Below are 261,769 nucleotides of genomic sequence, written 5' to 3'. Positions count from 1 at the left end.
CCAGGAGACTAACACAGTCACCAAGCAGAGCCATGCACACACCTACAGTACCAATTCAGGAGAAGAAAAGCATCAGAGCATCTCTGCCAACTCCAAAGCAGAAACTGCACCTAACAGAAAGTTTAACTGAACCTAAAAGACCAGCACGAACTCCTAAGGCAAACATGCAGCCTTTGGATGACCTGGCTGGCTTCCAAGCGCTCTTCCAAACACCAGGCTGTGCCAAGGACTCAGTGACTGAACCAGACACCAGCAAAACACCCTGTGGACCTTCACAGTCAGGACCAGTGGAATCTTCAACAGCTTCAAAGAGATGTTCTAAGATAAGTCTGGGAAAAATAGATGGGGAAGAAGGGCTTTCAAAACCCAGGAGACTAACACAGTCACCAAGCAGAGCCATGCACACACCTACAATACCAGTTCAGGAGAAGAGAGGCATCAGAGCATCTCTGCCAACTCCAAAGCAGAAACTGGACCTAACAGAAAGTTTAACTGAACCTAAAAGACCAGCACGAACTCCTAAGGCAAAAGCTCAGCCTGTTGAGGACCTAGATGGCTTCCAGGAGCTCTTCCAAACACCAGGCCATGCCAAGGACTCTGTGACTGAACAAGATACTGCCAAAACACCCCATGGATCTTCACAGTCAGCACCAGTGCATACTTCAACAGCCTCAAAGAGACGTTCTAAGATAAGTCTGGGAAAAATGGATGGGGAAGAAGGGCTCTCAACACCCAGGAGACTAACACAGTCACCAAGCAGAGCTATGCGCACACCTACAGAACCAATTCAGAAGAGAGGCATCAGAGCATCAGTGCCAACTTCAGAGCAGAAACTGGACCTGACAGAAAGTTTAACTGAACCTAAAAGATCAGCACAGACTCCTAAGGCAAATGTCCAGCCTCTGGAGGACCTGGCTGGCTTCCAAGAGCTCTTCCAAACACCAGGCTGTACCAAGGACCGAGTGGCTTCTGAGAAAACTCCAAGACTGCTCTGTAGATCTCCACAACTAGGATTGGTAGATTCCCCAACTTCAAAGAGATGTCGTAAGACAAGTCTGGGGAAAGTGGATGTGAGAGAACCCTCACTAGAGAGAGAGCTAACTCAGATGTCGGAGAAAACCATGTCTACATCTAAAATGAAAGTAGATGGTGGTGACAAAAGCCTCTGCTGTGAGACCTCTGCAGGACAGACACTGGACCTAGCCACAAAAGAGTCTGGTGGCAGGAGACAGCGAAGAACAACCAAGGTAAAGGCTGAGCTTCTAGAAGATCTGACTGGCTTCCAAGAGCTCTTCCAAACACCAGGTGATGCCAAGGACCCAATGACTGTTGATAAAACCACAAAAATGCCCTACACTTCTCTACATCCAGGGCTACTCAGAACATCACCAACCTTAAACAGATGTCCCAGGACAAGTCTGGGGGCAGTAGACATGAGAGAAGAGCTCTCAGCCCCCATGAAACTAATACAGTCACCAGGCAAAGCTTTGCACATACCTCTAGTACCAGTTCAGAAGGAGAAAAGTGTCAGAATATCTGCTGAAACTCCAGTGCAGAAACTAAATCCAAGAGAAAATTTAAGTGGACTTAAGAGACAGCCACGAACACCTAAGGCAAAGGCTCATGTCCTAGAAGATCTGACTGGCTTCCAAAAGCTCTTTCAAACACCTGATCCTGCCAATCACCCAGTAACTCTTGGTGAAACTCCAGAAATGCCCTGCATATCTCTGCAAGCAGAATCAGTAGACACTCCAGCAAAAGTGGTGAGGTGGTCAACAAGTCTGGAGGGAAAAAATGTGAAAAATCACTTGGCAGTAATAAATGTAACACAAATATCTGGGAAAATTGCACACACGTATGAAGAGCCCACAGATGATAAAGAGAGTCAAATGTTTAAGAAATCTTCAAAGCGGAAACTGGACACAGCAGAAAGTGTTACTGGCAACAAAAGGCTGAGAGGAGAATCCAAGAAAAATTCTCAATCCCTAGAAGACTTAACTGGCTTCAAAGAGCTCTTTCAAACACCAGGTCACACTGAGGAATCAGTGAGTGATGAACAAACTACAAAAATGCCTTGCAAATCAGAACCAGAATCAGTGGACTCCCCCAGAAGGAAAAAAGCATTGCCCAGCATACCCAGGGGGAAAAGGGATATGAAAGAAAAACAAATCATACATACACCAAAAGCAACAGAAGATGATGACAAAGGCATCCAAGCTTTTAAGGAATCTGCAAAGCAGACACTGGATCTAGCAACAAATGTATCTGGCAGCAGGAGATGGCCAAGAACACCTGAGATAAAGGCCCAGGTTCTGGAAGACCTTACTACCTTCCGAGAGCTCTTCCAAACACCAGACTATGCCGAAGAACCAATAGCATCTGACGAAATTACAAAAATGCCCTGCATATCTCTGCAACCAGGGCCACTGTATACTCCAACAACCTCAAAGAGACATTCTAAGGCAAGTCTGGGGAAAACAGATGGGAAAAAAGAGCTGCCATCACTCAAGAGACAAATGCAATCCCCAGGGAGAGCCATGCACACACCTTCAGTACTAGTTCAGGAGCAGGGAGGCGTCAGAGCATCTACAGAAACTCCAAACCAAAAGCTGCACCCAGGAGAAAATTTAAAAGGACTTAAGAGACAGCCACGAACACCTAAGGCAAAGGCCCATATCCTAGAAGACCTGACTGGCTTCCGGGAGCTCTTTCAAACACCTGATCATGCCAATGGCCCAATAACAGAAAATTTAACTGGGCCTGGGAAACAGCCACGAACACCTAAGACAAAGGCCCAGCCTCTGGAAGATCTATCTGGTTTGCAAGAACTCTTTCAAACACCAGGCTGCCATTCTAGGAGCCCACTACCTGAACATGAAACCCATAAAACACCCTGCAGATCTCCCCAGTCACCACCAATTGATACTGCAATATCCTCAAGGAGACATTCTAAGATAAGTCTAGGGAAAATAGATATGAAAGAAGAGCTGTCATCACTCAGAAAGCTAACACAGTCTCCAGGTAAAACCATGCATACACCTTTGGTACCAGTTCAGGAGCAGAAACGCATCAGAGTGTCTACAGGAACTCCAGAGCAACAGTTAGCTCTGACAGAAAATTTAAATGGCCTTAAGAGACGTCCACAAACACCTAAGACAAAGGCCCAGCCTCTAGAAGACCTGGCTGGCTTCCAAGAGCTCTTCCAAACACCAAACCATGCCAAAGACCTAGTGACTACTGTCAAAACACCCCACAGATCTCAGTCAACACCAGTGGGTACTGTAACAACCTCGAAGAGATGTCCTAAAAAACATATAGGAAAAGGGGATGTGAAAGCAGAGCTTTCAGCGGTGAGAGAACGGACATTGAAGGATACCATGCACACACTCAAAGAAGCCATAGATGATAAACACAAGAAAGTGTTTAAGGAATCTGCCAAGCGAAAACTGAACCCAGCAGAAAGTGTAACTGGCACCAAGAGGCTGCGGCGAGCACCCAAGGAAAAGACCCAAACCTTAGATGACCTGTGTGGGTTGCAAGAGCTCTTCCAAACGCCAGGTTACACTGAAGAATCTGTGAGTGATGAAAAGGCTACAGTAATGTCTTGCAAGTCTCCACAATCTGAATCAGTCGGAACCCTAACAAAGACAAGGAGAGGCCCCAGGACAAGACTCAGAAAGGTGAATGTGAAGGAAGATTCCTCAGCAGTGCGAAAATCAACACGAACATCGAAGGCCATTACTCACACCTCTAAAGTACCAGAAGATGATGATAAAGGCATTAAACCTTTAAAGGAAATTGAACAGAAAACGTTGGACCTTGCTGCAGGTGTAAGTGGCAGCAGGAGATGGCCAAGAGCAGCCAAAGCAAAAGCTCAGCCCATACAAGACACAAGTAGCTCCAAAAAACTGAGCCAAACATCGGGCCACACTGAGGAATCAGTGAGAGATGAAAAAACCACAAAAACGCCTTGCAAATCTCCACAACAAGTGCCAGGGGACACTTCAGCAGCCTCAAAGAGACGACCCAGGACAAGATTTGGGAAGGTAGATGTGACAGAAGAACTCTCAACACAGCGAAAGCAAAGAGCAACATCAGGGGAGACCATGAACACACACAAAGAACCTCCAAGTGATAGTAAAGGTAGCAAAGAATTTAAGGAATCTGCCAAGCGAAAACGGGACCACAAAGAAAATATAACTGGCAGCAAGAGGCTGCGAGGGACACATAAGAAAATGACCCAACTTCTTGAAGATCTGGCTAGCTCCAAAGAACTAATCCAAAAACCAACTTACACTGAGGAATCACTGAGCAATGAGAAAACCACAAAAATGCCCTGCAAATCTTCACAACCAGAACCAGCAGACACTCCAGTAAGCACAAAGAGGCAACTCAGGACAAGACTTGGGAATGTGAATGTAAAAGAAGGACTCTCAGTTGTGAGGAAGCCAACACGAATGTCCAGGGCCACCACCCGCACCTCCAAAATGCCAGAAGGTGATGACAAAGACATCAAAGCTTTTAAGGAACCTTCAGAACAGACGCTGAACCCAGCCATTAGTGTTACAAGCACCAGGAGGAACGTAAGAGCATCTAAGGCAAAGTCACAAGTGGAAGACCTATCCAGCCCTAAAGAAAGAATCCAAACACCAGACCATACTGTAGAACAGATGAATGATGTTCATAACCCAAAGAGCACTCCACAACAAATACCTGACAGTATAAAACCTCTGAAGACTTCTAGAAGGGTTCTTAGGGTTCCTAAAGAAAAACCGATAGAAGATTTGGTGGACACCAAAGGCCCTGCAGCATCACAAAATGTAAGTAACATGTCGTTAGCCCCCAAGTTGAAATCTGGAAAAAACATAGGAACCAGGGGTGTGTGTTCTGTGATAACACCACGGGAGCCAATAAAAGAGAATCTGGTCCACAATAAACAGGACTGCTCCCAGGGAGAGACACCAATCCCCTGATCCTTTAAACATAGTGAAGAAACGTGTAAGCATTATTATAAACAGAATTGAACCTGTAGAAGAACAGAACAACAGTGTGAAATCTATCAAAAAGGAACAAGACTCAGCCACTCCAAATAAGGCGATGGGAAATGTTACATAATTATTATGTGTCATCTTGGATGGATGTCATTCTTTTCTGTATAGTAATTTATACAGGTTCTGAAATATACAAGTAGAAGTGGATATCCTTTTCACAGGTGTTTCTTTTGAATAGTATCAATAACTGATAAAAGGTTCTGATAAGACTTTCTGGGATTTATACAGCAATTAGACTAGTTCTGTAAAAGAATTAGTCAAAATAATAATTGCTTCCTTGAGGGGTTATTACAGTGAGAAAATTATGTTCATCTTTACTTTAAAAAATTAAACAGAAAAAAGGTGGACTGTTCATGAACTATTACCAAGGCCAGGGATGGCTACAAAAAGAATACATGCTAGTGTTTTAACAGTGACAATAGTCTCAAAGGATTGTGGGAGACAACAAAATTATGAATACCATAGCATCCAAAATTCCAGAAATACAGAGTTCCTGTTTCATGTCAGCCATCATCATTAAAGGACTAGAATTCATTTGTCATTTATGTAATGGGATAGTTTGCAATAATGTAAACTGTAGTTATTTAGATTTGATTATTTTCTCCCTGTTGAATTGGGTGATGTGTTTTACTCATTTTTGGAATTTTGAGGATGTCATTTCATTTCTTTAGGGAATGTCCTTACGCACCAGACACCAAAATAAAACTGATACAAACCAGCAAAACCTTGAAATTCCTACATCAGAAAAGGCCAAAATAAAGAGACGTGAAAAGAAGTCCATGAAGACATCTGAAGAGATAGAGCAACAGATCCCTGGTGATGGAGCTGGGAAACCTACATTTAAGGGCAAAGTCAGTGGAAACAGGGTATGCTTGAGATCGGGAAGACAGAATAAGAACTCCCAGCTTCACATAGCAGAGGAGGATGTAAAGGAGAACAGCATGGATATCCCTGTGAAGAATCAGAAAGAGAAAGAAGTAACCAATAATTCAGTCACTGTGAGTTTAAGATCTAAAAGGGCTGGAATTCAGCCAAAAGGAAACACTTTGGAGAGTGACTCTGAGCAAAGAATAACTCAAGGTACCAAGAGATGTACAGAAAATCCAAAGAAGGTATGTATTTCACTGTTAAAAAAACAAAATATTTGGGTATATTTATGACCACTGTTGCAAAGGCAAATGAAAAACATATTTAGCATCATGGTGCCAGTTCTAAGTTGTAGAAGAAGCATCACTCTAAGCCGTGAATTTTATTCTGGTAGCTATATTTTCTTATGTCAGTTTTGGGAATTTTCCTTCAATTAATGGTTTCGTGTTCTGGGAGACATTCTGAAAGATCTAAGCATTTATTTGGTTACCACTCTTTCTGCTTATGATGCAGCTTGTATGAAGATTACAGGTTATGTCTTAAGTCTGTCTTCAATTCATCAAAATTTACTAAAGCAAAAAGTGGCCATGTCTGGAGATCAAAGGACTTCTTTTGGAAAGCCAGAATAAACAAAGGCTGGGGGTCCTGAAGGCAAATTGTATTCTAAATTCTGCTCTGTAGGAAGTACATGTGTGATTTCACTCTTCCTAACCAAATAAGGGCTATGCTAATGAACTATATGTGATACTAAAATGAGATCAAATTTATTAGCTCATGAATTACCTATAATTTGAATAATCCATAATGTGTGACTATGTTCAATTCATATTCTGAGGAATGCATGGTTTAGTTTAATAAAAGAGGTGGACAGTACTTTTTTGTGAATGCTATATAACTGTTCTTAGCATATAGGTGTTGAACTTAAAACTACTCTATTCTGACATCAGCCAATGAAATGAAGATAGCAACTGGCACTTTGGCTACGCAGTTTCGGTATTGTGGACATCTCTGCATTTGTTTAGACTGATGGTGTCTAGAACAAGTCATGAACTTGAACTGACCCCTCTGAGAGTCAACATTCCCAGATGTTCCCAGCACTTACCATAGTCAACAAGGGATTAAGCAGGAGGATCCTTCTTGCTGGCTGGTAGCAAGAAGTCTTTGGGAGGAGGTATGGGTAGAATGTTCCAAAGGATGGGGAGCAGAATGGTGTCCATGCATGTGCCAGAAATTAGGTTGGTTGGAAGGCAAAGCTATCTGACAGTAGCAAGACACGATCACAGAGACCAAGGAGATACCAGGATCTCAAACAGCTTCATGTGGTTAGTATACACCTTCTGTTCCAATTTTAAATAAAATTTAGGATCTACACACTTACAGATTGATAGCTTGAAGAGTAGTGCCTTATCAGAATGAAACTGAAGGATCAAAAACCAATCTCCTTTTCACGTGGATGATTTTACATACACAGCCACCAGGACCCAAGGGTGGCCCAGACCTAGCTCTTCTGTCAGGAGCTCTTGGGCCTCTTCTCTGCAGCCACCAGCACCCAGGAGACTCCAAACACACTGAAGGGTTTCTCCAGGGCTGGGTACTTAGTGGGGTCTATCATGTGTTTTGGCTGTCCATAGACTTGGAAACTGTATATGAGATTTGTATTAAATTTCTCCAAGCAAGAGTTTACAACTTTTCAGTGGTATCTTCCCCCTTAGCTGAAGCACGTAACATCTGTAACAGCAAATAGCAAGAGGCATGCAAAGGCTGGAAAGCCAGCTAAGGGTGAGGTGGATATTGCCTGGCATTGATGAGAAAAGCAAATGTCTTTTCATAGGTGACAGATCGTACTGAGGCTGAGGAAGGGCCACAGGAAGGGATGGTCAGAGACTGCAGGCCTGGGCTGTTGCTAAAATTCAACATACATGCAAAGGCACAGGAGATATGCTTGTTACACGCTAGAATAGTAGCAAGAATGCTGACCAAGTCTACTTTCAGGGTTTCATTTAAGGTCCCTGCCACCCTAGAGTCCTGAAGGAGTGACTACAGGTAGCGGAGGTGGCATCTTGCTCCTGCCCTGTGTTCAGCAGAAACACATGGTAGAATCTACCCCAAGTAGTCCATCAGAGGAGCAAGTCCTCCCTTTTTAGCATGTATATTTATCCTTGTTATCATCCATGTTGCAGATTTCCTGCTTAGTGCTTCTCTTCTATTATGTAGTATAGCCTTAACAAATTTAAAATCTTTTCCATTCAAATTAAACTTTGCATTTTTTGATTTGTTGTCTTCTTGTTCTGTCACTTGCTTTTCACTTAGTTTGAAGTGATTATCCATGGTCACTTCATAATCTTTTAAGGTATGCTTCTTTCACACTTGGATTTTTCTAATTGGATTTTTTTGGGGTTGTGTTTGGTGGGGCCTCCATTCTGAAAAGAGAAGATTATCTTGTTTCTTTAACATTAAGTTTGTAGGTGGATGAGCTTCTATCACCAGCTCTTCAGGAGAAGATGCCCCCTTGCTTAGGATATACTTTAGGAAGTCTCAGACCACAATCAATACTCACAGATTGTCCTCTTTGTAGGAGGAGTGTGGTTTAACAGTCAAAAGTGTTAATCCTTGTTAAATTCACTTTTTCTGAATGATATTTTCAATTGGTAAAAATGTGTACATTGGTAAAGCAGCTGGTTTTTTGTATTTAGTAGCTTTTGCTTAGTAAGATATAATATTAAACTTTAAGAAACTAAATAAAATATTTAGAAAAGTTTCAGGTCGTATATCCTAAAACTGATTTCCATCCTTCAATTTTTTAGAAGTAACAAAGGCACAGTACCTGATAAGGATTTGGAGTTTTACAGAGTAGGGTTGATCACAAAAATTGTTTTTTTTTTTTTAATTACTCAAGAATTGTTTTTCTTCCCAAACAGGATAAGGACATCATGGACACCAAGAAAATAAGAACCAGAAGTCATCGGAACATTGAAAATATTTAGCAAATAAATTTAAGAAAGAAAAATATGTAATATTTTAGCCATAAGTTCTAGTTTTATGTTTACCAACAATGTAAAAGTGAACTCTGTAAATAATTATATCAGTGTATTTAAGGGAAGAAACCTTAGAATCTTTTAGCTTTGCATCTTGGTGATAACCGCATCTTGCCCAGCAAATGATTCTGGCTTACATTCCAAACCTTACCCTGTAAAGTCCTGAAGACAGCTGAGCACCTGGTGCCAGGCACTGATGGTACCTGGGCTGTTTCTTAACTGACCTCTAACGTATTAAGAGTTCTTGACAAAGCCCACATACATACCTTTGTCTAGCGTAGCATATAAGCCCCTTCCTCTTGTCTCTGAATCTATGAATCCTGTGTCCTTGCTGGCTGACACAGGCTTTATCCATTTTGTCCATTAATTTCTTAATAAATTGCATACTTTGTTAAAAAATAAAAATTTTCTTGCTCTGAATTGTCTTTAAAAGCCAGCAAAAAGCCGTGCGGGGAGTTTCTGGGTCTCCAATTTAAATGTTTGGTATTGGACTGGCAAAGGTGCAGCCCTGTGTGTTGCAAAATAAAGCCCCCAATTTATCATTTCCTGAGGTCAGTGTCTGTTGGCCTCTCTGTAGCGCTTGATATACTGCATGGTTGTTGCTTATGTGTTTGTGTTTTCCATCTCCATGGAAATGAATAATAGGGACTTTTATCTTTTTGCCCCAAAATTGAGTGATTCTCAGCAGCCGTTAATATAATTCCAGTGATTACACCAGTGGAATTTACTAAGTATTTCTATATAGGAGGGCATTTGGTCCCAACACTTGGGCTATTGGCCATCTATATAAGACAGTTCAATCCTTGGTGTCCTCAACCTTTAAGAGGTTTGAAGGATGGCCACTGAGACCATCTTTGGGATGACAAAGTTACTCTGTTTAGCTAATGATGAGTGGCTTGCCTTTTACATTAAGAGTCTGCCAACACCCACAATGGTCTCTGCCCATGAAATGGGGCTGTTGACTAGCTTGCCACTTGAATCTAAGCTGTGACACCTCACTCTGCATCTGTCTGGAGTCCTGTCCATCTGTCCCCCCTGCTAGGTGAGGATGGCAGACTGGACAAAGTAGCTATCATCTAGAGCAGTGATAGTAAACGTTTTAGTAAACGAGTACCCAAAGTGCAACCCAAAACTCATTTATCACAAAGTGCCAATACTGAGGTTCTACTTTAGAAAACACAGCTCATACATTGACATCTTTTGTCTTAAAAGTACAATAACAGCATTCAATGATAAAACAGCTTTTTATTAAAAGTTTGCATTTGACATGCTTTTTTGCACAATTAATGTGATGTTTGCTGTTGCATCTATGCTGATAATTGGTCAAACCTTGGCTGGAGCGACTTAGCTTGCATGCCGGCAGGGCTCTATAACTGCTGCAGCACTTGCATCATAGGTTCATCACTACTGATCTAGAATGAACATACGCAGAAGTGTGGTGCCCTGTCTATCTGTTCACTTTCATACCTTGTCTGTCTGGCATGTAGTAAATGTTTGTTGAGTGAAGTTAGGAATCTAACAGCTTTTGTCCAAATCACTGGTAGTTACTTTTGCTGTACTGGCTGCTATGAGTGAGTTCTGAGTACTTGTGGTCATAATGGAGAGTGATAGATTATGTTGAAGGAAAGTTACAGAACAAGGCAGGGAGGGCACATCTGAAAGGGTAGATACTGAGTAGGTGATAGAGTATGTCTTCTGTTAAAAGTAGGTGACCGCTGAACTTCCAAAGAAGAGTGGGCTTGTACGTAGCACTAGGTACAAAGAAGAGGACTTTAGAGGAGAACTTTGCTGGACTGTGTAAGACATCAGTGTATCCTTGATTGGCTTAAGCCTTTGATGTTATCCTTTAATAGAAATACAGCATTGAGTAAGTTGCCCTAACACTTGAAATTTAGCAGTAATTAAGGCCCTTATTCATAGAAAAATTTTAATCAACCACATGCCTGTGAAATGGAAAATTCTGATAAATGAAAAGCACCTTTAGAGTTTAATTCTAATAAATCTTGCAGAAATATATCCGCATACTTTCTTCCTTTGATAAATATATTCCAAAAGGGAATTGTTTCATTTTACAGAGCTGTAGGTGATGGCTTAGAAAAGCTCATTCAATGGTGACACCAATGTCAGACACCCACAGAATACACCCTTCATTTAATACTTTAGTGGGGGAGCAACTGACAAATGTCATCTATTCACCTAGGCTAATTGTATGTGAGGGCAAGGACAATAAATGCCCACCCACTCCATGTGGTTTATTTTGCTAACTTTTCCGAGCCTCAGTTTCCATGTAGCAGCATAGATGGGAACTTCCCAAGAAAAGTTATCTCTATTATTTTGCCACCAATCACCAGTGTAAGCTGGCCCCTCAGTCTCTGATAGGCTTTTTTTGCTCTAATTTGTACCTGTCATGTAATGCCTCTACTAGGTGGGTGCCTATCCCACATATCTTGCTCTTTTCCCTGCCTGGAAAACTCCATCCTTCTTCCTCCACCATCATTCCTTCTAATGCTGAGCACAGTTCCAGGAAGGATTCTAGGTCTCCATACCTAATGCCTCCTTAAGCTGGAGCAGTTCCTTGGTTTGCCATGGAGTCATCCTGTACTTCTTGGTAGCATATAGCAAAGTTGAAATGAAACCACTAGCTGAGCTTCTCTCACTCCTGCTAGGGCAGTAAGCTTTGTTTATCTGCCAAGACAGACATGTATTTCATAGTGACAGTAGCCCCACTGGATATTCCAAGTGAAGTATCTGATTGGTGAAATGGTCCTAAAAACTAGTGTTTTTATAAGGAAAACTGAAAACTAGTATTATAAAGAAAATAGGAAAAAGAAAGCAAAAAAGCAAACTAAACAATGGCATGGGAAGGATGGGACAAGGTCAAGGTGCTTGATGCACTATGGTCCTGTGTTCATTTGTACAATTCTGATGTAGCTAAACAGTTACTTTCTCCCTGCCAGTAAGTCCCTGGACATTTTTAGTCCTACTGAAATGGCCTCTCTTCTCTAATATTTAGAGAAGAGAACTATTTGCAACCTTAGCCATGTCTGATTTCTAAGGAGAGGCAGCAGGCTAAGGGGCCGGGGTATAGTCCAGGGCAGCCAAAAACAGCAGATGAAATCCAGCCAGTATCTTAACTAACAGTGCAACTTTAGTCTTGATCTTGGAGGAAATGAAGGTGGGTCATGGAGGAGGGGGTTGGAGGGTTCAGCTCATTCTGCAGAAGTGGTCTTTCCAATAAAGCCCAAGGAAGGTCTTCAGATGTGGGCCTGTCTGGGGCTCTACTCATTGGAAGGCTCATTGGAAGGCTGAGGAAGGGAAGAGGGAGGTGTCCTTAGAGATCACTACATCCAGGGCCGAGCAATTCAGAACCTCATGAAATTGTCACGGAGAATCAATATCCCAAATGACAACTTTCAAATGCAAATTTGAGAACTAAAAATGATTTAAGGTAGTGTGGCTGGATCCTACCATTAGCTGGGTTTTCTGGCTGAGTCTTGATGGGTCTGGTTAGAGCTCCAAGGATCCCAGGTGCCAATGCTGTGCAGATACTTCCAGACCCTGAACATCTCCAGGGCACAGTCACTGTCTCCCCTCCTATATCTCCAGCAACAAGAACCATGCCCGCACACAATTCTCAGCCATTTGTCAGTGAGGATTTCATTCATTTGCTCTTCAAAAAGGAACTAATGTGCCCATAAGCTAGTCATATGAAACACTGCCCCCTGCTGTACCCACTATGACTTCCTAGGAATGAACTTCTGAATTGATTAAGTCTTCTGTTGCTTGGCAAGAGCAAAATCAGCCAACCTATCTCAGATTGACATGTCCCAAACCTATGATTTTCAACCCTGAATTCAGGGTAAGTGGATGCTTGCTCCCTGTGGCTCTCTAGTGGGACTCCAAAGGGACATCCAGATTGAGTTGTTGGTGTCACTCACAGAACAAACAAGCCGAAACCATATTGGCTGCACTTTCCCATTTGGGTGACTGAGAGACTCACTACAGAGTCACTGGTGTGGCCATATTGGCCTCTCCCATAGATCCAAAGTGCCCTAAAATCTGTCCTAATTCATCTTACCTGTCTACCTGGGGTCAGGGCAGGTGTTCCTTTATCACCTATAAAATTAATCTGAGGTCTGGAAAGCACTCCATACCTTTCCAGAACTGGCAAATCTCTACAGAGGGATTTCCAGGAAGATGGTGGAGTGGTAAGCAGCAACAAATCAACTTCTCCAAGATTCAAAATCCAGACACTGGAAAATAACAACTTGGAAAGAAACAGGGAAGAGGATCACTGGGACCCAGGAAGGATCTGAAGGGAAAATTGGAGCCCATAGAGAAAGTGACGAGACAGACCCCAACGCAGAAAAAAAAGAGGGAGAAATCAGCACTTTCTCCTCAGTTCCCAGATTTGGGGTATGAGAGAAGAGGATTGAATCTCTGGAGACACAGCAAAAGCAGGTGATTCCAGAGGTTCCCAGAGAGAAACACACCAGTGGAATGGAGCAGTGAATGATGGGTACTATAGCTGGTGAGTGACTCCAGTCCAGGTGACTGCAGTGTCCCCTGTAGAGGGTGCTGGCTAGACATCATTTTAGAGAGGGGCCATCTGAACCTGGCATTCAGAGCAGCTGTGGGTTGGTCTCATTTTGGGGCTTCCAGTTGAAATCCCAGTGACAGCTGTGGGAGACATCTAGAGTCAGGGAACTATGGTCAAACCAACAAGAGACACTCAGAGCGTTGTAGGCTGAAAAACTCAGGCCCTAATCCCACAACCAGAGGTCAGAATCAGCCTGAACTTGTGTGGAGTTGAAAGCACCAGAATCAGCACCCTACCCTAATCCAACTGCCTACTTGCTGGGATCACCCAGCATGGATCTGGGCTCTGTCTGCCTTCTTTGTCTACTAGTGACAGCAGAGCCATGTCCTGCACTGGATACTACCACAAAACTGTAGATTCTAGAATAACCACAGGCTTGAAATCACAAAGTAATCTCTCTTTTTTTCTTTGTGTTTGGTTTTTCTGCTTGTTTTTGTTTACTTGGGTTTTTTTTCTTAAATATTTGTTTTTGTGTTTTCATGAGTGTGAACATTGTTTTTACGGTTTTTTTTGTCCTTGTGTTTTTTTTCTTCTTCTCTTTCATTCTTGTCTTCTTCACCAGTTTCCCAAACCTTGGGTAATCTTCCTTTTTCCTTAAACCTTTTTGCTTCTAACCTTTCTCTTGCCTTTTATTTCTCTATTTTTTCCTCTTATCCCTTTTAAATTTTCTCTCCCAACTGAGTGGATATTTACTGTATATAATTTTCTGATTTGCCTTAGATTTTGTTATATAACCATAAATCTTGTACCTATGATTAAAGGTGGAAAATGAACAATTATCACAGTTTGTCATTTTCTACACTGTGCTTGATGCTTTTGTTATTACTGATTGTACTACTCTAGCCAAAGTGACATAATTGTTACCATCAGTGGTTCTTCCTTGTATGCCAATATGGAGATTGTCTGACTTGGGAAGCAAAGAAAGAAGTGAGGAGCTGCAAAGGGAGATATATCTTTCTAGGTCACACCCTCAGTGACCTACCTCTTCCACAGGCACCAGCTGCAATAGCACACATAGCTCTGATCTCATCTGTGGATTAATCCATTGATGAGTATAGTGCCCCCATGATCCAATCAAGTTCCTCAATCAAAAACCTCATCTCTGAACCCATGAAATCTGTGGGGATATTCCAGATCTAAATCATTATAAGGATGCATTGCTTAAAAGGTAGAAAAGTATTTTAGGTTGTGGGTGTTTAGCTCCTTTCTGGCCTGCTCCTAGGAAGATACTAGTGTGCAGCATTCCTTGCAGCACCCAACAGGTTAACACCTGCTTGAGCTGACTTAGAGTGCAGAAGACTGCTGACCCTGAGGAGCTGGAACATTTTGAAGATGAGGGGAGGCAGAGGCAAGGCTTGCTGGAGAAACAAGGAAAAATGTCCTGGGAATAATATGGTAAAGTTAACAATTCGGCATAATTTTCGCCATGCTTTTTTAATGTAAAGTATGAACCCATGTAGAGCAGAACACAATGCCTTTGTTTGTTTCTCAATAAAACTGGGGAGTTTAAGTCAGTTTGGGACTCCATTCCAGTGGAAGTCCCCTGACACCCCCCCAAAGATATTCTACTTAAAATGAATATGCCTTTTGACCTGGAAAGTGCTTTGTTTTTTTGTTTTTTTTTTTTTTTTTTTTTGAGACAGGGTCTCGCTACGCAGTTCAGGCTGGCCTTGAGCTCACCTTGTAACCCAGGCTGGCCTCGAACTCGCAACAATCCTTCTGCCTCAGCCTCCTGAGTGCTGGGATTACAGGCGTGCACTGCTACACCTGGCAACTGGAAAGTGTTTTTAGGAAACCACTGAAAGGAGTCGTTTGCACATGTGAACAAACATGTATATGAGTACATATGTATGTGCTAATGTTTTCACCATAAAATTGAATTATGAAGTTGCATAGTAGGAAATAAGGTAATGTCCATTACTGAAGAAGTGACTAATACATGGACTTTCTTGTTTATACTTTGAATACCATCACCCAGAAGGAGGAAACTATATAAGTGCAGACTTGGCCAGGTTTTAAGATGGGATATTGAACAAAGGGTGCAATTCTCAGAATTGCTCATAGGCAGCACATTTAGTGACTTCTAGGATGTAAAATGTCAAATATGAGCCTCTGTAACATCAAGAGGAATCTTAAAAGCAGTGGTATCTTACAAGGAATGACTGGTAGTGATTTTGCTTTTTTAGCAGAATATAAAGTATTTTAGGCAGGTGTAACCCTGGATTTGTTGATACCAGGAGTCTGACTTATTCTTACAAAAAGCAAATTGTGGATGTGTTTTGTAACTAAATTTTAAACTTGCAGAGAGTTGTGTTTTGGGGATGGGCCCCAAAATAATCAGTGGATTGAGAAGAGTGAGGAGTTCTGCATAGGGCCAGGTTCATACATGGTATATTCCTTTTGTATATCTCTGTTTGATTTGAACTTTTGTGACTAACACATGCACCTGTATTTCTGGTGTTGCTTCATCCTCTGAGATAAGGGAGAGCTGGTTGGTGTGCCATGGATGAAGAGGTGGCAGGGTAAGCCATCACTCTTCCCCTCCTTGGTTCAGCCTGGCTGTCCATCATCGTGAAGTGCCCCACCCTGCCCTGCCCCACTCCATCAGATAGCGCAAAGACCCCCAGAGCCCACATTGTTCCCCACTGACACAGCTGCATGTCCAGTGTGAGCAGTTACAGGTCAAGGTTGGGAGCCTGGTGCCCTCAGCTTTGGTTGTTTCCTGTCCCATCCCTTGCACCCTTCTGAGTTCATGGACAGCAGGCCCAGAGGGAGGCAAGTGTGGTACATATGTACCAGGGAGCCAATGCTCCTGGTGACAACCTTGGACCCGGAAGGTTGGAAGGCACAGGAACTTCGGGTCAGTACTGCAGCAACCTGCCCTTCAACCAGATGGTTTTAGGGGACCCTTGGGTGTCTTGGCTGTTGAGACCCCAACAGTGGTCTTAGTCGTGCCCCTCCTAGTGGTTGTTGTCCCTAGTCCTGCCATCTGGGATGTCCTCTCAGTTAAACCACCTGCTCTCATGTCCTCTTTCCAGGCTCTGCCTTTGGACAAACCCTAGCTAAAACAGAGATGCAGGCTGTTTGTACGAGATGTGTTAGTTTGCCAGGGCCCATAGTAACAAGGTGTCACAAAGTGGGTGCCTTGGGCAGCAGAATCTTAATCTCTCTCAGCTGTGGAGGACAGAAGTCTGAAAACAGGTGTGGGCAGAGCTCTTTCCCTCAAGAGCTAGGAAGGAGACTCTGTTCAAGGCCCATGCCCTGTTTCTGGCAGCCCTGGGGATTCCTGGGTTTGTAGAAGCATCAGTCCTCCCTCTGCCTTCCTTTCACCATGTTTTCTGTCTGTGCACCCCTGTGTCCAAATTTCCCCTTGTCAAAGGAAAAGGTCATGCTGGATTAAGACCCTTTCACTTCAGCACGACCGCATTTCAATCTACAACATCTGCGGCAATGTTATCTCCATATATGACTACATTCTGAAGTAGTGGGGTAATGACTTCAGCACATAAATTTAGGGGGGGCACAACTCCCCTATAATAAGGGCTTCCACTCAGGTTAGAGGTGGCTATCCCCTTGACTGCCAGGCTCTGCTCAAGTGTGGAGTTTAGATGCAGGGCTAAGGCTTTAATTCTGTATTCCATGAAATCTCCAATAGCTGGAAGTGCCACATGAACCCTCTGAGAAGCAACCCTAGTTGGTGCCAGCACTAGCCTCCCTGTTCACCCTGAGATATCTCTGCACCAGCATCCTATTGGGAATTTCCACTGGATAGGGGCCTCCTTTTGGACTGGCCTGATGATTGTCCCATTGCAGTGAACTCCGGTGGTGCTGGTTGGGGCAATGGGCCCTTGGTGGAGGCCCAGTCAGTGACTTCCTACAGTCCCTCTTCCCTCCCTGTGGTCTCAACATGTGTCTGCACTTTAGATGTCCAGTTCTGCTCACTTAGAAGAAAGGCCTGGACTAAATCCAGGGTTGGGGAGGCCCGCTTGTCTAAGAAGGGAGATGAATCTACAGACTAAGAAAAGCAGTAGCCAAACAGTTCACAACAGCAAATATTATTTCATACCAAGTGAGGTTTTGAGAGAGAGAAATAAAAGGTGCTGAAATCATTTGTTAGCAAATAAAACAGGGATTACTCAACTGATTAAATCAATACAACAAATAATAAGAAAGATCTGTTTAAATTCCACATTGGGCCTAGGACATCTGAAAGAAGGGATGGTAGTACGGTGGGGTTGGGAAGGGAAGGAAAAAGATGGAACAGAGGTAAATAGATGTGATTATTATCAGAGACCTAAGGATGTGCCTGGGGGAGGGCTGGCAAAAGCAGCTAAAGGGGTTTGGGGGTTTTGAAGAAAGCACTATTGGAAAGATTTTCTGATTTCACCTGCCTGTAACCCTCAAAACATGCTGCCATCTTCCTCAAAAACTCTGGGACACAACTGCCCAAACTCACAGTCCTGCTGGATTCTGGGAGGAATAAGGACTCCTTGCAAGTGCTTCAGACGTTCTGCCTTCTGCAGGCCAACTGAGAGCTGGGCCTACCTCAGGCCATATGGTCCACTTTTGCTCAGGGGATATTTCTGTGCCAGGTTGGAGCTAAGCTTTAAAAGTCCTAAAATACATTATCTATGTAAGTCAGTGAGTTCTTACTTTCTAATGCATATCTTTTTTTTCCCTCTTTTTTGTAGCACTAGGGATCAAAGCTAGAGCCTCATGCATGTTAGGTAATTGCTCTACCACTGAAGAACACTTGCAGCCCACTAATGCATGTCTTGTCTAAAAGGATTTAAGGTACAGTAATGAAATAAGAAAATGTGAAAAAAAAAGAAGAGACACAGGCTGGTAGTCAAAGTAAAGATTTATCCTTGGATCAGAATGTTTTAGATCTTGCAATTTGCATATACAAAGAATTCAGCAACATTCACTGGCATTATAATGAGAGCAAGATCAAAATTTAAATGTAATAAAAATATGACAGTTGGAACTGTAATACATACATATATTATAAAGATTACACATAAATTAAGCATGGCTTAGTTAAACAAACAAAGGGAACTGTATCAGTAATCATACATTTAAAAAAATAACATGGGCACAATCTCTAAATGCTGAAACACAGGTAACAGGTTCATTTTAAAAAGTTTTTTAAAAACACATAAAAATACCTTTGAAAACACCAGTATGCATTCTTCATTCATCTAGCACATGGAGAGAAGGGATAAAGTAAGTCACACAGTGACTGATGGGCATCCAGATCAGAATGGTAAACTTCTGATCACTATTTGGCATTTGAATGCAACTGCATGCAACAGAGGAATGTGAAAGGAGACATGTCCTTGCCAGTGCTGGGTGGTTTTGTTATATATACTCGACTTTCTTTGACTGAAGGAAGAAGAGAACGTGCCAAGGGCACAGAGGAGGTGCCAAGGCCTCTGGTTAGTATTCCCTCTGCACACAGCTGCTCTGTAGGCACACGGACTGCCTGAACTTGGCCTTGGCCAAAGCCATGAGGCTGCAGTGACCACCCTCCCTGCTTCAGGAAGGTGCCATATATCCACCCGATGCTAGCTTCTGTTTGTTTCCAGAATGGGATGAGTTTGGGAACAAGGAGAACCTCTGCAGTGAATACTTAGGATGTTCCTAGTGGATGAGGGCAGAGAAAACACACACAGAACACTTTCCTGAGAACAGCCTGAAAAGATCTACTTAGAAAGGCACTTCTTGATACAAGAGATGCCAGACAAAACCATTGAAGGGCTTCAAGGCTTCTGACTACCAACTCCTAAAACTGGGGTGACTCCACCCCCCTCAACTTTGAACTCCGAAAAATGACCAGTTTAACGTCACCTTCATCCTAATGGGCTTCAGGTGCTAAATAAAAACATATTTTCCTCTCTTCTCCTTTAGTCAAAGAAAGGCTTTGGGTTTGGTATTTTAACAAGGGAAACAAATGGCAAACAACTGGCAGGTCGCAGAAACGCTCCTTCCATTTTCCCTTTCACCTGCTTCTCACTGCACAGAGGGAGATACACTCCGCAGCGGGGGGCCCAGGGTGCAGCTAGTAGCGATGGCAGCGGCCAGAGTGTGCGTTCACCTTTCCTGGTGGATGCCAACTCCCGCCCTGTGTGGAGCTCAGGGCGGCAGGGTGGGACAGAAGCTCGATGACCTGGAGCCTGGTGAGGACACTAACGGACCCTGGGGTCGCACCTGTACACACTGTGAACAGACGGGATAAACAGTGCAATAGGGGGGCACGATCAGGTCTCAGTGAAATGTCAAATAAGGCCTTTTACTTTTACATATCTATAAAAAGCAAAAAAAGTACCCAAACTGCACATGTTCAATGCCTGTAGTAAGTTAGACCAGATGTCTTCTTTTTTTAATATTGTGCTCATCTACTAGGTACCTAATAGCTACAGAAAGACAATGGTTATTACAGGGAAAGTTTTTATGTTCACTTCTCATCACCTCCCCTCGTCCTTTGTGGTACTGGGATCGGTATTATCACCCAGTGCCAAAAACCTCAGCATCCAAAAATAAGTTAGACTTTAGATTAAGGATTTCTATTTCTCTTTTATTAAACATTGAGAAGTGGGATATTTAAAAACTGTACAAATCTAGATTTTAAGACTTCTTTTCTTACAAACAATCTTAGCTTTTTACACGAAGTTTTTAAATACCAAAACGCTTCTCAGAAAATTTACAGCACAATTATCTGTTTCTACCCAAATGTGTGCTCCTCAACTGTGCGTGTGTGTAAGACACTTTCTTTGAATGTCTGCACATGAAGTCATCTCACACTGAGTCTGAAGGTCTGGTTCAAGGTCAGGACAGGCACCCGGGGCTGAACGGGAGAGAGGCTGAAAAGTGTGGTGGGTTGGAGTCTGAGTGAGACACATGGACAGATGGGCAGCTCTACTGGCTGGTTTTGTTGTGCCCAAGGCCATGTGAAACTGGGATGGCCTGGCACTGACACTTCTCATCTAACCAACATGGCACAGACACAGCCTTCAGAAATATTACTAGGTATTCTCTGACCACTTTCATGTGTCTTAGACCTAGACTCAGGATGGAAAGTATTCAACGCTTAAAAGGTAAAGTTAAATCACATGTCGGCAACTGAGGACTTTACAAAAGTCCCTATTTACATTAGCTTTCAAAAAATACTGCAGCTCTAGGTTGTGAAATCAGTTGTGGAAATTGAGTTTTCAACCGATTTCTTAGTTCTTGGCTGTTTTCTTGGATTTTATGTTTAGTGTCTTGCTTAAGCACACTTGGCATATTAAGAACTATAAGATTTAGAGATGCATAACATGTGACATTACATGACATGGACCTAACGAAGAATTAGGATATTTACTGATATTAGTAGAAATACAGTACATATATTTTGTGGGATATTATTTGACCTTAATACATTATTCCAATTTCTAAAAAGGGTGCTTAAGATTTAATAACTTTATAGCAGGTGACCTTTAAAGAATAACAAAATATATACAGAGAAATTAGGAAGGATATTAATGTCAACTATGAAATAAATTAACATAATTTTTACAAAATATACTGACCATTAAATTAAAAAATATTTTAAGGCAGGACTCTTCATTTGAAATTAGCATAATCAGAAAATATATCAATAAAATCTTGTACCACTTTGTAGCAGAATTCATACTGTTCCTGGAAAGAAAGACAAGGTTACATTAAAATGATGTTCCAAAAGTATATTTGATTAACTTAATCAAAAGAAACATTAAAAGATAAAACAGAAGCAATTCTGCTTATTATTAAAACCCTATGTTTTTGTGCACATCAGTTTCTGTTACATAATTTAGTTTTTAGATTCATGAAAATTTCCAAGTAAAGCTGTTTTCCTACAAAGAATGTCAATATTTTGTTTCAAATTAGTCTCAGTAGAAAGTCTTTAATTTTCATGTTTAAACTGTGAAGTTATTTTTGAACTGAAAGATCACATAACTACATGGTCAGATAAAGTTCGTAATGTAACAAAAAGCAATGTACAGATGTTAAAATAAAATTCTAGATTATTTTGAAGCTTAAATTCTCTCTGTAAGAGAGAGATGGTTTTATATAAATTTTACTAGAATTCTCGCAGTAATTGCCTTACTTTGGTATAAGGCAATTCAGTTATTATAACACTTGTGCCCATTACCCATTCTGTCTTCCCCACAGCTGTGTGAGGACTAGAGCCAGGCTGGTGGCAAATGGGTGACCACTGTGTCACCCATTAACAAAGGGCACTCAGTGAGAAGGAAGTAGGATGTGGAGATAACAATTGCTGAACTTTTCCTGAATGCCTACAGCAATTCTTTGGACAACCAAGTGAGCAAGACAGTCAATGGGCAGGAAGGGGACCCCAGAGGTTCCAGTCACCACAGAGAGCAGCTAAGCTGCCTGTTACATCTAAAGGTCTGGTTACTTGCAGACTCCAGTGGGACATATGAACTGGAGAGAAGGGCCCAGGAAGCCGGAAGAGCTGGGAGTTGTCCTCCGCCATTTTGCCTCTTCTTTTAAGGCAATGAACTCAGACTTTTCCTTGTACCACACACCAAGCAAATGTCAAAAGGCTTGGGGCTGGAAGACACTGAACATCAGCCTCTTCAGCCTTCTCACAAGCCTCAGTCTGGCCAAGATAGGATGACACTGGGTTTTTCAGAGAAAGAAGTCAGACCAGGAAATCTGGACCTGAGATTGCATGAAGAGCTAAGACTGGGCTGTAGGGTTCCTTGCTTGTGCCTGATAAGATTCTCACCTATTCACTAGACCTTGGAAGGAAAAGGAAAATAAATTTCCAGAAGAAATTTTTCATAACTCTATAAAGAGGCAAGTATCTTCATGATGTTCATAAAGCATTTTCTGGACAAAGTGGCTTTTGACTTGACTTTTCCTATTTCTTCTATTTAAAAGCTACATAAATTAAATATCAAAGCTGACTCCAGTCTGGGAGAGAAATGGAAATGGTTATTCATGGCGATGATTTTTTTACACAGCTAGCACAGGGACTAACTGATAACTACCCTCCTTGTGTCTTGCATACCCGTTACTGGCAGCTGGCGAGGAATGAAGTGTATCCTGGCAGAGCGCTGGGATGACACTGGCCATACCACAGGTCACAGACAGACATTTCTGATGAACACACAGTGCTCTGGGAGAACAAACACCCTTGTGGCCTTTGGAATGCCTGTTCTAACTGCAGGCTACCTCAGATGTAACGGGTCTTCCCTCAGAGGTCAGCCACTGGAAATTGGTTTGTGAGCCACTGCACCCGTCTATGAGTGAAGTCAGCCACACACCATATCTTTTTACCTAATCACATAATCACACCCTGTACTCTTTGCCAAAGTGTCCCTGCCAAATGTGAGGTCTGAGCAGTCAATATGCTCTCCAGTTCTGGAGTCAGACAGACTGGGTTTAATCTCATTCTGACACGACACTTTAATTCCTGAGCAACTTGGGCCACCCGCTTCACCGTCCTGGGTGATGATATGAGCAGCCCTTGGGGGCAGAAGTGAACACAGGGTTATGGTGAGCACACAGTGCAAAAGATGTCTCTAAGGTACCTGACCCAGCAGTCATCAGTCAAGGACTCATTTGCCCCTCATTTGTTTACTAATTCATCACTTTTCTTGGAGCACTTACTATGTGCTGGATGTGGGCCCAGAGGCTGACTTGAAAAGCCAGGTTAGAAAATGCCCTGGCAGGCTGTCATTGGGCAAGAAAAACACAAACTGAAGCCAGGCAGCCTCCATGAGGGAGCAGAGAGAACCCGAGGCCAGAGTTGGCAGAACTGAGGCAGGAGGGCACCTGGACACTGGGTGATTGGAAAAAATACACGGGCCAGACCAGGCAACTTATGAGAGCTGTTAGTGCCCCAACAAAACCATCTTGGAGATGCTCTCTGCTGCAGTTGCAAGGCACCTCTCTTGGGGCCAGGGATTTGGAGAAGTTAAAAGAAATTTTGCACAGTGCTCTAAGCGAAGTACCATTAGCCCCAGTGTCCACAGAAAGGACCTAGAGAAGGGAAAGGGAAGGGAAAGAGCTTATCCCATTTCACAAAGCCTGAAGAGTCTAGCTGTGAAGCTAAGATGATATGCTGAAGCCCAAGGATCAATGGGATCTTGAGCCTTGGCCTTATCTTTCTTTTATATGTAACTGCTGCCCAGCCCGGACTAAAGGCTGCTCAGGAAAGAATTAAAAACAAGAAAAAAATGGAAATGAGTCTGGCTCATCACTGAAAACTGGATTTCTTTTTGTGGAAGTCCCTAATGGGGTTGTGTGCAATATTTAAACACTATTATTAATTTCTTTTATTTTTCTGTCCACCTCAGCCTCCCAGAGTGCTAGGATTAGAGGCCTGTGCCACTGCACCCAGCTACTATTATATATTTTGATCTAAACACTCTTTGTGGTGTTGTCTGCCACCATCGCTCAGTTCGTGCCACCTGAGGCACCTGCTGCTATCAAGAGGGAGCATAACTTCTAGCAGACTTTCCTAGGCTTCTCCAGCCTCTTCTCAGAGCCTAAGAGGGACTGTCTGTGCTGGGATCAGGACTCCAAGGTCAGTGGGGAGCCCTGATGCCTCTTCCTTCCCATTGCTGTCAGAGGCCTGGGTTCCCATCACTGTCACAGCTGGCAGGGCAGAGAGACTTCCAGAGGGGGAGCCACAAGTACCCAATACCCTTCCCATCTAGTTGCCCTCAAACTTATATTCACTTTGGGATCACTTAGCAAGGAGTAAGTATGCTGATGCCTGGGTCTCAATCCCAGAGATCAGATTACATTTAATTGGTCTCGGGTGAAGCTTGGGCACCGGGAGACAGGTACATGCTCCCCAGGTGAATGTCATGTTCAGGCAGGGTGGAGAGTCCCATGCTAGCCCTACTTAGCAGGAGGGCAGACCCACACTTGCTCAGGGGTTCTCTCTGGCATTTAGGCTCTGCTGTGATGAGGGTTGTGGGAGGGCCCTGCTCCCCACCTTTCTGTGCAAGCTGTTTGAGCCAGGATTGGAAAAGGAGGGTGAGTTCGAAATAGGAAGGGAAGGCAGGTTCTCAATAGGAAGCTGTCGGGGAGATGATGAGTTATAACAGCCTTCAAAAACTGCACTTGTTGGTTTAGCATAAACTATCACAGAATTTAATGAGGAAGAATCTCTTCCCAAACCCAGAAAGTGTGCAGCCACGGTAATGAAAGAGAATGTGTAGGGCAATTGTACATTAGTTGGGCTTCCTATGCCCCGCACTTCCCCGTAGCAAGGTCTTGAGGTTAAGTGAGAATCTACCAAGGCACGCAGACCAAACGAAAGGTGTAAAATTGAAAATGACAAGTACAAGGCATTTAAGTTTCATTGCTGCTTTTGAACCTGATAACAGTACAGTATATTTTAAAATACAATGCAAAGTCATGAATGAGCTCTTTCTCATGAGGTTTGTCCAGAGGACAGATCTGAGGCAGAGCCCTAAGGAAGGATCTGGATCTGTCCCTTTACTACGAAAATTTGCAGGTGGCTCTTTGCTTTGGGAATTGTACCCTCCCTTTTCCCCCTTACACTGGAGAGCCTTTAATGAAGCCAACATCAAAAACATTAAACAATCTCGCCCTTCTGGAGACCTTCTGAAAGTTCAGGTTCTTACCAGGGTTTGCACCATGTGTGGCCTCTGAAGTCGTAAGCTCTTCACAGCTTGAAATACATCTAAAAGTCCCTCAGCCTTTACACGTTCCAAAATGTTGCTGAGAGCAATGAATGTACCTGTTCGCCCAGCTCCAGCACTGTGGAGAGAAAGCACTCAGTGATGATCATCAAAATGATGGGGAAAGAACCACAGACAGCTGACAAATAATCCCCTGAATGTTGGTATTGAAGCAGGATCATTGCAAAGAATCAGTTTGACTGGATGTTTCATGACAGTTTATACATAGCTTAGTTGCTGAGCAAGGTCCAGAAACCATGCAATTCTAAACCACTTCCCTCAATACAGGGGTTTGATATTTCATGAAATGGATTGGGACTGGTTACTAGATTTTAAGTACTCCTCTCTCCCCTGTGTGGACCAGGGGGTCCGAGTGTGGTCTTGGAACCAGCAGGCTCAGCACCACCTAGGAAGTGGTTAGAAATGCAGACTTTCTCATGTCAGGTCCAGAGAGGAAGTGACCCTGGCCCCTGTCCTCTGGAATGGGTGATGGGTGTTGAATGGTGGCACTGAAGGACTGTTAAGACAGCAGGCACTTACTGCCAGGAAGAGTCCGATGATTAGACTCCCGGGAATGATGGTTCGAGTCAACTCTACTTAAGGCGATCACTTACTTGAGAAACTGCAGGCCCCAGAAGAGCTGCTCTTAGGAGAGCCCAGGTAAGAGGCCTAGAGGAGGTGGGCTCCAGAGCCCTCTGTAGAGGCATGGTTGCCCTTGGGCGCTCCAGGACCTCGCGTGTGGACATAATGAAAATCTCTTAACCTGCTGCTGTCACTTGTTTCTGTGTCTGACTTCCCTCTGTTGGCACTTGCATGCCCTACACGTGCTAAACTGATAGCCTGCATTTGCAGAGGCCAAGTACGAAGGCACTTCTGCACAGTTTACTGTGAAAACCAAGCTGTGTGGTTCATCTACTGCAGGGCTGGGAATGTGCCCAGGTGCATTCCAGACTGGGAACTAGGGTCCCAATAAGCAGGGGCTTCGCTGGCCACAAGGACTAGGGTAGTAAATAGGGGCAAAATGTAGTCATGAAAGTGGGAATCACATATGTGGGAAACAAAACAGAAGGGCAGCTTGAGAAGTAAATTAGCACCAGCCAAGAATAAAGTCACACCAAACTGCTGCTTGGAAGCCTTTGGCAAGAGTAGCTAAGCTCTTTCCCAGCAGGGGGTGCTAGGCACAGCCAGAAACTGCACAGGAAGAGAGAAAGGGGAGCTGAGGCTTCTGATCTGCTAGACCCATCTTCTTTCCTTCCTTCTGATGCTTATCATGGTCCTGGCTGGGGTCCTCACTGTGGCCCTGAGATTGTCTCTCTGACCTCACACCTGAATTGTGGGGATAAGTGTGGCTACAGGTCTCTGTTAGCAATCTGAGCCTGAATCCCACACCCCACCCCACCCCCATGGTCCCAGGATAATCACCCTGGGCTGTCCTTCAGCTGCCGAACCTCCTTTCCCAAGCACAGAAGACAGAACACAAAGTGTGCACACAGCAGCGAGAAATAAAACTTGCAAAACAGAGGCAAGCAACTGGACATACAGATAGGTGTTTTTCCATGCTTTGCTTGGGGAATTTGGAAGCCTTCAACAGCATGTGGAAATAAGCGTTTGGGTGTGGAAATGAGCGTCTGGGTTCTTTCCCAACTCCTCCCCACAGAAGTTATGTGTGCACATGTATAAGTGCAGGTGACACAAGCATCTAGGGCAATAATGCTACTGGCAGCAGTGACCCAGCTCTCTCTCCTACCCTAGCTGTGTGTGGTCTATGCTGCCCCACATGGACAGGGCCCCTGGCCAGCAGTGGGCCACTCACCTGCAGTGCACAGTGATGGGGTGGTTGCCCGTCTGCTGCTGTTGCTTCTGCACGGCTGCAATGAGGTCAATCATGCCTTTGCCCTCGGCTGGAATCCCGATCTCGGGCCAGCCATGGAAGTGGAACTGGCGCACCACGCGGGTCTGCTCCTCCTGGCGGGTCAGCGGCTGCTGCGGGAGTCTGCTTTCAGTGATACTGGCCTTCGCCCAGCTGGGGATCCACCCACCCTCCTGTGGATCAGAGCCTGAGCTCAGAGCCCTCTCCAATCCCCCTGAGGCCCCCAGTGTCCCCACCTGGCCACTGAGGGGCCTGCAGTTGGCTGTGCTTCCTTCTGTCTGAGTCGAGACATCCAAAGGATGTGCTCTGGATGCCAGTCAAGCCCCAGCCAACCCTTCACAGAATCCTGGCTGCCATGCTCTAGAGAAGGGAATCCTCTCGGGAAGCCAGTGCATTTCCCACTGAGGCTGGAGATGCATCTGGTGGGGTGAGTCCTTCTGTTACTGGCCCGGAGGAGAGCCAGTCTTTACACAAATGCAGCTTCCTGCATTGACCATCTTGAATGCAGCATCGAGTCCCATCAGTGAGCCATCTCACCCAAGTCACCAGAGTGCCCACATTTTGCTGTTGTGTGCAGAGCCCAGGACGCAGCAGGGACAAGGATGGCTAGGGGTTCGGAGAAAGCCCCTGAAAGAGGACCTGAAGAGGCCTCCGTAGCCTTCCTCTTTGTACCTGCTGCCTCTGCTAAAGTCCTTCTCCCTAGCGGGTTGTGGGAGAAAGTGAAGTGGGATGGGCCGACCTCTCTGCCCTGTCATCTTTGTCTACCAGCTAGATGACAGGTGACCATGGAGGACCAGTTTTATAGGAGTCCTGCCACTGGGCTATTCATGGTAATCTGGGACTCAGGAAAAGATGGACGGAGCATGACACACAATAGGTCCAGGGCCCCATTCTGGCACCATGACAAGCAGCTCTTTGAGTGATGATGGTGGTTAGGTCAACTAGAGTTTTAAAATCTACAGCAATCATACCTGATTGTAGGTCACCAGGAAGTCTCGTATACTGATGGCTTCAGAAAGGGTATCGCTTTTTATTTCAATTGTTATTTCTCCATGAGTAACTGAGCCCTCTGTCGGCCAATACTGGTAGCATTTATCCTTAGGGGATAAGATAAAATTTTAAGTGTTATAACTTGCTACCATTTTTGACCTTATGATATAGAATTACTCCCAAACCATTTAATCTACTTGATCTGACAAGAAAATAACAATACAAGTGTGAGTACCCATGAATGCCTACTGAACAAGGATGCAGAATAGACTTATTAAGAAAGAGACACATATACAGTATACGGAACTTGAATACATGACAGAAAGGAGAGATTCTTCAGTGAATGGAACCTTGAAGCTTACAGAGTGGATATGAATGCTAAAGCTTCACCTACATTTGGGCACATATGAACTGTGCTACTTGGTGTAGAGACCTTGAACCTTAATAAAAGCAAACTTAAATGGGCTGAGATTTAAAAACCAAAACCCAGACCAAAACCCTCAAAAGAAATTATTCTTTTGGGCTGGGGATATAGCTCAGCGGCATAAGCGTCTGCCTGGCAAATGCAAGGTCCTGAGTTCTATTCCGGGTACCAAAAAAACAACAACAACAAAAAATCTTTCTGGAAACAAATCTTTTCAAGTATTAAATATTTGAAAAAAAAAAAAAAAAAGAAATTATTCTTTCACTTTTCAGTGCACAAGGATTTATTAAATAAGACACAAAAAGAGCTAACTAATTATGAGGCAATGCATAGACACCCCAGATGACAATAAAACTAACTTCTCCTCACCAACAAGAGTGAGAATATGGACCACAACTGCTAAAAGATGTTTGCAATGCACAAAATCAACGCATGACGAGTATCAGAAGTATGTAAAGTTCTATAAGTCAATAAGAAAATGGCAAACAACTCAATAGAAAAATGTGTGAAAAGTAGGAACAGGCATTTCACACCGGAGGGGATATGCCATCCATGGATATACAAAGTAATGTTCTATCTTCTAGGTATCAGAGAAATGCAGATTAAAGTCACAAAGAGGTATTTGCATCTGTTTAATTAATAAAGGCCAGGATGCTAAGAATATTATGTGCATTAATGAATGATTATGTTATACAGTTCTGGAGTCCTCTTTGGAAAACAGTTCTGAAATGTCTTGCAAATTCATACTTTCACATACTATCCAATGTGACATTTTCTCTCTTTGGCATATACTAACTCTTGTGCATCATAAGACATGTACAAGAAGGTACAGTGCACTCCTGTTTGTTAAACAATATAACATCAACACAAATGCTTATGGAGAGGCATAAATAAGTGGATACAAGATGCATGATTGTACGTGGGAATATACTGACATAGTGATGATGAATGAGTCACTGTTTAGACATCAACACAGAAAAAGATCAAAAGCACAATTTTGAATGGAAAAAAATCAAGTCCCCAAAGATTATATACTATAACCATGGTTTTTATATAAAATTCAAACACAAGCAAAACTAAACAATAGTTTCCTTAACATAAGAAATAAGATTTTAATTTTTTTATCTTTTGAGACAGTGTCTCCTTATGTAGTTGAGCCTGAGCTTAAATTCCTAGGCTAGCCAGGAGCTCACCATACTCTTGGGGTACTGGGATTGCACTCATGTGCCACTGCATCCATCTGACTTTAAAATATTTTTTAAAAAGCAAAGAATATCTCCACTAGGAGGCTTTGATAAAAAGACAAGGTGTTGGCAAGAAAGGGGTATAAATTAGAATAGTTATATGTTGCTAATAGGAATATAAAATGGGGTCACTAGTCTGAAAGTTTCTTAAAAATATTAAGTCCTTAAAGTTCATAATACAGAGTTGTGATATAAGCCAAGTATATACCCAAGAGAAATGAAAACAATAAAAAGTCAAAAACACAAAAACCCTTGGAAAACAGGGCCATGCAAAAGCTTGTTCAGGAATGTCCACAGTAATGTTACTCGTAATTGCCCCAAAACAGAAATAACACAAAGGCCAATCAGCTGATCACTGGATAAATGAAAGTAGTACATTCTTTTTTTTTTTTTTTTTTTTGAAAGTAGTACATTCTTAACTGCAATACTATTTGTCAATAAAAAAGAATGCAGTTCTTGCTCATGCTACAACGTGGATGGACCATGAAATCATCATTCTAAGTGAAAGAACTCTCTTCCAAAAGATCACATACAAGTACTGTTTGGATCCACTTATATTAATGTCTGTAGTGGGCAAATTCATAGTTAGAAAGTAGATTAATGGTAGCTGGGGCTGGGAGAAGGGAGGATGGGGAGTGACTATTTAGTACAGTTTCTTTTTGAGGTGATGGGGCTGGGGATTTAGCTCAGTGGCACAGTGCCTGCCTGGCAAGTGTGAGGTCATGAGTTCGATTCCCAGTACCAAAAAGAAAAGTTCTTTTTGAGGTGATGAAGTCAATCTGGAATTAGAGGATGTGGTTGCTCAACTCTGAATATTGTAAAAACCCACTAAATTGTACCCTTTGAAAAGATGAATTATTTGATAGGTAAATCATATCTCAATAAAGCTATGTATGACAGGGATGTAGCTCAGTGGCACAGTGCCTGCCAGGTAAGCATGAGGTTGTGAGTTCGATTCTCTGTGTACCAAAGGAAAAAAGCTAATTACTTTTTATTTTGAGACAGGGTCGTGGGCCAGGGATATAGCTCAGTAGCACAAATGCAAGGTCCTGAGTTTGACTCCCAGTACCAAAAAAAACAAAAAACAAAAAAAAAGAGGATATTTTGAGACAGGGTCTTGCTAAGTAAGTCATGCTGGCCTTGAATTTGTGATCCTTGTGCCTCAGCCTCCTAAGTAACTAGGACTATAGGCATGTACCACCATGCCTGGCTAAACTATTTTGTTGTTGTTGTTGTTGTTCTTTTGTTTTTTTTTCTAGTACCGGGAATCGAACTCACAATGTCACACTTGCCAGGCAGGTGCTGTGCCACCGAGCTAAATCTCCAGCTCCCAGATTTTTTTGTTTTGTTTTGTTTTGGTTCTTTATTTTTTTAACGCAAAGAAATCAAAACACAAACTCAGGGGAGTGGTCATGTCTTGGGGGAGCTAGATAGATGTACATTATTGATAAAATGTAAGGTTTTTCAGTTGCGTGTGGGTTCCTGAGTGTTTACTATGTTTTTGAAGAAGGCCACACAAGGGTTTCTGGGAAAACAGAAATATCTGACCCATTAATTTGATGAGAATATTAGCTAGGTATACACATCCATGTCTTTATATCTTACCAAAGTACATAAGTGCCTTTTTCTCTGACAGGTTGAAAAATACTGAATAATGCAAAATGGCAGAAATTCAAGGCAGATCAATGCAGGCTAAGGAGGCAAACCTGGTTAATCACTCCATCCACCTCCCCTTTCCCTCACCCCCAAAGAAAGCAAAGGGTGAGATAAAACCTTTTCCTCTTGCAACCTCTCCCTCCTCAGTCATCCTGGCTGCGCCTCCCTGGGGTGTTTTCAGGCCCTCAGCAGGTGAGACGTTGTCCTGAGCAGTGGCCCTGCAGGACCTGAGCATGGTGGCACCACTCACCTGCTCTCGCTCCTGCACCTCTGTCAGCATTACAATTGTGTGGCACTTCCACTCCCAGACCATCCTCCAGAAGTCCTCGACCGTGTGGGCCAGGGGGCCCTGGGTGGCAATGAAATAGTCTTTCTGCCGGTAACCCTTCAAAAGAAGAGGAGGGGTTAAGGTTGGACTTCCTTTCCTCCATTGCCACCACCTGCCATGTGTGTGTAGGACAGCCCAAGGCCTGATGAGGGAAATGGCAATTTTCCATGCCTGAACCAAAGCCCCGCTGGCACACTTACGCACACAGATGTACCTCCCCCCCACACACACCTCAGAAGCAGGCCAGGACACTCGCTCTAGGTGAGAACACACACCCATACTTTCTGCACCCGAGGCTATCTCTGAGTGGCTGCTGCTGTAAATGACCAGTTACTGTGGGCATCCCCACAGTACCCAGTGGCTTTGATTCTACATGCTTCTGTGTACTACAGTGAGACTGACAATGTGGGTGCAAATCCAAGGAAAGGGCTTCAAATTTCAGTTCCTCTACCAGGACCCCACTGCCATCTGGGGCAGCTTCCTCAACTGCAAATGGGAACACTGACACACACTCGGATGCAGAGTCCTTCCGTGCCTGTTTTTCTGCTGATGTCAGTGTGCAGGAAGACAGGCTTGGCCTAAACACAATTATATCACCCATATGGGTACAAGTCACAGAAATCATACAGGGGAGAGCACACAGAAGCACTGGATGTATAAGCTGGTGTGACAGAAACTAACAGCAGAGAGAAAAAGTAGCCAATTACTTGGAGCGAGTCTCTCCTATTTCCCAAAGTTTGCAATTTACTTTTTAAGCAGCTGGTTCTGCTAGTGAAATGGTTGCTGGCAATGTGTCAATTCTTTCTGTTGTGTTAATGCACTAATAAAAGCATGTGGTCACATAGGAAGGAGACACACAATGCACAAAGCACACCGAAGGCCATGATACGTACGTCTATGAAGGAGGCATTGATATAGTCTGTATATTCTTGACCCCTTTTCATGGAAAGGATCACTCGGTTGAAGTCATCTGCAAAGTAATGGCATTTCCCATACTCAGTACAGATACAAACCTGCCTTGCAAAAGTTCTTTCAGTCATGCTGCAGATGGAAGCAGGACCTCATGCTTGCTAGGCAGGTCCTGTACCACTGAGCTACACTCCCAGCCCTCTTGCCTTGCAAACTTTAACCTGTTGCTCCAAGCTTTCAAAATATAAAGTGTACCAATAAAATCAAGTAAAACTAACTCTTTGAGAAGTTCCTGTTCTAGGCTAAGAAAATGCTTTGGGAAAGATTTTCTTTTGTTGTTGGAAAGCTCTGAGAACAATCCAGTTATGGTTTTTACTTTTCATGGAAAAACACTGCATTTAAGGAATAAAAGGCATGTGACCCACAGGAGCTGGACCTGCAGGCACGAGGACAACATGGCCACAGAGAACCCAGGGGCTGGGGCTGGGGCAGATCGGTGTGCTCCTTGTATCACAGGTGAAGGTGGTGGAGCAAGCCAGCATGCAGCCACTTGACCATGGTGAGGATCTGCTGAGCCCACAGAGGTCACATCATTTACGACATGGCTAGATCACTTCTGTTTGAGCTAGGGGCTTTCCCAATGCCTCCTCAGCTCACTTCGTGTGAGGTTTCTCTTTCCCTATGGGTAAGACCCCAGAGGTGGATTCCTGCCTCCTTCTGGCCATTGCCCCTTCACTCAGGACCTCAGTGGCAGGACAGAGTCCTGGCTCCATTCTGGCCCATGTCTTGCCCTCTTTGAGGCACAAGCCTTTTCTTAGAAGGTTTAACTGAGTTCACTTCAGGTCTGACTTAACTCCTCAACATTGCAGGGCCTCAGCTGCATCACTCACTCTCTCCTCTGTGTAAGGAGACATTGAATGAGTCACAGAATCAGGTACCAGGTCATGCCTAAGGCAAATTCCAGGCTTCTGTGGAGCCTGCCCAGCAGTCGACTCTGCTGCCCTCCCCTGCCTCTGAGCCTAACCCCAGGCTGCCTGCCTGACACGCACGTGGGACTGGCTGGGTCACTAAAGTGCTCCAAGAGGCTCTTCTTTTCCCGACATCCACCCAGCAGCCCCGAGCCGGGCCCTGAGGGCACCTGCTTCTGATGTTGTCTTACAGAGGACAGTGGCTGCTCAGTGTCTGAAGCCAGTGGCCAGTGGCACCCTACCCTGCCCACCTTGAAGGGCAGAGACCCCAGCCCAGTGCTGCCTTACAAGGGATGATCTGGATGACCCTGGCCTTCTTCATATTGGCCGGCAAGTTGCCCGTCCTCATGTTCTCCTTCATGATCCGGACGTTGGTCAGTTTCTGCAGGTGAGAAGAGCACAGTGAAGCAGCCAAAACTCTGAAGGCCCTGGGCTAAGCACTCAGCTATGTGCTGGTCCTACTGGCAGGGCCCTGTTCAATGGGAGCACGTGCTGGGCATGGTTGGTGCACACCTATAATCCCAGCACTCTGGGAGCCCAAGGAAGGACGATCACAAGTTCAAGCCCAGTCTGGGTAACTTAGTGACTTAGTAAGACACTGCATTAAAATAAAAAGTAAAAAAAAAGGAATGTAGCTAAGTGTGAAGGTATTGGGCTCAATCTCCAGTACTAAAAGAAAAAAGAAGCACCCATATCTTTATCTCATGAAGCTGCCTCAGTGTTAGGAAATGAACAGTGCCTGTACTCACCTGCAAACTCCAATTATTCTTCCCCTCAAAGTCATAGCCCAACATCTCCCTGCTTTTTAAACAGTTGCTGGTTCCCCTTTCTTCTGCTCACCACCATGGGACAGAGAGGAAGCCTTGTCGGTACTCACCCTGAACTCCTCCTCCAGCCCGATCTTGTTGAAGTGGGTGGCGGTACCATGCAGGCTCTGCAGGTGCCTCTCCAGGGAGGACACATCCAGCTCCGTGTCCCCATAGAGGTAGTACTCCAGTAAGGCTTGGTAGATGAACGTGTACTGTACCTATAGGACACAGGGCACCCCACCTTCGACTCTGCCCTGGGTCAGCGGAGCTGCTGTCTTCTCTTTTTGCCAATGGGAGGAGGGTTAAGGGCAAAAGTCAGGTCCCTGGCCATGTGGATTGGCCCTTTAGGCTCTCTGTAAAGATGGTAGCAGCTGGTGATTATTGAGGATGCCTGGCAACATCCTGGGGGTAGTATAAACATCCTGCCATGTATGAGGGTTCAGGATGAAGGTGAACATTCCATGAGGGTCCCTGAAGAGGAAGGGTTAGAATGGGAAGGAAGCCAGGTCTGATCCTGGACCTCAGCTGTTCATGGCCTGTGGCTACCTGCCTATCAAAACCAGGGCACACGGAGTGTGGAAGGGCTGAATCCCACGTGCCTGGGTTTCTTTGTGAGGCTCAGACCAGGGTTGGAGGAGGCATCACTCACATCCGTTTGGACCATCTGAGGACGCTGATTGCGGATTCGTGACACGAATTCGAAGACGTCTACTTTCTGCTCTGAGTGTATCATGTCCATCATGGCGTCGATCACGATGAAGGTGCCTGTCCGGCCCACACCCGCACTTTGGGAAAGAAGACAGATGTCATTCTGTGGGTCACATTCCTCTGAAGTAAGTGACAGAGGCTGGGAAGACAGTTGAAAGCCGTGACAGAGGATCTGACCTTCCTCAAAACGACTTAATGCAACTTTACTTTGGCGAACAAGCTGCAAGTCTAAGTGAGACCACCAGAGGGTACTGCAATATCAGTGAAGGCTCTCAGACTCCAGCCCTGGAGAAACTTGGAGAAAGCTTCGTATGAGGCTACATGGATAATCTTTTCTGTAATTGTGCCCTGCCAAGGGTGGATATCCTGCATGTTGAAGGACCCGGGAGTTGAGGGATTCTATGAGCTCCTGGCAAGGCCAAGAGGACCTGCCCAGAGCTCTACTCCCGCCATGAACCCCAGCCTTTCTGCTCTGGTCAGTTTCACTTTGGGGTTCTTCCTTAGGTGCCACCGAGAGGAGGCACAGCTACTACAGCAGGTGCTGCGGAGAGGCTCTGGGCTTCCTTCCCTCTGGCTTTCCTTGCAGGACAATCTGAGCTGCACCCCAGGAAATGCACATTGGTGTCCACTTCCTCAGTCTGTGCCTCTGCCCACCTCAATATCGGTCCACTGAGTGTTCTCCCACAGGTCCATTGGGCTCCTACCCCAGGCTTCTACCCTCTCCTGGACATACCTGCAGTGGACCACGATGGGCCCAGCATGTGAGGGGTTGAGCGCGCGTACTTTCTTCAAGAATTTCAGCATCCCGATGGGGGTGAAAGGGACTCCAAAGTCAGGCCAGCTAGTGAAGTGCAGCTGTGAGACGAGCCTTGGTGCCTTGCAGCCGTCGGGAAGCTGCTGCAGAGAGACGCAAGGGGAAACACGTGGTGGCCCTCACCCCTGTCTGCCTGGAGGATGCTTGCCTGGGCTCAGCAGTGCCAGCCAGGCTGTGGCAGTGGAGGCTCACATGGGAACCAACGTCTATTCGTGTGCAGGATACCAGAGACAGAGCCCTTTGGTCTCCCCTGTTGGCTCAGGCTGGGACACTGTAGGCACTTGCAGAGGGCACAGAGCAGGGCTGTGGGCACCTGGCCATGCCCAGGTCAGGCAGGCCCCAAGTAGCCAGACATCCTAAAGCTGGCCCCAAATCTCAGGGATCAGGTGCCCTGCCCTGCTCTGCTTGGACAGTCCCACTTTAGTCCCTGGCCCTGACTGATTATCAGCAGCACATCCCTTCTCTCTCACAGTGTTTTAATTTGGGAAGAAAAGATGGTGGGGTTTGCCTAGCACTGGAGCCCCCCACTGCCTCTCTCAGCATTCAGGATCTAGAGCCCATGTGTTTGTTCGCCTGCCCCAGACCTAGAAGGTTCTCCACAGTGTATTTGGAAATGTATTTGTGTATATGTGTGTGCACACGTGCCTGTCTGTGTGCATGTGGATGAGTAGGTGTGTGTGTGGATGTGCATGTATGTCTAGGAGAGAGGTAAGCAGGGGATAATAATAATAACAATAATAGTCACCCTTCCCCCACCTTCTGCTGTGGCTTTTAGGAACTTTGGCCTCATATTTTGCAACCTAATTACACCACTCTGTCTCTGATTTCTGATAAAATGACCTTTTGTTTTTACGAGCTTTCAAAATATCTTTTCAATCTCCACCTCACAGCCTTGTTCATAGGCATTTTTGTTGAAATCCTTATAAGTCCGTTTATGAAGAACTAGCAGGAATTAAGTGTGAGAAACACTGAGGAGGTTTCAGACATAATTTTGAAACTATTAAAAAAAGCTGCCTCTCACTTCCAGCTTGTGAAATGATATCGTGCTCCTGAGGGGGACCTGGTTCCATTTCCCCACTGTCCTACTCCCCCTGGGGAAGCCCACAGCAGTTACGGGGAGCAGGAGTACCCAGCATCTGGCAGACTCAGGTTCTGGGCTGACTACCCTGTCCCCGTCCAGCCATATATTCCAGCCCTTTGGCTACTAGCCAGCTCTTCATTTATAAAATATAGAACGGTCTCTGCCCCTGACCATGCACTCTCAAAGAATGATGCTCCCAGGACATCACCAGCGGGAAATGCTTACAGGTTGTATGCAGAATTTCCTGATTGTGTAGTCTACTAGCACCACACAGTCTTCCACGCACACCCGGATGTTTCCGTAGGTCCAGCATCCCTGATCGGGCCAGTACTGATAGCATTTTTCCTGCATGGAACAATTTATAGACACAAATCCATCTGTGGGTGTGCTTCTTGCCCCGCACCCTGCTTGTACCCCTGTCCCGCCATCCACCAAAGGGCTCACATGGACCAGTGGAGTCAACAGCTCCTATAACTGGGACAGCATGCAGCCAAGCATATCTCCTTTACAGATAGGGAAAGTGAGGCCACACAGCTAGCAAATGGTTGCCCCGAGACCATGAGTAGGACTGGGCTTTCTGATTTCTACCCAGAGATGTCTCATTCATTCACTCACTCATTAATCCCACACACTTTACTGAACTGGTGATGCTAAGCTTGCTCCCTGAATGACCGTCAGGCTGCAGTGAGGATATTTCCCATGGGAATCAGTGGCCTGTTTCTTCCTGTTCCATTTATAAGGACCTCTGACTACAGCCCCGCCAGCCCTCTATTCAAGAGTGGTCTGAGTCAAGCTAATGAGCCCTGTCATCCTCTGACAAAGAAGGGGCAAGTGTGGGAATCTGCAGATGGCACTTTGTCCCAGAGAGGCCATTTTTACCTTCCCACCATCTGAGAAGGGTCTTGTCTTTGTCCTTTTATTTTCTGCCACCCTGGCACCTAACTGGTAGTGAACCATCTATCAGTATGGAACACACAAACGAATGGGGACTTTCTCAAGGGGGATAAGATCTGCTCAGTATTCCCTCTGGAAGTCTCTAGGGTTTCAGAAGCCTTCCAGGCATCCAACAGTTAGTCTTGGAAATGACCCCAGAGTGGCACAGCAAACTGCTCAGGTTCCCAGGATCCACAGCCTTGTAAAGCAAAACAGTGCCTAGGATATGCCAGAGACCAGCAGCTTTGTATTATGACATTCATGGGGCCAAATACTCCCTTACATCCTGGTCCCAGCTGGCTTGCTGTTTGTGGGGTGTCTCTGAACAAGCCAGAGGGCACCAAAAAGTCCTGGTTTGGGTGAGTCTGGGCCCACAGAAGCCCAGGGGATGCCTGCAATTCTTGCCCTGACAGGCTCTGGCAAGGATGAGCGCTATGTCTCAGGGCCCAGTGGGTGCCATGCAGCCTTTCCTGCCCACCCCCGTTACCAAATCATAAGATGCTAGCTGTGTTTCACAATGTGTTATCCAGGATGTGGACACCAAGGAGACCAAGACCAAAGTGTAAGCAATTAAGAAAAGGGGAACTCTCTTGAGACACGATTTCATCTGAAATGGTGGAACCTGAGAGGCCCCTCAGGCAGCACTGAGTCATGAGAATGGAAAATCACAGTAGGAGGTGACAGAAATGCCATGTAATGTGGTGACAGCATGCTGGGGCACATGGGGGCACCCTCAGGCCCACACAGCTGCTGCACTGGTCTCAGGAAGCTGGTCTCTGTAGAACATCAGTCACAGGAAGGCGCTGGCCCTGGTGAGCGGCTGGCCGGCCCCCTACAGTTTGGGGCTCCTCCTCCCAGCACTCCAGTGAAGGAAGGGCTATGTGTCCTGCGCCCAAGAGTCCCCCGCTTCCTTCCTGTCACTCTTTCCATGACAAGGGCAGGAGTCATAGAAGAACAAGTAGAGACCCTCCCGAGTCCTGCTTCTCAATAACAAAAGAAAAACCCTATCCTGGACCAACCAGAAGACCAGAATCAGTGGCTGGAGACTTCCCTGTGCTTTTTGGCATGGCACCCATTAGTTAGGTGGCAGCAGAACTGCTTCTGGCCCCCACCCTTTCTGTGGCTTCCCTGGGACCTGGCACTTCCATCTATACACTGCAGTCCCGCCCAGCGCCCTCAGCACCCCTGGGCACTGCTGCAGGCCGGGCCAGCGCCTCCTGTGCCTGAGAGTCCTAGGCAGGGCTGAGTAGGTCAGACATCTCCTGCCAAGTGGAACCTTCACGCTAGAACATGCTCGAAGCATTCTCCCAACTCCATCTCCCCACCTGAAGAAGCCTCTCTGGAGTTCCCAATCCTTTAGTTTGGAGGGTGCTCACTACTGATATCAGATCCTGCTTATTGTTCCAAGCCTCCAAGACCTGTGACTGCCCCTCCTTTTCAGTCCTGCATTGGGACGCCTGTCTTGGCTCCTGGAACAGAGCTGGTCTGGCACAGCAGATGCTAATGTGGAGTTTTTCCATGAGGAATGGATGCAGTTCAACTTGTCTTCTTTGTCGATGTTTCCAATTCAGACAATATACACATATTCCTTCAATATACTTGTTTTCAAGTGCTTATCTCTAGTCTGGATGATAAACATGTGGTCATGTTCATGCATAGTCTGAGGCCCACTGTGGTCTATGCCTAACACATTTAAATTTCAGTTCTGAAATCCCTGGCTCCCCTCACAGTGGGAGAAGCAGGGGGAGACCTGGGCAGCCATGCTGGCATCACTAATACATGGTAGCTTAGGACAGTGAGGTCCTAGAAACATGGAGAATTTATTTCAAGATACAAGTGGTGTGAACTACTAAGTGCATTTTTCTCCTGCACCACTAGAAGGAAGGGAAATAGGCAAAGGAAGTGGTCAGAACCCTGTAGCTAAGCAGCAGCCTGACGGAGGGAAGGGCCTCATGGGCAGGTGCAGGAGGGACTCACCTCTTTTCTCTCTTTCAGGTTTGTCAACATGACAATGGTGGCAGACTTCTGCTCCCAGATCATTCTCCAGAAGTCACTCACGGTCTCCTGCTTAGGGCCTGTTCATAGAGCAGAGTCCCAGAGGCAAAGGAATGAAGAGAAGTCCCAAAAGACCTAGCTCTGCACCTCATCCATCCCCAAAGGGCTTCTTAGTCCTTCCTCAAGGCCCAAGGGGCACCTCAGGTCCTGACATCCTGCAGCTAGCAGAGGCTTGTGCCTTCCCTGCCTGTGCCGCGCAGTGATCCACCCCAGCAGGAGGCCAGCGGAGCAGTTGGGCCAAGATTGTTATATTCATGGGCAAGAAAGAGGTCTTCAGACAAGTGCTGTATGTCAAAGTGGCTTGCTTATGTCTCAAAATAGCAGGCCCCTCCAGAATCGCTGAATCAGAAGGGGTGTGTGTGGGGGTGTGTGAGAGAGAGATGCCATTGGCTGGTGATTCACCCTTCATTTCCCACCCCTTTTCCTTTGTCAAAGTATTAACTTTTCAGCATACTGCTATCCAATAAGATGAGAGCTGAAGTCCCTGGGAAAGGAATCTACCAAAAGTTAGATTATCACTACAAGAAATTCCTTTGCCTTTTGCTACTTCCTGTTCCAATAAACATAAAATGTGCAGAGTTGCAGTGGCCATTTTGAAATCCTGAGGCTAAGAGCTCCACACTAAGAGGATGGTGCTAGAAGAAGTCTCTCTCTGTCTTGAACTGTAATCTCTGCCCTTGTCTGTCTCATCCTGTGTAACTGCAAAATACGCTTTTATCCATTTCAGCCAACATGTGTCATGTTTTCTCACATTTATAGCAGGGCATATTCCTGAGGTCTTCTGTATATGCATGCATATGTGGGTCCTCTCTATTGCTCAGAGACCTGGATTTGTAACAAACTCTGCAGATGACGTTGATAGACAATGAATTTTGGGACTTGCACACAGACTGTTGGCCAAAGAGGAAGAAGTGGGGGAAAGGGAGTGTTAGCTCTGCTGCTGACCAACCACGCACAGCACAAGTTCCCAGGGAAGGCAACTCCAGCCCTGTGGAACAGGACACCCCCTCGAGGACTGAGTGCTGGGGTAAGACAGTGTCTGCATGGCCAAAGCATCTCGGCTATGGTCTGGATCTAAAAAGCTGGTCATCCGGCTGCCCCCACACTTGAGAGCCACGTAGAGCTTGGCCAGCTGAGAAGAAGTCAAGGTTATCTAATAATAAATGCAAACATCAAGATTCCAGAATGGCATCCTCTGTGCCAATCATGCAGGGGTGGACATGGGTGTGTGTGTGTGTGTGTGTGTGTGTGTGTGTGTGTGTGCGTGAGTGTGTGTGCCTATCTACGCACTTCCTTTATGTCATGGGTCTCTAACATGTATTAGAATAAACGTAGCAGTACACACACATATAAAACCTGATACAAAACCCTAGTATTGTTGTCAGATAGATATTCACATTATTTTACTGAAATAAAGTTCAGAAATTAATAAAAAGCTTACCTTGAGCTGCTATGAATTTATTCTTCTCTTTGTAACCCTAGAAAAATAAAACCAGATTTATAATTATTCAGAATTAACTCTAATGACAGGCTCTCTTGTTGTTAGGAAAGGAATATGCACTCACCATAGAATATTTGGAAGAGAGGGAAAAAAATAGAAGGAAAAACCTCACTAGTAATTTCAAAAATAAATGCTATTTTCACATGTCCCCTCTCTAATGTTTTTTCCCCTGTGAATTCCCCTCTCCACACACACACAAGCAGGCACACAAACATTTACAGATTTTTAATTGGGCTAATATGTAGAAGTCCTTTGGAGCCTTGCATTTTAAATGAGAATTTTATAATGTACATTAAATGATCTTCTAAAGATCAATGAAAATGAGTTCTTAATAATCTGTCACATATGGTATCATCACAGTTTATTTAACGAGTCACAATTTACTGAACTGGTTCTAGTTTGTCAGTAACATAGAACCTTAGTTCATGAATTCGGTTCTCTCCTGATTCTGGTCACAAACCAAAGTGGATGAGAGCGGAATCACATTTCCTCATAAAATCAAATTGAACCTAACCACCGAATTTGATTTGGTTCTCATCCAACTTGGTTTGCAACAAGAATCGCAGAAAGAATCAAGTTCGTGAACTGAGGTACCACTGAACAGTGAACATGATAAGTTATCTCTGAGCTATCCTTGACTTCTTGGAAACAGATTCCCCGATGCAGATGCTAGCTGGGAAAGTGTGGGTGGATTCATGCTCTCAGGAATGTGAGTGGCCAAACTGCCCCAAAGGGTGGTGACAATGTACATTCCGGCCCTGGAAAGGAAACTGTCCTTGATCATGACTCAGACTCAACCCCCAAATGCCCAGTGGATGTTTTTGTGTTGGGTCAAGAGAATGGGAAAACGGTCAACTTACATCTATGTAGGAAGCATTAATGTAGTCTGAGCAGGAAGCTCCATCCCCTTGGCTCAAAATCACTCTGGAATGATCATCTAGAAAAGACCAGACAAACCCATGATGTTATGATAAGGACTCACAGGTGCCCTATATTTATTTCATCTAAAGCAGGAACCATTAGAAAGGATGTACTCAGCTCCCCACAGTGGTCATGGGGTAGAAGACACATCTCCCTAAACATTGCAGTGGGGGTTGTTCGTACCCTGAGATGGGGAGGCATGTGTTACACTGGTCCTTGACTAGGCCTCAGCAGTAGACTGGTGACAGTTCCAGGACAGGGTCTGCTGAATGACCACACAGACCTGGAGTAGCAGAGTGCTGGATCCCCTACACACGGTGGCCATTTTTCTGACTCCCACTTTGGGCCCAATACTGAACAGTGTATGTGTACAGAGGTGAGCCTAGGTGCAAGAGCCAGCCCATTCTTCCAGGCTTTCTGGGACAAGTGGGTATGAAGGGTGGGCTGGGGACTCTGAGTCCCAATCCCATCCTTCACTGTCTGCCCCAGAGCCAGAAGTAAGCAGGGCTCACGCAGATACAGACAGGGCATGCTGGTCCCTGCCCAGCAGACGATGGCCTGCTGTATGGGAAGCTCAGCAGAGTGGGAGGCCGACTGGCAGTGCTGTGTGTATGTGTGTGTGTGTGTGTGTGTGTGTGTGTGTGTGTGTATGTGGTGAGGTATGTGTCATGTATTGTGTACATGTATATTATGTTCTCTGTGTTATATTTTGTACAGTGAATGCTAGATGTATATAATATATTTGAGGTACATATGTATGTGTTGTGTATGTGTTACGTATGTGTCTTGTGTATTGTGTTGCATGAGGTTCTGTGTGTGTGCAGTATGGTACGGTGTGTGTGTGATTATACTGTGCATATTATATGTTCTCTATGTGGTACATGTTGTGCTCTGTGTGGTATATATGTAGTATGTATGTGTGTTGTGAGGGTTAAGTGTGTGTACTTGTATGTGTGTTGTGTGTGTGACATGGTATGAGTGGCTCCTGTATAATGCAGCATGTGGCATGTGGCATGTGGTGTGGTGTGTGTGTGCCTGTCAGAGAGGCCATGGTTAGTTCTGCTTTCATGGGCCTTTCATCCATAAAAAGACAAAAAATGTTTTGCCACTGTGTTAGTGATTAGTGAAAGGATAGCTGGATTATATACATATTATTTTTCTGGTTTTAAGGAAATAATAACATTTTCATATCCCTGAAAGTACTGTGGACCACAGTGCCCCTCCCGGTGGGGCAGTGCAGCTGGTTGCCCTCCAGAGGGGGGCCCCAGACAAGGCAATTTAGGAGTGTTTGGAGGTTGGAGCATGGTGGGTGCTTAGGACCTGTTTCCTGGGTTGTTCTGATTAAGTCCACATCCTTGTCCTCCTCTCTCACCCTGTGGCCTCTCCTCTCAGTGGAGGCTGTGTCTGTGGGTGGTGCTCGGGCCACACCTCCACCACACCCTGCTCATCTCACTTTTACCTGGAAAGCCACTAGCCAGGCCACAGGATGGGGGGCTCAGGCCCTCATGTCTGCTCTTCATCGCTGGACTAGATCTCTGTCCCTGGCAGAGGAGGGGACAGCGGAGCTCTTGGGACAGTCATGGCCCAGATGTGGAGGGCAAGGCATCAAATCCCAAGCTACGGCCACACATTTCACCTCAAGACCCTCCTGCTAAGGGGCTGACAACCGGAAGTCGGAAACAGCTCTGGCTGAACACGTCACACTGGTTGAAAATAATTTGGGATGACTTACACTTTAAGGATAGCCATAGAAACACCAAGGGTAAAAAATAGCCTTCTGGTTACATTTTGAATCTTGTAGTTTCTAAGAGCTTCCTGTTTTCTCATTCTAAAAAGTCACACTTCGCTTTCAAAGCACATTTCCTAAAATTATCAGCTGTTGGTATTTTTCCAGAAAATAGGACTTTTGGCCGCGGAGCCCTTTCACAAGAACAAGTTTGACCTCTGGGTCTGTCCTCAGACCTCCCTGTCTGCCCCCAGCCTGGGGAAGGTCGGCAAAGGCACGGAGGCACCCGTGGCTGTGAGTACTGGGGTGGCTGTGGGTACTGTGCTGCCTCTCCTACTTCCCCTGGTGATTTAAAGCCCCACCCTGATAAGAGCTGGGCTCTCTCAGCTTGGCCCTGGAAGCCCTAAGAGCCCTTGTCTGCTGTCCCAAGGCCCAGCTGACAGTCCTGGACCCAGCAGGGGCACCAACGGTTCCTTTGAGCAGCTGCTTAATGGTCAGGCCTTTCCCCCATCCAGGTGCCGCCTGCAGTCCTCACCAGGCACAGTGTCTCCATGCCAGTGTCCCTGAGACCCAATATCCCACCCATGTGAAACACGCCATGCCTAGGCAGTGAGTGTTCCTGGACACCTGCCAGCACCCCTGAGTGCCTGTGGAGTGCCCCATGAGGTTAGGGAGGAGCTGGGGCAGTACCCTCAACTGGGGTGGGGTCAAGTGAGAATTTAGGGAAGCTAGAAATCTGCTACAGTTTCACTGTCAGGGAGGGGGCTGATTTTCTTCCGCAGTGAAAGCTAGAGAATGTGGGCAGCTGGGAGATGTGCCAGCAGGAGGCCCTGCTGTCTGGGGGCAGGATTCTCAGGCGAGGCAGATGTGCCACTTGGGTGGTAGAGGTGATTCTAAACCTGTCCATTGATTCTGTTCCCACTGAGGTCCCACTGGAAATATCCCTACCCCACCTTTACTGGGGAAGAAACCCAGGGCTTTGCACATGCTGAGAAAGTGTTCTACCACTGAAATACTCATATCTCCAGCCCGAGAAATACTCTTAGCAAACAATGACAATATTACCTTTGAGGGACTATGGGCTTTGTGACTGAGAAGTGCAGGTTAGGAACCTGGGAACTGGCTGGTGCTGAGTAGGTCCTCAATACACACAGGTAAATGAACGCATAAATAAGTGGATAAATAAGGTAATTAAGTTAGAAACTGACACTAATCTCTAATGTCCTGATTTTTTTTTTTTGTTTGTTTGTTTTTGGTTTTTCTCCGGTACCGGGAACTGAACTCACGACATTGCACTTGCCAGGCAGGCGCTTTTGCCGCTGAGCTAAATCCCCAGCCCCCTGATTTTTATTTGACACAAATCACTCATAATGAGCCCTGACCTCCTGCTGCCGTGGTCTTCCTTCCCTCTGAGCTGACTGAGTCATACAAGTGCCTCCTCTCTTCTTCAAATCCTAACAGCCTGTCCTGTAGCAGATCCTCTGGACTGGTCTCCCTGTGGGCCCAGAATTTAACCCAGGCCAGCCCTCCCTTACAGTTAGGTGCCTAATCCTCCCATGACTATCCTTACAAATGAAAGATTATTTGATTAACTTCTCTAGTTTTACTTGGATCACTGTGCTTTGTAAAAGCCGTATATAAATTCTCTACATGTAAAATGGGAAAATATTATTTCTAGAAAGTGCTGAAGATCCAAAACCACAGACTGGACAGACCATAGCTTCTTGAACAGACAGAACAAATAGATACAATTCTCATCTTCAAAATACAGCTAGAAGTAACAAGCTAAAGCCCACTGCGGGCTAGCTTTCTGGTCCCAGGAGGCGCTGCCTCAGGGAGGTGGTTCTTTGGACCAGGCAGAGGTCTGGGCTCAGGTTCAGAGCACTTTGAGGTTGCTATTCTGCTAACCCAAAGAGCAAAGTTGTCCATAGGTTGCAGTCGGCCAGGTCAATTTTTACAAAGGTGACTGGGAACTTACAGGGTTGTTCTAGCACTGGGAAGGCTGTGAAAACCACCCCCAAAGCATGGCCCTCCAGCTGCAGCAGGTCACAAGAAGGCCAAGCACACAGCTGTTGGTACCCCAGTTCTGACACCTGCTTGGCACCCACGCAACCTAGCCCATGGCCACCATTTGCTGTTGGGGTTAAAGTTGGGTTGATGCTGAGTTTTCCCACAAAGGTGCCAAACCCGTACAGTTTTCTTATATTGCCACTTTTGTTCTTGATCTAAGACCCCAGAGGATGCTGGGGTCTTGCTGCCTGTGGCCAAGAGCCCTGGGTCCAAGGCAGAGGAGCTACCCAGCAGGTCGAGAGTGCGGCTGAATCTGATAGAAGGGCCCCTGCCTGCTGATGCCGAAGGCTGCGAGGCAGCACCTTCCCCTGGGAAGCCCAGACTTCAACAGCAAGCATAGGTCGAGGGGCTAGAAGGTGAGCGGAAAAGGTGCCCAAGCCCTGTGAGGGAACCAGGTACCCAGGAAATGCTCTGTTGTCCCTAGTGCAACGCTGAGCAGTTCTGTGGACAGAGGGGCTCTGATGGCTGAGCACCAGTCAGACGGTTATGAAGGAGCTGCAATATAATGCTGAGTTTAGTCCAAACGTGATTGATAGTGCAAAAAATAAATAAATAAAATCTTACTGGGAAGGATGTTGGGATATCTGTTTTTTTCTCTGTTTTCTTCTTTATTTGCCAGTTCAAAAGTTCCTTGTGTGTGTCCAGATGGCAACGACTGGAAAAAAAATGTAGAGTTAGCACTAAATACGAGGCATCCAAGCGCTGCACTCCCATCAGCTTCCTCCCTGGGCACAGGAAGTGAAACACATCTCAGAGCAAACCAGCTTGTGCTCATCATCTCAGCTACACTAAGACTGGCTCACACACCTCACCACATCGCTGGCCCCACAGGCTTGCCCCAGAGCAGGCTCTCCCCAAGCAGGAGTGGGCTGACCCTAACAGAGCTCTGACCTAGGAGACAAGACAGACAGGGATGCTGATTTTAGGGAGAGGCTGAGGATGAGAATGAGGAGAAAGAGCCTGGAAGGAGACCTTGGACATGGTATTAACTTTACTCGGAACTCAAAGTGCTCTCTGTGGACCAGTTATATCAAGGTCTTGGAGGTGGTCAGAAATGTGGATTCTCAGGGATCCTCCCAAACACTGAATCAGCACCTCCATCAGTAACTTTCCCAGGGACCTGGTCCTCTTATTGCTCTAGACTCCCCACCATAACAACCCCTGTTGCTCCAGACTCCCTACCTTAACCACCTTGTCCCAGGTGAGGAACTGGAGGTGTGAAACGATGCTTCATGTGCTAGGACATGCAAACTGATAAGTGGCACACTTGGGCTTAAACTCAGCTGTCTGGACTTCTAGTTCCTTTTCTTATCTGGAGCCACCTGCCTTGGGTTCTTAGTTGGCTCCAGCTGTTCTATGTTTGTCACTGTTTGGACTTGCTCTTCATGGTACACAAAGTAAAAGAGCATTTTGAACCTCAAATTATGTCTTTCAAGGGTAAAGCTAACCACTGGCAAGACCCAGGGGCCATGGGATCCAATAAAAAGTGTAAATATTTACTCAGTATTTACAATGTGCCAGGCAAACTGGGAGAAGCTGGGTCATCTGCTCTGACCTTTAAAGCTCACCTATCATCAGATGACACAGGGATCACCCTTGTTTGTAGGGAAGAGGAGTCTGAAACCCAAAGCAAGGGAGTTACAGATCTGTCCAGGGTCAGCAGGCTAGTGAGCAGAGGACCGTGGCTGGGATCTGTGAGTCCAGCCTGATGGGTGCTCCCTTTATCAAGCTTGGGAAAAAATGAGGACTTTTGCGTAACTCCCCTCAAGTCCCTAGCCTGGGGACCAACCTCACAGCGCAACCCCAAAGATCTCAGATCTAAGCCAAGCTGCTCCGGGCTTGCTGGCGCTTTGGGTCAGGGCCCTGTGTAAGTAGAAGCGTCTGCAATGGCAGACCCAGTCCCCCAGCAAGTGCACACAGTGGGGTGCTGTAGGCTGCACTCTTTGCTCTGCACTGGGGCCTGGCAGAGCCACTGCCACGTGAATGTGTGAATGGACCAGCCTGGTGGGTATCTCAGCAAGGCCAACAGGCAGGACTTGAGCTTGTTCTCCAGCCACCAGCATCTATTCCCATGGTCTTCCCAGCTTCCTCCTCAGAGCCATCTCAATACTGCCTCCTCGATTTTACCTAGAGACTGAATTTGTGGCAACATCCTCTATATATCCCCATTTTTTGACCCTAGCACTGGACATAAAAACCAGGCAGCATAGTATAATGGCATATGATGCTGTGCACCTGCCGAAACTCACGGAATGAGCAAGCTTTAACTGCGATAGTTTGCTGGTAGCAATGTGTCAATAGTAGTTCACCAATCATAAGTGTAGCACAGTAATGCAAGTTCTTAATGACAGAGGACACCGATGCTGTGGAGAGATGGGGTATATGTGAAGTCTGCAGTTCGTGTGCAATTTCCCTGAATGTTTAAAACTGCTCTCAAAATATAAAGCTTGTTAAAAAGTAATAAATTAAAAAAACTTCAAGACCCTCCCTGTTCCCTGGAAGGCAAGGTGGCTATGGTGTGGCGGGCAGAAGGGTAGGAGTGGTGAGGAGAGTCCAGGCTGTGATACCTCCCAGCTGTGGAACCCTGACAGTTGTACCAGGTCCAGAATGTGGCATTGCTCCTTAGTTCTCTGGGTCCACAGAGTGTCAGATGGGGTAAGGGAGGCAGAGCACTCTGCATACTGCACACTGGTAGCTGTGACCCAAGCACACACAACTGCCACCTGTACAGACCGGATCCTGCACGTTCTCTCACTGTCAGGAGACCTAGGGGTCTTGCTTGGGTGGCTCAGGGGAAATAAGCACACACCCAGGGAAGGGTCTTTGGTAATCTATTTAGCCCTGAAGTGCCTCTTTTGCATCCAGTTCAAGGAGAGGCCCCACCTGCTCCAATAACTGACAGGGGATGCTTCTGATTTGTTTTTCACACTGGCATCTTTTCTGGTGACTCCTCTCATATATTTCCATGACATTTGTCATTGGGTTGGTCCCAGAAACCCAGCTTGAAATCACTTGCTGAGATGGAGGCAAAGGAGATCCTGTCCAGAGAGGGGATTTTTTCCTTGGCCAATGGCACTCATTTTTGGGGATTTAATCTGGGGCCCGGGAACAGACTTTATTAGAATAGTCATCTGCTACCTCTGAGTGGAGACTGCAGAAATCATCCTGACACTCATTTACATGTTACCTGTCACCTTACTTTATTTACATGCTACCACAATCTTGTGGGGGTAAGGAGTATCCCCACTTCATAGATGAGGAAACAGAAGCAGATGTCAAGGGGCTGGGGATTTAGCTCAGTGGCAAAAGCGCCTGCCTGGCAAGCGCAAGGTCGTGAGTTCGGTTCCCGGTACCGGAGAAAAACCAAAAAAAAAAAAAAAAAGCAGATGTCAAATAAACAGCTCAAGCCTTCTAATGCTGGGACAGATACTAAGCATTCACCCCACTGTGCTGATCCCAATACCAGGCCTCTTTTAGCCTCAGCAAGTTCAGCTGAACTTTGTGTTGATCACACACCAAAGTCCAAACACAATGGGACTGAGCCCTTGAAGATGCACCTGGGTTCCTTTCATGATCCCTGGAAGAAGGGCTCAGACCAGTGGGCGGGGAAATAAAAGGAAGGGGTGTGAGAGCTGAACTCAAGTATGTCCCTCTGAGGACCCAAGAATGGCAGGTCCCAGCAGGCTTGGAAGAGGAATGCTGCAAGAATGTGGTCATAGGACCTGGGCAGCTCTTCCCTGGAGAGAGGGGTAAATAGGCAGCTGGCCCAGGGTGCCCTGGAAGCAGCACCAGCTCCCACCAGCTCGATCCTGAGTCCAGGGTCTTCCCAGCACCACATCTTGGCCTGCTTGTCACAGGACAAGGGAATGTGCAGCAGAGGGGCTGTGCAAAAGCAGGGCCAGAGGGTCAGGTGTGTGAGGCCTCTGCTCTGGGAGCCAAATGTAAAGAGGCACCCCAAAATTTCAGTTATCAGGAGAATTCCCATTCTAATGCTATTTCTAAAAAATCCAACTTGTTGCACAGAATCTGTTATGACCAACATAGCAAACTTTTAAATAGTCTTAGAATCAGTAACTGTAACTCAAACCAAGTCGGAGTCCAAGGCAACACGAGAAACCCATCAGAGTGCTTGTGTCTTCATTTGTAACTGTGCTATTTTGTTCACCAGAGGTAGCTTGCGTTAATTTTGAATCTTTTAAATACTATATTAAAATATGATTTATCCTGACTGCTGAGTTTTTCTGTGAGTTCTTAAATTTTGTGCCAAGGGCAAATGCTTCTCCTGCCTCACCCTATTCCCGGCCGCCCTCCCAGGGTGCGGCCCTCTCTTTTGCGGTGGTGACAGTCAAGTGGTACTGACTCAGAGCCCTCCTCAGCAAGCCCAGTGGCCAGCCAGCCTGCACTCGGAGAAACCAGAGTTGAAGGGGAAATGGAACAAACAGCGGGTGTGGAGCAGGGAAGCTTGTTGCTCCAAATATAGATAGTTATTTTGAAAATGGAGAATTCTCTTATTAAGCTGAGAGATTGCAAAACAATACTGCGTGGAGCTGGCTTTCAATATGACCTAATTTCTAAGAAAGAAAGAAAAGAAAGAAAGGACAAAAGAGAGACAAATTTAGAAACAATAAAAGGAAGGCAAAAAAAAAAAAAAAGGCAGATGAGCCTTGTGCTAAAAAATAAGCAAAATACAGTTTAGGTGTGCCATCCACTGCTGTGCCCGTGTGGGTTGTTTCTGTATGAAAAGTTAGTGATCAGCAGGAGCATTGACATACAGTCTCTGGGGGCTACAGCTACACAACCCTGGGCTGTTTGTGAAGCCCTGTGTCTGAGCCTCACATTTAGTTGTAAGCTAATTAAAACAGGCCCACACCCCCACCCCACCCCCACTTTGTAGGTGGTAGAAGCATCTTGGAGTTGGTTAAATAATGTGCTAGGGCCAGGGTGCAACAGGCAGAGCGCCTGGACACTGCTGCAAACCTGTTGAAAACCCATCTCTTTCAGGCTCAATCTGCAGCACACAGTCATGTGCCCGAAGATGAGGAAGCCTACAGCAAAATTCAAATCATGTACTGTTATAAACACTGAGTCTCAAAGTCCAAGGTGGCGCTTCCCTATGTGCATGTGTTTGTATACATACATATATCAGATTCAAAACTCAGAGCATTAAATAAAAAAAAAAAATAGCACTAGGGGAAGTTTGTCATCAGTGTACGTCTGTATATCTTGTTGAGAGAATCAGCTTGCTACTGCAGGGACAGTATCAGCTGGTTCAATCCGTGGTCTGAGCAAGCTGCTGCCCATGCTGGGTTTATGGAGGCAATGCACCACCCCACACACCAGAAGCAGGATGCATACAGCGGGACTGTCGCTTACACTCACACACAGCACAGACATCAAAGGGCTGAGCTTGTGTCTCCTGAAGGGTGTCCCCATGACTGTTTGACTCAGGCCGGGATATGGCTCAGGACATTTCCTACTCCAATCAGAAGCTCAAATTCTTAGAAGCCATGAAAGGACAGTTGGGGGCTCCATGGCTTTCATCCTGTGCTGGCTCAGGATCTCCGACATTGTGGAGGTTATGGTGCTTTTGTCACAATTGACTTCAGAGTGTGCCGCTCTGAGTGTCTGAGCAGGTTGTTGCCCTCATGAGCCTCACGCCAACCATCTCACCTTAGAAGGAGCCACGAGTGCCAGTGAGAGGCACTGCACCAGGGCCCAGAATCCTGTCCAAAGCAGGCATGGTGTTACAGTTGATGCAAGTGTCTGAGGCCTTGGAAGACTTGACTCTGGACTGTCATTGTGTACCTTGCAGTGCTTAGCAGGAACAAGACCCAGGGCAGGACAGGACAGGAACACAGGACCCAGGGACACTTACATTGAACTCTTCTCTGAACTGCTTGCAGTCATCGGCCGAGCGCACACGGATCTCCTCCTCCAGGTGCTCCACAGGGATGGGGAAGTACTTCTTCGGCCCTGATGGGGATCTGCTCAGCAGCATCACTCTCTGCTGTTCTGTGGGGTCAGAGAAATGGGGTTGGGGAGGCATTTAGCCCACCCCAGGTGGGTGACTCAGGAGTCAGACGAACGTACAATATTCCTGAAGAAAGGCTTGGATAGCGGGGAACAGTCCTCTCAGTCACATAGCCCAGAGTGGCCAGGGCCCTGAGAACCTGAATCAAACATCCATCTCCTGCCATACAGCCTGTGCTCTGCAAGTGAAGACCCTTGGCCCTCACAGGCACGGCATCCCTCACCCTACTCGCTCAGCCACCCACCTACCTGTCCTAACACACATCTGCTCCTTCCACAGAGGACACCTCAGCTCAGGTTTCCAGGTTCAAAGCTAGGGGAGGATAATTATAATTGTTCTGGGATGCAAGCTCAGAGCAGACTGGAAATCTACTAGGATAAATGACTCTCTTAGTCCCCTCTTCTTTATAACAAATAGCTCTGGTTCCCCAAACCTTGTAAACTCCAAGTAAGAGAAACCGTCCTTTGGGTTGGGGCAGTAGGGCACTCTCAAGAAGGGTGAGAGGCAAGGAGCTGCACAGACAAATTCCTTCCAAAGTTCAGTTTTCTTCTCAGATGCAAGAAAAGCCAGGGGGCTGGGCTTCCCTGTCTGAGGAACAAGGTGATACCGACAAGGTCAGAAGGATAACTGGGTTGACACGCTTGCAAAAGGGCCCGCCCCACCCTCAGAGCCAGCTGAGGCTCCTTCCTCCAAGAGATGGAAAGGTGGACAGGAGAGCAGTTGGGCTTCTCTCCCTCTCCCTGGCTGCCCTTTCTTTCCTCCTTTTAATATCTTGTGTTGGTTTGAAAATTTCATTTACAGTCTGACAGCATGTGTTTCCCCAAACCACAGCACAGTTAGGTAGGAAGCTGACAACAGGAAGTTGTAGTCACTGGTATGAACCAGTACTTTTTTTTAAGCCTCTGTCATAGTCACTGTTCTCAGTCATCTCTGTGTGTTGAAAGAAAGCAACAAGCTTTCACACAAAGCATTTACAAGTTAGAAACTGCTCTTTGGATCTAAAAGTTGGAAATGTCACTGACTGATCTTCCGTAAGCGGGCAGTTTTAGCAGAGCAATCTCTATCTCTTCAGCTTGATTGTAAGACAGTACAACGTCAGATGGACACTTCAGATTATGAACCAGTCTTATCATAGACTGATTTTTAAAGGCCTTATTGAAAAACATTACGTGTCAAAACCCTGTGAAAAGGACAGGATATGAACAAGCGCTCAAAAAAGAAAAAAAAAAAAAAAAGCCACAAACTGAAACATCTTAGACATCCATTTCACACAGGAGGAAAAAGCAATCGCTAAAACAAACTTTTGAGGAGGAAAAAGCAATCGCTAAAACAAACTTTTGAGGAGGAAAAAGCAATCTCTAAAACAAACTTTTGAAACACAGAAACTCTGTGGTAAATGGTAAACTCTTAGTAAATGGCAGTAAAATACCAGGTAGGGTGAGGTGAAAAGTTGCAAAACCGGAGGAACTTAAAACATGCTTTAAATGGTATGGAGAGAAAACAAGCTAATGGCTGTTAAGAAAGACCCAGCCTGAGGAGGAAGTGCCTGTACCTTGCTCTTCCAAGATCCCGTTGGGCATCTTCTTGTCGTTGCTGCTGACCACGGCTTTCCTCTGCTTCCTGAACCTTAGAGGCACAAGACTAGTTAGGTCTCTGCACACCCAGACTTCCGGGAAGCCCCAAGCCCTGGGTGTGGTGATACCCACCAGGTGAGCCTGGTGAAGCTCTTTCTGCTGCTCATAGCTGAGTTGTGCTAGGGCCTGGCTGGCTGACCGTGCCTTAGCCTCCTGGCCCCAACCCCGAAGCCTCCAGAAGGCTCATTTCCTCATCTGAGCTGGTTGGGGCAAAGCAGCGCCCAGGGACACTCCTACCTGAAGAAGTAGGCGGCGAGGAGGAGCAAGAGGAGGAGCAGCAGCATAGGCAACAGCAGCCAGGTGAGCAGCGACTGGGAGGTGTCAGTGTCCGGAGGGCCTACAGGCGGGGGTGGACTGTGAGGACCGGGGCAGGGGCAAAACCCTTCCTCCTGCGCCAGAGCCTCACTTCGTAGTTTGTGAAGTACTCCTACCATCTTGGCCCGCGGTGTCAATAAAGGCACCCCAGGGGAAAAAAAGAGTGATTTTTGTTGCTGTGGACACTGAGGAAGAATCCAGAACTGGGGATGGAGATGGACTTTAATAGGGAAGAACCTTCCTGGCAGTGCAAGGCCCTGTACTTGCTGGCTTAGCTGGGGCGGGAGCCCCAGCATAGGAAAACAGATACATCCTCACCTTTTATCCACCTTCTGGGTCAAGCTTCTTCAGCCAGAGAGAGACACATCCTGGACCTAGTGCTGCAGCCTTGTGGCTGCCCAGGACCTTCTCTGGCTCCATGTGCCCAACTTCTGAAACCACTGGCAATTTCATTGCCACCTACGACCCTGTCTCCTCTCCCCAGCCTTCCCTGCTGCACCCTCCTTATCCCAAAGTTTCTGCCCCAAGGGCCACCATGGCCCCTCCTCCAGGAATTCTGCTTGCTCCTTTCCCTAGCTCCAGGGGATGCTCAGGGGCCCGGGGAGGCACCACAGCCCTGTCATATCCCCAGCACGTCTCACTCCCATATATATTTTGAAGGCTGTGGTACTTGGTCAGGTGTTCAGATCCGTACCAGTTGGGGTGTCTGGGAGAGTCGCTTGGTCCCTCACTTCTGACCTAAACCTGCCACTGCCCACCACAGTTTCCCAGCAGGAGCGGCCTGGCCCGTGGCCCCTGACACCACAGGCCACATCAGGTAGAACCTTGGAGCAAACCCTAGCCCAACCTGATGGGGTGGGCCGGGTACCCATGACTTGACTCTGTCCCTTCTCAGCCCAGTGGAGTCATGCGGTCAGAAAGTGTAGGAGGTCTCCCCTCCCTGCTAGGCACCCACTCTCTCTCCTTTCCTGGGGTTCTGTGGTAGTGAAACTCCCTACTTCTACATAGCCCAGAAGTCGAGCTCTGACTCAGCTTCTGTGCAGGTGGTAGCTAAACTGGCCAGTCTGTGGGGTCCACCTCTCTGGAGAGAGGGGAGCACTAGAGCCTATGCCCTTCTATGTGGGTGGCGGCTGCTTAGCTCAGCCCACTGGGGGAAGGTGGGCCAGGCTGTCTGATTCCCCCGAGGTTCCCAAAGAAGAAATCTACAGAATTACATGAGATTTCTCATTTTAATTATTAGTAATTAATTCAATTTGAATGCAATTTTGAAAAACAGTGTGAGCAAGAGAAGAAAACCCTGAAAGTGCTGGGCTGCTTTTTCCCTGGGTACTAGCTGTACTACCCCTCCCCTCCGTCAGCGCGGGTATCGAGGCATCTGAGAGCCAACTCTTGAGTCACATTCTGGTTCCATTTCAGGCTGATATGGCTCACGCTTGGAAGAGAGAGGGTTGGGCTGGGGGTGGCTCCAGGGTGGTGAGTGGGAAGTTTGGAGCAACCTCCTCCCCAGAGGGCTGACAGGCTGCTGAGTAAACCCATGCACACCTATGTTCACACATTCATGCATATGAACACCTGCAAGTTGTGCATGCATGTGCCTGCTTGCTTACATGGAACCTGCTCCTCAAAATGGAAAGTCATTGGCTGGGCTGTGAGGTGGGGCCTTCAACCACTGGTTCCACATACCTGTCCCTCGACACCCCATGAGCCTCCTGCTGTGGGGAAGCCCTGTGGAAGGGAGGCATGGCCAGCCCAGAAGGAGGAGCAGGGGGGGCAATTGTGGACTGCTCCACCTCTGGAGCCTCCCGGGGAGAGGAAGAGTAGGGTAAAGGACAGGAGAGGAGGAAGGGACAGTAGACGGGGCACAGAGTGAGAAGCTGTGCTCTGGGGCTGAGTAGAGACAGACCCTGGAGGACCCAGCTGTGGGTGGGAGCTTGGGACCAGCTTCCCAGGAAGACGACCCTAGTGTCACTGTGTCTCCTCCCTCCACTTGGTCAGGTACAAGGAAAATAGGATAGAGTATAGAGGCCTCTTGAAAAATGTTCCAACCAGCACAAAAATAAAGAGCAAATGTGCAGCCTCTCCCTGAGTCTTGAGTCTTTCCTTGAGTGAAACTGAGTTAAAATCTTGGAGTATGTCTTTCCCCATATTTTCTTCTATAAAGTTACATTCATAAATATGCAGCTTTGGAAAATAAATGGACATCCTACTCTCATTTCATCTCAGGCTACGAGGATTGTAAAAAGTACCACTATCCTATGAACGATTAAGGCAGAAAAACAAGATACTAATTATAATTGTGAAGAGCTACCAATTTTAAGACAGATCCCAAGATAGCAATGCTACATATGAAAAAACAGATGAGACACACTCTCTGGTAGTCCACAGCTTGTCTTTCTCATCCTGTCTTGGAAAGATTCCACATCAGCATAAATGAGCTTCTAAATCCTGTGTGCTGGCTGCCTAGATTACCACGTTTTGGACAGACTAGGACTGCATGGACAGTTAGGCTGTTTCCACCTTTTTTTCTATTATCTACAATTCTACAACTGGGTCTATATCATTTTTGTGTATCTCACTAGTGCTTCTGTGGGAGAGCTCCTCAAAGGATCTTCTGTGTCCATTGCACACATATTAAACTTTTAATAGAAACTGTCAAGTCGCCCTCCAGAAAGTATGTAACCTCTACACTCATCCTTATGTACAATGGAGCCATTTTCTCTGGGATTTTACCTTTTCATTTTCTTAAGCTGATAGCTATAAGCATAATGCCACTTTAATTTGCATTTCTCTCCTTTCTAGAGGGTTTATCATCTTGTCATAATTAGTGAAGCATAATGAATCAGATACTTTACTTTGCCTGGTCATGTTCTTTACTTATTTTCTTACTGTGTTCTTTTGCATATTAATTTTTAGAAATTCTTCCTATGATGCAAGTAATCACATTTTCATTCATAACTAGTACATACAGAATGTACCTTTAATTCTCTGTATAAAAATGTATCACAATGAATACTGAGTTCATTTGGTCAATGAACAAATAAAATGAGTTCCTGTTACTTTGGCACATTGTGATGATGTGTTAACATCTCAAATGACACATCACACTTCTTTCAGGGGTTCGGTGAAGGCTTAAGGAGCATTTCACACAGCTGGGCTCCCCACCTGCTCAAAGTTCTAGGCCCAGGAGCCCATCTGCACCTTAAAACCAGAAGCTGTGTCACTTTTGGGTGTGCAACCAGCTGCTATCGCTAAGTGCGCTGAGACCCAGAAAAGGCTGTAACGAGGAGTTTCACATTTGCTCCTGTTTTGGGTGTTGAGGTCACATGACAGAGCTCTCTTCCTGAAAGTAGCACCTCCCTGACTGAGGCAGTATTCTAAGCCAATAAATTTTGTTTTCAGAGAAACTAAAAAGCTCCGTCATCCTGCTGGAGACCACAGTGCCAGCTTTCAGAAGAGTTCAAAGTGCTCTGGCAGATCCTGCCGCACCTCTGGGAAACGGCTCCCGGAGGTACACAGGTACAACCTGGCAATCTTCCAGGTGTCCCTAAATGGCCAACCGATCAGCATTGGCAAGGGAAGTCGGGAACCGGGGTTGAATTACTTCGCTGAGTGTTCCAGCAGGTATCAGTCATCAGCCATAGGGATTCGGCATCTGCAGTGTCCCAGGTCTCAGGACATGGCTGTTGACCTGTACCTGGAGAACAGCTCGCAAATGGGGCAGCGTGACGCATAGGGCTAATGTGTGCTGGCAGCTCCTGGGCTTTCCTTTCAGTGACTTTGGGTTTCTCTGGTGTTCCAGTGTGCAGAAGGGGACAGGAGGGCACTTGAGGCTGCTCTCCCAGTTGAGGCCTGCAGCATCAGCCCAGCATAACTCCTTCCCTCCCCTTCAGGCCGATGGGGTGCACTTGAAAGAAATATTATAAAGTCCTTGAGTGGGGTGGGCCTTGAGCCCTAGCTAAATGATACCAATTTTAAATTGCTTTTCCTAACAAATTTTTTCTAGAAGGACACTGATCATTTTGTTTTCTTTAAGCCCTGCAAAGACCCATAATTTTATGGGTCCACTTGACTGGGCCATGGTTGTCTGGACATTCAATCTAATATTATTCTGGTCTGTGTGTCTCTGAGTGTGTCTCTGTGTTTTACTTGGGTGAAAAATTCTGAGCTTGTAGACTGAGTAAAACAAATGTCTCATCCAGAGTGGGTGGGCCTCACCCAATCAGGTGAAGGCCTGGCTAGTAGAAAGTTCTCCTGCTGGACATTCTTCCTACTGTGACAGCTGCTCTTCCTGGTCTCACAGCAGTCTGCTGATTTTTGGAATTAACCTGGGGCATTGCTTTAAAGATTTTGGCCTTACCAGCCTCCATAACTGCACATGCTATTTCCTTATAACAGATATGTATTTATACCTTCTTATAATATATATTTTATAAGCAGAAACATTTCAATTGCTGATAATACATAGACGGTTATACATTTATATCTCTATATATCCGGTTTTCTTTGGGGAACCCTAACGAGTGATAAGCTGACGGGAGAGTCACGTGGTTTGGTGTCCCCCAGTGTCGGGGAGTGGAGTGGGAAGGGGACAGAGCAGGTGCTTGGGGCAGCACCGCACAGGCACTGGGCCTGATGCTGAGGGAGGGATCCGTCCCTGCTGCTTACAGGTTGCCCCCGATGCTGCCACTGGGGGGCGCTGCAGCCACAGAGAGAGTGGCTGTCATAGACAGCTACAAGTCGTAGACTTCCCCCAGGGAATCCTTGTGAACTCCTTGGAACCCTGAACTCACTCACTGGGCGTGGGTTTCCCTGTGTTAGGCACTGTCCAGCAAAATGCTTACGAGGGCCCCAGGCAGATGAGCACCGCCTTGGGGCACAGTCTCTGTGGGCCACACTAGAGGCCAGGGATGAGGAGTGGGGCCTCAGCATTCCGGGGTGTGTTCAAGTGCACGCGCGCCTTATTACCTCCACCTCACAAACGGGACACAAGGCACAGAGCAGCTCAGCGCTCCAGGTCACTCAGCCTGCAGATAGTGGCCAGGGAGCCGTAACCCCAGGCACTGTGATTTTTTTTCCTTCTTCCTTTTCCTTTCCTCCCTTTAACTCTGCATAGTACTACACATTTTACTGAGGTAAAATTTGCATACTATGAAATACACCCACTTTAAGCACCCAAGCCGGTGAGATTTAGTAAATTCACAGTGGGGTACAGCTGTCACCACAGTCCACATTAAGAACATTCCCACATTCCCTTGAGGTTCCTCTGCCTTGTGTGGTCATTCCCATCCGGGGCACTTCGCAGCATGGACTCACATGCCGCATGCTCCTCGGTGACCAACTTGTTCACAGAGCCAGGTCCTGAGGTTCTTCTGTGCCAGTGCGTGTGTATCGATGTGCTCTTTTTTTGGCTAGGCCAGTGCTCTGCCACTGAGTCACATGCCTAGCACTTTCTAAAATTTTGTGTTGAGACAGGGTCTCTCTAAGTTATCCAGGCTGGCCTCAAACTTGTAATTCTCTTGCCTCAGCCTCCCAGAGTGCTGGGATTACAGGTATGTGCACCACACCCAGCTCAGAGGACACTTATTCTCCTTCCTTTTGACTCTTAAATCATACAAAAGGAAGAGCAGAGTAATTATATCCCTAGCGCGTGCCACTGCCCCGACCGTTCTCACCAGGACAGCACAAACTCTGCTCATTTGTAGCTTTATAGCTTTGTCCACATCCTGCCCCCTCTCCCTCTTCTTCAAGTCAGCCTTAGAAATTATAATACATCCCTGAAAGCTCCCACGGGCATCTCTAAAAGATACTCTTTTTATAAAAAAGAAACCTCACCACATTACCAATATAGAATATGGACGGCAGACGTTGCAGCAATATAATTAGAAGCACTAACCATTCATAGCCGCGTCACGTTTCCCCTATCTGTTCCTCAGATGGTTTGAATTGGGTTCTGCACAGTGCTTTTGGGGGATTTTAAAATCTTGTGCTCCCCGCTTCCCTCTCAGGCGGGGGCCCACTGACAGCAAGAGTGTGGACTCAGTCTTGAGCACTCTAAGCTTAGCGCCAGGAAATCCTGAATGCTCAGCTTCCCAGCCTGCCTGTTTACTGACTACACTGAGAAAATCAGCCGCACCTTTCTTGTCTCATTTTACCCACCTTGATCATTCACATCCGGTCCTAGGACACGGCAGTGGGGAAGGTGGCGTCGTCCTTACCTGTGGTCGTGGTGGTCCAGTTGCTCTCTGCGGGGGTGGTCTCGTTGTCCTTGCTGGCCCTGGCAAGTGGCCAGCTAAAACTGGCCAGCAGCAGAGGACAGAAGGGCTCCATGGCAAACCTGCAGGGAGGTGGGGACAGACTCAGAGAAGTCACCCACTGCAGGCCCTGGAGACCCCTGTCCTGTGTGGTGACCAGGATGGGGAGAAGAGCCCAGAACTGCACTCTCTGCTTTCTCAGATCACCTTCCTTCATCTTCACTGCACTGGGGGCTGTAGTCACTGTCACCACTCCGGTGCAAAGGAGGCAGCTCAGAGGTCCAGCGTTGCTGGTGGGTGGTAGGGGCACAGCGGGTACTTGAGCCCAGGCCCTCCCCTCCCCACTCACTGGGATTGCATCCGGATGGCTCACCTGGCATCCTGGAGCCTTTACCATGTGACCCCCACCCTTCCTGCTGGCCTCATCTCCTTTGGACCAATGGCACTTTTCCCACCTAGCAAGGTCTGTACTTTTCACTTTTTCTTGGCCCCTCTCTCACTCTACTGAGCAACTCACTCTTTATGGCCCTGCCTAGAGGCACCCTGGGTCTGGACAGCAGGCTCATGGAGCAGCTTTGGGGCCCCTCCCTGTTTGGCCATGCCAAGCTCCTCTTGCACAGAGCCGCTGTGTGTCTCGGGAAGGGAGGTAAATATTTACTGGGTGTTGGGTGGGTGCAGTGGGGCAGACACAAGTACAGAATGGTTCAACGCAGAAAAAGGCTCTTGCTGGAGACCTTCAGGTGGTCCCTCACAGCCCCCTGGTGCTCCACTTCACTCAAACACATTAGATTATTGTTAGAGGCCACAGTGACTGCTTGGTGATATAGAATCTCTGGCCGGAGGACTCACCGATGAGGGGCTGGGCCATGCTACCTGCCCACTGAGACTGCAGTTGAGGTGTGGGGTCCCATCCACTGAACCTCATCCATAGTCAGCCTTGGTTCTGTCTCCCTTGACAGCACTATCCTGCATGGAGCCTCCCAGGGGGATGCAAATGGACCAGGCTTCAGGACCAAGGGCAACAAACACTTGCTCCCCAGGCTGTTCTCAGGGGTCACAGTAATGTTTGCAGCTGCGGCAAGTGGTGTGAGCATGGAAGAGCCTGCTTCTCAGTAACCGGTACTGTTAAGATGAAAACATTAGGAGCACCTTGTAACAGTTAGCCCAGAGCCACTCCATAGTGGTAGTCACCCCTTTCACAGCTTTCCTCTTTTTTATTTCCAAAACACTCATTTAAGATTTATTTACTTCTTTCTGGTGCTAGGGATCAAACCTGAGCTCTCAGGCATGCTAGACAAGTGGTCTGCCACTGAGCTGCTGCCTTTGCACTTTTCCTTCTTTTTGAGACAAGGTCTTGCTAAGTTGCCTGTGCTGGTTTTGAACTGGTGATTCTCCTTCCTCAGCCTCCCAAGTAGCTAGGATTATAGGAGTGTGCTTTACATCTGGCTCCACACTGTAGGTTTATTAACTAAGTCATATATATGCAAATAGCCTTTCTACCCTGAGTGAGCATCTACTGTGTGTGAGCCCCTTTACGTAGGTATCATCCACACGATACTTCTTCAAGGACTGAGAAACGGGCACCTGGAGGGAGAGGAACTGGCCTAAAGTCGGGATAGAGATTTGAATGAGTGGTAGTTTGAACCCAGGAATGCTAGAGAAAAAGCCTTCCACGTCTTCTGTGCTGCCTTGGCCCTCCCTTGACAGGCAGCTCCGCATGCATCACCACAAGCTGCCTTTATTTTAAGCAAGTCTGTTACTGCAGATTGCCATGATATTTTTAATACATTGGAGGAAATGACAGAGTGATCGAGAAGTATTAATTGACTTAGTACAACTTTAGAGATGCAGAATTCCTGATTGAGACATTTTCTCTCATATCACACATTGATTTGATAACTCTCCTCTCCAAATGCTCTGGGATCCTAGAGGAAGCCAACACCCTTGAGAAAGACAAAGATCGTTTCACTCATCTAATAGATAGGGACGTCTGTAAGAGTTTAGCAGAGCTGCATTTCCCAGTATGGCCAGCAGAGGGCAATAAGCTAGCAGACTTCAAAACCTGCCGCGCCATCTGGAGTCTCGTTTCTTGTCCCACTTATATTCCAAGGCCAGTGATAACTCGCCCGATCATCCCCGACCCTCTCCTTTCAAAGGACTTGCACAAGCTATCTGGAAATCAAAAACACGAATCTGCACAGAAATAATTTTTGAAATTGCCGTTCAATTCATGCTGGATTTTAAGGATTTCTATTTACACAGTATTTGCTGCATGCCTGCCAAATGCTGTGTCTGGTGCATAAAACTTATATGATCTCCAGAAGTGAGATGATCAAAATAGTTTATGCCTAGCAAATCTGACTTTATTTTTACTCCCCTCAAAAGTCACCCAGCTGTCAATGTGATCAGAAATCCATCTTTTTATTCCACTTAGTAGAGTTTTTCAATATTCTTCACTGGGCAGTGAGCAGGGTCAGACTGGAGATACAAAGCTGATTACTGTCTCATCTCTGCCCTACAGCGGCCCACTGGGTGGAAGGACAGCACCCCAGCGGCTTCACTGCAAACTCTGGAGAAGGAGCCACAAGGAATGAAATTGTAGGGGCGATGGTTCATCAAACCTCCACAGAAATGAAGTGCAGAGCAAACACTGTCCAGAACAGAAGGCAGAGGGAGTGATCCATCAGCAGGGCAGGGCCTTGAAGGAAGCCGTTCTACGACTTCCTGTTCAGGCAGCTCCTTGTGTGGTCTGCTGGGACCTCTGTCCTATGGGAGAAGCTGAGATGATGAGGACGCACAGCACAGGGCAGAATGGGGGGGGCGGTTTCCAGTGCCGTGTAAGCAGGTGGCTTAGGCGTGAGAGGCTCATTTCCATCAACAGCTTGCGGGGCTGGGGATTTAGCTCAGCGGCAAAGCGCCTGCCTGGCAAGCGCAAGGTCGTGAGTTTGGTTCCCGGTACCGGAGAAAAGCCAAAAAAAAAAAAAAAAAAAAAAAAAAAATCCATCAACAGCTTGCATTATTAGGTTCACTTGAAGCCCAACTCCTGATGCAGGAAATGCAATTGCTTCAGGAGGATAGGTTTCTATAGAGTGGAGTGTGAAGACGTTGGCTATACGTTATGAGCTGCCCTGAAAGTCTAGAGAGGGAGCCCTGGACATGGTCCTCAGCTTCTGACATGGTGTGGCTGTTTGCTGCCTCTAGAGAGGTCCAGGATCTGAGCAGCAGTGCAGACTCTCAGGCCCAGCCCAGGCTTACTCCATTTTAGGGAGATTCCTGGGTGATGTGTGCAATTCCTGGGGACATTTGACACTAAGACGTAAGCCCCAGGACCTGGGGAAGGAAAAGAGGAAAGAGTGAGAGGGATTTCACAGGCAGGGCCCATGGGAACGTAGTCAGTTCACCCTGGGCTATGAGTGAAGCAGCAGAAGCACTGGGACATCCATCTTGGGAAGTGGAGTGGGAAGGTCCACCATTCATCAGCAGAGACAGGGAGAACGACTCCAGTCTGGGGACAAAGATGATTTTTAGCTTGTGGCATAAAGCAATAATACACGCTACTTTTACCTAGCTCCTATGAAGAAGTGTGATAGGCTATCTGAGGTTCTAAGATAAGTGGCCTCATCAACCATCACAGAAATTCTATGACCAATGTCCTGTCACCCATGGGGTGGAGCTGACAGGGGACGGTGGGACATCCTAGGGGACAATGCTACCATGACTTGCACTGAGGGTCTGGGGCTTGGCCCAGACGGGGTGCTGCAGAAGTGGTGGGAACATCAGGGGTTACTGGGCAAGAGTGGTGACAGCCGAGACTGTGAGTGAAGCAGGCCACTCTGTGTAGGGCAAGAGGATGGAGGGCAGGGTGGGAGCTTGGAAGGCAGCACGCAGGGACAGGGAGGGCAGGAAGCAGCAGGAGCAGATGTGTAAAAGCAGGAGAGGGATTTTCCTGCCCCTCCCGCAGGCTTCCCCTCACTCTGGCTCAAATCATATCCTCTCCCTGGGTGACCCCCTTTTACTTCTTCCCACAGCCTTTGAAACCCAGTGAGTCTGGGACCAGCTTTGTACCTGGAGTTGGGAAAGGTGACTCAGGCTTGGACCTCTCTGGGCAGGCATTGTCTCACATGCCCCCAACCCAGCCCAACTCACAGAGGGTCAGGGGTGGTAGAGAGCGATGGTGCTCAGATGCCAGGGCCCCACCCATGTGTTAGAGAAAGGAGAGACGTGGGGAACAGCGTCTGCGCTCCTGCCAAGGGTGTCACTAAAGACCAGGCACTGCGCACAATGCTGGGACCTGGAATCAGGACCTGCTCTTGCTCCAGCTCTGGCGTTGGGGCCCCAGGGGCTCCCACACAGGGCAGCCCATGACATTCAAGTCAGTCATCACACGGCAACCAGCCAGATTCAGGGTCTGAAGGAAAAGAGCCAGGATGAACAACAGCCAGTCTCATTTCTGCTTCCACAGAATTTGCAACCAAGAGGCAGACGCCCCACAGGTAAATAATCACAGGTGAGCTCACAGGACAAAAAGCACAAGGAAAGCGAAGGCCTCCTGGAGCGGGGCTGTGTGTGCAGCCCCAGTTCCCCTCCTTGCCTTGCTTTCCTGATCCTGCATGAAGATGCTGGAACTGAGAGGTGAGGAGGCTTTTAGGTCACTCTGCCCTGCCGGTGGGTGTGGAGTCCTGGGGACAGCACGGGGCCACCTGTCCACTGGGCTACGGAGGAGCTTCCTTCAGCTGAGACAGCGGCCCCCTGACACCTGTGCACAGAGCCTGGGCCATGTGTGCTGTGTACCTGCCCCCATCTTTCCTGGGAATATAGGTTATGTGCCTTTAAGAGGCAGTTGAGATAGAAAGGGTGGCGAGGCATTCACATGTGGAGACATTCCTAGCCTGGGACAGCAGTAGATTCAAGTCCACCTCCACTGTGGCTCCTTTTGTCATGAAAGGAGCTGACCAGGAGGCAGATGCAGGATGGCCCACATTCCTTAACTGGAGGTGAAGACAGCTCCTGGCTTTTCTGGAGCTTAAAGAAGGTGACTAACCTCTTTCTGGAAAGTTCTGTGATGTGCTGACACATGCTGGCAAAGCTCAGTGGTCTCTAACCCCAAATGTTTGTGCTGTGAATTTCCTGGGAAAGGTGAGACCACCCTGAGTCACTGCCCCGCTTGTTTTGAGCTGGGGAGGTGACAGGTGCATGGTGTGCACTCAGCTTCTCCGTTTCCCCTAAAATACAGGCTCCCCAAGCAGGGCTGCTGCCAGGGGCAGCATCTCCAGGCAGACTAGGCTCTCTCTCTTCTTCTTGCCTATCTGAGCTCCTTCAGGTAGCAGAAAGGGACGAGCGTCACCCCTTTCAGGTGATCTCAGCCTGCTCTGGGGGCTGCCAAGGCCTCTTGATGCACCAAGAAATAACATGAATGCGGACGTGGGCAGTGCCACGAGACCTTCCACAGCACACGCTGCCCCTTTGTCAGTCCCCATATGATGAGCACACTCAGTCCCACGTGTCTCCATCAGGGAGGACAGTGAGGGGTGAGGGTTGAGCCCCACTCTTTTTACCTACTACACACCCCAAGAGCAAGAAGTCCTTAGCTTTGACAAGGATGATGACAAACAGAGGATAAATGTTCCCAGACAGCAGACAAGTGCTTCCTGTCACCTACAGCCCAGGGTTTCCCTCTGATGTGCATCCCCCAAGGTGCTGGTCACCTGGGGCTGATTTCTGGGGTGCTGGGTGCCTTTCCATCCACAGGCAGCAGCCTGACACAGGCAGCCAAGAGCAGATGGGAAAGACAGTGCCAATTTCCTGAAATAATTGTTAATGATACAAGCCAGGCTTTTTGGATCTCTGGCTGGTTACCAGGCTCCCAGCTTTCATCTCAGCAGCTCCTAAAGCACTCTCTACAAAGGAGGCACTAGGCTGAGCCTGATCCACAGGTGAGACACTGCAGCTGGGGATGAGACTCTGCATCTAATGCCCTTATACCTGTTTCCTATGAGATTATGACAACCTGTAAAGGAAGATTGTTATTTCTCAATGCACAGAGGAAAAATAAAGCAACATGTTTTCATGGTAAGGGACAAATAGAATTCAGACATTTCCCCAGTTACAGGTGTGAATATATTTATGTGAATGAAAGATTAATAATAAAAAACACCTCTTAACAGTGACAGTGTAGATTCAGCATGTTTCAGATGTAGGCACAGTGACCCTACCTCATTGGAGAAGAATTTGCTTGTTAAAAAGAAGACACAAAAGTGGGCTTTTTATCTTACTGGGTGAAGGGTGGAACTTAATTGCTTTTGAACCAAGGCAACTGCGTATGTCTAAATGGAAAATCACAGGGACGTCAAGGAGGAGACTGCAGAGAAAAGTCCATGCACTAAGGAAGAAAATGAATAAGAAAGAAAGAAAGAAAAAAAAATACCAGGTAGTGTGACAGGAGAATGAGAGGGCTGGTGGCATCTCAGGAGACCTGGCCAAATGCCACTGGGCAGGAATCTGCACTTTCCCACAATGTCCTCCAGAGCTCAGATGGGGAACCAAGTGTGCCTGCACCAGCATGAGCAGAGCTACCAGATGGGTAGTGTCCCTTTACCTCCTTCACTGAAGATGGACAAGGTAGAAATTGGGTAGTGCCTGGCTGGGAGAAAGGACAGATGAATGGAAGGAGCAAATGAAGACAGGAGTGAGGGAAGACCTGCCTGTGCTGGCCGGCAAAGGCACCAGAGAGGGAGGTGCCACCTCTGCCCTTCACTGATGGGCAGATGGTGACAGGGTGGTCCGAGATGAGGAGGTCCTTGCCCACTGCATTTGGGTCCCTGTGCAGAGATGCACTGGTGTCTCAGTTACTTTTCTCTCTCTCTTGTTGCTGAGACAAAATACCTGATGCCCAAAACTAAGGAAGGGAAGGTTTATTTAGTTTACAGTTTGTGGAAGTTACAGTTCATACTTGGCTGGCTCCAAGGCAGAGCGGCACATGGCAGAGGGCAATAGCTCATGGCGGCTGAAGACAGCAAAAGTAACAACAGCAAAAAGGGAGGAGCGGCAGGCAGCCTCTTTTTCTCCCTTACATTGTATGTAAATTACCTGCGGGGGTGGGCGGCACTCCCATCCATAATTCAAACCCTGGACCATGAATCAATCAGAAATTCTAGGAGCCTGCCCCATGACTGCATGAGACTCTGTGGGGACACGCAGACACAAGCCATAGCAAATGGGAGGAGGAAGTGCCATGCTCTTTCTGCAGCCCGAAGACCATTCGGGGCCAGGCGGGCTCAGATCAAATAGCTGCCCACTGTGCACACAATCCCTGTGGGCCAGGGCTAAGTCCTCTTGGGGTTCCCTTGAGTTAGTTGGAGGAATTCTAAAGGTCAGGGAAATGGATGCTGAGCACATCCCGGGAGGCTGTACCTTCAGAAGTACTTGGTGTTGTGGCCAGTGGGAGATGTTCAGAGACACAAATCTTTGCCTCGTCCCCAACACAGAGCCAGGTGTGTTCAGAGATAGCTGAGGTCCCAGGAAACACGGGACACCCTGGGAAAGGGGCTGATCAGGAGGACACCAGTGAGCAGGTTGGGGCTTTGCATCTGGGGAGTTATTGGAAGAGGAGGAGCTGCCTACAAAGCTACAGAGGCTGGAGGGGACACTCAGGAGGGGACAGAGGTCAAACCTGCACTCTCTACTGGACTCTTGACCATGCAGATACCAACGTGAGCTTACTGCTCTGTCTAGTGGGGCAGAAAAAGCTATTGCTCTCCTATACTCCCCTGCCTATGTGCTGACTTTCCCTCTGCACAGATGGCAGCTCCTAGAGCGAAAAAAGCAGCAGCGCTAAAGGCTGGGACAGAGAAGCCCACATGCTGTGTCCTTGCTTGGAAGTTATGACCCCAAGCTTCTTCCCTGACAAGGACAGAGTAACAGAAAGCAGCAATTTGGTGTCAAAGGATTGAGGGAGTCCAATCTGCTATGCCTAAGCACCATCATGTTTTGCAATTCATTTCATGGCTCTCTTACAAGCACACAGTTAAAGACCTATGTGAACATTTGTGATTTATACACTGACCTTGATTTCACTATAGAACTAAAAACGAAGTCTGGCATGGTGGTGCATGCCTGTATTCCCAGCACTCTGGATTGCAAGTTCGAGCTCAACCTGGGTAACTTACTGTCTTAGTGAGACCATGTCTCAAAAAAGGGGTTGGGGAGTTCTGGGAGTATAGCTCCATGTGAAGGCTGTAGGTTCAATCCTTAGTTCCACAAAGCAAAAAAAAACACACAATAAAATTTTCAAGTCTCAGTGTATCCCAGCCCTTGGCACATGGGTCCACTCTGGGCTTCTACTGGGCAGGGCCAAAGGCTCAGAGGTTCAAAAGCGATGGGCCTCCCGAGGACAGAGCAATGCTTGATCCGGGTCAGTGGGAAGGACCTGTAAATATGCTGGCTTGTCAGAACATTGGTTAGGAATAATTTCAATTTCCTATGTGGCATTTACTAATTTGCATAATTCTAATTATGCAACGTGCCGTCTTAAAGATGAATAAAACGTGAAGAGCTTGTTCTGTGAGAATTAAGTCTTTCTCCTTTTCATACAGAAAACAGGATCACAGAGAGCTGAAGACACAAGTAGTTCTCTGAAAAGCAATTTTTCAAGGACCTTAAAGCCATACTTGAATTCATTTAACGAGCAACCAACAAAACCTCTGACCAATTACCAGTTCAGAAAATATGAGGTTTACAGTGTTTCTTTTCCAGAACTGGGACAGAAGGAAGGCATGTATAGACTTTACTGGATAAATTTTCCTTATAGAAGAAAATCATTATTCTTGTCTTGAAGCCAGGAAGTCCCTAAAAACCAACAAATGGTAACTCTACACAGGAGGGGAGGGGTAAGACCAATGAATTGGGGATGAGAGAAAAAGGTTTTGTTGCCTAATCTCAATATTATGAACAATATATAACTTCTAGCAGTTTTTCATGAGCTTCAAAAATTAACAATGACTAGTCTTTCCTGCCATTGTAGTAACTATTAGCTGTTATTTCAAATAAGATATAATGTCACTGAATCCCTTATTCATTAAAAATTATCATGTAAGCAGGAGTGAGATAATTCTATCGAGAATAGTCTTTGGTTCTTCCCTAAATCAAATTATTACTGCAGATAGACTATTTATGATTAGGGGCAAAATGTCCTGAAGACAGCAAGTTTAACCTCCACAAAGATAGGTAAATGACAATGAATAGACACACCGAGAACATCCCCTCAATGCCCTCTCCGTCTTTGTCACTCGCTCAATCATGGCTCTAATGGAGGGCACTGTCAATTTGTATAAAGTAAATGTGAACGGTGACCTTTACTCGCTGGGAAAGGCACTTGAGTTGGTTCTCATTCTCATCATTATTGTATCTTCATATTAATGATCATGTTCAGGTGTCACAGCCTGTCAAAGTTAGCACAATGTGAAGGGTGACTTTGGAGCAGTGGTAGTTTCTTTCCAATTCAGCGTCACCTCTGGGACCTTGTCCCTGCTGCTCTCCCAGGTAGGCATCCTACTCACTCCCATGCCCTCAACATTTCACTGGCCTTTTGGGACTCTTTCTGCCACCAACCCCAGGATTTCCTGCTGTTACCACGTCAGCCCTCGGCACTGCATGGCTCATCTTGGCTGTCAGTGACAGCTGCCTGTCCATCTGCTGCTCCCTGGAGCTCCCTGCTCCTCCTCTCTGAACTTGAACGTGAACTCCTATGATTCAGAGCCATCTCAGTCTTGCATTTCCTGCAGGGCTTGCTGGAGGGGGAAGGCAGAGTTGTAGCAGCAAGCAGTAAAATCATAGGGTATTGCCAGAAGATGGGAGTGTGTGTCTCTGGCCGGGGACCACAGCTTGGGGTGGGGGTAGGACAAGCTTCTGGAACTGCTGTGCTTCCTTCTCTGGACCTGCACTTCACAAGAGCCCCCCAAATGCCCAGTGGAACTGTGGGCTCCCACTCACAGGTGCGGAAAGGTGTGGAAGGCATATGCTCTATTTTTCTGAAAGCCTAGAGGTAGTCCTTGCCCCGTACTGTGTCTTTACTGGCATCAACCCAGGTCCTGCCCATGAAAGAGGCCTGTACATCAGGGAGCAGGACACTGGCTGTACCTGGGGACCTGGGTATTGCTGCCGCAGGACAGCCTGTGCTCAGGGGTGGTATTTGGAGAGCTCCCCAGGGCTTCACAATATGGGACAGCTACTTTTGGTGAGTCAGGTGAAGATAACTTCTACTTTTGTGGCTTTCATTTGACTTTTCTGGACTATAAATCAATTTATGATGTCCTTCAAATAGGGCCCATAAAAATCCAGCGCTACCGTCATTACTTCCGGGGGAGGTGCTGCAGCAGGAAAACAAATTGATGTTCCCCAGTTTGGAGACTTAGAAGAGCCTTGCTGCAGTGGTGGGTAATTTGTCCCAGCTCCTGTGCTCACTGGCTGGGCACACAGCTCCCCAAATGAATGGCTCAATAACTGGATGCAGAGTCTAGGATCATTCCTCAAAGAGGAGGATTTGAGGACTGATTTTACTCAAAATCAAAGCCTTGTGAAAGGCATATAAAACGGTCATTGAAGTTGAAGAAAGAGGCATGAACATTTACTAAAGCAGCTACATGTGAAGCAGGTGGTGGATGGGGAAAGAAACTTGGAACTCTGAAAGCATTTTTTGTGGGCTTTCCCACTTCTTTGATTCACAGGAAACCCCCTGGGTCCTGCTGCTGGTTCAGGTGAGACTCTGGGGTGCAGTCCAACAGCAGGAAATCTCAGTGTGACTCTGACTAACGAGTGGGGCAGGACTTCGACCACTTAATGCCCTCCTTGGCTCTGGAGGGCATTGCACATTTTGGTGGGCTGAAGACAGGAGTTTGACCATCTTCTGAGTCTCTGATTGTGCTAATCTGGGCGAAGACTGTATCTCTTGGGTACCCACTCCCAGGGAGTGGGGAGGTTGGCAAGGGCAACAGGGTGAGCAAGTGATTTAGAGGTTGCTCATTGCTGCTGAATGAGGTTCAAGACATTCAACAGAAAAGAGCCCTGCTTTGTCCTTGAGAGCTAGTTATATCCGACATGACTACTGTCCTTCAGAGTTGGTTAAATCCAATCTGACTCAATTCAGTGGGCATCTTCCAAGCACACAGGATTGGCTCAGTGCTAAGGAAGTTCCCAGGGTTTCTGATGACCCCTCTTTGCTTCAAGAAAGCCACATTCTCTTCAGAGGCCAGCACAGTGCAAGAGGATTGTATGCCCTCTACATCTTGAAAGGCAGGATCCCATTCCCTTTAATAGCTGCATGGACATACATAAATATTCTCCTTGAGTTTACAGTTCTACCCAGAAAAAAAAGGCAATGTATATGCTGGAATGTTTTTAGTATAAATTGAGAAAGGGATTGTGTTTCAGATTTATTTAGTGCTCTAAATTCTGAAACCCCAATATCTACAGCCACAGGAAAACCAGGCAGTTGTGCCTGTTCGTTTTCTGTTGAAACGTCCTTATGTAGCTGCAGTTGTTAACTGTGATACATCAAGTTGACTACAGTAAGAAATGTCTAGCAGAAATTTCTAGAGATCGGGTTGTTCTTAAGAAGAGTGGGTGTTGCCCTCATTTCTGGGAGAGCCAATGTGGCCTCCACTCCACTCCATCCCTGGCAGCGTCTCCCCACCAATCTCTTCCCTCACACAGTCCAGGTGGGTGGACACCTGGTCACAGGATCTGGGTTTGAAGTGGCCCTCTGAATGCGGAGGGTCCAACTGTTCCACCCCCAGGACCCTCACTCAGCACTCCAATTAACCAGTCTGAAAATGGAATTCAGATGGAGAAGCCTGATTATTTTTTTTCTGACTCAAAGCAACAGGTTTAGTAATTCCAAGTGAAATACCTCCTTTTCAGGCCATCACTATACATAGTTGTGGGAGGATTTTAATTTGGTTCAGTCTCCCTTAATATACTGCAGATACATAGATTTTAATCTTCTTTTATTAAAAATAAATCCACCTTCCTTGCCTGGGTCTCTTGTGTAAATATCTAATTAGGGCAAATGCTTGGCCTAGCCCAACAGGGGTGTGTCGATGTCCCTCAAGAAGAAACTGGCTTCAAAGAATTGCCCCCCTGTTCTGAGGAATGCTAATTGGGCCAAATAGGGTACATGAATTATTTATAAATGCTTCTCTCATTATCTAGAAGAAAACTGACCCCAAATTGCAACTAAGAAAGAATTCTGCCTACCTTGTAATTCAGAGAAGCTGTTTTCTTTTAGGCCTTCTCTGGACCCCCCAACCATGTGGCCATGGAGAATTTTACTGGTGCCTGAAGGGACACCAAGTGCCAGAGCCCTACCTAGTCCCTACTTAGTTGACTAAGGCAATGCATCTCATGTTTCCTGATAATCTGTGAGTGGGAAGGTGACTTCCCTTCAACCTAGCCTGAATGCTCCCTGGATAAAAATGCAAATTGGTACTCCAGGACCCATTGGGTGGCATGGATACTATGTGTTGAGCAGTTTCACTGCCCCTCATCTGCTCCTGGGCCATGTGGAAAGGGGAATGACGATCCTCTTCTACAGTCAAGATAGCCACAATCCAGAGAGGAAAAACCCTTCAGCTCATGTCTCACATCTAGTAAACAGCAGAGACAGAGTCACATCCAGTCTTATCTCAGTAAACCTTTCATCTATTCCACCACTCAACTGTTCAAGGCACCTACTATGCCCAAAGATGAACCAAACAACAGAGCCCTGCCCTCAGAAACCTTTCTTTACATGAGCAGTCAGTTCAGGCTGCTATAAGAAATGGTCTCTGTTGTTTGTAAACAACAAAAATTTCTCACAGTTCTGGGGGCTACTAAGTCCAAGATCAAGGTAGCAATAGACTCAGTGTTGGAAGGATTGCTTCCCAGTTTATAGATGATGCTGTCCCTTACTACTGACTTCTGTGAAAGTCCTTTATACCTCTGGCCCCTAGCGGTGCTCAAACATAAGATTCTCAGGCTGAGGTTGTGGCTCAGTGGTAGAACGCTTGCCTAGCTTATGCAAGGCCAGGATTTGATTGTAACACACACACGCACACATACACACATTCTCCACCTGTTTAAGGGTTATCCCAACAGGATTCCAAACAGAAATCCTACCTGCCACTTATTTTGACTGTACAAACTGCACAGATTGAGATCTGCAGGGCAGCTCAGATTCTTCTACTCAGAATTTCGGGGGAGGATATTCTCTTTGCTGCTCTGCTCTCAGCCCACTACTTGTTTTCCATGTGGGAAGGTTATACACTTTAAATTATGTACTTCCAGGGTTACATGTTTCTTTATTGATGCTCTGTTGGTAAACTATAATCAACACCATATAATTATGGAAAATTATAACAGCATCACAGCAGCAAACCAAACAGCTACCCTTTGGGAATATTAATAGATAGATACTCTTCTCTTTAATAGAAAATTCATATCAACTTCATAAAATGTTTTGCTCTCACACTGGGAAACGTTACGGCATTCATGAATTTTTAAAGAAATGCTGATTGTATGACCAGGAGGCGGTAATAGAGATTTGTTTATTTATTCAACAAATACTGGGTGTCCACTAGACATGGAATACAGAAGAAGCCTGGTTTAATTGAAAAGATCAGACAAACATGCCACCCTCAAAGGATTTCTACTCTAACTGGGAGGCCATGCTTCCGTGAAAAAGACTTCAGTGGGCTCAAGGGGGCATGGAGAGTGGCTGGAGGCAAATTACTAGAAAGTTTCCTCTGTTCCATGCATTGACATAGATGCCCTGGCTGCTGGAGAAGCCACAGGGACCACACCCCACCTTTGCTCTCCCAACATTCCCATAAACAGGAAATACCTCTTCCACACCTTGTAAGAGGTAGGTGCACCTTAATGGCTTTGGATCTGAGGAGAGACCCAGATGGTCACTTGCATGGCTGTCAGAGGAAAGCTGACATCGGGCTTCCTTCCAGAGGTTGGGGACCCTCACTGTTACTGCCTTGGGGAAGAGCTTTACCTAGGATGTTTTGGCAAAGCAAGAGTAGAAGATACCAATGGACATTACACTGCTTTGAACTCACGGAGATCCTGGGTCTGATCTCACACATGGATGGAGCAGCTTGGTCTGCTGGTCAGAAAGCTGTTGGACTCCTGTGTGACCACCATGTCAGAGCTGCTTCTGAGCACTTTATTGTCCTGAAATCACCCGATGACTCACTAGGAGGCTCCCAAGAGAGCCAGCTCACTTAAAGGAACAACATAGGAAACAAGTGAACGGGACTCACACTGGGTTCTCTACCTGTCACTCAATAGTTTGCCTGGCTCTGAGATTTTCCTCCTTTGTGATCTGGGTCACAGCGCCACCTTTAGGATGGGCGGGGACGTGACAGTGGCAGCATATGCGGTGCAGTCTGGCTACCACCCCTGTCCTGGCACGATGGAGGTACCCAGAGTAAGGAGGCACTTCCTAGGGCTGGGGTCCAGGTTGCTCACCATGCAATGGGGCAGACACACATTTAGTTAACAAACATGGTGAATGTTAAAGAGGAAGCAGAGTGACAGGGCAACCAAACAGGAATTTCAAATGACTGCAATACTACTATTTCACATTTGCTGGGATCAATTTAGCACATGAATTTGGAAATATCAAAGATGCAGGAGGAGTGGTGGCAGCGTAGGCAGGAGGGCGCGCACGGGGCAGGGGGTCCCGGCGCCTGCGTCGCTTTTGAAACCTGAGTTTGGTGTCATAAGCCACCAGCAGATGGCGCCATCAGGGAAGAGACAGAAGCATCCCCAGGCTGCTACAGAGACCCTAATTCAGCGTCTCCTTCATCGGAACCCTCTCACTAACCAGCACCTTCCAGGGTCACTCCAGAAACGTGGTTCTGGCCCCTGCACTCGTCCGAATAACCACTGAGCCAATGCCCCTGACAAACATCATTCTCAAGCCCCTTTCTGCTCTCTGTGCACGTACTCCGTTGAAGCAATTAATTAGGAACGAACATTATAGGATGCACCTGGATTCTCCTGAATGGACAACCCCACACCCACTCCCCTCCACCCCGCGATTCCATTCCCTAATCCATGGTTCTGATCTCTGTCCCTCAGTCAAGCAACCTAACAACTGAGTGGGAGTCCTTTGCCAGAAATGAGGGAAATTATCCATCAAGTAGTATGCGATGTTCAGGAAACTGGCTTTCTTCCCACAGCATTGATTCTTCCCTACACATTAAAATTAATTATTCTGGAGACTATAACTCAAAGCATGTACACATCAAGGAGGCCCTAATGGCAGAAGTGGCAAGGCACAAAGCAGGGGGGCTCTCGGGACACCCGCCTTTTGGCTGCCTTCATGTAAGAGGTCAGCTACCAGCTATTTAATAAACCCACTGATGACAACTGCTGCATTTGACATTTTGTCTGGGCTGCAAAGTTAGAAAGAATGAGTAAGGAAGGAGAGAGAGAAAGAGGCACAGAGCGCACGGAGGAAGGGAGAGGGCCTTGGTTCAGGGCAGCAAGGCTTTTCCCTGATGTAAGGATTGTGCCTATGCTCCAGTCAGGAAAATGTCCATTTCCCCAAACGAAATCTTCTCTGTGCTCGCAGGCAGAGCTGGGCACACAGCAAAAGCCTGGCTTCCAAATTCCTTGGCTCTGCCATTCTCCAACACTGAGACCTCAGGTAAGGCGTGTCATTTAGGAAATGGGGACTCATCTGTAGGGCAAAAACAGTGGAAGCCTTGCATGAGGAAGGCCAGATGTGAAGAAATACTGCAAAACTGCTAGGGAGTGTAGGCTGGAGGTATGAAAGGACTTGCAAAATGAATAAGTGAGTGAGTGAATGAATGAATGAGTGAATGCATGACTCTACCCGTCACTGTGGCACGCTCTATAAACGCAGTGACCCCTCTTGTCTGTTTACCCTGGTCTGCCTCAGTTCATGGCTGTTGCTTAGTGAAGCTGTAAACCATATCCTCTCCCTCTCTCTTGAAAGTGTCAGGGCTCAGGAGGTCAATCACATGTCCACCTGACCAGAGGCTACTGGAGGAGAGGAAGCTATCGCACAAAAATGGGAGAGAAATTTTGCTGTCTTTGTATGAAACCCAACAGAACAGTGCTAAATAAATCCCCCCATTTCCATAATGACATTTAGACAACTAAAATATCGAGGAATCCCAAATTTAGAGCTCGAAATTATTGAATTTTTTTTTCCACAGTCATTCTGATCACAGCTGCTGTCCCTGCAGAGTGAATATGGGAAAGACCCTGTGTCACAAGGCAAGATGGCCTGAGTTCCAGCGCATTAACTGAATGACCTTGGGCCAGCTGTCCCCATCTTTGTGTTTGTAAAATGAGGAGAGCAGTAACCTGGTATGCTGACGGGGAAAGTCCTTTGGGTAAGAAGAAAGACTCAAGCAGCGTCTGGCCCACAGAGGCCTCCTGAAATCAACTTGCTCTTAACTCAGGGAAAGATTCCTGGTTTCTCAGGAAGAAACCCAACATCGAGTTTCCCCTGCTGTTGATATTTACCTTCCTGAAGTGTAAATAAATGTTTTAAAATATGTTCAGCTCAAAGGCAAATAAGACGGCACCAGAACCCATTTTATTTTTCTTTCTATATGCTGGTGCTCTGCATAGAAAACCTAAAGAGGACCTCAGTTTTCCTTCCCAAATATACAACTCCCAGACCTAGCAGGGGACTGGACAGGGAGGCCCCACCTGGACGCAGGACCACCTGGACACTAGGAGGAAGGGTGCTTCTGATGGCCTGTGATGACAGGACCATGTCATGGGCGAGCGACACTGTGGTTGATCTCAGAGCCTCAGTTCCTAAGCATTTCCAGCCTGGGAAGTCTCCCTCTTGTAGCTCTGCAGGGAACAAAGTGTCCCCATGCCAGCCAGATCAGAGTGCTGCCCTTTGTCTTCTCTGTCGCCCCTGCATAGTAGTAGAAGACTTTCACCACGCCTGCTGTATCACTGAGGATACTGAGTAGCCTACCCAAGGCCGCTCAGCAGCTAACAAGACAGAGCCTGAATTTGAAGTCAGGAGTCTGAAAACACCTAGAGCTCAGAAAATCACATTTCTTCAGAACCGGGCATTCCCCTGAAACACTGCTTGATTTTAGCAGTAGGAATATGTTGGGGGCATAGGACTTTTCTACACAGACAGACATTTCATTTCAGGACAAATGGACACACAGTTTGTAAATTCTCCAAATTCACTGAAAATATTTACTTTGATTTCTCCTTCAACGCCCCCAAACTTATCCCTCGATTATTTTGGTACCAACCGATGTTAGCATTTTGTGGGTTTGGGATTGTAAATATCTGCACTCAGAGCTTCCTTTATCCTGGTCTACCTGGAAAAGGCCTTCATATCCTTAAAATAGGTGCTTAATAAATATTTGTTCAGTGAGTGAATGAAATCACCAAAAGGTTTACAAAAAAAGACCAAACCTGAGCTTCGTTTTTTCCCTAACAAATGTCTCTATAAACATGCCGCTGCATCTCCTCAAATATTTATGAACAACGAGTCACAGAATACTCCATTCTTTGAGATAGAATTCCTTGGTCTCTTAAGAAAAGGAAGAAAGACAAGAAACCTCAAAGGAAGTAAATGTCACGGTCTGCTAGAAAGTCAGGTAACAGGAAAAGAGGAAGCAGGCTGTGAGCATTGGTTTGTTTGTTCAATTGTGTTTGGCAATGTTCAGGTCAGATTGGGGTGGACCCTGGGAGAGTGGGGAGGCTGGGCGGAGCTGTGTCAGACTCAAGTCTCCGTGGCACAAACTCCATTCATTTGCAATTCCTTGCAGATGAGGAGAGAGAGCACGGGGGCAGAGTCCTGATCTCGTTCTTGTGGAAATCAGTTTTTCCTGGAACTTGACACAACTTGGGGGCTTGGGAAGGTCTCATCTGAGAGTCACAGCACAGGCTTTCTTCCTTCCTTCACAACTACCTTCCCCCAGAGTTAGCCAGTCAGTCTCTCTGCTGCATCCCAGGCCTGGTGAAGAAGGCCACAAAAATAAAGGACATGAGCCTCGCACTCTGATGCCCTCCAGCTTTACAGGGTTAAGTTTTTGATAAAGATGAAACTGTGCGAAGAGGGCTTAAATATTGCCAGATCTGTTATATTCAGTTAGAAATGAAAACAATTTAGCAAGCTGGAAACACTGTGAACCTCTGCCTCTTGAATTCCACTTAGTCCAGACAGGAGGAAACAGCTTTAAATTAAACAGTGATTTTCACGCCGAAGTTAGTCACATACCTATGTGACACCAGAAGTTGATTATGTATAGAATTATGTGCTCAGATTTAATCATGCTTCTGAAAAGCCACTTCCTATTCTGTCTGTGAAATCCCCCAGGGACCCTGGCAGTGCAGACTCCGATCAAGGTTGCAGCTCCAGAGTGGAGGTGGATACACCAGGTTGCTCTTAGAATCCTCCTGGGTGAAGTGATACCTCTGAGAATGTCATGGAAGAGGATGGAGAGCCAACTTGCAAGGATCGTGCACGGACCAGAGTCTTGCGATTCATGTCCACCTGTAACTTCAGGATGTGGCCTTATTTGGATATAGGGAATCTTTGTGTGTGTGTGTGTGTGTGTGTGTGTGTGTGTGTGTGTGTGTGTGTGTGTGTGTGAGAGAGAGAGAGAGAGAGAGAGAGAGAGAGAGAGAGAGAGAGACTGAGACTGAGGATCTACATCTCCAGCCCTTTTTATCTGTATTTTTTTATTTTGAGACAAGGACTTGCTAAGCAGCCCAGGTGGGACTTGAGCATTTGATCCACCTGCCTCAGCCTCTCTCAGGGCTGGGATTACAGATGTGAGCCACTGTGCCCAGCTTATAGAAACCCTTGAACTGTCATAAGCTAAGGTGAGGTCAGGATGAATAGGGTGGGTTCTAAGTGCAATAATCTGTGTCTGCATAAAAAGGGGAAGGGGCACACAGTCTTGCCAAAGAGAGGCAGGCAGAGGCAGAGTCTGCAGTGACACTGCCACCGGCCCAGGAAAACCAAGGATTGTCAGGAGCCATCAGGAGAGGAGGATGGACCCTCCTCGAGAGCCTTCCATGGAAGCCCTGCCCTGCAGGAGACCTACAGCCTCTAGAACTGTGAGAGGATAGATTTCCGCTGGTTCAAGCCACCATGTCTGTGGTAATTTCTTACAGCTACAAGAAACTAGCACACATGCTGAACTATAACAACTGCAAAGAGGACCCTTAAATGCCTTTTGCTTCTTGCTGGTTCATCTTGCTTTTTGTTGGCCATGGTTCCTTCCACATCCACTTAGACCTTCCTCATCTCTCATGTCCATGTTTCACTGAGACCTGCCGTGTCCTTCTCTCAATCCACCTTCACAGACTCTTTTCCTTTCTTCCTTCTCTTCAGCCTTGACGTTCAAGGCCCCTTTGCCTCCCCAGCAGAGGGGGCTTGGTTAGCTGAGACACAATGAGAAACAGTGCCCATACCACTCCAGGGGCACACTGAGAGCCCACAGTGGCTGCCCAGTTGCTCTCCCTTGGCTGCCTGCCCAGCATCTTCCACTTGCCCCATACCCTATCACTCCCTGGTGGCCCTTGTGCATGTCAGCTGTTGCCTTCTCAGACATACCCAAGGGGGCCAGGAACAAGCTGCACACTCTGGTGTTCTCCTATCACCTCCACAAGCTTTGCCTCATCGTTCACTCATTGTCTTTAAAAAGTCAAATACATTTTTGTTGAAATGAAACTATTGTCAGTGTATAAAGGAAGACCAGCATCACTAGCTTGGCTAGAGATGACCTCAGCAACCATCCCTGCAAAGATGGGCTCTGAGATTCTGTGGAAGCACTGACCCTATGATGGCTCTTAGACTAAAGTCCACTTTCTCTCTACTAAAAAGGAAGATAAGCAAGTATCAGGTGGGGATTATGGGGATGCTTGAATTAAACCAAGTCTTTCTCCATGAGTGTGAAGAGCATGGGAAGAGAAGGAGGGAGGAAGAATGTGTTTTCTTCATGGACCAATGCCTTTCATGTTATGTTCAAGGTCCATCCAAACCGCCCTAGGGCAAAAGTCCTGTGCACTGAAAGACTTGATCCAGAAAGTAAAAAGAGGACCTACAGAATGGGTGAACGTATTTTCAAATCAATATTCTAATAAGGATTTAGGATTCAGAATATGTAAAGTTCTCTTAAATCCAACCAAAAAAGACAAATAACCACCCTGGGTTCAATTCCCTGTCCTACATTAAAAAAAGACAAATGACTTAAATTGACATTTTCCCAAAGAAGACCATGAATAGCCATCAAGCACATGGAAAAATATACACCATCACTAATCACTGGGGAGGTGTGAAACAAAATCAAAAGGACATAAGCTTTACACCTACTAGTATCACCATCATTTGGGGACGAGGGGAAGGAAAACAAGTTTTGGCAGGATGTGGAAGAATTGGAACCCTTGTATAATGCTGGTGACTACTGAAATGGTGCAGCCACTGTGGAAAAATTTGATGGTTCCTGACAATTTAAACATAATGCATAAACTTTACTCCTAGGTATATACCCCAAAGAACTGAAAACAGGAGTTAAAACAAAAGCTTGCACGTGATTATTCATGGAAACACTACTCACAATAGCAGAGAGCAGAAACAACCTAAATGTCATCTGCTAATAAATGGATAAACAGACTGACACATCGATGCAATGAGATATTTTGCAACCTGAAAGGAATGAAGTATTGATACCTGCTGCTTCACACATGAACTACAAAAACACATTGAATAAAAAAGAAGCCAGACAAAAGGTCCTATAGTGTATAATTTCACTTATATAAAATATCCAGAATATGTACATCTACAGAGACAAAAAAAAAACCAGATTGGTAGTTGCCAAAGATTGGGACATCAGGGGATTGTTTGATGGATACATGATTTCCCCTTGGAAAGATGCAGCTATGTCAGAACTAGGTAAATGTAATGGTTGCACAATATTATGAATGTACCGAATGCCTCTGAGTTTTTTACTTCAGAATGGTTAATTTTAGGCTATGTTAACTGTACCTTAATAAAGGCAAACCATCCAAGGACCAACACTGCAATGGTTTGAATATGATTCATCCTTGGAACTCATGAAAGAGATGACACCCAAGGTCATAAGTTAATGGTATTATGAAGGAGAAAACTTTTAACAGTGCTTTTTAGAGATGAAGCCTTTGGAAAGTGATTAGATTACATTAGATCACTGTGGAAGCCTCCATGACTGAATCCTGGTGGCTTTATCAGGAGAGCAGAAGAGACACACAGACAGGGACACATAGTCTGGGGGTGCCCTCTCCGCAGCTTTTCCACACAGCTTGGCTCTTGTACCTCCAGAGGCCTGGAAAAAATAAACCTCTTTTCTTTATAAAATAGCTTGCCTCCAATATTTTGCAATAGTAATGAAAAGCTAATACAAACATGTACTATGTGTGCTCTAGGATGAAAGACACACTCTTCAGCCTGGTATCCAAGATTCTCAGGGATAATGATATTTACAAGAATGATAATGAACAACATCTATTGAGTGTTACGCACAATGTTATTTCCTAAGTGCCTGGTATTGCTGGTTCATTTAACCCCCATGGCATTAAGAGATTGGAACTATTATTCTCCTATCTTATAGATAAGGAAATTGAGGCACAGAGATGGTGAGTCCCTTGCTGGAGTCATATAACTAAGCACATGACACAGTTTCCCTTCTGTGCACCAGGAAGGTGCCGTGGGTGGGAGGGGGTGGGGTGTTGGGAATGGTGATAAGGACGGCAATATCCCACAGAGCACAGGATTCCTGCAGCGGTTCCAATCTAGACTTTTTCCTCTTCTCTATTAATTGTTTCTCTTGATTAAATATGAATCCTACGCTCTGCGTAGGACTGTGTTAAATTACATAGTGAGCATGTATTGCAAATTACACTCATTATTAGAAGTTACATGGCGACATTTATACTAATTAAGTTGGGCTTGTTTCTTCAGCTCTAATTTTAAAACACTGGCAGGACTCCAGAGCCCTCTGTCCGAGTGTGAACTGCCACAACTGGGTGGAGCAAAATGTACTTTTCATTTTTTAAGTCTTCCAGATTATTTTACCCTTAAACACTAGTTACTAATATTATTACAGTATGCTGCTTCCTTTTTTCTTTTTCCTGTTTTCACACTATTATCAGGATGAATCAAATAGAGTATAGTTTTAAAATAAGAGTTATAAAGCATGTTATTAGAATCTACTGTGTTCTTTTTGATTACATTAGATGACAGTTTTTTTTTTTTTTTTTTTTTTGGTTTTTCTCCGGTACCGGGAACCGAACTCACGACCTTGCACTTGCCAGGCAGGCGCTTTTGCCTCTGAGCTAAATCCCCAGCCCCTAGATGACAGTTTTTAAAATGGTTTTCCCAAAGTAATAAAAAATGATCACCACCCAGTATAATTAGTAGACCATAAAGAAAGAAGTACCGTGAACCTTAGTCAAAGCCATGAGCTGTGACCCTGCTTACGCACAGGTGTACCGCTGAGGGTTGTGCCATGTTTATGGAGGAAGGTCCAGCACCACTTTACAGAGGTCAGGTTACCGCCTCAAGGGCTCAGCAAGGAAGTGACTAGCCAAGACTTCAACCTGATGTTTGATCCAAAACCTGTTCCATGTTTCAGTACATTAAAGAAAGTAAATGAAGGCTGGGGATATAGCTCAGTGGCCCAAGTGCCTGCCTGGAAAGCACAAGGTCCTTAGTTCAATTCCCAGTACCAGAAAAAAAAAAAAAAAAAAAGAAAGAAAGAAGGTAGATGAACACACATGGATACAGAGAAACAAATACCATCACATCCCATCACACATGCAATATGATAGCCAAGTGCCTAGAAGCGAGTTCCTGTTACGTCATTCATCCATTCATCTTCAGCCATTCAGAAATCACTGCTTAAGCACATGTCCTGGGCCATGCAGGATGCCAGGATCTGGGCACATGATGAGCCCACACAGGCACTTGCACTTGCTGCATGCAGGGTTCTGATATCACTGGCCTTTTCCGCCAACCCCTCCTTTGCACCTGTTTTCCATGGCTAGGGCCCCTTGGATTAGAGAGTGATTCTTGCTAGTGACTTTTTCCTCCAGAGCACTGCTTACTTACAGGCCTCCCTGGCAGCTCTCCTGCAGGAGGACACCTTTATATAGATTCCCTAGAAACACCTCGTCCTCTCCCATGCCCTCTGCATGTACTTGCTGATCTCAGGTCCCCACAGTCCTGAGAGGTCTTCGCAAAATAAACAGTAGGGGAACCATCCAGGCCAAGCTGCACATTCCACTCTTGTGACACTTGGATCTTCCCACCACAGGCGCATCCGCTCTGGATTTCAGTGTGGGGACAGCTGAGACTGTGGTTGCCTGGAGGTGCTAGGTCCTCCCCTAGGATAGATGGGAATGGTTCCTCCAAGGCAGGGGCTGGGCTCTATAGGGCACAGCAGCTGGTGACAGAACCGCAAAGCTCAGACAAGAGGAAAGGCTGCTGTCAGCTCTGCTTCTGCAGAAGAGACAAGGCACTTAATTATTGGGGGTAGGAAAGGATGAGAAGATGACCTCTGTAATATTCAGAGCCCTGTCTAATGTTTTTAAACTCTGACTCCGATTACAGATGAACATCAAGCTTCCTTGTGTTTGCCTGACTAATACATGGTGGCTGATTTTCCTAACACTATTATCTCCCCAGACCATTTCAGTGCCCCTGGGAAGTCCTCAGTGTCAGGGCATGGACTGCACAGTCATTAGTTTGCCCCTTTTAGGGAGACATTTCTTCAGGAGGTGAGACCCTAAGAAGTTATGCCAGCTCCTCCTCAGACACAGGGCTCGGGGGCCTCCTGTAAAAGACAAGTGGAAGGCACTGCACAGCACCACTGCAAAGCCCCCAAAGAAGTGATTCTGGGAGTAGAAGGATTTAAATTGCTATTAAAAGAGGACTGACCTCTCTTCCAAGATACCCAGACCCAGCCAGTGCATGAACTGGGATAAAATTCCATGCAAAGAAAGTTCCGACACTCTAATGGGGCCCACATTTTACCATGAGCTTTTCTCCAGCACACTGACAGCCAAGTCTCTCTGCATGGAAGCAAATGTAAAACTAAATGCTCCGTAAGAGCTTCTGACTTCCATAATGATACCCCTACTGTTTTCTGTGCACTGTTCCACACACAGTAAAGACACACACACACAAACACACACATACACACACACACATTTCCCTTTAACACAGAGCAACTGGGATAGAACATCAGTTGATCAGAAAGGAATAGAAACCATTTACCATTGTAAGTAAACAGGACTGGCTGCTTCCCCCAGCCTCTGCTAACATACAATTGTCAAATATTTTCTTAGAGAGAACAAAATAAAGTAAATATTAAAACTAACGGTAGATCCCATGCAGATGTTTCACATGGAGGCTTACATGCAGAGGGGCTGACCCATCATCCATGGTTCCAAGTAAAGCCATGGCTGTGCGACCGTGGCTTTCTGTCACTGGGCACCATCACCTACGGAGACATGAGGTACCTGACTATGTGACGCACATGAACCCTGGTAGAACTGTTATGGTACCATGGTGAGAGCTTATCCTTTGAGTGGAGTGCCAGAGCTTGTAAGGCCTTCCGCACTTTTCAGGAAGAACATCAGGGGTTGGGGATGAACTTATTTCAGTGAACCACCACACAGAATGAAGCCTGATATTCTCAGCGGGAAACCTGTTCTCATCATAAGAGTCAGCAACAATTCACAGGTGAGCTGTATCTGAGCTTACGCACATTATTATTATCATTAGTAGTAGCAGTTTAAAACCTATCTGAGCATTTAGCAAACATAGTCTGTGTGAGAACATTTACTATTCATTCAAAGGGATGCAGTATTAAGCCATTAGCAGGATGTCTTAAAAAGAGAGAGAAGAAAAACAACACAGCTAGAAAAAAAGCTCTCTCTCCAATTTTGGCTTGACATTTCCACTGGTTAATCAGTTTCATGTCAAGTATTTTCTCAAATGCTTTTAATATTTTTATATTAATTGAAAGACTCATGTCTAAAATTTTAACCATGTTCTCTTTCGTTAAGGTACTTCCAGTTCTTAAGTGCAAGAGAAATTACTTATATGTTCAACAGCAATTTAATGACATGAAAAGACACAAACAGGTATGAATCATTCGTAGAAAGCTGCTAACCTGCCACCTACATGGGTGTTACATTTTACAAACTGGTAGCAGAAGCTCATGCACAAATTTGACAGGAAATAGACTTGTTGTGACTTTCCTAAATTATCAATGAGTGGTGACATTAACTCTCACAATAAAAACTGTTGTAAAATGCATTTTTTCTCACAATCTAAAGCAGCAATAGAAGGAACGTTCCGGAAATCTCTGTATTGCACATCCACGGTTACTTACATAGCAGCCCCTAGGTGATCAACTCGTTCAAGCCCATGTCTGCAGCCCTGGAGTCTCACTGGCTGATAATTTGAACATTTCCAAGCAGTCTACTGATGCGAAAGGCAATGCATTATTTACGTGGGTATTCCCTTTGTAATTTTCCTTCTGAGCCTTCTGGCTGCTGGCACTCACACTATGTCATCAGAAACCAGAGCAAAAATCCAGTAGGGAAAAATTTACAGGAGACATCGCTTATCTCTTGTTGAAATAAATACCTAAAAATAAATTTATAATTCACAGCAACGTAGTGATTTTTTGTAAGCTTAAATCAGCAAGAAAGACAGCATAAAATCCTGTCTAGCTGTACTTGGCAATCCCATCTGGGTAAGCAGAAGCCTTCTGTGCACTGGGCTTAGAAAGAGACAGACAGCTACAGCACCCTGCTCTGGGGACAAGTTGGAGTCATAGCCCCCAGGGAGAAAGAAAGGACAATGAGCAGCCTCAGTCATGGTTTTCCCTTGTGGCTGAGATTTAGCTTTCAAATAAAAGTCACTGCTGATGATACGCTTTCAAAGGGTGCTTTCAAAGCAAAACTAATTGAACTACAACATGAAGTGAAACAACCGTGAAGGAAAAAGGCTCCTGAGCACTTGTATTGGTGCCTTTCTTCAAACATGGTCCAGAGTTTTTAATTGTAGTAAGTGCACTTAACATGAAAGACACACTTCTACCTAACAGTGAAGTGTACAATTGTACAGACTCGTTGAGTGTGGGCACGATGCTATACAGTAGGCCTCCAGGCTCCTTCTAGCACAACCGAAACTTTACACCTGTCAACTAGCAACTCCCCATTTTCCCTTCTATTTCAGGCCTGATGCTGCCTCAAAGAGATAATTTCTCACATCAAACTTATCTCTCTCTCTCTCTTTTTTTTTTTTTGCTTCTACAGCACTTCCTAAAATAAAAAAGGAAATGTGGTCTTGAGGTTTTACTCTCTATTCCTTTATCTGAAAATCTGAAGCTCCTGATGTCACCTTGTCTAACAAAGTCTTCCTTCTCATGTGATGAGCATTTTTTTAAGTAGCTTATTTCAGATTCTCTAGGAAGAATCATATCCCTGGGAATGTGGCAACTTCATGAGGTGTGCTTCCCCATGATGAGGCTATGCATGGTGGAATGAGGGACGTGTGCGGAGTTCCAACACAATTTCAAGTCATTCAGAAGGGATGGGGTCATTCACGCACTGAAGCAGCACATTGTGCTGGGAGAATGATTTGCTGTGATGTCTTTTCTTTGAAAGACTATTATAATTCCTGTGAGCAGCCTAGGCAGTAACTATAACTTTATTCCAAGAACCTGATTTGAAATACATTTTACTGAACACTTTTCAGGAGCCAAGGGCTGTATTAGATACTTATATACTTCATTTCATTATACTCACTATTATTTCTGCCTCCCATAAAGAAACAAATCTAGATAGAAATGGACAAGCTGTAAAAGATGGCAACATAGGTCAACAAAGATCCTAGAAATACATTCTGTATGGCAGGGACAGGGACTAAGCTTTGGACAGGAACAGCGTGGATGGAACACTGCCACTTCACCAGCAGCTTCCCAAGTCACTGCCATGCACTCCTCGGTGGCCAAGATTATCATATTAGTTGTCTGCAAATCCATTTGTTTTCTGGAAATTCCCCTTCCCATTCATTTAATGTTGATCAGGAATTTCTGAAACAATCAGTGAAAAACATCTCCACTGCAAACAACCAACGCTACTGACTGCAACAGGATTTGAGATCTCTTTTATTCCCGAAGGGGGCCATTATTTCCACTGGTTACCATGGTGATGTTGCAGTATTGCTGCTGTGTGTTCGATTGCTTCCCATCACAGTCACAATGTATACTGAAATCAAGCCATTTGCTTAACATGGTACAGGTTTTTTGGAAAACAAACACCTAGCTGTATGGTTAATCAAACTCTTAGCTTCATCCTACACTGGTGATAAGCTGACACAGATGAAAGCATCTGTGTGTGCTAGTGTAGATATGATGGATGGAGCAGGACTTTACAAAGGAAGGAACATCTTAAAATATATTAATTTATTTTCTTCATTAAGCAACTTCATGAGAGTTCTTACTATTGTCAATAACTTAAATGGTTTTTGAAGAGCAGAAGTACTACAGCTAGAATGAAGAACAACTTATGCTGTTGTTGGGAGTTCACATTAGTTGATCTTTGCTATATTCACTCTTGAATGTGCTTAGTTCCACCATTTGTGCATCTATCTTGTTTTTTATTTACAGCTAGTACACACACACACACACACACACACACACACACACAGGAGCTGTACGTTCTTGCATTAATTCCTCAGATCTACAATCTGCGGTCTTTCCCTTAGAAAATAGGAATATTATTGATTCGGATTTCTCAGTCTCCGATACCTTGATTTCCTGAGGGATGGGTTACTCAAGTGCTGAGCTAGAGTTGAATTCAAGGATGCTGATATCTTGAGGTTACAGCCTATGAAACCAGCTTGTGGGAGGGGTGTTGACACCTTAGCCCTGAAGCAGCAGGACAGGGGCAGCTGCCTTGAGAGCAGCAGGTAACAGCCTCCCTTTGGAGCACCTGAACTTCCTAGTTTTACCTTCTCAGTACATACAGTTTATCCGGATGCTTAGGACAGCAGTCGGCTGCTGCCTTGGCCTCTTACTGTAAATGCTTTTAAGAGCTGGCTTCAGCTCCTGACTAGGAGTGTTAATCAAAAGGGGAGCAATAACCTGGATTCAGAGACTGCTATTTGGAAAAGTAGGTAATTGTTGGCCTTCAAGGAACATATTAAATCTAAGTTTGTCAAAATTAATTATGTTAACTGAGTTTGAGTCATTTTGACTCTGCACTCTGCCCTTTTCCCCTCCTATTTCTTTGGTTTTTTTTTTTTTTTTTTTTTTTTGTTTTTTATTTTAGAAATTAAAGGAGGAAAATACTAACAGACCGACAACATTTTACAAAATAGCATAGGATCAGTTTTCTTTGGTTTTTGCTTGTGTCCCTTCCCCCTCCCTTGCTCCCCTCTTCCTCCCTTCTTCCTTTCCTTCCCTTCCCTTCCACTGCATTTCCTTCCTTCCTTCCTTCCTTCCTTCCTTCCTTCCTTCCTTCCTTCCTTCCTCCCTTCCTCCCTTCCTCCCTTTCTCCTTTCTTCCCTCTCCTTTCTTTCTTCTCCATGACACTATTAAGATTAGCCCAGTTGAGACTGAGAAGTTTTGTTGTTTTAGAAACACAAAAGAAAACACTCTCCACATAGGAAAGAATGTTGTGGGGGCCTCAGAAACTGAAGCTTCTATAATCAATGGACACACTTCTTACAACACCCACTTCAAAAAAGAAATGAGGGTTGTGACATTTACAGTCACTCCCAGCAGGCTGGACCTGCCAGCTCCACATTCGTGACTGCAGAGCCTGCCTCTGGTGACAGCCATTGCACAACTCTGCTTCCTTCCTTCCTCATTGGAAAGAAGCTTTTTCCTGACTTCCGTTCCTACCACAACATGAGGCCTGGGGCTGAAGCTGGCAGCTAGGAGCTGTACTTGGGGGGGCGGGCATTTATTGACTTGTATCCTCTATTTGCAGGGCCATCATTAGAAAAGCTGGGAGCCTCAGATGCACACATTCTAAAAAGGATTCTCAAACTGGAGATTGTATTGCTAGAAATGAGCAGTTGGCATATACTTTAACCCAGTAATTAGTATGATGCCAGAAAAATAGGGACTCGCTGCTTTTGTTCACACCTTGTGTGCAGAGATGCAGCATGAAACAAGCCCCTGCCCAAATCCACTCTTCACTGTTTTCTATTGGGAAAGTAATGATTTTAACAACGCAGATTGTGAAAGCTTCCACTGAACGTACAGTTGTCGGAATGGGTGTTTTAGCCCTTGAAACTGCCTCTGGTGAAACAGGTAAAGTTACATGTTGCCAAGCAACGAAGCCTTCCAACACTGCCTGTCCTTTGAGAAGCTCACTCCCTTCCAAATAATTAGACATCATTCACTGTTTCACATCCACACTGGGAATAACACTGGAGACTTGACATCATCCTGAGATGAAAAATGAATCAGCTGACTCCTGGCAACAAGATGTCCATGATACAAATTTTCCCAGAGAAATATGACTGTCTCCCAAGGCTGGTAGGCTAGAAAGGAGCAGGCGGGGCAAACGGCCTGCTGAACTCACTGAGAAAGCTCCCTCATTCATGTTAAGGTTCACTGTTGAAAAAAGAGGTCAAATCCATCTGGTTCAAGGTGGCCTGGTATCTTTTTTCAGTGTGTGTGGTGTATGTGTGGTGTATGTGGCTGTAGGATAAACATGAACAGAATGCTAAATGAGGCACATTAAGAACAATTAGATTTGTGACCTGACAGTTTTCCTTTGATGCTCAGCAAATTCACCGCAACTGTAAGCAGTACTTAGTTTAGCCATCCTGTTATCTCTCCCAGAAGAATTAATCCGATGTTGCAGTACTGCTGGAAAATGGGCTTTCACTTAGGTGTTTACAAGAGTATATTGCACAGTACTGTTAATAAAATCATAGAAGACCTTGGATATTGTCCAATTCTGAGCCCAGTATCAGAGTGGACAATCAGCGGTACCTGGTCATTCTGTGGTGCTATTCTAGATCCACGGGCCAAGAGAGTGTGAGGCCTTGGGGACCTGCCTAAAACCTTCACATGACAGCCTTAGGAGGCAAGTGCCTCCCTTGTTGTCAGGTACCCTGATAAGGGTGGAGATGGTGTTTGAACTTGGTCTCCTGCCTGCCCAAGTTCTGGCATCCCTGCACTCTGGAACCTTTCTTCCTGACAGTAACTGCGGATTACCCTTGGCTTCAGAGTACACAGAAATGGCTCCATCTAGTTCAGAGGTTAACAGTAGGGACTTAGAACAGCAGTGCCCATGTTCAAGTACAGAGCATCCCAATGCACCCTAGCAGTGTGACATCGAGCACAGCACTGGATGAACAATGAGAGCTCACCTCACCTGCACCTAGCTTTCAGTATTGTTTGTCATACCCCGCAAGTCCTGGGGAGAAACAAGAAACTCAGATGAATGAAGAAAATACTGAAAGGTTAGGTGAAAAAGACCTCAATGTGTAAAATATATAGTGTTAGTCTCAACTGACCCAGAGTTATGGTGTGGGAACTTGGAATTAACACTGTGTTCCTTGTTATCTGTGTAATGATTAAACTCCCTGAATTTCAAGTTGGTACGTTTTTGGCATTGTTTAACCTGTCACGGAGAATTACATTCAGAAACCAAGTCTCCCCACATTCTTTTTTTCCACCAGCACGAGAGCACCATTATCCCCAGCAACTCCCTATGCTCGCTTGCCCAGCAGCTTGAGTTTCCTTGACTGTGCTTTGTGTACTGGTGATATCTCAACAGCTCCTAGATGAAAAGGCTACTCCAGTGGCAATATTGCATACTTCCTCCTAGCTTGCCATACCTTCTGGGTAAGTTCAGCATGAAGTGAAGCACGCTGTAGTCTCCAGGAGAAATGGGTGGGGAACACTAACAAAACTAGGCAGCCTGGTCCATCTGGTGCTTGAGCAACCTTGTCCTCACTAACCAGTGGGCGGTTTGTCTCAGGAGTAGGCTTGTCACTTGTCCCTCACTATTTCCCATCTTCATCCTCAGAACAAAAACTGAGAGAAGTGTTTTGGATTCCCCTCCCTGAAAAGAAAAGTGTGCTAGTCTGCTGCATAGGGAGCTATCCTGCCTCTCTTGGGGCAGAGGCCCTTCTCACCAACTGCTATTCCTCCAGCCTGAGGTATCACAGCACCACAGCACTGGCGCTGAGGGTAAGTTCACTCTTGTTGGTGTATAAAACCTATAGTTAGTACCAGGGTATATCTTAGAAAATGCCTTTAAGTGACTGATTTATAAACACATCAAAACACAGAAATTCAATGCTAGGAGGTGGCTTTGGTCAGCGGGCACATCCACTTAATTCTTGGAGATCCTCAAGTGAGGGGTCTGGAAAGAGACAAGTCACATGCCATCAGACACCCAAATGGAACCAAAACATGCAGTCTTGGCCTGGTGGGAGTTGGGCAGCACAGACCGGGAGCAAAGCTCTTCCCTAAGTTTAGGCAGAGAGTGACTCGGACACATGAACGTGCATTTGACACCTTCCTGCATGGCTGCAAAATACAGAAAACCAAACTTGGCCACATTCTTGAAAGAATTCACTGACCCAAGTCTGATGTTAGATCAAATCACTGAAGGCTAACTGAGACATACTTATTTATACTCTTCTTACTCCAAAAAGCAATGTAAATCTTAATTGTAAAGTTAACAATTGCAATAAAGTCTTAATTGTAAAGTTATTATTCTTGTACCATCACCTGTATGAGACCAAAGGGCAAGATCTCTGTCTGGAATGTCTGCATTCTCATGGGACAAAGAATGATAAACACAACAGTCTAGACAGTGGTATATGTTTCCACAGAAATATCAAGACAGTAAGACAGGGTGGCAGGAAGTAGCTGGGGCTGGCAACAGGTAGGGAGCATTAGGTAGGGTGGGCAGGGAAGAGCTTACCAGACAATGATAAGGTAACCTTGGAGAATTGGAGCTCTGGCTATAAATAAAATTATGTTCCTGTGGAAAAGAGGGTCTTCCTGCACCTGTCCACAGGTGAGTACATCAGCACAGAGCTCCTTTGCATGTCCAGGGTTGCCTTCAGCCCTGCACCTAGCTGCCGCTATTGCCAGTAAAGCTCAACACTCCAGGCTTCATGCTCTGAACCACTGGCTTGAAATTCCTCATAATACTTTTATCTTTGAATTTGCATTTGCCAATAAAAATGAGGCAGTGGGGCGTGTACCCATGGCTTGGGGCCTTGATCACACCTCATCTGCCTTCTGCCATAGCCCCAGGACACGTTCCTGACTGGCAGCTTTCAGGCCCTCACCAGCACCTCCACTGGCCCCTGCCCATCCATGCAGCACTCTGGGGCCAGGCACAGGAAGGTGGGGGCTGGCTGTGCTCTTTCCACTTGCAGAACCCAGGGCCAGAGAGAATTCCCATGCCTGAAGGAGCGTGACATTAAATAGGAGATAAAATGAAACAAAATAAATACTGCTATGACAGGTCCAGGGGGGAAGCACAGAAGCAAAACAAAAGCTTTCTCCTCCTGCTTTTTGAACAAGTGACCCTGAAATTCTTGCAGTCAGCCCTGTTAGTGCTAAGTACTGCCTAGGGTGCCTAGGGTGCCTCAGAGATCACACCCCCCCATGCCAGTCCAGTCATCCAATCACTTATTCTTAGGTTCCTCAGACCCTCTAGGTGCTGGGAAAGCCCTGGGGATGTAAAGACAATGAGTTCTTTTGCAGATTCATTTGTTTTCCTCTGGGAGCTGAGACTGGGTCCTCTATCCCATGTCACGGACAGGCATGAAGTGCAAATCTACTGTTCTCTATCCCTCTGTAATGATCCGACCAAGCAGTTTCAAGTTTGTTTGTTTGTTTGCTTGTTTGTTTGTTTGTTTCTTTCTTTCTTTCTTTTTCTTTCTTTCTTTCTTTTTCTCTCTCTCTCTTTCTCTCTCTCTCCCTCTCCCCCACTTCTCCTCTCTCATCCTCTCCTGTCCTCTCCCTCTTCCTCTCCCTCTCCCTCTCCCTCTCCCTCTCCCTCTCCTTCTTCTTGCTTGTTCGCTTGTTTCTTATGCAGTACTAGGAATTGACCCCAGGGCCTTCCACTGTGCTACATCCGCAGCCCTTTAAAACATTTTTTTTATTCTGAGGCAGGGCCTCACTGAGTTGCTACATTGTCCAGACCAGGCTCAAACTTATGTGTCCTGCCTCAGACTCCCAGAATGAAGTATGCATTTTTTACAGCTGAACTGATAGCTCTGTATCAGTAGGCCCTTCTGTGAGTTTGACTTTTCACATCTTAAGATTAGTATTTCATTCTCTTTTAGCCATGTCCTTGAAGAAAATCATTTACTGTGGATTTAAGAGCCTTAGAGGAGCAATGCCTGGGTCAATAACATTTCTTGGCAATGGTTGTCTATCTTTCACAGAATCTGAATTAAAAATTTCAGAGTTCTTTATATTCAAAAATATGAAATTATTTTGCTTTTATTCAATCAAGCCACTAAGTTCTATAGCTAGTAGCATTTCAAAATTTTCCAAATTTCCTAGAATAATACTATATGTAACAGCAGACACTGTCATAAAGTGAGTTACAACCCAGCTAAAATAAAGTAGTAAAATTTTTATCTTTAAGCTCAGAAAGGGGTCAAGTCAGCATATTTTGGCCAAAAAAAAAGAAAAGAAAAGAACAAACTTAATGCAAAAAGAAATTCATACACTGAAAATCAAAGGATGGAAAACAATCTTCCATGCAACAGGAACCCAGAAAAAAGCAGAGGTATTATGCAGATAATGTCAACTTCAAACCAAGAATAATCAAAAGTGGTACAGAAGTCCACTAAATATTTGTGAAAATATTAGGAGAAAACTTCAAGAGGAAGAAATAACAATCATAAGTGTGTACCAAGTACAGGAACACCCAACTATATAGGACAATTATTAATAGACATGAAAAATCAAACAAGCAATAACACAACTGTAATTGGAGATCTCAATAACCCAATGTCACAAAAAGATAGATCAACTAGACAAAAAATCAGCAAAGAAATATCAGAACTGAACCAAACCAGTGAACAAATGGACTTAGTAGATGTTTTCAGACTGTTCCACCCAACATCATCAGAATACACATTCTTCTCAGCTGCACATGGAATGTTCTCTAAAATATACCATATACTAGCCCACAGAACATACTTAAGTAAATGCAAAGGAATTGAAATTATCCCATACAAATTATCTGACCATAGCACAATGAAATTACAAATTAATGGCAAAAGAAACCACAAAAACTCCATAAACACATGGAAATTAAATAATACTCTTCTAAACAATCAATGAGTCACAGATAAAATAAAGGAAGAAATTAGTCAATATCTACAACTAAATGAGAATGTAGATACAACATACTGGGACCTATGGCACACAATAAAGGCAATCCTAAGAGAGAAATTTATGACAATCAATTCTCACATCAGGAAAACAGAATGAGCACAAATAAATAACCTAATGTTCCATCTCAAGCTTCTAGAAAAAGAAGTGCAAAACAAACCTAAAGACTATATAAGGGAGGAAATTATAAAGATCAGAGCAGAAATTAACACAATGGAAACCAAGAAAACAATACAAAGAATTAATGAATCAAAGAGTTGGTTCTTTGAAAAAATAAATAAAATTGATAAACCCATAGCCAAACTTACCAAAAAAAGGAAAGAAAAGACTCAAATTCATGTGTTGTGGAAGGATAAGGGTGACATCACTACAGATCCTATGGAAATTCAGAAGATAATCAATACTTTCTTCAAAAATCTCTACTCTCATAGGATGGAAAACAGAAGAAATGAACAGATTCCTAGACATGTATGAATTACCAAAACTGAATCAAGAAGATATAAAAATTCCCAATAAGCCAATCCCAATTAATGAGATTGAAAATGTAATTAAAAACTTACCAACAAAGAAAAGCCCAGGTCCTGATAGAGTCATTGCTGAATTCTATAAGAAATTTAGAGAAGATCTAATGCCAATACTCTTCAAACTCTTTAATGAATTTGAAAGGCAAGCAATACTCCCTAACTCTTTCTGGGAGGCAAGTATTATCCTGATACCTAAGCCAGAAAAAGACTCAACCAGAAAAGACAACTATAGGCCGATCTCCCTAATGAATATAGATGTAAAAATCCTCAGTAAGACACTGACACAGAATTCAACAAATTATCAAGATTATACATCATGACCAGTTGAGGTTTATCCCAGAAATGCAGGGATGGTCCAAGATACACAAATCAATAAATGTACTATACCATATTGACAGAGCCAGACACAAAAATCACATGATCACCTCAATAGATGCAGAAAAAGCATTTGATAAAGCTCAGTACTAATTTAGATAAAAACCCTACAGAAAATTGGGATGCATAGTCTTTATCTCAAACTGATAAAAGCCATCCACGATAAACCAATGGCCAACATCGTACTAAATGGACAAAAACTGAAAGCCTTCATTCTAGAATCAGGAGCAAGACAAAAATGTCTACTATCACCACTCCTTTTCAACATAGTTCTGGAAACATTAGCCAGAGCAATTAGAGAAGAGAGAGAAATAAGAGGTATAAGGATAGGAAAGGAAGAAGTTAAATTATCATTATTAGTGAATGACATGCTACTCTGCATAAAAGACCTGAAAAACTCCACCAAAAGACTCCTAATTTGGTCAATAACCAAATTCAATTGTACGGCTGGATACAAAGTCAATGCATACAAAAATCAATGGCATTCTTGTACACAAACAATAAACTGATTGAGAGAAAAATTAAGAAAACCACACGATTCACAATAGCATACAAAAAATGAAATACTTAGGAATCAACCTGACAAAGGAGGTAAAAGATCTACAGAGTGAAAATTACAGTACTCTGAAAAAAGAGATCAAAGAGGATATTAGAAAATGGAAAGATATCCTTGCTTATGGATAGGAAGAACTAACATAGTGGAAATGGCCATACTTCCAAAATTGTTGTACAGATTTAATGCAGTGCCAATCAAAATACCATTAGCATACCTCACAGAACTACAGAAAATGTTCCTAAAATTCATCTAGAACCAGAAGAGACCTAGAATAGCAAAGGCATTCCTAGGCAACAAAGACAAGTCAGGAGGCATCACAATCCCTGGCTTGAAATTATACAACAAAGCTATTGTGATAAAATCAACATGAAACTAGCAAAAAAAAAAAACAGACCTCAGGACCAATGGAACAGATTAGAAGATGTGGACATAACTACAAACACACTCAGCCACCTTATCTTTGACAAAGAGGCCAAATTTGTTCACTGGAAGAAAGGTAGCCTCTTTAATAAAGGATGCTGGAAAAATTAGCTGTCTATATGCAAAAGATTAAATGTCTATCATCATGCACTAAGCTAAAGTTAAAATGGGTCAAAGATCTAAATATTAAAACAAAAACACTAAATCTACTGGAAAGGAAAGTAGGTTGAAGTCTTGAAGACATAGGGGTAGGGACAGACTTCATGAAGAAAACCCAAACTGCATGGGAAACACTTCAAAGAATCAACAGCTGGGATCTCTTCTTATTAAAAAGCTTTTGTGCTTCAAAAGAAATCACCAATAGCATGAAAAGACAGCCCTCAAAGTGGGAAAGCATTTTACTTAACTGTCCCTCTGACAAAGGGCTTATATCTAGAATATATAAAGAACTGGAAAAAATCAGACCCTCCCAAATTCAAAGACCCAATAAAAAAATGCACATCTGAGATGAATACATACTTCTCAGATGAAGGAATACAAGTGGCAAATAAATGCATGAAAAAATGTTTAACATTATTGATCATTTGAGAGATGCAAATTAAAACAACTCTGAGATTTCATCTCACCCCAGTAAGAATGGCTATCATCAAGAAATCAACCAACAACAAATGCTGGGAGGGCTGTATTCAGTATTTAGTTATCTGACAGCACAGCACTGGGATCTCTGATGAGGGCCCATCAGTACAGAGGGCAATGGAGGTTGTTGCTGCAGTTGTGGGGTAAAAGGAACCCTTCTCCACTCTTAGTGGGAGTGTAGACTGGTGCAACCACTTTGGGAATCAATCTGGAGATTCCTCAAATAATTAGGGTCAGAGGTCTCATCTAACCCAGCTATTCCCCTTCTGGGTATTTCCCCAGAAGAATTAGAAACATCATAACACAGTAATACGTGTACACCCATGTTTATAGCAGCACAATTTTCATAGCAAAACCTTGGAAACAACCCAAATGCCCATCAGCTGAGGAATGGATAAAAAAGATGTAGTATTTTTAAACAACGGAGTATTACTCACCTATAAAAAAGATAAACTCAAGGTTTTTATAGATAAATGGTTGCAACTAGAGACAATTCTCCTAAGTGAAATAAATCAGACTCACATGGGTAAACATCATATTGTCTCCCTAGTGTAAGAACCTGAAAGTAAATAAAATCTGAAAGGTACAATAGATATTGTGAAAGGAAAGAAACTGCTCAAAAGGAATGACTAACTAGGATGAGGGAAAGGAGAAAAGAAGGACGGAAGGGAAAAAATATATATACACACAAGATAGTTATGATAATTGTACTCCTAATTTCTATTGGTTTATTGAAAGGAATAGTTAATATTTACTTGTTTGATTGATCTTGCATACCTATATCTAGTAATCTGAGCAACTATTTTGAAGATAATAATACATAATACAACAACCATTGTTAATTTTCTATCATCTTGTTTTGAAATTCTGTATAGTTTTTATTGTTTTTGTGCTGTTTTATTTTTGTTATTTTGTTTCTATCCTTTTCTCTTTAAAATAATAAAGACAATTCTTATTTCAATATTTTTACAAATGCTTAGCTGTAGTACTTGGTTTCTTGTCCAGATATTTGGTTTTTAAAGAGGTACCCAAGAGCTGGGCGTGGTGGTTCACGCCTGTAATCCCAGCACTTGGGAGGCTGAGGCAGGAGGATTGTTGTGAGTCTGAGGTCAGCCTGGGCTACAAAGTGAGCTCAAGGCCAGCCTAAACTGCATAGTGCGATCCTGCCTCAAAAAAAAAAGTATCCTGATTGGTTATACAGTACTTGAATTTGTGATCAGAAATTTGGATTTCTGATGCAATATTTGGGTTGCAGACATGGTACCCAGGTTCCTGGAGAAGGTATTTGGGTTTCTGACTTGGTATTTAGGTTTCTGATTCAGCATTTGGTTATCTGACAACACAGCACTGGGATCTCTGATGAGGGCCCGTCAGTACAGGGGGCAATGGAGGTTGCTGCTCCAGGCCTGTTGTCTGGCTGCTGGAGCTCCTGGCTGCTGGTACTTGAGTTCCATTTACCTGGGACAGCTGGTAAGCAGCCATCCTTGTGCAAGGTGTTCCCTCTGCACGGATGCTCAGCAACAGCAAGCTCAGAGCCCAGGACTGACAAGAGCAGATTGTTTTGGATCTGGGGATGTGGCTCAGGGGTAAACACTTGCCTAGCATGCATTAGGGCCTGGATTCCACCCCTGGCATCAAGAAAAAAACCAAAACACAAAACAGCAGATCATCTCAAGAGAGAGCAACACCTAATTGCCATCCTTTGTATTTTTTAGTATCCTCACTTCTAGCTTAGACTATATTTTTTGAGCAATTAATTTTGTGCTAGAACTTTTCTATTTCCTCCAGGGCCCTGGCTTGGAGAGAATTCCAGACCCTTGCAGAGGAGTCTCTAGGGCAGCTGAGGAGACTGACATCCTAGAAGCTGATGACTTGATGACAGCCATGCAGTGAGCTAGCTTAGAATCCTGGGCTCCTGCCCTCGACAGCCTGGCTTCTGCTCCTTCAGCTCTTATTTCGTCATGACTGACTCCATAAATAGTCCTGTTACCCTCCAGTCTTCCTTTTTGGTTTCTCCTGTGATTTTTACCTTCCCTGCTGCTGCCTGTGGACACTTTTAGATGGTTTTATTTATAATTCTCATGGACCAGAAGGGGCTGCCAGAGCCTAGCTACTAAGACAAAGACCACTTGGAGTATAGGAGATCATCTCCTCTTTAGAGAATATTGCTGTCACATGATTGCCATTTCCTAGGAACCTTGTGACAGGTTAAATACCACCTCGTAAGGGATATGACTATGTCCCTTTGTTTCCAACGCTGAGCGCCACATTACTCAGTTTATATAAAAAATAATGTTTTAAAGGAAACATGACTTAATTCTCAGCTCAACAGGAGGAAAACACACAGCCATGGGCAGTGAATCAGTCATTAAAAATTAAATCAATCCGCCCACAACAGGAAACAGTATAACAGAATGTCAGTGCTGGCTTCAAATTGGAAAGAAGCCAAAAATAGGTTTGGAAAATTGTGATTCTTCTGAATGTGATCTTGCTCCAGTGGTGTGCATTTGGGACCTCTAACTTTATCCCAGCAACGTACAGTTTCCAATCTGACTCCTACTGAGAACTCCCCCAAGAGGGGGCAGGGAAGTCCTCGGGATGTCCATGGTTTCCAAACAGACTAATTGGCCTTCAAGTGAACCACACCTGCAACTAAAATAAACCATCATGTATGTGGCTTCTATCCCAGAACTATTTGCCGGAATGGATCTCAGAACAGTGAGGAAACTACCTTTGTTTTGTTAACTAATGTTTGTATTTGATGTTTAAAATCAAAATCCATGGATTTACAGCGTTTACTTCCTGCAAATAAGCAACACTATGGAAAGAAAATGACTGTTTTTCAAATACATTTTTCCATTAATAAAACTCTCTTCCAAATGCTCTTGCTTGTTTTGGGAAGCAGCGAGAGAGCAAATGCGGATGAGGGGGCAGGGAAAGGAAATGGCACAGGGCAGCTGCTGATTGTCAATCGAAGATGATCAAATATGTACAACCTTATCCAGGAAGGGAAGGGGTGAACACCACTGTCAGCAGGCCTGGTTGATACACAGCAGTCACTGCTTTATGGGGATTTCTGTCATTAACTCCAAATCCAGATAAGCATCACCATACATCATAGAATTTTGCGTTTTAAAGAGACCTTTAAAAATTCACACCCAGCCCTTTATTTTTAGACAAAGGAGTGACTCAGAGTGAGGAATTGACAACTCTAAGTCATTCAGCTTTCTAGAATCAGAATATTCCTATCCAAGCCTTTTTTAAGCTCCTGTGTAAAACACACATTTATACTGGATTTGAATATTAGCCTTCCACTCCATATTTCCTTAAATCAGAACTAGCATCTACCATTTCATTTCTCAAGACCTTACACAATTATGAGCCTGTGGGAGACCCCTGATAAATGCTGGGTGAGGGGATGGACAAACCACCGCCTTGCTGGAAGGAAATCTGGCAAGTATGTGGAAAGAGGTCAGAAAACTAAATTTGGTCAGCCAATAACATGTGGAAACAGTTGGGAACCCCGGCCAAGATCAATGCAAATCATCGTGAAGTTGTCCCAAAATATAATTATCTACCTGCAAGCTATTTGAGAATCCACAGGATATGTGCTTGTACATTAATACTCTCTATTGCTCTCATAACAGTGAGAGGTTTTTTTCGTACTGATTTATTTTTTTTTAGTTGCGGCATGCCTGAGCCTCATCTTTGGTGGTGGTTGGAGGAGATGACTGGTGGTCAACTTTGAAAGGGACAGGGGTCAAGTTGGAAGGAACACTGGAGGTTTGTTGATGATTGCACCTAATGAGTTTCAGACAACTTTCCAAGATTGATCTGCTATCAGAGATCATGTACATTTCATCTCTAAGTGTTAGATATATCTACATATACATTTACACATATATACATGAATATATATATGTATGTATATATATATATATATATATTAAACTACCCTCCTCTCCTGTCACTTTGCTTCTTCTGCCTGCCTATATCTCTGTTTTCTGATTTGTCAGGTAGAGGTGACCAGACACACCTGGATTATTAACTCCAGGTTTTTACAAGGCCCAAATGAGATAATGAATTTGAGCACACTTTGCAAACTGTAAAGTGCTCCATATGCATGTGCTTTATTGTATATACAATTTATGTTTTAAGCACAAGGAATTTAAATGATCTGGAAAACTAGGAAATAAATCAAGTCCTGGTTTTCCCAATAATAATTTCTATTCATGACATTTCTAAAAAATTCATCAGCAGCAACAAAGTAGCTTTAATACACACACATACACACACACAAACACTCACTCACTTTGAATATTCAATCTAATCCACTTTTTTTTTTTTTTTTGGTTTTTCTCCGGTACCGGGAACTGAACTCATGACCTTGCGCTTGCCAGGCAGGTGCTTTTGCCGCTGAGCTAAATCCCCAGCCCCAACCCCCTATCTAATCCACTTCTGATAATAGATCAATCTTGGTAGAGTTGTTTGGAATGAGTTATATATCATCAACATTTTTCAAAAATTGGTGAAATTCAATCAATCCTCATCAGAAATACCACAAATCCAATTTTTGTTATTTGCTTATGTATATTTCTATTTAACAAGAAGAAAAGCTGTTTAGAGAATCTATTATGTGATACCTTTTTGTTCAGCAATTCCATAGAGATCCTTCTGTCCCTAACATTTTAAATACTTTATACTGAACTCCACCTCATAATAAATTTTAAGAAGTCACTTCAGATTGGCAGTGTTAAGGAGATGGCATTTAATCTCCTGTTGCTTCATGTCCCCATTCACTTGGGACACCACTCTGTGGACATGCTTGCTGTTGAGGGTGAGTTCCCGTCTCAGGGAGATTGGTCCCTGTCCTTGCATTTGGCACTTGACCTTATTCCTTGACGCAGTGGCCCAGTGGATCTGAGACATCATCCTGTAGCTCAGACACCCAAAAGGACCTATAAATGTCTTGTTTTCTTTCCTCCAATGTGAATGATGCCACCCCTCAGGCAGTTGGTGCTGGTCTGCAGCTGCCAAGGCCATCTGTCTCTACAAAGTGAGTGCCACAGATGGGAAAGCTTACACAGCATGCTAGCCTGGCCTTGTGCATCCAAGACAAGTTCCTTGTAGACCTGCTCACTCTCCTGCTCCAGATACCTCACACTGTACCAATATGCCACTTTTAACTAAAATGCCACTCCCCAAATCCAATTGTAAAAGAAAATCAAGAGGGTGGCTGTGCTTATTAAAGTAGGAAATATCCAACTTACAACGGGTGGATTTTCATGAGTCAGCCATCCCAGGGCCTTCACAATAGTAAGGGGTTGTTTTGCTAGAAAGGTCAATCTCACCTTTGATTCGGGGCCATCAGACAACCCTGGAGGCCCAAACAGACATCCTCTCTGCCATCCCCAATGCACTATTGACTGAGCTGTGCTGGATTAGAAATGGCTTCCTGAAACATAAACCCAGATTTCCTGTACAGAGTTGGATAAAGTTAACTGAGGCACTTGCCAAATTTTCATTTAACGAAGACTTCTTGATAATAGTCTTTAATCTAATTTTCATCCCTTATAGTTTAATGTAATTCCATTGCATTAAAATACAAGCAAGCACAATATAAATCCAAAGTGACAGGAAAAGCTCCCCTGTGCATCCCCCTTTACCTCTTGTTCTACTGGGATGATAGCAGGGAGACATCCTGGCCTTGGAGAATCCATGTTTCCCTGTTGGCTGAAAAAGGATTTCCAGAAGAATTCCAGCTCTGAACTGGGTCTGCTGCAAGCTTGGGGAGGAGCGAGTTTATATGGGAAAGCTGTGTTCCTGTTTTTCCTAAGTTCCTGAGTTTCCTCTAAGTGGAAATGGTGACTAATTAGTGTGCTCCATGACAAAGGATTACCTAGTAGATTCTCTTCAGGCACTTCTTGGAAGATCTCCGAGTCTTTAGTGGGGGTTGGGCAATGGAAACTATTGAGGGATTAATTTGTGGGAATTCTAATCCCACCTGTCACCAGCTTCCAGTTGCAGGCTGTAGGGGGAGAGACCACTCATTATTGGGAGAAGCACTGTTGTAGGAGAGGCTTTCTGGGCACTAACAGAAATCTCAAGGGCAAACAAAGCAGGGAAATGGGGGACCCATTCCCTAGAACATTTTCATCAGCTTTCCCATATCTGTCTGTAGTCTAGAGGCAAGCACAGGAGAGAGTTTCCGTTCTGCCAATTAAAACCAGTCACTCTAGCTGCTATGCCTGAAAGCCAGCTCAGGTACTTACTTGCCCTATTACAATATAGACTGGCCACAGGAAACTTTATTAAAGAAAAGTACAATTTTTTTTTGTCACAGTGCCCAATCATACAATACTAAGAAAACATGACTTGGTGGGGAAAACTCACATGTGCAGGAAGAGGCATAAATCATTAGAGAACAGCAAGCTAGTGAATGACTATCCTAAGTACATTTTAAAATTAAAATTCTCTTTACTTAATATGAGCACTTTAATTCAGTTGTCTTTTATTCCTTTGGTATTTCCATGAACCAAAGTAAAATAGTCAAGTTACAGTATCATTTAATTTTACTTAGTAGTGGATACCCTGTGGTACAAAAATATAAGACTTTAAAGAGTCTGGAGAAAATATTAAAGCCTTAATTATGTGTTATCCATGAATTCTTAATTCTTAAATTCCATTGCATTAGATACTAAGCCACTGAAACCCACTGAGTTGCAAGCATTCTCCCGTTGAAGGAATTGAGTCACCTTTGGTCACTGACATGGACTATGGTATTACTTCCACAAGTCTATTGCTTAAGAAAAAGAAAACCTAGGAAAGGGAGGCTCTGCTAAAAGGATTCTTTGAAATCCAATTCAACAGAGAAAAATATTGACTCCTTTTTCTGAAAGTCAAATATTAACATAGAAAGATTTTTTTTTAATGAAAAATCAGGGATTATCGCTAGTAAAGGGATTATTGCTGCTACAGTATTAATACATACATTGCAACCCAGTTAAATGCTTTCTTTAAAAGTTGGAAACAGTTGCCTTAATTCTGTAATGATGTTAATAGAAAGAATAACTGTGATGATAATAGCTGGCATTTACTAAGTGCTTACCTTGGGGTATCTCACTTAAATTCACAATTAGCCTAGGAAGAGGTAGGGAGAGGATAAAGAGGGGATCCTTTGGGTCAACGTGTCCATTCAGCAAGGGTCTACTGGGCTCTTCTGAAGCCAGTTTGCTGGTTGTGCATGGTGGTTTGTGACAATCTCCAACCTCAGGGAGTTTGCCTGCCCTGCCTAAGGTGGACCTGTACTTATTTCTGACTCGAAAGCAAGTTTCTAATCCCACAATTTAGAAGTAAATTTACTTCTATCAGTTGAAATCCTGAGGCTCTAAACTAAGTCTCAAATATTCAGCAATGGAAATGCAACAGGCTAAAAAGGTTAACCCGGTAATGTATCTTGGTAGCAGATGGGAAGATTACAAATGAGGGTAGTGGGTAAGAGAACATGGATAGGAGGTCTGTGCTTCAAATGTCAAAAAAGATTTTTGAAATTATACGCACTTTTAACCCAGGAACTCAGTAGTTTCCCAAAGGAGACCTGAAATGGAGGTGCAAATGGGGCCTGGAGGAGGGGAAGTGCTGGAGGGCGGGCTCTTTGGCTATCATACACCAGGGTGCAAATAAAGAGGTACAAGTAGTCAGCTCCTGGGCAAAAAGCTCATCACCTCTGGACAGGTACTGACTTCTGAATCTCTTGCTGGGTTTGAGACTGTGTTGGTGCAGCTGGAAAAGCCCAGCAAACACCTGTCACAGGATCATTCAGCTGGATAACTACTGACTAATTGACTGGCTGAAGGTGAATTGGCCAAGAGGCTGGGAAATCCTAGGATGGGCAGAAGGCAAGATGATTGTAGAGGAGCCAGCACTGAATGGAGAGTCAAGGGGTGCAGGGGTCACATGTTTGAAACAAACCAGAGTCCACCTCCCATGTTTTAGAAAGAGATTACTCTGTGGAGTCTGACCCTCATTTTATTTCAACATGGTAAGTATATTCATAAATTATTTGGACTTACTTCTTTTGAATGGCATCATATTTAGTTTGTTTTTGAGCCAATATAAACGAGGTAACACTTCTCCTTAGAATTCAGAGGCAATAAAGAATTGCAGACTTCGTGCAATTAATTCTATATCCCAAAAATATTATTCCTTTAATAATCCTCCTCTTTAATCTCACCACTGACATGTACCCAAGTAGCCACTCAGAATATTTGACTTCCAACACAGAATATAGCTAGCAAAATTGGTTTGGTAGGTAGCAAATAGTCTTCCTTCTTCTTTAGCTTGATAAATTGTTGATTACATTTCACATTCCTTATGGCAAAACAGCCATGCAACCCAAATGCCTTCTGTCACACCAGGAACAAGCATAAACATTTGTGCCCAGATGGAATAGCGCTGCTAAAGGTCCCTATCTAAAAGAAAGTGCCAACCAGGGCAAAAGAACTGATCCAATGACCTTAAAAAGAATTCTGGAACACATATAAAGTGTTTCAAACAAGGTTATAAAATTAGGTAGTAAAACTTAGTTGCCAGCACCACGGTGCTAAAGGCAGAGAACATGCAGAGTGTTTCATGCATCACCTGCACACAGGCTATAACCACTTCAGAAGCTCTCAGATTTCCTTCCCTTGATTTCTCTAGGAAACTTAAAGCATTAAATGGATTAAGTAGATCACAAGGCAGTTATGGTGTTTAAAGTTTTCTTTTTCTAAGGATATCAAAACCATGGAATTTTGTTGTTGCCTGGACTCCAAAATGCATTAAATATGTGACACCAACTGGCTTTTACTAAGAGGGTAATCCAGGAAAGCACTTTTTCAATAGTTTTTTGCCCAGCCAATCAATTTAAGAAGCAATCGCCATCTGAGCAATTACATGCCACCACGTGCCCTAATAGGTGCCCAATGTGTGTCACTGAGATAAGGCAAGACCCTTTTAAAACTAGCAACAAATCAGAGAAAGGAAAACATGTGGAAATTGTGTTCTCAATAATATGTTTCAGGATACTGAGGAGCCAAATTTTTTAAAAAATGTAACAAAAAGGTGATATGAGCCTGCTCGTACAGGTTGAAGTATAAAATCCAAATGTCACCTGCTGACCATATGGCCTTTTTTCTTAAGAAGATAAGCCTTTTCTAACAATGACAGCCCGCATGCATTTTTTTTAGCCATTTAACTACGCAGCAGAAAAAATTTTTTTGAAGTTTTGTACTCACCAAGGAAAAACAAGGACTATCGTCTGAAAAGGAAAGAAGAAAAAAACGTTAGTTTTTTGGTTGGTAGGTACTTAGGTTGTTGATTGCAGCTATTTCTTTATGAACAGCACTGGTTGCATATGCTCACTTTTGCTTCATTGTTCAGAATCATCTGGGGAAATTTTTTATCTTGACAGTAACTTCTTCTTGCTGTAATCATCAGCTTTCAACAGTGTCCTACCCAAACTCTGCTATGATCTCTAGTTGTCAGTTGGTGGTGGAGTGTGATCACGGGCCTAGCCCCAAAGTGCTTTGGTGTCCATCCTCCAGGACCCTTCAACAGTCTGCTGCTCCTAACATAGCATGTACAGTTTGCTTCACCCTGAAACAGCCCCCTCGGTTCATCTTCCTTAAAGGTGGCCTTTTGAAGCCTAGCTGGGGAGAGTTCCTCACCCCCAACTTACCCAGTATCATCCTTATCTAGCCTGGCCATTGATTTAGCTCTCATGTTCTTTTACTTAAATAGTCTTATTAAGATATAATTTACACACCATGAAATCCACCCTTCTAAAGTAGGGAATTCAATGGTTTTTAATATGTTCACAAAGATCACAAACATCACTATAATCTAATGTTTTAATAACATATTTTCATCATCCAAAAACAAACTCCATATCTGTGAGTTCATTAGCACCTGAGTCCCATCCTATCATTATCCCCTAGAAACCACTAATATACTTTCTGTCTCTGTGGATTTCCTAATTCTGCAACATTTGATATAAAAAGGTCATGTACAATATATGTGGCCTTTTACAACTGGTTTCTTTCACTAAGTATAGTAGTCTCTTTTTTAAGCATAATGTTCTTGAGGCCCATCCACATTGTTGAATGTACTAGTACTTCATGGACAAATAATATTTTATTACCATATTTTGTTTATCCATTTCTCAGTCGATGTACATAGCTTGCATGTTCTTGTGTGAGTGGCCATTATGGCAGTCTCATATTAGGGCTATTAGCCTGCTGTTTAACTGTGGGCAGAGACTATGCTCAGTTTTGATTGTGCATTTATACTGTCGAAAGGGTGGAATCATGTTTTGATTGTCACTATTTTAAAATAGGTAATGCAGTACATGATGTTTTCTGCCAAAAGAGACTACATGTTCTCTTAGTCCTGGCAAGGCTATTCTAAACTAAATACAATAAAGATTTGCAGTACAAAATTAAAACAAGTTGTTATAAATCAGTATATTGTTATAAATTAAAATAATTGACTCATGAGGTAAGTTCAAAGCCAAAGAATCAGAAGAAAGAGTTCTGTTACTAAGGGATTTTTAAATCTACTTGGATAAATCAATAGCTAACACTGTTCATAATGGTGGACACTGAATGCTATTCTCCCAATACTGGGAGCAAAGCACAGACATCTGCTCCCACTACTCATATTTAATGTTGTACTGGAAATTTTAGTCAATGCAATATGGCAAGAAAAACAAATAAAATATGTAGGGCTTAGAATGGACAAAGAATAAAAGTTTTATGTTCAAATGATATCATAGTCTACATAGATAATCCAAAGAATCCACCAAAAGTTACTAAGACTATTATGTGAGTTTAGATCACAGGATGAAAAGTGAATAAATAAAAAATCATTGGTATTTATATATACTGACAATGAACTATTGTAAACACAATTTTAAAAATACTCCATATAATGCCACAGCATCTACTAGGTAAGCTGTACAAGACAGCAGGGAGATAACCTGCTGAGTAACGTATAAAGTCAAAAGCTTCCTAGAGTGCTGTGAAGTCCTATGTAGCATAAAGCACAAGAACAGAGCAGACAACACTGAGTGTTAGGCAGGAAGTGGTAACTGATGATCACTGGGGACAGGCAAACTACTTTTGTGTAGAATAATTTATTTCAGGAGTCTACTCCTGCCATTCCCTCAAAAGCCAGGAAAGATGCCAAAAGGAGTGACTTGTGATGTTTGTCTGGAGTCAAGAAAAGGGAGAAACCCGAAGTAGATATTGCCTTGTTCCAGAGGGGTGGATAGAAATGCTCAAAACTAAATTCTAATGCAGTGCAGATTCATTTTCATGTAAGATAAAACCCAAAGGTTTGCAGAAGCTTCTGGGACAGGGCTATAGGTGGAGGTCACAGGCTTGAGTCAAACCAGACTCAGAATATAGGGAAAAAATCAGTCTGGTGAATAAATTTGTTGATGGTTAGATAAATAAGTGAATAAGCAATTGACAAAATTCCAATCAAACATACCAGTAACTTTGGAATAATTTTTTTGAACAAAGCAGGAATCACTAAACAATGGCTATTTCAAATAGACTATGTGTTTTACTGTTTTGTGGTTCATATATGATTGTATGGAAACTGTGACTATCAAATTTCTCTAAGTATAGAATTACAGCCAAAACTAAACAGCCAAATGTCCTCTACAGTAAGCTTTTACTAATTGAAGATTTAAAAACTGTGAAAGAAGTACAGAGAAAAAAATGGAGTTGGGGAGAGTGGTTCATGTGGGCAGATCTGAGAAGCTGCATCAGTGAGAAGTTTGCACAACAACCTTCCACAAACTAGACACTTCCTGCGCTTATCTTGAAGGGCAATATCCTCCAAAAAGGGGAAGTAGAGACGATGTTAGATTCACTGTGTCTGTCAAGTTCCTGGTGGGCTGCTTGCGGTGTCTCACCCACATCTCACCACTGTCTTAGGAGGCAAGAAGAACCACTGTAAACACAGAGACAGAATCTTGGTGAGGGTCACAGAGCCAGGCAGCAGAGCAGCAGGGAGGCTCACCCAACCCATCTTTGGCTTGGCCTCTGGGGAAAGCATTCTGCACTGTAATTCACTTTTATTTGCTTTTGTTTTGTTTCTTTTGTTGGCTGTATTATGTCCTGAGGTAAAGCTGTAACTCCTTCACAGCAGGCCCTGACCTCCTGTTTAATTCCTACTGTCTGAAACACTGCCTACAGCAGCAAGTGCCTTAGAAAGGCATTCTGCTAAAGATAACAATGACAGTGGATCCTTTATTCCATAAAAACCCTTCTAGTTCTAGGGAGAGCACCACTGTGTTCTATGCTCTATCAATATATGGAAAGATATACTGGCCATTGTCTTTCCAGTAGAGAGAAGAGTGAGTTTGGGAATGACATGGCTCACAGAGGCCTGGACCAGCCTGGCCATAGAACTGGAGCTTAGGCTGGTGGATCCCCAGAGCACAAAGCCACACCATTCTGCTTCCAAGGAGAGAGCAGGGAGGAAGCCCAGCCCACCCTTGGTGACAACATCAGAACAGAAATCCACCCTAAGGAAGGTGGAGAGGGCAGCAAGTTCAGCTTAAAGGGTTAGCACTCCTAAAGGAAGTGCCTGATGGCTGGGCTTTGTCCTGATCGTTCACAAGATAAGGAAAGACCAACCCAGTGAAGTTACTGTGCATACAGACCTTGCAAAGAAGAAAATAAAACTGCAATGTTCAGAATCAGTCCCCTGTTTTTAAGAGAAAAACTGAAGCTATTTCTCAGATGGACAAACATGGTCAATGTTGCCAAACTCAGACAAAAATAAAATGTCTTTTGTACACACTGGTGGCCTAAGACATTGTTAGCATCTGAGTGGGCAGCAACGATATTGCTTATCAACAAGCTTCTCCTTTGAATGGATAGCAATGTTTAAAAATTTTTGGATGCACATTTGCACTTTATTTTAAAATGTTTACATACACATTTCAACATGTATAATGTAACTTAATTGTGAACCTTTTATGATGGGTTAAGATTTGAAAAGCAAGCACATACAAAACTCTACTGCATGTCATTAAATACTGAGGATGCTGGTCTCAAAGAAATCTCACTGTGAATGACCAGACCCTTAGGTCAAGTTCTGTGATCCTGGCTGCATTGTCTTGGGCTCTTATTTTCCCCGAAAGACACTGGGCTGCCCTGAGCAATGAGTCAGAGCTCTGGGATAGCAAGTCACTCCCTCTCAATCAGGGTAACCCTCAAGTACAATGACCAGGACCATAAATTTACAGGGGTTGGCCCAATTGAGCAGGGCAATGACTACCAACAGGAAAATGACAGAGACCCAGTCACATGATCCCATGCAGTGGGAATGGATGGAGCCCTGGCAATGGCCCTCTGGCTGTCTCTGTAGACTGTCAGACAACTTTGCTTTGCTTCCAGAAGGGTTTTCAGATGATCAGGGGAAGTGCATAATGCTTCTGAATCATCTAGGCTTCAGATTCTCACTGATACCATACTCTGCCAAGTCCCACAGTTTCCTTGTTTACCTTCCAGGCATCAGCAAAGCTGTTAATTTCTGAGTTTTCTAATGCATGAAAGTCTGGAAGGAGCTACTGATCCTGGGGGAGGGAAGCCTCCCCACAATGAAGGAATTGGGTAAAATCTAATTAGGCCTACCCCACAGGCTCAAGCCACACTGAGAAGGAGGTGAAATCTATAAAATGAAGTTGGTAATACTGGGGAAAAATAGTACCCATTTTCTCTACTATCCATCTTGTCAGACCAAGACAAGCAAGCAAGACTTCTAAATATTTGGCAACTTTTAGAAATTATTCATGGGCAGCTGCTCAGCAAAGATCCACGCGCACCCTGCCTGCGCCTTAGCACAACCCTCCCCATCTCCAAGTATACACACAGGCTCTTCTCTAATTACTCCCGGAGGGGGTACCCTCTTTGGATAAGAAAACTATGCAAATTAGCAAAGCAGAGAAATCTTTTTTTTGCAAGTACAAATGTCTGTTGGTTTCTATAGTGCCACGTCTGTCATCTGTCTATGGCATTACCATCAGTGTGGAATTCAGGAGCACAGCAATTTGAATCTGGTATTCTCCCAGCCCTAGAGGAGAGGGTACACACACCTTCTCACATAGCGAGAGTCACTGTTGTGTTTTTTAAGAAGTCTTTGCCCCATGAGCAGCTTCTTTGCAGGGCTCCAGTATTTGAAAGTGAGATATGATGTGAACAGCCACATTAAGAAAAGGGACATCACCATCACAACAGATACTCTGTGTCAGATGTGCTACAGGGACCACTGATTCCACATTCACAAGAAGAATCTCATACTAGAGCCAATTTATAGAGGAAGAAACTGAGGTCCAGAGAGGTAGAGTAATTTGTCGCAGAGTCCCACCATGGTATAATAGAGTTGGCTCCTGAGCCTACCCACAGGTTTTTTGTTTGTTTGTTTGTTTGTTTGTTTGGTTTTTCTCCGGTACCGGAAACTGAACTCACGACCTTGCGCTTGCCAGGCAGGCACTTTTGCCGCTGAGCTAAATCCCCAGCCCCTACCCACAGGTTTTTGGCCTCCCTGCTCTCTTAGAGGATGGAACTGGTTGTACTCAGTCCTTAAGCCACAAAGGAACCCTTTGCCCATGAGACAAAAGAAATGAGGCCAGACCATGTCTTTTCCCCACTGAGAACCACCATATAATGTGATCTTACTGACTGCTGTTATACCTGTCTCCCTCACCCTCCTTACCTCTTCAGGGGTGCCCTGGAGTTACTTCAACAAGCGTGTATGGTTCAGGCCCTCTGGATTTTCTCTCCACCTGGGGGCCTAAGCAGAGGCCACAGTAATGCCCTTCCTCACAGGAAACCATATCTTCCCATCAGGTGCTGCACCATGACCTCTCAGCCTTGCCGGATTTATTCGCACCTGCCATGTGCTTGATATCTTGCCCCAGCCTTCCGGGCTTCCCTGGTCTCATTCCTCCTGACATTGCTGTCTTTTACCACCTTTTTGGTCTGTCAGTGGATTATTACTCCAACAGCATCTTCATAACAACACCACATGGTGGGGTGGGTATCCTGGGTATGTACATGTAGGAGAAAGCATAGTATGTATAGAGTTTGGGTACTTTCTGAGGTTTCAGTTTCAAGCAATGACTAGGGATCTTGGCAAGTATCCTGCAAGGATAAAGGGGGCTACAGTAATCTGAATTCTAACTTTGACCTTGGAGTAAGTCACTTCATCTTTTTGAGTCTATTTGTTCATCTTTGAACAGGGAATAATAATATTTACTCAATTGAGTTAATAAAGGAGATTAGGATCCAACACCAAGCTCAGTACATGACCAATATTCAATAAGACACAGATAGGGATCTGGAATTTGAGTGGGCAGGGCCTGGGATGCTGAAAAACCATTTGGATTTGGGTGAAGCCATGAGGAGGCTGCAGAAGTCAGCAAGCTGGACATGTGCCTCCTCTGCTCCCCATAAAGGTCACTTTGGAGGTTACAGAGGGCAAGAAAGTACACGAGCAAGCTGGGGATGGACTGTGGACCCCTGACTACAAAGGCAACCATACCTGTGATCCAGGGAGGAATGGAGGGGTGCACTCAGGGGCAAGGGCAGTAGGTACAGAGTCAGGGAAAGAGCTACTCCTCAAGCCTCGGAGTCCCGTGAAGGGGAACGGAGGGTGCACATCCAGGGGGATGTGAGGCCTTTGCAGTAGGGTCACTGTTCACTGAAGCAGGTTTCAGTCTCAGAGCCACAGGGGGTGACTTGTATGGCGTCCCTCACACACACACAGGGGATGAGACTGAGAGACTCAGAAAATATATTAAAATCTTAAGAAAAGGAGAAAACCAAACTGAAAACAACATGCATATTTTTCAGACACATGACTACCCAGAGCAGTTTGTTAGCTGTTTCTAAGAAAGATTTTGAAAATTAGGAAACAGGTAAATGAAATATCTGTCAATCAACTGGTTATTTTGCCTAAGTACCCTCAAATATTTTGGTTTAGTGATCTCCCCAACTGGCTGACCCAAGCGATATAAATAAGTGCATTAATACCAATTCCTATAAAATGCACAGAGGCAAGTCCAGATTTGAAGCAAATATGACAGAAAGTGAGAGGGAGAGAAAAAGAGAGGGGAAAATGTCATGAGCATCAACCATATCATCTTAAAGAGGAAAAGTTGACTCTCTATTTAAAATAGAATAAAAGGTAAGCTTTTGGAGAATTCCTAAGTCACTGAGCTACTAACAAATCTGTCTCTAGGCTTGATGTGCATTGCTGAAGACAAGCACCTATTTTTCCCCACCACTGAAAAAGTTCTGTGAACTCGTAATGAATCCCTCCTCCACAGAAAAGAACACTGGAGCATTCATTTGGTAACAAAAACAGCATTATAGCAAAAATATGCAGTGCGCCATTCTGGAACAATATACTACAACAAAAGTGTAATGTTTAACTGCATTCTGTTTTGTCTACCTAGAAGGTCAGTTTTCCTCTTCCACTGCTGGGCTGTGCACCCAGACAGCTCAAAGAAAATGATTTTCTTTCTTTACAATTCAAGGAATCATCTCAAAATGCATTTGCTTGAGCTACTGGGCTATACAGTTGGAATGGTTCCAGACCTTGGCAGAAGGCATAGATGCTAGAGGCCAGGTGGAAGGGAGCTTACACGTGTCCTCACATACCTGCGGGGTCTCTGGGCCCTTATGTGCCTCCTGAACAGCCATTGGTCTCTCTTTAATCATAGAATGAGGGAGGGAGAAGGAGGCTGTGCATGCTCTTGAGCCAGAGCTCTGCCTCCTGACATTTCAGTGACCTCTACACATGAGGTCACTGATAACATCCCTCATAGATTTGCTGTGATGATTGAATGAGACAGCATTGTGTAGATGAACCTGGAAAGAGAGAGTGAGGCCCAGCTATGGACAGAACATCCACTAGTTTATACCTAGGAGTAGTTGTGGATGGGGCCACACACCCAGAGGTCAGTGTAGCAGCCCTTTGGAACCTAAAATCACATGATATGAGGACAGCACCAGGTAGGATGCTCTATGTGTGGGACCCTATTTAATCCTCAAGATACCTTGAAGCAATGTGCATGAGAACAGTTGATCAGTAAGAAGCCGAACCAGAAACTACCCCCATCTGAATCTGACTCTAAACTCCATGATCAGTGATAAGCTTCAAGCATTAGGAAAATCCTTGCCTTTGGTTCCAGGGCTAGAAGTTACTTCGTGGGTGACAAGCTATGTTTGGAAAAGTAGTCTCCAGGTGATGGTCAGGGTCAGGACCCAGAAGACTAGGGGAAGGACAATGGCCATGTGACCCCCTTTCCAATAGTACTCTCACAGTCAAACAGCATATGTCCCTATTTCATCTGATGCATTTCCACTAAGCTCAGTGAAATATCATCATCCCATCCAATGCCAAGCTCATCTAAGATTTGAGAGCAAATGCAAAGGTCCCTGCCAGACTCATTGAAGACTAAGATGAATCTCCAAAAAGGTAAACATTCCATAAGCTGAATTTGGAGAAAGTGCATGAAGTTCAATGCTGTGCCAGAAGCTAACCAATAGTAGCAGAGGGAGCTACTGAACACCTCACTCCATGCCCTTGGCCATCAACAGGAGCCCCTGGCCAGCCTGAGTGACCACCTCACGTCCTGTCTGGATCTTTGACCAATGGAGAGTTGGGAGTGTCACGGCTCTAACATTCTTCTTCCATTAAAACTAACCTGCAAATCTGTTGCTCTTGAGAGTTTCCCCAAGAATGAGATTAAGAAGTACTGTGACCCTCCCCAGCATTAACAGTTTTTCCAAGTCCCAATTACCTTTAGTTAACTGTGGTCCAAAGATATTAAATGGAAAGTTTCAGAAATAAACAATTCCTAAGTTTTAAACACCTCACCATTCTGAGTAATGTGATGAAATCTCTTACTATCTTTCCAGGGACTTGACTCACTCCTTTATGCACTGTATCCACACTGTATATGATACCCACACATCAGTCACTTGGTCGCAACCAAGTGGTTAATATACTGACTGTTACAGTAGCCCTGTTCTTGTGCTCAAATAATCACTATTTTAATTAATAACGGTCCCAAAGCTTATACAGACATAGACAATTTTGCTACAATACATTGTTAGAATTGTTCTATTTCACTATTAGTTATCATTGCAACCTCTTACTCTGCCTAATTATAAATAAAGTTAAGTGTGAAAAGGAAAAACATAGTATATGTAGGATTAGGTACTATTCAAGGTTTTAGGCATTCATTTGGGATCTTGGAATATATCCTCTAAGCTTAAGGGGGACAGTTAAATAAGCATTCAGTGTAGGGACTGGATGGGAACATGTCTGACCTTTTTTACTTGAGTGTTCTTTCCATCAAGGAATTGAGATGCACTGAAGCCACAACAACAGCAAAGCCAGGGTACCATGCACTATGTATCAAAGACCAGGCAGGCATCATCCCACCGACCCTTTGCTACAGAGTAGAGAGCCGAGAAGAGCCCTCCTCACCTTACAGAAGAGGAAACTGGAACTGATAACAGGGTTAACATCTCCAAGGCATATGTCAAATCTCGTCCTAACCCCAGCCTGTTACATAAGAACCATGTTACAACATTTTCTTGATACTTTGTCTTGGTTGGGCCTTTCTGTAACCACTGGGGTGGGATGTTTTAATGAACCACTTGTCCAAAGGTGCCATCCCTGTTGTGAGTGACTCACTAGTATGGTGTGAACATTGGGGAAATGAAGTTTACATCTGTGTAAAGCTTGACTTAATACTTCAATTCAGTATGACCTACAAGCAGGACTTCACTGTGTGACATAAGACACAAAGACCTTTGCTGCCATTGTAGACAGTGACACCACACTTCTGTCACAGATATGGACAGGATAATAACCCAAGCTGATCTTGCTACATCAATTAATTCAAATGATATAGAAACATGTCCAACTACTGACCCCAGATAAACTTCACCTACAGGATAGCTTACTTTAAAAATGACTACTAATTCCAGACCTTTATAATTTAAATGAAATGACCCTTCTCTCATAAATAATTCTGATGACATGAACAGAAATATCATTCACCTAAAATTTTCAGTAATGGGTGAAATATAAGGTTATTGTTTTGTGAATTCAGCCATAATGAGAACTTGAGCATATACTAGCAAACCTACCCCATTGTAGGAGTAACAAAAGTATAATCAAAACATTCAAATGTCAGAGTTTGGAAGAATAAATAAAACTTTGTTGAGAAGTTCATAGGCATCATGCCACCTATGGCTGTAACATGTTATAGGCTGACTAGCAGATATTTATCAGATGCCTGCTGTATTTGAGGCATGTGACTACATAAAATCTTCAGGCCACACAAAAATGTGCATCAGATGAGTTGTGGATGGTGGTGAGGGAAAAATCAACCCCTGGGGACAAGAAAGAACAGATTGAGCATGCAGTTCTGGGTCAGTAAGGAGCGGCAGGAGGAGATGCAGGCTTAGAGATCTGCTTCCAATTAATTCTGCAAATATAGACCTGTCACCTGCACAACTGTGACTAAAGTGATAAGCCTCCTCACTGCCCTGCCACTGCACTGACTAGCTTCTGAGAGTCAGGGTAATCTTGGGCGCTAACCAGCCACTCAGTTCCTAAAGGCCTTTGGAATACAGGGTCCCTAGCATCTTTGCCTCTCCCAGCTGGAGTTCTGCATGTATAGGGGGAAACACCCTGATTACACATTTTGCACACACACATGTGTGTGTGTGAAATCCCTCTGTGAAACAACTAAGAACTCAAAACTTCAATATTTTGACATTGGGATTGAGTTGCAAATGAATAATAATTCTGGAATTCCTGAGCAGGAAGAGAGGAGATATCCTCATCTTCCTACTGCTGGCTTCTTTAAAAGCACCTTGGCTCTGGATCACCCTCACCACAGGCCCTTGGAACAAAACCATCATGCTCATGAACCAACAGTACTCTCTACCAAGCACCCAGGACCTGAACCAACAGCTCTCTCTTGTTCTTTGCTTACCAGAGTCAAAAGATTCCCAGGCTAATCTGTCCTTTACAGATGCTGAGGACAAGAATGCATAGTACACCGGTGTCCTTTATCACCACAGGCCACCTTGTGAAGATGTTAGAGTGTCTCTCTGCCACCTGCACTCACCAACCACCTTCCACAGGCAAACTGGACAGGGAATTACTTCTGGTTATCAGATTTGTCCTGTCCACTTATGTTATTATTGTAAGATGTCCACATGATGGAAAAAAATGGAGAAGTAGAATTCTATCCTAACTCCAATGCTAGCCTTCTTAATCAAGTATTATAGTATTAAATCTCTGATTAGTATTTTTTAATTAAAGGACTGACTCAGGGATGCTGTGGAGATGCAAAAGGGCATTTCTTCATCTTTGGCCAGGGATCATCGCTGCAAACCTTCTCAGCTTACAAAATAAAGTTGTCTGGAACACAGCACCAGGAAAGTGTTTGTGTTTCCTGAAAAGCTGGGAACATTCTTTTAATCAGACTAGAACAATACAAGCCATTGTGTTTCATTTTTGCCTTGTCAGCCAGGAAGCTCAGGACTGAACTCAGGCACAATTGCAATCTCTTCTTATCTTTAGGGAAAAGGAGCCAGAATTTATTGAGTGTCTATTTGTGCAATGCTTCCAAAACTATTCAATGCTCTCAACCATTCAGCTATTTTTATTACAAACTCATGGGTTAGAAAGTCAGAGCTGAAAGAAAACAAGAGCTCAGTCATTCAGCTCGCAAGTGAGGAAGGCAGCATCCACCTCAAATCCATCCTGATACAATGTTTGTCCCTTCCATAAAGTGCCACAGACCCTTTTTGGTGATGAAAAAACACAAATGTCATAAAATAGCCTGCAGGGTGTGATGAGGGTGAGGGCGTTTTCCTGCCCTGACGTCTGACCAGGGCCTGCCTAGATGGGAGAATAAGGGTGAGTTTTAGTTGGGCAGATGCTGTGACTGGAAGGCAACTATCTGCCTTGATGGCTGTACCTTCCTAGACATCAGGTCTCATATCATAGCCATCACATGGCTTCTGAACGCCACCTCCTACTTCCCCTAAACCTAAGGGGGACTTCTGCTCTCTTTTGCTCTAGCTTACACACTCAGTCCCAGAGCACAAATGACTGGAGCATCCAGACAACTTTCTAACAATTTAGAAACCATATCACCCCTACTGAATTAACAGATGTAGCGCATGCACAATGACTGAATTATGTAGCAGGGATGCCTTCCTGAACACACACTGCATTGTGAGCTGGGCATCATGTAAATTTGCCCTCTGAGGACTGACTTTTGAGACAACTCTGTGACCCATATATAGGTACACACACAGACACACATAGACACAGACACACACAGACACAGGCACGCGTGCATGCAATTTGGGATGTATCAAAGCCCAATCATTTAGATTCACTGAGAAATTATACAATGCCTTGCACATAGCTACTTGGGAAACAAAGACGCATTCGTGACATCTAGGATTCCATCTATATGAAGTTCAAAACCAGGCAAAACTAATCCATGGTGTCAGGAATGGGGACAACGGTCACCCCTGGAAAGGAAGGGAGAACAGGCTGGAAAACAGTAACAGGAGGCTTAGAGAGGGGCCGCTCTGAAAATTCAATTCCATGTCCTTTTGACTTACACATACTTTTCTATAAGCATACAGTAGTCCAATAAAATTTACAAAAACTAATTTGAGCTATGATTTTGGATTATAATTGTCATTTACTTTTTTCCTCTGTATGCATAAGCAAACAAATTAATTTAATTTGTCTAAAAACTCAATTTTAAAATATGCTCAATGAGAGACTGCTCATGTCATCTGCTCCTGCCAGTCTCCCTACTGGGCAACAGATGACCGGGAGCATCAAGAAACTGAACTGGCTGAATTGAACAGTACTGTTGCTGATTTTGCCCTTGAAGCCTGTTTGCTTGGCATCAAGGGCCTGCTTTCTTATAGAATAAGCCTTTTCACCTTTAGGCATAAACTTTATCTGAAAATGGTTCTCTGGTTTTAACCATGTTCTTTTTATTAAAGAAAAGGAACTTGGGATTTCAGATTTTCATGTCTTCGTAAGGTGTGGATCATACAGACAACCTTGAGACTTCCATTATGGCAAAGGATTCTCCCAAAGCCATGATGGGGGCTATCGTCAAAGAGAACAGATTTGGGTCCAACAGAAAGAGCCTGAGAAGATGACATTACCTTTCTGGGCCACAAGTTTTCCATTTACAAAATGAGGGTAAGTTCACTATGACCTTGGGGTGATGTGACCAGCTTGTCCTGCTTGGCCCAGATCCACCCTAGTTTTAGCATTAATAATCCTCATCCTGGTCAAATCCCTAGTCTCTAGCTGGTTGGGGGGCAGGTCACCCTAGGGTTCGGTGGAATTCACAGGGGCATGTCTGCAGGGCACCTTCTCTGGTAGCTGCCATTAGCCATGGGCTCTGTTAATACTGATTTTTGTCATTTCTCTAATAAGTGTTTATTTTGGCTATAGTATTACTCTGCATCTGAGAAGCCTCCTGTAACTCCAGCTTTGCTTCAGCTTCTTGACCCACTTTAAAAGATAAATGATGGGTAATTGATAGCAATTCTTAACAGACGTGTGTCCAGAGGGCTCCATATACCTGCTGGGGAGTAGACACTGGCTTCTGAGACGGCAGGTCCTCAAGGCAGAAAACCCGCCAGCCCAAGATGTGCTGTCTGACCTCTTTGAATGTTGATGTTCTCAAGTGTGAAATAAGGATAAAGTGCCTGTCCTCTTTGAGGGATCCCGGGCTAATATCTAGCGGGTCCACTCTTACTATACTATGTTCATTTCCTTGTACAGTGAGCATAGGGGCCATGAATATGCTCAGGAGGGGGCACCTGCAGACCTCTGTGAGGACCAGTGGTTTGCAGAGGCATTGTGGTACCCTGCAGAACCTTGCCACTGATGCAAAAAGGCCAGTGTGGCAAAGGCTAGGATGATGCAGGTATCTAAGTGTCCTATGGTAGCCCAAATATCAGTATCCTCAGTGTCTGGTGTCCTGCTACAGGACAGGTTGAGAGACTGGCAGGGTCTACAAGCCTGTGAAGATCTGATGCTGAGTGGCTGGAGCTGGGGAGACTCAAGGGTATGGCATTACACACTTAGTGTACCGGCAGGCATCCGTATAATTAGTACAAATGAGGCCACTTTTATCTTCTAATGTATGGCTATTAAAATATATGTATATTTATGCTTCAATATAAACTGTAAGTGGAAATGAAATTTGAATAATTTATATGGTTATATTTTTGTATAACTACAAAAGGAATGCAATGTGAAATCAGTACTTTAAACATGTCAGATTAGGAGCTGCTGTTTTTCTTCTCCTACAGACACTTGGGAAAGAATTGAAGGAACAAGATTAATAACAGAGAAAACTCAAACTCCTGGCAGAATGGACATATGTGACCCATGCTTTATTTTTTAACATATCCATAGGGATGTAAATCAATTTAAGTCCTGAAAATAGCCATAGAAAAGGGAGAAAGAGATGGAGCTCTATTAGTTACCATGGGAATTACTAACTGAAGCACTTCTTTTGTCTTTTAAAGATCCTTGCCATTCTTGTGACATTTAGAATGACAACATTAAGAGAGCTAGCATCCATTTCCTGCTATTTGATAATTATAAAAATATCATTAGGGAAGTTCAAATTAAAGATGCTTTTTAAGAAGTAAAGCCCACTTGTTACAGTGGTGACATTCTCATTAAGGAAATCCACCTTGAACAGAACTTCAGAGGTCAAGGGCAGGCTCTGTATATAGTTCTGAGAGTGGGAGAAAGGCATTTAAAGCCAAAACACCCACATGATATTTGAGTGGGAGAATGAAAAAGGCTGTATGGATGTTTCTATCATTCAGAGACAGTAGCTCCCCTGTGGTCCAGAGAGCTCTTTAGCAGAATGTCAACATCTGAGCTGTGGATAGCTTGTGTTCTGAAAACTATACAGCAAACTGCAAGCGCTCAACTTCATGGTATTTGGTGGTGCACAGAACTTTAAAAAAATTTCACAGAGTTTGTATCCCAAGTAATATTCCCAAATGCTACCACATTGCATTTTAGTAAGAAGGGTCCACTGCAATCTAACAGGAATTCCCTTTGCATATGACCTGGATTGCTGAGGCAGCAGTGAGGTTTATTAAGATGAAAGAAAATCTTTGCCTTAATATTGAGAAGTGTCCACAGATAGGCATGTGCTGAAAACTGGAACTAAGAACTTTATTAATTCTTGGAAGTGCTTAGAAACATCCGCTCTGAAAACACAGTCCTGGAAGTCTGAATTTAATAAAGGAAAAAGATTCCCTGCCAGTAACAGACTGCAGTTACACGAGGTTCACCTTTAAACACGCTCACTCAGCTTTGCAGGGGGTGATCTCCACAGGAAAGAGGCTGGAAACACCGGAAGGAAGATTTTACAACCTGGGACCAGCATTTATCCTGACATTTGCTTTAAGGATAAAAAGTAGGAGAATTTGAAGGGATGATGCATGGCTTCTCTTCCATGAAGGAGGGAGAGCCCAGCGCTGAGTTCCAAGCAATGCTGAAGATGCTCTGGGGCTGCAGCCCACTGCCTCATGCAGGGCAGACTCTTTGCCCTGGTCACAGTTTCTGCCAAGGCCAGGGTTTTCCAGGCATCAGGAATGAGTTGTGCTGGCAGGAGGACTGGTGAGCCACTGCCTTAGACTATTAGACACCATCCCTAGCAGGTGGCTTCCGTACCTATCTACTTACACAAACACACTCAAACAGGTTCTGCCACTCCAGGAAAGGTCAGAGAGAAGACAGATCCACCTGCAGTGATTCTCTACCTCTCCAGGGTTGCTCACACTTTCCCTACCCACTGTGGATTTATCAACTCTATTCTACCATCCGAAGTAGTGCAGAGTCCTCTTACCTATCAAGGACAAAATGTGTTTATTTTTAAAACTTTCTGTGCACTTTTTTTTCGTTTTCTTGGGGGGGTACCGACAATCGAACTCAGGACCCTGTGCTTGCCAAGCAGGCGCTTGTGCCACTGAGCTATATCACCAGCCCTCTGTACGCTTTGTATGTGCTGAGCTCTGAAGATATCAGAATAGGCCAGTTCAGATGCTGACTAATCACTAGTTCACATTTAAAAATGACAATCACACACAGTGCTTTGAAAAGATGAGACTTAGTCTGGGCCAGCAGTCAGAGAAGGCTTCCTATAGGAAGTAACTTTGGCTGGGAGTTGAAGGAGGATTGGGAGAACATCTCAGACATTTATTGTGTGTGTGTGTGTGTGTGTGTGTGTGTGTGTGTGTGTGTGTGTGTGTGTGTGAAGGATAGGGCTCCTGCGCAGTAGCCTTGGGCTGTGTCTGTTTGCCCTAGCTCTCTTCCCAGGGGACTGCAGGTCATCTGCTTGTCCATTTGCCTCATGGAGCCCAGCTGTGGCCTCACTGTCACAGCCTCAGCCAATGATTATCAGCCCAGGGCTCCAAATCAAGGCTTATATCACCACATAAGAATCTGAGGTCACCCCATCTTGGTTTATTCAAAGTCCCCCCTGCCCCACAGCCCCTCTCTCTCCCTGGCCCTGATTCCCATTGATGGCAAGGACTTTGCTACGTACGTGGGTATGACTTAAGTCCAAGGACTCCCCACCTTGGCACTATCAACATTTTGGACTAAATAATCCCGTGTGGAGGTGAGGACAACTGCCCTGGGTGTTGTAGAATGCCTACCTGCATCCCTGGCAGCTTCCCCTAACTTCCAGTAACACTGACACCCTTTCCAGTGATACCAACTGAATGCATCCCCAGACATTGCCAACGTCTTTAGGGTAAGAGAGAAAAATGGGCCGGAGCTGAGAACCACTGGTTTAGACTGCTGCTGCTCTGAACACCTCATGGCTTTCTCCAAAGACTGTCAGGTAGAAATGCCAGTACAGAAACAGGAGGAGGCCTGGCCCCGCCCTACAGACTCCATGCCCTGGAGGGTCCCCTCCGTCAGCCCCACCCCAATTACAAGAAACGTGGCTTTTGCCTCAATGGGGCTGGTCTGTCCAGTGGAGCAGATGTGCAGTGTCGTTGTTTTACAGATAAACATCTAGGAACATGTGACTTCACCCTTTGCGCTTGTGCAACCTGAGCTATCTCAACAGTACCATGAGTTACCAGGAGGAAGCCATGTGGTCTGTCAGGCTGCCCACAGGCATTCTGTACAATGTCATGTGCAGGGCTGTCTCTCCATCATGGTCAGGTGTGTGTCCAGGAGGACACACCTGCTCTCAGTATCCACGGGCCACCCCACCCCAAGGGGGCTGTTCTCCCCTCAGCCCTTGGAAACTCACATTTACTATGTTTTCCTGTTTTCACCTAGAGTTTTTTTTTAAACATAAATACATATTATTCAATGAAATTAAAACAACCCAGTAATATATAGAGGAAAGCCAAAAGTCTCTCCCACCCCCCAAAACCAGCATCTCCTCAGTGGTTATTTTATGTCAGGCACCCTGCAAAGCACACTTCATGCCTCCTTTCCTCATCCGTCCATTCACTCAGTGAAGTGAGGTGTCTTGGGTACTCTGCCAAGTACCCACAAGTGCGTGGTCCTGCTGGAGTGAGACAGCCTCTGAGCACCTCTGTGCTTATAGTCTCAAAGGAGACAGAAATGAAATAACTTAGAGTATAAATTAATAGGGGTTGAGTATCCTGTACCCCAAACCTTGGGGATAGAAATGCTTCAGCTGTCACATTTTTTTGAGATTTTGAAATATTTGCATACATATAATGAGATATCCTGGGGATATAACTTTAGTCTAAACACGAAATTCATTTATGTTCCACATATACCTAATCACATAGCCTGAAGGAAATTTTATACAGTACTTTAATGAACATGCATTTTGATTATGACCTGGCACAGGAGGTCGGGTGTGGAATTTTCCACCTGTGGCATCATGCTGCTTTTCTAAAGTCTTGGACTTTGGAACATTTGGAATTTGGAATTTTTATTTATTCATTTAATTAGGTTTTTTTAAAAAATAGTACATACATGTTTGAGGTACATCATGAATATGGTCATTGTGGGTAGTTGGTACATGTACATGACACAACTTAATTCTTTTTAGCAATGCTCAACCCTGTATATGATCACCATGGGCAGTGACAGTTGAGGACAGACACAGTGCTGCACAGGAAGAGTCACATAGCTGCAGAGGATAACCGGTCCCAGAGGCCACAACCCCTCCCCTCTGCCTCTTGCATGCCTGCGGCAGGTGAGGTGTGGGTAGGATAGCATAGTTCAAGGAAGTCTCTGCCCTTGTGCAATGCAGCAGCAGTTCATGCTCAAGTTCAAGGCTACCCTGGTAGCCTCCTGGGAGTCCCTTGTTCCCTGACTGACCACAGTCTTGCTGCCCAGTCACAGGAGGAAAGGCATCTGCAGAGAAAAATGCCAGCTGCGGGCCTTTTCCGACACTCCCCCTTCCAGCCACCCCCGCCCACACAGCCTCTAAAGATTCATTTTCAATTCTCCACGCCGGGTGCCTTCCAAACAGCTCCTCAACAAGTCCTGCGCTGTTCTCATCTCACCTCGGCCAGCCCTGCTCCCAAAAGGAGACGCTGTCACCAATAACGATATGAAATAATCAGACTGCAGCTGGGGTACTTCACTGAATGTCTAATCGTTTTCATTTGTGAGGGCTGAAATAAGCACTTCTATGCCCCTGGAGAAGGCCACATGTATGCTGGACACGTGGGGATGAGCAAGCCCCTCGTAAATCTGCAGCTCCACCCTAGGAAGCCATCCTTGGCATGGTCTGAATGCCCACTGACAGCCATGAGGCAGGGCTGGAGGGCCCACTTGTTCCTGGATAAGAAAAAGCCTCACAGTTTTGGATGAATGGAGCTAAGCACTCATAAATTAAAGCAAGATCCAGGTGATAGCAAATTTATTAAGCTACAAGGTCCAAAGATAACTGGGACTCACTTTCAGGGATACTGAAAAATGGAGGATAGGAGATTCAGGAAGTCAGGGAGCAGGTAAAGCAGGTGGCAGGGACAAGATCTCAAAGAGACATACTGCCAGAGGAGCTGAGTCTGATGAGCAGAACAGAACCCGTAAGTTCACAGTAGAGAAGTCATCAGAGGACACCAGGCAGAATGAGTTGACCAAGACCCTTTCAAAGGCCAAACAAGACATCATGGCTATGAGCAAGCAGAGGCAGCCCTCCTGTTGCTGTGTGTCCTCAGGCTTCGCCTACTGAGTGCCTGCAGTGTGGAAGCACACAGAGACGCTGGAGACCCCTGCAGAAAGACCAGCATCACCTTTCAACATCCACACGGGGTACCACACCTGACTGTTCAGAGACGCTATCTCAAGTCCCCAGGTACTGGCAAGACTGCCCAAGCCGAAGGAATCCACCTCCTTTCTGACCCGCATTTGCCATTCTTTGTTTCTTTTGCTCTTTTATCACTTTCCATTTTCTATTGTAATCATCTGTATCATCCTAGCTCCCCAAGAGGATTATATGCTTCACAAGGACAAGCACTAACTTTATATCTTTACATCCCTGTAGCAGCGAAGAGAATCTCAATAAATCTCCCTTTGAATGAATTAATAATAAATATAAGCACTACCATCAGCGGCTCACCAAGCATTTTGTTAGAAGCGTCAGAGTATCACCTCATGCACCCTCAGAAGCAGCCTAAAAGCTTGATGTTACTGTTTGCATTTACAAGCGCGGGAACTGAGAACTACAGAGATACCCTGCTGCCAAGTGGCTGAGCCAGGGTTACGGGCCGGCAGGTCTGACTGCATAGCTGCGCCCTAACCCGTTACAGAAAAAGTGCTGCAGGCCATTTGAAAACTGTTCTGCTTTAGACACAGCATCTTCTCAGCAACCCACTTACACTCCTAATTTGCTTAGAAATAATTTTCTTTGTAAATTTAGGAACGTTGTCTTCCCTTAAGCTTACTTTGATAATTATTACAAAGTATAAGTAATAGGAGAGAGCTGGAGGAATGCAATTACATTTTAAAAATGAAAAAGAAGTAATATAAGGAAAAGCACGAGAAGGCATAAGAAAGGCACACGTTGTCATTCTGAGTCTGGATTTATTCCTGGTTAACAGGTCCTGAAGGGGGTGGTGGAACAACTAAGCAAATGAATCTGTGAGTGAAAGTGTAAACTGAGCAACCTTTTAGGATACACTTGTGCTGTCTTTTTCCACTCCCTTCAAGCCCCAACCTGTAGTTAACCCAGATTTCTTGAGGTGGGGAGGAGGAGAAAGAGAGATTTGAATAGAATTGGATCGATTAAAGGAAATTAATCAATTAGTCAAAACATTCTAAAGCAGGAAGTACAAAGAACAGGTAGGTCAATAGTGAATTTGACTGAGTATCTAAAGAAAAAATAAGCCAATGCTTAATCTCTTCCAGAAGTTAGAGGTGGGATGCTACCTCATATACTGCCAAGACATTACAAAAAAACAAAATTATGGGCCAATATCTTTCATGATCATAGATGCCAAATCCTCAACAAAATGTTAATAAGTTGAATCTAATAATGCACAAAGTAATTATGCAACATAGCCAAGGGAATTTTATTCCAGTAGATTGTATCCCTAAAGAGGAACAAATTATTATTATATGAACAAACACAGAAAAAACATTTGAAAAAATCCAAAACAATCATGATGAAAACTCTCCATAAACTAAGAATAGAGAGGAACTCCTGCAAACTGATAAAGAATTTTTACCAAAAGCCTACTCCTAATATACTGAATCATAAAAAATAGATTTTTTTTCCCACTAAGAGTAGGAACAATGCAAGAATGTCCTCACTACTCCTTTTCAATATTGTTCTAGAATTCTTCATTAATGCGATGAGACCAAAAAAAGGAAATAAAAGGTGCGTAGTTTGGGAAGTAAGAAATAAAACTGCTTTTGTTCACAGATGACAGGACCATCTATGAAGAAAATCTGGAAGAATTCACCAAAAATTATCCTGAAACATAAGCAATGATTGTAAAGTTGCAAGGTGAATGTTATTATAAAAAAGTCAGTAACTTTTGTATATAACAGAAATAAACATATAAAATTTGAAATTAAAAATACAATATGATTTATATTAGCACCTTCCAAGATGAAATATCAACTTCAAAATCTAGCACATTATGTACAAAATCTATATCAAAAGTACAAATTGAGAATTAAATAAATGAAGAAATATTGCATGTCCATGAAAAGGAAAACTTAATAGTTGAAATGTCAGTTCCTTCAACTTGCCTTATACATTTAATGCAGATGCAGTCAAAATACTCAGATTCTAAAATGGCAATCATCAAAGTGATTCTAAAGTTTATATAGTGAGATAAAAGGTCAAGAATAGTCACAACATTATTGAAGAAGAAAATAAAAATCAGAGGAATTATTCTACTCAACTTTAAGACTTTTTATAAAGGGATAGTAATTGAGACAGAATGGTATTGGTGAGAGAATAGTTATATAGCTTAATGGAACAGAATGAAAAACCAAGAAATAGACCCACATGGATCTGACAATACAATGTCACCAAGTCTTTTAAATAGATAGTTCTAGGACAACTGGAATATCCACACAGGAATGGATCTAGACATAGACATTATGCCCTTCACAAATATCTAACATAAATGGATCACAGATCTAAATGTAAAATGTAAAATTATAAAACCCTAGAAGATAACATAAGAGAAAATCTAGATGACCTTAAGTATTACAATAACTTTGTAGATAAAACAGCAAAGATACAACTGATAAAATAAATAATTGACAAACTAGACTTCATTACAGTTACTAACTTCTGCTCTGCAGAAGACCTGTCAAGATAGTGAGAAAATAAGACTGATAGAGAAAATACTTACAAAAGATATGTCTCATAAAGGACTATTAAAAATGTACAAAGAACTATTAAAACTCAAAAACTACCAGGATGAGGGAAAGAAGAAAAAGAAGGAAGGGGAAAAAATATGTATATATAGAAGGATAGCTGGGATAATTGTACTGCTGACATCTATTGGTTTATTGAAAGGAACAGTTAATACTTAAAATATTTTTGACCAGTTTTGCATGCTTATATCTGGTAATCTGAACAGCGAATCTGAAGACAACAATGTTCAGTATAACAACCACTGGTGAATTCCTATCATCTTGTTTAGTGAAGCTCTGTATCGTTTCTAAGGGTTTTTTAAAATTATTTTTTAGGAGGTCTGGTGCACCCGGCCATGCAGGTGCCTGGGGAGGCAGGCAGGCCACAGGCACCCACTCCGGGAGGCCATGCAGGTGCCCGGAAAGGCAGGCAGCAGGCGCCCGGGAAGTGGCATGGAGATGTGAGCCAGCCCTCGGGCCAGCCGCTGCTGCACAGTCAAGAAATGCCATGCCACAGAGAAGCACTGACACAATAGGCCCACCCGGAGACATGCATAAACAGTCCCAACACGGAGAAATCTCCGGGAAAACATGCCACATGGTGGGTCACTCTTGGCCCTGTCCTTGAGAGCCAGAAATGTCCAGAGTCAGCGAAGGAGCAGCTGATGAACAAGGACTCAGAGAACACAAGAGTACTGATGCCCGATGACTCAGAGGTCAAGCTGACTGGGGACGTGGGAGCCATTTGGGAGCTGGAAACCAGGAGGACCTTGTACAATACCTGGGGAGACCCTTCTTCCCCTAACTGTACAGGCTGCAGTGGAGGAGCAAATGGAGCTCTGAAGAGGTCTGCAGTGAGACTTCATGGATTACATGGGTGCCCAATATTCAGATTTTGAAGAACCGCCTTCAATGAGAAGGTATGTGTCTAGGTTGCCTGCCTGGGACACTTTGCACCTGATGGTGCTGAGACTGACTAGCAGGCTGAGGACTTCATCCACATGTTCCTGCCACCTGTGTTGATGGTTGGGGAGAGGACACTAAGTGGTTGTGGGATCCCAATGCACTGGGAGGCTGGAGAGAACACCTCTCTGCTTTCTTAGACAAGAGGCACTAATAAAGCATACTTCCCTGGATCCCAGTTCAGTAGAGGGACAAACTAGTCTTAAAGATAAGTTTATTACTCAGTCAGCCCCAAATAGTAGAAAAAAGCTACAAAAAATGGCTTTTGCCCCAGATGGCTCACTTGAGATGTTAGTAAGAATTGCCTCCTCAGTATTTTATAGCTGTGAGGAGGAGGAGGCCAAGGAGACAAAACAAAGAGACCGAGAAAAAACAGCTACCTTTGTTGAAGCACTAAGAGAAACAGACCCTAAGTCTGATTCTCAGGGCCCCAAGAAGAACTTGTTGACTACATTCATCTGCTACGGCTGTCAAAAGCCAGGCCATCTCAAGGGGGACTGCCCTAAGAAGCCCCCTGGGCCATGCCTTGACTGTAAAGGTGACCACTAGAGGTCAGACTGCCCTCTGAAGGGAAAGCCCCAGATCTCAGACTCCTCCTACCAGCTGGTCAAACATGAATGAAGGGGCGCAGGGCACACTCTGTCTTCTCCCTCTGGCCAGACCATTATTTTCAAGGAGGAGCCCCATATAATCATGACCATAGAAGAAAAAATAAACAGCCTATTGTTGGACACTGGTGCTAGTCTCTTGGTCCTTCTTTTCAATCCTGGCCTTTCTTCCAGCCATCACACCTCAGTGAAAGGAGTCACTGATGAGGAGGTAACCTGCCATTTTTTTACAACCCTTAGGCTGTAACTACTTGTTAGATCTTTCTTGCATATCTTTGTTTTCCTGAAAAGCCACTTTGAAGATACCAACATATATTACAGCAGCCAATGATAATTTACTACCAATCTGTGCATAACTCTGTAATGTTTCTATTGTTCCTATGCTATTTTGTAAATGGATGTATGTTTATTACTATGTGTTTTCAACAACAACCATTGAGAAAAAAAATTATTTTTTATGCTCTTTAATGGTTTGATCAGTCTCACATTCTTACATATGGTAATCTGAGGAACTTTGTTGAAGACAATAATATGTAATATAACAACCACTGTTAATTCCTATCATTTTGTTTTGAAACCTTGTTTCATTTTTATTGTTTTTGTGTTATTTTGTTTTTGTCTATTTTGCTGTTATTTTGTTATTTTTAAATTTTCTTTTATATATTTTAATTTTCTAATTTAAAATTTTAATTTTAATTTATTTTTTATATTTTAATTTTCTTTTTAAAAAACTAAGAAAATGAACAACTTGATTAAAAAAGGGGCAAAGACTTGAACAGATACCTCAGAAAAGAAGATATACATAATGGAAAATAAGCTTAAAAGACTCTCGCCAGGCATGGTGCCCTAGGCCTGTAATCCTAGCTCTTGGGAGGCTGAAGCAGGAGGATCATTGTGATTTCAAGACCAGCCTGGGCTACAAAGTGAGTTCAAGCCCAGTCTGAACTGTACATCGAGACCCTGTCTCAAAAAGACAAAAAAACCAAAAAACAAAAAACAATAAACAGATTCTGATTATCTGTCATTAGAGAATTACAAATTAAAACAACACCAAAATACCACTATACACCTATTAAAATGGCAAAGTCCAAAATACTGACAGCACCAAACGCTAGTGAAGGTGGAGGAACAGTAACTTTCATTCATTGCTATAAGTGAACAATGGTACTAGCACTCTGGAAGGAAGTTTGTCTATTCCTTAAAAAAGTAAACATACCATATCATATGATTTTGCAAGCCTGTTTCTTGCTAAAATGATAATTTATGTCTGCACAAGAAAACACAAACGCATATATACAGTAGCTTGATTCATTACTGGTAAAACTTGGAAGCAACTAAGATGGCCTTAAGTAGGAGAATGAATAAACAAACTGCAGTGCACTGAGACAACAGAATATTATTCAGCACTAAAAAGAAATGAGGTATCGAGTCATGAAAAGCATCAAGGAAACTTACATACATATTACTAAGTAAAAGAAGCCAATCTGAAAAGACAACATACTGTATGATTCCAACTATATGACATCATGAAAAAGATAAAACCATGAATAGAGTAAAAACTGTCAGTGGTTTCCCTGCAGAGTTCAGAGGGAGGGAGAGAGAATTTAACTACCCTGTAAGGCACTATAATAGTGGATACATGTCATATATTTGTCCAAACCTATATTATCTACAACACCAGCAATATACTCTAATGTCAACTATGGATTAGACACTTTATGGAAATGACTATGGAAATGACACTTTAATATGGCTCCATAATAATAAATATGCCACTCTCATGCAGAATATTTAAAACGTGTGAGACTCGGTGTATGTGTGTGTGTGTGTGTGTGTGTAGGGGGAAGGTGGATTTAGGGAACTTCTTTATTTTCCACTCAGTTTTGCTGTGAATTTAAAACTAATCTAACAATTAAAGCCGATTTAAAAAGAAGGAAACTACGGGATATGCCTCTCCAAACTCTGGCTCCGTGTAGGTCTTCTGAATCTCGACTCACCCATCCTTGTCTGCCTTTCAGTGGGGCAACAGAGTGGCTCGACACATCTGATTTACCTCTAGGGCTCAAAATCTTCAGTTCTGCATAGCATGGGACATCCTTCATAATGTGGTCCCCAATTTCCTGATGAGCTTCCCCCACGTCTCCCATCACGTTCCCTTAGATTCCCCTTCACTCAGTCTCCTGTGTTTCAGAGACACTCAGCTTTGCCAATCATACAGGCCTGGGCCAATTTTTGCTTGTATACTGAATTTTAAAAGTCAAGAATTTTTCTTGAGAATATGTGCCCCAGGCAAAATATTTTCCATAAAAGAGCATGTAATCATTACATACTTCAAATGTGTACTAATAAAAATAAAAATTAAAAAAAGAGCATGTCTGGCATCCCACAGATCCCTCAGGGAGTTATGGGGTGTTCCAGGGAAAGGAGAGCTCTTTGAATATGAGCAGGATGGCCAGACACCAAAAAAGTATGCATTTAAATGCTCCGTGAAAATTTGTCCAAAGGCAAGGTAAAATGACAGACTTATCCGAGGCTTCAGCATTGCTAGATGGATAAATAAAATGTAAGCCCAGAGGATTCACTTGCACTTTTTTTTTCTTGGTACCAGGAATCAAACTTAGGATCTTGCGCTTGCCAGGCAGGCACTGTGCCATTGAGCTATTTCCCCAGCCCTCACTTGCACTCTTTAAAAACAGAAACAGACTTCTAACACAAAGCACAGGGGAAAAATGGGCCTCTGGATATGCAAATACTTGAGCACTATTTCCTAACAGTTGAAGAAGATAGTTCAGGGGAAGTTTCTGAAAAGAGAAGCTTTTGAACATAGATGGGCTTGTCCAACTTTAAAAGCAAATACCTCTGATAACCTGTACTTATTTTTCTTTAAACTCCAAGCTTACTTTTTCAAAATAAAAATAAAACTTTTTTATTAATTATTTTCTTTTTTTTTTGCTTTTTTGTTTTTTTGGGTGAAGGGAATAGAACTCAGGACCTCACACTTGCCAAGCAGGTGCTGGGCCATTGAGCTAAATCCCCAGCCCTTAATTAATTTTTTTATTAGTACACGTTTGCAATGCATAATGATTACATTCATTTGGGGGAGTTGGTACATGTACATAGCACATCTTAATTATTGCAGATCCCCTTCTTTTTCCTTCTTTGCTCTACGTCTATCTTTTGTTAAGTGAAATAAATAAGACACAGAAGTTTACATTTCACATGGTTTCTCTAATATGAGAAATCCAAAATATAAATAAAGAGCAGAAAAAGACAGGTAATGAAAAACAGGGAGATAGAACCTTTATAAAATAAAAAGGAGAAAATAAAACTTCTCTGATCCATAAATGAAGGTGATTAAAATGCTTACCGTAACAACATTTGAGCAATGCAAAACTAATATAAAAAGAAAGGACAACTGCTAACATTTCAGTGCTGTCCCATGGTACAAGTCCTCCTCCATGTACATCAATTTGGTATAAATCACAGGATATGTGATATTTTAAAACTCACAGCCTTCTACAATCCTTGTTTTCTTTCTTCTCCTTCCTTCTCTTTTTTACTTCTGCTCTGCACAGTCTTTGTGTTGACTTGTAATATGTCCTTGCACACCTCTGTGCATACAATTACAGATGAATCAGCGTGCACAGGTATAGGCTTCAGGGAGGTCATGCATCTCACTCTTCTCACTTGTCACAGCAGCAGAGGAATCCTGCCCTGTCAGCCCTGAGAGGTCTGATGAATACTTTCAAGGGGCTGCATACTGTTCCATGGTAAGGAAGCACAGACTATCTTTTTGCAACCTTTCCCCACTGAAGGATATTCACATTTTTAATTTATTTTTTTGGCCACTATATGCATCGCTGTATTCATGTCTTTACTGATTGCTCCTGAAATGAGGGCAGAGAGCTCTTTTTCTTTTCAGGATCTTGAGCAGGCTCAGCCACATAGTAGGTGAACAACATCAGTCAAATAGTTTATGCACCAATGAGCATTTGTTCTCCATGTATACTTTTCTTCCACGTAGGTCTTTTCTTCATATTTGGGCCCAGTGGGGGTCTCAAATTAAATTAATGAATTACATGATCAAATTAAACAAGTGCATTTATTTTCAGCCACTTGAGAATTTCAGTGCATGACTTCTTGTTTCCCTTAACGTAAGTATGAAATCATTTAGGGGAAGAGTGATATAGTTACACTGCTGTATTTGTCCTAAGGAAGTTTTCTCACTAGAGAGCACAATGTTCTCCTATCTTTGGGACGGTAGTCAAAACACCCAAAATCTTTTTGAAGCAGATAAGAAAAGTGTTAGAAACAGTTTATGCTGTGGATATTCTCAAAAGGAGTGGAGTTTGCGGACGATTTCTGACAGTAGAGGCCCATCGAGAACAGCTCAACTGTCTCATTTTGAAGGTTGGCTGGTGACTCTCGTAAGTTGTCTCTGTTTCAGAACTGTTAGGGGCGGCAAACATGGAGTGACAGTGAGGAATGAGAAGCCCTCTCTTTTTTGTCTCATGGGCTGAGTTGTCTGTACAACTCCCTTTCACATGTAATTGTTGAAGGAGCTTTATTCCCTGCCTGATTGTGAAGGGAAGACCCTGAAGAAAGAAGCCATACTTGCATTCCTCACCCACCTTTCAGTGAACTTGAAAGACACTTCTCCGCTGGCCCAGCATCTGCTGTTGCTTCTTCAGGCACCTCCCTGCACTCTGGCAGGTTCCTCCTAGCTCTATTCCTGGTCCACCTTCCACAGAGGTGCACAGTGTGGCCACACACTGATGCATCTCAGAAGCCTGTGAATAGTTGTGTAGGGGATTTCCTGCAGTTGTGCAAAGCCAAAGGCAGAACATCCTGCAAGAATGACTGATGGCCACCTCTACCAGGAGAGACCCCCAGTAATGGCATTTCTGTGAAGGGGACACTTGTGATGGAGGGTAAAGCAGAGAATGCATTTCTATGCCTATTTACCTCAGAGTAAGGGAAAGAAATGCATCACTAAGGGAGAAACCAAATGGCTCCTCACCCTTAGCCTTAGAGCCTTGAGAAAATCAAAGCCCCTCAGGCCAAACGTCTCACTGTGTGGAGCTCTCTGACTACCCAAGCAACAAATGACCTGCTTCTCCAGGGATATGTCAAAATAGGGAGGCTTTGATTCAATGCCAAACTGTTCCTGTAGATGAAGGCAACATGCACTCTGTCCATACTAGCTTTCTTTAAAACAGTATTCCCTGTTTGTGCCACGGGTCAGGAGGAAGAAGCCTCTGCAAATAAGTTCCCAGAACAGTGAGTGAGACACAGGTGCCCATGGCAAGGAGCCCAAGGTCTGGCTGGCATGTCACCATGGGCCTGAGGCCAGACACGGAGGCCTTTTCCCCTATGCTAGTTTACCTGTGAAAGCTTCTCCACACTACCCTCCAGTTCCTCATGCAACCCCCTTTCTGCCTTCCTGTGTGGATGTCACAAGAGCAGCACAGTTGGGGAGAAGGTCCTCAGAGATGATCTAACCAAAACTTCATCATATTCACTTGTTAGTCCAACAGCTCCAGATACGAACCACATACCTGGCACCACACAAAAGTCAGGGGATTCAGCAAAGAGTGAAGAAGTACTGACACCTGCCCTGAGATTCAGGGAAGGATACAGGCTTGCAGACAGGCCAGTGACAGTCATGATAATCCTGTCTTCACACTCTTTTCTATTATCTTGATAAAATAAACCACCATCCCCTCAGCTGCCCACTGCACTGGAGATCATCCTGGAAGTCTCCCTCACTTACTAACACATCTAAGTAATAGCCAACTATTTCTGAAATATGCATTTTTTAAAATTTTGTGGTAGCTGCCCATTTTCTCCACTCCATTGGCATTTACCAAATTCTAGGTCATTATTATCACTCACTATAACAACCCCTCAACTAGTCTCTTGGTTCTAGTCTGCACCTCTTACCAGCCTGTTAGACACATGTATCACAGAGACTGATCAAACATACAACTCTACTTGTCAGTTCCCTGCTTAAATTGCTTTCTTTCTTTTTTTTTTTTTTTTTTTTTTTTGTCTTTTTGAGACAGGGTCTTGCTATGCAATTCAGGCTGGCCTTGAGTTCACTTTGTAGCCCAGGCTAGTCTCGAATTCACTAAGCTCCTCCTTCCCCAGCCTCCCAAGTGCTGGGATTACAGGCATGTGCCACCATGCCCAGCCTTAAAGTTCTTAAATGGCTTCCTACATTATATTTGAATTCCGTAGAGGCCCTTCATGATATGATCTTTTCTATCCTCCATCCTGGGTAGATCAATCATATGTCTACCTACCCTTTCATCCTTCTACCTCCTTCCTTCCTTCCACACATCCAACCATCTTCGTAGCATCCAATCATCCCTCTACCTATCCATCTATCCCTCAAATAACTCATCCAATTTACCAAATATCTCCCTGTCATGGTTTGGATCTGAAATGTTCCCCAAAACTCTCATATCTAGAAGCAGAGCTTTTGAAGGATGGTTGGTATCTGATTTGCATACTACACTTGGTATATGATACTCATTGGGAGAAACATCCACTGGTAAATTCAGCAGCTGAGTGTGCTGGTTGGGAGGTGAGACCTGGCCAGAAGAGGCTGGTCACTGGGGTTGGAAGCTAGAAGGGTCCATCTCCCTCCCTGGCTCCTCTTTCCTCTCTCTGCTTCCTGGCTTCCATGACATGAGTAGCTTTCCTCCTCCCAGGTCCTTCTGCCATGCCGATTCTGCCCTGGAGCCAGTGGACCATGGGCTGTAATTGTGAGTCAAAATAAACCTTTGCTCCTTTAAGTGGTTGGTATTTTGTCCCGGCAACAAGAAAGTGACTAAGACACCCCCCAGTGCCACTGATCTGGCCCTGACTGTCAAGCTGCACTGATATTGCATCTTACTCTATATTTCCAGTCCCGGCCAGGTGTGGTGGTGCACGCCTGTAATCTCAGCACTCAGGAGGCTGAGGCAGGAGGAGTGTTGCAAGTTTGAGACAAGCCTGGGCTACAAAGTGAGCTCAAGTCCAGCCTGAACTGCATGGGGAAACCCTGTCTCAGAAAAAAAAAAAAATCCAGTCCCACTTTGTACCCCAGTTCTGGTCCTTGGATCTTCACTGGGAAGCCTTCTGTTTGGCAACTTACCCTGGACTTCAGCCCTTCCAGCATCAGAGCCCCAGTTTGCTGTTGCCCTCCACCCTAGCCTGAGGTCCAAATTGGGCCACTGGTTTACATGCTTCTCTGGCAGGAGCGGCTTCACCTGCTCTTAGGGTACTCTGTCTTCAGATTCCCAACTTGTCCCGACAAACCTATTCTATTGGATTTTCCAGCTCAAAGAACAACGGGAAATACTTCTTCATTCTCCAATCTAAAGTCTGTAGCCAGCTCAGCATACCTATAACACACACACACACACACACACACACACACACACACCACACATACACACACCCTGCTAGGTGGGCCCAACTCTGAGCACAATCTCTGTAACTACTTTTCTAGTTTTAGGGGAACATGCCTTCCTAGTTCTACTCTGAGACTGGAAAATCTGAGGACTAGGAGGTCTGAAATGAAGACCCAAGGAACAAAATGCCCCTGGAAAGTAGAAAGCTCCTCAACTGTGGAATGAGTGGCTCCATTTCCTGAGAGAATGAAATCAGAGGTACTTGTCGGCCCAAAAAGCCTCTGGCTCAGTCTAGACAGCAGAACTTCTTGGGGACTGGGACTTTGGTGGGTGAAATCTCACCATGACTGCCCACTTGTCTTGCTGTGGGAAGGAACTTGACTGAGCTTCCTTCAGACTGGACTCTGTGACTGGCCAGGAGGTCTGAACAGCCTTGCCCCATCACCTTCTCCTCTGTGGGACAAGCCAGGAAAGTTCCAGCATGCATTAAAAACTGTAGGAATCAACAGAATCACAAAGCATCCCCAAAGGCCTTAGGCTAGCAGCAAATGGCCGCTAAGAAAGGATGAGCAAGTTGTTCAACACACTGGTTACAAAGAGCAAAAGATGGCCAGGCAAACCCTTTTGTGTTTGTGGGTTCCTTACAGAAAGTTAAGGAAAAATTTAAATCACCTTGGTATAGTCCAGAATTTTAGAGATAAACTTACACCCATCTAAGACCTAGAAAAATACAGATTTGTGGAAAGTTTTACTCTGAATAACATGTGCAGGAAGAATTTCCTTAAATACCCTCTCCAGAATTTAAAGAGTGTTTTTGTTTTCAGTAGGACAGGATGTGCTAATCCTGGAAGAGTCAGGAAGAGAAGGACGGAGTTATGAAAAAATGGTTGAGGTTTCTGCTTAGCCACAAAGTCACCAGGGTATCCCAGCCCATGTGGGACAAATTGCTTCTGAGGAACGAAGAAGAAAATGCTGTCATGTGTTTCAACATGGAGGATGCTGGCATACATGATGCTAAAGAAAGAAACCTGTCTTAAAGATGTCACAGCCCTGAGATCACAGATGTGGCTGAAGTTTCACTCCTGTGTGATTTTCCAAAAATTGAAGTAACATACAAGCAACATCAAATTTACCAGTTAATCCTTTTTTGTCTCCACCATCCACCTCCAGCGCTAGCATGTCCTCGTCTTCTGAGCTGAAGCTCTATCCCCAGTAAATACAAGCTCTTTCTTCTCCCTTCCTCCAGCCCCTGGCACTCACCATTCCACTTTTTGTGTCTGACTACTCAAGAAAGCTCCCATGAGTGGAATTACACTGTATTTGTCCTTGTATGGCTGGCTTATTTTCCATAGCGTATCTTTCAAGCTCATCCATGTTGGAGCATATGACAGCATTTCCTTCCTTTCGATGGCTGCATAGTATTCACATACACTAGAGTGTGTTTACTACCCATTGTGGACACTCTGTTTGACTTGATTTTTTTTTTTTTTTAGCTCTAAAGACAAAAGCTCAAACTGAGTGTCTGCAAAGGCAATGTGTGAGTTTATGAGTTGATTTGAGTTGATTTGCTTTTAAATTGAGAATTTCATACAATTTAGAGAAAAACTTTTTTTTCAAAAATTTATTTTAGGCTGATGCACAACACTCAAAACCCTGACTTCCTCATTTCCTTAATATTCTTCTATCCTGGTGATGTTTACAAATTCCAACTGCTAGCAGATGGAGCACGATTCCTTGGTTCCCTTTGCTTAAAATATCTTCCTGGACTTTGTGGCTCTCTTTTCATTTCTGTGCATGCTCATTACTTCTGATCTCCAGCTTCCAAGCATGGCAAGGGAGCTCTAAACACTCTTGATTGGACTGCAGGGGACTTGGCCTGAGTTTTGAGTCATGCTGACCTATTTTTTTTTCCTGTGAAATGTGTTATAGAAAGGCATTCAGTACTTGGGGGGCTGAAGTAGGAAGATGGCTAAGTTTGATGCCAGCCTGGTGAAGGCTGGGATCTAGTGCAATGATACAGTGACTGCCTAGAATGCATGAGGATTCAGTCTCCAGTGCTGAAGAAAAAACAGTCATTCAGCTTTGCAGGTACATCAACATTTTGCCCGTTTTCTTTGCCTTTCCCCTACTGACAACAGTCTCGGCTGCACTAACCTGATCACTGTGTGTCCATGTTTCAGCTTGTGGCTCTGTCCTTGGCCTGCAGAGATGGCTGGACTATGTGGCCCTTACCTGTTCACCACTCTGCCAACTACCTGATCTGAACACGGGCTCCAAGGCCTGTATCAACAAACCAGGATGACAGAACCATCACAAAACGCTTGAGGACTAGACTCACGTGGTTTTAGCAAGATGGAAGAGGTTGAGTTGTGTACAGAAAGGGCAGAGAAATGGATATCTGGAAATAAAGAAATAATCAAGACTTCATCCACACATAGTTACTGGGGTGGACAACTGGCTATCAGCCAGGAAATGGAGCCTATTTAGCTCACTTGGCACAAAATTTTTTAAAATTCCATTGCTTATATTTTTAAATTGTAGCATTTAAAGCAAAAATTCTAGATGCTTCATTTCTCTTGAAAATCAGAAGGTGTGCATGCCTATGGGGTACTACTCTAAGCTGCCACCCCTGTGGCCTGGCTCTCCTGCCCACAGTCAGCACCTCTGGCATTTCCATTTGAGATCCCCAGGGTCCTGTGTCAGCGTAGGTGCTGAGTGGATCTCCTGTAAACAGACACTGTTCCCAGTGTTGCTGAGTGACAGCTTTCCAGGGATCCTGGGATGGGGAAGGAGCAGGCAGAGGGAAGGATCTAGTCGGAAGGTAAGTTTCATCTAAAGCTCTGGATTTTAACTTTTGGGGAAAGTGCTGTCTTTCAGTGATGCTAATTTTGACCTCAGATGTTACAGGGTCTCTTCCTTCCCCAAGAAGGACAGATGAGCCCCCTGCTTTCCAGCCTGTCTGCCTGCCAGTTCTTCATTCTCCAGTTCAGGGACCCCTTTGCCAGCAGGGTGCCTGCCTGCCTCCCACTCAGATCCACGCCTTTCTGCAAGGGAGCCCTTCCTCTCTTCATCCCACAAGCACTTCCTGGATCTCCTCAGCAGTGGCAGCTGTCAGGCACCAAGGGTGCAGGAGAGAAGGCACAGGCTGGTCTGCAGAAGACTCATATTCTCCTGAACTAGGGGTGACAACAGCAAGGGAAGAGCACTGAGACAGAAAGCCTCCTTGGGCACTATTCATCCTGTCTTCTGACACCAGGATGCCCATCTGGGCCTCAGCTGTGTCACAACACCTAGTACAGAGCTGGCGTGCGAGGCCAGGGAAAGCAGCAACACTGGTCATAAAAAGAAATGTGCTAGTTACCCAGAAGGAAGAGGGACCCCACCCTATGACAGAAGGAAAAAGTCATCAAAGACTTCCCAGAGGAAGGCAGAAGGCAGTTCAGGAACAAAGATTGCATCAGGGGTGTCAGGGGAGTGCTTGTAGTCCATCCGTAGGGCTGTGAGTCTGGAGGTGGCAGGATGGGTGGTGGATGTCAAAGGCTGGCAGGGGCCTGGTACAGGCCGTGTTTGATGGACTATGCAGGATGAATTCTTTCATGAGGCTAACACAGTATTCAGGTATTTAATCAAGGAAATGTCAAAGTTAAAGCAGAGTTCTTGTAACAATGAGTATGTAAGATGGATGAACAGGATGAATGGGAACCATGACTGGGCTGGGCTTTCAACTTCCTCCGTCTGTCTCTACCTGCTTCCCCTATCTCCTCTGCACCCACCTGTCTCCACCAGCACCCTCTGTCTACACCTGCCCCATCTTCACCAGCCTCCCCTGCCTCCCTGCCTCTCCTTTAAGGTTCCATCTCTTCCCTTTGCTCATCTGGGCCCTGCCCCTGCTTGCTGAACTTAGGGGTCACTGGCCTTGCCTTGGCCTGCCCTGGCTGTGTGGATACATCTCCTTAGTGGGCTCTTTCAGTTTTTGCGCATCAGAACTGCTTTCCTAGAATTAGTAGAGTGCTGGTGAGGGCCAAGTATATACTATCTATGGAGCTGGATCCTCCTGAACATAGAGATACAGATGCAGTGACCTTTATGCAAATAATCCTCTGAAGACATGTGCCAGAATTTTAAAATCCTGTGTTTGAGCCTCTATAATGAAGCAACTAGGCCTCAAATGTGAGATCCCTGTTAGAAAAACTATACACTGTATGCATCATCCAAAGTCATACCTAACACTAGATGTTTGCTATAAAAGAACAGAAAGTTTCTAAAATAAAAAAATGATGAAAAATACTGGATCCAAAGATGAATTTTTAATTGATGGACTGATTCCCTTTTATTTATAAGAGCAAAAGTTCTAAAACCACCTTGTACTGCAAAAGCTATAATATGAACCACAAGCAAATGGCGTCACTTATTGAAACATCTGGAAAAGCATCTCACTGGAATGGTATGCTATTTAAATATAATGAATGATGAGGATTAGTTCATAGCCTTTATTCGAAAAGGCATTCACAAAACTTGTCCAAAGGGAGGGGAGCTTTTGCATGCCAGCTTTTGCATGATAGGTTCCTCAAGCTCCTCGGGGAAGATCTGATAACACAACAGAGCACCCTGGGATTTTCAAGGTCCCAGCAGGGTCAGTGAGAAGAAAATTGAGGCTTCCTGGCCATTTTTGCTTCAGTGAAATGACTGGCGCAAGTTCTATTTTATCAATTCTAAATAGTTACAATAGCATTGACATTTATAAATTTATACGTTTCCTATACGTATTTAAAAAAGAATATATTAAGAAGTAACACCAATGTATTATAACTTGATACCATAAAAAATCAATTATAAAAACATTTTTATTGGAAAAATATAAACTTTTTAAAATGTCTATTTGACCAACATTACATTCATAACAGATCAATGGTCCAGGGTTAGGAACTAAGTGTTCCTGCTAGACAACAATCCCCCACCCTTATTAAGGGACATCCCTGCTGGCTCATTCTCAACCATTATCTGTGTTAGTGATCTTTTCATTTATGTCAGTTCCTTTTACAGTTGAGAAGCCGGGTCCCCAACACATAGGAAGCTTACCACACAGTCAAGTAGTGGCAGGACTCCAAAGCAGCCAGGTGTCCTGACCTTTAAAGGAGCATCACATCTGGACAGGCTGCCACTCTGAAATGCAAGAGAATAGGAATTTTTCCTTTTTTCTTTAAAAAAATGTAAAAAGGTTATTACATTAGTCTTATAACTGTTGATATGTATAGGTGAAAAACGATGTTTATACACACACACACACACACACACACACACACACTCTACAAGTATCTTATTTTGAAAAAGCATAAACAAAGAAGTGTCCCTTTTTCCCCTACAAGGATATTGATTCTATATGGATCAGAAATATCCCCGGGGCCTCTGTTTCCTCATCTGCAAAATGTCTCCCTGCCTTGGCTAATTGCCTGGACGTCTTCTCAGCTTAGAAGATTCAGGAGTCTTATTATAGATTCCACTCATGTTTTAATTTGGGCAACTGTACAATTGTGAATCACTTGATTTTCAACAATTCCAATATAAGAGCACTGTACCAGATGATGAAGAGGAATACAAATCAAATGATTCATGAGGAGGTATCTTTCTTTTTCTTCTGAGAGGATGCAGATTTGTCAAAAGCCATTATCTTGTGAATAAATACAAGTTACATATCTAGGACTTTCATTCCATTAATAAAAATTATGCAGTCAGTACACTGGCATTAGTACCTTCACTTTTGTAGTTTGCTTATTGTCTGAGGATTTTCAAGAATGAACATATCAGAGCTATGTCTGCAGAAAAGTAGAATTGTCTACTGATCGAGGATATTGATTCAGGTATTGACTCTCAGATCTTGATACCCGCAGTTTCTTAGGCCACCTCATGGTACTAAGGATGGTTAATGATATCTTTTGACGAAGAAAAGCAACAAACAGCAACAAACACTTAATGCTCACCATTAAGCTAAACTGGAGTTAGAAATTCTCAGCTAATTGTCAGCTAAAATATCTGCCAAGCGAAAGGTTCTGAACATTCCATGAGTCAGGAGAGGTGGATGTGGGGTACGGGCAAACAACACCTACGTGGCTAGGGTTTCAAAGTCAACTCTTCAGCAGGGTCAGTAACATTAGAATGATTCTGAACACTGCTTCACCCCCTAGGCCTCTTGTAAAATAAGGCGACATCTCCCTCATGAGATTACTGCAAGTGTGACATCAGGAGGTGATGATGTACATCTTCACAGGTTCTAGAGAAATTCTTAACCAGGAGAGTCAAGGATGCCACCATCCCTCTATCTGTGTCCAGCGACCCAGAGCAACAAGGTACTGTCCCCAGGCTCTGGAGATTTAGAGTCAGAAAGGACACCAAATCCAGGCAAGCTCAGATATACAAACTAGCTACGATTAATTAAATACCATGAACTTCGAATGAACAGCTCAAATTATGTCAAGCTTTAAGGTTTGTTATTATTTAAAATATAACCTCTTAATTCAAGCCCATTTAGGAAACAGTCTTGGCATGAACATCACTATGGGATCACCTCTACTGTGCTACTCAGAATGAAGTTCCTAGCGTTTGTTTTTGTATAGAGTATTCAGTGTAAGGTAGAAAGATGACATCAACCCCTAGGATATCTTACAAGTAGTGGGTAATTGTCAGATATAAGTAAGAAACACAGTATGTGTTAGAGTGAAGAAAAAGTGAAGGGTTGGTCTGCAGTTTGGGGAGCTGCAGCAGAGTCTACTCCATATAAAATGTTCTGTCATAAAAAGCCAGGGACTCCCAAAGCTGCAAACCTGAGCCTAGGAGTCCACTGCTGGCTGCACATCCGTGAGGAATGTGCAGGGTGGGCAGAGGGCAGCCTTGATGTCAGACAAAGAATCTGCTTCTGCTGGCCTCAGAGTCAGTCAGTCCTTCTAGAAGCTTTTATCTTAGCAAGGGCCCTGGGGAGAGGCTGTGAATGTCTGAGAGACTCACACAGGGCCAAGGCCTGGTAGGAAAATGCAGTACCCAGCACCACCTTGGGAGGGGGCTGAGAGCATGTCCAGGCTCTGCAGAATAGACCAGAGAAAGTGCCCAGGGTGACAGGGGGTCCTTCCAGGGAGACCAGGGCTCCTCAGAGGAAGTACTGCTAGCAGAGGATGTGGTTGCAGGGCCCAGATGCTGGATCAGGCTGGAAGAACAGAGTGGCTGGCTTTATGCGGACATGGTGAGTGTCCTCTGCTGAGCTGCAGACGGATGAGAAGACCAGGAACCTCTCTCCTTCCAGGGACTGCCATAAAAACCCGGGAGGTGTGTTGGTCTAAAATGATGTGACACACTCGCCAGGCCAGTGCTTGAGATGTCCCCAAGGCTGATTTTTGTCATAAACTCTCTGCTTTCCTCCTGACCCAGCTGCATCCTGCTGCATGAGCCACGCATCAGCTTTGGATCATGAGCATGAAGAACCACAGAGGCCTGGCCAGTAAGTGGGTAGGGGGAAGCTAAGGAAGGAACTGGGAGGAGCCCATGGCTCTGGCACCCAGAAGGGGCTGCAGGAGAAGGACACACTGTCAGTCACACATTCCGCTGCCAGCCTCTCCATGGAAACCAGAAGAATGAGGGACAGGGACAGATGGAAGCACAGGCTGACGAGAGGGTTTGCAAATGCCAGAGGTATGTAGAGGCAGGGACAGGAGATGGAGTTGAGCAGGAATTTCCCTTTGAAGATGGGATGCTCATGGGGCCCGTTGTACCAGCAGCCCTCTCCTCACAGAGCTGAAGATGTCGGCCTGAGAGCGGAAGCTGGCTCTGGAACCAGATCCACTAAGGACACTTCAGCTTAGAGGTCATTATTTAAGGGCAGCCACTACCCCATGGCTAGAAGAATAGCTCCTCCTTTTCAGCCAGTTCCCATACACTGAGATGTACAGAAGCCACCCAGACACAGCGCAGAAAAGGTATCACCCCTGCTCTCCTATACCCAAGACATCAGTGGAGCTGGGCCAGAGGTATGGGGACACATGTCTCTTTCTTCCCCTTGGAGAAGCTGGGACAGAGGTTGGGAGACCTGGCTTTTGTGCAAGTCGGCGTTGTGAGTTCTCATGTCAACCCCGGAGTTCCTCAGCCAGGCCTGAGCTAGGAAGGTGACTTAGGTCTGGTGTACGAGAGCTTCATTATTCCAAAGACAGGACTGAGGCTTGGAGAAGAACAAGACATTCTGAGAGTGTCAAACCAGCACAAAGCTTTCCATGGAGGAACTTGGGTTTTCCAACTTGCAGATGTGGTCAAGTTCAATTCGAGGACGGCACCTTATTTCTAGAAGGGTTCATACATTTCAAGGACATGTCTCAAAAAGCAGGGAGTGTGACTTTCTCCAAAGTAAATAAATATTTTAACACATTAAAAGAAAAGAATATCACCCTCATAGAACAACATTCACACTCAGGCTCTCCACGCTGAAGCAATGAAATGCACATCATGTAGACGTGGCTAGCGCTTGGCACCCCTAGTGAACTCATTCTCAGAGCTAGGGAGGAAAGGAGATGTGCCGTCATCGTCATCTTTTCTGCTGTCATTTTTGAGACCGTCCTTTTCAAAGGACATTTCAGAAACTCAGAAACTATATCTAGTCTAGTGATCCCGGAAGTTTTCAATACAACTGTGAAGAAGAAAGCTGAGAGAGTTATAATAACTAGAAGTGTGAGTGTCTATGTGAGAGAGGGAGGGGGAGAGTGTTAAGGTGTTGAGTTTGGGTGTAAAACCAGTGAGTATCTAGCACTTTATAAAGAATTTTCTTAGACATTTATTAAACCTTAGATTCAAGATTATGATTCCCATGACGGGAATGTTGAAAACCTCATGGAAGGAACAATACAGGACTTGCTCAAAACAGCCCAGCCTAGAGAGCTGAGAAGGCTGGATAGAGGTGATAGAACCCCAATCCTCTAACCCCAATTTTCAGGCTTTACTTCTCTGCACATACATGACAGAAATTGGTCCATCCTAAGAGGTCAATTCTAAGCAAGAGCATGGGGGAAAATAATGAGGTATATTTTAAGATTACTTTCTCTGTAAAATGCCAGAGAAATTCAGATACATTCTCGATAGTATAATTAAATAGCTTTTTAATATTAAATTGCAATTATATTTGCAAAGAAAGTCCTAGGAAACTTAAAATAGTGCATATATTGGAGCACATTTTTATTGTACATCAGATTTCCCAGAGTTTAATTTGGCACATGGTGTAAACAGTTCCGCATTTCCACCCAGAATGTGTGGTATGCTGCAGTGTTTTCAGGAAAAAGAAAATCATCCTAATTTATGTAAAGAGTATTCCTAAAGATATGCATAATGCAGTCCATGAGGTTTAAACACCAAATGTGTAAATACCATAGAATTATCACAGCACATATTGTCTCTGAAAGGGAAACAAATCCCTTTTGCTGCAAACAGTCACACAGGAAAACCTCCAATTTTGTCATTTTGCTGTGTGTGTGTGTGTGTGTGGTGTGTGTGTGTGTGTGTGTGTGTGTGTGTGTTGGGGGTGGTAGGTAGAATTCTAAAAATGTCTCCAAGGATTTCTACCCCTTGGTTTTTTTCCATCAAACACTAATCTAGGTACTGTTGTGAAGAGATTTTGCATAAAGAATTAAGTTTCTTAATAAGATGAATATAAATTAGGAAAATTATCCTGGATTATCCACAAGGACCTGACAAAGTCACACGAGCTTTTAAAAGCATGTGAGGAGCAGACAAGTCAGAGAAAGGAGGCAGAAAGAAAGTCAGGGAGACAGGGAGCGGGAGAGGAACCCTATCATAGCTGCCTCTGCAATAGAGGGAAGGGAACAAGGAACAAGGATAGCCCGTTGACATGAGGACACCCCCTGCTGAGAGCTGGCACGGAAACCGAGACCTGAGTCCTGCAACCTTGTGGAACTGAAGTCTGCCAACTGAGTTTAGAAATGAACTCATCCCAGACCCTCTAGCAAGGCGCACAAGCATGGGTCACACTGACTTTTTCCTGTGAATCCTAAGCAGAGAACCGGGCCAGACATGCCTGCCTGGGTTTCTAATACACAGACACTGGAGGGTAAGAAACAGGTATCATCATAAGACATTAAGTGCGTGACACAAATGGTAGCAATAGAAATCTGTCAAGGAGTGAATGGGAGGATGGCATGAACACACATGTGTGCAAACAAAGTGCCTTTGTTCACCCTCCTATCTTTCCTGCCTGTGGAAAAAAAGAAAAGAAAAGCAGTGGAAGTGGACATCAAAAACCCTGAAGCTCCCAAGATGCCTGCATGAGAGGGACAAGGCTTGACCTTGACATGGTGTTCCTCTAAACCTGTTTTGTCACTGTGCCTCTATGGCTTCATTTTCCCAGAGGTACCATACACAACTGAAGGGTAAAAGTCTTTTTTATATACCTTATATCCCCAAACTATAGGCACTTAATGTATATTTGCGTGTTTGGCTACATTACTGTAAATATAAAATTTAAGATATCTACTTATTATGAAGTCTCATTCTAAAGCAATGATTAACTTATTAGTTTTCAATATATACCTTGCATATAATTTTATTTTTCAAATTTGTCTTTTTTTGATGGAGAAGAAGAGACTCATAGGTAGTCTTCACTGAACTAAAATCAAAATAACATAGCCCACATTTCTGTGCCTTACATTCATTAATAGGACTGCAAAATAAGATTAATATATTGGTTATAAATAGTCTTTATGGTCCCTAAAAATGTTCACTACTGAAGATGGTGTCAAAATTTGACTCATAGATTCAGTTATGACTAAGTCAAAACTTGGTTGCTTAAAAGGGTCTGCCCACTTAAAAGAGACATTAAAAATCTCAAATAGATAAAAAGCATTTTTCTAAGAAATGAGTTCCCACAGAAAAACTATGATGAAAAAACAGATCCAGACAAAAGAATATGTCAAGTCCATGGTGTCACAGAGGTAACAATAAGCAATGATAAAACACATGTTTATACTTTTAATCTGCATGATGAAAATCTCCTAATTCAAAGTGGAGAAGAGGATTATTCTTCTGGAATGTATTAGCTCACATTTTTGTACAAAAATGGAAGGATTCCTCCATTTGCGTGGAGAACCAAAGAAGGCTGCAGAATTTCCTAAGTCAAAGTGGAAGAAATCCCTTGCCACTCACTGGTAAGAACGAAGGGAGAAGTCCTGAAGTCCCTTTGTACACACACAGGTGGGTACATTCTATCACAGGCAAGCGACTGCCTGGGAAATTGTGTGGCAGTCTTTGAGCAAGGTAAATAGGCCACAAGAAAATGCAAAAACATAAAAACATAAAGATTCTTTAAAGCTAGCATGTCTTTACAGGGTTGTTAGTCTTTCTGGTGACATTTATTTCTTTCACCATGGAGTGATGCTTCCTGTCAGAGCAGTGCTGTTAATGGCAAAAACTAAAACATGTAAGCCGGGCATGGTGGCGCATGCCTGTAATCCCAGCACTCGGGAGGCTGAGGCAGGAGGATCGTTGCGAGTTCGAGACCAGCCTGGGCTACAAAGTGAGCTCAAGGCCAGCCTGAACTGCATAGTGAGACCCTGTCTCAAAAAGATTTAAAAAAAAAAACTAAAACATGTATCATTAATGGCCCAGTTATTAAAACAGGCAAAAGATTTTCTGAACAGATACTACTAAAGGAGATAAACAGGTTCCATATTAATATGGTAGTCCCTAGGGAAATACAAAGGAAAACTGCATTGAAATACCACTCTTCACCTGTAAGAATGGCAAAAACTTCAAAAGGAAAAAAACACTGACAATAGCAAAGTTGGCAAACATATAGAGCAACTAGACGTTTCCTAGATTGCTGGCAGGAAATCAAATGGTACACCTGCGATGGAAAATAGTTTGGATCTTTCTTATAAAACTAAACACACCTTTAACTTGTGATCCAACAACCCCATCCTCACTTGTCCATGTGAAATGGAAACCTATATTTTCACAAAAGCCTATATGCACATGTTATGGCTATTTCATTCATTGAGTGACCCCAAATGGAAACAATCCGATGGGGGTGAATAAGCAAATTGTGTACAGTGGTACCACAGAATACTACTCACAGTAAAGTGGAATGAACTACTGATGTACATAGCAAGAATGATTCTTAAATCCTCAGGCTAAATGAAAGAAGCCAGACTCAAAACACCATGTAGTATATGTTTCTCCACTTACATGATATTACGGAAAAGGCAAAATTCTAGGGGTGGAGTGGTTGATTGATGAGTGGTTGCCAAGGGTGAGAGATAGGATTACAGGGTCTGACTGAAAAATTGCAGTCAGGGAGGATTTTTAAGGTGATTAAAACTTGCATGTGTTGATTGAGTAGAGGGGACATAGCTCTACACATTTTTTAAAACCCATAGAGTTATGCTCCAAAAAAAATTTTAAAAACAAATTCTAAAAAAAATTTAAGGCACAATGGGATACACAATTACAAAAGAAACCAAATGTATGGAAATAAATGTGCAGCTTTTCCCCACCTGAATTTACATGAGATTTTAAGAGACCCTGAGTTAAGACCCTTGGTCTGCAGAGCCCAACACCTTCAGCAGGTGATGGAGAAGAGTCCCTCGGCCCACACGATTCTGAGGTGTGGGTGTCCCTTGTGCCTTTCCCAGGGATGTCTACAGCAGTCTGTAGCTCTCATCTGCCCACACTTGGCAGAGGCTAGGGACAGGTCTTCCAAGGAAACTGCTGGCATTGTCACATTAGAGTAGAAGGTACTCAAGGACAAGGGACCAGCATTTTCAGATCTTTGCATCCCCAGGTAGAGCCTTAATAAACACCTGTATTTGTTTTCAAAAGAAAGAAATGTCTTCTCTGATCTCTCAAAATATAATTTTTATCTAATTACCATGCAACTCAGACTTCTTTTTTTTTCAGACTTCAAATAATGCGTTGTTGCATTAATATTAAGGATTTATGTAATAATTTAAATGTATGAGAAGGATTTATAAATTTATTATGTATATAGTGTATATCATGGAAGAAATTAACCTGAAAAAAAACTGTTGAAAGAGGAGATATAGCACAGAGGTAGAGCATACACGAGGCCCTGGATTTAATCCCCTGAACCATAAAAAACAGAACACTTTAGAAAGCACAGTATTTGGTAAATTAGGGCTGTATTGAACTAAATTATGTAAGTAAACATGAATGCAAAGCGCCTCCTAATTTTATTTTACAAAGCATATTAAACTCCTTTCCGCAAACACAAAAGCTTAATGTTGTAGCTTGAAATGTACACCAATCTGTGGTTTAATTTTGCTTTTAAGATTAAGCAGCGCATATGTAATTTAAAAGTGACTAGAATCAGCAAGTAGTGTGGTTGGGCTTACAATTAATGTGATTTTGACAACCCCAAGCAAACTGAATACATAAATCTATTCACAACAGTCTCTTTATTTAACAGACATATCACTTTCCACAGCCATAAGCTATTTTTTTATTTCCAGTATGAAAGCTCATTTACCATGGCCTTAACCTCTGACATACTTTTGCAATGTTGCGTTCAGCTGTAGAAATTGGGGTAAGTGAAAGGCAATGTAAAACTGAATGCTACAATTTTTAAACGTGATATAATCAATACAGCCCTAATCTACCAAATACTGTGCTTTTTAAAATGTTCTCCCTTTTATGATGCTGGGGATTGGATCCAGGGGCTCATGTATGCTCTACCACTGCGCTGTATCCCCTTTTCATTTTATTTTTAAGATAGATGTATATTCCAAAAGCACTCCTCCAAATTTGAATCCATAAGACACCTGTTCTTCATTCAGTCCCCACTGTAGCTGGGTTCAAGATCACAAATAGGCACCTCAGTCTAACCCAGCACAGTACATCTGTCACACAGCCAGTAGAAATGATTCTCAGTTGGCAGAGAAAAACCAATAAAGACGTAAGAAAGAGGAAATGGGTTTTGACACTGGAAACCTCCCAGAAAAAAGAAAGGACAGATCAATATGAGGCAACGATCATGTGTACATTTAAAAACAGTTAAAGAATTGCTGTGTCTGCATTTAGCTTTCTACTATTTCCTTCCTGCTCAGAAATTCCAAGCTCTAAAGAAACAAACACACGCCTGTCGATAGCAAAGGAGATTTACTGAAAGCAGGAGCAGGCCAGAAAACAAGGGCACAGAAGATAGCTACATTAACAAAGCAAAGACTTACCAGAGGATTCTTTCTTTGTTAAAGTAAAGTAGCCTTAAGGTATGTTCAGGTGTTGGAAGGTTTGTGAACTGCACAAATTAAGCTTCTTTTAAGTTTTGCTTATCTACAAATCAGAAGGCTACCACTGACGCAATTTATGAATCTTGAGGGGGGAAAAAGCAAGATGGGGTTATTGTATCTGGAAAATCAGTATTCCCTAACAGATTTTGAAGGGTGCATCCAATTTGTTAGCCAAAAATGATGGTGATTTCTGTGTTTATACCTAAATACAATATAAAATGGGAGGAAAAGCAATTTAAAAGAGATAAATCCATAAAGCTTTAAATCATCATATACAACAATAATAAATAGCCCATTGAAATGCACCAGGTAAATAGGAATTATTATTCTCTTTTAAAAGTACAATCCATCCAGGAAAGGGATTCACTTCACGCTCCATCTTGAAACCAGAATTATCTAAGTGTTCTGATCCAAAAGACTAAATCAGTCCACTTGAAATGTTTTCTTCCACTACATCTTTTCTTGAAGGTATGACCATCTACTAGTCACAATCTAAACTTACAAAAGGTGCCACAAAACACATCACCTAGGATCCCAGGCCCAACCTGTAGACCCACCCCTTCACAGCTGACCCCATTGTGCCAAGATGCCCTGAACTGGAGAGCAAGCAAACCTGGCCTAGCTTCTGAGTTCTGCCGTCCTCTGGTGACATGGCCCTGAACAACTAGTACTTCTCTGAGTATCAGTTTTGATAACTATGAAATGGGCTGATCTCTCACATCTATTCAATTTAAAACTCAATCCCACCAGAGAGCCCACTGTTCCCTCCTGAGCCCTCTGGGGGGAGCCCTTGCCACGAAGAGTATGATGCTAGTGTTTGTGGTCAGTGATTTGAATAACACAGTCCCTGCAAATACAAGTCAGGGTTTTTTCTAGTATCAGCCAGTGGCACCCTTGGATTCCAGTGCAAGGAATAAAAGTAGCCAAATTACACTTGTTGAGGAATATACCATGTGTCCAACATACCACCTTCCTAAAGCAGTATGAGACCCTAACCATAAAATGTAGATCATTCCATTGTTCTCGTCGGTCATGGTTACACTATGAGCTACTAGTAACGTGTTCTCCTGCCCCGATTATGCCAGCATCTTCCATCTTCCCTACTGGGCCCTGTCTAGTTCCTCACCTGCTGTGCCCCAGGACTATTTTGGATACACAAAGCCCTGGGCTAGACCTTGTAGGGCAGAGTCTGAGAGTTCTAGCCTTGCACACCACACTCATCCCTGCCAGCATTTCGGCCTCCTCTCCTTGCACTCTGATACCCAGGAAAGGTGCATGCCACTCTAGGAAACAGAAAAAAATATTGCTGCTATAGTGTGAGAGCTCCTCACAAAAAAAGAAAAAAATATATCATGCCAAAAGTGAATTTTCTAAATGTGACCTGCCATATACAATTAAAAGCAATTGCTTCTTCACTCATTCACATGCTCCCGATCTTTGTTCTTAAATAAGCTCATGTTAAAATAACCTTGCAAGTAACAGAATAAAATAAATTCAAGCTCTGTAAAATTTTTTTACCAACCTGTACTTTTTTCCAGAAGACAGTTAATTACTGTGGAGAAAGAAAAATGAAAACAACTTATTGTTTATTCACTCAGCAGGAGACACTGCAAGGAGTTGTCTATAAATTTATAACATTTCCTCATTCTGAGCAAAGGCAGAAACCTAAATACTAGCTATTTTGCCTTGCAAAAATGCAATATATACAGTCCTGATCTTTAAAAAAAAAAAGTTAAGATGTGTTTGCTCTCTAAAGGGATTAGCTGCTTTACAAAAGAGTTAGCTTCAGCTTCTAAAAGGTATTAAGTTTCGCCCACCTGTATAAGGCACGATCCATGTCAACTTTACTTTTTAAAAATATGGTAATACTCTAGTACTGGCTGTATTTGCACCCCAAAATAGTGCTTGAGCTCAGTACAATGCAGAAAGAGTGAAGTTCTGCATTTTGTGGGCTGTCTCCAGCAGCCTGTGCTCTCTCCCTAAATTTAGGCACTCTTTATCTGTACAGCAGGGGCCTGAAGCGTCCCACCTCTCTGAGCAGGATCCTCTTTGCCCACCTGCACACCATGTACTTGCAATGAGAGCATGGAATATAGGTGACACAGACTCCATCACTCATATCCAAGAGTTGGGCTCTATAGAGTAACACACAGGTCCAGAGGTGATTTCGAAATAGTTGAAGCCAAACCTGCAAAGGTCTACTGGCTTCAGAGGCAGTGGACCACAGGCCACATCCTCACTAGAAGCTTCTTGTGACCTGGTCTTGACTACCACTCAGGCTGCTGGCTTCTCAGGTTTCTGCCCCTTTTCTAAGCCTTAATCTCTTGGCTTACTGTTGATTCTAAAAACTGTCCAGTAGTCTTCTGTCAAGTTACTGTTTTCAGTAAGTTAACCGAAGTGACACTGGATAGTATGTGACCAAGATTCACAACTAATAAAGGCTAATAAAAGAATGAGGATTCTTCACTGATACCTAGTCTTTGGAAAAAGCCGGTCATCCTTGCCTGCATAAATAGGGCTAACACATGCAACCATCAGAATATCACAGAAACGACGGAATGTAACTGCTGAGCTAGGTCCTAAAGACCTGGTGGCTTTCTCCTTGCTTTCTCTTGACCCCTCTCTCTGGTAGAAGACAGCTGCCAGGTCATCAGGACAAGTCCTATGCATAAATTCTCAGAGCAAGACGCTGTGCTTGTGCCCACAGACACCAGCTTGCCAGCCATGGAAGCAGAACTTCTAGCCCTCGCTAAGCCTTCAGGAGTGCTGGCTCCAGGCAGAAGAGATGGGACAAAATTACCAGTCCTGTTCTAGAGCTCAGAAAACTGAGGATTGTGTTAAAGATTGTGCTGGCATAGTTCACATGAACAGTCTTTTCAGGACTGGGCATGTGTATTTCCTTGTATCCTAAGGGTCCTTCCAAATGCTTCTCTTAAAATACAGATGGTGTTGCTGTCTGAGTTTTTCCTGCTTTGCTTATTCGTGACAATGGCTACTTGCCAGTAAGCTTGGCCACCATGTTCAGTGTTCCATAACTTATAGATTTAAGAATTACACATTATCAAGAGCTCTCAGAAAGGATGAAAGCACCAAGTGATGTGAGCCTGTACCCATTTGTCCATGTTCTGCAACCCAATGGACCTTACTGAACATTTACCCAGATTGTCATGATTATTTGTGCTGAATTTTATATATTTATGGGGTCATCAAATATTCCATGAGCACACTGAGGGACAGTGGACAAAAGGGAGCCTTCTGACTGTACTTGGTAATAAAAAATCCTCTAAAGATCCCAGTTCTGCTTGATCTTGTATATTAAAATCATCTTACCCACATCCCTCTGCCTCTTCCAGATGAAAGCAGCTATGCCCATGGCCCTATAACTCGTCCCCATTACAGTACAAAGTCTGTAAAAAACATCTGACAGTTTGTTCTCACATGTTTCTTTAATTTCAGACACCTACTTTCCCAGAGACATCTCCTGCCTCACACCATGGTTAATTTTATTTTCATGCATCTTGACACAGTATTTAAGTCTCCACTCAAATGCACCTTGTACTTGTCATGGATATTTTCCACTTTAAGCTTCCTTAAGGACATCACCCTCTGGAGCCAGGCCACACACTACACCCCTAGCACCATCACTGCTGGGGACTCAGCTTCCACTGCCAAGAATCAAGCGGTGGGAAATGAATACAAGGGACTACAGCCCCATTCTGAATGTTAACCCCAAATTCCAATTTATCTGAGGATCTGACAAAGAAACTCAGATGTAAAATGTGTGTGATTGGATCCTTCATGAAAAAAAAAAGCTAGAGTCTCCAACACTGAAGCATCTTGATAGAATTTTTCCCAAAGCAAAACTCTCTGTGGAGCCCTTGAAACCAATTCAAGATGATTTTCAAATCAAGAGCAGTGGGCATAGCATTCCACTATTGGGCTTCTTCCAGACTTGTAGCACTTTTCTGTGGATACATTTGGTTCCTGGGGGCTGAGTCATGGTGTCCCTGCTGGACCCTGACACTGTACCCACTAGGGTGGCACATGGATCCTCTTCACATGTTAAGGCCATCTTGCTGAGCTTGGGCAACAACAGGGAGAAAACACCACACATCTTTTGGACTTGTTTTGCTATTACTCACTGCAAAGGAATGGCATGCCATCCATGTGCCAGCTCAAGTGCCCATTCTCTGGGGCTCTGCTGCGACAGGAGTGTAGGGGAAAGGAAAGCTGCCAGAGGTGGGGGAGGAGACCACAGCTGCCCATGGGGCTGGGTCAGAGCACTCCCTGGCCAACCTCAGTGTCCTCAGCAGAGGGTCTGCCACCAGTGAGCTCAGCTGGCTTGGGGTTCTGGAAAAAGACAGTAGTGAAGTGAGAATGGAAAAAAGAAGAAGGCAGAAGCGGAAGAAAGGCAAGGGCATGGAGGGGAGACAGCTGGGGTGCAAACAGCCCCAGCAAGGCCTTCTGCTGGGTCCCTGCTCTCTACCACCCTGACCTGGAGTTCTGTTGCCTCTACATGTGGTGGCTAGGAGCAGCATGACAGGAATATGGATCTACTACAGGCACAAATGAGCTCTTTAAAGGAAGCCAAGAGAAGTCTCACCATGTGTGGTGCCTGTGGTTCTAAGGAGCAGAGTTGGGGCAACTGCCCAGCCAAAAGGTCTAGGTAGAAAATGGGCCACTAAAGAATACACACGGCTCCAATCACAGCTCCTGGAACGAAAAGTCCCTCAGTCTCAAGTGGTGACCTCAGGAGGGCCTGAGTGCACCTTCTATGGGGTCTCAGGGCAGGAGTCCCCAACAAGTGAGCTTCTTAAGGTCTTCCATGGGTCTTGGGGGCAGACAGACCCTGGAGCTGGAGTCCAGATGCAGGAACCCACAGCAAAGGATGCAAGGTACCCATGGGATTTATTCACTATTCAAATCCTAGCACAGAGAAGGTCTCACATTTCTTCTGTTTTTTTTTTTTTTTTTTTTGGTTTTTCTCCGGTACTGGGAACCGAACTCACGACCTTGCGCTTGCCAGGCAGGCGCTTTTGCCGCTGAGCTAAATCCCCAGCCCCCGGTCTCACATTTCTTAAGTGAATGTGATCAAGTAAAGGAATGGCTGGAAGTATATAAATGAAACGTGTGGCCGATCTTATGGCTTAGGGGCTCCTCCATCATCATTGCTGCTTGGCATGGCGAGCCACCATCAACAACCTGTTCATTCATTGTAGCACTTGTCTCTCCCAGTTGTCTCTTTAGAAAGCAACCTTGAAACAGGCCTCACTATGTCACTGACAACTTGTCATGGATTGGGCCATTTAATTGCTTTCCTTTAACAAGTCCTTTAGCAGGGAGAGGAGCACAGTGGAGACTCACACTTTGCCAAGGATGTCTCCCTCAGTTGAGACACTCATGACTGGACCCCTTCCAAGTCAGTCTCAGAGCCATGAGATCCATTGTCTACCCAGCGCAGAATGTCAGACACCATGCTGATACCTGCATAGTCACTCACTGCACCTGATGCATCCTCCCGCCCACTTTTCTGCCCTTCTTCATGGAAGAAAGTTCTGACCTCATTCTTAGGCCCCTGCAAAAGCCATTGGAGTTCTCCACCCTGGCACACATTGGAATTCTCTAAGGAGCTCTGCACAGACTACACTCCCCAGCTTACCTGCAAAAATCAGAGCTAATCATATAAATGAAAAGGATCAACAAGGGGCTGTTCTTGAGCCACCCTAGTGGCTCTAATGGACATCTTCCTTCTGCTGGCCCTGGATTATGACTCTATCCCAGCCCCTATCAGACCTCTGTCATCAGAACTCTCCATGGAGCCCACACCCTATCAGCAGGTGTGGTAACAATACACACCTTCACTGGACTGAGACCCCTGGGAGAAGAGAGGGTTTGCTCTGCTCTCATATTTAGGGACTCTATAGTGGACCTCCTGCAATGGCACCTGGATGGTACAGTAAGTCCCTCTGCCCTGCCACCAGGTCCCCCCACCTACTAACCATGATGGACCAAAGGCGGATGCAGGGCCACATTGTCTGCCCAGTTAAAAACCAACAAAGCACACTGAGTCTAGCTGCTCCAACTTCTGAGAGGTCAAGTTGCCAAGGAAAACACCTCTCTTTAAGAGATTTACCAATTCCTACTACACTGAAAATAAGAGAAAAAATAAAGCAAAACCAAAAATGACTATGTAAAATAACCAGGATTGATGTCACTGATTTTTTTCCTAGCACAATCCATCAATTTAGGATGTAGATTTCAATACAATAAATAATAAATCATTTGAAAAGTCATGCTGTGCATAAGATAGATATATATATCTTATGGCTATATATATATATATATATATATATATATCACTGCTTTCTAGAATTCCTCCTGGAAGCAATTTGCCAGGCGAAAAACACACCCAAAGGAGTAGGCTGAGTCTTGCTAAGGCTGAGCAGACAAAAGATGGATGCAGAGCAATGAGGCCATCACTTCTCACCTTCAGGTGCTGCTCAAGGTTGCAATACACTTCCATCTAAGCAGACAAATAACCTGGGCTTTCCTTTGCTGGACACAGATGAGGAGTCTCCATTTCCTGAGGCTCAACAATTTAAACACTGCTTCAGACTCTGGAGGGAGGGATGAGAGATCAGTTCCCCAGGGGCAGACCTGAACAAGAAAAAGATTCCCAGTCCTGCCACTTCTGGGCCCCTGAGTGGCAGCGTGTGTGTGTGTGTGTGTGTGTGTGTGTCTGTGTGCGCGCGCGCGCGCGCATGTTTGGTGGGCAAGTCTTATTCTCATCTGCCTCTGGCAACTGGCTTCAATTCTAAATAAGGAGATCAAACTGGCAAATTTCTCAAATATATCCTATCTAAGGCAAAAGGTAGAATTCGACTTTGGTGTTGGTAAAACTTGTACAGAAAATGTTTCTTATTATCTTAAAAGATGAAGAAAGTTATTGAGAAAACTAGAAATGCATAAAAGCGTGTGCGAATGTGTTTGGTGGTAGTGCCTTCTGAGTTGGTTCTTCAATGTTGAATGAATTTAATTTCCAGAGCACATGCACTGAGTTAAATGTGTGTGTCAGACCTAGGAACTGCCCTGCATAGGTGAATGGGTACCTGGGTAAGGCCTGATTGTAAAATGAAGATAGAAAATGAATTTTCAGTACAATTGCAGTCATTGCTATTGGTTCTAACCACCATGACTTTCCAGATCATTTTATAGTCCATGGAGCCTCAGTTACCTTCCCTCCACCTTGAAGGGCAACAATTCTTGCATTTCTCAGTTGGGTCTGTTCTTTGCCCTTTCAAAACATGGCTCTCTCATGCTCCTTGAAAATCCACTCCGTGCTCCAGAAGGACCAAGAGCTCTTCCTCCTCGGCTCTTCCAGCACTTTCAGTCTAATCCTGTGTCTTTCTTCAGGTCCTACTAGAATGACTACAGCCAGGTTGCTGCCTGAGCTATGCTACCAAGGGATGTCAAGCACTCCTGCACTATGGCTTCACAGTACCCATCCTTACAGACTTTCCCCAAGGTATGCTGCTACCCCCTCAAGAAATTTCACAGCTGCCACACAGATTTTCTCCACTGTTAGAAGACACTTAAAATATGGGCTCCCAATTAGGCCGAGGTCCTTCAACAAGAGACATGGGTGCCAAAGGGTTCAGGGTGACCTCCAGCTTGTCTCCACCACCGCCCAAAGATCACACTGTGCAGAGTGTGGCTTCATGGGCCCAATTCCAGCAGCTTTGCTCTCATGAGCTCTCATCTCTGATGCAACTGTCATCATTAAATGGCCCGTTCCATGTTATTTTATTAAGAGTGCTGTTAAATTCCCAAGAATGTACATTATAATTCAGTTTTTAATAATAACTTTAAAAAGATAAACAGGGAGGTACAGACAAAGTACCCGTTTCATGCTCTTCACACCCTAGACAGACTCCCTCCCCAGGGCAAATCAGCTGCCTGCACTGTACAAGATTGCTTGGCTTCCCCTTCAAGCACTTCACACTCAGCCCTTGACCTGAGGTCACCACCATCCCTTAAGAAATGCATCTGGTCACATTAGCTGACATCTTCGGACTTGGTGTTTACTTCACTCTCACATGCAAGAAGACATTGCCTACCAACTAATCCTGCTGCCTTAGTGCCTCCCTCCTACCTCCACTCTGGGTCATATCACTAGCAGGAGCACTTTTGAGCCTCCCAGCTGAGCATGCTGTTGGGCCCTGTAGGGATGGTCCAGGTGGGTGATACACTTGGAAACCACGGGCTTTGGACCAAGGGAGGGGGTTGGGCAGGACCTGTAAAAATCTGTGCATGCCTTTTCTACATAAGGAATCTCAAAATGGGCCACGATCTTAACCAGGTTAGGAACTGCTGGTCCCTACCACACAGCCCAACTCCTAGACTTCATACCGGTTTTTACAGAATCCCAAAGCTTTTCCATGTCTCTCATCTCATGCTTTCTATCCCTGGGCTCCAGCTCTACTCAGATACCTGCTGCTCCCCAGATAGGACACACTACTTCTCAGTGCTGGGTAAGTAATGGAAGTCCCTCTGTCAGGAAGAATTTTGGCCTTATTGGTTGCCAAGAAAACATTCTAAACCAAGCCTGCTCTATTTGGTGAAGCCCTTCCACACCTCAGTCCACAGGCTCATCCCACAGGCTCTGCCCACCTCCACAGCCAGAGTTATATTTGTCAGTCCCTGGTAGTGACGGGTTCTGTCCCCCTGGGGACATGGACCATCTATACAACAGGTATTGTACTTTTTTTCAGTAACTCCGATGCTAAGCACAGTGTGTGAATACTGTAAGAACTCAATAAAGATTTAAGATATCCACTGTTCATTCTAAATGATCTCAAAGACTCTTAAACACTACTCACAGCTGATGAAAACGAAGAAAGATCCTTTGAAAGAATATTGTTGGCCAGCTAAGAATATATCTAGCTTGGCTCAACATAGCACAAAATTATTAAATTTCTGGCTCTTGCACTTTTATATTACATTGAGCCAAAATCAGGACTTTGCTTAAGGGAATTTAAATGGATAGACTGATAACATCTCCAATAGATGACCTAACTTTAGCTAAGGCTTGCAATGTAGGCAAAAAGTAATTTATTGAATAACTGATATACTTAATCAAGTGCTGCACTGAGCTAAGGAAGAGAGAATGCTGAGTCAAAGAGAGCGGAAAATTAAGAGCACTGCTACCATTCCAGAGCATTCTCCCTCCAGAACTTAATGTTTAACTGTTTATGAAGGTTGTTTTCAGAGCCAAGAGAAACTATACACTGCAAACAAAGTGTTAATTCCAGTGAATAATGTGATTAGGAACAATGCAAGTTTTGAGGTGACTTGAAATCATGTGTTGGCGATGGAAGTTTCTTTTTCATTAGTAAACTTCCCAGTATGACCAAGATTGTAGAGTTTGATTTTTGCTTATTTAGGAAATAAACATAGTTTATTCTCTTTGGAAGAGCATTTGCATGCTTTCTATTCATTAGAGCAAGAAGTACCCTCAGGAAACATTTTTGTTGGCCCAGATTGAGTTACTGTAAATCCTTGACTGTAATAAAAGGACACAAACATCCCAGCTTCTTATTAATTCACGCTGATTTCCTCACCTATAATTGTGAGAGAGCTTCTGCTTCAGAAGCTTATGGTGTCTGGGACTGAACTCTGTGCCTGATGCAAGCACATGTCACCTGTGCTCTCCAGAAGTGTCCCAGGCCATACCCTGGTCCTTGTCTCCTGCCCACACATGCCCAGGACACAGGCTCACACTGCGCTGAAAGGGAATGGGCAGCCTCTTGAACTGCCAAGAGTGTAAAACAGAAACCTGGCCTCTGATTCTCTCCCTGTCTCTCCTTGCTGTACAGGGAAAGCGCACTAAAGAGAGGGAAGGCTGGGGAAGAAAGTAGCACAGCTGCAGAAGTCCTGTGGGTCTTGAGCCCGATTCATGGAGCAGGAGAGTCTCTAGAATGATTTACTTTGTATCTTGAAGAAGGCTAGAGGCCTGCCACCTTGGGTGACATCTATGTTATCTCAAAACAAAACAGCCTGTGATGGAAAAAGTGTGCTCAGTAGCAAGTGGACAGATACAGAATTGCTAAGAGTCCTAGGAAAGTTGCCCTGTGGGAAAAACTGCTGCTGTAATCAAGGCCCACTGAAGTCCTCTGGATCCTCATACCCTCTTCACCCTACAGGATGTAGGTCATCAGCAGGACTCAAACATTAGCAGCCCATGAGGAGACACAGTCCTTCCCATTGGAGGACTTTCACCAATGCAAAATTAAAAACTTTTTCCCACAGCAGGAATGTCAGACAAATTGAAATGGGGATGAGGGAAAGGCAGGAGGAAGAGAAGCCCCAGAGCTGGTCATCAAATCCTGCAGAGAAGAGTCCACCTTTGAGCTGGCCTCTCTGTACTGAGGAAGAAGGGTTATAGGGCTCCCCCTTCCCATCCAGTGCTCCAAGGATGCATCCCCCACACTCAACCTGTGCTTGTGCTTGTGTTGTGGGCTAAGAGGTCAAGGCCAAGGCTGGTAAGAGCAAGAAACTCTGCAGAGCAGACAGATTAAAGCCTGAAAACACCAGGTCCTTCTGGGGTGAGAGATAAAATAAAAGGACACAGTATAAAAGCCATCAAAAATAATACATTGTATTCAAGTGGCTATGTGATAAGGCATTCAAAATTGTTGGTTGAGAAGAAAAATGGAATTAATTTTCTCCCTAGTACAAAATCCAGTGACTAATGTCCAGCTGGAAATGTCCACATAGATTTAAGGACACTAATAACCAAAAATTATGCCCGCTTTTATAGAAAAGAAATTCAGTGACTGCCTGGAGGACAGTGCGGTGGTGGCCAAAGAGTTGACGCTTATATTGCTTCAGCCTTTGGTTCACGTCCTGTGGTCCTGTGGTAAGTGTATGCCAAGCTCTGCTCATACCCTCCACTCACCTTCAGGACAACCTGTGTGGCCCTGTCATTTTCCCCTTATAAAGACTGGAATTAAACATACACAGGGTACCTCCCCTGTCTTTTCCAGAGCCTCAGCATCTCAAGCCCCAATCAGACCCTAGTCCTTCTGCCCCAAATTGCTTACTCTGAGCTCCAGACTGTTCAGCCTCTTGTGGAAACCGGAAGTCCTATCCTCCTTGACTTCCTGCTACTACTCTATCCAGGCAGAGTGAAGTCATGGCTCAGGCAGCCCTCAGCCCTAGGTCTCCTGCATTGCTGACCAGCTCTTACACAGCTCTCATCTCCACCCATACATCCCCCCATTTCCCACTTCAGTGCGCTCTGAGTTCCAGGCACTGTGTGACCGGCAGGCTATCCAGGAGCTCTCTGCTGTTCCTGTGCCATCCTTTCCAAGAGACAGGATTCAGCGTTGCTGGTACCCAGACCTAGGACCCAAAAACATTGTCCTCCACTCTTCACCCAATAAACCCTGGAATCAAAACACCTGCCCCAAACACTTTAGGTTTTTAGCCCATAACCACAGATCAAATTTTCCTTCAAAGTCTTCCCACTCTCAATGGAGTTTATATTTGCTTTGGAGAGAAATTTGCTTCCTCAATCCTTTTATTACTTGATACACTATACAGTAATAGACTAGATTATATCTTTTCTGGATTGCATGGGAAAGATTTTAAAATAGATCCATTCTTTTAAAATATTTTATTTGGTCCTTATTGGCTTGGGAATCAATGTAAAAGAATATGTTTATTTGTTTTCTTAAAATATATTGTTAAGAGTTTTTATTTCATAAGCTTCATCAATCCCTTTGAAGTATTTATATAGTTGAAAGAAAGACACAAGACCCACATTTCTGGCAGTGAGCCGGCTGCAGTAAGAGTTCAAAGGCTGTGAACCACATCAAAACTCCCAGAGTGGAACACCTGGATGGGGCGGACCTTGACAGGTGAGATTTGGGGAACAGCAGCCAGAACCAAATGAAGAGAAGAAGGCAAGTTTGGTAATCCCCAGACTAGGGGTCTCCCCGCCCATATCCAGCAACAGCCTCTGCCCCACCTACATCTGCTAGAGAAGTAGTAACAAAAATCCATACAAATAGATTCTACCTTTTATGCGCCATCCAAATTGGGAGGTCAAATCAATATGATGTGACATGTAGGCAACTAGTTTTTTCCCTTATTACTTCGGATATAGTTAATCTAAAATCCTAACCATATAGAATATTAGCCAGCATTCTGCTTTTGTAGACAAAAATGTGAGTGACAAAGCAATGAAAGCTAATCATACAAAATAAACTTTTGATATATCTGGGGTCAGCCCCTAAAGTTAACAGCATGCTAAATGTACCCACCAGCTTGTTATAGAGAGAGAGGCAGATATGACCCCGTTGTTAAACTGAGAAACAGGAGGGAGCCCCTGTCTTGGGTTCACCTGCACACAGCAGCGTTTCCTGGACCAGAGATGGACAGGGTAAAATCTGGGCATGGCACTGCAAGTATGAGAGATTCAGAGATGATCCATAGTAGCCTCTTTTTTTCAAGGTAAGAAAAGTGGTTTTGAGGTGTTTAGGTGCAGTCTATTCGTTTCGTAGCTTAATCCTCTGGTCTAGAGGCTGTTTTCTTACTGGGGATCCAAACACCCTACTCTAGACCACACTACTTCTTGGTGCTGGGATTGGTTCACCTTTCCATTGCCTCACACCCTGCCTGTTTTATTCAAACCATGAGCCCAGGTTAATGTGCAGAGCAAGCTGTATTTCTGCCTCATTGATCACTAACACCAGAGTCTATAGGGCATGCTAAAGAATGGATTCACTCATTCATGGAGCACAGGTGAGTGATAACATTATGAGATCAAATACTTAATCATGCAAAATTGACATAATCATTCAGATTACCCTGAAAAAACTAGTTGCCTACATGTCACATCATATTGATTTGACCTCCCAATTTGGATGGCGCATAAAAGGTAGAATCTATTTGTATGGATTTTTGCTTTGCTGATTTATTTATTTAAACACATTTTTTTAACATGTGCATTGCACAGTGCTGAGTGCTTGAGGAGAATAGTAATTGCAGTTTACTGGGTGCCAGCCACATGCCTTGTAGTTTATATGCATCATCAGTCTCCCTCATACCAGAGTCTGTGTGAACACCATCTAACTAGCCATGATCAATCCCATTTTAGAGAAGAAAATGCAGTGATCTGAATTTTGGGCCACTTGGCCAAGCTCACATCAGAGCTGGAATTTGAACCACACCTGAACCCAAAGTCCAGGCTCTGAGACACACCCTTCACTGACTACTGCTGTAGGAGATATAACTGTCTGAATGAACCAACTGGAAATAGAATCCGCTAAGTGTTTTAGAATAGGCACAAATGTCGTTCTATAGAACCAAAAGGAAGAGAGATTACTCTTAGGTAAATGGACCACGAATCCTTTGTGTAGAGTGAAGTGTTTGAGTTGAGCTTTGAGCTATTGGAGTTCATAAAATGAAGACAAAGAGGATGGAGAGGTACAGCACAAGGCTGAGCAAGCTCCACCTCCTAAGATCTTGGAAAGTAGCAGGAGATAGTCGAAAGATGATGTAGAACACGCAGGGTTTATTTTTTCTAGAGATAATAAAAATATTAAGAAGGCCAATCTTTATCCTAACAGACACATTCATTCCTATCGTGGAGCACCACTTCCCGAAATGTAACTCAAACATCATAAATGAAAAATACCTGCCAAATGAGAGAAGGACGGGCAGCTTGGATTTTGTTTCCTCGTTGCTCCCAAACCTGCCTCCTTAGGAGGTCGTGTGGGGTCTGTCCAGTCCAGCTGTGTGTTCAGCATCTCCAACAGAACTGACCCCACGACCCCTGAGTGGACCACTCTTAATCTCTCAGTGATTCAAGTTCAATCTACATTACCAAAACCATGTGGCTACCTCCCTTCTACACCTGTTACCCACTAGAAACATATGCTACTGAAAACACACATGCCCCTGGGGACCTCTCTTCATCACTTGTCCATCCACCCAACAGCAGTCAGCAAGAGTCCACTGGCAGGTATTTGGTTGGGTTCTAGGCACTCAGGAAATCTACACTTCAGCCTAACTTCCCAAAGTAGAGTGGGGCTGGTATAATTAAATGGGTGCAGAAAACACAAGGATCTGTACCCACTTGGTACCTCCCTACAGACTCTGGGAAGCATCACAGGACAGCCACTCCCTCATGGCCATCCTACAACTGATTTGGTTGGGGATGATGAGGGACTATGTTATTAAAGCTACAACCATCCTGACTTATCCAATGTCCTAGCCTTTTACAGCAACAAACCTAGCTTCAGGCTCTGTCTACACATGGAAAGTCTGCTGGATGGGGTGAGGGATCGTGCTATTTCATAGACACTGCTAAACCCAAGGAACAAAGGGCTTAAGGTCACATGCAGCATCAGGGCCATGTCAGGCTGGTACTGCTCCAGGTCCTTCTCACTGACATATAATCCCCATCTCTTGGGCCTGCTCCATGGCACCCCTAGTCTTTTATTTGTGATAGACCTAGAGCTTGTGCTGGAAACTCTTTCCCCAGCCCTGTTCATGCACAGAACTCTGCCTGAACCATGGACATCAAATGATGGTGGTGGTCAGAGCCTGCCTCATTGTCCACACCCCACCATTTCATACCTGCCTTTGCTTAGCACCCCAGTTTTGGAAAGACACCCCCCTATACACATAGTTTAAATAGGCATGGTCCTTATGTTTCAGAATAACTCATCTGCCTTTGTACAGACCCTCAGGCACCAGGTCTAAGGGTCAAGGGCAGGAGCGACGGAACAGAGACAATAATTTTGTAGCACATGAAAATCCTTGGCTGATTTTCCTTCAACTCACCATATTCTTACTCACTGTACCACACAAGCTCAAGGCCATATTCTTTCCTTGAGTTTTCTGGATTGAAACCCTTGATAGAGTGGTCATAACTCAAGACAAATCCATAATGTAATTCTGCAGGTATCATTTTCTAACGTTTCTAGAAAGATTTACCACTCCTGGAAGGAATTTAAGTCAGGTCCTGCACCATCTCCATGAGCTTGGCTCTGCCTCAACATCCTGTGGGTTGCCCAGCCTTTCACAGATGGTCCCAGGGAGCAGGATTGGCACTGCTGGCCCCTGGCTCCAGGAGCTCTGTAGGTCAGGATTCCGACACTGCAAAACATGACAGTTCTCCCTGGGCACCTGCATGGCTCTCTTTCCTAGTTGCTGAGCCCCCAGCTTGTACCCTACTCTGCCCCCTGCCCAGGAAGACACTGGCCCAGACCACAGAGGGCAGCATCCCCGCATTGCCCCCACCGGGACTAAGTTGGCGCAACTGGAGTCACTTTCTGGAAAGGCTCCAGTACCAACCCTTGTGAGCGCAGCCCCGCACACACCGGCTGGCACTCCTTCTCAGCTGGAACACGTTCACATAGTCGCCCTGTACAGTTCGCTTTGCATGTCGCCACCCGCAGACACACAGGCTCTGCTCTTGTCACGAAAAGGAAGAGCAAGAGCTGCCTCTGTGGTAGCCAAGTTGGGCTGGGGACTCTGGGGGAGGGGATGCCCCGCGGCTATTGACCCAGGGTCTCGAGGTCCCCGGTGGCACCAGGTGCACTGCGAAGGTGGCAGGGACCCGACTTGGCACCCCAGCGCGGCCCGTCCCTCATGTAAGGCGGTATCCCCGGCCTGCTCCGGCCAACCAGGGCGCACGCACGGTTACACAGGGATGCACGGCCACCGACCGCACCGCGCGCCGCTCACCTCTGGGGGACTGGTGCTGTCGCGCCGATCGCCCCGCCGCAGCTCCGCATCTCCTAGGTGTCTACCCGCCGCCCTCCTGGGCGCCCAGCGGTCCCCGCCTGGCGCGAAGGAACGTACAGGGGTCGCGCGCAGGCGGCGGGGTCCTGGCGCCGCCTGCGACGCCTCCTGCCTCCCGCTGCCCGCCGCCTGCCGCCCGCAGCCTAGAAGGAAATTTGTCCGGCCAGTCCCGCCGCCTACTCGGCTGTCGCTCGGGCTCCAGTTGGTGGCGGGGGCGGGGACCCTGACTGCGAGGAGCGGGGGCGACGCCTGGTGCCCAGCAAGGGGAGCGCACCCTGGGCGCCCGCCCTTACCCGGCGGTGGCGCCGCCCACCGGGCATGACCTAGAGGACATAGAAGCACCCAGGCTCCCTGGAAGTCCTTTCCCAGGTTGGTGCCGCTTCTGGGAGAGCCCTTGGCCCACCCCCTCTGAGCCGGCCCAGCTGCATAGGGAGGGTGCCACGGTGTGACTGGCACTCTTACCATGCGGGAAAGAAAAAGTCAAGGTCCTTCCTGTCCAGCCTTGGCTCTGGGCACCCGGAAGTAGACTGACTGGAGAAATGCTCCATGTCTTGCAGCTGGCAGCAAAGAGTGCAGGCGCCAGGTAATACTCCTGTATTGGGGGAATTTAGTAAAGCTATGAAATCTGAGCATAGTGCCCTCCTCCATAAGAGGAAATGAGAGTGTCCCTTGGTGCTGTAGGAGAGGATTTCAGCGTCAGTAAGGTACTTGCTGGTAAAGTTAAACATACAAGAAGAAGAGACACCGCGGAAGGCTCGGAACTACTGTTCTGGGGACTTACTAATGATTTAATTTTGACTATTTACAGAGATTTCAGAGAGGAGGAAATTCAGATAGCTGGGCCCATCTGAGTTCCAAACCTCTGTGCAGTGTCCTGTGGATGGACCAAGTCTCAGCCATCAAGGGGGATGCTGCTTTCTGTGGTGGGGGACTTTGCTCATTAATCTTATGGATGACTAAGGAATGAACGAATGAAAGAAAGGCAAGAAAGTGTCTCTTAGGAACATTATCCAACCCACGTCAATAGCCACATAAGTATCTTTTGACTCTTGGGTCTAGTTGGGGACAGATCTGCAGACCCAAAGACTGCAGATAGCCAGGAACCTACTGACTGAGACCCTCAGTTGAGCTGCTCAGAATGACTTTCCTTCCACACAGACAAAGCTATGAAGCTAACCAAGAAGGTGAGCTCAACCTTCCTTCCCTGCCCTGCACACATCCGCCCATGGAGCCTTTACAGAGCTATAAATACCATCCAGTACTAAGAACTCAAAATTTTGCAGCTCTGGGGTCCTCTCTCCAACGCAGGCTTCTGAGCTCCTGGCTCCTCCTGGTGTCTCCTGTCATCTCAGATCCCAGTCCTGCTCTAACTCACAGTCATCCCTGTCTCCACTTCCACCTTTGCTTCTGATCCATCTCCCAGTCTACTTATTATCTAGCTTCTCAGTGTGTTGGAGATGTACCCCTTCCCACCCCTCACTATCTTCACTTCTTCTGCAGCTGCTGTGCTCCTCCAACCTCAGACAGACCCCTGCTAAAAAGTGTCCATTCAGAATAAATCCCAAACTGCCATGAGGATCTGCCTGATTTGCCAGCTGATCCCACGCTCCTGATCACCTGCTGTAGCCATTGCTCTTCTCTCTCGGTGCAGAGCTAAGCTCCTTCCCTCCTTGCTGCCTGGAGCTCTTTTCTCCTTTGTGCTATTTTAACAATTGCCTTTGGAAGATGCCCCTCTCCTTTCTGCCTCTCTCCTTCATAGTCCTCATCATGATGTAAGATTATTTATGAGTTTATTAGCTCCATTAGTGTCTGTCATCCCACTTCTCTTGCACCCAGGGCTGAGGCTATAGCACCCCAGGCTGCCCCAGTCTCTATCCTTGAGCTCCTAACCCATTCCATAGCCAGGAGATTCTCAATGAGCTCATGTGGGCTGTCAGAACAGAAGAGAATGGGCCCCAGCAAGGAGCAGCAGGCAGCCTTGTTCCCTGGGAATCCACTGTATGTGTGTGTGTGTGTGTGTAGGGGGTGGGTCCTTCTGACCATGCCCTTAAGGCCCAGCCCAGGTTGGATGGAGTTAGGTGGCCCTGTGATGTCACCCAGCTCTGGATTTTCCTGCAGTTACAGCTGCAGAGGCAGACTACATACAAGAAGGCAATGGCTTCAAAGGTCTGATAAGCACAGTTTTGCTTGTTAGCACTGCAGGGCTGGAGAGGCAGACACTGTGATGCACCAAGGGAGAAACATGTCGGCTTTGTCAGACATCTGCTGCTGGAAAGTGAACAGCCTTGGGAACATGATGAGGAAGCAGATGGTTTTTCTCTCCTGATAACATCCTCCCTGTTGGACCCCAAAGATTCTTCTAGGAATTAAGCAGTGTTCCTTACCATCTTCTAAAGTCTATAGACATCATGTCATGCAGAGACACAGGTGTCACAAGCACTTATAGCAGAGTTGTACGGAAGCCCCTTGATCCTTTACCATCTTCATTGCCCTCTCCCGGTTCAGGTCCCTTTTGGCATACGAGTCAATTCCTCTGTCTTCATCCTAGGCTCCAAGAGCATCTCCTGCCTCTTGCTGAACATGTAACCACACTCATCTTTAAGGACCCAGGGCACAGCTTTTCTCTGGTCTGCAGCTTCGTCTGCCTGACCAAGCACACCTTAGGCCTGCCTGATGCCATCCACTTGCCTGATCTCCCACATCCTCTTCTACAGCCAGCCGCCGTGAGCAGCTCTTTCCCATAGGATACTGTTCCAGGTGGTATTCTTTTGACTGTTAGTATCTCTTGTAGGTGTGTCTTGTTTTCCGTTGTACTCCAAGCCTAGGCCTTTATAACTCCCTGCAGTAAATGGACAATGTTTATCATGCTTACTTGCCTCTATAGGAATGCAAATGCTGAGACTAGAAATGCTTTGTATGAGAATAAGCAATAAAAGGGAAAATTGATGAGTGCAAAGCAAGTAAAAATTTGCCTTTAAACAATAAAATTATTCAAGTTAAGGAGAAAAAAAATTCAGATCTTGGCAATTGGCTGTAAGACAAGTTGACAAGAAAAAATTGAGACAGCACTGGCATCTGTTGTGACCTTGTTCAGGACCTGTGCCCTCAGTGAGGGGGCTAACTTATTTTGATCTCTAGAATGTACCAGAATGAATAATTCTAATGGATCCAGAACTTTTAATTTTTACATTACCACAATTCCCTCTCCCCTGCTTTTGTTTGTTTGTTTGTTTGTTTGTTTTGTTTTGTTTTGTTTTTCCCCGTACTGGGAATTGAACTCACGACCTTGCGCTTTCCAGGCAGGCGCTGTGCCACTGAGCTAAATCCCCAGCCTCTCCCCTGCTTTTTCCAAGATATGCCTAAATACTAACAGTTATTACTCCTTGAAATCAAGACAAACCCTTTATTGGAATATTCCTCTGTTTGTCCAGAAAAAAATAGCCATACCTCATTAGGCCCTCACAATATTTAATTATTTTTATTGGATTATTTTTCATTGGTGAATAATGTACATATGCTGTACAGATCATGGTCTTATGCATCAGCCAAGGTTTCTTTTGCCTAACTTCTTGACAAAATGGCAGGATCTAGTTTGGCCTTCGATTTGGAGAAATCAGTAAGACAGAAAATAAATACATAAAAGAATGGTTTCCAGACCTTGGACATCAGGTAGCACAGGGATGTGATTCCTGAGAAAAAAATAAGTAAATGAGGTAAGACCAACAATTACTTCATGACGTTTCCAAGGGAGAACTTCCAGATTAGGCTGGGAAACCAAAATGGATGTTGCAACCTTCTTTAAAAAACAGATCAAATGTAGGGAGGCCTAAGTGGCCAGAATTGGTGCTGAGTGCTAAAGAGGGAAGAGCTGCAGAGAAAAGCTGTACAGGTGGACAGAGGGATGTATTGTTGGAATCTTTGGTTGGTTTTCATGCACATACATAAAAGCAAGCTACTGAAGAGCAGAGAGACAGCCACTAGAAAGCAGTGTGAAATACAGTTCCAGGAGTTTGCACAGGACTGGCTATGAGACAAGTTCGCAAGAAAAAATTGAGAAAGCACTGGCATCTGTTTGACCTTGTTCAGGACCTGTCCCCTCAGTGAGGGGACTCATTTAATTTTGATCTCTAGAAGGTACCAGAATGAATAACTCTAATGGATCTTGTACAACAAAAATCTTGTAACAGAGAATTTAGAAAGACCTATACAAATACAGTTATCCTCTGCTCTAATTTTCAAAGACACCAAGAGAGAATTTATTAGGAAAAAGATAAGCTTTTCAAGAAATCAATTTCCAACAATTGCATTAACATAGAATTCGGAGAAAGATCACTTTTTTCCCTCCTAGGCTTGAGCAGCTCCTCTTTGAATTCCTCCTCCCTATAACTGTTGACCTCTGCTCTGATGTTGATAAAGGTTGATGACTATGTTCCTGTAAACAAGGGATACAAATAAGGTTGACAACTGTGGTGGATTGACTACTGGTGGTCAATTTGTAATTTGTAACACCCCATTACAGCGTGATGCGGGGTGTGGGAGGCCCTCCTGAGGATTGTTGCCAGTAGCATAAGAGATAGAATGGGACAAGGAGGAAGGCTGTTGAGAGCTGAGAAAAGGCTGTTGGGAGCTGGTAGAAGCTGTTGGGAGCCTGTTGGAAGTGGAGAGAAGCTGTAAGGAACTGTTGAATTTCTTGGAGGACCTTGTCATGCTGGCTTTCCTGATGAACTTGGCTAGTTTCATCCTCCAAGGAGCTTGGGACCTTGTTGGCGCTGAGAATAGCTTCGGTTCACTTTGGGGGAGCTCTGGTCCTCACTCTGAGCATTGCTTCGGCTCAGGAGGGGAAGATGGTACACTGCTCAGTCCCTTGGAGGAGCTTGTTGCATTGGCTTTCCTGATGGGAACTCAGGTGTGCTGATCATTGAAGTAGCTCAGGACCTCACTGTTGCTGAGGATGGCTGTGGTACTTTTTGGGGGAGCTCTGATTCTTATTTTGAGCATCGTTTCTTGGCTCCAGTGTGGATCCCTCAGCCTGTTATCACAGATCCTTCATCCTGCTGGCACAGACTTTCCAGATTCCACTACTGACCTTTGGGCTTCCTAGCTCAGATCCGTGAAACAGGCCTGCATGAGACATTGTCATGGGCTGTAGGCCTCCAGTTGGACTCATGGGAGGCATTGTTATGAGCTCTAGGTCCTCAGTTGGACTCATGCAGGACATTATTGTGAGATCCAGGCCCTCAGCAAGATGCTTGGGTCTTTAGTGTGTGAACAGATTTCCTACACTCTCTTGTATATGATTCTTTGGATGACTGTTAGAAATAATCTTATAAAATATGTGTCCTGTATTATATTGTTCCCCTTGCAAAAAACCCCTCAAACCAGGGCAACAACTATGTTCCTATAAACAGTGCTGTGACATCCTAGAATCTCTCTTCCTTCAAGGCTAAATTGTAAAACTATTTTTTTTTTTTATTTTAAGGATAAAAGGAGGGAAACATTAACAGACATACAACATTTTACAACATATCACAAGCACAATACAGACAATACAGAGTTACAAACAAAGTGGTAGGGAATTAACAATGGTGGTTGTATTACATATTGATATCTTCAAAGTGGCTTCTCATGAAAACAGATATAGACATGCAATACTGGTCAACCAAAGTAAATTGTAAAACTATTACTGAATAAATATCTGTCTTTGTATTGCTTTTGTAACTTCCCTTATGCCCCTTTCCAGTTGTGTGCCAACCCACTTCAAAAAAATGTATAAAAACTGGAGCCCTTCTTTGTTCAGGGCTCAGCCCTATAGACAGGAGTCTACTGAGTCAGTGTACAACTAAATATATCCTCCTGTTTTTCCCACAATCTCTCTGGACTGTTGAATTCTGCAACAGTGTAATCACATTTCTAAAAATGAGCCTCAGCCTTACCTCATTCTATATGTAGAAATTAACTGGACATAGACTATAACATTAAATATAAAAATTAAAATTATAAAATTTCTATAAGAAGCATAGGAAAAATATCTGCAATCTTAGGGTGAGCAAATATTTCTTAATATGACATTTAAAGCATAAAGTATAAAAGAAAAAGACTGATAAACTGGACCAGCAAATTTTAAAAGTTTGCTCTTCTAAAGATGTTAAATGACAATTCATAGATTATATGTAAAAACTTAAGAGATATGGCAAAAACTATAATAGTAAAATTCATAGTTTTAGCATGCTTTCATTATTAATGCAAACAATAGTAAAGGCAATAAAATATCCACTTCAAAGTATTGAAAAAGGAAAAGTAAAATAAAGAATGGCAATATTAGTAGTAAAAACAAAATTTTGTATCAAAACAAAACAGACCAATACAGATATATAGAAAGGAACAGAGAACAAAATAGAAATCATTACGTCTAAAACTTCCTGAGTTCCTGTTATTAGTTTTACCTTGAGGTAAGCCTACATTATAATCAAAATATCACTTTTCTGTCTTAAGAAATTTAGAGTACATATATACATATGTATATACATCATAACTTTAAATTTGGAATACTGTATTGAGAAAGTATAAGGTATAAAATGAAATATTTGATTAATAGACACGTTAAATGAGCAAAAAAGTATATATACTTAAAATATATGAACATGATTGAATTGCAAACAAAATGAATATGTATATATACGTATATATGCAACATGCAAATAGACGACTAGTTTACTGCTCAAAAACATAAATAAAAATAACACCTCTATATAATAAATAAATGCTGTTAATAGAAATGTTGTTATTAAAAATATACATGGGTAATAAACATGCTAAGGTAGGTCAACACTCCATGATGTTAGAAACAATAATAGCAACAGCTAATTCTTACACTTCAGCTTATGAAAATTAAAGATATGAACATATTTAATTAAAAAAGAAATTTGTAAACCGAAAGTCAAAGGATGGAAAACAACATTCAATGTGATAGAAACCTGGTAGAAAAAAAGCAAGGGTAGCTATTCTATTTGCAGATAGAGCAGAATTAAAGCCAAGACTGATGAAGAGAGACAAAGGAGGTCACTACATCCTTGTAAAGGGAGAAATCCAAGAGGAAGAGACAACAACCATAAATATATATGCTGCAAATACTACTGCACCCAACTATATAAAAAATATTAACAAATATGAAAAATCAAATAATCACTAATACAATTGTATTGGGGAAATCTCAATACCTCACTGTCACAAATAGACAGATTGAGTAGACAAAAAAAGCAACAGTAAAATATTAGAACTGAACCAAACTTTTGAACAAATGGACTTAGTAGATGTTTATAGTGTTCCACCCCACATCAGAATACACATTGCTCTCAGCTGTGCATGAGATGTTGTCCAGAATAGACCATATACTAGCTCATAGAACATGCTTAAGTAAGTGCAAAGGAATTCAAATTATTTAGTGCGTGTTATCAGACCAGACTGCAATGAAGTTGGAAATCAATGGCAAAAGAAACCACAAGAACTTCATGAACATATGTAAATTAAATATTTACATATGAAATATGTAAATTTCTTCCTGAAAAATTAGTGGGTCACTAATAAAATTAAAGAAGAAATTAGATAATTTCTACAATTGAACAATAATACCAATACAACATACCAGAACTTATGGGACACAATGAAAACAGTTCCAGGTTGATAGCAGTGCATACTTATATTAGGTAAACAGAGCAAACTCAAATAAACAACTTAATGTTGGACCTCAAGCTACTAGAATAAGAAGAGCAAGTAAAGCCCAAAGCTCATATGAGGGAGGAAATTATAAAGATCAGAGCAGAAAGTAATGCAATGGAGACTAAGAAAACAATACAAAGAATCAATGAATTAAAAAATTGGATCTTTCAAAGAAACAAAATTGACAAACCCTTAGCCACCCTTATCATAAAAGGGAAGGAAAAGACTGTAATTCATGCAAATAGGAATGAAAAGTTTGCAATCACAATGGAAAACCAAAAGATCATATATACCTAAGAAATTATATTCTCATATGATGGAAAATGCAGAAGAAATGGACAGATCCCTGCATACATATGAACTACCAAAGCCGAATCAAGACGATATAAAAAGTCTAAATAAATCAGTGTTAGTCAATGACATTGAATATGTAATTAAAAATATATCAACAAATAAAAGCCCAGGCCCTGATGGATTCACTGCTGAATGTTTTAAGAAATGTAGACAAGATCTAATACTGCTACTTCTCAAACTCTTTAATGAAATTGAAGGGGAAGCAATACTTCTAAATTCATTCCTGGAAGTAAAAATTACCCTGATGCCAAGTTCAGAGGTTCCAACTAAGAAAGAGAACTACAGGCTCATCTTACTAATGAACATTGATGCAAAAATCCTCAATAAGATAATGGCAAACAGAATGCCATAAAACATCAAGAAAATTATACATCATGACCAAGTAGGATTAATCGCAGAGATGTAGGGACAGTTCAACATATGCAAATCAATATATGTAATATGCCATATTAATAGTGCCAAAGACAAAAACCATATGATCATCTCAATAGATGCAGAAAAGGCTTTTGACAAAGTCCAGCACCCACTCATGATAAAAAACCTTACAGAAAATTAAATTAATTGCTTCTCAGCCTCTTGGCTAAGATCAAGCATAGGAAATTAGAATAGATGGTCTTTAGTTCTATTAAAAGCCATCTATGAAAAATCAACAGCCAACATCATATGAAATGGACAATAACTGAAACCTTTCACTCTAAAATCAGAAACCAGAAAAAGATTCCACTGTAACCACTTTTTTTAATGTAGGTCTAAAAACATTAGACAAGAGCAATTAGACAAGAAAAGGAAATAAAAAGAATGAGGATAGGAAAGGAAAAAGTGAAATTATCATTATTTGAAAATGACATGATAGATAGAAGATCCTGAAACTCCATCAAAAACTTCTACAATTAACAACCAGATTCAGTAGAATAGCTGAACACAAAAATCAACACTCAAAAATCAAACCTTCTTGTACATGAATAACAAACTCACTGAGAGAGAAATTAAGGAAATAACACCTTTCACAGTAGCATTAAAAAACATGAAATATTTAGGAGTTAATCTAGCGAAGGAAGTAAAAGACCTCTACATTGAAAGCTAAAGTACTCTGAAAAATTAGACTGAAGAGGATATCAGAAAAGGGCAATAAATCCCTTATTCTTGGGTGGGAAGAATCAATATAGTGAAAATGACCATACTTTAAAATTTGTTATACAGATTTAATGTACTCCTGATCATAATTCCAACAACATATCTTACAGAATTAGAGAAAACAATCCTAAAATTCATTTGGAACCAGAAGAGACCTAGCATAACAAAGGCAATTCTGAGCAACAAATGCAAGGCAGGAGGCATCACAATCCCTGACTTGAAATTATACTACAAAGCCACTGTGATTAAAAAAAAAAAAAATAGACTTGAGGATCAATGGAACAGATTAGAAGATGCAAATACAACTCCAGACATACTTAGCCACCTTATCTTTGACAAAGTTGTCAAACACATTCACTGGAAGAAAGATAAACTCTTTAATAAATGGTCCTGAGAAAACTGGCTTTCCACATGCTTAAGATTGAAATTAGACCTATATCGTTCACCATTTACTAAATCAAAATTGAAATGGATCAAAGACCTAAAATATCAAAACTAGAAACATTAAATCTGTTGGAATGTAGTATAGGTAGAATGCTCAAAGACATTGGTGTAGGCAAAGACTTTAGTAGTAAAATCCTGATCACAGAGGAACTATCACAGAGAATCAACAGCTGGGATCTCATCTTATTAAAAACTTTCGCACAGCAAGAGAAACTACCAACAGAGTAAAGAGACAACCCACAGTGGGAAAAATGTTCGCCAGCTGTTCCTCAGACAAAAGAATACTATTTAGAATATATAAAAAACTCAAAAAAATCAGACCCCTCAACTTTAAAGACCCAATCAAAAAATGGGCATCTGAAATGAATAGACACTTCTCAGATGATGAAATAGAAATGGTAAATAAATACATGAAAAAATGTGTAACATCTTTTCGTACTTGTAAAATACAAATTAAAACAACTCTGAGATGACACCTCACCCTAGAAAGAATGGCTATTATCGGGGGAAAAGGAACACTTATCCATTGTTGGTGGGGGTGTAGACTGGTGCAACCACTGTGGAAATCAGTGTGGAGATTCCTCAAAAAACCAGGACTAGAGGTCTCATTTGACCCAGCTATTCCCCTTCCTGGTGTCTTCCTGAAAGAATTAAAAGCACCATACCACGGTGATATATGCACACACATGTTTATAGCAGCACAGTTTGTAATAGTCAAATCTTGGAAATACCTTAAATGCCCATCATCTGATGAATGGATAAAGAAGATTATAGAGAGATCACCCCAGTCCTCATCATGGCCCAAGAGTTTATATTTGTAATCCAATGGAAAAATAATTGGAATTCTAACAAGTTAATTCCAATCTATCACTTCCCTGGTGAGAATAAAGATACCAAGGCATGTTTATAGTTGTGGAGAGCCAAGGAGATCCTAAATTCAGCTACTGATGGCTAAGTGGAACAAAAGCCTTGATCCAGGGCCAAACCCAAGTGTTATTAATTCATTAAGAAGGAAGTGGCTTGATGATGAGTGACTGTGAGAGTGGTGCGAAATACATGAGTGAGCTGGGTTAGGTAAGTGGTCTGAAGTCACTCCTGCAATATGCAGAGAGAAGAATATGCAGAAGGAGTCATCTGCATAACACAATTTGAGGTATCTAATGTTTTAGAGTCAGTGCTTCAGCTCCGATGTGTAATTTCTTATGCTCTGGGAAGTCATAGCCTCTCACCTCGAGGCTCAGTTCCAGTCCACAGTGTGCAGTGTGGCTCTCCATCCTGCCTGGCTCACACATTTTTTTGGTACCTGTGGGTGCAGGGTAACACTCACCTATCATATTGCTTCAAAGACTTCACATCAGAACCTCAGCTGAACTGATTTGCATTGCTTAAGGCCAATTAAAGGGATAAGGAAAAGTCCTAGCCCCTTCTGTCCTTATCATTACATGGAAATAGGGATAGGTTTAGCCAAAATGGAGACAATTGCTCTTCTTTCAAGGACAGTCATTCAGGTGGTCTCCACAGAAGATGTAGTTTATTTTGTTGTTTTTTGTTTTTGTTTTTGTTTTTTTACAGTGCAGTACTACTCTGCCGTAAAGAAGGATAGGCTTGAGACATTTCTAGGTAAACGGATGCACCTTGAGACCATACTCTTAAGCGAAATGAATTTGACACACATATGTAAATATTGCATGCTTTGTCTGGTGTGAGAAACCAAAAATGTAAATAAGGATCAACATTTATAATAGATATTGTGAAATAGAAAGAAAATGTTCAAATGGGATAGGGAACAAGGGAGGGGGAGAAGGCAAAAAGGAAGGAAAGGAAAAGTTAAAAAATGAGAAAAGAAGGAAAAAATGGAAACAAAGCTTTTGTAAAAGAGGAGGAGAAGAGAGATTGAAGGGAGGGTAGGGGAATGGGAAAAAAAGAATCAAGTTATATCATGTAGAGGTATAAATTTCCTGTGATGAATGTGATCATTATGTCTCTCTAAAATGTACCAATAAAATCATTTTCTTTGGAAAAAAAGAAAAACAACTGTCCTCAATAATGGAATATATTTGTACATATCTCCAATAATACATTCAACAAATATTTGCCAAGTTTTTACTCTGTGCTAGGCTTTTTAGTAGACACAGATTCAGGAGTTCCTGAAACTAATATGTTTGCCTCTTGGAACCCGTTGTCTACCCTACTGGGAAATACAAACAATCAGCTCACCCCACAAATAAGCTAGGTGCTATCCAAGAAAAGTACAAGATGCTGATGTGCATATAAAATATTACTTTATAATAAAGGGATACAATAAAAAGAAAAATGCGAAATGTTGTGTCTATTCATAGTCTCCATAAATGATGTGTTAGTCAAGTGTGAGACTGTCTCTGAGGACTAGAAATGGTCCTTCACAGACAGTTAACCACTAAGCAGAGAGGTTCTGAGGCATGAAGACCTAAGCAAGAATGTTTAGAACTACTTCCATTAGAGGATTAGAAAAAGAGAAAGAGGAAACTTCTCATGTTATCATTTAAATAATGTGCAAATACAATCCAACTTGAAAGAGGAAATTTGAAAGACACACCTCCCTAGTAAGGTTTAAAAATAAGGATGTGCAACCTAAAGGAAGTGTTGACCTTTCTCTTTCTACTTGACAAAACTTTAACCTCCTTAAGTTTCCCTTTGGGAACTGTGATAAGAGACTCATCATTAACCAGTAAAGCACTTCTTGAGGGAGTTGGGGCTTTTTGATATTGACTGCTAGAATCAATACTACTTTGAGGGTATAAAATCTCAATTGTCTGATTATTTGGGAATTATGATTCTTTCCTGGCATTGTTAATGAACTTGCTTCCATGATATGACATCTTCATGACATGCCAAAAGATTATAAATTAATTGTGTGATCAGTCTTGGCAAGACCATGCCCACCTCCTGTATTATGCTGGTTGGCTATGCTGGTTGGCTGCAACCATAGCAACCTCTTACTCCAGACCAAAGGTCAGCCGCTGTAAAGATTTATGACCATGTTCATAGTTCAAGGTTCAGTAGCAAAACCCTTCCTGGGAAGAGTGAGGTTGTATATCTTACAAAAAAGTATTAGATTTCATTTCTAGATACTGGACTCCAAATGATAAGGTCCAAAACTATTACAAGAAGATCTTTGTTTACCCCAAGGAACTTATTTTCTTGAGAAAATGCCGACAACACAGAAAACATTGATGTTCTTGTCCAGCTTTGTCACAAGTCTTGGATCTGTTGTCGTAATTTGCTCGATTCTCGGCACTCAAGAATGGATCACCAGTACACTTGCTATCATGAATTCTTTTTCCAACGGCAGTGTTATCATCACTTATGGTCTTTTTCGTGGTAAGAGTACTCAAGAATTGCTTCAAGGACTTCCTGAACTAGACAAAGATTTTGAAGGTAAATAATAAATTTATTTGAATAGGTATAGTGAAATTGAATTAAGGTTCATGTCATTTTATATTTGGACCAAATAATCAGTTAAAAATAATTTCCTTGTAAGCTTGTAGTTAGACTAAAGATGTAAGCCAAATTTTGAATATCTGCCATGTCATAAAGTTAGCTTGCTCAGTTCTGGTTGTTGTCTATTATCACAACAGTCTAAATAATTCTAACATTGGCTGTCTCAATGGTACCTATCAAGTTTACTGACAAGTAAGTAATTGAGTAAAAATATGTAGTAGCAAGATGGTGTTCCATAAGTAGCAGGAACATTTTAAACGATATTGTTGTGGATATTTAGATGTAGTAGCAATCTCTGTGCTGAATTTCATAAGTAAGCAGAGGGGAAAAAATAAAACAGAAAACATAGTCAGCCATTTGTTTCTGTTTCTCAACTTAGTTTCTTTAATTGATTTGATTTTGCATTCTTCTCCCAAAAATATCTCATTGTTGGAATGCTATTTAAATTCTACTAATTCTATTAATTGTGCATTTCATACAAATTTCTATTTTTCCTGAATTCTTATATAATAGTGCCTTTCTCTTAATAGATAGAAAATAAAAGTTTGCTGAGAAGAAGTTGATTTAGCTACCTGAATTTGAAGTTTGATAGCCACCATTGTGCTTTGTTTTTGTTTGTTTTGTTTGTTTGTTTGTTTTCTCCTCCGGTATCAGGAATCGAACTCATGACCTTGTGCTGGCCAGGAAGGCACTGTGCCTCTGAGCTAAATCCCCAGCCCCCACCATTATGCTTTTTAATTTAAAAATTACATTTGTAAGTCATATAATATGTAAGTAGACTTTGTTTTGAACACTGATGTATGCAAGTATTACCCAACTATTATCAAATATGTAATCTCTACCTTTTAGATTATGAATCATCATCAGTTAATCAGTTATCTTCTTTGCTAGAGCCAGATTACACTGAAAATCCTCAAAAAGTAATGAGTATCACCAAATTCTGCTCTATTTCTGCATAGGATTCATCACATTTGCTAATATTAGCTTTAGATTTTGAAATGAAAGAGAAGAATGGGTGACAATGCCTGATTGTAAAGGGCCAAAATAATTCAATGAACAATAGGTCAATTGACTGGGAAAATAATTGGTCAGACCCAGTAAGGAAATACTCCATTGTGCAACTGGACTACTTGGGGGAATTCTGGCTGGCTATGTGTGTCCTACTCTGCCCAACATCCAGATAAGGTGTGAAAAATTCTACATGTCCAGCCATGAACAGATTATCTTTGCTATTCCAGAAAGTCTGGTTATTTAACTCTAGTTCAAAAAATGTCTCTGAGTAGCTATATGGAGTTAATAATTCTTAGTTTTTGCAGGCTGATCAGGCCTGCAATCTCCCAAACAAGTGGATGGTAAAGGCTTAAATAAATGAGACAAATGAAATAATTTCAGATCTCCAGGAGGGTCTAACTCTCTTACAATATTTTAGATTCTCTAGGTTAAAACCCAGACTTCCCTGGGCTGCCTGTTTTTATTAGGTTTTCAAATAAAGGAGGGGAATACTGAAGAAAATGAAGGAATCTCTTCAGGACTTGGGAAACTCTTTACAGAATTCTCCAAGTAATACTTAAGTTAATTTAGAAGAACTAGGTTAACTCAGGAAGGCCTTCACTGCAGGAGTGAGATGCCTGCAGCTGCAGTCTCCTTTTAATTAACTGGGGTTGGAGCCAAAAGTCCTCAGCTGTGGCTTTATCTTGTTCTTTGAGGCCTCACAGCTTCACCCACCATTACAGGCCTCAGTAGGGACAGTGACTCACAAATAAACATGGAAAGCCAATTGGTTAATATAAATCCTGCTCAGAGCTGCTTCATAGTGGTCTCCATCATAGCTGCTCACGAGTAAGGCACTAGGATATTGCTGTGGCTTGTGTCTAGATGTTCTTTCCAAACCCTCTTGTGGTCATAGGTGGAAGGTTTTGGAGGTGGCTGAACCTAGAATGTGTGATACTGGACTTAAGGATGTGATGCTTAGATTGATCTATTGTGTGATGCTAAGATTAAGGATGTTCCACCCTAGATATGAGTGCCACCTGCCCTAAGACAGAAAAAGCATTGCTGTCCTTGCGGTTGTCCCTTGTCACTTGTTGCTTCTTCAATACTTTGTCACTTTGCTGCCTTCTATATAACATGATCTGTTTCTCCTCTACAAAGCCCAACTGTCATGCCACCCTGCGTTAGAGCCAGCCAACTATGAACTGAAATTGCTATAAACTGTGAGCCAAAATAAACCTTTCCTCCTTTTTTTTGGTACCAGGAATCAAACTCAGGACCTTGCACTTGCCAGGCAGGCACTATACTGTTCAGCTACATTCCCAGCCTTCCTCCTTTAACTGTGGATATCAGGGTATTTTGTCTTGGTAAGGAGAAAAATAACTAACGACAGGATTTGCATACATTTCCTGGTCTTGGTCTTAGCACTTAGGGCAAAAGAAAGATGCTCCAGCAGTTAAGTTCAACACCGGCCCTATATGTAAGGGAAATGGTACATGCAAGTCTCCACAAAAGCAAGGGCTCCAGTGGGAACAGGGTTCTGCAGAGTCCTTGGGGTATAGAATTCTGAAAAGACATACATAGGAGGACTCACACTTATGATGGTTCACTTCCTCTTTGGTTTGGGACCTTGGATGCATCCAACAGAATCCTTAAAGTCATTCCTTTGACCTTGTTTTTTGAAAATATCTTCAGGGCTCAAAGAGTATAATATGTAACATTTATAATATGTAACACTGGCAATAATAGCAAAATGGGGTCATGTAGGATGTGGAGTTCTTGTGAATGTAATTTCAAATATTACTCAGCCCAAATATTGTTCAGAATATATAGTTTTATGGAATCATTTTAACAGGAAAAGTTTCCAATGAAAAATATTTCTATTCACATGGCACTGGGTATCTTTATTCTTGGTCCCAAGAACACTTTGGTTGGTAGGTAGGTGAGCACTTTGAGCAATCACATTGCTACAGTGGCTATTCTCTGATCACTTGGATGCTGGCAAAGAATTTCTGCAATTGACCTTCCAATTAAGTATGAATGTATGATTCAATTTAATAAGAATCTCAGGGAGTGAGACCCTGACCTAGTTGGTATAAAAAACTTCCCAGGTGATTGTAAGACAGAGGGATTCTAACTCAGGCTTGGCTAGGTGCAGGACTGACACATGTTGTGCAGGCTTGACACATGTGTTGCTGTTTTTAAGCCCCTCGCAAGTGGGCTGCTTGAAGTTAAATTAATCTATTGGAGACACCTCTGAATACATCCTTGGGGATAAACCAAGGCTGGCTGGGAAAAAGGCTCAGGACCTACTGGCCTCTGAGTGTTGCATTTGAGTCAAAAAACAACCACAGCTATAGGAGAGCTTCACCCCCGGGTAGCCCCTTGCCTCCAGTCTCCACACACCCATATTTGTTCCCAGGGAACAGCACTGCAGTATTAGACCAAGCTAAAAATAACGAGGAAAATAAATCTGCTCCCAAAACTAATTAATTGCAAAGAGGAGACCAAATGAAGTTGATTTGTCCAGAATGTATGAAGAGCCTGATCCTTATTCTTCCTACCCAGTACTGTACTTCCAACCCCACATAAAAAGACTTTTCCTGGCAAGAAGTCAGCTATCTTTTGCCCCCAGAGATGTGCCCACACTGGAAGGTAGAGATAGGGAGGCAAAATAGGTGCCCTGTAGGGCTCAGCCACTCTTCTCCCAAGATAGCTTCGCAACTGTCCAGGAGGCTAGGGCACCCACTGCAAATTCCTAGGAGCATCAAGACCTAGACTCTAGTGCCATCCTCTAAGATATGTTCCTGTCGTGCACCTCTCCAGTGGTGTGAGCCTCTCCAAATCCTGGAGCTTCACCTGGCCAGGGTCCCCGGCAGTTTCCACCCACCTGGGAAGCTATGGGCACTTCCTCAATGTCAGAGGTCTTATGGAAAACCTGAACTTGAAGGGTAGATGGCAAGTGGGGCCGGAGGGGGTTAAACCTCTCTTCAGGGAGAGCTCAGATGGCCGGATGTCACTGAGTTTTGTACTTTCTCCACCTCCTGGCAGCACAGTTCTGCCTCCCAGCTGCAGGGTCTGCTGGCATGACATTCATCTCCGTGGCCGTATGTTCTTGGCCCTTTTCCGGGGGCTGCCAGAATCAGCGCAATTAGTCCCAGTTGTGAGGTGGCTTTCCTGATTCAGATGCTTGCCCCCTAAAAGAAAGAAAAGAATGGCATGTATTTGCTAATTTCATAGGCAGAGAGCAGCTGTCAGATGCTATGGAGGTTTATTATTTCATTCTTGCTAACTTTTATCGAATTTTCAGCTTTCATTGTCTGAGTTCTGAGGCAGGAGCTAGAGGGGAGATACAGCTGTCATACCTAGGAGGCAGGAAATTCAGAATGCTGAAAAGTAGTTTTACAATGCCGCAGTTATAATTAAGATGAATTGTCACCTTAATATATGGGAAAGTATGAGTCATCACGCTCCAAATTGACTCTCTTTTGAAAATCCCACCTAGTAGGTCTTGCTGAAAGTCAAAGACAAAGTGAAGTCTTATTTTCACTTTCCAATGAACTCTGAAAATGTGGAATGTTAACCTTTCACCAGTAAATATCCATTTACAGTTTTAGTAATTGTGAAAATTAGAAAAATACTTCAGGGTCCTTCATATGTGTCGGATATAGGATATGTTTCCCACATTCATGTTTTTGTTTTCTAGTTAAATATCCAAATTGTTTCTTTGGCTCCCAAGCTTTTTCAGGAAAAGAGTTCACTTTGTCCCAGAGCGTCCCCTGGAGAGAGGCTGGTTTGTGCTGAGGGGGAAATGATTCTGATTCACAGTGACTAAGCACTGAAATATTCTCAGGGTCCAGCGTATGCCTCTGACCAGGTGTGTCCTTCTGGTGATTACTTTTTCGCAGTCTTCCTTTGATTTCACCTTCCTCCGGTTTCAAAGCAAACATGTGCTAAATTAGAGCAATGTAAATTCCCTAACCACATCTCCACTGAGAGTGGGAGAAAGAGCAAGAGACCTGGCCAGAGGTAGGGCCAAGGGAGGCCCCACCCCTTAAAAGGCCAGTCCCATCAGACCCCAGCCACCTCTGCTGGCAACTTGGTGGCCATCATGACTGTGTTTTTAGTTAGCCCACACTATTTAGTGTCTTTGTCTGGGATGTAGGGCAGAGAGGAGAATGCTGAGGGTCTAACCATGCTCTGTGGATCATTAATAAGAACTGAGAACCAGTCCAAAACATCATTAAGATAAGGACAAGTAGGCTGTACCTGTGCTAATTGAACTCTGCTCCCAGTGTCATTCGAGGAATGAAGTGTTCTCTGGCCAGGGGGATGAAGTCATTGCCCACATGCTGCTCGGAGGATTATTTCCCTACTTATGTCTGCTTCTTTGTTTCCCTGGGCTTACAAGGGATGGGTGGCTATGCCTGCCATGTACAGCATTCATGTTCCCTCACCCTTTTCCCTTTCCTGTTTTTCTTTCTAACATTTTCTCATCCCTACATCCCTTGCCTTCTTTTAGCTGGTGCCAAGCATGACCAACCACTGCTGCTTCTAGGGATTTTCCCACTGCCCTTCTAGGGAGGCTTCTTGCTCTGGGCTCAGCCAGGAGACCCTTTGGAAGCCTTTTCTCTCCCAGCGAGACCCCATTTTCCACCATCCCCTGGGGACATGTTTCAGATACCCTGTTGTGGACTTTGATGCCCACTCTGTCTAGGGGAAGGAAGGAAACTTTGTCTCACAGAGCACTACTGATTAAAAAGAAAAAGAAAGACAGAATTAAGATATCCAAAGTGGAGTGGGGTTATGTTCCTCTACAGGATTTGTGCCTGACGCTGTTAGGGTCCTGTCTCTGTCGCCAGTGAGCAGCACACTGTGAGCCAGAGTCAGGCTCAAATGTTGGCAGGGATGGGAATGAGGAGGGCTGGCAGCAGCTTTGAAATCTTCAGAAGCAGACTATTCCTGAGAAGTGGCCTTTGATGGGAGTACATCCCTCCTCAAATACTTGGAAAGGCTGCTGGGCAAGACAGGAGCCAGTGACTTTTGTATCATTCCACAGGGCAAAGCAGGGGCCCTGGGTAAAGTCATGGGGATTTATATTTGGGCTCGACATGATGAAGAACCTTATGAAAATGAAAATGAAGGCGCTGTGGGGAGGAATGGGCTGCCTTGTTGAGAAAGGGAGCTTGAAGCAAGTACATCTTACAGAAGGAGACTGGGTGGCCCTTCCGTGGGAGCTCACAGTACACAAAGCTATGGAATCGAGAAACCTGGGCTGGCTGGTTTCTGTTCTTTAAAGCTGCTTTGGGCTAAAAATGTGAGAGTCTCCAAGATTCTCTCTCTGGAGACCTGAGAAACAGGAAGTAGAAAAAAGCCTGTGACTAGTTCTTACTCAGCCCTCTCTGGCTTACACTTCTTAATTTCCATTGTTTTCTTAGTTTATATTACTGTCAATTCCAAAATATCTCTCCTACACTATTTTTTCCCTGTAACTTCTTTTTTTTTTTTTTTTGAGATAGGGTCTCGCTCTGCAGTTCAGGCTCACTTTGTAGCCCTGGCTCACTTTGTAGCCCAGGCTGGTCTCGAACTCGCAACTACCCTCCTGCCTCAGCCTCCCAAATGCTGAGATCACAGGCATGCACCACCATGCCTGGCTTCCCTGTAACTTCATAAACCATCTCTGTAAACATTTTACTTAATGTGGGGGGAAGAGTGAACTTCAGGGAACACATGATGACAGCATCCCAGTGATGCTTTACAAATGTGTGGCTGGGTCCACCTGATGAGGATCATTTGTTTTTTTTTTTTTTTTTTTTTTACCGGGAATCAAACTCACTGCCTTACGCTTACCTTACGCTTATCTTATGCTTACTCACAACCTTACGCCGCACAGACAATGTGCGGCTGAGCTAAATCCCCAGCCCTGAGGATCATTTGTATTATGGCAAAAAAGCAGCTCGAGGAGACAAATGCCAGACAGGAGGGCTGCTGGTGATCAGAAGCCATGAAGAACTGATGGCTCATGGCCCAGGGCTCCTTTGTTGTATTTAACTTCACTGTGGATACATGTCTGGAGCTCCTTTGCAAGCAAGAAATATGCAATCATTATTAAATGCTGTTAGCTTGGAAAGGAGTCTGAAGGCTCATCCAGGGGCCCAATTCCCAACTACCTGCAGTGTTAAAGTTCCAGGGACTTTGGGTTTTCTTTATCCCCAGGGAAATGGGATCTGGACCAACAAACACCTTGGTTTGTATCAGTAAGAGTCATTTTCCTATCCCCACTACTAGCCTGAGGCTCCCACCCCATTGGTTATCCCCCATTTGCCTGTCCTCTTCTTGTGTTCTCTTGGATGACCTTGCCTGGTTTACTAGATTCCCTCCAAAGTCACAGGGCTTATGGGATCCTTACTGAGGACACAGTATAACAAACCCTTTAAGTGTCTCCAAAAGGAAGCAGAGTTAGAGTTCAGAGACAAAAGGATGCTGCCATGATGAAATTGCCAGAATCCCATTGGTAAGCACTGAGGCCAGAACTCACTAGTAGGGAAGTTGCAGGTATTGAGGACTCTTTGCTGGGGCATGGGGGTTGTCTTTAAAACTGAGATAAGCATCCAGCCATTGCTTTACTGTGCTTGTTCTTGATCAATCACAGAGTCAATGACTAGCCCAGAGTAGGAATGGGGTCTTGCTCTGTCAGGTCTCAGAGATGCGTAGCATTTGTCACTGACATATGACAGCTGCTAATCCCAGTATCTAAAGTGAGAGAATATGAGAAGCCAGACTGGAGGTGACGTTTGCATTTTTTTGCTCTGTACTCACCAAAACTTGTTTTAGTTTTAGGGATATTGAACAATTCTTCCCCCAGATCTCTGCAATTGGTGACTGTCCTGTTCCTGGTGCTCGGCTTGCTCACTTCACTGCTGAGTTCAGGGTTTACCTTCTACAACAGCATCAGCAACCCCTACCAGACGTTCCTGGGCCCAGTGGGTGTGTACACCTGGAATGGAATCAGCGGTGAGTATCCCTGAGAGGTATGCGCTCCGCAGAGAACCACATCCTTTTTCTCTCCATCTCTCTGCCTCTCACTCATACACATGAACACATACACTCATGTCCCACCATGGAAAATGATAAGGACCTACCATGTGCTGGGTCCTGTATTGGAGACTGAGGTTTATTTTGGTGGGTCTGTAGCATTTATTAAGTGTGTCTTGAAACAGGTGTTTTAAGTGCACTGGTGATAGGTAAGAAGTCGGGTGATGAGGAGTGTTAAAATAGATAAATCAGTCTTTGCTTCTGAGGACCTGATATAAAGAGTAAAAAAAAAAAACACTATGTGAACCAGCAAAACACCTGCTGGACTCTTGCTGTGTGCTTATTCCAAAACTAGGCTCTACATGATGTACAGAAGCACATTCATGCGTGCACACATACACACTTATTTACCCTCTTTCCTGCCTTCATAAAACGGAAGCCGACTTGGGTGTTAGAGTTGCATGGTTTGTGAAAGAACCACACATAATGTCATGTAGGAGACTCTGAGCCAACACCCTTCTTGTGGGCTATGTGGGACCCAGGATGCTGTTGTGTGGTCCTGCTAGGTGGTTTTGTTTCATGGGCGGGTGTTGGAGTAGAGGATAGAACCTCAGTGAGAAGTAGATCCTAGCTCTATCGTAGTAGCTTGGATTCTCACTGGGTCTTGCCATGGCTCTGTGGCTAATACGTTTGCCCAGAAGCTGGATCAGGACCAGTAAAGAGATCCTTTGCACCATCCCTTCTGCCTTCAGTGTCTTGCCCTTGCCAGGCAGCCACATTTCTCCACTCTGTCCTTCATCATAACTTGATCTAGGAAACAGAGCCCTGACCTACTAAGGGTATGGTTCCAGAGTAAGCTTCATGTGAATTCCCATGATGCATTTTAACACAGGGAAGATGCTCTGGATACTGAGGTGTCAAAAAGTCTTGAAGGAGCAGCTGTGGACAGCTTCCTCTTGTGCCTGCATGGAAGATCATTTTTACTACTTGCCTGGAGAGTAGAGAAAAAAGAGAGGGGCTGGCTGTAGTATTGGTTTGTTTGCACGGTCTAAGCATACCGCACTTCTAAAGAGCAATAGTGTTACTGAATGCAGAGTTGAGATGTGCAAGCTGTAATGGACACTACTGTCTCCTGTCATTTAACAGCGTGAGTGCCAAGGTTAAGGGATTTAGCTACAAAGCAAATATACTCACCCAAAACCATGATTCCTCGCCTCAGGCTACTGCCATGATTATACTTCACCTCAGGCATCTAAACCAAAGACAAACCTATTGGCACCCATTGCCAGGGTAAAAAGTAGATTATTTTTGTTTTTGCTCATGCAACTAAGAATCTAAGAGAAGATACTTCAGGCATGGCTGGATTCAAGGTCTTGGCTCGTGTACTCAGAACTCTTGCCCTCATCTCTCTATCTCTTGATCTTCCCCATTATTTGCTCCATTATTTTGCAGCTGGTTCCATCCTCTGAAGGGTTCTAAGCTCTGGGCAGCTCCAGGAGGAAAGATCTATTATTTCCCAGCAATTAAGAGAGCCTCCTTAGGCAGACAGAATTGTTCTCTTCTATGGTTTGACCAATCTCATTAGCCAGAAGAGTTCATTGAACTATCAGTCTACCAATTAGCTGAGGACACCTGCCCACCTTGGAGCTTGGGCTGCGCAGACCTTTCTTCGGCTCAGGGGTGTGGTGGAAGAAGAGTCAGTGCTCAGAGGGGAAGCAGGAGCCAGTGTCAGGGTGGAGGCCTGCTGTGGGCTGTCACTTCTACATGTGCAGTCTGTAGGGCTCACAGCCTGTTTCCCTCAAGCTCCACATCTCCTGCCACAGCTAAGTATAGGCTGATTTTGCACAGGTCAGAGGTCTCATGCAGTCCGTGGAGGAAAACATGAACAAAGAGAATGGGCAGCCTTCTCCCCAGCCCTTCCTATTTCAACCACAAAGAATTGTGTGGTGGGGAGGGAATACCCACCTCCTGCATACACACACACACACATAATACTCCCAGGGGCAAGTTCTAACAGATAGGCAGGGGCTGGAAGCATCTGAGATTTCTGTGTAATATTTGCACTCTTAAGAGGAGCTTAGGGGGAGGTTTTGGCAGCCATGGCTTTTTCTAAGTGCGCTGTGTGATTCCTTGGGTCCCAGTTCTTTGCAAGCCAGGCTTTGCTCTCTGGGAACTCCTGATTTTCTTCTCTCACTTTAAGTGTTGCAGAATTTAGTGAAAATTATAAGTTTGTGGGTCCAGAATGGCTTGTATGCAGAGCTGCCATCCCAGCATCCTAGCCTTGGGGCAGCACTGTGACTGGTAAGCCTATGTCCAGCTAATTTCTGCCTGGAAGGAATCATGCCAACCTCTGTGGGCTGGCTTTGCGCCTATTCTCCTGAGCTGGCAAGGGTGGGTGGGGTCCAAGAGGGTAGCAAAGGAAGTGGTTTCTTGGCTTGTGTGGGTTGTAGAAAAGCAACAATGCCACCTTCCAGTCTCAGGGCCTCAGGCCCTTTCCCCCACCTCTGCACTATACTGGTCTGGTGCAGCCTGGTCATTGCTGCAGGGCATATCACTGCAGAATTTCACAGACTATCTGCTCTTAACACATCTGTGTCTTAGCTCAGGAACTCAGGAAGCAATGAAGTAAGTGACATGGTCCAGGAGTGACAGGCTAGGGCTGAAGCCACTGTCTCGAGGCTTTAAGAACCCTTCATCTACCCTAGAGCCTCTTTAGTCCCTCACAAACCCTTCTGTACCATAGATCTGAAGAAGTTGGCCAACTGGAAGCAGTGTGGAGCCTAAGGCAGGATCCTGGCATCCTGTCCCCAAAGGGCTCTCAGGTCAGCACTGCATCTAGGTGCTGGCCCCTTCCAGTGCAAATCAAAGCTCTAAGCAGCCCACTTTAGAAAAACGCATTTAACCCTGTGTTCATCCTGCCCCTTTATGATTAAGCTTTTATAAGAAACTTCACAAGAGGTAAATGGAGGATAATTAAGGCGTATGTAGTGCCTGGAGAGGATCAGAGGAGCAGGGCTTTTGTTCATACAAATTATTAAGAAATAAAACCATTATTTTGAGAATGAAATCTGACATCAAGGACTGTTAAGACCTTCTTCTCATACAAAATCCCTCTAATTAGGGCCTCTCGGAGGACCGTTTGGAGAATTTCCCTGCATGTGGGTTACAGCCAAGGCAGGTTTGACGCCAGAATGTCCATTGAGCTCAGCACATCCTGTATGTGTCAGCAGATGAACCCTGAAGCACGTCTGTCCTGGGGATTCCCCTGAGTTCACTTATGGTCTGTCTGACTCTGCCTGGGCCCCAGGGCTCACCTCACTTATTACAAGACCTGAGCATCCCCCTTCCCATCCTCCCCTCTAACCCTCTTTAATAACAACTTTTTTTTGAGCTACGGGTCACGTGCTGTAGAATCTACCCAAGGAAGGAACAATAGTCAATGGTTTTTCAGCATTTTAGACATGTGCAAACATCATGAGTCAATTTTAGAATATTTTCACCAACTCAAAAAGAAAGCCCATGTCCTTTAGCTATCACCTGCTTCCCAGTCTACCTTCTGCCCTAAACAACCACGAATCTGCCTTTTTTGCAGCTCCTTTCCCATACTCCAAAGAGTCATGTAGAATGAAATTCAAACTCCTAAGCCAGCATTCCCTGCTCTGCAGGGTGGGCCTCTGTCCATATCCAGTGCTCAGGACCCTGAGAACCTCTCCCTATTGACTAGGCTCCTCTCTCAGTCCAAGGGGCAGCTGGCTCACTGCCCACTCATGTCTTTGTTGAGGCTGCTTCCTCTGTCTTTGGTGCCGCTGGTCTTCCTCTGCCTTTCTGGGTCTTCTTCAGCCATCCCGGCCTCTCTAGATACTTGCCCTGCTGACTCTCCTATCCCTTCATCCATTTGCTCCTTCATTCAGCACACTAACTACATGCATTGCCCTAGGAAAGGAGATAGTTGATAGACCACTTGCTCAGTAACTGTTTCAGAAGGAGTTTAATCCTGGAGGTTTGTTCCTGGTCAGACACTGCCATGCACAGTGTTCCATGCTTTCAATCCACTTTATGTTTTACCTTGTCTTTATATCCTTTCCAGTGCTTGAAAGATAAACTGTAGTGTAGATAGGCAATAAGTATCCACAAAGTACAGGCGCCATAAAGAAGACAAGTGATAATAAAAACGTATCTCTGTGTCATTTATGAAATTTAATCTTCTTTTCAGCATTCTCCACTTTCCTGACAATGGTACTATTTGTGGGGAACACGCAGTCCAACCGACTTTCTCAAGAATTGTCCCTGAAGCTTTATCCAACAATCACAATCAGCAGAACGACCCACAGTTACGGATACTCATTTTGGCTCCTACTACTCATCATTCTTCTAAACATAGTCACTGTGATCATCATCTTTTTCTACCAGAAAGCCAGATACCAGCAGAAGCAGGAGGAGAGAAAGCCAGTGGAATATGCTCCCAGGGATGGAATTTTATTCTGAGCTTCATTTTATGTCCTTTTGTCATTGTGTCTGTTCCATTTCACATCAGCTCCTCAAGCAGGAACTTGTTGACTTCTATGACCATCAGTGGTAAAGTGACTGTCATTTGTGGTAGCTTTTATATCCCATGACACTGTGTTGCTCATGGGTATTGTCCCCTTGGTGTTTCCCCACAAGAGTGGGGGAGATGAGTGGAAAAAGTGTTGTCTGTCTAGGTAGTGTTCAAAGTAGTAGAATGATGATGAGCCTGGCGATCTCTCCAACCTGGTCTCATCTGAAATAATAAAGGTTTGCAATTCACTCCTTTTCTTTGATGAGCTCAAAGCACTTCAGCACCTATGACCTCATAATCCTCAGGAGGGACCAAGTACTTTTTTTTAAAATTTATTTTAAAAATAAAAGGAGGAAAACATGAACAGACAGACAACCTTTTACAAAGTAGTAAAAGAACAGTACAGACAATACAGAGTTACAAACAAAGTGGTAGGAAATTAACAGTGCTTGTTGTATTACATATTGATACCTTCAAAGTCAAGTATTTTTATTCAACCTTATGATGAAGACTCCTAGGTACAGAAAGATTTAGTACTTTTCTTCCCAGGACCAGGAGTTGGACCCAAAAGGAGACACGTGGGAAAAAATAGCCTGTTTTTTTTTTTTTTGTTTTTTTTCTGGAGCCTCAGTTGCTGTTGTATAATTCAAACCCAATGGTGAGTAGTAGACTGATATGTAATCCTCAAACTCAGTTTTGAGGTTCTATCTATAGCGAAGTTTTTGGTGGGAAGACATTAAATGTGAGAGCAGGAAAAATAGAAAGTATAGCTCTATGATCTGTTTGTTAAGCAGGACATAAGCATTATTTTCAGTTTCACAGGATTGTGGCAAAATGAGTCAAAATGGAAATGAAATATTTTAACAAGTTCTAGCAACCACTCCAGCAGCCAACCCTCGGCATAGTTACTGCAGACCTAGGTGTAGCTGGTCACATGGGAGCACGTCACGCATCAGCAGACTCCGGGTCAGCCAGAATCTGAGGAAGACACGGGTCAAGCAGCATGCCTTGCAGGCATGTACTCTCTGAGTGGAGATCAGGCCACATGTGAAACTTGGACATCGGAAAGCCCTCCAAGAGGAGGTGCCATGAAACTGGTTCTGTTTCTTAAGAAGACAGTTGGACAACTAGGAAAATAGAAAAGGCACCAAAGTTAATTCCACCTACTTTCCCAGTAAGACATTTTCCCAGAAAATTGATCTGAAAATATTTTGAGCTTGACTACTCCACAAGTTGGCTCAGTTGAACACTGAAAGTGTTATAAAATGGTCACTTTTCCTGTCTTGGTAGAACAAGACCTAAAAGGACCAGAACTTTTTTTTTTTACAAAGTGTAAAGGAGCAGTCTTTCGGTAAAGAACATATTGTTTAGGAAGATGTCGAAGTCGGATGACGCTCTTCCTTATTATTTTTTAACAATCTGATTTAGAAACCTGCACTGGTACCTGTGGCACAGCCAGCATGGTGAGAATCTGAGTATTTGCTCTCATGGAGTTTGCTATAGAGCGGTCAATACAGATACCATGAGCAATCACTCGATTCCATTTAAGAGAAGTTCTTTATTACACAATTATACTCATTCTTTGAATGGTCTGCTTGTTCTCTCGTCCCCCCATGCCCCACCCACAGTAGTACCAATTTTAAGTTACTCTATTACTTTATTCTAAAACTTGGAACATATTTTGGAAATCAGATCATCAACAGTGAAAATGTCTCAATTCTTAACATCTAGAAATATTTACGGTCATGATGTTGGGTCATGAAGAGCAAATAGAGGCAGGTGACAAATCCCTGCCAACAACTGCTAGACAGGCACTGACATGTCAGTGTCAGTGACATTGTGTAACGGAAAGAGCACAGCACTTACTTATCTCAGCATCTGGGCAGGGCTTGGTTTTCTGAGGAGACACAGCTTCTTAATCTTTATATCACAGGTGACCTTTAAGGAACCATTTAATACATGTGAAATCAGGTCAATGGAATTCTGCTTCACAATCTGGGATATGAGAAAATGGCTTCCTTACTCCATTATAAGTAGAAGGTAATGGAATTGTACATTTGCGCTCAGCAGGCATCTCGTTAAGGAAGGACTCGACCTGTGTACTGCTTATAAGCACAGACAATGTTGAAGGATACAACATGGATCCTTGTTCCGGCCACAAGATGGGTTGTTTAGTGACCACCCATACCACTGTCAGAAGGACCTATTTTTTGGAAGACAAAATGCTCTTGCATAGTAGTTTGCTATTTTAAAACTACTTAGTAAATGTGAGTTTTCTTATATTTCTGGAATACATACACTTGAAACACTACTTTGAAGATATCTGAACTATATCATAGAATCAGAGTGTTCCTGGAGTCATGATATGCCCCTTAATTAATACATCTGGTCTTAGGGTGAGATAGGTTACAAGATTCATTCATGTTTCCAAAATTATGTAAAATATCATATTCATCAATTTTACAAATACATATAACCTTCAGAGAAATCAACCCTTTACACTAACATCAAAAGATTGCTGTACCCTGATGAGCAACTCATCAGGGTGAGTAAACTCAGGTGAAGAACTCTGGGAGACAGGAAGTAACTTTCAGGTGTGCTTTGCCATTGTCATTAGATTTTTATTTGATTATCTCAACCAAGATGAAGGGTTAGATGAAGCATTGTCCCTTTGGATATGGTGCTTCATGGGGTCTAAAGCATGATGCTACAGCCAGTCTCTCATGGCTACACACCCTCTGCTCTCTCAGACATTACAGTAGAGCTGCAGGTATACATGTTAGGCCCCTCCACCCACTCAGGCTCTTGGAGGATGGATGCCTGCAGATCTACCAAGGATGGGCAGGTACCAAGAAGAACTTAGAGTGAATGCTCCTGCTACTTGCCCAGGAGTCCTCAGCAGCCTTTCTCTTATGCTGGAACCAGTGGTTTAGCATGGACAGCCTGAAGTGGTGTTTTTCTATAGCCAAGATGGGGACCTGGCCATGGTGTTTGAAGGACAGGGCTAGTTCAAAGTCAGGATCCTTCCTGACCATGAAAGCTTGGCTTGGAGAAAGGCTGGGACTCCTTGGTCTATGGGCCCCTTTGATCTTTTCTGATCTAGTACCCAGAACCCAGAGGGCTTGGATAGACAAGGTCATTAGCCAGTGTTGTAGAAGCCAGACCCTCATGACAACTGAAGGTGTGGTAGCTCTCTGGGATGAGTCCACATTCTTCTCCTCTCCCTTCCAGCATGTAAGCACTCAGATGGGGTCCATTTTATAGTGCTCTAGCATCTCCTAGCCAATTTTCAGAAACCAAAACCATCAGTCATTGCCCCTCCTTGAGCTTCTTTTAGGACTGTAAAGTGAATAATAACTAATAGAAAGGACATTCTGTGAGATTAAGCAGGGAAGTCCTGGAGTCAGGCCACCTGAGTCTGCTATGGATTCACAGCCTTTCTTGAATGTTTGTGAGATGGGAATGTTTCTTTCCCCTATCCTTGGGGCAGCAGTGAGAATTGTACCAGCCTGGTCTCAGTAGCATACTTCTTCTCAGCCTTCAGGGTTAACTTCCAGGCTGCGGTGAGAATAAATCTATGTGCTCAAGCCCTGGATAGCCAACAACTGCCTTCCTCTTGCTTGATTCAGATAAAAACTGTGAGTTGGCAAAATGAAGCTCTGATAGCAGTCCTTAACCTCACCAGGTAATGCAGGGTGTCAATGCTTGACATAGCCAGTTTTTGGTCACTGCTGCTGGCTATCACCATCCAATGCCAACTTGTGCTGGACACCATAGGTGAACTGTCTTGGGTGCTGGTCTCTGCTGCTGGTGTTCATTGGCTGATGGTCTCTGGAGCTCTTTAGTATTAACAGATCTGAGTGTTTATTTGTCTTTCTTTAGAAACAATTACTATTGCTGTAGTACTAAGTCTTAAAAAAAAAAAACCATATAGATATACTGGACCATTGGAGCCCACACTACCCAAGAAATAAATCACAAGTAGGTTCACAGGAACACCAAAGCAAGTCTTTATTTTAGCAGGGCCTGTGCTGCAGCACAAGGGTCAGGACCCAGGAGGCCTCCTAAGACTAAAACCCAAGAAGTGGCTGAGGATTGCTATAGACCTGTTTCAGTGAGGGGCAGTCCTAAAAGCTTGCTATGAGTGTTGGGTATGCAAATAAGAGTCCCAATCCCTCCCTTCCTGATCTTAGCCACTCCAGGGTGAGCCCTCTTTTCAAAAGAGCAGCGATATTGTCTGAAGTGGAGGAGTGGGGGAAGGGCACCATACGGCCTGGCTTCACTTAACCGTGGAATGGACAGTGGCAGTTTGACAGCCAAGGAGGACACGGATGAATAGCTGGGAGAGCCTTGAAACAAACTGTCCCAGTCCACTGGGATGAAAGGGAGCAAAGGGAACTGAGGGAAGTGGACTGGACTGTAGCTGACCAAGCCATATACCACCTCCAACTGATACAGGAAAATGGGAGTTAGATGTTTTTTGTTCATTTCACTAAAATTCTGTAACACATGAAGGAAATGATGAAGGTGAGACCAGTGCCACTACCCTCAGGCTGCAGGCCACATTCTTTTGTTCTAGAGATAAACAAGCACTAAGCAAAAGTACTTAAGCCCAGAAGACTTAATATCTAGGTCTCCAAGCACCCAAGATTGGCAAGTGGCAAAGCAGAACTACAAATGTGTCTCTAGGCCCTTCCCACCTCTACCAGACCAAATTCCACCCATGTAGACAGTAGTTAGCACAGGCCAGAGCATGCCTTCCCACTGATCACAGTCTAAGGATTACTTCTCCATCAATTTTTTAAGAGTTTTTGCCCTGTCCTGGGGCCTGTCTCTCTAACTTCCAAACAATAGCCACAGGCGAAGAAGTAAAATCAGTTTTTAGCAAAATCTCTAACACAGGCACAGAAACTCCCCAAGATATCTGAAATAACCTGCAAAAACCCTGACAAACTACTCCTACTGTATCTACACATACATACGGGTTGCATCTCAGGGTTACAGTCCTAACCGAGGATCTGCACAGTTAACACAGAGGGCATGATTCAGCATGAGCTGTCCTACACATCCAGGACAGCACTCTGGGAGGGACGTGGACTCTTGACCAGAAATGAAAGACCTCTTTCCCCTATCATTGGGGCAGCAGTGAGACTTGTACCAGCCTGGTCTCAGTAGCATACTTCTTTTCAGCCTTCAGGAAATTTACACTTTCACTGTCTCCTCTGTGTGTCTTGTTCAATTCTTTGTTCAAGACACCAAGAACCTGGATAGAAACCTAGTGGGACCCTCCATCCAGTAATGGTAACAAACACAGTAAGTACTGAGGGTGGAGCCAGGGGCAGAAGGGCAGACATTTCCTGCTGGGTAGATTCCCACTCAAACGGGAAGTGTGGTGTTCTTGGGAGGTCCTGTAGGACTTAACACCCATCCTACTCTGTTTGTGGCTCTGCTTCATTCAGAAAAAAAGGAATCTGATTAGTTCCAAGTAAGCCAGGGGATTTGGGTACAACCTGAGCTAGACAAGTCTCCTGGGGAGGCAGCTCTCCCATACACTCAAAAAAAGGACTCTATGATCCTTAAAATAGAAAGTTGGGGCCAGGGTGGTTCCTGATAACCTGAGCACTGGAGGGTGGAGGAAGAATCAAGAAGGGGGTTAGCCCAGTGTGATGTCACATGCCTGTAATCCCAGCACTCGGGAGGCTGAGGCAGGAGGATTGTTGTGAGTTCAAGACCAGCCTGGGCTACTAATGAACAAAAGGCCAGCCTGAAATGCATACTGAGACTCTGTCTCAACAAAATAAAAGATATAGGATTCTGTGGAACTTGAGCTGCCACTTTCGGGTGACACTAGAGGAACTGTAGACTCTGTGAACCTTATGTTCTTCCTGCCAGATGTTCTCATGACACCTTAGGATCTGAACAATAATTAGGCATCAGTTAGAATTTTAGACAAGTCCTATTTTTAAAAAATGTGTTCCTGGTAGCCTTTAGACTGAAAGCTTCAGTTTCAAAATGTTTAGTAAGAAAGAAAAATATAGATAGAAGTGCATTCCTGGTTATATTTATTTATTTTTAAATAATAACACCACTTCTGCTTTTCTGCCCCTTGCTGCAAGAGGACAGTAGGATTCTAATTTTTAACCTTGATCCCTAGGAACATATCCACTCCTCTCGTCTTGAAGCCACTTTAACAGAAACAGCTCATGTAAGTCACTCCTGCAGAGGAATCTGCTGCCCTTGTCATTCGGTGTGGAGATTCAGCAAACTGTCCAGTCTTTCAGGTGTGTGTTCACCCAGTACTCATGAGTTCCCACTTCAGCAGCAACCACAAGCTCCACCTTCAGCAGCAACCACAAGCTCATGCATAATCTTTTGCTGGTTTCCGGGTGCCATGCTTAGTGGGTGTTCACCTTCAAGTCTGTTCTTGTGGGATTCCACTGAATCCCCACAGCAATAGCATATACTGTTTTATGATTAACCCCATTTGGTAGAGGAGCCACTGAGGCTCAGACTGGTTAAATAGTGTATCCATCATTCCACAGCAAGAGAGACTAAGGAGAATTCTGACACAGATCACCCACCAACGTCTGGCCAACAGCAAATGGCTGGGGCCAACAACCTGACAGAGGTACAGTCTGTGTAGAAGAGGGTTGTAAAAAGTCTGAAGTACACATCCAAGTACTAGACTTTGGCCTCCATGGGCCACCTATCAGCATGCGTCATGCTGAGCAACTGAGTGTGCTGGGTTCTTACATTGTTTAAGTGGGTAAACATTCACCTTTTGATTAAAAATGTAACCTGTTGCACCAGCCACTGCAAAGTGCATATTCTCTTCTCGGCTTCCTGAATGGCTGATGGGTTTAAAATCATCAGATAACTTCTTTTTGATGACTCCATCACAGTCTTAATCAGGAATTATTACGCTAGCGACAGTTGGTTTAGTGGAGCGAGAACAGACCATGTTAAGTCTTAAGCCTTGGGACTCCTTAGTGGACAGATGTTTTACTGAGGACTTATTGCTGGAAGGACACAGAGGCAAGTGCTGGGATCACAGCAGTGCACACTATTGACCCAAGGCTTACAGGGGAGCTGGACAGATGATGCAGAATCCACAAGACAAGGTGGAACATGAAGCAGAACTACTGGAAGCTATGTAGCACCTCAAGGGGAACCTAAGCTAACAGAACACTTTCTAGAGGCAGAGGTGGTCTAAGCTCCACCACAAACATCAGTGTGTGTTAGGCAAATACAGAAGAGACTGTATCAACAATACATACAGCAAAGGAAGTTCCCCACATCTCAGACCATTGTATCAATAGTAGAATAATAACATTCACAGAAATGAGAGTTTTGTAGGAACACTGCATAGAACATTCCATATGGAACCTTCAGGAACTCTGACAGGGTTGAAACTTAGAAATGATCTTCTGAAACCACACGTCATTCATACTCATAGAGGAAATCCATGGCTTTCTTGTTTCTTCTTCTTCATTTGAAAAACAAAAAGGTAGCTCCTATGGTGGTACACACTTGTAACCCCAAATGCCTGTGAGGCTGAGGCACAAGGATGCAGAGTTTGAGACCAGCCTGGACAACATGGCAAAACCCAGTCTGAGAGAGAAAGACAGAAAGAGATAGGTAGATAGATGATAGATAGATAGATAGATAGATAGATAGCACTTAATATAATAATATCAATAATATTAATAATATAATAATATTAATACAATATAGCTTATTTTTAAAAAGAACAACTTTATAAACACCAAATTTGACAACATCAAGAGTCCAAGTCATATAGAATGTTCTACAGAATGTTCCCACCAAACTCTCATTTTTGTGAGCGCTGTTATTCCACTATTGATACAATGGGCCTGAGATGTAAGGAATATTACTTTGCTGTATAGAGGTGTTGATACATCTTCTTCAAAAGTCCAGTGAGTGAATAGTGGTATTAATAGGTATATTTAATAGCTATATTAAAAGGCATATGGAAACTTCATTTTCATATTTTAGAATGAGGAATTCTTAAACAAATAGCTTTTAGTTACCAGATTTCATTTTTCAATTTTATGGATTGAATTTGCTCCCCACCTCAATTGTGCCCTAATCCCCAAGGTGACTCTATTTGGAGAACCTTTAAGGTTTTTCTTTTTTCTTTTTTTTTTTTCTGGTACCGGGAATTGAACTCACGACCTTGCGCTTGCCAGACAGGCGCTGTGCCACTGAGCTAAATAAATCCCCAGCCCCTTGGAGAACCTTTAAAAAAAGTTAAATGAAGTCATAAGGGTGGGCCCTGATACAATTTGCCTGGTTTCTATATAAAAGAAGGGATAAACACCACATCATCTGCTCACAAGGAAAAGGCTCCATGGGAGGACATAGTGAGAAGAGTCCCAAGGAGTCTGCAGGTCAAGGAGGGCTCTAAGGAAACCAGCCCTGCAGCCCACTTCATCTTGGAATTCCAGCCCTCAGAACTGAGAAAACAAATACCTATTGTTTAAGGCCTCTATTATATGGTATTTTGTCACAATAACCTAGCAGACTAATATGCTTACATGTAAATGCCGAAAAGCATGTAGGGTACTGCTGTAGCCACTCTAGAATCTGGAGATCCCTAGCTCCAGAATGAGCACCCAAATGTACAGATGTCATGCCCTACTGTAAATGCAGTTCCTCTGGAAAAGTTATATGTCTATATTCTAACCCAAGTCAACTACTGCCAGGGCAGGTGATAAGTCACCACCTCCAAGGTCATGGTTAAAGAAGTGCTCTGCTAATGTAAAATTGTCTAGCTTAAAGCCACCGTGAAAATCTTAAAGTCATGCACTTGTTCATGCAAATCAAAACTTGTGGAGAGTGATGACAGTAAGGTAGAGGATAGGTTATGCCTTTAAGACTTTATTTTGGGATGGAACAATTTTGGGTTCATACCAGTGAGAAGGCATAAAGATTTCCCACATCCTCTTTGTCCCCAAACATGTACAGCTTCCCCATTATTAACATATCCTACTAGAATAGTTCATTTGCAATTGCTGAACCCATTTTGACATAATAATCATGATCATCAAAGTTCACATTACATTAGGGCTAATTAATTTATCACCTTTTCAGGGGGTCTTAAAAAGATTGATTGCATTTAAGATTCTTCATGGCTGTAGATCAGAAGAACTCAAAGCTTCCTGACTCAGGACTGCTTTGTACTCTCAAAAGTGATGGAAGCATCTTTGTTCTTCCAAAGAACCTTTGTTTATGCAGACTATATCTATCGATATTTATCAGAGTAAAAATTCAGACTGATCATTTTTCACAATAATTATTTTTATTTATTTGAAAATAATAGTAGACCCATTACATATTACTATAAATAACTTTCTCTTGGGTACTGAAGATTGAATCCAGAGTCTCACACAGGCTTGGCAAGCTCTCTATCACTGAGCTACAGACATCCCCAACCCTATTTACATTTATTTTGAGACAGGGTCTCACTATGTTGCCTACCTTGGCCTCAAACATTGCAGTCTTCCTATCTCAGTCTTCAGAGTAGCTGGGATGACAAGCCACGGCATGGAGTTTAAGTTACCTATTTTAAGGAACTGTAACTATACTTTTTTAAAAAAGTTTATTGAAAAGAGTGATGTTCATTTACATTTTTGAAATCAAATATCTTGCTTTAGAAGATAGTTGCATTCTGACATCTCCTTCAGTCTTTAATCTGTCACCATCAGTTATTTTGTTTGAAGAAAATCTAGTCTTATATAGATATACATAGTCATACCTCATAGGCATCCAGGAACTCATTATGACCTGAAACTAAGGAGGACCAAATAAATTTTTCCTGTAAGAAATAACACATTTAGAAATATTTCAAGAAAGTTCCCCAGAATTTGCATATTTTACTGGGCTAATATTAGTCTTTTACTGGGTTAAAATAGCCTTTTAGACTTAATGGTATATCTCTTAACCTTTTTGTGATCCATGATTAACACTTAAAATGCAGAAAAACACAAGACTAACTATGAATAAGTGGGAATTCTGCCCTCTGCAGGACAGACCATGAAACTATCATAGGTGCCTAGAGCTGAAACATTCTTTTATTACAATGTGATGAGTACCAGGCTTTACAGGTTCTGCACCTGACAAGTACTCAGGAATGACTGTAGTTAGGAGTAGAAGTATTTTAACCTTTTAGATACCAATGGATATTCTTTGATATACACAAAAACTTGACAAATGGCAGTTAATTTAAATGTCTGTTGCAATGTGGAATCTTCTATGGGTACATATTGGTGACTATTTCCCCCTTTCCCACATTAAAATCTACTACTCTCTCTTGTATTGTGAATAAATTACCTACTTATTCATGATTTTGTCACATTAACTATTAATCATTTGGAAAATACTGGTCCACCTGTATACTTAGCTTATCCAAACTTTCCAAACACTGACACATTCTTCATGAATTTCAAAAATTCACATTTGTTAATATCATCAACAATCTCACTAAGAGATCTCAAAATTATTGAGATGCTATTAGGCTTATAGTGGCATATACAAGTTTTCTAAAATTCTAATGTTGCTTGAAAACTCAAATTTTATCACTGGCAACCAATATTGTCAGTTGTTTTTCTCGAGGTGTCAGACTCACTTTATTCATTTTTGAGAAGATGCTGCCAAATACTCCAAGTTGAAAAATGGTAGTTTGTCAATAGTTCTTTCAAGTAAAAATGGAGCTCCATGTTGGATTCACAATACAATCAAACTCACATGACTACTTCCTGGAGACAACTGTACTTCTGTATGCAGTAAACATACTCATTTTTATCCAAGCTGTTTCTAAGTAAAACTAAATTTGTCCATTCCAAACACATGGTGGTGATGGACACAGTGATAACTGTGGTGCAACACCCTGATTTGTGCTCAAGTGCAAGCCATTTTACCTCCCATCACTTTCACTTGTTCAAGTCTCAACCCAGTGATAAAGGAGACAAAACACCCAATTCAGTATTGTAATTAGCTGCCTCCTCCCAAACTCTGCCATTCTAAGATAAAAGGGCAGAATAAAATGTATTAAATAAATGTCGCATCTGGTTTTGGTCTTTCCATCAATTACATGTCCATGTACAATTCCCAGGAATCAGAAGGGTTCTGGATCCTCAGGACCACTCTCTGTTCATTAGTATTCACTTCCATGTGGTATCTTCTTAGACTTGAGAAAAGACCCTTTCTCCAAAAAGGAATCATTTTAAAGGAGACCTGCCAAGAACTCAAGTTGGCCCGAAGACTAGGGGTTTGTAGCACCATCAAAAATATTTGAATAGTAGCTCACTGGATTTGGAGAAAAATGAGCTCATTAACTCAAGGGACATCAACATCAAAATCTGAAGTGTCACCATTCATTTCCAAATGATCTGGTCCGCATCTGACCTGCAGCCGGGTGGGGGGGCTACCCTGCCATCAGTGATCACCACCATGTCCTGCTCCTCTTGATTTATAAACGTACTCCCTTCACAGGCCTTCACAGAGGGTATGAGGATGTGACTGTTATGGTTTAGATTTCAAAAACCTCAAGTATTTAGAGGTGGGGCTTTCAGAAGCTGATGGATCATGAGGACTCTAATTTTACCAGATGATTAATCTATTGGTGAGCTCATAATTTGATGGCACTGTTGGGAGGTGATGGAAATGTAGGAGATGGAGCCTAGTTGAAATGAGTGAGTCATGGTGGCATGGCCTTGGGTGCTATTTCTACTCCCTGACCTCTTCTTTTGATACAGCAGGCAAGTTCAACGAGAAAGGCATGCACAAGAAAACTGAAAAGGCAGGAACGGACAAAGCTTTATTAAGCCAGCTGACAGACAGTCTCTAACCAGGAGCCACAGAAAATGTCAGCACCTCTCTGGGTCTCGCCTTGGGTTTAAGTATATTTTAGGTTTCCATAGTAACCATTACTTCATTTTTGGGAATCTCATAAGAATATCACATAATTATCAGAAAGTTTACCTTTCCCAGAATATCAGACAGATGAAATCCAAATGACCATTGCAGTTTAACTTTTAGCCTACTTCTCAATCTGTCCTGTTTGTTCTGTTCCCATTTTAAGACTTTGCTCTGCTTTTCGGTGAGTTGATAACTAATCAAGGGGACTGGAATGAACAGTAGAGGTGTGTCAACTACAGCGTAAGTGAACTTCAAGTGACTTCTTTTACTATGGAGTTAAAAACAGAAGAATCGAGTCTCTCTTGCCCTATCACTTTGATTCATGCTCTCTGCTTCCCTGATGCCATTCAGTGGGCAGCTTCCCTCTGCCGTGATGTTCTTCTCACTACAGGCCTAAAGCAACAGAGACAACTAACCATGGGCTGAAACCTCCAAAACTGTGAGATAAAATAAACTTTTCCTCATAGTTGTTCATCTCAGATATTTGTTACAGTAACCAAAAGCTGACTGATACACTGAATATGACTCTTGGCCACAGCTATTGTGGACTCTTTTCTTAAATCACAATTAACTTTCCACTTTATGAAGGTTCCATCTCATTTTTTCAAAAATATAATCATATCTATGTACACATGTATATACAGGTGATCATCAAGCACTTTCTCTGAGTTTGCTGGACCTGTGCTCAGTAGTGTAGAAGCAAGCTGGGTGGCAGGTGCCAAACTGCCTGCTTTCAGGTTCGTCTTAGCAGAGGCTCCAAAGGGCAGGCCAGCTGAGTCCCCGCAGTGTGAGACTCCTCTCCAGAGCCCCTGAAAATCTGCTTGTGTCTTGTGTCCCAAAGTAACTGAGCTCTGGGGGTTTAGTTTCAGGCTGAGGAAATCCAAACTTTTGTTTCTATTTTTAAACATAGGAAAAACAAGTAAGAAAGGAGGAATAACTTTACTAACCCTTTAAAGAGACTTTTTTTTAAACCCTAGGCTGGGGGTCAATGGTCTCTCCATCTTGATGCAAAGTGACCATTTATTTATATTTATATAACTATTGCATCTGTTGGCCTAAATTCCCTACACAAAAGGAGCTCTGACTTGTGCATTTTAGGTAAATAATCTCTTCCATTGCTTTTGTTTGTGTCTTTTGGTTTTATATCTCACTGCTGTTCAGATACTCTTCCACAGAATGTAGTACTTTCTACTTCCAGTTTGCAAATTTTAGTTTCACATGAACCTGAAGATTCCTGGCCAACTTTCCCTGTCTCGGGCCTCCATCCAACACAGAGTCACTATCTCTGTCAGCTTAGGCACTTTGCTCAGTACTCGAAATACAGGGTAAAAATGGGGAGGATGCTACAGAATCTCAGAGGAGGAGCAAACTGGAGTGAACCAGGGAGTCTTGGTGGAGGAAAGGCTATATTTACAGAGCTTGGAAGATTGTCTGTAAGGGGGGAAGGAGCACCTACTGGCTCCCCTCATGTGCCACAGGAGCCTCTCTCGAGAACCACTTGTTTAGGTGCCAACAAGAAGCAGCCTCTTACTTGAGGACCTTGTCCTGCAACAGAATCCCATGGCCCAGCCACTGTTTTGTGCACTAGTTTCAGTTCTGAACTGACGGATTCCAAAGGTTAAACAAACCAATCGGCAATGTAAGAAGATTTCCTTCTGTTGAAGATGCCACCTTGGGTATCCACGGCAATTCCTAGACCTGTTGTGAGAAGTGGTCATCTGATGAAATATATATGGTCTTCTATAGTAAGAAGAAATGGTCTCCAACTTGCAAGTAGACTTCTAAGCTCATTTCTGTTCTGCCAGCACACAGAACTCTATTGGAACACTATTAAGAAAGGAAGCTTAGGATCCTGACCATCTCTGTTTTGTGAGTCTGTATTTTAAGAGCAAAACCAGCCACCACGCTTTAGTGTGTTTCTGTGGAACATAGAGACATGAAGAATGCACTTATCTCCATGTAACGGGATGTAGCCAGACAACTGGAAATGATGATTGAGAAGATGATACCTACAATATGATGTGAGCAAGTCTGTTAACTCAGGTGTTGCTGATCGTGCGCTGTAATGGGATTGATGCTTTCTTTACAATCCCAGTATGTTTAAAGATTTTTAAAAATCTCCTGTACTCATATAACACTTTTGACACTGAGTAGGTAAACTTTCTGTACCAGTTCTATGCAGACACCAGCTAGGTGTTCTCAAACTCAATTTAATTCTCACATGATTTACCTGAAGTTGGGTTGGATCTCACAAGTTAAACAGATCATTCCTACAAGGCTGGCCTCAATTTAGATGTCGTTCGTGAGTAGTGACTTCCCAAGATACTCACACGTCTGCCCAGGTTGACTACTAACTAACTAGCTAACTATAAACAATCCCCTTTACAGGTTTAATAATTTGCTATAATGGTTCACAAAACTCAGGGAACACTTTAATTCCTGTTACAGATTCAGTGTCATTTAGCCTAATGATATTCGGATAGTGATGCTTGTGACCAGAAGTGCTCCCGATTTCAGATTTTGCTTTTATATTTTGGAATACAGTATTTTCATATATATAATGAGATATCTTGGGAATGGGACCAAGTTTAAAAATGGAATTACTTTATACACATAGCCTGAAGGTAATTTTATACAATATTCTTAATAATTTTATCTATAAAGCAAAGCTTCATGGTATAGGATTTTCTACTTACAGCATCATGTTGGCAGTCAAAAAATTTCAGATCTCAAGAGTATTTTGGATTTTGATTTTTTTTTTGGATTAGAGATGCCCAATCCTAATCCAAAAAATAATTCAGGAAGTAGTTATTATAAGGGATTTAGCTTAGGGACAGCTAAATGGAAGAGGTGCATAAAGCTGTCTCAGGGTACACCATCCCAGCACCTCAGTGTGCTCCCCAAACTAGAAGTTCTCTGAAGCCCATCATTTAGTTTTATGGAGACTTCATTATGTAGGCATGACTGATTAAATCATTCACCAGTGGTGCCTAATTAAGGCAGCCTCCAGCCTGCAGCCCCCATCTTTAGGCTGACCAGAGACCAGAGCCAGTCATCCCATTACCATCACTTGGAGGGTCTTAGAATGTTTTGTATCAAAAACTGGGGCCTAAGAGCAACTATTAGAATGAAAGATGATCCACAACTCAATCACTCCAAAAATTACAAGGAATTTAGGAGCTCTGTGTCAGGAAACAGGCAGAGATCAAATCCACATTTCTTATTATATCATAATGTTCTATACTTGGCATGCATTACTGTGATATTTAGTGATAACCTTATGTTTTGTAAAAAGAAAGAGAACAGCGAGTGGGGGAAATCCGTGTATTTATGGTGGGGTCTGCAGCAGCCAGCATCATAGGAAAAAAGGTAAAATTTGAGTTGCAAAGTATTATGGGCTTGATGCCAAGTGAAAAATTGGGAGAACAATAAGACAAAATTGACTTCTTATCATAGAGAGATAGCACAAGGATGAAAGGAGATTGTTCAACCTCTAGTGGCTAGGCAGACTTGGCTACAGTTGTAACAAATGCAGGACAGATTCCCTCATGTTAATTTAATTCAATCCCCAGTGTTAAGTGTGTTTTCCAAGAAAACCCTGGAATTTTTCCAAACTTGGGGCAGTCGGCTGTTTAGGACTATTCACCTAAGGAGTACCAGGGGATCTCAGTCAGAAGGAAAATCCAAAGGAGATTGCATGGAATACATAGAAATCAAGTTTGTAGAAAAGCTGTGAATTGACTGGTGATAGAATGGGAGAAAGTGGCAGGGAGCCAAGCTAAGTCACTGCTCCTGGAGGCCACAGCATGGGGCGGAAGGAAGGCCCATAATTGGGACTTAATTCTAGTCTAAAACTTCAGGTGACTGGTGTGTGACCTTGAGTTGTGAGTTTTCCTCTCTGGGCTTTAGTTTCATTCTTTGCCTACTGGGAGGCATTCTGTGATCCAGGGACTCTCTTCAGACCAGACATCTATGATTAGGTGAAATTGAGTATTTTACAAAGGTCTGGAAAAGAAATTCCAGGGGATTTTCTTATTTCTAATTCTCATGCTGCACTGCAGGTAGCCTTTGAGAGAGGAAAGAATCAGCTTATTCTGGTCAGGAATCTGACAACAAATAGGCCACATCTGGGGGCATTTATCCTTAATGTGAGGGCAGAGTCTGGCCATGAAAGAGGTAACCTCAGCAGGCAGACACTCAGCAGCCAGCTCCTTGGTCTGCAGACTGGTGCAGCTCACCCAAGTTGCTTGGAAAACATCACACCCTGCTCATCACTTGCTCTTACAGGTGCAAGGTGTGTGATCTCTGCCAGGGTCAGGGAGAAGATTGATAAAGCTTTTCCAAGGCTGTTTGTGTGAGCTCTGAGCATCGGGCACTAAGCAAATCATGGGTTTTGTCTATGTGAGACCCAATCTGTGCAGAAAGACAATTTTTAACAGTTACCTTCAAAGAAGACTTGATTAAACTCAGGTAAAGACAGTCACCTATTTTTAAGGTACCACAACACTAAGGATGACAGGGAGGGACTTTCTGTAGGGAAGAGCTTGTCAGCTCCATCGATGTGAATGTGTGCATTCTCTGCAGCTCCTGCAATTCATCAGAAGAATGTGCAGACCAGAGCTGGAAAATGAACTTCTTATCGCCTGGCACACCTGCTCCCAGCAACGTCCTGCTTTCTCATTCAAGACCTTCTGGTGGGTGGAAGGTTGCCAGCTACACTCCAGAGTGGAGGAATTTAGTTGAGCTTCATACGCACAACCGTGTTTGATCCCCTCCACCAAAGCAAACAAAGCATCTGCATTTGGGGGCAGGAGTTAGCATTACTGTTGATGGCTCTGAAGCCTGATGTCCAGCCTGCCCCTACAGGAGGTGGTCATGTTTGCCAGTGACTCAGGAGAAGGTGGAGGTGATGGAGGACACCCACCTTGTTAGAGCTGACTGATGTGCCACGACAAAATTAAAATGTCAGCTTGTGCCTAATTGGAAAAGCTAGGGGTAAAAGCTTTTACGGGGTATGTCCACAGACAGAGCCCAGGATCCAGCGTCTTCCTCCTGGGGCGCTGACATATCCCCTGGGAGGAGGAAGGGAATAGGACTGCCATCATGGATAGACATCTTAGAGGATGTTGATGCATCTGCTACCTCACCCTCCCCTCTCCTTCAGGAACCTCCAGAGGGGAGACAATGGAAGTCTGGTCAAAGTCTTCATGCTTAAGCTGGCTTGTGGTTCAAACACATTCCGTATATTCTCTGAAATAAAGAAAGATAACAAAACGGAACAAGAAACATTTTTAAAAGCATGTTGTCAGGCCTTGACTCCATTGTTTATGAGACAGGGTAGAGTTCAACAGCCTGGGATTTGGGGTCACAAAACACCAAATATGACCCTAGCTCTGTTTCAACAGTGGGTGCTTCTCTTCTCTCCTTCTGTGAGGTGGCCATTGCTAATCTCAGGATATCCCTGAGGACTCAGAGAGATGCTCTTGCTTTTCCTTCCAACTGGCTCAATTTCCTTCTCAGGGGGAGAGGTGGCAGCGCTGTGAGGTGATTACACGAATGTTTATCAGGGGAGGACTTGTGCTGTGGGACACATGTGACATGGAAGCTGTTTCAGTCAGCTTTGGCTACTGCAGCAAAACACCACAGACTGCATTTTATTTTTGTTTTTTTTTGTTTTGTTTTGTTTTTCTCCGGTACCGGGAACTGAACTCACGACCTTGCGCTTGCCAGGCAGGCACTTTTTGCCGCTGAGCTAAATCCCCAGCCCCTCACAGACTGCATTTTAAACAGCATAAATATTTATCACATCAAAAGAGGCTTGGACGCTCCAAGTCAAGGGGCTGGTAGATTCCATGTCTGGTGAGGTCCCAATTTCTGATCCATGGACAGTGCCTTCTCACTCTGTCCTTCAATGATGGAAGCAGTGAGGAAACTCTCTGGGGCCCATCTCACCTCCTAACCACTTCCCAAAGGTCCCCTCTTATTATGAAACTGTCCCCACGTGGGAAGATTTCAGTGTATGCCTTTGGGGGATGTGAATATGCAGTCTATGCGAAGGCATCATGCATGGTAACGACTGACCCCACAGCCACCCACAGACCCAGCTCCAGCCGGGTCCCTGTCAGGAAGGAGGGAATGACGAAGACAGCCAGGGTCGGTGAGATCAGGCCGCTAAGGGGATGGCATGGCCGGGCACTGACGGGACCATGAAGAAAGGTGGACCTGGGGGACGAGGCTGGCTGAAGACCATCAAGCTGCACCCCTTCCCCATGCTGACCACTGAGGTGTATGGCATGGAGCAGGACCTGGGGACCCAAGGGGACAGAGGCAGTGATACAGCCAGCATACACTCTTGGGGGATTTAAAAGTCTTCTCTAACAATTACTAGGTCTGAGAGGGCTCTAGTAGACTTCTGAAATACCGCTACCAGCACTGCAAGCTAATGCTCTTTGCATGCTTTGGGTCCAGACTGAGCGAAGAGGCTCACATGTTGAGAGGTGGGGCTTTTGGAAGATGAATGGATCACTCAGGCTCTAAATTCATCAGTGGGTTAATTCACTGATGGAGTCATAATTTGATAGCAATATTGGGTAGTGATAAGGACCCAAGAGGTGAAGCCTACTTAAAGGGAGTGGGTCGTGGGGCACAGTGTGGGGTCTTGTCTCCACCCTCTTTCTGGTGCTCTGCTTCCTGGCTACCCTGAGGTGAGCACCCTTCCTTCACCACACCCTTCTCCCATGATATTTTGCCTCACCATACGTGTAAAGTAATGGAGCCAGCTGGCCACGGACTGAAGCTTCTGGAACTATTATCCAAAGCAAATGTTTCCTCCTTTAGGATGATTTCCCTTAAGTATTTTGTCACAGTAATGCAAAGCTGGCTAAAATAGCTCTCTTGGGAGGGCAGCTCCTCAAGGGACATTCAGGGATGGGAACTGATGTAAGAACTGTCCTGGCCTTCCCAGCAGAGAGCCAGGAGGCAGCTCACCATCAGAAGTTAGCCTGGAGTCCGCTCAAGCACCAACTCTTCCATTATGAAGGCATTAGAACCAGGTTTTCAGGGCTTGGTATGTGATAAGCAATCAGCAAAATAGTATGCAAAATATTTTAAAGCAATGCATGAGCATTTAGTCAGGCACTTGAGCCGCTGAGCTATATCCCCAGCCCTGTATGAGCATTTAGAAAATAAAGAGAATAATATGCCAAACACCCATGTGCCCATCATTCAAAATTTAAAATGGTAAGTCTATGTTCTATGTCATTAATTAGGTTAATGCAGATCAGAACCACAATGAGATACCACTTCAAACTCACTTGTATGGCTAGAATAAGATAGATAAAAAAGCAGGTCTGGTGATACTTGCCTATTGTCTCAGTACTTGGGAGGCTGAGGCAGGAGGATTGTTTCAGCCTGGGGATTTGAGATGAGCCTGGGCAATATAGTGAGACTCTGTTTAAAACTAAAAGTGAGACAAGGCTAGTGTGTTGTATGCGCCTGTATCCTGTAGTCTCAGCTATTCAAGAGACTGGGACAGAACTGCTTGAGCCCAGGAGTTTGGAGGCCAGCCTGGGCAAGCTAGTGAGAACTTGTTCTCTCCCCCAAAGCTTGGCTAATAGCAAGTCTTGTTGGTGTATGGAGATACTAGAGTTCCCATTCACTGCTGGTGGGAATGTAAAACGGTGCAGCCTGTTTGGAATTTCCGTGGAGAACAGTTGGCATGGGACCCAGCCGCTCTGCACTGAGATGCACATCCAGAAAAATGAAAGCATGTCTGCGTGAAAACTTGTGCACAAATGCTCAGGGCAGCGTTATTAATAATATTCCAAAAGCAGAAATAACTTGAATGTTGCAGTTGACAAGTGGACAAACAAAAATGTGATCTACCCATCAATGGGCCAGGGTTCAGCCAGGAGAAGGGTATGACAGGTACGAGCCATCTCCTGGATACACCTTGATAACGCTTGGTCACAGAGACCACGTACTATAGCATCCATTAGCACAAAATGTCCTGAACAGAGAAATCAGGAAGAACAAATGGATGAATGGACAGGTATGACAGCTAAAGGGTGTGGGGTGTCCTGAAGCCATGGGAATGCTCTAAATTTGTGGTAATGGCAGCACATGTCTATAAGTGTACTCAACACCATCAAATCATTCACTTTAAACAGGTAAACTGTATGTGCATGAATTATATCTTAGCAAAGCCCAGCTACTTTGAAACGTCTGTTATATTCTGTCCTAGTGTTTTCAAACTGACAAGAATTCCATATATTCATGATGTGCAGCCCATTTTGATGTATGTGTACGTTGTAGGCTGGCAAAATCCAGCTAGTTAACATGTACAGCGTCTCACCTACTTACTACTGTTGTAGTGAGAACATCTGAAATCTTTTCTCGCAGCAATTTTCAAGCACATAATACATTATTAATTATAGGACCATCTTGAGCTTAATTAGTCTGAACTGGAATTTGTATCTTTTGCCCAATGTCTCTTTTAGCATATCTCACATAAAAAAAAAAACTATTATAGGAAATGCAGAAGTCTATTTCCACTGCTCCCTGGTCCCTACCCCCCTCATCCACCACCAGGCAGCCACAGTCCTGGGTTTGTCCTTACATCCTGTGGTTAGGTTACTGCTCTAGAAGCTTCTGAGCATCTTTTTTTGCATCCATAATTAACCACAGCATGAGCTCAGCAAGGCTGTATTGTTATTGTGTCCATTTGACAGATGGGCCAACCGAAATCCAGAAAGATCAACATTGAGCTAGCAAGGTGAAGGATCTTGGGTGACTCCAGCTGATCCTGGCAGTATGCTCTCATTTTATCTTTATCCCATAAGCCTACATTTTCATTCCCCACTTGTTTTCCCAGCAAACTTCTTTGGCTAAATCTCACAAATAATCTCATTAATCTGTTTCCAAGAAAAGAACATTGTGAATAGCATTAACAGTGAATGCGCTACAAGCAGAAATTGAAAAAGCATATTTCCAGGAAACATGTCTGCAGTACTAAGGTAATTTTTAAGCCTTTTCTCTAACAGGTTAAAAAAAAATTTAAAATTCTGAACAGCCTGAACAGACAACCAGACTTCTTATGTAAAACTCAACTCATTGTCACCTCCAAGACCTGCAAATGTCACCCATCTTCCAACAAGCCCTGAAAATGTTACCACTCTTGTCGGCAAAGGATGAAAACCAGAGAAGCCTTGTGTTTCAGGTGCTCCACTGTGGGCAAGGAAAGGGCCCTCTTTGGGGACAAAATACTTCCTCCTATCCCAGGCCCCTCAGAAATGAGCTCACCCTAAGAATGACAGCTGCTAGGTCCCCTGGGTAAGCCACCTTGCCCACTGTTTCTCTTGAGCCCCCAAACCTTTGAGGCACCATGGGAGAGTCAAGGACGAACAAGATGGCCCTGACCTTCAGGGCGATGTTACAGATGAGCTGATACTGATTTACTCCTTATTGAAAGTCTGCCCATCATGGCAAGAATGAGCCAAGTTTTAGAGAACCTGTCCAGCAAGATCCTCACGGGTTAGTGGGTGCAGTTCCAGGCCTTGTGCTCAGCAGATGTGCTAGAGGTCACAGGACTCCAGCTGTGCTGGGTGGGTGGAGGTGGGGGTGGGGAGCCTCCCTGTGGGTGGCTGGAGTAGCAGGATGTGGAGGTGAATCCTCTCAGCTTGCCAGAGGATCCCTATCCTAGGGCCAAAATCCAGGGGCCCAAATGTGTACGGTAAGCTCTGCTGCTTCCAGGAGTCTGGTGGAAGCTGTCCTTCTGGGTGGCCCAGGGAAACCCTAGGAACCCTCGGCCTCAGGGCTGCCTCAGGGAGCCTTTTCTTTTCTCTCCATCCCCAGGAACCACTTTCTTTCCAGGAACCTGGCTCAGGAGCTTGTGTGGACCTCCAAGGAGAGGAGGGAGTGAGGAGCCAAGACCGAGTCTGACAGGCCCCCTTGCCCAGCCAAGCTGACAGGTCCTGCTCCGGGACGCTCCCTGACCCCTGGGCACCACAAGGGCCCTGGATGGTCCTTCTCAGCCAGTGGGGCACAAGCAGCAGATCAGGGGCTCCTGCAGGGCCGAGGGTCGTGTGTCTGCCCCATGCGAGGAGAGCAGTGAGTCACCGTGACAGCAAGGGCAGCCACAACCACAGCACCTTCCGCCACTCCACCTTCCAGCCCCAGGTTCCCCAGAGGCTTCCTGCAGCGGGCTCCCGGCCCCACCGACACTCAGGAGCTGAGTCTAAAGCGCCACCTTGGGTTTGCAAAGTCCCGCTCAGCCTCAGGGCTCTGGCTGCTCCCTACATTTCCACTCGGAGGTGAGAAAAGGGACTGAGAGTTCAGAAGCATCGTGTTTCTGTGTGGTACCGGGAATTAAATCCAGGGCCTTCTCACTAAGTTACAGCCCCCAGGCCTTTTTGTGCTTTTTGTCTGTTTTGAATTTGAGATGGACATCTTGCTAAATTGCTCAGTGGCAGAAGGTGGGCTCGAATTTACAATCCTCCTGCATCATCCTCCCAGAGTGCTGGGATTACAGGCACCCTCTGCCACACCCATCCGGCTCGGAAACATTTACCATGTGTCAGGAAGTTCCTGTCTGCTGAATCCAATAATGTAACTTACGTACCTTTTTATTTTCATTGTCCAGCTTTCATATTTACTGTATCTTACACAAACACCAGTCTATGAGAAAATGGAAAAAGTAAAGCAAACAGGTTCTGAACCAGAGAGGGCCGAGAGAAGCTGGTCTGGTGCCCAGGCCACAGCGGGCGGATCCTAGAGGTCCTGGTGGCCGCTGGGAGGAGTCAGGCCCCAGGGGACGCCATTTCTCCCACGAAGGATCCATCCCAAGGATTTAAATAACAAGGCGGAGTGGGGTAAAAACTCAGCCCTCCAACTGCTGCCTGCTTTTGAGAGCGACACTGCGTATTGTGCACCTCCTGGGCAGTCCCAGAAAGTCCTGTGAAGTTGGTAGGCCTTATTTTACAGGTGACTGCCCTGAAGTTCGAGTAGCTTCGCAAGGTGACACAGCGCTTGGTGTCAGCCTGATTGCAAAGATCAAACCTCCGTCCCTTGTCCCTCTAGGAGAAGCTGATTCTGCAAGTCCAGCACCACATTTTTCTGCTCCTTTGGGCTCCACACAGTCCTTGCCCAGCAGCCTGGGCTGGGCCTGCGAGTGGCTGGGCCTGCGAGTGGCTGGTCAGGGGCGGGGCCGCGCCTGCTGCCTGTGGTCGCTCTTCCGGAAATGTTCCCTGTGCCCTTGAGCGCTTGGGGATGAGGCTGCAAACGCAAGGTGGGTGGCGTCCAATAGCGCGCATGCGCAGGACGGAGGGGACTGGGCAGCTAGCCCCGCACAGACCCTCCCAGCCCCCGCGAGGTCCCTGTATCACGAGCCCCGCCCCCTGGACCAGGGAAAACGCCTGAGTTAAGGCCCGGGCTGTGGTTGACGTCTGGGCACTGAACCACCTCCCACTTGCCCGGGACCTTGTTTCTTGGCTTCGGCCGCTTTCCTTCTTCGTTGAGCCTCAGTTTCCTTATCCGTAAGTGGAAGTTGCTGCTCGAGATCAGGAGTCAGCAAACTGCAGTGCATCCTCAGGCCAAAGCCAGCTGGGAGCCTCTGTCAGCAACCCTGTGCCGGAACCCAGCTCGCTGGAAGGCGCTAGGGACAGCGAGTTCACGTTGCCGGGCGCGGGGAACGGAGCGCCCAGTGCAGGGCTCCAGGGAAGTTGGCAGCCCGCTGGGCGCGAGCCTGCCAACCGAAGCAGCACTGCCCCCTCGTGGGTATTTTGGAAACTGACTTCCCCGCGAGTCTCAGCCAAGCAATTACCCATGGAAACACAAGGTAGAGAGAGCCCTGGACTTGCGACTTCCCCGCCCGGTGTATCTTCCTACTCGGTTAGTAGTTTTGTCATGCAGAGTCTATCTGTCCTTCCATCCTCGCGCCTGGCGCCCATTTCTCATCACACTCTTGCCTTTGGGGCCACTACCAAGGAAAATAAGAGCTGTTTGTGACGTATGGTGATGCATGACGATAATCCCAGTTACTCCAGAGGCTGAGGCAGGAATCCAAGTTTGAGGTCAATCTAGGCAATTTAGCAAGACCCTGTCTCAAAGTAAAAATAAAAAGGGCTGGGGGTGTAGCTCACTGGCAGAGTGCTTGCCTGACTCTAGATTCAATCTCCAGCACTGGAAAAAAAGTTATGGGAACACAAGCACCGCCATCCCATGCCAGTCAGTCTATGAACTGTGACTGCCAAGACAGCTAATGGGTGCGTAGCTCATACAGTGTAGATACTCTGGACAAGGGGATGACTCATAATCTCGGTGGAACAAGATTTCATCTTGTTATTCAGAACAGTGTTCAATTTAAAGCTTAAGGGCTGTTTATCTCCTGAACTTTCCATTTAATACTTTCAGACCGTGACGGGCTCCAGGCAACTGAAACGGTGGAAGGCAAAGCTATGGACAGCACATAGAAGACTACTGGACACCCAGAACTTGAAGGAGGAGAGGTTTATATTGGCTCACAGTTTCAGGGGTCTCGGTCCATGCACTGCCTGCTGGCTCCAAAGTGGAAATTGCATGTTGGAAGGGCCCAGCAGAGGAAGGGCAGCCAGGAAGCAGAGAGACGGGAGGAGCCTGGTAGGGAGAGATCCTCTTCTAGGTCATGGCCCCCCACCTCGACCCGACTCTAACGGCCCTGCCCCTAACAGCAAGTCTGCTCTAAGCTCCTTGATTCAGTGCCCTGCCCAAAGCCCACCTCTGAGTGCATGAGAGTTTTGGGCGTCATTCTTGATCTAAATCAAAACAGAAAACTGCTGTAGTAATACATTTTCCCCGGTACTGGGGATGGAACTTGGAGCTGTCACAATGAGCTACATTCTCAGCCCTGTTTACTTTTTGAGACAGTGTCTGGTTAGGAAGTCACTAAATTGCTATGGCTGGGCTCAAACTTGAGATCTTCCTGCCTCAGCCTCCCAGAGTGCTGGGTCACAGATCTGCGCCACTATCCCTACTACCAATTCCATTTTATAGACACTTCCCTTTCTTTTCTTTTTTTTTTTTTTCCGGCCCTGGAGATTAGACCCAGGGCTCCCAGCACGACAGGCAACTGTTCAACCACTGAGCTACGTCCCTCCCGCACTACATTTTCCTTTTAGTTCTTGTAGGTTTTTAAAATATATATATATTTATCTTTTTGAAATTTACAGCACAGTTCGGTGATAGTATTGAAATGGCTTTCATTATAGGAGTGTGGGAGAGGGCTTGCTGTAACTCAGCGCGTTCATTCTCTCAGGTGAGGGCGATTACAGAGGACCCAGCCTCCAGCCTCCTCACCAGCCCGAGAGGCCAAGCTGCAAAGCTGCGCCGTTGTTTCAAGAACGCTCACTAGAGGGCAGCAGAGCCCACGTGTGCGCGCCTGGAGCGCGGGAAGGCTGCGCGGTCCCCAGCCTTCCGCAGGGGAGACGGGCCCTGGGCCTGGGTCCGAACAGCTGGAGAGGCCTTCTCAATATCGATTCGCGCGAAGGAGCGACCCCACCTGCCTGCCGCGGTGACCCTGGTGTGTCCGCAGGTGCAGTTCTCCCGCAGGCCCCTTTCCTGGCCTCGGCAGGTGGGGGGCGGGGTCCAGAATCTGCTGCCCGGTTACACCAGCTCCCGCCCCCACTCGGGGGCCCTCAGGGCTTCTGTGTGAGCGTGTGCGTGTCCCGCAGTGTCCATCGCCGCTCATGGTGCCACCGCGCAGTTTATTTTTGCTGAAATCCTTTTAAAACTCAAAGCCTAAGTAGGTCCTTGCAGGTCCTAAGGCAGTCCCTCCTTGGCTCAGCCTCACCCACCTTCCGTTTCAGCCTGAGCTCCCTGGTTCCTCTGCAGCGAGCTGAGCTGTTCTGGACCCTAAGCACAGGCTGCCTCCTCCAGGAAGCCCTCTAGGACCCCCTTCTCTGTACACCCTCGGTGTTTCGTCTGTATCTCCTGGTCATACTTGTCTCTGCTGTTCTTGACAAGCCTGGGGCTCCCGGGGGTGGGGGGTTCCTCTTTGCAGAGTAAGTTGATTAAGTAGGCATGGGTGAAATGATCTACCGTGAATCCACATGGCCTCAGAGCAAGATGTGTTCTGCTCACTCCCAAAGCGTGGACTTGCGGGCTCTCGCCCTCTCAGCTGGCTCTCCCAGGGGCGTGTCCTACGCTCCGCCCCAAGACCAGTCTCCCTGTGGTGTTTCTCCCTCAGCATAGTGGCCCCCCTTCCTATTTGGGTGTCCGCCCTTGCTCTGGCTGAAGAATAGGGGAGGAAGGAGCAGGGCCCTCCTCCAGACACAGCTTTCTCCCAGCCTCCGGAGGGCCTGGGATGTCCCCGCAGGTAGGCAGGGCTCATGGCCTCTCCTTCCCCTAGAAGGACCCCCAACTCTAAGCGGAAGTTGGACAAGGCTCCGGGCAAGGTCTACACAGGAAAGCCTGAAAGGACAAGCTACACCCTCTGCCCCTCCCTCCGGAAGGACCCAGTCTTGCTGACTCCGCCTTCCCTGGCCAGGAGTCTGCAGTTGCTCCTGAACCACCTCCATCCTCGCTTCCCTCTGGGGCCTGGGTGCAGAGCTGCCTTCACCCTCTTGTCTCTCTCCTGTTCCTCCAGAGGCCCTGGGTCCTCCCATCAGTCTCTGCCGCCTCGGGGCAGTGACCACCTTAACTCCCCAGACCCCTCAGCCTCGGCCGCTTCTCTGTGGCAATGGCTCCCTCAGGCCCCTGGGCTCAGGGCCATGTCATGCCTTGTAGCGCGTGGGTGATGTAGGGTGACTGCATAGGGAGCTGGAGACATCATAGCACAGGAGTGACCCAGGTCTAAGTACCTTCATGTCTCGCAGCCCAGGGGAGGTTGGGTGCTCCCCCCAGGTCAGGGGCACCCTTGTGCCATCTGGACAGGAGGTGATGAGAAGTAGCCCCCAAATCAGAGCAGGGTTTGGTAGACCACACTTACAGTTAACTTGCAACGCAGTGCATGCCCTGAGCTTTCGTGCTGGGTCTGAGATGTTCATTTGGTCTATACCAATTCCATTCTTCCGTGCTCTTCAGAAAGGCAGCCCCAGGTGGGTCCCATGGTGGGCTTCTTAGGTCTGAGTGGGAATCATTCCCAGGCCAGCAAAGCCACCTGCACAGCCCCAGGGGCCATTGTGTGGTGGCGGAGCCCCGCCTCTGGGTTTACTTCTCTCTGTGCATGGAGACTCCTGCCCAGCACGTGCGCCCTGCAGAAGCCAGCTCCCTGCCACTGGGCTAATAAATTAAGATGTAAAAGTTAAATTGTTTTATTGGACTTAAAAGAACAGCAGCCAACAGGATGTGCTTATGAACTGTTGTCTTCTAAGTTATTTTTATAATGAGAGCTTTAATTTGTTATTGATTGTTGCAGGTCCTGTCTGGCTCTCTTGGGGTGTGTGTGGGGAGGGGATGGAATAGAGGCAGCACGCTCTTCTGCCTTTGTAATTGATTCCTTTTTAAGAGAAAGCAATCTGGACAAGCCCATGAAGTTGAGAATTTCCTTCAAACGAACTGCTGTCAAAAGCCTAGCCAGTCTTTCTGGTACAAGGCACAGAGCTGCTGGGGGGCTGGTGGGGGTCGCTTAATCCTTCCTGGAGTGGAAACGTGTTTGCATTTTGAGCAAACAGCTTCCTTCCTGGACCTCGGGGTCACCCTGGCTCCTTCCCACCCTCTTCCCCTTTGATGGGATTAGGGCAGCTTGGGGAAGATTCATTTCACCTAATAGGCTCTGACCTATGGCCTTTCACAGAAACCTCCCATTGCCGGAGGGAAACACTCACAGTTCTGCCAGGATTATTTCTCACAGGCTCCATTTCAGTTCCTTTCCCGGGAAGAAGTTCCATAAATTTCCAGTTCTCAGGCTGTCATTCTTCCAAACGTTTATAGATGCGTTTATTTTTGCCATTCTTCCTTTTGGGTGTTAAATGCACATATTTGATTTATGTGACTTAAAACTAGTGGGTTAACTGTGTCCATCTGCCTGCAAGGGGCGGGCGGAGTGAGAGCATAGCAGAACCCCATCATGGAGTTGGCCATGGGAAGGAGGGTGACTTTCTGAGTTTCTCATAATTTGTGGGGACAAGGCGCTACTGGAGTCAGCTCTTTTTTTAAAAATTTATTTTAAGAATAAAGGAAGGAAAACATATTAACAAACAGACATCCATTTACAAAACAGCATAAGAACAATACAAACAATACAGAGTTGCAGACAAAGTGGTAGGAAATTAACAATGGTTGTTGTATTACGTATCGATATCTTCAAAGTGGTTTCTCAGGGAAACAAATAGAGACATGCAAGATTGATCAAATAAGTAATCATTAACTGTTCCTTTCAGTAAAGCGATGGAAATCAGTAGCACAACTATGTTAGCTGTCCTGTGTATACATACATACATAATTTCCCCTTCTTTCCCTTCTCTTTTCCCTCATCCCAGTTGCCCTTTACTTTTGAGCATTTTCCTTTCGTTTCACAGTGTCTGTCACACCTCCTAATTGTTATTCACTCTTTCAGGTTCTTACACTAGTGAGACAATACGTTGCTGAAAAGTTTCTGCACATCTAATGAAATCGCCAGCAGAGTAAAAAGAAAACCCACAAATTGGGAAAAACTTTTAGCTGACTGTTCCTCTGACAAAGGTCTTCTATCTAGAACGTATGAAGAATTAAAAAACATCAGCTCCCCCCAAATTCAAAGACCCAATCCAAAAATGGGCAGCTGAGATGAACACATACTTCTCAGATAAAGAAATGCAAATGGCAAATAAATACATGAGAAGATGTTCAACATCATTAGTCATTCAAGAAATGCAAATTCAAACAACACTGAGATTTCATCTCACCCCAGTAAGAATGGCTAGCATTAAGAAATCAACCAATAACAAATGCTGGCGGGGCTGTGGAGAAATAGGAACTCTTCTCCACTGCAGGTGGGAATGGAGTCAGCTCTTTTGAAAGCCAGGGCCGTGGGCTTTGCTTGTTGTTCCCTGTCTCTGCCTCTTCCGTGGGTTCTTCCTTCCCACGCATCACAGCCCTGGTGATGGTCGGAATGTGTGTCCTTTCTGAAACTCATCTTGAGATTTAATCCCCATTAAGAGATACTAAGAAGTAGGACCAGGTGGGTCCTTTAAGAGTGATGGGGCTCTGCCTCCATGAGTGCTCTAATGAGTGGGTGAATCCATTCACAGGATTAATGGATTAATGGATGGACGGATTAGTGGATCAGCGGATTACCGGGCTATCTTGAGAGTGTGTATATAAGAGCGAGTTGACTTGGTTTCTCACCATGTGATACCTGTGTCACCTTTGGACTCTGCCAATAATAAGGTCATTGAAATATGCAGGCCTTTGACCTTGGACCAGAGCTGTGAGCCAAAATAAACCCTTTTCCTCTACGCCCTGTGTGCAGAGCCTGTGGCATTAGTTGTTAGCAAGGGGAAGCAGCCGAGGGCAGCCCTGCTCGGAGCCCTTGTGGCAGCACAGCTGCTCTGTCCCATCACCCCTTCCACTGCACTGCAGCCAGGCCCTTTTCACTCTGCTTTGTTGGGTCTTCATCTTCCTCCCAGAGCTAAGTGTTGTGAGGTCCCCGAATGCCCCCTGGAGTGTAGGCTAGGTGTCGAAGGGGGAAGACCTGAAACGGGGCCCAGGCAGGCCACAAGTTTGCGGAGGATCTCAGCAGCCTTAGGACCAGTGCTTTGGCATCTCTAAGACCCTGTCTGTGTCCGTGGGGTGACCTGTGAGGTAGCTCCAGGGCCAGCGTCCTGAGACCCTGCCAGTTCCCTCCAGGCCCTTGTCCCAGGGTCAGAGAAGGAGAACCAAGTCACCAGCACTGTGTGGCAGGTGACCCAAGGTGGCCCATGTTGCAGGAGGGAGGTGTGCTGAACAGGGGCCCCAGCCAAGGTGCTAATGGAGGAAGATGCGGCAGAGCTGATATTAGAGGAGAGTGAAGTTTCTCAGACACATTTGCGAAGGGCCAGTATCACCGGGGTCTCCGGAAGAGCCTCCAGAGGAAAGGCTGGGCCACTCTGCCAGATGCAGCTGCAGAAACATGTCCAAGGGAGATGTCTCCCTGGACTCTCAGGCGCCGGCACACTCTCTTGGGTCCCAGTTCCACAGCTCTGTCATCACTCGGTGCGAGCCTCCATCCCCCGATGGCCAGCAAGCCCAGGAGCACGGTGAGTCTCCGTCATCCCCACGTCCCCAGAGTCTAGCAGGATGGCTCGCCTCCAGGAGCACCTGTGCGATTTGTGTGGACTCACCACCTGACTGAGTGTGGGGGACTCAGAGCAGCAGTGTGGGGTGCCAGTGTCCCTGTCCACAGGAGTCTGCTGCACGGTAAAGAAAACTGGCCAGAGATAGGGACCGAACATCATTTCAAGCGCTGCCTTTTGTTTGACTTGTCTGGCGACAGCCGGGAACCATGCGGCGTGCTAGACACACATGGAGTCGGTGTTCGAGTGAACAGAGTGGCGGGTCTGCCCCACGCTGCCTCCAGCCCTGGTCCCAGGCAGACGGCAGGCTGGGTGGGTGTGGTCCCGCTGGAATAGAGCCTTGACGCTTCCGGTAACGGGGAGACCGTGCGTGAGCAAGAGTAGAGGAGAGAAAGACCGGCACAGCACCCCTTGAGCAACCACAAGGCTACACTGGCTGAGTGAAGACTGACGGTAGAGGGCGCCCAGAGCCGTGGGGTTTGAGAACAGAATCTGGAAAGTAAATCGGAGATGCGTTTGTGCAGCACTTCTTCCAGCTCCGTTGTTCAGAATGCTCGGTGAAGGAAGGCGAAGTCCTGGTCGAGGGAAACAGCCACAGAGCTGGGTTTCCAAACTCGAGCTTCAGGTTGCTTATTTATACTCCACATATATATGAAACCTCTATATGTATGCGAAGTTGTATACTCTGTATGAGTATATATTTGTAAATATGCCTGTAGAATGCACAATATGGAAGTGCACGACGATAGTCGTCTATAACACGCACTTGCACACGTGCACCACTCCAGGGTCATACACCATGCTCTTTAGCGCATGATTTGATTAAGATGTTCAATAAAAAACAGGGTTGTTTTGTAGGTTGCAGTAATGTCAACCCTGGTTCGCTTATTTCTGAGATAGTAGTGAGGAATTTCTGCGCTCCATACCTCAGAACCAACAGATCGGCAGTCTCTGTGTTAGCCCCACTGCAGACTGCCTGAGCACTGGGTAGAATCAACCTGCAGCTCCCCCTTGGGGTACAAAGGGAAAAAGTGGAGCCTGGTTGGGATGGGGTGGAACTGCACACCAGAGAGGGCTTCCTGGAGGAGGTGAGGCCAGTGGGAACTAGTCAGGCGGGTTAAGGGGGGTCAGGATGCTCTGGGTATAAGATCAGCAAAGATGAAGTCACTGAGGCAAGAGTGTGTTCTGGGTTCTGGGGACTGCCATTGGTGGAGGAGGTTGGGACTCAGCACAAAGGAGGGAGGCAGTGAGAAAGGCAAGTGTGAAAGTAAGGAGACTGGATTGCTCCACATTCTGCTCTGAAGGCAAGAGGCAAGGTGAGAGTCTGGGCTGGGAAGGAGCAGGCACAAGGTGTGGTTTAGACAGACAGTTGTGAGAGCTCTCAAGTTCAGGAGGGCTGCATGGGAGGAAGCTGGCGTCCTGTGCGCATGGAGGGAAGATGCTGCAGTAGCAAAAAGAGAAGGTGGGACCAACAGGCTGAGATGGGTGGATGACAGAGTTGGTACAAGGATGGGTCCAGAATGGGGAGCAGGCCTGGGGCTCCTCCTGGGGAGGCCCTGAAGAAGAAGCAGGTCCTGCCTGGGGAGAGAGTTCACTCAGAGGTGCTGGGAGCTATGCAGCAGGCAGCTAGCTGGCTGTGCCAGGGGAGACCGTAAGGATGGCTTGGCCGAGCTTTGGGAGCCCTGAGCCTTGGGATGGTGGCAGAGGAAGACCTGGGAGGAGCCCAGTAGGCAAGAGAAAGCACAGGAGGGCCATGTGAGGGTGAAGCCCAGAAACGATGAATGCTCCATGGTCTCCTGCAGGAGCCCTGCTGCTAGTGCTCGGGTCAAGATGCTAGTGAGATCTCAGCCCAGAGAAGAAAGAGGGTGGCAGCAACAAGGCTCGGTCTCTTCCTCAGACCCCAGAGTCTACTGGGCAGCTTCCACAAATGCTCCCAGTGCCGGCTGCTTCTCCCACCCCCAGGAGCCTGCTGTGAAAAGATAAAGCATGAAAATTGTTCAGGATCAGTTTCAATACTGTGTAAACTGAGAGTACAATCCAGAAATTACAGGACGAGATAAAGATCTCCGCTTGTTTACTTTGCAAACACAACCCCATAGGGACCCAAATATCCTGCTAATCTCTTGCTCTGTTGGAGAAGACATCAGGAATGAGAAGGCCCTTAGAGAGGTGGAAAGCCTGGGGCTTTGTCCTTTCTTGAGATAGATTTGGGTGCCTGAGAAGTGATTCTTTTTCTTCTACACGTCTACATCACTCCCCTGAGCTGAATGCTAAGCCCTTGCTGTGAACGAAGAAAGCAAGCTCAGGACCGTGGAATGTTCTTCAGAGATCAATGAGGATGTCACCCAGGGATGGAGCAATCACAGGACTCTGTTTGTGCATGAGAAGTAGTCAAATAATTGGGGAAGAGATAAACTTGGAGACAAAACTGATGGGCAAAATCAGTAAGAAGAACCTGCTGGCCTTGAAGTCAACACAATGCCTTGGGGCATCTCTGGGAGTGTGTGACATCCACCACATCAGTAGGGTGGCCTGGGACCCAATCCTCTCTTGCACTCTGAAGAATGGAGCCTGGCTGATCCCAGCTGGATTCATTGTGTTCCTCCCTTGAAGAATTGGCCCCCTGAGAGTGACCAAGGACCACCTCCTACAGTTCAGTCTGCATTGTTTTGAAATTTCCTGCTGCAGTGGAGGCTTTCAGAGCGGAGGCCAGTTTGGTTGGGACACATCTTCTCCCCAGTGGGCCAGGTCACTAATGATACTCACAGGACAGCACCTGGTGGACAGTTTCTTGTCAGGGTCCCGGGGGACTTGTCAGAGATGCTCTTGGGAGCAGTAGTTGAAACACCAATCACCCATTGCTGTCTGTGTGTGTGTGTGTGTATGTGTGCACGCACCATGCATCTGTGTATCTGTAGGTATAATCTCCCTCACTAGGAGAGATTATACCTATTTATACTCTTAAAGATAGGAACCTTGCTGATGGTTTACTGTACCTTAAGCATGCCCAATGGGCAAGTTAGTGTGTCTATACTTTTAGAGTGGTGCTTTTCTTAAAAAGTCAACCAGGGGAGATGATTCCTCTCCCTGAAGACTCTAAGAACACTCATTGGTATACTACTGTGGGTTTGAGGTGATGCTTTACACTCTCCAGAGTTGCACTGGTTCTTGCCCCTCAGCTACCCCACCCCAGACTGCGAGCACAGGCCTGGCTCCCTCCCTCTAGCCCATCAGCCTTTGCATTCACTGGGCAGCAACTTGTGTAGCAGCCCTTCCTGAAGCCCCGCCCCTTCCTGGTAAAGGGAGAACATACCCCTCCCCATGGTGGCTGTTAAGGAAGGACAGGACATAACCAGATTTAGATGAACAGAGGTGGTATCGGTACAGAGCAGGTGCTCATCTAATGCTGCTTTCTCCCTTCTGACCCCTTAGCCATGATCTGGTCCCTCATGGCTTTGCATTTCTTTTCTACTTTGTTTCTGCATCATAAATATTACCGGCTAGGGGCTGGTGACTTAGCTCAGCGGCACAGCGCTTGCCTGGCAAGTGCAAGCTCGTGAGTTCAATTCCTGGTACCAGAAGAAATACATAAAACAACAAAAAAATAAATATTATCAGCTAACAGCAGTCTCCCTAGTACTTGGTCAGCCATTTGGATAGCCAAAACAATTCAAGGGAAAAGTCAAGGGCAGTATTATTTTTGCCTTACAGCAGAAGAAACTGGAAGAGAGTGGTGCAGAGAAGGTCACTGACCTGCCCGTGATGGAAGGCACAGGAAGGAACTGAGCCAGGAACACCTCCATTCTGGGGGTGGTGGTCCTGGGCTCTTCCCAGTACAGAGAATGGAGGGAGTGACCATGTGGTCCTCAGCTGTGCACACAGCAGACTAGAGAGAGTGTTGGACCATGTCAGTCACTCATTACATCAACCGTTCATTCCCCCATTCATGCACCACCATTGTCCAGGGATGTCTACCTGGGACCCAGCAATTTGGACTCATAAGAGCTAAGACAACACCTCTACTCCCATCAGGGACCTTGTGGGCCTCACATAACTTGTTGTTAAAGCTCTGCACACCCAACTGCTTTCTGGATTATAGAGAACATTGCTGTAGGATGAATGCTTAGCCAATGACTGAGAAATGCTATTTTTATAAAGAATGTAAACTTTCAGAAACAAACATACACATGCACACACACATATGCATGCACATGCATGCCTTTGAAAGTCACTTCAGGACCCACCAGAAAACCTTAATCATGAAGACTGTATCTATATGATGGAAGATTTTTAAATATTACATTTACCTGATCACTGTGGTCTACGGTTTTCTCTTCCTTCATAAAGTAGAAAGAAGTATTGTATACCTCTGGGTGAGAAGTGTTAGACCAGAATTGAAGCAAATGAGTATCTGGAATCCAATGTCTGCTGCCAAGTCTCAGTGTAGGAAGACTCAGCGTGTTTCTCCACGGGCTCCAAATTGTACAAACATGAAACCACTGGAGAGGGTGGCCTTTTCTCTGAAGAGTCATTTGCTGTGCTTGTGCCATTGTCAAGTGCGCAGTGAGTCCCTGTCATGCTGCAAGCCTGGTGTCTCTGTACCAGATCACTCAGAGGATCGTTACTACCCTGTGGGAAACTGCCGGCTCTGGAGACTGATAGTTCGTCCTTACCTTAAAGTAGGTCATCTTTGTTGCATAGGAGACAACTTGAAAGCGTGACATTGTGGTCAGGCTGTAAAGCCCAAGGCCTCCTTTTTGGCTTCAAGTAGAATCAGGAAACAGGTCCATGTATGGGACACAAGGAAGCTATGGGCTGTGGCATTTTAGATCCAATGTGGTGCTTCACACTCTACCTGGAGAAGTGGTTTCCAAATTGAGACTCTCTGAAACCACTTCTGAAATCACTGTTCTGTTTGCCCACAGCTTGCCAGCAGACTTGCTGCAGACACGAGCTGCTGGTAGATGTTTTTGGCATGGAGAAGGAAGCCTGTGCTGACAATGTCTCCAGACTGGTACGGGCTTTGAGCCTGGGCTTGGGCCTGTCCCTTTCCAGCCCTGTAACCTTAGGCAAGTCAATTCTGTGACCCCATCTCTGTTTTTCTATGTACATAACTAAGGGTCAGTTTCAGCAATGACATTTTCTCAGCTGAACAAAGCCAGTACAAAAATAATGATGACCAGTAATAATTATGGAACACTACTGGGGCTTGAACATGGGTTGTCCCCTCCCAAACTCATGCTGACTTTGGTTGTCACTGTGGTGTTGGAAGGTGTGGCCCAGTGGTAGATCTTTTGATCCTGGGGATGAAGCCCTCATGAGAGGATCATTGCCTTGGAAGGAATACTTAATTCTTGAAGGGGTGGGAGAGTTATTGTGGGAGTGGGCTTGTTCAGCTTCCTGGGTTTCCTTCTTCTAACCCTTGCCATGTGACCCTTTTTGCTCACACCCACTTCCCTTCTTCTTCCCACCACAAGATGAAGCAGCATGAGGTTCCCACCAATTATAATTATTTTTTATTTTAAAAATAAAAGGAGGAAAACATTAACAGACAGACAACCTTTTACAAAATAGCAAAAGAACAGTACAGACAATACAGAGCTGCAAACAAAGTGGTAGGAAATTAACAATGCTTGTTGTATTACATATTGATATCTTCAAAGTGGTTTCTCATGAAAACAGATAGAGACATGCAATATTGATCAATCAAGGACTCATTGACAATTTCTTTCAGCAAAGAAATAGAAGACAGTAGATCAACTATGTTAACTATCCTGTATATACATACATACAGAATTTCTCCTTCTTTCCCTTCTCTTTTCCCACATCCCTATTGCCCTTTACCCTTGAGTGCTTTCCTATCATTTCACAATGTCTATCATACCTCCTAGTTTAAATTAACTCTTTCAGGTTTTACACTAGTAAAACAATGCGGTGCTTGCACATGTATGTCTGATAAAAATATGGAATGCTTCACGAATTTGCATGTCCTCCTTGTACAGGGGCCATGCTAATCTTCTTTGTATCATTCCAATTTTAGTATATGTGCTACCGAAGCAAGCACCCCACCAATTATTGACTAGATGAAACATCTTCATCTTGGATTTCCTGGTTTCCAGAACTGGCAGGCAAAATAAATCTCTTTCCTTTATACATTACCCAGTCTCAGGTATTCTGTTGTAGCAACAGAAAGCAGACTGAGATAAGCACTTGGTACCAACATTCTTCTAAGTGCTTTATACATACTGTCAATCCTGCAGTAGGAAGTAGATGTCATAATTATCCTATTTCCCAGCTGGAGAAACTGATGCCTGGAGAGGTGCAGTAACTCACACTATGGCTGGTTAGTAGTGGAGTGGAGAAGCAGCCAGGCAGTTTGGAGAAGATATAGGAGCAGGATAGCAACAGGCAAGGGAGGAATACAAGCAGAGTGATCTTAGAAGGGACCCCAAAAGCCATTTGAATTTCTGTGCTCTGTCTCTCCATAACCCTCACGCTTTCTCACTGCCCCTTCAAGTGTCCATATTCAATGTGTGTCCGATGCACGGACCCTGCAGTGTTGCCCCCACTCGAGGAACCCTCCCTTGGATTGAAAGCTGTGACCTAACATGATGTCATCACCCAGGACCTGGTCCAAATTCTACCCTTGGCAAAACACACCTGAGAAAGTTCAGTGGTTTGTCTTTCCTCTCCTCTGAGGACAGTGGGCATGAGCCTAGCCAGACAACAGGACTCAGCTGGCCCCAAAGTCAGGCACTTGTCTGATTGAAAGAAAATATACACAGGAGAACTTCCAAAGGATGGGCTGGGTGACTTCCAGTGGCAGAGAATGTCCTGAGTCAATGTTTCCCCAGAGGTTGGAGCCACCGTGAGCAGCTTGACGCTTCCCTGGATGCACTCAAAGGCTCGTGCAAGTCAGCATTGCTTGCAGAAGGTGAGCTGGGTGGTGGAGGGCTCTCAGTCTCCATGCCTGCTCTGGAAGGCTCAGCCCTAATCCTGGGTGTAGAATTTGAAGACAGTTAATGTTCTGTGGCTCTCAGACACTCTGGTGAGGCCCTTTTCCCATCTGTTTCTCAGAACCCAGTGTTTACCTACACTGCATGGGGTAACAAATATTGAGTGAAGAAGATGGTCAAAGCTCTGGGGTTCTCTCTTGGCTTTACATTCCCTTCCCGTTGACCATTTTGCTAAGTTGAGTAAGCCTCATGCTAAAGACTGGGGCACTGGTTGTGCCTGAGGCTGCCACTCTAATTGTTTATGGATGTTTGCTAGGCAAAATATGGGCTGTTAATCTGCCAAGATGCAATCTGTGCAGCAAGGCCACATTCAACCAGAAGGGAGGATGGCAATACCTTCTCCAACTGAATTTCCCAGGAATAAAATTGTATTTATACAACACAGTCCGTAAAATAAACCCAACTTAAAGCTGTGCTAATCAATGGTTCCTACCCGGGTTCTGATGGAAAGCTGCAGTTGAGACAAACAGCTTCTGGAGGAAGGACCAGACAATCGCTTCAACATCCTTATCGACCTATGCTGTTTGATTTACCTGACCACCTGGTGAAAAGCCACATTGTCAGATCTTAAATCAATCTGACAAGGGGCACCTGCCAACCCTACCCCATCCGTCTTCATTTGTCTTTCACAAACACAGGAGCAACACCCAGCCGGCACTGGTGCGGCCTGCAGCTGCTCCTGCTGGCCCTTACCAAGTGGACTGCAGAGGCTCCCAGACAAACTTTGGGATGGTAATTTTGCAGGTTTTGGTCTCCCATGCTCTTGTTGACAAGAAATGGGTTCGTCTTCACTGTTGACTTCATGAAATGAAAATAATCCCTTTTGCCTCCAATAATTTCTTATCGTTCCTCATTTCTACTATTTAGGAAATAAACTGCTATTCCCATGACACATTAACAGAATAGGAACACGCAGAAAAGCATTTTTACTCACATTGAAGAACAGATCATAGTGAATGTATTGTCAAGGGAAAGTGCACAAAGATACATGTAAAATTTCATGCTCTCCAAAGTAAAGAGCTTCAATTTATGGAGATGTGTTGTTAATAAAAGTATTTAGCAGGTAGAAGGTAAGGCATGCTGAAATCTGTCTCTTTCATAGAAGAAGGTCAGATTTTTTAACATTGTGAAATTAATACAAACACCTTGGAGCTATGAACTTGTGGACTGAATGATACTTTAAAACAAACCAAAGAGCCATGTCCAGCATATGATCACAATAGTCAGAAAGACTGTTGTGTTTGGTGAGAGGGAAAGAGATGCTAGCTGGGTCTCAGAGGAGGGAGGCACTGCTTTGGTGCAGGTCTGCTGGTTGTGTCCCTGCTCTTTGGGTTCTATTCCTATTAAATGTCTGCTGTGGGAAGACCCATGGATTTCTTACATCCTATACTGCCCTAACTTGGAGCCTGGAAAACTCACTGGCAGGCAGCCCTCAACTCTGGGGGTTCCAGTTCAGTTTCCCTTTGAAATGAAGTCATATCACCCTCCACCTGCATCACAACCCTCCCACCTGCCTTGTTTTGATGGCTACTTCACCTGTCACCAGCAGTACAAAAAGAATCTCATCAGATACCTTCTTTTCAGTGTCTGTCTGCCAAGAAAAATGTCCAGTGATGGAGCTGGGCTCTGCCTTAGAAGTACGATTTCTGGGCAAGTGCCTAGGAATCTCTCTGGTGTGTAATTCCAGCATGACAATGTAATCAGCATTTCTCCACTTCTATTTTGAGAATTTGGAAAGTTTGTTACCAAAGGAGAGAAGGAAAGTGGGAAAGTTTGGAGGCTCCTTTCTGTTCTATCTCTTTACACAGAAAAAAGCCATCACCAAGCCACTCGATTCAGTGATGCTCTGTTACCAATAGCAGTCCACACTGCCAGCCTGCAGAAATGAATTGGAGGTGAATGATGATGCTTTGTGATTTTAAAAATGTCTCTCATTTCATTAAAATAATGATAACTCTCTTCATACTTGTTTTTCTGAGGATTTTGGGTGTATGCAAATGAGGAGTATTACCCCAAATAAGAAGGCAGACTATTTTCCATTGTGAAAAATTGCTTGGTGCCTTTCATTTGTACTAAAAGTTACAAGGCCCCCATGAGACTGCCTTTGACAGTGATGTATACTTGCAATGAAACATGAGTCTAAATTAGTGAAAAAACAAAGTTTGCTATTTGGCAAATGACATATCAGTTGACCTTCTATCATCATTCATCTCAAGTTTGAGTCTCTCAACCAGAAGAAAAGGCTTTGAACATCAGGCAAAAGGAAAATGGACTTCTGGTTCCCATTTCCATTCTGCCTAGGAGGGCAAAAGGAGCCTCCCCCTGCATACCTGCTTCTACTGCGTTTCCAGCACCCTTATGTCCTGCCAGTTTTTAAGGGTTCTGATGCCTCCACAGTCCTTCTTGGCATTGCCCAAAGTGGCTATGACTAAGGCTTAGCACTGAGAAAAACAATGGGCTGAGCATTCTCAAGAGATGTGTGTGTGTGTGTGTGTGTGTGTGTGTCTGTGTGTCTGTGTGTCTCTGTGTGTGCCTGTGTATGTCCTTGAAGCATTTTACTGACAAAAAAGTTGGAAAAATGGAATTGCTTCATCAAAAACACCAAGCCCACAGCCTTCCACAGATGTCTTTGTTAGCTGGTGGCTACCACTGTCATACGGTTGACAGAGTCTCCAAGGGGTAGCAAGGGAATCTGACTGGAAATTCCAATACTTTCTAAAGAAAATTTGTAGGTATCTTCACAATTTTAGAGCAGGGCTCTAAACCTGGGCACTATTGTCACTGGGGGCTGGATAATTATTTGCTGTGGGACTGTCTCATGTGATTTAGGATATTGAGCAGCATTCCTGACCTCTACTTGTTAGATGCCAGGAGCAGTGCAACCCCTCTGACTATAACAACCAAAGATGTCTGTAATCAAATGTCTCCTGGGAGAAAAATGTCCCTGAGTGTTATCCACAGGTGTAGAGACCTGTGTAGGGGAAGTCACTGCGTTTGCATTTGCGTGTGTGTGCGTGTGTGTGCGCGCGCGCGCATATGTGCGTTGTCTGTGCATTTGATGGGAGTCAGGGTTAAAGAGCCACAGGATCCCAGAGAGCCCCCAGGGGACTGACTCTAAGCCATCTGATACTTTCCCAAAGGACAGTGACTCTCAGTAGAGAAGTCTCTTTTTCCTGTTTACTTTTTGCGGTAAGTGACTGGTGTCTTCAGGAAGATTAATTCCTCTGAAGACAGTGCTCACCTTGCCTGCAGCCTGGCGCCTTCTGCCCCCTCGGCCCCTCTCCTCCACCTGTGCTTGTCCTCAGCTCCTCTGGGACGATACTGATGGTGTGTTGATGAGAGAAGATGCATGAGCTTGGGCACTCAGCGGGCTGTTCCCAGGACTCTGTGTCTGTGCCCCTGGCCATGTCCATAATCCACGCCACCACTTTCCTGATCACTGAGGGGCAGTTTGTCTCCTCTTTGGCATTCTCTGGAAGCACAAAGCATTCCCCAACCCCATTCCTCAGAACCGTTTGCAGATCTAGCCAGAGAGGCCCAAGTGAGTTTCTCCAGCATTAGAAGAGGAGGCATGAGGATCTCTGGCCCTGAGAGCCACATGTGCTTTGGCTGTGGTGGTTGTTAATGTCTGTTGTAGAGCTGAAACAGTTAACACAAAACACAGCTCCCAAAACTGTCCTGGAAGCTGCAGGGAGCTGAGTCCATGCCTACTAAGGATCACAGTGACCACAGTGTGACAGGTTCTGGGCCTTTGGCTGCTCAAAAATCCAAAACCGGTGTCATCCACAAGTAAAGAAAAGCCCCCATGAGCAGTTTCCCTGGTCTTCACTCTCTGTGAGACAACCTCGCTTTGAAGACCAGATACCAGGAACTCAGCAGGGTAGCAAATGCATGGTGTACAGGAGGTAGTGAGCAATCAGCCTCTTATCTATTTCCACCTTTCTAATCGATCTGTCCACCACCCAGCCACAAATCACAGACCACCTGCTCTGCCAGCATCCAGACAGCTGCTCAGACTCAATGGGTATCTTGGTTACTTTTTCTTTGCTGGGAAAAAGTACCTAACATTCACAATTTAAGGAGGAAAGGGTTATTGTAGGTCACAGTGTATAGAGGTTTCATTCTATAGTTGCTAGTTCCAAGGCGGTGCAGTACAACAAAGAGGCATGGAAGAAGAGAAATAGTATATGGTGTGGCAGGCAGGAGGCAGCAAAACTCTTGCTTTCCATTTTTTATTTCATTCAGGCTACACACCTATTGCTTGGTGCTACTCACACCTAAGGTGGGTCTTCCATCTTCACTAAATTTATGCAGTCACACCCAGAACCATGCAAAACCAGTCAGTGGACTAATCCAGTATCAGACACACATAATCCAATATCACACCCATGATCCTATCACTCTAAAAGCTCCAACTATGAGTACATGAGGATTTGAGGGGACATCTAGATATAAGCCATCACCTTGGGCAGAAAGATGACTCCTCCCCAGAAGCAGCAAGTTGAGTAGGTGGTGGGAGCCCTGAGAGGCAGATGACTTGAATTCCTTTCTCCAAGGAACCCTTCTGGAGGTGGGAATCCTGAGTGAGCTGTTCATATATCAGGGCCAGATAGAAGGACAGGGAGCCAGGGCAATAGGAACTCCTGGACAGTGGGGAATGAATGCCAGAAGGAGGGGAGATGAGCCAGACATCTCACTGAGTCTCTGGAAAGTGACTTAGTACCACAGTCCCTGGTCAGGTATGGCCAATGTCCCTGCCAAGGTGGGGTGGGTGGAGCTTGGAGCCTGCTGGGTAAAGAAATTGTAGCTGACCCTCTGCTCCAGAGGTGGGGGGTGGTGGGGCACTCTGCAGGTTTATGTACCTTGCTGTGGGATCAGAGTAATCGTTCAAAGAATGCTGAGGCCCCTGGCCAGAGGGAAGGCACATAAGGACAGATGGGACAACCTGAAAACTTTTTTGAAGATTTTCTTTATCTTCTGCCTGAGGCCGATGTCTGACCCATATGGCTATCTGAAGCCTGGTTTTAGGTACAGAAGAAAGTGGGGTTAGGATGTCAACATATGAGTTTGGGGGAACACAGCCCAGTCTTCAGTGCTGAACTAACGGCTGTTCTGCCTTCACTTCTGTAATACTGAGGAGAGAGATGCCCTCTTGTGGCTCTCAGAGATCCAAGTTGTATTCTTTCAAAGCTCTGGGCAGATGCGATTTTTGTAGAGTGAGATCATATGTCTCTGTCATACAGTGATATCCAGGGGGATCATCTTCCTGGTGGATCATTTTGTTTGGGTCACAATTCCACTTAGCTGGGTTGGGGATATAGCTCAGTGACACAAGCGTCTGCCTGGCAAGCACAAGGTCCAGAGTTCGATTCCCAGTAAAAAAAAAAAAAACAAAAAACAATTCCACTTAGTAAGAACCTGTAGAAGTAATGATTTTTGGAAGATCTCTCCACTAGCCAAGGGCAGGCCAGAGGCACAGGACACTTCTGGTCCACTTCCAGGACACGTGCAGCTGTGTGGCAGTATCTTGCAAGACTGAAGCAGGTCACTGACTTGTCGAGTACACGGTAAGCTGTGACAGAGTTGGGAAACTGCCACTTATTTGTGCATTTATTTAGGTGTTTGCTGGGCCCCACTTTCCTTCAAGGGCTTTTCCTATCACACAGGGAGTTTTTCACACATAAAGCAGGGAAGACCATCAAAGCCTCATGCGGCTTCTTACCGCAGAGAAGCCCTTCACACACTCCTCAATTTCTACCCCAACAAACAAAAATATTTTGAGGCCTTAACCTCCAGCACCTTAGAACATGAACTTGTTTGGAACCAGAGTCATTGCAGATAGAATTAGTCATGATGAGGTCATACTGGAGTATTGTAGACACCCAATCCAATGTGAGTGATGCCCATCTAAGGCTAAGTGAATGCGTAGATGCACAGGAAGAAGGCCACATAATGACAAAGGCAGACACTACAATCATGTAGCTCCAAGCCAAGGAATACCTGCTGAGCTGGCATATCAGCAGGAAAGGGCAAGGTAAGGGAGAATTCCTGCCTCCTGGGTTTCAGAGAGACCTCAGTCCTGCTGACACCTGGAGTTCAGAATTCTAGATGCAAGAACTAGCACACACACATTTCTGGTGGTCTGAGCCAGCTATTTTGCTATATTATGTTACCACAGCCCTAGGAAATATTTAATTAGCATATGATTTTATAACCCCAAATATATGGCATTTACTCATTACAAAGTCAAATAATTAGAAAAAACAAAAAAACAAACAAACAAAAAAAAAGCAGTTTTGAAGCTAAGAGCCTGTAATCCCAGCAAGTTGGGAGTATTGCTTGAGGTGAAGAGTTTCAGACTAGCTTGGGCAACATAGTCAGACTCTGACAAATAAATATTCTGATCAACGGCAAAGTTTTAGTATTTGTGTTTAAGAAGTAATATGCACTTTATAAAAACTATAGCATCTTAAAAAAATGCACTTTAAAAAAAACTATAGAATGCATAATTTTTAATGCAAAGAACTAAAGTGGATTTAGGGCCTGAGAGTGTAGATCAGTGGTAGAGCACTTGCCTCGCATGTGCAAGGAGCCCCTGGGTTCATTCTCTGCAACACAAAAAACAATAAAACAAAACGATGGAAAAGAAAAGAAATGTGTTAAACAAAGTGCATTTTAAAAGAATGTTGAGTTCAATAGAGTAATCTTTAGCAGTCATTTACTTTATAGAAATTAAATCCTATGGGCTCAGTCAATTTTTTTTCTAAGAAAAAGATAGTGTGAGTAATTCCCCTTGCATTGTTCTTCCTAACATGGACAGCAAGACAGACGCAGAACCTGCAGGAGTGACAGCGTCTCCATGGATGACCAGACTTCTCATCTCCACAAATGTGGCTCAGCCATGATACCATGAAAGGCAGGCTGCTTACTTCCGCCTGAACTCCAACACCAAGTCAGTCATCTGTCCCATCTCTATGGTACATGCAAGATGGCTGAATTCCTTCAGGAAAGTGGGTATGTTAGTCTCCTTTGCAGCACTTTCTTAAAGAATGTTCAGAGGGGGGACTGGGGATTTAGCTCAGCAGCACAGCTCCTGCCTGGCAAGTGCAAGGTCGTGAGTTCAATTCCCGGTATCGGAAAAAAAACAAAAAAAGAAGAATGTTCAAAGGAATGTTCAGGCTCCTTTCATTCAGCTTTTTGGTTGGTGTTGCTGTTATTATTGCCTTGATTTAGAACTGTAATAGATTTATTGTGCCACACTTTTTCTGTACATAAGGAATTTGGCTTTTGCTTACTGTATGGTTCTATCTTGGGATTTCCCCAGAGGTTGCAGTCAAGATTTCAGGGAGGATTATATAGTCACTGAAGACTTGACAGGGAGCTGGAGCATCTGCCCTCAAGATGGTGCACTCATCCGGGAAACTCAAATATTAAGAAAGAGTAAAGTAAAGACAGATAGTAGGACACAGGGAGATAGATCTTTTTCAAATGGGAAGGGGATTAAGAGATGGAGGGGGAGGAGGAGAGAAGAAGGTGATGAAGAAAACTGAGATGTGTTATGTACATGTACCAATTCCCCACAAGAAATGTAAACACTATGTATTGCAAAACTGCACAAATAAAAAGAAAAAAGGGTTGGCAATGTAGCTTAATGGTAGAGCACTTACCTCGTGTCCTTGAGGCCCTAGGTTAAAATCGCAATGCTGCCAAGAAAAGAAAGAAACAAAATAAATATCTATTGAAAGGAGGACAAAAAACATGGTGCACTCCTGGCTGGTGATATGATGTCTCAGATCCTCATCATATGGAATTTTCCACCAGGCATCTGGCTTCCTCCAGAGAAAGTGCTCCACAACACAGAACCCAGGAGAGTCCTTAATGCCTTTTGTAATCCAGGCTCCTCTCTCGGTCTACTCAGGAGAAGCAAGTCACTGGATCCAGCCCATGTGAAAGGGGAGAAAAATTAGGCTGTGCTTCTGAAGAGAGATAGGTTTCTGAACACAGTTTAAAATCACTGCAAGGATAATAAATTCCTGGACTAAAAAAATATGTGTATGTACCAGTTCCCCCAATTAATGTATTTATTATGCATCACAAACATATATTAATTAAAGGGGAAAATATATTAGAATTTTTTCTTTTCCCTTTTTTCATTTTAAAGAGAGTAGTAAATGAGAGATAAACAAACAGAAAAATAGAACAGTAGCAGCATACCAGTATCACAAACATAAACAAATCAAAGCAAGAACATTTAAAGTGATACAGGGTTTTAAGACAAAATAATATGACTTAACAGTTGTTGTTACATTACATATCGCTGTCCTCAACTATGTTGCTCAGATTACCAGATGTAAGAATGCAAGATTGCTCAAACCATTAAAGAGAATAAGAAAATAATTCTTTGATAAAACATTAGAGATAAAACAGAGTTTCACTGGACAAGATGGTAGGAGTTTGCCATTGTAATTCCATTGCATGTTGGTACCTTCAAATCAGTTGCTCAGATTACCAGACATAAGCATGTAAAATCAATCAGGTCATAAAAAATTGTAATCATTAACTATTCCTTTCAATATACCATCAGACACCACCAATACAGTTATCACAGCTACTCATCATATATATATTTATATTTTGCCTTCCTTCTTTCTTTTTTCTTCTTTCTCTCATCCCAGTCATTCCTTCCTTTGCACAGTTTCTTTCCCTTTCCTAACATCTATTGTACGTTATGAGTTTAACTAGTCTTTCAGGTTTCTATACCAAGAAGACAGTGTGATGTTTACACATGTGGGTCCAATTTATTCCATTTATGAGTATGGTCTCTAGTTGCATCCACTTAACTACAAAATCCTCGAGTGTATCTTTTTTAATAGCTGAGTAATACTCCATTGTATAAAAATACCACATCTTTTTTATCTATTCCTCCATGGATGGGCATCTGTGTTGTTTCCAAGATTTAGCTATAACAAACTGTGCTGCTATAAACATGGGTGCACATATATAGCTGTGGTAGGGTGTCTTTAATTCTTCTGGGAAAATATGCAGAAGGGGAATAGCTGGTATAAATGGGACTTCCAATCCTAGGTTTGTGAGGACTCTTCAAACTGATTTCCACAGTGGTTTCACCAATCTACACTTCCACCAGCAGTGGAGTAGGGTTCCTTTCTCCCCACAGCCTCTCAAACATTTGTAATTGTTGATTTCTTGATGATAGCCATTCTTTCTGGGGTGAGATGGAATCTCAGTGTTGTTTTAATTTGCATTTCTAGAATGACTAATGATGTTGAACAGTATTTCATGTATATATTTGCCATTAGCATCTCTTCATTAGAGAAGTGTGTATTCATCTCAAATGCCCATTTTTGGACTGGGTCTTCGAATTTAGGGGGCATGATTTTTTTAATTCTTTATATGTCCTAGATAGAAGTTCTTTGTCAAGGGGCAGTGGGCTAAAATTTTTTCCCAATATGTGGGTTTTCTTTTTACTTTATTGGTGATTTCTTTAGATGTGCAAAAACTTTTCAATAAAATGAGATCCCAATTGTTGATTCTTTGAAGTATTTCCCATGCAGCTTGGTTTTTGTTCATGAACTCTCTGCCTACCCCAGTGTCTTCAAGGTTTTTACCTACTTTCTTTTCCAATAAATTTAGTGTCTCTGTTTTAATATTTAGATCTTTGATCCATTTTGACTTTAATTTAGTGCATGGTGAAAGACATGGGTCTAGTTTTAGTCTTTGGTGTGTGGAAAGCCAGTTTTCCCAGCACCATTTATTAAAAAGGTTATCTTGCTTCCATTGAACGTGTTTTGCCCCTTTGTCAAAGATAAGGTGACTGAGTGTTTGTAGTTGTATCTGTATCTTCAGGTCCATTTTTGTGCCAGTACCATGCTGATTTTATCACAGTAGCTTTGTAATATAATTTTAAGTCAGGAATTGTGATGCCTCCTGCCTTTCCTTTGTTTCCCAAGATTCCTTTTGCTATTCTAGGCCTCTTCTGGTTCCAGATGAATTTTAGGGGTGTGTTCTCTAGATCTGTGAGGTATACTAATGGCATTTTAATTGGGATTGCTTTGAATCTATACAACAATTTTGGAAGTATGGTCATTTTCACAATGTTGGTTCTTCCTATCCATGAGCAAGAAATATCTTTCCATTTTCTGTTATCCTCTTCAATCTCATTTTTCAGAGAACTATAAGGTTCACTGTACAGATGTTTTACTTCTTTTGTTAGACTGATTCTTATGTATTTTACCTTTTTAGATGCTATTGTGAAAGGTACGATTTCCCTAATTTCTCTTTCAGTCTACTTGTTGCTTGTGTACAGGAATGTTATTGATTTTTGAGTGTTAACTTTGTATCCAGCTATGCTACTGAATTTGGTTATTAAATCCATGAGCCTTTTGGTGGAGTTTTTGTGGTCTTCTATGTAGAGTATCATGTCATCTGTGAATAATGATAATTTCATTTCTTCCTTCCTTATCCTTATTCCTTTTATTTCTCCCTCTTGTCTAATTGCTGTAGGTAATATTTCCAGAACTATATTGAATAGGAGTGGTGACAGTGGACATCCTTGTCTTGTTCCTGATTTTAAAGTGAAAGCTTTCAATTTTTGACCATTTAGTATGATGTTAGATGTTGGTTTGTCATAGATGGCTTTGATCAGTTTGAGGTAAAGGCCACCTATTCCTGTTTTCATAGGGTTTTCAACATAAATGAGTGTTTGGCTTTATTGAAGGCTTTTTCTGCATCGATGGAGATGATCATGTGATTCTTGTCTTTGGCTCTATTGACGTGGTGTATTACATTTGTTGATTTGCATATAATGAACCATCCCTGCATTACTGGTATGAATCCCACTTGGTCATGGTGTATAATCTTCTTGATGATTTGTTGTATTCTGTTTGCAAGTATTTTATTGAGAATTATTGCATCTATATTCATTAAGGAGATTGGTCTGTAGTTCTTTTTTTGGTTGGGTCTTTCTCTGGTTTTGGTATCAGGATAATACTTGCCTCCAGGAATGAGTTGGGGAGAATTCCTTCCCTTTCAATTTCATTAAAAAGTTTGAGAAGAATTGGTGTTAAATCTTCCCTAAATTACTTGTATAATTCAGCTGTGAATCCAGCAGGAACTGGACTTTTCTTCATTGGCAAGTTTTTAATTACGTTCTCAATTTCACTGGCTGATATTGAGTTATTTGGGATTTTTATGTCTTCTTCATTCAGCTTTGGTAATTCATGTGTATCTAGAAATCTGTCCATTTCCTCTGTGTTTTCCATCCTATGAGAGTAAAGATTTTCATACTAGGTATTGATAATCTTCTGAATTTCTTCAGGATCTGTAGTGATTTCCTCCTTTTCATTCCTTTTTGTGTGTATTTCAGTTTTTTCTTTCTTTTTTTCAACAAGGTTGGCTAGGGGTTTATCTATTTTATTTATTCTTCCAAAGAACCAACTCTTTGATTCATTAATTCTTTGTATCATTTTTCCAGTTTCCATTCCATTAATTTCTGCTCCGAGCTTTATAATTTCCTGCCTTCTTTGGGCTCTGGGTTTGACTTGCTCTTCTTTTTCTAGGAACCTGAGGTGCAGCATAAGATTGTTTATTTGTGCCTGTTCTGTTTTCCTGAGGTAGGAGTTCACCAGTACAAATTTCCCTCTGAGGACTGCTTTCATTGCATCCCACAAGTTCCTCTGGTTGTATGTATATTTTTGTTTGATTGTAAATAGTGTTTAATCTCTATTTTGATTTCATCTGTGACCCATTGGTTGTTCAGGAGGATGTTATTTAATTTCCAACTGTTTATGGAATTTTTGTGTTTTCATTTGTCATTAATTTCCAATTTCATTGCACTATGGTCTGATAGTATATATGGGATAATTTCAATTCCTTTTCATTTATTTAAACATGCTCTGTGTACTAGTATATGGTCTGTTTTAGAGAATGTCCCATGTGCAGCTAAGAAGAATGTATATTCTCTTGCTGTTGGGTGGAAAACTCTGTAAAGGTCTACTAAGTTCATATGTACACAAGTTTGGTTAAATTCTGTTATTTCTTTCCCAATTTTTTGTGTAGTTCATCTATCTCTTTGTGACAATGGTGTGTTAAAGTACCCTGTTATGATTGTGTTGCTTCATTTTTCATGTCTGTTAGAATTTGTCTTATATAGGTGGGTGCTCCTATATTTGGTGCGTAGATGTTTACAATTGTTATCTCTTCCTCTTGAAGCTTTCTCCCACAAGTATGTAGTGACCTTCTTTATCTTTTTTGATTGTTCTTGGTTTGAAGTTCACGTTGTCTGCAAACAGAATAGCTACACCTGTGTTTTTCTGGGTTCCTGTCACATGGAGTATTGCTTTGCATCCTTTAATTTTCAGTCTATGAATTTCCTTTTGAGTTAAATGTGTTTCTTGTATACAGCATATAGTTGGATTTTGTTTCCTGATCCACTCTGCTAGTCTGCTTCTTTTGGTTAGTGCATTGAGAGTGTTTACATTGATGGTTATAACTGATATGTACTGGCTTATCTTTGTCATGCTATTCTCCTGCTGTTGGATCCTCCTTTTTCCCTGTGTTTAATTGCTTGCTCTGCTTGGTGGTTCCTTTCTGTTGTTCTTGAAGTTGTGGTTTGTTGTATCTCTTTCTAGAATATCTTTTAGTACTCTTTGTAGGATGGTTTGGTGCTCATGAATTTCTTCAGTTGTTCTTTATCATGAAAATATTTTATTTCTCCATTAATTTTGAAGGATAGTTTTGCAGGGTATACCAATGTGGGTTGGAAGTTGTTTTCTTTCCGTACCTGAAATACTTCCCTCCAAGCTCTTCTTGCCTTGATGGTTTGTATTGAGAAGTCTGCCATTATTCTGATGGGCTTTCCTTTATAGGTGATCTATTTGTTTTCTCTAACAGCTTTTAATATTCTGATCTTTTGTTGAGTTTCTGGGATCTTGATTACTATATGTCTGGGTGTAGATTTATTTTGGTTATGATTAACCGGAGTTCTATATGCTTCACTTATCTGGATGTCCAATTCTTTTTCCATGCCTGGGAAATTTTCTGCTATTATTTCTGCAAATAGTCTTTTTATGTTATTTGTGTTGACACCTGCTGTTTCATTAATACCTATTAATCTAACATTGTTTTCCTTTGCTTCATATTGCAGTTATTGAATTGTTATTTCCTGGTTCCTTGTTGTTTTATTTAAGAGATCCCTCCTTTCACATTCATTAGTGGCAATGCTGTCTTCAAGGTCTCACAGTCTATCTTCAGCTTTGTTCAGGCGGTTTTATCAGCTTTCAATGGAATTTTTAATTTCGTGAATATCTTTGGAATCTGTTTCATACCTTCTAGTTCTTTTCTCTATTGTTCCCTGAAGGTTTCCATGAGTTGTCTAGGCTCTTCTAATTTCTTGTCAGTGTCATCTTTGGATATGTGGAACATGTCTTTCATTATTATTGTCATTTCTATTTTCACTGGAGACATTATTTCTGATCTGATGTCTTCCATGGCCTGATGGAGTTGTTTATTTACTTCAGTTGCTATCATTTCAGAAATTTCAGGTGTGTAGCTTCCAGGCTCTTCTGTGTTGATGTCTCCTGGACTTGTTTTGGGTTGTGTGGATGTCTGGGATTGCATTTGCTCCTTTGTTTTGTCATTTTTGAAGATCCAGAGGTTCCCTGGAATGCAGCCTCACTCTCCTGATTGTGTGTGAGTGGCAGGGCAAATGTCTGAAGATCCACAGTGCTCAGTGCAGCTCCTGTGCTGGTGAGTGGTGGCAAGGTGGGGTTCCAGATGCTCTCAACCTTTCTTGCATTCAGTTGGCTCCTAGGCATGTGTGGGAAAGGTGGGGGAGGCCTGCCAGAGTTCCTCAGACTGTCTGGGATTCAGCCCAGCTTTCAGAAGAGTAGGAGGAATGCAGGTCATGTTCACCGAGGCTTCAGATATTGCCCAAGACAGAGCCTACTTCCCACACTGGCAGGGGAGAGGTGAGGGTGGACTTCCCTAGGCTACTGACTGTGTCCAGTTTTCAGCTGAGCTCCCAGGGAAGTGTGAGTTGTTCTGGCAATGACCACCAAGGCCCCAGAAGTTGTCCAGGACTCCATATGCCTCACACACTAGTGGAGGAGGCATTGGAGTGGCTCACTGGGGTTTCTAAAGGTGTCTGGCATTCTGCCCAGCACCCAAAGAAACACTGTGTGTGGAGAGTAGTCACCAATACCCCAGAGGGTGCCTGGGGTTCCACCTGCCTCGCCTACTGGTCAGGGAAGCACAGCAGCAACTCACTGCACTTCCTGAAGATGTCCAGGATTCAGCCCAGCCCCAGCAGATACACTATGGGTGTGGCAAGTAGCCATGGAGGACCCAGAGGGTGCCCAGGCTTCCACCTGCCTTGCACACTGGTCAGGGAGGTGCAGCAGTGACCTACTGGGCTTCCTGAAGATCTAGAATTTTTTTTAAAGCTTGAACTGGTGGAATGGAATTTTGGTTATCTTTGTTTTGTTATAACAGAATACCTGAGACTGAGTAATTTATGAAGAATAGAAATTTATTTCTCACATTCCTGAAAGCTGTGGAGTCCAAGATCAAGAGACTAATATCTGGCAGCGACCTTGCTGTGTTGCCCTGTAGCTGAATGGAAAGAGAGGGGAAGAGAGGGAGAGAGAGAGAAACATGAAGAGACAAAATGGGACTGAAATCATTCTCCTAACAAAATCCCACTCTGATGATAACAACACTAATCCACTGAGGTCTCATAGGGCTCCACCTCCTTCCCAACACTGATGTTTTGGAGTTAAGTGTCCATGGCATGCTTTTGAGGGACATATTCAAACCATAGCACCAGTCTTCAATCCCCAGGACCGACATGGGTAGAATCAGGATTCCAGACATTACAGCTACAAGGAAGCCAGTGCACCTGGCTCTACATAAAGTTGCCTTTGTCTAGAACCTAAGCAGAAAGGTGGCTCTCAGCGTTTCTGCAGGAGCATCTTTGGAGGCCCTGGGGCAGAAATCTCCTTTATTTTGGCTTGGAGTCCAGGGATGTAAATTATTTTTCCAGTTTAAGGCACTCCCTGGACAACCAAATGGCAGAGGACAGGGACACTGATGGAGAATGGCCACCTGGGCCATGGACTCTGTCCCTTCCAACTGCTGAAGAGATCATTACTGTGAAGGGGCTCCACAGGGATTGAAGCAGTGTGGGAAAGGACATCTTGAGGTTTGCCAGGGCTTGAAAGGAGAGAAAAAAGAGACCAAGGAATTAGAACTGATGAGATGGGAGTTAAGCCCAATTAGTGGAAAGATTACAGGAGAGGAAGGTAGAGTGGAATCCAGGCCTGGATCTCCTAGGGCTGTGGAAGGTACAAAAAGCCTAGCCCCGGAGTCAGAGTGCACAAGTCTTTCAGAATGGAAAACTGGGAGAATACTTCAAAGGGCCTTGACCAGGAATGGTGGGGCCGTGGTCTGCACTCTTTCTTGGGCCCCTGTAATCTTACCTCCAGGGATCCAAGGATGTCTGCAAGCCCCTTGACATCCTCCCCTCTCTGGTGCTGCTCGTCTCAAGCTTTTCCCTCAAATCCTTGGGCCTGCCCTTAAAGAAAAGGAGCAAGCCGGTATAAGGCAGGTCTGCTTTCTTTGGCTGGAATGTGGGGGTCTCCAGCTGCTACTCAAGTGTGACAAACTAAAGGAAGGCTTTGTGGCCTAGTGTGGCCTTTGTGTCTCTGATGGATAGTATGTTCATCCTTACCTGGGGTGGGTTCTACGGCTAGCTGGCCCAGCTGCTTTTCCAACAATGGCTACCAGATGAAGGACAGCTCAGGGAGCCCAGGTGCACCTTCCAGACCCACTAGGCCCTGGGCCTCTCTGAGTGGCACCTGGATGTCTGTTTTCCTGACAGACACTGGGAAGAATTGGAGATTTTCAATGGTCAACAAAAATTGTGGCTAAAGGCCTGTGGTGTTCAAGCACCACCCCTCCAGACAGGCTCTCAGATCTGGGGAGCATCACCTGGCTTGGGCCTCCCCCGCTTCCTCTGGCCTGCACAGAGCTCCCTTCTTCCTCCTTGATGCTAGTGAGCAGCCTGCCTTGGTCCCCCAATATGCAGGTGTCACTGTCACAGGTTGCAGCCTCTCTGGGCCTCAGTCTCCCATGTTAGGCTGATACTCTCTAACCCAATGTCCTCTTCCAGGTCTCTTGAGGACTTTTTCTTGAGCAGTGCCCAGAGGGTGCTTGAAAGCACACAAAACAGTGACAAAGCTAATGCTTATTGACACTTACCCTGAACTTCAAGCACCAAAAGGCACACTCATGTCTGTGACACCCACAGCAGCCCCAGGGCTCACCCACCACCCATGAAGGGCATGGCTCTACTCGGACTGTCTTGCAGGAACTCTTGCAATAATGAAAAGGTGTATCTTTACAACTGTCCCTTGCAGTAGCCCCAGCCTCACAAGGCTAAAGAAAAGTGACCAGGGTGACTGAGAGACAGAAGCTCGTTGTAACTTTAACTAACTTAAATATAAGTTTAAATAGTCACAGGCAGCTAGTGGCTATGATAGTGAACTGTGAAGGTCTTGGCGATCTAATCCTCTTGCATTGTTGGAGCTCTGAATATAACACCCTAAAATGAAGACTCAGAAGCAATTTCTCTCCGACCTTCTCTTGTGTTTCTCTCAGTTACCCCTCATCTCCCTTGAGGCAAAGCATAAAAACCAGAATTCCTCTTCCCTAAAGGTCAGGGAAGCCACAACCTCCATTCCCCAAAGGCATCCATAAACCTAAAAGGATTCCTATACCTTTCCCCTGCCTTGGAAAGGAAATTCTGTGACTTACCTTGTTTGATTGTAGTCATGAGACCACTGTTTCAGAAAGGGCCCTGGAAGGGAGGAATGTTGCACAGAGAGGCTGAGAAGACTCTGAAGAGGCAGCCTCACTGTGTTTCCCACTCAGTCTATTAGTATCAGGTTACGCCTTTGTTGTCTAATCACACGGAGGTCCAAAAACGGCTGTCAGTGGCTCATGAAACCTAAGCATAACGTGGATAAGTCACCATGGACCTTTGGGTCTTCCATCTGAAGGCTCCTGTGTCACGTCATAAAACTGCCAGCTTATTTGATCTCTTCATTTTCTTGCTTTTCCTCCTGTTAATCTGTCTATTGCTGGTTTATTTCAGCAGTGGCAGAGCAAACCTTTGGAGGGAAAGTTTGAACTTCCCACAGGACTATACCCACAGAACCTTAGACACAGCGAGAAGAAGTCTTGAGATCTCTTGGGAGTCCTTGAGAATTACACTTGCTCTGGCTGCTGTGTGCTTTCCATTAGGAAGCAACTGTCTGACAAGAGGCATATACCTGGTTGGCAGAGCGGCAAGGACAGTGTAAATGAGCAGTGATCCCTGGCTTGTTTGGGTGGCGCTCAGCAGATACTGGCAAATACAGAGTCAGGACCTTGGGTCTTAGAAAAGCTGCTGTGGTATGGCCACGTGCTTACCAGGTCCAGGCCTCTTGCTGGAACTCACAGCACTTTGACACTATTTCTGCCCTGTTCACCGGGCTCAGATACACTGAGCGATCATGCAGCATTGCAGTTGCTTTCTCGAACATGCCAGCGGTGTTGGTAGGCCTCTTATTTTCTCCCCGTAAGCACACAAGTAGCATTCTCTAATTGCAAAATGGCTGGTTGAACATAGCACAAGCAAGAGGTTCAGATGAAACCCCACCTTCCCCAAGCAGCTTCGGAACCCAGAGTTGCACGTCAAGTATTGTTATCTTTAAATGAAATAGGAATCAGGGTAAAGAAAAGATCAATTTGGGCTAATCCTGCAAAATGTGTACAATTTACAGAATTATTAAAAAATAAACGACTTCAATTTCCTTTCCATTAAGGCATGTTCCATGAGAAAAATCAAATTCCTTGTGCCTCTGTACCTGAGGTATTATGCACTTGAATGACTGTTTCAGAGTTTTATTTTCCAGCACTCTGAGCAGTTTTGTCCTAGAAGTCCATGAACAGGGGCCTCCTGGGGTGACACAGGTAATGAACTTCTATCACCACTGATTCCCATTCTACCCCTTCTCCTCCCTCTCAGTACCTATGCACCCTGGGTGTCCTAAGTAGTAAAGCACATTCTTCAGAGATGGGATTACTCTCAGACCTGTACAGAGAAAGATTTGCTTTAATTTACTTTGGTCAAAGTTAAAATCATAATAGCTTAATGATCTTAATTGGCTTTATTTTTTTGTTCTAGAATCGGGCATTTGTTCTAGAAAGCTCTAGAACTGAGTCATAGTATCTACTTCTTTCCATGAACCAGAGTGAGACTAATGCCCCAAGCAGAGGAGGTTGGTTTATAGACACAGAATGGCTAAAGAAAGCAGAAGCAAAGAACATGTTCTTCAAAGTTACTTTCCTTGTGTTACTGGCTTTTGGGGTTCTGCAGAGTTTCTTTACTGGTTCTTAGTGTTCTGAACAAAGAACTGGTTAAGACAGACATGCAGAAAAGGTAGCGATGATTTCCATTTATTTATTTAAAGTAGGAAAAGAAGTGTGCTTTGCAGAGTTACAATAGACCACTGGAAGTTCACAGTGGCCACGGGTTAATGGCAAAAGTCTTTTGCATTTCCTGTTCCTCTACCTGACATCAGATCTAGGCTGTTTACTAAAAGCCTCCTTTGTTTCTGGCCAGATGTAAATAAAGAATTGAAGACAGCACTTTCTGATTGGTCCCAGGTTCAGGGTATGGGAACTCCTGGGTCTCTGAGTTCTGTGCACTCCTGGGTCTCTGAGGGACAGGGCACTCCCACTGGCTCAACCAGTCTGCCCCACCCTAATCTCCTATCTCACTTGTAAGGTGGGAAAGAGGCAGAATGATAGAAAAATAACTGATTGTCTACTTTTTTTTTTTTTATAAGGATTAAGGGAGATGGAACTTCATCTTGGTGCCAGTTGAAGTTGTTATCTCTCTAACCCTGGTTTCCCAGATAGTCAGATAACAACTTAATACTGGTTTGGTGACAGGAAGCTTCAGCATGTGAAGTCATTTTGAGTTTTAGGTTGGTATATTGGGATCAGCACAGGAACTTAGTCCAAAACAATGACCTTGTAGAATGTTTAGTTAGTGTTTTAAATTAAAAATCCATTCTCATGCTCTCCTAAATTGAGAAAATGCACAGTTGCCTATGTGAAAGTCAGATTTGAGATTTATGAGGGTCACAGGGAGACAGATCACTGTTCACCCATCCACCCACTCCCACTCTCTGCCTTGCTCTGTACCCAGGAGCTGACTTCTGCAAAGTGCTTTTTCTCACGCTTTCCAGGCTCAGGTGAGGGATCACAGGATGAGCGAGGATGGGTTCCTTGCCCAGTTTTGCCCATGCTGTTCTGGAGCTGCCTCTTCTGGTTACAACCTCCTCTCTTGTGCTAAGCATACACCGGATGTGTGGGACCATGGCAGAGTCAGAAGATCCCACACGGTACAAACGTGTGCACATATAAACATAAAGTACACAGGGCAACTTTATCACCTGTGCTTTCCTCAAACTCGCCTCTTTGGCATGCAGATTATTTTAAACTAAAGACAACTGCAAGCTGGCAGACACCTATAAAGCTTTTTAGTTCACCCTAATTGTCTGAAATAGAGTATAAATTTTCCTCTTATCAAGAAAATTTACATTTACAAAGAAAATTTCCATTTGTAAAAGTGTCTCCCAATCAGGAAGGAAGAGAACTCTTAACTATTTGAGAGGCTCTTATCTGTAAGATAGGACACAACCCTCCACCACAAGCTCTTCCTCCCTCACCTCCTGTGACTTCCTTTCTCAGCCCAGGAAAAAACCAACTTTCTTTCATGTGGCTGAAGAAGCTGTGCAAGCTTCAATCATCTGGCTGCTGCCAAGAGCCACATTTTTCTTTGTGATTTCTCATGAGTACCACAACTATGATTAAGATTGTTTTTTCTCTTATTAATCTATCTTTTATTGGCTTCATTTGCACTCCCCGGCCATTGACTGTGGAAGAATAGATGGAAAAAAAAATGTTTGTTTTCTTAATGTTTGCATACTCACAAGCACCTGCTCTCAGGACAATCCTTCAGGTCCCAGTGGCTACATCCCCAAGTTGCCTCCTAGTGTTCTCACAGCCAAAGGCCACTTCACCCAAATGCTACCTGGACTTGAGTGTTGTGTTCCAAGAAGGCAGAGATGGCTGTTGCTTTATGGAACAGGGAAGCCCTAGGGAAAAAGAAAAGACAATGACTTCTCTGGCTTGCTCCTCCTTGAGTTCCTATTCATGTCCACTGTGTCTCACATGTCAGCCACCTGCAGGTCATTTGTTACTCACAGGTAGTGGGTCTCAGCTTTACCAGAGCCAAACCACTCTTTGGTACCAAAATCTTAAATAGTATTTCTGCATCTGCCTACCGTGGAATGTTTCCATGAAATGCATTTCAAGTTTGACTTTGCAGTTGCCTCAGACACATAATGGAATATTAAATAAATACTGTTAGACCACTGGGGTTTGAGTTAGACAAAATCTGAGGATTAGTCAGCCTTTTGTCACTGTGACAAATTATCTGGCATGAAACAACTTTAAAGAGAGAGGATTTATTCTGGCTTACAGTTTTATAGGTTTTAGTCTGTGGTGGACTGCTTCTGTTGGTCTGGGCCTGAGATGAGGTGGAGCTTCTTGCTGGAAGGATGTGGTGGAGCAAAGCTGTTTATCTCATCACAGCCAAGAAGCAGAGAGAAGGAAAAACCAGAGTAGAAGGGGTCAGGACCAAACATAGTATCCAGCGTCATACTCTATCTCCTTTTCCCATCACATCCCAATAATTCCTTCAAATTATAATTGCACCAGTGGAGCAATCCCTCAAAAAAGTTAGAGCCTTTAAGACCCAGTCACCCCTCAAAGCCCATCAGCTGGTCTTTGAATGACGTTATAGGGCCAGCCCATAATAGTAAGAGATATAGCAGAGAATGAAGAGCAATTTCAGATGTCCTCATCTTTTGTGAAATATAAAATTAATCTTGAATTCATTATAACCAGTTATTTGTTATAAATGGTTTCTTGCTGTTCATAATGTTGACAAAATCAAGGGAAAAAGACAAATGGTTCATAATTGGACTGTTTTGGTTTTTTAAAGGTTTAGCAATTGAAAAATATTTCTGGAGAAGAAACAGACTTACATAGAAAGGAATTACATATAAAATGTGCAGGTGAGGGCTGGGGATTTAGCTCAGCGGGCTGGGAATTTAGCTCAGCGGCAAAAGCGCCTGCCTGGCAAGCGCAAGGTCATGAGTTCGGTTCCCGGTACCGGAGAAAAACCGAAAAAAAAAAAAAAAAAAATGTGCAGTTGAAATTGCATTCCAAAAAGCATGTCAGAAAATTAGAACAAAGAAGTAAAAATTTTGCATGGCTGTAAAGACGATTATATGAAATAACCCTGAAGCTGGGCTGGGGATATACCTCAATGGTAGAGTCCTTGCCTGGGTTCCATCCCTAGCACTACAGTCATTACCATCATTGTCATCATCCTGAAATTGACTTCTCTAAAAAATAAAACTCATCTCAAAGACAGAGTTGACTACCTTTCTGCAATTTTTTATTTTCTTGATAAAATTCTAGCACTGAAAATGTTCAAGGAGAAAAGAAAAACTAATATTGTATAGCTCTAGAAATTGCTTTCAAAGAACAAAATTGCTTAATAAGGAGAATGATTTATATGACAAATTATTCTGAATTTTAAAAAGACAATCATTTATCATCAGAGAACTCACTGGTTTTTGAATATACTATGTCAAAGTTTTGATTCATTATTAAAGTTGAGTGTTGCTTAACATTTTTATTGCTACTCTTAATTGACACTACTTCAGCAGGTCAGGATTCCTCCAGCATGAATTAAACAAAAGAATATGAGAACAACAACTTCAGAACTAAAGAAATGCAATAACTCAAGAAATGTCCACCTTGTTATCATCATCAATAGAATATAAATTGTGTTAAAAACATTCACTTTACAACCTCATTTGTGATTTGACTGATTATAAGGTTCAAAAAAGGTAGTTTATAGATTAAGTACATAGAAATTTATGGACCGTGTGTTTTATTACTCATCCAAATACTGCTGGCCGATCAAAGAAGCCTCAGAGATGTGTAATAATAATTAATTCAGTAGTCTTTGGTATGTTCTGGATTTTCAGATTTTCAGCCTAAGTAGAGAGATTAATATTCCTGTTTGGAAGTGGCATTGTAATGGGACACATATGCAGTAGTAAACCAAGAGTGTATTTAAGGAGGTGAAAGGAAAGGGCAGTTTTCAAGTGCAAAATAAGAATAATTGCTTAAGTTCCTGTTGCAATAATTCTTGTCCACAAGGATTAATAACAAGGGCACCTCCATTCTGAGGCTGAATGAAGAATGACTGGACAGACGTCTTTGTAAAGGTCTGTACAAGGCTGTACTTCTGGCAGTTCTTGTTTAGTTCCGGTTATCAACCACACACATATATGAGAGCCCCTCCTTCATACCAGTTTTATCTTTTATGGTTATTGTATTTTTTTGTTGTTGTTTTTTGTTTTGTTTTTTTTCCTGTACTGGCAACCGAACTCACAGCCGACCTTACAGCCGACCTTGCGCTTGCCAGGCAGGCACTGTGCCGCTGAGCTAAATCCCCAGCCCCTATATTTTTTGGTTTTGGTAGGGTTTGACCAAAATGACTCCATTTTAATTCTGTCACCTTTCATCAGACATATACAACTTTTAATTTACACATATTTTGCAATGTTGTCATTATGAAGATAAAACTCATCAGGGTAGAAGAATAGAGTGAATTGCATTGAACAGTTTGTTGACTTGATCTGTTCCTTGAAAATTCAGTCTGTGCCTTCACTGATGCTCCCACCCTCAGTCTCGGTGTCCCTCTTCCCCTGAGCAGACTCTCACCTGCCTCTGTTGATTCCATTCTCTCTCTGGCTCCTTCCAGTCCAGGTAGTAATGGCTTCCACTCTGGTCCATCCCTGGAGACCTCAGCATGTCTTGTGGTTCCTTCATTAATTCACACACCCAGGGGAAATTTGGCTAAATCTTTTCAGATGTCCTGCTCACTCTTTCCAGAACACACACTGACCTTCCGAGCCTATGACAATGTTTAGGAGCACACAACCTTATCATGCTTGTTCTAGCCTTTCCTACTCCCTTGGTTGCTCTTTCCTGTCTTCTGCCCTGATGGTGAGCTCCCTGTCCAGCTCTCTGCTATAACTCCAGGGCTGAAAACAGTGTCTATCCTATCACTGTTGCTCAAAAAATATTTGTTAAATATTCCTGAATTTAATAGGAAGAGGAGAATGTAAGAGCGAGGCCAACAGGAACACTTAGACTCCAAAATTCTCCAAGTACTGGATCAGAGTACACTTTTGTCATATTCAGTGAAGTGAGATTAAAAGCAGGAAATATTATTTCTAAGGGAGTTAGATATCTACTACTCCTTCTCTTTTCTCTTTCTTTTTTCTCTTTCTTTCTTTTTTTCTCTTTCTTTCCTTCTCTTTCTCTCTTTCTTTCTTTCTTTCTTTCTGTCTGTCTCTTTTTGAGACAGAGTTTCACTATGCAGTTCAGGCTTGCCTTGAACTCACTTTGTAGCCCAAGCTGGCCTCAAACTCACAGTGATCCTCCTGCCTCAGCCTCCCAACTGCTAGGATTACAGGCCTGCTCCACCATGCCTGGCCTAGATATCCATTTCTTATGTGAGACAAGAAGCCAGCATGCTCACTCAGAACCTGACTTATGGTGAACATGCAGTGCTATGAGCTTCTACCCTACCTCTTGCTAAGGAAACAGGTAGATTTAAGGTAGTCTTCTTAGATCAATTACTACTGAGTAGGAGACAGGATGTTAAAATTGGTGAGGTTATAAATTGACTGAAGTAAAGAATTATCATCCTAAATTGAGAAAAACAGTGTTTGTGGGTCAGGAGTTCTCAACGTGTCAGTTAAAACCAAGTTGCTCTGAGCTGGACTCCCCTAGATCCTGAAGGTTTTTTCCTCCCATAATGAGCTGCCACGGGCTGTGATATACAATCACACAGCAGTTATTTGGAACCTGCAGACTGGTGAGCACAGTGTTCATTAGTTGGAGGGATTACTGTAAAAATGGATTAGGTGGTGTGAGGGTCAGGCTGCCAGGAGTGAAGAACGGCCTGATCCCTGTCACTCAAAGGTTGGAGGGTTGGGGGAAATTGCTACTTGGTGAGGTGGGTGACAGGTACACACTTCACGGCTGTCAGGACCAGCATAGGAAGTGAGTGAATGTCGTGGCAGGGTGTCAGGAGGTAATTAGCAGCTCTTCAGCTGTCTGTAAACAAACATTTTTGATGCATGTCATGAAGAGATGGAGCTATTTTAGTGATCAGTTCTACACTCTCTGGGAGCTGCATTTAATTACTTCTCTGATCTATAGAGGCTGACATCAAGCCAGCATCAGCTGTGGCTGAGATCTACCTGTAGGAGTGGCAGCCCTCTGATGTGAGTCTTTCTTTTATGGTTCACTTTTTTTAAAAAACCAATAAACCATTTAGATCTACTTTTTTTTTTTAATGTAAGGGACATTTTACCTTTAATTGTAAAGTGACTCAGAAAGGCCCAGAACATCAGTGAGAAGCAGCTGTGGATAACATGAGTCAGTTCTGAAAACCTTTACCAAGCAGCTATTGGCTACTACTGTATTTCTGGCTCTATCTTAGAGGCTGTAAAAACATATCAGAGTTAGGGCTCAGGGTCCACCCCCAGGAAGAGGGACCCAGAAATGTCAAACACCCTAGGGAGATGTAGGGGCACACAATGCAGAATGGGGACACAAGAAGGATGGAATTAGGGAAGGGTGGGGGAGGTCAAGCTTGAGCTGACTCCTAACAGGTGAGAGGTCATCTCAGCTAACTGAATGAAAGGTGACTTTTATTGATTATTTTTAATGCATTTTTTTCTTAGTATATATTTGCAGTAGATACAGCTCACAATCCTTTTGGGGAGTGAGTATATGTACAGATTATAGTTTGATTCTTTTTGTTTTTAATTCCCTTCCCTCCTGCCTCTCTCCCTCCTCCTCTAATTCCCCACTTTTGTTCTTGGTGATATTATTAATCTTGTGTCATGTTTATGGAATATGGTGTTTACATTCATTGAGGTTATTAGGTTCCTGTACACGGCACATTTTTATTCTACTTGTTCCCCCTCCCCCTCCCCCATGTTCTCTTGGATCCCTTCCCATTTACAAGAAATCCCTCCCTTGTCTCCTATCCATACTTTATTATGCTCTTTGTTTGTACTTTATCTTACTCAAAAGGCAGATGCCATATGGTATTTAAGCTTGTGTGTCTCATTTATTTCACTCAACATTATATTTATCAGGTACATCCATTTTCCTGCAAATGTCTTAACTTGTTGTCTGTATTATAGGCATGTTATACCCAAAAACTAGGAAAGGGAGGTCATAGCTTTTAGGCTTAGCTACAAAAAAATAGAAAACACAACAATAACAGGAGCTGCAAGAACTTAGGCTTTATTCTCTTATGTAAAAGATGTTCAGAGTTAGGTAGTCTAGGTCTGAAAAGACAAATCCAGGACACCAGGATTTACATCCTTTTGTTGCTTCCTTCTATCATTCTTACTTAGTACACAGCACCTATACTGAAGATCATCTTATGGTCCAAGATGGCTGTCAAAACTCTAAAAGTCACATCAGTGTTCCAGAAGACAGGAATAAAGAAGTGTAAAAACGCTAAGATCCCATGAAGGTGTATGCCACTATCTTCCCATTTGCTTCTATTGCATAGGGTCAGCACCTAGTTGCATGGCTGTATCCAGCAGCCAGAGAAACTTGCATATATGGCATTTTAGTTGGGGATCCGGGGTACGTTCAATAAAGGCTAGAATATGACCATCTTCAACAGTATTAATCAACTCAAAATATAGCTTGTCTCTCTGACTTTGACTCAGTCTCTGCCTCCTGGATCACAGATCAGGCCCTTTCTTGAGGCATGCACAATTTGAGATCACAAATTGACTTACAGTGAGAGACCAATATGTGTGAATGTGGTTGCCCAGTAAACAGGCGTCACCATCTCTTGAACAGTCAATAACAAAGGAGTAGCAGTGTCTCAACCAGATTGCTTGCCACTTTTGGAATTTGTTCCTTGCTAGGGTTGGAGCCAGAAACCAATATATCAAATCTGTCACTTGGAGACCATTCAACAAATGCTTGTTTGACTGACTGATGTGGGGTCCATATCAGGAACTGGCACTCTCTGAGCTTCCTGACACCTTCCTCTTAAGAATGTTTGAGTATTGTTTCTTCTTGAGTTGGTTTCATCTTTAACAAGGAGGATGGGTAAGCTTCTCAGATTCAGGCAAAGATGCTCGCGTCATCAAGACTCCTTGGTCCTCAGAACAGGCACCGTTCCCCTGTTTTTTCTCAGCTTATCCCTGTAGGGTCCTTGATCTGAGTGTCACTTTCATCTTATATCCATTTTTAAAGACAAAGTTTTAAACTTTGTTTTAATATTAAGAAGATGGCTATGCTTGTGTTTTCTGTGTTTGATGTTCTCAGCTTAACTACTTTTATCGTGACACTAAATTTAGAATTTCTTTGTAATCTGCTTTAGGCGTGGAAAAACCATTCATGTTAATTGTCTTTAAATTTTCAATCAATAATATATACTGGCTGTCTCTTATGTAAGATAATTGCATTGCATTTTTATATATGTGTGATTTAAAAATATAATGTGTTTAAATTTTAAAAATATATTATGGTAAAAGATGCTACCATTAATCTCCCTCAAAATACCCCTTGCTTTGAACACACTTCTCTTTGCTACTTTCTGAAGAAATTCTGAAAGTCTTTTTTTCATAAGTATCTTTATTTGTGCTGTCTTGGCTGCCTTTACGTATTGAATCAATTAAAAACATTTACCTTTCATGGTCATTTTGACTTTGGAGAAGGACCAGAAGTTGCACAGTGTCAGATTTGGTGGATAAGGTAGATAAGAATACACTGTAATATCTAGGAGACTGCCTTTCTGTTGGATTGCACTTGGCAGCAGAATTCACTGTTGTTTTGATCACATCTCATGAAGACATTCATGAAAGAGGATTTCCGAAACTGCTTCAGAAAGTAGCACTGAAAATGGGGTAAGTGTGTTTGAAGTGAGGGTGGGTATTTTTAGGGTGATTAATAGCTGGAAATGTGTCTTTTACTGTCAAAAATGTTAATGTAAACACTCACCATATTCTCTGATAATGCCACGTTGTTCTACCAAGTATCTGGCAACTCAGAAACAGTTAGAAATTTAAGAATTCTAGGTTTGGTTCTGGGAGGAACTTCCCATGAGAGCTGATGCAATTCACAAACCAAAGCCTTTAAGGCACTTTTGATTCTTAACAGAATTAAACAGAAATTACTGTGTTTGATTCTTCTTTGAATAAAGAGGTGTTATGTATTCACTAGTAGAGTTTATTTCCCATCTCCTGTGGTTTACTGCTCACCAAATCTAAATCTGCCTTTATTATTACTTTTAATAGTAATTGCATAATTATTAGTTAGACTCTAAGAAAACCTAGAAAAGTTTAATTTGAAGAAAAAAAAAAAAAAAACACAACTTATTTAATGCTAGGGCCTGGACCTGGCAAGTGAGAAGTATTTAATAATACAGTAGTGTTTGTCATAAGCACACCGGGTCCATGAAGGCCTCCATTTCATAGGGGAGAAACATCCCATAGAGGCTAGGCAACTGGCCCAAAGTTTCTTTAACCTTAACCCCTGACTCCAAGTAAAATTCTGCTACACCATGGCATGTGAAGACGTATTAAGAAAGAAAATACAAAATATTATTTTGCTTTTATTTATGGTGGTCTTTTCATCAAAAGTTTGCAACCATCCAGACAGTATTAACTGTCTGCACAAAAACCTACCAAATACAATATTTTGTATTACCCACATTTCACATATATTTCATACTAGCTCCAGTATTATTGAAACAGTTTTAACTTTTTAGAAATCCTAAACAAAGGTCCTCCTCATTTACAGTCTAATTTTGTTGAGGATTACTTAGTTGTGTAGATCATAAACTCACTCAGATTAACTCAATACTCTGCTGGTATGGTGACTGGTATCTGTATCCCAGCAATTGGGAGGCTGTGGCAGGAGGATTACTTTGCATCTGAGGCTAGCCTGGGCTACATAGTGAATTTAAGGCCAACCTAGACTGCACAGTGAGACTGTCTCAAAAAACAAACAAACAAAATTAGCTCAGTCCGGAAGAGATGGTGTTACTCATGGTGTGACAGTGTGGACGTTGCTATAGTGTTTGGTGATGATGGCTATGACAGCAAGTAATGGTGGCTGTGACGGGAACGGTTGATGGTGGCATTGGTGAAGGGGGTGGTGACCATGGTCATGGATATGGTGTCATGATGCCAGTGCTGATGGCTTTGGTGGTGATGATGGTGGTAAGGATGTAAAATTAATGTGGAGACAATGGTGAAGATCATGCTAGTTTTTATGGTGAAGCGATGGTGGCTATGGTGGTGATAGGATCTTTGGGATAAGAAAGGAAGATTAGGATTTTCAAATGGCCAGATCTGTGTCTTTTGTTAAGTGGTGACAAATGAATAGACTGACTCTCACTGTACATTATCTTCCTGTTATGGTTTGTGTCTGAATGTCCCCCCAAAACTTCATGTGATCATGGAGTGGGGGCTTTTCAGGGGCAGCTGAATCTAGGGTTTGTTATTCATCCATGGTCCAATGCTGGGATTAAGGGTGTGACAGCTACCCCTGCCCTAGGGCAGGTAGCCTGCATACAATGTAAGAGACAGAAAGGCCTCTCTTTCTGTCTCTCTTTCTCTCACTTTTCCTGTCTTCCACCATCATGAACTGTTGCCCTCTGCCATGTGCCACTCTACCTTGGAGCCAACAATTATGGACTGAAACTTCTACAAATTGTGAACTAAATAAATCTTTCCTCCTTTAACTTTTGGTGTTGGGTATTTTGTCCCAGCAAGGACTGAAAAGTAACTAACACACTTCCTGTTAAGGGCTCTTCACAGACTAAGTCTGAGTGTTTTCATGTTCTTCAGAGTCTACAAATCAAACTGACTCAGACCAGATATAACTTCCTCTGTCTGGAGTCAGCTGTAGATATAAGATCCCTTAGTACACAAGAAGACAGTCTTTCACACGAGACTGTGGGTGGAGAAGTCTGGAGGAGGAAATGACCAACATTCCTAGTACTTGCTTGTCTGGGCAGATGAGAAGAGTGATGATCTGTTATAAGGAGCTATGGAGCAGATTCCCTGGGACCAAGCAGCCAGATTAAATACTATTGAACTTCTCATTCAAATCCTTCTTTCCAGCTCTTGCAGTGTTCTGCTAGGCAAGAAATTACATTCTCAGAAGTATGGGTTCAACCTCTCTCTACCTGTTCTAAAATTGTGGGGAGCATTTTATTTTCCATGTGCCTTCCTTCCATTTTATCTTCCTTCTTTCTTTAGTCTTAGCAATTAAGTATTTCCTAACTTTGTGTATCTTCCAATATTGAGGAAACTTTCTACTTATAAACATGAGGATAAAGAAGCTTTCATCATTTAATGCTAGTCTCTATTCAAATTGTGCTTTTATAGTGATCCACAGTGATCATTTTCCTATTTGTTTGCTCACTTAGTTCTATCAAAATTAGGCTACAAAACAACTCAAAATTTGTGATTCAAAGAACTATAGCATTGATTGTGCAGACACCAAAGACCCAGAAGGTTGTCAAGATCTGTGATAATTCACACTGCTAATTTTCTTATTCAAAGATACTTGTGGGTGCATTCTTGGTGCCAGTCTCTCTGCAGTGGAAAGTGATAAAGAATTAAATTTAAAATTCTGCAGGCTCCTGGAATTGTGACAGCTCTCTGATCAAGGTTAAGACTATGCACTGCTCAAAGTATTTAAAGAACCCCTGTTCTCTGTAATATAAATCAACCAGCAATTTCCTGGGGGGGGGGCACATAGGGAAGGGTGTGTAAGAGGAGTGTATTTCTCAAAGCAAAGCCACCCTGACCCTTAAATATTGTGCTAAGTTGTTTAAGTTCCATGTCACCAATCTCTTGTGGTAGAGGGAGTGGCAACAAGGAATTGAATAACTTAGCACAACATTCATGCTGCAAAGGCTATGTGTCTTGATTACATAGCAAAACACCAAGATGCAGACATAGAATAATTTCTTCCAAAACATTACTTGAAAAAAACTGAAGATAGTAACTAGGGAGAGGGTTAAGATTTTCTTAGGCAGCACTGCTTCATGGGAGTAATTGCAGACTGGTTTCACCCTTGTGAGTCTCTCTAGGGGCATCATTAAACACAGAGGCCATGAAGCCAAGAGGTTAACCAGACGTGCTTCATCAGCCTGGCGTTTTGTAGAATGCAAGGCTCTGGGTAGGCATCAAGGGTTTTTTTATTTCCTTATTTTCTCCTTTTTTCTTTTCTCCCTCCCTCCATTGCTTTCTTCCTTCCTCTTCCTCCTCTTTCGCATTGTCCTTTCCTTTCCTTTCCATTCTGCCCTCTTGGTGATGATCAGTCCCAAGAAGCTTCCAGCAGAGGTCACACTTTTCTTTGAGATGATGAAAGGTATTTTTTGTTTGAGAGAATAACACATCTGACAGTCCTGGATTGTAAATTTCCATAATATTTACAAAGATTTCTCAGTGACTTGAGGCCATTGGAGAGATGTGGGAAGCATTCTCAGAGATACAAAGCTGCCGGTTAGCTGCTAATCACATGCCATGGCAGAGATTCTCTAGCCACACTGCTGATGTCCACATACACCCCTGGACATGGCCATTTGCATTTATTACCCTTACAAGGTGTTGGTTTAAATGATGGTCAGGGCCACAGTGGACGTTAGCCACTCCATGGGGTATCCATGTATCATTGTCTTCCTTATCAAAACCTTGTCAACAGACTCAAGGCTTTCATAAAATGCCCCAAGATTATTGCTGTCTGGACTCAGCAGCATTCTGAGAATGGTCTGGAAAAATCAACAGCTACCCAGGGGCTTCAGGTTTGCTGGGCTCTGAGTCCACTACTGACAAGGTTAGAGAAAGCTTTGGAAGAGAGATGGGAACTGGGTAGGGCCTTAGGCAATGTGTAGAAACCAGATAGGCAGAGGCAAGACGAAGAGCCTTGTAACTCAAGAAGAGTGGGAGCAGTTGGCCTGAGGAGTCCCGTGGGACATTTCTCTGGGTGACAGTCTATTTGGCTTCTGGCTCTACATGCATCACAAAGAGCTATGATTTGTGAGTTCTTCCTAAATCCACTTTTCTTAGCTAAGTGCTTCCCAT

At 44.0% G+C, this 261,769-nt stretch overlaps 3 protein-coding genes and 1 long non-coding RNA gene across 11 annotated transcripts in view; 3 read left to right on the top strand and 1 right to left on the bottom strand.

Annotated features, from left to right (window-relative positions):
• Mki67 (marker of proliferation Ki-67) overlaps window positions 1-9,373 on the top strand; it is a 28,683-nt gene extending 19,310 nt beyond the window's left edge. Inside the window, exons 14-16 of the mRNA XM_013503022.1 lie at window positions 5-4,820; window positions 5,723-6,163; window positions 8,837-9,373. Coding sequence (XP_013358476.1) covers window positions 5-4,820; window positions 5,723-6,163; window positions 8,837-8,902 — 5,323 coding nt within the window. The 3' untranslated portion in view covers window positions 8,903-9,373. The remainder of the gene's footprint in view (window positions 1-4; window positions 4,821-5,722; window positions 6,164-8,836) is intronic.
• Window positions 9,374-18,396: 9,023 nt separating this feature from the next.
• On the bottom strand, window positions 18,397-167,725 carry Ptpre (protein tyrosine phosphatase, receptor type, E). 8 transcript variants are annotated; one of them, XM_013503075.1, is made up of 22 exons: window positions 167,479-167,725; window positions 142,514-142,597; window positions 106,746-106,768; window positions 60,464-60,582; window positions 54,171-54,270; window positions 53,852-53,925; window positions 52,144-52,280; window positions 46,833-46,923; window positions 42,412-42,488; window positions 41,492-41,528; window positions 39,973-40,070; window positions 37,288-37,407; window positions 35,901-36,064; window positions 35,109-35,244; window positions 34,528-34,677; window positions 33,939-34,032; window positions 32,667-32,743; window positions 31,696-31,830; window positions 28,103-28,228; window positions 27,075-27,304; window positions 25,205-25,340; window positions 18,397-21,233 (listed from the first exon to the last, which is right to left on the bottom strand). In XM_013503075.1, exons 4-22 carry the CDS (start codon window positions 60,573-60,575, stop codon window positions 21,159-21,161), a joined length of 2,169 nt encoding a protein of 722 aa, XP_013358529.1. In that variant the 5' UTR covers window positions 60,576-60,582; window positions 106,746-106,768; window positions 142,514-142,597; window positions 167,479-167,725; the 3' UTR covers window positions 18,397-21,158. The 8 variants fall into 8 exon arrangements, with proteins under 8 accessions (XP_013358529.1, XP_005402070.1, XP_013358530.1 ...); XM_005402013.2 differs by lacking the exon at window positions 106,746-106,768; XM_013503076.1 differs by lacking the exons at window positions 106,746-106,768; window positions 142,514-142,597; window positions 167,479-167,725 and adding an exon at window positions 103,137-103,250 and having other exon boundaries at window positions 18,397-19,772; window positions 21,125-21,233.
• Window positions 54,148-79,139, top strand: LOC106146405. Its single transcript, XR_001230829.1, has 4 exons — window positions 54,148-54,233; window positions 57,648-57,764; window positions 76,729-76,908; window positions 78,876-79,139. It is a non-coding gene; the product is annotated as an uncharacterized LOC106146405 (long non-coding RNA).
• A 12,505-nt stretch (window positions 167,726-180,230) lies between the features above and the next one.
• On the top strand, window positions 180,231-193,473 carry Clrn3 (clarin 3). The gene is made up of 3 exons (XM_005402012.1): window positions 180,231-180,600; window positions 188,488-188,667; window positions 192,902-193,473. The coding sequence occupies exons 1-3, from the start codon at window positions 180,372-180,374 to the stop codon at window positions 193,171-193,173; spliced, it is 681 nt and encodes a 226-aa protein (XP_005402069.1). The 5' UTR covers window positions 180,231-180,371; the 3' UTR covers window positions 193,174-193,473.
• The last annotated feature ends 68,296 nt before the right edge of the window (window positions 193,474-261,769 follow it).

The sequence above is a fragment of the Chinchilla lanigera genome, unplaced genomic scaffold (genome assembly GCF_000276665.1).
Source record: "Chinchilla lanigera isolate Chin_1 unplaced genomic scaffold, ChiLan1.0 scaffold00076, whole genome shotgun sequence".
Classification (NCBI taxonomy): domain Eukaryota; kingdom Metazoa; phylum Chordata; class Mammalia; order Rodentia; family Chinchillidae; genus Chinchilla; species Chinchilla lanigera.
The sequence above is the reverse complement of the archived record's forward strand: the minus strand, read 5'-3'. Positions and strand labels throughout refer to the sequence as shown.

What these genes read in the sequence shown, in the direction of transcription:
- Ptpre (XM_013503075.1), bottom strand. Translation starts at nt 60,575, where the DNA reads ATGGAGCCCTTCTGTCCTCTGCTGCTGGCCAGTTTTAGCTGGCCACTT. An exon ending in GGAAATTCTGCATACAACCT is followed by an intron (nt 36,065 to 37,287) that starts GTAAGCATTTCC and finishes GTCTCTCTGCAG; the next exon opens with CAGCTTCCCGACGGCTGCAA. An exon ending in TCCTGGTGACCTACAATCAG is followed by an intron (nt 27,305 to 28,102) that starts GTATGATTGCTG and finishes TCTGATCCACAG; the next exon opens with GAGGGTGGGTGGATCCCCAG.
- Clrn3 (XM_005402012.1), top strand. Translation starts at nt 180,372, where the DNA reads ATGCCGACAACACAGAAAACATTGATGTTCTTGTCCAGCTTTGTCACA. An exon ending in ACTAGACAAAGATTTTGAAG is followed by an intron (nt 180,601 to 188,487) that starts GTAAATAATAAA and finishes AACTTGTTTTAG; the next exon opens with TTTTAGGGATATTGAACAAT. An exon ending in CACCTGGAATGGAATCAGCG is followed by an intron (nt 188,668 to 192,901) that starts GTGAGTATCCCT and finishes TCTTCTTTTCAG; the next exon opens with CATTCTCCACTTTCCTGACA.